General features: G+C 44.3%; 1 protein-coding gene and 1 long non-coding RNA gene across 3 annotated transcripts; one reads left to right on the top strand and one right to left on the bottom strand.

Annotated features, from left to right (window-relative positions):
- Positions 1-60,884: 60,884 nt before the first annotated feature.
- Positions 60,885-144,448, bottom strand: AMD1 (adenosylmethionine decarboxylase 1). 2 transcript variants are annotated; one of them, XM_085612132.1, is made up of 9 exons: positions 144,071-144,448; positions 128,787-128,873; positions 112,324-112,450; positions 108,338-108,440; positions 85,184-85,226; positions 82,762-82,906; positions 71,177-71,269; positions 70,934-71,089; positions 60,885-62,752 (listed from the first exon to the last, which is right to left on the bottom strand). In XM_085612132.1, the coding sequence occupies exons 1-9, from the start codon at positions 144,178-144,180 to the stop codon at positions 62,618-62,620; spliced, it is 999 nt and encodes a 332-aa protein (XP_085468258.1). In that variant the 5' UTR covers positions 144,181-144,448; the 3' UTR covers positions 60,885-62,617. The 2 variants fall into 2 exon arrangements, with proteins under 2 accessions (XP_085468258.1, XP_085468259.1); XM_085612133.1 differs by lacking the exon at positions 70,934-71,089.
- An 18-nt stretch (positions 144,449-144,466) lies between these two features.
- On the top strand, positions 144,467-180,239 carry LOC146821194 (uncharacterized). The gene is made up of 3 exons (XR_014963129.1): positions 144,467-144,836; positions 171,732-171,857; positions 179,998-180,239. It is a non-coding gene; the product is annotated as an uncharacterized LOC146821194 (long non-coding RNA).
- Positions 180,240-288,358: the final 108,119 nt, after the last annotated feature.

Raw genomic sequence — 288,358 nt, 5'->3', positions numbered from 1 at the left:
ATTATGTTTTACCAGTCAATCAATTTGTGAAATGGGCCAGGGAAAAAGTGTGTCATGTTAAAAGATCTATATGAAAGAGTGTCCATCTCAGTCACTTTTGTAATCTGTACCCTTTTTAGAATACAGTCTCTTACATAAATTTAAACCTGATTAAGTATACACCCGTGTTGAATTGTATATCTGTTGAAATTTGTCAATTTTTGAGTTTGATTCGCCACATAATGTATTAATTTATATTTGACATTGGTTGGGTTTAAGCTACTGTTCAGGGCTTAGATAATTTATATTTTGAAATACAGAAAGCTCAGGTCTCAAAAAGAATCCCTTGAGGGCATCTCGATGACAGTTGAAAGGGGCAGGATGATTAAGACAGTAATTTAGAATGGTTTTGAAATGTGTGCTGTGGTGCTGTAACCTGTCGGAATGATCAACCCACCTTGTATCGGTTTAAGTGCTGTCGGAATGATCAACCCACCTTGTATCGGTTTAAGTGCTGTACTTCTGTCTTAAGGTTATCGTCATGCTTTTTGTCTATCTATTGGTGATGTTAAGCTGAGTAACTGTTTAATAAAAAGACGTTAAAAAAACAAACACCTTAGCCGGTTCTGCTCAGTCTACAAGCATGGAGGACTAGACTGACGGTTCGTAGGCAGCATCCTAGCCTGTTGCTAGTACACCAGACCCTCCAGAAGAGCCAGCCAGAGAGGACGGTAAATGCAGAGAGTCAACAGTTCAGAGTAGTAGACCTCCCTGGACTAATCCAAGGCCCCCATAACCAGCTGAGCTTGGTCCTGCCTTATTTTAAGGACCCACAGGATCAGTGCTTAGTTGGACATGCAATAGGAGACAGGAATCCCATCGAATGTGGCAGGAGTCTCCTAGAGTTTGAGGAGGAGCCTTTGAGCACAAAAAGTCAGACATTGAGTGTTTTCAGAGATAGACAACTGCTACACAGATGGCACACTCCACAAGGCAAAGATACTCTGAGCCACTTCTGGATGCGATTCTATTTAGGATCTGCAAGATGATGTCTTCTGTGTTCGTCCACACTAACGTTGAGGGATCCTGCAGCTGTTTCACTGTCAGGGAGACCTTGTGAAGCTCCAGCTACCATCATAGCTTCATAGATTCCTGACCGAGCGCGGGACACCACCCTGCCCTGCTTGTTGCAGTAACACCTGGTGGCTTTGTTGTCAGCCATTACCTAGAATGACCTGGCCTTTAAGGATGGAAGGAAGGCCTCAAGGACCAGACAGATGACATGCAGCTCAAAACACTGATTTCATGGGAGATCAAAGGCATCTGATTGCTACATCATCTAGGTGACCTCTCCAACTTAGAGAGGACACATGCGCCATCACCAATAGTCATAGAGAGGGAGCGGAGAATGGCCTTCAGTAATCTGAATCTGGTCCATGAGGCATTCCGTTTGTTGGACCCACTACAGAAGAACGTTCTTTTGAATGGCCTAACTGTTCCAACCACTGCTAGGGACCGACAGGATGCAAGACACTAGAAGTCCCAGAACCACATTATTTGAAGCATCTGGATCATAGCCTGAATATCCTGGACACACTGCAGCCGTGCAAAAGTCTTCATGGAAACCGGATCCAGAATGGCCTTAATAAAGGTAAGCATCAGAAAAGTTTAAACATGGGACTTGGGCTTGTTGATAGAAAATATTAGAGCAGACATTAATAAGACCATTATTTGAAGGTGGTCCAAGACTAGCAGAGACGAGCCCGCCTTCAACCGCCAGCAGTCAAATTACGGAAATATGTGGATACTTGAGCTGTGAAGATGGAGCATTACCCCCAGCATGACCTTCCTAAAGCACAAGGGGGTGATGTAAGGCTGAATGGTAAAACTGTGAATTTGAAGTGGCCTAACCCCAATGCATGACAGCAATACCTCCTGTGTGCCTGAAGGATCTATGAATCATGCTTGGTGTTAAAGCACCATCATCATCATAACTTTATTCGGTTATAAGATACAATAACCATCAAAGCCCAGTTTTTAAAACAGTAAATTCCTGGTCAGCACAATGCTAATTTACAGGTTACATTAGCATTGATTTCCGGCATCTAAAAGCATTTTTAAGGAATACAGTGACAGATGCAATAGCAAATTCGTTCTCTAAAAATTGCAATGCTAAAAGAGCCGGGTGGCAACGTCTCAAACCAAAGCTCTTTAAAACTGGAATAATCCATCTCTTTCTTAATACATCGTAATATTTACAAAAGAACATTATGTGGATAGTGGATTGTAATGAGGCGCCATCACAAGGACATTTACACAAGTCTCTAGTCCAATCGTTCATCACTGGAAAACTTAGAAATCTAAATAAAATATTAAATCTAAAACGGGTCAGCAAAAAACGGTCAAAGTCATAAACAGTTAGAGATAAATATAATTGAATAGTGGGTGACGGCAGGGTTAAATAGTGGGCTTGGACCGTCGGTCTTCTCATCTCTATAGCTGTTCTGTTTTCGCCCAAAAAGTCCATACAACAAGCCTTGAGGTCCTTCCTGGATATGCTACGCATCAAACTGGGATTTGTGTAGTATTCAGGATGACCTATGTCTGACAAAAACCTTTTCACGTACTCCAGCCACCTAATAGATTTAACACCCTCAGACTTCAATACGTCAGTCAGTAAGTAGTGGTTAAAACCAGTTTCGTCTGACAGCCAAATTCTGTGCCCAAGAAGAACAGGTTGGGTCTTAATGATGTCTTCTAGATATGGAATACCCAGTTCCATATGGCATATATAATTTGAGCTGCTTTGGGGCACTGCCAGAAGAAACTTCAAAAACATGTTTTCCACGGTCTGCATGACCTTTATGTCTGCGTAGCCCCATACACCCGCTCCATATGTAGCAATAGACACACATTTGGCCTTGTAGATGTATAAAAGTTCAACCGGTGGGCGCTTACCTAGTTTGCGTGTGAAGTTTGACAGGGCCGCTAATGCCCTAGCAAACAACAGGCGCCTAGTTTTAATCGCCTCGGTCCAGCTCCCTGTCCTGTCGAACAAAATCCCTAAATAAGAAAATGTTTTAGTGTGCTCTATTGGACTGGCGTTAATATATACAGTTTTGACCCTTTTGTTTGTCCCTGCCCCACAATTCATTGTGTACGTTTTGGAGCAGTTTATTGAGAGTCCCAAATTGGACATAAAGCTAGTAAATGAATTAACAACCCCTTGAAGTGCAAGTGGTGTGCGGGCCATTAAGACTGCATCATCTGCATACAAGAGTGCAGGGATAGGTCGCTTGCCCGCATTGGGTAGGTCCCTGCACTCTTTAATTAAAATGGATTCCAGACCATTTATATACAAAGTGAAGAGAAATGGGGCAAGGACACAGCCCTGCCGCACCCCTCTCCCAATTCCAAAGTGGCTCGTGCATTCGCCACCCTTCCCATATCTCACCTTTGCCCTTGCTCCAGAATAAAGTTCCCTTAAAAAAGTGATAATTAATAAGTCTACACCCAGCCCTTCTAAAATCACCCACAGCGTATCATGTATAACACAGTCGAAAGCTGCCATCAAATTCACAAAAGTCATAAAAAGTCTGCCCTTTTTTGCCCTTATATACTTGTCCATTAAAATATGCAGATTTAATCCCTGTTCAACTGTGCCCAGACCCTCACGGAACCCATATTGTAGGTCGCTAATGATATCTTGTTTACCAGCCCACATCTGCAGTCTGTTCAATAAAACCCTCCCGATAATCTTAGCAGTGGAATCCAGCAGCGATATCGGGCGGTAGCAAGCTTGGTTCGCTCTGTCTCCCTTCTTAAAAATTGGTACGATCACAGATTCGTACCAAGTTGGTAAAAAACCACTGTTGTTACATGCATTAAAGACCTGAGTTAGGCGTGGACCCCATAATGCCATGTTTGATTTAAAAAGGTCCACGGGAATACCATCTGGGCCTGGGGCTTTACCAGCAGGACTAGAATTAATTGCTACAGTAATCTCGTTTAGGGTAAAGTTCATTTTATAATCATGTGCTGTACCCACTGTATTAAATGCGCAATGTTGGTCCTCTAAAATCTGTTTTTTATATAAATTAGAATAATGTTTTACCCATTCAGGTTCGGAGATGGCAATCTCCATAACTGGCAGTTCCTTATTTGCCATGAAAGGGGAATTCACCACTTTCCAAAAGGCAGAAAAATCGCGGCTATCAGCAGCATCGCGTAGAGCCCGCCATGTATTTTGTTTTAGGATAGACTTACTATCTTTAAGGACAGTTTTATAATTGCGTCTTGCCTCCCTGATATGTTCGGTATTTTTGTCGGGGGCGTGAAAACAGTTTTTAAGGTTAGTGTATGCTTTTCTGCATTCAGCATTAAACCACCCTTGTTTTCTTGTCGAGGTCCTGGTCTTTTTGACAAAGAGTGACTCATTTATATATTTTGAAATAGCCAGGAAATGTTCCCTAATCTCCTTGCTAGATGTACTTTCATCTAAGCATGTCAAAAGCATGCTTTTGCAATTAAGAACAATTTTTAGAATGAGTTCATTGGTGTCTACATTGGCCCATTTTAGTGCAAAGCCATTTTGCCTAATCCCAACAATATGGTTAACGTTGTCAGCGGCTATTAGTCTAGCATTTGTGCTCTGTTTGAGCATGGTCACGTCTACGCTGAGGGGGAAGTGATCACTTAGGGGTATCTCATGTGTCATAAAGTTATTAATACAGGGGGAATATCTGCATGAGGATAGAATAAAATCTATTGTAGATGTTGAACCTCGTGCGTTAAAAGTAGGGGTAAAAGGAATCATGGGGGAACATAAACTATTAGCAAACCCTAAATCAAAAGTGACATGTCATTCAAGGAGTCCCCATATAATGTGTGCGGAAAATGAACAAAGCTTTCCCCATTTCCGTACGTTAGTCCACAGACATCTTCACCAGTATATTTACAAACGGGGGAGTTAAAATCCCCACCCCAAATCACAAAGTCCTCCTTCTTTAATCGGGTAATTAAAGTGTGTATAGAACAGCTCAGTGATCTCAGAGTGTCTGTAACCAGAGCAGGTATCAAATTGTTATAAAAGTTCACAATTACCAAACAAAAAGTTCTATCCACGTGAAAGATCACTATATGATAATGAGGTTCAGTGGTTATAAATTCAATTTTTCCAACAATGAGATAGTGTGAAACATATGTGCACAGCCCCCCCTTGGCTCTGCCAGATGTAGTTGCAATAGCTGGCGTGTGGAATGTTTTGTAACCACTGATGTGTAGAGGATCTTTCATCCAAGTTTCTTGTAGATTAATAATGTTAAAATTGTTAATAAACTCAATCCACAGAGTATTATCTTCCTTGGATTTTAATCCTGCAATGTTCCAGAATAGTATTTGGCTCCTATCCTCTGGGTCTCTTCCAGTGTCATTTATCCCGGCATTTTGAACATATGGCTGAGAGTAACAGATGTTTTGTGTTGTGCTAGGGATTCCCTCCAGTGTGCTGGTGCCCACCGTGTCCCGCTCTGAGTCGGTTCTTTCCGGTTCAAGAGGCTCGTCTAATTTATTAATAAGTGGCAGGTCAAGATGACTCATACTGGGCGCCCAATCCATAGTATTAGTTGTAACTGTACAGCAAGGTTCCCCCATTTGTTGTCAATCAACTAGGTCAAGGTTAGAGAATGTTTCAAATCGGTTATGAACAGGGACATTGAACTGACTCGTAGGACCCGGGGTTGGTACTTCCCTGGAGTGGGTAAATTTATTAATACTGTCTGGGTGGTAAAAAAAAGCCTAATGGTACCAGGTTAATGCCCTGGGTAAAGATGGTACGAGACCCAGCTCTGCTCAGTATTTCACGGACTAATTTTGGAGATTTAAATGTCAATCTCACACAGTCCCCCCTCATGATCTTCTGGCCTTTGCCAATCCACGGGGCTCTTCTGGCCATCTTAAAGTCATCATACAGCCTTTCTGTGAGTCCTGTCCTAGAGCCTAGCCAGTGTAGTGATTTATTTCCTAGATTCTCCCATGATTCCGGGCTCCCCTTCTGTGGACTCGGTACATTTGTTAGCACGACTACATAGGGGGTGTCTGCGGGCGGTAGATCCGGATTGTTGTTTCGTTGATCACCTTCAATGCCCTGCCCAATGCTAATAGAGCTAAGATTGGAGCCAGGGGGCTTTATAGATACAGGCGGGACTAGAGGGTGAGTACTAAGATGGGCCTCTTGGTTGGAGGTAAAGTTGTTCTCTGGTCTACGTAATAAGCCTCTGGTCTGTCCATTATTACTGATGGGTAATATACCAGCAGTTTGACAATTCTCTCTATTATCACTTGATACTTTCTTGCGCTTATGCACATCTAATAAATCCTCGAAGAGTTGCTGTGTTTTGCTAAGACTGGTAAGTACTAGATCTTCCAGCTTCCCAATTCTGCTTGATATGTTATCTATTGTTGCTCTAAGATAGATATCCAGGGAATCCAGTTTATCGTTAGTCTTGGTCACCTCCTTTTCAATATGAGTGTTCGGGGTGCGTACATGTTTACCCCTATCCCCTGGTTTCTGCGAGACTAGCGATAAACACTTTTTGTAGACCTTTTTTCGTGTTTTAAGTTGAGGTATCGCCGGTAGTGCACCTAGGGTCCCCGTTGTTTTAGGAATGGAAGCAGGATTTCTGGCTCGCTTGGGAGGTGGTTGTCCTTCCTGATCATGGTCACTTCCTATAATATGACCTGATATATCCACACTAGGCCCATTAGTTTTTAATGGCGAACTTTCAATTGGCAAATCAAGGCACCCCTGTGTACTGTTATCAGTTATTGGGTTTGTAACCGGTTTTAAATTAGCCGTGCTCAATGACTCCTCTACAGTTAGAATCTGTTGCTCGATTACTCCCACTGCCCCTGTCAAGTAAGTGAGTAGTGTCTGGCGTGAGCGCGTTTGTGTATTAGGCTGTCTGCTGTTAATATTTTGAGGAGCAGTTTGTGCCTTTCTTTTGCCCATAATTACACAGTTTGACCTAAATGGTGTGGGTCTACTTCCGTGGATGCAGGATACAGCTAGAGGACCGGGTATAGTCAAATCGTCGAGAACGAAGAGCACAATATCAAACAGTAATGACAGCGATAACCCACTTCCACAGTACCTTACAGGCTCAAATGCCGTGGCCCAGTCCAGTCTACTTCGGTCTATGACGGGCTAAGACGGGCCCGTCTTGGCCCGGTCTTCTCCCGGGCACGCCCGCGCGCGTCCCTCGCTGCGGGACCGCCACCGTCGCTTTATCGTCCCTCCAGGGACCATGTGGAAAGTGCTGGGTGCTTGCGATTCAGGGCAGGGGCTCGGGCTAAAGTGCTGAGTGCCAATTTCTCTGTTGCGGTCTCCCGCGCTGCGGGACCGCCGCCGTCACTTTATCGTCTCTCCAGGGACCGTGTGGAAAGTGCTGGGTGCTTGCGATTCAGGGCAGGCACTCGGGCTAAAGTGCTGAGTGCCAATTTCTCTGTTGCGGTCTCCCGCGCTGCGGGACCGCCGCCGTCGCTTTATCGTCCCTCCAGGGACCGTGTGGAAAGTGCTGGGTTCTTGCGATTCTGGGCAGGGGCTCGGGCTAAAGTGCTGAGTGCCAATTCCTCTGTTGCGGTCTCCCGCGCTGCAGGACCGCCGCCCTCGCTTTATCGTCCCTCCAGGGACCATGTGGAAAGTGCTGGGTGCTTGCGATTCAGGGCAGGGGCTCGGGCTAAAGTGCTGAGTGCCAATTTCTCTGTTGCGGTCTCCCGCGCTGCGGGACCGCCGCCGTCGCTTTATCGTCCCTCCAGGGACCGTGTGGAAAGTGCTGGGTGCTTGCGATTCAGGGCAGGGGCTCGGGCTAAAGTGCTGAGTGCCAATTTCTCTGTTGCGGTCTCCCGCGCTGCGGGACCGCCGCCTTATCGTCCCTCCAGGGACCGTGTGGAAAGTGCTGGGTGCTTGCAATTCAGGGCAGGGGCTCGGGCTAAAGTGCTGAGTGCCAATTTTTCTGTTGCGGTTGCCAATTTTTCTGTTGCGGTCTCCCGCGCTGCGGGACCGCCGCCGTCGCTTTATCGTCCCTCCAGGGACCGTGTGGAAAGTGCTGGGTGCTTGCGATTCAGGGCAGGGGCTCGGACTAAAGTGCTGAGTGCCAATTTCTCTGTTGCGGTCTCGCCGACGTCGCTTTATCGTCTCTCCAGGGACCGTGTGGAAAGTGCTGGGTGCTTGCGATTCAGGGCAGGGGCTCGGACTAAAGTGCTGAGTGCCAATTTCTCTGTTGCGGTCTCCCGCGCTGCGGGGCAGTCACTTTATCGTCCCTCCAGGGACCGTGTGGAAAGTGCTGGGTGCTTGCGATTCTGGGCAGGGGCTCGGGCTAAAGTGCTGAGTGCCAATTTCTCTGTTGCAGTCTGTTAAAGCACCAAGGACGGACGTTGGACAGATCTGTGACTAACATCTGTTTGCAGCACGGTTCAAGTCCTGTAGTTTTTGGGGAATTATATACTTGTACACTGTCAAAATGTTTTAAGAAAAAAAACTGCAGAAAAGAAATCTAAAAACGGAGGAAGCGCAGCTTCAAATCCACAAAGGGAACAGAAAGAGAGGAACCAAAGTTAGCGCACAGGGGTGGCACCTATATATGCTCCTGTGTCGTCATGTCTAGAGGTGGGATAGAGGCAATTGTGCCACCCACAAGTGTCCGGGAGCTACTGCAATTGTTTCCAGATCTAGTCTGTATTCTCTGGAAATTCACAAGCTAAGTTCAAGAAGTAACTTTGTACCATGCAGCAGTGGTAAGGCAAACCTGAAGATTACATTTTCCTTAAATACTCATAAGGAGGAACGTCACCAACCTCTCTAATACCAAGTTGTCATAAATGACAATATGGAAGGGAATCTAATCTGAGTGATAAATTCCTCACTGCATAATCTGCAAACACATGTCTAATGCATGCAATTGTCACACAGTATCAAAACCCACTTATAGGAATAAAAACCTAAAAATATTATCATGGAAGATTGCAGGTGCTCCTAAAAATGTAATAACCGATAAATTGTAGTACTGGGAGTCGAATGAGTTTGTTTGCTAACTCAAACATTCTCTCCTAGGTGCTTCTGTGTTATTAAGTGGTTATGTCATTATTTAGAATGTGCCTTGTTTAAAGTGGAGATTGTTGTGTGAGGCAGTTACTGGTGGAGCGGGCTTTGAAGGCACCGGTCTACGGTGCAGCCCCTTCAATAAAGTACTTGAAATTACCTATATTCCTGCGTACTTACTACAAAACTCTTGGCGACGATCTGGCTACACTGTCAAATCCAACGTGTGTGAAGATCTTAAAGCTCTCCATGCCTTTCTTTCTTCATCTGCGATCTATTCCTTCTCCTTTCTTGTGTCGAGCCCAAGGAGAAAGTTCCTGTTTTATTCCTGGAGGGCAAGCAATTTCCAGCAGTTCCAGTTTGTTTTTAGCAAGTGTTGCCCTGGGTTTTATGCCGACTGTCCCATCTTCATCCTAGGGCCGCTTCCCTGTGATGCTGTGACTGCTGTGTTCGTGCTGACATTCACCCCGTTTCCGGATGGATTTGGTGGATCTTTGGGGGATCCCTGGAGGTACCTCGCGCTTGTCCCATGACGGCATCACAACGGCACTCCGTGCTGGCCAAGGTCTTGTGTAGTGAGGGCACACAGCGTGTAATCTGTGTCTGCAGTGTGACAAACCACGCCCTTCACAACAAGCATTGTGCGGCAACGGTACCTAGCAACGCACTGTTGGGAGCTTCGCAGCTGCTGTATTGCACTCTATGGCCATTTGGCGTGAAGCCTCTGTGCAGTGTGATGTGCCACGCCCTTCACGACCAGTGTTGCCCAGCTACGGTACTTAGCAATGTGCTGTTGCGAGATTCACAGCTGCTGTACTGTACTCTATGCCTATTTGACGCGAAGCCTCGCAGCTGCTGTTTTGCAACTTGGCCATGTGACACTCACTCCCAGGAATTGTAAACCGTGAGTATGGCGGGTCACAGTGATTTGCACACCTATTGTTCTTTGCACGGATTGGTTGTTGTATATTTCGTGAGGTGGTGTTGGTTGTAAGTTTTTAAAAGAACCTATTTTTGGTTGTGTGGATCGCGGTGATTCACACACCTTTCACTATCTCTTTTACAACAAGACAAGGATTCCTGAAATGTTGTGAGCATCAGTTACTAATCATCTGGTTTCCATCTCATTTACCTGTTTAGTTTGGGTAACAGGTCAAGCTTGTGTATGCTATTTCAGTCCAGTGAGGCACCTGAGTTAAGTTTACCTGCGATTTCATTGGCTGTTTGGTTATTTTAAAAGTTTTTTGCCTCTTCTGGTGTATTCACGTCATGTGCACCATGCAGGCCATCACACCTCCTCCATCCTTCTTAGAAAATCCTGGTGAACCACCTGTCAGGTGGGAGGTGTGGTTTGACGGTTTTGAAACTTATCTTGGGGCAATAGGTGTCCTGAGATTTAACGCGAAACTTAAAAAATGTTTGCTGCTTCATTCCTTCATGCCTGCTTTGACGCACGATGGTGGTGACGATGTGGATGAATATCAAGAAAGTGTCCTTAAACCCAAAACCAGGTTTGACAAACAGCCTAGTCTTATGGTTGTAAGACACACATTTTTCAAGAGGAAGCAAGTTGATGGAGAAGATGTGGATGCATACATATCTGTGTTGCAGAGACTAGCGTCTGTTTGTCAATTCGATTGTTTTACAGACCAACTCATTAGAGATCAATTTGTTTGCCAGTGAAAAAATAAACAGATAAGGCAAAAGCTCCTAGCCATGGGAAATCAATCGTATGAGGAAACCATCAAAGCGGCTGTGAGCATTGAAATCTCTTAGGTCTCATTGAAAGAACTGGACGATATGCCATCTGAAGCTATTAATGTTGTTGGGGGTTGGAAGTCTAGATAAAAGTAGGTTCGCAAAATGAATGTCACAAATGTTAAGAATAGAAGTGATGGTGATAGTTCCACTTCTAACAATATGTGTTTTCATTGTGGGAGTGCCCCACATCCCACGGGGGTAGGTGTCCTGCAGCCAATGTGGTCTGTAAATATTGCAAAAAGACAGGACATTTTGCTGAGGTATGTTAAAAAAGAAAATGCAGAAGAAAACTGTGGCTTGTGTGGTGGAGTCTGATGAAGAGTCTGACTCGGTAGTTATTTCTGAAGTCACAGATTTGCCGATTGTTTACTCGTGATGAGAATGAACCTGTCATAGGTGACCCATTGTGTTGTGTCGACCCCATTGTAGAGGTGAGTGTTGATGGGAAAGTCCTCAGACTGCTGGTTGATTCTGGTGCCAAAATTACGATGATCACCCAGAAATTATTTGAAAAGATGTCGTGTGATACAGAGTTTTTTGTTTTTCAATTTTATTTTTTATGTTTTTTTCCAACAAACATTGCAGCAGACATTGGTACGCAGACATCGTGTGCACAACACTTAAGATTCCAAGGCCAACATTCTGTTAGGTACAATATTACAAGTGACAATGAGGGACACGGAAAAGGCATCACTGTATTAGTGTGATAGAGAGTTGATGCCACCGGACCACTCTCCAGTCTCTTATGAAGGGCGTAAGATTGAACTTCTTGGCTATATTGAAGAAATGCTCTTGTTCAAGGGAAGAAAGATCAGGGGTAAGGTTTATGTTGCTGTCAAGGGTCTCAACATATTGGGATGGTTCCACCTGGGACTGTTTGGGATGGTGCTGAGACCAGGTGCCAGGGAACAGTTTTGGTGGTTGATTGTAATGAGGCGGGACAAAAGTGGAAAAGGAGTTTTCCCTTGGTTTTTAGTAAGCGATTAGGGAAGATTTGGGGTTTCAAGCGCAAGATTATCGTGATGGAAGGTGCTGTACCCAAAAATACAAGATAAGGGGAGTTCTTTTTAGTGAGAGGGAAGATATTGACAAGGAACTCAAGTAACTATGTGATAAAGGTGTTATAGAGCCCACTGAGTTTTCCTAGTGGTTGTCTCCACTTGAAGTGGTGTGTAAGAGGTGTGGACAATTGTGCGTGTGTGTAGACTTGAGGTCACTCAATAAAGAGATTTGGATTGATTCACACCCACTGCCTAAAATTAATTAACCTGTTTGCTAGTTTCAAAGAGTCTCTATTTATCTCAAATCTTGATTTGGTTAGTGCCTATCATCAAATTGAGCTACATCCAGTCGCACCGGACAGCCTTTGTTTCTACTTTAGAAACTTTTCAGTATCGACGTATGCCTTTCAGCTTAGCATCTGCTGTGGCTATGTTTCAGAGGGTAATGCAGAACTTGTTGAGTGGGGTGAAAGGCACGTTAGTCTTTTAAGATGATGTCTTGATCTTTGTGAAGGACATCCAAACCCATGATGCCGTGTTGTGCAGAGTGCTGGATATTTTTGAAAAACATGGGGTAGTTCTCAAGACCGAGAAATGTAAATTCTTGTGTGAGTAAGCAGAATATCTGGGTCATTTGATTATTTGATTTCACAGTAGGGCATTAGACCTAGACATGGACTAATTGAAGCTATTGTCGGTGCTTCTACTCCCTGTGATAAAATAGGTGTTAAATCTTTATTGAGTTTTTGTGAGTACTACTCATGTTTTATTCCTGATTTTGCCACAATGGTGTGGCCAATCAGCAATTTGCTCAAAAAAAGGGTACAGTTCAAGTGGTCTAGTGAGTGTGTCTCTGCTTTTGAGCAGGTCAAATCTTGTTTAAGTAAGAGTAGAGCTCTTAAGCCTTTTGATCCTGAGCTATCCTGTTGCATCATTGTTGATGCGAGCCAGGTAGGATGCCATTTTGACACAGGGCTCTGGAGATACAGAAGGCACTGTAGGATTTTCATCAAGAGAACTTAGAGACGCAGAACTGCAGTACTCTGTTATTGAGAAGTAGTTGCTAGCATGCCTGTGGGCGATAGAGAAGTTTTGCCCATACGTGTGGGGAAGGCGGTTCAATCTACAGACGGATCACAAGCCTTTAGTCAAAACTCTTGGCGCTTGTACTCATAGGATTGTGAGGATGATCTCTAGGCTGATGCAGTATCAGTTTCATGTGTCACATATTTCAGGTGGAAAGAACAGTAGGGATGATTTCCAGTTTTCCTCTGCGCAATGATGAGCGTGAAGAGTTAGACTTTCATGATCTGTGTGAGGAGGATTCTGAGGATTGCTTTGTGGCTGCATTAAAAATATCGGAACTAAGTATTGGTTAGGAGGAAGACTAAATGAATGCTTTGAAGAATGATGAGTTGCTGCAGCAGGTTTGTGAGTTGGTCAGAAAGGGTTGGCCCAGAGAGAAGGTGTTATCCCCTCTATTACAACCGTATTGCAAAGTTGAAAGTGAGATTTCCCTGGAAGATGGAATGTTGTTGCGTTCTGACAAACTAATCCCTCCTCATTTTATCAGGCAAGTCATCATCAGTAAAACCTATGATGGGCATTTGGGTGCGATGCTCAGGAAACGATGCATTCAAGAAGCATTTTGGTGGCCTGGTGTGGATACTGAGATCAACGAGGTGATTGAGAATTGTTTGGCTCATGGGTTTGCAGATAAGAGCCTGAAGGTAGTGACACCTCCCCTCCTTCCAATTGAGTGTTCTTCTGGTTCATGGGTCAAACTGGAAACTGATGTAATAGGGCCCATTGACACCCTGCCAGGTGAATCTATGTATATTTTAGTCCTGGTGGATTACGCATCAAAGTGGCTAGACATCAAGATGGTCAAGGAACCAAAGCGTCCAATGTGGAGTTGTTTTTGAGAGAAGTGTGCATGAGGGAAGGGTTTCCAGAGATGCTCGTCTCTGATAATGGAACTCAGTTTGTGAGTAGAGAGTTGCAGACATTTCTTGATGCTTGGTATAAAGCATGTGAGGAGTTCCCTATATCACCCACAAGCAAATGGCCTGTTATAGAGGATGAATAGGGTTGTGGGGTATTGCATTAGGGGGCTAAGTCAGGGAACAATGCCATTGGTAAGACTTTGGACAGCATATTTTGGTTCTATAGGATTAGGCTGCACTCTGCTATCAAGGTCTCTCCTTTTGAGTTATTGAGGGGAAGGAGAGTGAGCACAAGTTTTAGACCTCGGTGGATGAGTAAGTGGCTTGAGTCAGACTCTGATGTTTTGAATCTTATGGACATTGTGAAAGAGAGCATGTCAGGGACTCAAGCTAAACAAAAATGATGGTATGATCACAAAAAAGTTTTAAAACTGTTCCACTGGTAGTGGGTAAATATGGTTCGGATTAAGGCATCTGTTCCTGTAAAGAAAGGACTAAGCAAATTTGGTGCACCAACCACAGTGGTAAAGGTGGGCGGAAATGCTGTCCAGGTGGAAGGGGGACATTGGTGGAATCTTAGTAAGATTGTCAAGGTGTCAGGATGGATGGTGAAGGTATGGCTGGTGCTATGCCTTGTCATAGTAAGGGTGGCGGAGGGTGTAGAGTAATCAAAGGGGATTTTCTCAGGAGAAGCGCCAGGACCAAAGTCACTCCCAGTAGGTTTTGTGAGTGAAGTTGTGTTGGGTATTGTTTTGATTTGATGTGAATTTTGCTATTTTATTTTGTTTTGTTTTAGGAGAAGGGAGGTTATGTAGTACTGGGAGTAGAATGAGTTTGTTTGTTTGCTCAGACCATTCTCTCCTAGGGATTCCTGTGTTACTGTGTGGCGATGTCATTATTTAGAATGTGCCTTGTTTAAAGTGGAGATTGTTGTGTGAGGCAGTTACTGGTGGAGTGGGCTTTGAAGGCACCCATCTACCGTGTAGCCTCTTCAATAAAGTACTTGAAAGTACCTATATTTCTGCTTACTTACTACATAAATCTTTGGTCCTTTTTTTTAGCCGATTGCCATATCATTTGGCCTTAGATATCTTCAGTTGTAGAACCCTTGGCTATTCCAATTAAAACGACTATGAAACTTAAACAATTAAAACTATCATGTCTCAACCGAAAGGGGGACTATCTTTGTTTTGAATGTTCTTAACATCAAAAGTAAAGATTTACCAATGGGGCATGTGTCCTTGCTGACCATAGATGTTTTTTGGTTAGCAATTGCCAGTAGTACTCTAGTAATATCCCTACGTTAAATATCTCCCTCTGCCCTAAAATGGTGACTATAACTACTTATGTAGAATCTGTTTTTACTAAAATTGAACCTCTAGCGATGACTTATGATGAACGTACAATAATTCTAACAGATAACTTCAACAGTGATCTTTTTCAAACCATAGTCAATAATAGGCTTTCCCCACTTCCACTTCTGAATTGCTTCTCCCACAGAGAAAGAAAGACAGTTATCTGGTTTTAAAGTTGATAAACAAGTGTGATCTCGTCATATTGAAAAGAAGGCATGAAAGGGATAGTCCAGTTCGGAATACTTATGGTTCATTTGGTCAAGTACCTTCCTTGACTAATCCCTTATCAACTTCTTTAGCTTTTGGCCGTGTTGGGACTTTCACATAATCTTATAACTAGAAACTGATTTAACTTAATTGTAAAACCATTGATTTAGCCAAATGTACAAATCTTTGTGAGGAAACTTTTGTAAAGAGATAAACATCATTAATGAGGAGGAATTGCTGGGATGACGAGACCTTAAGCTGATTGGTCTATGAACTCATCCAAGTCGAAGGTAGATTTTTCAGTTAAAAGAATATTCAAAGCATCTTCTTACAATTTCCAGCCTCCTGCTGAGAAGGCATAGCATTATGAAGCATTCCCAGGTCTACCACTTGAGGTAAAACAGGGAATGTGCCAAAATCCATGGCTGGATGTGTGGGCACACCCACACTCTGCCCATGGAACACTTTCCTGGAGTGACTTGTGCCCAGCCACGTAGAGCCATGCACAGTGGCCTTTCTTGGTTTGTTAAATCTCATTCTAAGTTTTGCTTCACCCTGTGTTCGTCCCCTTTAGTGGTGCAAGGTCAACGTAAAACCTTTGCTAAATCTGGACCCCAGTCCTTAATCCATTCTTTGATTTTAGGAAGCAGGCCTCTAACCCCTCTTAACACAAAATATAAAAGGGACATAAGAGAATTAAAGAATACGAAAGGTGAAAAGAGAGGTGACAACATATGATGAATGCAATTAATGCAATAAAAATAACATATAAAAATGAATTGTGTAAATTGATACTTAAGAGCCAAGATGGCATGTGGATAAGATTATACCAAGCCTTCATAAATGATTCAAAGAGTTTAAGGAAGTTAGATGGATGGGGTACAGAAAATTATGATGCTGAAAATTGGTCCTGACTACTTTGCCCCTCTTATAAAATTCTCAAATAGAAACAATCCCTTTAAAAGTGAAAGGCTTAATTCTCCAACCTATCTTATAGAGAGATCTTAGCACAGATCCCAGCAGATACAGGCTAATTATACTCCTAGACGTTGGTGAAATATTTTCACTAGAAAATGTTTTGCCTTTTAAAAGCTGGGCTTGTGAGAAACAATGTATTACGTTGACACAAACTGGCTTACTAAATGTGTTCTCTACCGTAAACGACCACTGCTGATATGGCTCTTACCGTGCACACATTATAATAGCCAAATCTGATTATTTTGTGGGTTGCAAATCTGTTTATAAAGACTTTAAAATAAACTAGTCACTTACAAGGAAAAAACCTTGATTATATACCTAAAAGAACTAAAATGGTAAACGGGTAAAAATTGGATCTAAGCTGGTATCTATAGAGGTTGTGGCAATATTGTTCCTCTGGAGGTATAGTGAAGGAAAATCTTTCCCACAGGAGTCATTTAACAAACATTAGGGCAGATGTGTCACAACTGTAACAGGCCTCTGGGGATTTAATAGAGGACACCAGCCACTGGTGATCACTGCTTTTAAAACAAATATGCACCCAATTTTTACTTATGGGGCAATGTATTTTTGGGGATCACAACGTACACAACTCACTACCTTAGCCTCGCAATTTACCCGATCGCTATCCTGAGACAAGCATCTCCTCAAGTCTGTCTCAGACTCTAGTTGGGACTGATGGCTGCTTTCATTGTAGTCGGCTAACAAGAGTGTATAATTTTTAAAATGTATTACGGTGGAACGCAGCCTTTTAAAAATGCTGTATATTGTTTTTTTAGTAGGGAATTGCAAGACTGGTTAGAGAGTTCCTGATTCAGTTATTCCACAACTTGATTGACAAAGTTCAGTCAATCAAAAAATATGTTTATTTAGACCATTGACCTTTAAACAGTACACCAACGTATGCCCATTGTACTATATACACTTTCTAATTCCTTTTAAAACATTTAAAAAAACATAAATAACATTCAATTTCATCCAATAACATCTTATATATATCTACACATTAAAATATACTTTCATGTGAAATACCTACTATAGTCCCATACATTACATAAAAGGACATACTTATTAAAACTCAGTAATCACATTTCTGACTGCCCTTGTGAAACTCCCAATGGCACATGCTATATCCCAAAAACGCATATCAGTTAAAAATTCTGAAGCATGCCCACGAGTCAATTCCATATTTTAAAAATCTTGGACGTAAAAGCGGTCTCTGTTGTTGTTTGACATTTAAGCAGTCCAACAGAATGTGCAACATATCACATTTAGTGTTCAGGCCACAAGTATAGTTGCCTCCTGAATGGATCATGTTAGATTTTGCCATATTATGTTTCTTACAGGGGTCGATTCCAACCCTTACTCTCAATATTTCACTTCTTAGCAGCTGGTTTGGTAATGCATCCACATATGGAAAACTCACTTTATTCCGCCACAAGTTTAGCATAAATTGTACCAATTTTTTCCCACTTAAATAGTGATAGTTGCATTTTATGGGGCAGGTCTTTACCTAGAGGTTTTAACTTACTCTTTGAGATTTCAATTTGTAGGTTCTGTGGGAGCAACATTACTTTCACATCCTAACAAACAGCCCCCATTTTGTTCCTAACAGTTTTTGCCCATTTTAATTCACTTTGCAGAATTTCGTTCTTGCGCCGCTGAGAAACTTTCTGCACCTCCTCCCCACTCAATCTTCCCCAGATTCTTATTAACACTTTTGCAGCCAAAATATTCCATGTCATACCAGTTTCTATTCTTATTGCTTGGATCTTAGCGGAGCTGGGGAGGGAAAAATTTAAACATTTCCTCTCCTCAGCATGCCACCTATTTTTGCCACTAATCTATAGCAGCTCGGTTCCTTACTGCAATTGCGGGGGGATCATTGCTACATAGGCTTTTAGAACAGGCCTGTATAAAATGTTGCCAAAGTCCCTATTGTATTTTGTCAAGCCACAACCCTGATCTTCAGTGCCTCCAAAGTATGTTTTGCATTTCAGGGACCTCTCAACCAGACCACAAGATCCTTATATTTGTTAACTAATTCAAGTTTCTCAGTGCCTAGGTGCCAAAGAAATTTATTTTTGGCTTCCCAAAGCAAAGCACCCTGGTTGTATCCAATTTACCACTATTTTTTTTACAACTACAGCAATCTCGAAATATGTCTAATTTCATCAGCAGACCAATGTATGTTTGGTCTAGAATCACAAGATCATCTGCATACAAAAGGCATGCCACATGTTTACCATTCATTCTAGGGCTAAATCCTTTTGCAGCAGCTAGGATCGCTGGCAGATCGGCAACAAATAGAGAGAAGAGTAAGAGGGCTATTACAAACCCCTGCCTCAACCTGTTATTAATTTGTATTTTATGTGTTAGAGTCCCCTCTGTGTCCATAACGACCTGGGCCCAATTGCTCCTATGTAGCTCCTGGATTAGCCTCAGAAAGTCTTTTGGGATGTCTTGTTTTTCAGTGCCTCCCATAGGCAATTTCTGTCTACCAGATCAAAAACTGTGCGGAAGTCTATGAAGCAGCTGAATAAATTCTCCCTCTGCTCAACAGACTTGCACGCAATGGACCAGAGTGCGAAGCAGTGGTCAATTGTAGAGTGACGTTCTTTGAAGTCCCCCTGTTCTGGCGGCACTATATCATTCAAGTCAGCCTACTCCTTTAACATTCCCAAGATTATTTTTACGAATACCTTTTCTGCCACATCGAGAAGATTAATCAGCCTATAATTTTTGGGAGTTTTTATATCGCCCTTTTTGTGTATCGGCCTGATAATTGCATTTCTCCTGTTTTCAGGGATATTTCCCCATATCCAAACTCTTAGCATACAACCTATGCAGTAGCTCGGCCCACCAATCCGGGCGGGTTTTTAGAATTATTGCAGACATATTATCGAGTCCAGACATACAAGTCAGGGTTAATCTTGAGATACTTCTGATGTTACTTATTGAGAAATTGGACCTTAGGTCCTCTCCCACTTTCTCCCAAGAGGTTACTTGTTTCCTTACTCGTTCCTCTTTTTTGCTGTATATCTCTTCTAGATAATCCACCCAAGCTTCTTCTTCTACCATGCAATTTATCGTACCCTGCGCTTTTCCTGATCCTTCTTATACCAATTTCTCAAAACGTTTTATGTTTTTGGTTTCTATTGAGTCTAGCATATGTCCCCAACAGCTCTCTTTATGATCTCTTTTCTGATTAAAGATTACTTTGGTTATTCAGAGCTTTCACTATCCTGTGCCTTTTAGAACTACTCTAAGGCACTGTACCACCTGTCTGAATATATTCTCATACCACTCATGATGTATTATAGAGGCGTCCTTCAGTCTTATATTTTGCTGAAGATTAAACAGTTTTTCCATATGTTCATCTGTTAATCTGGGGGTCAGCCATTTTGGGATAATCCATCTGAAAAGGGTTCACCTTTTTCCTCAGCATCATTTTGACTCACAGCAAATTAAAGTTCAGAGGATGGTGATCACTTCCCTCTTCAGACCCTACTTGAAAGTCCCTTATTTTATCAAATTTCCAGGCATGCATGTATATATAATCAATTGGGCATAATTGCTGACCAACCTTAAAGGTCTGTTGAGCTGGGCAGTCCTCCTCCACCCTACCATTTAGACAAAATAGGCCCTTTAAGCCAAGATATTTTCCTAATTCGGTATTCCATTTAGATCATTTAGTTTTAGGGAAATTTGCCACCTTTATATTATATGATTTCAATATTTCTTTAGACCATATATCCACTTTATCTGGATTTATGATTCAGATCAGTATCAAAATATCTTTCAGGTAATTTTCAGTCAACATCCTACTTCATCCTTCCCATATCAAACCTATACTCTTCAGACCGCCCCGTGTATATATGCATTAACAATTATCATCTTTTCATTCACGAGGAATGGCTCCACTTTGCATGCTACCAGTCATTTGCATCTTACTGATAGTGTTGTCACCTTCCTAGCTATTGTGGTAGATATCCCCCCCCCCCCCCTGTAGGACGTCCTTGCTGACTTTTAGTTGCAGACTTATGAGCCTGCACATACCCTGCTATAGTAGGGTTTTCATCGCACAGCCATGTTTCTTGCAAACATACAATCTCATAAGTATCTATTCGCTTTTGAAAGGTTTCTGATTTTGATATTCTACTGAAACCATTTATATTCCAAGAGAGAATCCCAAGGCTGTGTTATGTGTCAGTGTCCTAATCTATTTCGCTTAGCCACTCCTCTTCTTCCTGGGCTGGTATAGTATGGTTCATGTATCAATCAGCACAGTTTGCATCACTCAAACCCTTTGCAGTCCTCACACCAGATACTGTGATTTCTATTCCTTCCTTTCCTTTCAGGCCCAGATCAATTAGTCTTTTTTTTCTTTGCCCTAGACCTCCATGTTGACTCAGGAATGCTAAACCATGGTTGCCCGCTATAGATAGCTCTGAGACTGGGAGTAGCCTTGTTCCTTCCTTCAGCAACTCATTTTCTGCTTTTATTAAAGTAGATTTTACCAACCCAGAATACGTCAGTATTTTGGTGACCTAATTTCCCTTTTTATTTTGCATAAAACCTACTTGTCTAAGGTCACTTGTCCCTATTTCTTTCAGGCTGGCACATTTAAAGAAGGTTAACAATAGCTGGGATCGATTTAAGCGGTGAAGCTTTCTCAATCTTTTACCTCCTTCCCTATACTGTGATGTTTAGAGATCCAGTCACAAGCTTCTTCCATATTTTTGTTATAAGATTACTGCTACTAGCTCCTTGTTCCGTCAGATTATCCTTCCTCCCTAATCTACTTAAACCGCCACTCTGCTTCTTATTACTCTTTCTTTGATCTTAATTGTAATTTATCTTCTTCGTCTTCATTCCTCATCCTACTTTCAAGCTCTTTCTGGGTTTTAAGGGAGTGCTTTTTTATATGTGCTTTTTCAGATTTCTTATTCCTACTGACACTGGCCTTTTATTCCAATAACTTCTCCCTCCCCTTTGTACTCTTCACCACCCTCCTTGCTCTAGGGATATATTGTCTATATCTGGTTAACTCTCCAGTTTTCTTTATGAGCATGGGACACCTAGAGATGTATACACTCTGCCCCCCAGCTAAATGGCAGCGGTCTATCTTGGGGGTAAACAGTTGCGGTGATGACAAGGTTGAACATTGCTAATTGGCAAATTTGCTCATCCCTATTTTGCAGCTTCAAGCTCTTTTGAAGGTGTGAGATTTTAACGATTCAGATCTCCAAGCTGTGGGCTAAATAAAAAAAATACAATAGTTGCACTGTGTGCTTATAAACTATTTTGGTGAAAATTCCGACTTGCTTTGGACAGCAAAGGGGAAATACATAATTTATATTACAGATAGTCTAGTTAATGGTAGGTGGCAAAGCAATGCAAACACCAATGCCATATTCTGATTGTGTGGAACATACAAGAAGATTATTGGTCATTTGCTTAGGCCCTTGCTCTGTATACACAAAAAGCGAGAAATTTCAGATTCGTTTTTAAAGAGCCAGCATAAGAACAATCAAGTGCACAATTTCACAGGTCGCAAGGGTCAGCTAACAGTAATATTAGTTCTTTGATGACATACGGAAAACCTACAGAAAGCATCATAACTAAATCTCTTATTCAGCTTCTGCTTTACGTAGGGTCTGTGCTTGGAACCAGCACATGTTTTAAAGATTTAAATCAGCTGAAATTGGCTGTTCATTACACTGCATAACTCAGTTGCTAGAGTTCAATGACTCGTTTTCAAAGTCATTTTTCAGAGGTTGACATCAGAGTTCAGAAAGTGGTTTACCTGTATGTGGAACAGTATTGCAATTAATGTTGACATTTTAAAGAGTTCTCAAGGAACTTTTACCCAGCTCCATGAAATCAGAGAACGTTCCTTTAAGTAGCCTGTATTGTTCTGTTAAATGGTTTCCAATGGTTTTTTACTTGCACAGTAATGTTTTCCAAAAACGTTGCAAATTCTAAATTATAGTTTCAGCTTTACAGGCTTTACCATAAACTATTTGCTCAAAATAAACAGAATGGGGGTGCCCTCTCTCCCCGCTGCTGTTTGACTTATATATAGAACCCTTGGCATGCCTTTTGAGAAGAGAAGAGGGGATAGTACCTTTTAAACATCGAGGCTGGGAAAAGAAAGTAGCATTATATGCTGACGACCTCATGATATTTACTGGTAACTTAAATAGCTCATTGCCACTGATAGAAAAAGTAATAGAACAGTTTGGGTCGGTCTCTGGATATCTCGTTAATCAGTCAAAAACGGAAATCTTAGAATGGAATACAACTTCAGGCAACCCATTAGTAAAATAAAAAATAAAATACTTAGGTATAGAATACATAAAGGACCTCGATAAGATACCTAGCATGAATTTCATTAGAATCCATAAAGAGATAAGAAAAGTTCTTAAAGCCTGGTCAGGTCTACAATTGTCTTTTTTGGGTAAATCCAACCTGATCAAAATGAACATATTACCCAAATTCACATATTTATTCAACTCTATTCCGTTAGACTTTAAGACTGAACAGATAAAAAAAACTACAAGGGGAGATATCTAGTTTTATTTGGGCGGCTAAGGGGGTGAGGATTGGATGGAAGAAATTGAGGAGAAGTAAGATACAAGGAGGAATTGCAAGCCCAGATATACTTGAATACTGTAGAGCCTTCCAATTCAAGAACATAAGGAAACTCCTGGGTAAGCGGGAAATGTGGCCTACCTACATGGATGCCCTTATCGAACAAGACGGAGATCATTTTTTGTACAAATTTGGTCACCCAAATTTTTTCAAAAAGATTAAACTAAAGACTTTAAACGCAGCTGTAAGAACTTGGTACAGAATAAGAACGATTCTGAAAATTCCCTACTATAGTACAAATGCTCCCATATGGGACTCACCAGGCACCCCTGAGTGCCTAAAAGACAGTCTAGCGACCCCTATGAGGAAAGGAAATATAAACTATTGGGGACAGCTAATAGAAAATAACAAAATTATCGACTGGGAGATTCTGGAAAAAAAAATCAACTGGTTCACTAGCAAGATTCAAATATTACAAACTCAATAGTTGGATAAAAGATAAAGGAAAACCTGCAAGGGGATTATGACATTGAACAGAAGTTGTTAATTATAAATCCCTTCAAAAAGGAGGTGTCATTTTGGAACTGGGCCCTCATAAAATCAGGTGAAACAGAATATAAAATCCCAAACGAAATTTGGGGTAAAACCTTCCCAAGTCTGGATATCCCACAGTACTGGCAAACCTCGATGGCAACTTTTGGGCGAGTGGTTAAATCAGCCCCACTAAAGAAGAATCATCTGTTCACGATACACAGATCATATTGGACTCCCAAAAAACTGTCCAAAATTAACAGCAGTGTAATAAAGAAGTGTCCTAAATGTGGGGAAGAGAGAGCGGATGATCTTCATATGTTCCGAGACTGCGCTGAGCTGGAAGAATTTTGGAAACAAATTGGTAAAACTCTCTCGGAGGTACTGGAACAGCCCATAGAGGTAATCATGATAACAGTTATTTTTGGGATTAACATACAAAATACAGCCTATCCCCTATTGATTAGAGATCAGGAAAACATGCTCTTCCTATTTACCTTGCTTGCTAGAAGAGAGATTTGTATTAATTGGGTAAGAAGTATACCTCCAACCTATAGAGAATGGCTGGCGTCTATATTAAGGGTATATAAATTAGATAAACAAGGGAAAAAAAGTAAGAACAAAATTTTTGGGAGAATATGGGAAAATTATAGTCAAGTAAATGATAGGGTGTCCAATGATTAAGGCAATGGCAACAATGATTTCAAGCTGGGTCTTGAATTGAGGGGTCATCATGACCAGCTCCCTCCACTTCCAACAATCTTGTGCCAGGAGATGGACAAAAAGGGACCCCAAGGGTTAAGAGCAAGCTTGTCCCCCAAAGTTACACTCAAAGGTATGGACGCATCGAAATCAGAGTGTTCGAGGGGGCCCCTGATTCCTCCGAAAACTCCAAAAGAAAACTGCTTATGAGGACAAAAAAAAAAAACAGAATGGTTGGAGGGTATTGAGTCAGACTTGAGTCATTAAACCAACTGAGTCTACAAAAAGATTGCATTTTGAATAAAGTGTCCCATCAGCTTGAGGAGCTCTCGTGGAAGGTGAAAGAAATAGAAGTTCAAGGCCTTCATTATTTTTTACATTAAAAAGTGGAACTCTCTTCGAGGATGCAGAGGATCTTGTGTAGAATCGCAATCTGGTGCCTGTATACATCTGCTGCCTTTGGTGAAGGCGTCTCTCTGCTAGGTAAGGTTTGTGGGACAAAGAAAGGTTTTTGCTAGTGGAGCAGTAGAAAGAAAAACAGATCTGGTGTAGACATGGGAATATTATCTAACTCAATTAGCTGGATCATTAGTAAAATAGTGTAAGCTTCTTACTCTTGAGATTTATTGTAATTAGTAGTGCACAGATATAAGGAGGAACTGCAGACCGCCATAGAAGTGCCAAATGTGCATTCATACCTGTGTAGTCTGGCATGTTAAAAACTAAAGGGCCCTGGTACCTGAACATCTGTTGAAAGGATTCAGTTGGACCATGACACTGGAGTGGTGAATTAGAAGGTGGATTAAAGGAATGTGTATGAGGCGCAAAGTGTGGATAAGAGTCCAAATTAACAGAAAAACATGTAAGTGAAGAAACATACTCCCTTCACTGGGAACCAAATAACTGACTGGAAAGAAAAGTGAGGTCAGAATAGTATTCAAAAATCAATTATTAAACTCAGGTGTATAATGTACCAAATAATAAGAAATTTTTCAGACTAAATGGTAGCTACACTGTGAAAAACTACACCTGTTATCACCAGCATCGATTTGTTCCTTTCTTTCTTCTTAGGACAAACAAGGTTTTGATTCTTGGCAGCATATTCTGCTGCAGCAAGCTATGGCACACAATTTGCACCAATTTCACTTTAGAATCATTGCTCTCCATGCACTCGACTTGATCTTTAAGTGACAAAAAGAATGAGATGTTACAGAACATTAGTGCAAGGACTGGGAACTAAGAGGAAGTCGACCTCTAACAAGTGTCATAGCCAAAAAAACACCTCATTTGTGGAGGTTCTGGCTTAGTTTTAGGTGGTCTATGTTCACCAGAATGCTCTTACACGGTGAAATGGCTCAATTGCAGGCACATTGCTCTGTGGGCTGTACCTTTTTGATTCAGCATTCCTCTGTGGACTGTACCTTTTTGATTCGGCATTCCTCTGCGGGCTGTACATTTTTGATTCAGCTGCCTAATACCATAGCACCCTCAAGTCTTTCCCAGTGTGTGTCTGGGGAATGTCCCTCCTAATCAGGCAGAAAAGGGAAGGCTCCCAGGAAAGACAGCACAGTTCCTTCTCAACCATATGCAACCACTCGCCTCCTTCCACAAATTTTCAGTGTTTCCCAGTAGCAGTCCTTTCCTGGAAATGTGATGGATTCCTCCGCAACCTCAGATTAAATCCAGGGCAACATAAACAGAAACTCATTGGATACATATTCCTGAGATACCAAATAGTGTGGGTCAGCCACCAAGAACTGCTTTTCAAGTGTTAAGCGATGCCTAATTTAAACAGCATGTGCAGCAGAGAAAGGAAGATTTTCCTTTAGCAATTTTAAAACAGAAAGGATAAAAAAAAAACTCCTTTGAAGGAGGGAAACTGCAAAAATAATACTATTGCCCTGTCCAAAGAATAGGAAGCAAAGAAATTATGCTTACAATTGCTGTCAAGTGTAAAAAGAACTGTGGGTTGGTGGGTGATCATAGGGTGGAGGCAGGCTGTTCCTGGGTACAGATGGAAGCTCAAGTATGAACAACTCAAAAAAATCTACTGACAACATCCTCTTTAAAAAAGCTTTTTGTAATCTTTTTTGGGGGGGGAAATTGACGACTATTTTGGAATGAAGAGTTGGATGACAGCATTACATATTCTCCATCAAGGGTACTTCATTGGTATTCACAAACAATGAATCTCAAAAACAAAATTAAACATTACAGGTAATAATAAGGAACAGGGTGCACCTTAAACTGTTTTGTAATGGCATTTTCTTTTTTTTACAAAAGAAAACACGAAACAGATTCCTTGAGCCAATACGACCCTCCACCATCCCCCAAAGATCACAGCTTTTGCTGCCTAGAAATATTTAATTTTCCTCTTTTTGAGTTAGGATCTGTGAAAATAAGACTTATTTTTTCAAAAGCAACTTCAGAACTGCTGTTCAAGCCCTCATGCACTTCAAATCAAATTAAAATGTGCCATTCACTGCATCTCAGGTTCTGTGTCAGACCGGAAGCTCAGCTCGTTCATTAATCTTTATATATGTACTGCTCAGCAGCCCAAACATTAACACTCCATAACAACAGCAGGCATACATATCCGATGAGACCTAGTAAGAAATTAACTTTCCCTTAATTGCAGTCCTGAAATTCCACATAAAACAAAACACAAGAAAAAGCACTTCCTCTTTCTTCGCTACTTAGCAGCCAGAGAAGTGCTTTTTCTTGGGGATGTTTTTGTGGGTGTAAGTTATATGTCTGTGAAGCATTTCTGACCATATATGGTTTATGAAGGCACTTTATTACTTTTTCCTCCCTTCAGAATGTGTGGCGCAGTACCCCTAAGGTCAGGGCAGTACTTGTGCAGGCAGTCTCTGGGGGTTCTTTGGGAGGTGCAGTGTGTCTACGAGCTGGCAACTGCCTCCGGGTTAGGGAAAAAACCATGGACAGGCTGTCCTTACTCTCCACCTTCCCAGAGGTATAATGGTAAATAGCCCTTCCAATGGGAGGACTAAATGATATTCGGAGGATTCTTCCCAACTAGAGGTGCCAGCATGGCAGCAGAGGAACGTTCTGTAGTGCAACAAATGCACCTGGTGGGCTCTCAGGTAAGGACTTTCCCATTTTCTCAACCAAAAGTGGGGGATGCAGGTAACTGGGTATGCTTAGGTTCTGCAGACTGTATGGCTTTCGGAGGAATGGAGAAGGCCTAATCCCCTTATTGTCTCTGAGGCTAATATGCACCTCATAGACCAAGAGGTAGAGTCCTATCTGAATAAAAGAGCAATAGTGCCATCTTGTTTACACACATGGGTTATTCAGATTCAAATTTCTTTTGGTAGAAATGAAAGAAAAAGAGCATCAACTGGTGATACACTTGAAAATTCAATGAATGGCTGGTAGATCACACTTTTAAAATGGAGGGGATGCATCACATCAAACAGATTTTGCTACCAAATGACTGGGTGGTAAGACTAGATCTGAAGGACGCATACCTTCCAATTCCAATTTTTGCACACCAGTTTGCATAGAGGTTTGTCCATGACAGCGTCCCTGTTTTAAGGGCTGGGGTTCGTACTCGAAACACAGACATCAGAATTCAAACCTGCTCAGAGAATAAACTGCCTGTGGTTTGTTATAGAGTCATTCAGTCCAGCAAATGCTGAAACTCTCCCAGAGAAAGATGTCTCTAATCGGGTGGGAGTTGAGGAGGACCTTAATGAGGGAACATGTCTCCCTGAGACATCTATTCAGTTGATATTTATGGAATCACTACATTATCAAGAGCTACAAAGTCATAAGGACACTTGTCTGAGGAAAGGATTGAGCTATGCAATAGAGGTACAGTTGAAAATGGAATCCCAGATGAAAGATTTAATGGGGGTACAATCATATGGAGGCTTGGAATGCAGAGGCCATTTCTGGCTCTGTGCCAGACCTGATGATAGAATTTTGGGATTGGTAGCCTAATGTGGAGAGATTACCACAGACAAAACAGGAGGAGCTGCATATCAACTGCCTGGAATTCCGGACGTGATCCTCTGCAATGAACTGCTTGATGAGAGACAGGGTTTTGTGCTCCATCCTTCCAAAGATGGACACTGCGTCAGTGGTCGGATATCTAAATCAACTTTGGGTACGAGGTCAAGAGCCTTAGTGGAATTGGTCAAAGAGTTTTGGTATTCTTGCCTAGACAGCAAGATCTAAGTCACAGTGAGATATCTGCAGGGAATCTCAATCTGACAGTGGGTTTGGTTTCCAGCCATTTGAAGGACTTCAGTGCATGGTAGCCGGTTCAAGATTTGTTCTGGAAGATCATGCACTAGTGGGGACCCTGCCAAATAGGTCTCTTCATGTCCAGACTGGATCATAAACTCCATAGCTTCTTCAGTTGGAGACCGGATGCTTTGGTGGAGGTGTCGGATGCTTTCCTGCAGGACTGGAGTAGGACTCGCACACATACACACCATTCTCAATGATTACAAGAATCACAGCAAAGGTCAGGAGACAGAAAGCAACATTAGTGTGGGTGACACCAGTAGGGAGATTGCAAGTTTGGTTTCCTGTTCTTCTGCCAATTTCTTGAGACTGTCTAACCCTACTTCCCAGATTACCATAGACGCTGGGATATTCCAGGACTTTTGGAACAGGCTTGGAACTTCCAGAAGGCTTAGTCAAGCAATATAGTACAGCTTGGCACATACAAACCTATTGGTGTCGGTCACAGAATATGGTCCAGTGGGGGTGGATGAAGTGTGTAAATAACACATTTACTATCAGATTTACCTGATAAAGGATTGATTTATCACAGTATCAATGCTTGCAGATTTCAGAAGGCCACTTGCCCTGTAATGGTGTTACAGAGAGTGAACAACTGCTGACTTGTACACTCCTCATAAAAGTGGTCTCATCAGTGCGCCTGGAAACAAAGTATTCATGTCTAAGGAAGGTTAATTTGATTTTGCATCTTCTGGAATTGTGGCAAGATAACCAGTTCTTCTTGAGGAAGGAATGATCAAATATGATGCCGATTTTATGTCTCATCTCTTGCAAACAAGGGACTGATGTGAGCGCTGGATGTGTCATCTATGTTGTTCGCTTCTAGGGGAGTCACATTTACCGTGTCAAGAAGCACTAAATGTCATACCAGAGTAGTTCAGTACCCAGCCTTTTCAGAGAACCAAAGGTTGTTTGTGATGATGTGTTAGTGCTTATAAGACCATGACAGAGCAGTTGAGACCCTCCATGTGCCAAACAACTGTTGATTGAAATAAGGAAACCCTACAAGCCAGTTTCATCTCTCACAATAGCAAGATAAGTTCATCCAGTTATGAATGAAGTAGGCATTGATGTATCTATCTTTGGTGCACACTCTGTAAGAAGGGCAATGGCATCTAAAGCCTTCTCATTTGGAAGAATCCCGATTGGCCATCACATTCAACTTTTCAGAATTTTTTATATTAAACCAGGGATGGGGGTGGCACAATTGGTAGTAAGTAATCAAGCTTTAAACCTGGATGAATGATCAGAGTCTCCCGGTCCTGACAAAATGTAAAATAGCTGTTGTGAAGGAAAGTTACAATTCAATTAAAGACACAAAGGTGCGGATCATCCCACCCTTGGTGGTACAGAGGTTTGCTTGGTTACCCACCTTGAAGGTCATGCTGAGGCTTCAACCTATGCTATTGTTTCAGTTGATTTGTATTTGATGATTTTGAATAACATATTTGGATGTTAAGTGCAAATACGTTGTGGATAGGATTTTTAATTTCTGGTTTTCTCCAACGAGAGCAGAGACAAGATTACCACTAGATGGAGATTACATGGTCTAGCTTTCACATAAAGGAAGAGAAGTGCTCTTCCTTTTGGATTGCATTATATGAAATATGTGATTTGTGGACAGTTAATTTGTTATCAGGACTCATGTGAGGAGTAGCCCTGTTGATTTTAAAGGAGTACTTATGTTTGCTTTGGGTTTTCCAGGACAAAATGGAGAAAGATAAATGTATAATTTGAGCCTTTGTGTCCTAGAATTGAAACTTTACTTCATGACAGCTAGGAATATTTATATTTCAAACTTGCTCCCCCAAAGGGAATCCCTAGTCACCACAGCACACTTCATCTATGGCCTGAAGAAATATAACCCCATCAACCCACACTCTGAAGAAACTCCACTAGCTTCCCTTGTCAGCCTGCACTATGTTTAAAATCAGCTTAACTAGCTATAATCACAATATTTGCACACCCCCTCTCCCCGGCTGACAAGTTCACCACCTTCAGAGGCTCGAAGTACACTTTCAGGACACCATCAGATTGGAGAGGAAGAATTGCAACAGCAACAACAAAAACTGTCCTCCTCCATTTGTGCTCCCAGGAAAAACATCTGCCCTGTAACTCTCAGGACAGGATGACCCCAACCTTGTTCCAGTTTACTAGAGATAAATAAATATCTTTAAAGAATTCTACATCACAATGAAGTACCATCCCACTTTCACTCTAAACCCAGCTAAATCCTCTTGCTGTTTATCTTAGCTTTTGACCGTGTACAGCATAGGTTTTCAAACTGTGGGGTGCACTACCCCGGGGGTCCGTGGCTGTGCTCCCAGAAGGCACAAAGGTCTCAATAATCATTTGAAAATTTAGAAATCCCGGAAGCATGCCTTTATTTGTCACATTTCCAGGCTGTCGTTACTTACATACAGCGGTTGAAGTGCAGTTAAAAAAAAAAAAGTATGAACACTGATTCTGAGCACCATCATGCAAGATCAAAGAGAAATAAATATTCAGTATTTTGCACTTTCGGGCAACTCCATATAAAATGCAGCACACACCGTAAAATTAAAACAGATGCAAATTAAACTAATAGCGATGTGTATTTATTGTGTTTTGAGGTCCCAGCATTGAAGAGAAAGTACTGGGAATATGTAAATTGCTTTTTGTATTGTATTAAACACAGTATAAGAGAGGCTTCCACAAAATGATTTATAATACATTTAAATAATCAGATAGTACCTAGATCAAACATTTTTTTAAGTCCATTAAAAGGTAATTTCCAAATCTTAACACCTCTAAGAAAGAATACATCTTGGTCACCATGAAACTTTAAATGGCTCCATAAATTAAAGCCAATACTTGATCCTAAGCAAACTCTACATTTGGTGAATAACAAATTTTACACATTTTGTACCCTGGTGAGAAGGCCTGTTTTTTTCTTTGTCCTTTCTGTCCCTCAGTCGGCTTCACTTTAGACCAGCCTCCTTTCACTGTCACTCAAAGACATCTGATGCAGATCTCTAATCGTCCATACCTTGGGGTCTCAGAGTAGTGGCCTAGGAAAAAGCAGAAAGGAGCAAGATCCACAAAGAGATGGCTCAGAAAAAGGGGTACAATGTGGGGGCTAATTATTATTATTTGTTTGGGAGATAAATGGAATTCACTTCTTCAGCGAGTTGCCCTGAGAAAGATGGTGATCTATGAGGGCATTTTTTTTTTAAAGGACACTACCACTGGTGCAGTGGCACTGTAGCAATGGTGTGAGGAGGGGTCACTAACCCAATTATGGCATCACAGAGAATCCACCTGGCTCCTTTTTCTTCCAAACCCAACAACATCAACCTCAGCGTCCCCCAGGGCTCCTCCTACAGCCCCACTCTCTTCAACACCTACATGACACCTCCGCAGACATCGCCCGCTCCCACATCATCTCATACGCCGACGACACGCAGCTCATTAGGTCTCTCACAGAAGACACTGACTCCACCAGAGGCAACCTCCAGAACACCCTGTCCGACATCGCCAACTGGATGAAAGCCAACTGCCTGAAGCTAAACTCTGAGAAAACTGAGGTACTAATCATCGGAAACAACCCTTTTTCTGGGACGACTTTTGGTGGCCCTCCGCACTTGGCCCCGCTCCTTTTATCGCCAACCACGCATGCAACCTTAAGATCATCCTGGAAAGTCACTAACCATGAAGAACCAAAGTAATGCCGTCGTCTCCTCCTCCTCTTGCTTCCACACCATTCACAAGATCTTCCACTGGATCCCAATCTCCATCAGGAAACCAGTCCCCCAAGACCTCATCTCCAGCCGCCTCGACTATGCCGACACACTACCAACAAACAACTACTCAACTGTCTCCAGACCATCCAGAACACCGCAGCAAGACTCACCCACAACCTCCCCAGGAGAAACAGCACCACCTCAGAGCCCTCCACTGGCTCCCTGTATGGAAAAGATGCCACTCCAAGCTCCTGACTCATGCCTTCAAAGCCCTCCACAAATCCGGGCCCACCTACATCAACCACCGACTGACATTTCATCGACCCACCAGGGTCACTCGATTCCACCTCCCTCGCCCTGGCCCACACCCCCCCATCCACCGGAATCGCTGTGGAGGTGGCTTATTCTCCTACCTCGCCACAAAGTCCTGGAACGCTCCCCCTTTCACCTTCGCACCTGTCTTTCACTTGAAAAATTCAGGAAGAAGCTCAAGAAATGGATCTTCAACCAAAGACCTCAGGACCTAGCGCTTGGAGACCCCCAGGGGTGACAAGTTGCGCTTTACAAGAACTCTTTGAATGATTGAGATGGCTAACTAGCAAAAGGGGACATTTTCCGGTTTAGCATTAGAGCCTAGATCACTCTTGCTGTGTATGGAACATGGTCCAAGCAACATGAGGGTAAGTATTGCCCATGCCTTGGGCCTAGGAGTGGTGGCACAGTGGAAGGGGCAGAGGAGTAGGTATTGTGCTGCTGGGGCAGTGTCATTAGGTCCCAGGGATGTGAAGGGCAAAATAAACACTAGTTATGGCAGTTTTACTATACTTCCTTGCTTGCATTAGGGTACAGTGCACCCTTGCTGCCTGTGCCAGAGTTGCTTTGAGCCTCAGACCAAAGAGGGGAATATTGAAGCAGGGGATGCACCTAAGATTAGGTTCAAAGATGGCAGAGGGGTCTAGCAAGATGGAGGTTATCTTTGTAATACAGGGCAGTGGAGGCTGCCCACTTTGCAAGGCATTCGCTCTCATTAGTGAAGCTGGCGCAGTGGGCATAGGTCACAGGATGTGAGGGGGCCACTGCATGACAATTAACTGTCCTACTTTACAAAAGAGGAACAGGTGTCATTTTCCTTGCAAGCATTAAGGAAGAGGGCATCCTTGCTGCAAATAGGAAGGCAACATGTGGGAGCTATTATTTTTCAAGATTAGAGTAATGGCCAGGCATGGCGGGGGAAGTGGTGAAATAGGGAGAGAAAACACCCTGTTACTCAGGCCACAGCTCGCATTGGTGGCATTGCATTGGGGACCTGGGGTGTGATGGGCTCAACACACGCAAGTAATTTTGTTCGGTCAATTTCTGGTTTTGTCTGATGTATTTGCTCTTTTATATGTCTCACCTTTATTGTGGGTTATGAGCTACAGAGAAAGTACCCCTGAAAGGATCTCGTAAGTCCCGCTCTCTACAATCAGCCATGCACCTCCCACTAAAGTCTTGCTAAAAATGTTTGGAGAGGATCAGACTTCAAAACATTTGGTTAGGGGTACTCAGAGTGAAAACAACTGAAGCCCTCTGGCATACGAAGACCACATACATAGATTTAGCGGGCCTTCAATATAAATACCACACCATTCTCACCTTTTAGTGTAGGCCACGGTTAGAAATTTGGGTTTCTGGTTGTCAGAGGTATGCACCTTGCCCATGCAGGAACCACAATCCTAATCAGGAGGGGTCACAACCCAATGTAAATTTTTCTGTGTTCACCCTTTGATAGCTTGGGACAGAGCAGTCGAGCTTAATTTAAGAGGCAATGTGTAAAGTACTTGTGCAACAGTGAGGTTTTGTGGGGCTTAGTGTCACTGTGCTTCAATCCCGATGGACTGTCAGCTGGGCAGCAAAGCTTTGCAGGGTTTCGCGTCAGCCAGTGTCAATTCTGGTGAGGCGTTGCAGGGCTACCTATTGATTTTTATGAAACACTACCCAGGGGGTATACCTCACCTCTCCCATCTACGCACAAGGTTTAATCCCCAACGTCATCCTCATATTGAACAATGCCTAACATGCACAAGGACTGTATAAATACAGCACCTCTTGCTATCAGGAGGGAACCGAGACTTCAAGGCCGACACACTGACCAGAGACGCTCATGCACAAGGACTGTATAAATACAGCACCTCTTGCTATCAGGAGGGAACCGAGACTTCAAGGCCGACACACTGACCAGAGACGCTGACTCCTGCATGCAGTCGCTCCAGCGGACAGTGGTCAGAACATCCCTTGCGGGGTGTCCAACTCGAGACCAGGATGAGGTCCCACACTCATGCAGGTAATGGGGTTTGACTAAATCCTAGCGGGATTCTTGGCTTATTAGTTCCTTCACACCTACTCACATGCTAGGTACACTTAGGTACATCTAGACAGGCATCTTAGGAGTATGCGCTTTATTTTATATATGTATTTTATATTCTTGTATATGTTCATGACTATTGCAAAATGGTGGCACTGTACTATTTCTTTTTATTCACTGTACTGCTGATCATATATCTCTGCTACTGTGTAACAGTTGTAGCAGCGCATATATTTTACACTAGAAGAACGGTACAATATTTTTTTATTGTAAACCCGCTCAACTGTTTCTTCCGTTTATCTCCGAGGCGAAATGAGCAAGCACGAGTGACTGGGTGAAAAGTAGTATATAGTTTCCACGAGTCTGAGGAATCTGAGTTTGTTGTCTTCTGAGGGTGCCAAAAACTAATCTATCTGATAAAAGGAGATTCTAGTGACACTGAGCTAGCTAATGCAAATTAGGCTAACATACGCAGTGGGGGTGCACAGAGTCAGTCTACCACCTGACCCACAGTGTATGTTGTCCAAAAGCACAGGTCTTGGAGGGGTACTATAGGAACTACATTACATGGCACCACCAACGTTTGGTACTTATTTAACAGTAGAATCTGAGTAGCTCAGTCGTGCTTATTTTCAGAGACCCCTACTCACAAAAACCTGAGACGTCTGGAGAGTGGGCAAAAACTCTGCCACAGCTGAATAGGCGAGATATCCTATTTATTGGCTGTTGGTTAAACAAGCTTGAAGGACATTTTTACCACAATTGTGCAAAATACCTTATTTCCTTGGAAAGTTATTCTGTGTTTTTACACAGACTGAGAGGGTTCTTGACCCGGTAAACATGCCATTACCTCTCTAAGAAGAGGAGGAAGATGACGATGCAATACATATTGCAGCCAATGTAAGACACACTGACAGTTAAACTCATCAAAAATGGGTTACCACCCAAAGGAGGTGTAGTAATATTCGTGATAGGGGCACATGAAGATTTCCAAACAGAGGCATTCTATTTCTGGGTTACATTCCCAGCAGCAAATGCTGTAACAAACACTTCATTATTACTTACATGAAGAGACTCCAGCGGGCTACACTCCGTTTGAGGAGATTGAAATTCCGCTTTCCTACCAGTACATATTTTCTGGTTTAATGGCTCCCTATCCCACTCAAGCAAAAGAACAAGGCTTGGTCCTTTAGGAAGACCAGAAGCAACATGGCTGATATTAGCGACCTATGCACCACATCCTGACTCACAATGCCACATGATGAACTGCTTGTTCAACACAAAGAGTTGATAAAACTTTACAGAAACATGACACTCCGTCTTGAGGACACTAGCGGTCCAACCAAGAGTAATTACACCACATGCGGCTCCTACACAGAGCACAGCTACTAAAGTAACTCCACAAACGTTACACGCGGTAATGGTTAAAGTGCCCACAAAACGTGAACAAATTCCTTTGAGTAGCTCAGAAAATAACCCAGTTGGGAAGCAGTATTCCCAAATAAAACACCATTTGAAAGACACAGAATGTTAACAATCTGCTTGCCCATGTTGATTACACCACAGTTAGAGGATTGTACCTCTTGGGTTACAGTCTTTGCTGCCATACATACCAGAACTCCTGGTATTCCTTCTTTAGCAGTATACCAGATTTATTAAGATAAATACAAAATGAGTACGGAGCAGAGCCTGCCCTAAACTTATGGATGAAGTTATTAAGTAACTACGACCAGGTATCAGCCATAATACTAGCTGACATTAAAGGGGATGCCACATCAGTGTCAATCCGCCAATGCCTACGGGATTGCTCTGCACTAGAACAGGTGAATAAACTACCCAAAATAATTGAATCTGCGTATGCAGAATTAGGCAGAGCTAGTTTGGGGGGAAAGCTTTAAAACCTCAACTAATAGGCAGTCCCGAAAAGGACACTTCTAAGCAGACACCTACTTCTTCTGAAAAGAAGTGGGATAATAAAAAACAAAACTCTAAAGACAAGAGATCTCAGTCCCGAGGTAGGTCTCCTCCACAGGAGCCCTCTGAAAAGAGGCACAACCTTAGGAATAGGGATATTAGGAAACTAGACCGGTATCAGGATACTGATACACGTTCCTCTCATTCCTTTCAGGGTGCGAAGAAAAGCTCCGAAAGACAAGGACGGTCAACCACAGAGAGGAGCGCACACATTCCAGACACAAGCAGCGCGCTCAAGACTTTACCTCTAAAAAAGAATATCAGCAAAATTCAAAACCTCAATTTAAGAAAAAAAGTTGCTGGTCTGAAAATTAGACATGCCCAGAATTCTGAGGACACAACTTCTGAACAGGGAATGGGCTCCGACGATGCTAGATAGTGCGGCAGAAGTAACAATAGCTCACCAGAACCTGAAGGAATTTCTGGTGACAGCAGAGTTGAATGATTACATCACGGTGGAAACACCAGGGTGAGCATCCCACATAAGTTATATGAAATAACACTCCGGATGGAGGGGGATAAGCCCAGGATAATAAAAGGTCTTTTTTTGGAAGAAACTAACATCTGGTTATGACATCCTGTTAGCAGAACAAGATTGGCCGCCTGCATTCGTAATTGAGTGCCCAAGGGGAGAAAGTATAATTTTTCCTGCATTTTCTGATCATGTTCCCGTTCACCTTAAACATACACAGGAGTGTACAGTAGCCCAAGCTCCAGCATTGTACAAACATCACGCTAGTTTGGATGAGAACTCACCCTACTACGTGAGCCCTTTATAAGTTTCACCTATTGCTCAGAGGCAATATCCAATAAAGCAAGAAGCTAAAAAAACAGGCAAGGGAGATCTTAAATCAACTTGAATATCAGGGGGTCATTGAAAAATGTACCTCTCCAATGAACAATCCTTTGTTCCCAGTCTCTAAACCAGACAATACATATTGTCTAGTTTTAGATTAGATTTAAACTCATGCACAAAGACATGTGCTGTCCAAAATGCACTTACTGACGCATTAATGAATAACCGTGCACAAAAAATACAAAACAGTGGAGATCTCGAATGGATTTTTCTGCCAAAATATAGCACCTAAAACAGGTATCTGACTGCAGTCAGTCAGTTAGGGTCCCAGCGACAATTTTGTCGACTAGCTCAAGGGTATAAGAATAGCCCCGGGGTATTAACAGCAAGAGTAACAGTTACTTCAAAAATGTTATGAAGAAGCGTTGTCCTATGTGGATGATATTTATCTAATGGACGACGACTTAGAGAGGCACTTGACCAGGGTAAGCACCATTATGGGATTTGCCACTGAGGGCTACAAATTTAACTTTAAAAATCTGAAATAGCCCACCTCAATGTTCTATTTTTAGGATACGAACTGTCAAGTGAAGGGAAAAGTCTGGCAGCAAACTTTTGATTAAAGTGTGCACTGCTCCAGCCTCCAAAATCATTACAAAATTTACAATCAATAGTAGGATTCCTGAATTTCAGCAGGACATACATTTTAGATTACGCACAAAGGGTAAAACCTTTCTATGACTTAATAAAACCTGACTTTGACACAAAACTTACTAATATTCTTCGTTCACTCCAGGAAGACACGATTGCTTCCAAACACACGTAAACGTACGCCACTTGGTGATCCGTATAATTGCGGGTCAATGCAGGTACACTTATTTGACCTTCAACGAAGGCAAAACAGTACCAATCGTATACAAATCACACCTGTACATAAATGCAGAAATGAGTTTCACTTCAACAGAAATAATCCTGACAGCTGTTCAGACTGCTGTAGCAAGAGAAAGAGCACTGGCTCAGGGGAAACGCATTATTGTTGTAACGCCGGTATCTGCTTTAGAAGCGGTTACAAAGGACAGCATCCCAAATGCAAAAGCCTTACATGCAAGATGGATACAATGAGCCAATTCTCTTACTGCAAAGGACGTTGAATACAGATTTGATCAGAGTTTAAAAACACAAGCATTCCTGCAATACGAACAAGAATATCCTCTACCACAAAATCTTGCCTCTCGATCAGTATGAATATATTATTTATACTGACGGATCTGCGCAACCGGCCATAGGAAGAAGCAATATTTCTCGACATGTGCCATCGTTAAAAGCCGCATGCATGATGGCAAGTTCCATCCTAGTTGCACAAAAACGCAATCTCTAGGAGACTGCATGGCACAGTTTGCAGAATTAAAAGCACCGATACTGGCACTTGTAAATATGGATCAAGAATTCCCCAAACTAATAGTGCGCGATTCTTTTTACTGTGTACAGTCCTACAATGAATACTTACAACATAGGGAACAAAACGGGTTAAAAGATGCGAAAGGTGGCACAATTAAGCATAAAATGCTATGAGAACAGTTCGAGTTGAAAGCCAAGCTACAGAGGGCTCACGTGATTCACACACAGTCATCAACGTGATGGCGCTCACGTTGCAGGAAATTCATTGGCTGATGAAGCCGCAAAGGGCTGTTCGCATGGCTTCCGTAGCTGCACTCACTCGTTCAAAAACGAGAATAGACAGATATTATGGTAGCTGTCATCACATCACGCAAAGGCAGCTCAGCAGTACCTAAAACATTTCCACTCAAATACTCTACAAGTTAGATGCACAAAACATTCCATATGCTCAGATTACTGGAGTGGGGGATAGAGTAATACCAAATATGGATCGTAGGCAAGGTTTAATACTAGCTGCACCCGAGGGTTTGGGCTCTGTGCACACAGGCGTTACAGCGACTATTTCTTTACTGAAACAGCGCTATTGGTGACCAGGGTTAACTAAGCAAACTAAAGACTGTCTGGAAATGCGACATCTGCCAGCAGATGATACTCCACCGTTGCATGCCCAGCACAGACGCCATTATTAAAATCAGACAAACCTCTTGCATGAGTGTACTTGGACCATTGCGGCCCCTTACAAACAGACGGGGCTTACAAATATATTGTGGTTGCAGTGGATTCCTGCTCGACATTCCTATGGGTAAGGCCTCAGCGCTCGGCTGACGCCTGAACTGTAATAAAAGATTTACGAGTCTTTATCAGCACATACGCAGCTAGCACATTACATTCCGAGCGCGGCCCTGCGTTAAGCTCTCAGGGATTACAAAGAGGCCATGGAAGGAATGGGCGTAGCATCGCAGTTCTCATCTCTGTACCATTCTGAGAGAAATGCGGTTGTGGAGAGAAAAACTGCCTAATACCCTAGCTGTTAAAGATTGCTTTGAGTCAATGGCGGTAGTTGGGTCAAACACCTTTATGGGGTACAGTGGGCGTTAAACAACCAGCCAAGAAACTCTCTAGGGGGTGTCACTCCATAGGAGGTCCTCTTTGGGACACGAACGTGGGTACCTGATCTGGATTGTGAAGGCGCAGTGGCGGATGAAAAACCATATGATATCCATGATAGTTTGGCTGTTTCACAGGATCTAAATGAATCCAGGACAAAACAAAGCAATGTCCATTTAAAGCACACCGTCACTGCGGAAGTCAAGGTAGTCACAGCAAGACCTGTCTGGATCCCAAAAGTTGGGGATCTGGTCAGAGAAAATTGCAGACAAGGAATTTGGACCTTCATACAGAAAACCTCTTGCAGGACACAGAACAAGAACGGTGCTGCTCCCGGCTCTTGCCGGAGAAAAGATTTCTCAAGCGACTTAAACCACACTATGTGGCCGATACTAAACAGTAGGCCTTGAGGACTACGCTGTAGCAGACGCCCTCCTCTAGCTACAATCCAAGTTCAAACAGAAAGACTCAATCACGTTTGAAAAGCCACCTGTAAGGAATGAAGGACTAAGCAACAATGATATGGGACTTGGCCCACTTGAACCAGACATTCAAATTCAAAATGAACATCAGAATAATTCACAAGTTGCAATTAGACCCAATACAGACGTCTACATCAACATGCCTCAAGAGGAAAATAATATTTCAACTAATCCGGATGCAATTCCTACAATTGATCAAACTCCTTCTGGCTATTTCATGAACTTGAGATACGTTTTCTCTGGATCCAAGCGAGCCGGAAACGACACCAGCCAGAACACCATCCAAGCAACAGTTAAAGAACCTTCTCTTTCTTCAAAAGAAATACCTGGTACCACCTTGGTTTGAACTCTGGGTAATTTCTAAGATAGTTTTTTCTTTTCTGGCTAGACTTAATACTAACTTTTAGTATGCTTATTAATGGACACTATCTTCAACAAAGTTCCACAGCCCAAAATGACAACAACCTACTAAAGCCACATCCATCATCGCATCGTGAACAAAGAAACTGGTCATCATTGATCATTACAGCAGTTCCTATACCCGATTGTATAGTATGGAACAAGGTTGATTTTAACATTCAGCCCGACCGAACGTATAAAAATTAATCATGTATTTAAAATTTCATTAAGTGATATCATTACCTCAAGTACATTTTCTGATGATTGGGACACTGAAACTATCAATAACATGTCTGATTTAGAGAAAACTGCGTGATTGTCTAATAATGAAATGTTAGAGGGTTCTTCAGAATATGACACATTGTACTGTTACCAATATTATGGTCATCATTTCCTGCACAAACCCATTTCATCTAGGAATGTTTTTGAGTACCATCAGTGGGAATGTTGCCCAACAGCACCAAAAAGTAGTTCACATGCGTTTGCACAGAAACTTTCATACATTTCAGGGTTTAAAACAACAGATCGACTCATTTTACTATAAGGTTGCAAAAACATCAGCACTGAAAATTATGTTGACCAATACTAAACAGACTTACTCTGCTTCATTTTTGGCCCAATTGTCTGAACAGGGTTTAAACCTATGGAAAGACGAAATTGACTCAATCAATTTGGGGTTCGAGGGACTGGCAAGTCCAGGGTAAAGAGGCACTATTTAGAACATGCATGCAGATCTTTTTAAACGATAATGTGCAACAGACATCCTGTCTTGGACTAGCCAAAATCAAGGACCTGAACACTCCTAGGTTTCCAATACCAATACAGGGGTGGCAGAATTCAACTACAAAAGGGGCAACAGTGGATGACATACTAAAGTGCAATAGATCAGACCCAAATTGGAAGGAGCGGGTGGTTTGGCTCGGCTCTTAGACACAAACACATGTCAAACGGTTACTGAACATCACCAATGGACTCAGTATCCATAGGCCAGACCCACGTTATGTACAGAGAGAATATCCAGGGGTAGGGACATCCTATAGTGTTGGGAAGTTGTGCCTAGATTGGCTAGAAACCTCAACACTTGCAGAAGTGAAACACTTATCTTTACTCTCACAAGACATGGATCTTAGGGACTTATCAGTACCTCGGAAACAACGTCAAAAACGTTTCATATACCCAGCCAGAAGCCGTAGAGAGAATACGGGAAAAAGACCGTATAAACTTAGAAAAATCTTTAGCTGTCGTTAACAACTTTGACCTCCAGGATTTATTCATTGGGCAACATTGTATCTTCTGCTATTGACATACTGGAACAGGATTTAACCATATTACAACACGGCCAATCTCAGTTACGTTCTATTATGTTATTGAGCTAGACGCTGCAATTTTTGCATGCAGGCTTTGTGCCTTGGCATTTTATAAACAGTACGTCTGTTTTCAGAATACAATCAAACTGATACACAGATAGAAATGGCACAAAGGGAGCTAAATATACAATGCTGCAAACTGAAAAACTGGACAGGCTACCATTCACAGTGGCTGAATTACCATCAACAGAATGGCTAATTCGTGGCCAAATCACTCTCCCAGTCACAACCTTTCAGTTTCACTATTGCCTTGAGCAAAGGCAGGCAGATATGAAAAATTGGGTAAAGAATACATTAAGAAATCTTGGGATTTACCATATAGATTTTGATGCCGGAGTGGGGATCGATAAGTGTTTCATAGTGGTACATGTGCCAAGATATCATTTTGCACGGAGCCTGTAATGGTTCAATTGCAAATCTGTCTTGCCACATAAAAGGAACTCTAGCTTCCGTGATCACACCAGCGTTTGAGTTACTTTCGAATGGGAGTTACTTGATGTTGAATGATCAAGCTTGCTGTGGAAAGCTTCCGGGCATTGCCTATCTGGTCACCATGAACACCATGGTTACTTGCTGTATGCAAGTATTGTTTCCACTGACAAATACAGTCAGGGAGGCGCTACTATGGCCTTCACTGAATGTTTCTTTTATACAGTTTGAGGCTTTGAGCAGAATGAAAGCCATGCTTTTACAGCAGACCGTACCCTTAACTTCCGCTCGAGAAACCTTTGAACTTCAAATCGCAAGGACCTCAACTGAGATACAGGCACTTATTTGTACAAACTGCCCCCTACATTTCGTAGAAATGGTGGGTCATCTTTAATATGTCAGATACGAGTAGCATTGAACACCTATTTTAAGACCATAGGGTCTGGATTCCTTAGCAGCTTTCTAACAATCCTCTGAGTTATTCCTAACTTTATACACTCTGTATTTGGAAGAATTTTCGGGGGTCTACCTCTGATCCTGTTCGCAATCGCTCGAATCCTGATTGTTGTTTACCTGCTACGCAATGGACGGACCAACCGCCAGCGAGATTGCAAAAGCTCTCTTGGAGAGATTTCCGTGAGAGCATGTTACAACATCTGGGTGCACCTCGCCTTCGAGAACTAAGTGCTTCTTGGTTCCTATTGTTCAGACCAGTCTTCGAAGACTGCATCCTACCCGTTTTCCGCTGCCTGTTTTGCAGAGGAGAATGCGAGTTGGACATCTGTTTGACACCTCCAATGGAGACGCCAGCTGACTTAGACTCCAGGCTGGAGCCACTGCTGTCCCATGCTCGACTCTGTCCTCAGCGTATTCCCATCTCGACAAATGCATTCCTCGAGAATCCGCAGGTGCCCTTTTCAACAGAGTTGAATTTCAGCTCCACCATTGGCACCGAGGTATCAACTACAGCACCAGCTGCCTCTCCCAACATCTGTGCACTCTTGACGTGCTATGCGAGGTACTACAATGTTTGTTCCCTGTGGCAGCAGGCAGCAATGTGTCTCCCAGCCAGGACATTTAATCTAAATCTGGCTCACCTTGTGCTGGAAACTAATTCATTTTTTTTCCCTTTTGTTCAAACAACTTTATCAAATTGACACTTTCCATAACAAAGCATGGCCTTCTAAATACGCTTGCAGTAGTTCAATGAGTATGATCAAACTCAATTAGGACTGTGATTTGCAGAACTTTAACACAAAATTCATATTTCAAGAGAACATTTTTCTCTTCGTTTTTTTAAACTGTTTAAATGATTTTTAAAATTTTTTAGAAACATTTTAAATGACTCATTGATAATCTTATGCACGGACACAGTTAAAAATGTGTATCTCAATTGTGTATTATTGTTGAGTATTCAGAGTGGGTCTTATTTTTCATATCGGTACCCTAATATAGGTCCAGAGAACATCGTACACTTTCCCTACATCCTCTCCACTTCATATGAACGAGCCTTATAAGAACATAACTCCTAATAAGGACAGAAAGCCTTATAAGGAGAGAAAGCCTTATAGGAACATAATGCCTTATATGGACCGACGCCTTTTATGGACTAAACTTTTCACCTAGTTCCATGCAGAGGGAGGATTTTTCCCAATCGATGTTGCCAAGACGTCATTCTTAGCACATATGAATAATTTATGAGAACACTACCCAGGGGGTATACCTCACCTCTTATCTACGCACAAGGTTTAATCCCCAACGTCCTCCTCATACTGAGCAATGCCTAACATGCACAAGGACTGTATAAATACAGCACCTCCTGCTATCAGCAGGCAGGAGGGAACTGAGACTTAAAAGCTGGCACACTGACCAGAGACGCTGAGACTCCTGCATGAAGTCACTCCAGCTGACAGTGGTCTGAACATCCCTTGTGGGGTGTCCAACGCGAGACCGGGATGAGGTCCCACACTCATTCAGGTAATGGGGTTTGACTAAATCCTAGCAGGATTCTTGGCTTAGGCGTATTAGCTCTTTCACACCTACTCACATGCTAGGTACACTTAGCTACATCTAGACTGGCATCTTAGGAGTACGCGCTTTATTTTATAAATGCATTTTATATTCATGTATATGGACTATTGCAAAATGGTGGAACTGTACTATTCCTTTTTATTCATGTACTGCTGATCCTATATCTCTGCTACTGCGTAATAGTTGTAGCAGCGCATCCATTTTACACTAGAAGAACGTTACAATAAATTCTTATTGTAAACACGCTCGACTTTTCTTCCGTGTATCTGATAGACCATGTAAAAAGTCATGTGCAGGGTGGTAATAGTGAGCTAAAACTGAGACGCTATGAGGCAACATTGGATAATGAAACCTAAATCTGAAGAACAAGGATTGAATATTGATAATTAACTATAACAAGAGTATGCAGTTCCTTCTAAGAGAGGGGGGAAGTGGTCAGCCAGACACCAGCGGAGCGCGAGGGTGTTCCGCTCTTAGGAAAAGGAGCCCGCACACACACTGCAGTGTTGGGGTAGGTTGTCAGGTGGGAGTCCACATATCGACTTTAACGCTAAATTAGTGTTTCCACTGCTTCAACTTGAGGAGACAAAACGAATAGTTTACCGGTCGGTGTAGTTTTGAGGATCTTTCTGGATTCACTATGCTGTGCATTATTCCGCGATCTGGTGGTTGGGTCCGGATTCGTAGTCTCTTGTCTTTTTTTGTGTAGCCCAGGTGGGTGTCGACGTCCCACCATTTGGTGCGCCTCTCTCGACGTCGTCCTGCTTCCTGCGGAAGTCCCACCTCGGGCGCCATCTTCGGATTCTTTTTTTTTTTTTTTAACCAGAGTCCATTTACAGTATTTCTTCTCAATTATATCCTTTCTCACATTTCTTTTCAAGTCTTTTGTTCTCCATTCTCCGTCTTTCCTCCCCTCTTCTCCATCCTCATCTTTCTGGCGGAGGTGGGAGGGTTCGCTAGTGAATCCAGAAAGATCTTCAAGCTGCAAAACTACACTGACAGGTAAGAAACTATTCGTTTTGCAGCGTGAATCTTTCTGGATGAACTATGCTGTGCATCGATTTTGTAGCGGCTGGTCACTTTTGTGGCAGCTGGGTGGAAGCGGAGCTTTGGTCGTTGAATAGATTTTGAAGCACCTTTTGTCCTACTTGTGCTTCCTTGTTCATTTGTATATCCACGCAATAGTGCTTAGTGAACGTGTGCACTGAAGCCCATGTTGCCGCCAGGCATATGTCTTGGATGGGAGTGTTTACCAGAAAAGCAATTGTTGCTCCTTTCTTCCTTGTGGAGTGGGCCCGTGCCCTTTCCGATAGTTCTTACCCTGCCTGTTTGTGGCAGAACTGTATCGTCCGTGCGATCCATCGCGCGATGGTGCCTTTTGTTACTGGTCTACCCAGGAAGCTGGTTGCGAAGGACTCAAAAAAATGCTTAGTTTTCCTGTGCTCCTTGGTTCTCTCGATGTAGTGCATCACCGCCCTTCTAGCATCTAGAGTGTACAGTGCCCTTTCTGCGCCTGTGGTAGGGTTCTGAAAGAAGCTTGGTATTTGTATTGTCTGGTTCATATGAAATGCCGACCTTCGGCATGAAGTGTGGGTCCGTTCTCATTACGACTGTCCTTGTGTATCAGGATGTAAGGCTCGTGCAGCGTTAGTGCTTGCAGCTCGCTTACTCTGTGCAGTGAGGTTATTGCCACCAGAAAGGCTGTCTTCATTGTTAGCATTTGAAGGGAGGCCTTGTGAATGGGCTCCAAGGGCGCCTTCATAAGTTCAGTTAGGACTAAGTTGGGGGTCCACCCCGGCGGCATCCTTTTTGCCCCCTCCAGGAACCTCTTTACAACTCTTGATGTAAAGAAACTTTCACCCATCTCACCTCGTGTGTAGGCAACAATCGCTGCGAGGTGTACCCTTAGTGAGGATGCACATAGTTTAGCCTTTAGTAGCTGCGTGAGGTATCTTAGCACCGTTGATTCCTTTGTCAACTTATTTTGCAGTTTAGGTTTCCTGCACCAATGTGTGTACCTTTTCCATTTTTCCCCATAGCATTTCCGTGTCGTCGGTCTCCTTGCCTCCCGGAGCACTCTCATAGTGCTTTGAGGTAGCTTAAGGTGCGCGAACTCTGTCTTCAGGAGCCATGCCGCTAGGCCGAGGCTCTGGGTGTAGAACCTCTCCGTTCTGCATGGAGAGTAAGTCCTTTCTTTTGGTGAACTTGTGTGGTGGTCCCTGTGCCATCTCCACTATTTGTGAGTACCAGGTCTGTCTTGCCCACTGTGGTGCCACTAGGATCAGCGTCATGTTGCTGGTCCTGCACTTGTTGAGTACCCTGTGTATCAGTGGTATTGGTGGAAAAGCGTAGGCAAATGTTTTTGACCAGCTTATCCATAGGGCAGTACCCTTAGATTATTTTTCTGGTTGTCTGGAAGCGAAGCTTTGGCATTTTGCATTTTGGTGTGTTGCAAACAGGTCTATTGTTGGTGTACCCCACCTTCTGAATAGCCTTTGCGTTTCCTGTCCATTGAGCTCCCACTCGTGGGACGCCGAAGTCTGCCTGCTGAGCCAGTCTGCTTCCACATTGTCCTTCCCTGGTAGGTGAATGGCCAGCAGGTCTATTTTGAGTGGGATGGCCCATCTCCAAATGTCCTGCGCCAGGTTGGATAGGGGAAATGACTGTTCCTCCCTGCTTGTTGTTCGTGACCCGCTGTGCGTGGTCCTTGCACTTTGCGCGTGAACTTGCCTTTATTAGCCAGTCGTCGAGATAAGGGTATACATTAATCCCTTCTCTCCGCAGGTATGCTGCCACTGCCGCCAGGCATTTTGTGAAAACCCTTGGTGCGGACTTTAGCCCGAATGCCAAAGTTGTGAATTGGTAGAGTTCCTTGCCGATGGCGAACCTTAACAGACTTTTGTGCTGCCTGTTCATTGGGATGTGCAGGTAGGCATCTTTGAGATCCACGGTGGACATGAAGTCTCCGTCTCTCGTTTGCGGGAGTACCTCTTGTAGGGACGTCATTTTGAATTTTTGCGTCCTTACGTATTTGTTTAGGAACCATAGATCCAGGATGGGTCTTAGTGTTCCGTCCACCTTTGGTACCAGGAAGTAGTTTGAGTACACTCCCTTGTTCCTTTGTTTGAAAGGTACTGGCTCTATGGCATCCTTTAGGAGAAGTTCTTGTGCTTCTACAAGTTGCACTAGCTCCTGTCCTGAGTGCTCCCTCCTCTTTGCTTTCCTGTTTGGTGGTTTCCCTTCCAACTCTATACAGTATCCGAACTGAATGATGTTGAGTATCCATTTGTCTGTTATCTTTTTCCATTCTTGAAGGAAACGTCTCAGTCTGCCGCCTACTGGTGTTGCATGTTCGTTGGTGTTTGGTCTGTGTAACCCTCTAGTCTTTGATCTTTTGAGGTCCACCCTTGGAGGGATCTTGTGGGTAAGCACTCTTCCCCGTGTGAAGTCACTTTGAGGTGGGTTGGTCTCCCCCTCTGCGTCTCTGGCCTCGTCCGTTCCCCCTACTCCGAAAGGACTGGCCAGAGGCTGGTACTGCCAGTTTTGTTTCTGCTGGGCCTGCTGCCCGCGATTGTCGCCTTGATGGCCCTGCTGGAATGTTTGGTGTGACGTTCCCGGCTGGCTTCCTCCTCTTCCGTAAGGTCTCCGTGTCAGGGTACCTCTTCTAATTCCTCTGAATTGCAGGGCCCCCATGGACATGGACCTTGCTGTTTCGTTCTCCTTTTTGAGCTGGATGAGTTTTTCATCCACCGGTGCCCCGACCAGCGTCTCTCCATTGAAAGGGGTGTTCAGGATGTTGTTCTGAACTTCTTGCTTGAAACCCGAAATCCTGAGCCAGGCTTGCCTTCTTTGTTATTCCAATTGCCATCAGCCTGCTTGATGTTTCTGCTCCATCCAACGCTGTTTTAAGGCAAGAGTTTGCTATATTCTCTCCTTCCTCCACTAGGTGCGCAGCTCTTTGTTGGTATTGCTCGGGGAGGTGCTTCATCAGTTTCCCCATTTCGTCCTAATGTTGGTATTGGTGCCTGTTCAGTAGGGCATTGGAGTTTGCCATGCGCCAGTGCATTGCTGCGTTTCTCTATTCTCCCCGTCAGGTCCATCCTCCTGCTTTGTCTGGAAGTGGTCCAGAGGTTGCTGGGACATTTGCCCTCTTCCTGGCAGTAGATGCAATGATTGAATCTGCTGTGACGGATCCTTTGATGTATGGAGGGTCCTGGGAGGAGTGTTTATATTTTTTCTCCGTCCTAGGTGTGATGGACCTGCATGTTGCTGGGTCCTTGAACGCCTCGTTCCCCTGGTTCATGACACTCTGTAGCATGGGGAGGAACTGGCTCCTAGTTTGGATGGGGAGCAGTGTCTCCAGTCTGCTTTCGGCTTTTCTTCTTCCAGCTTAACACCAAAAGCTGCAGCCGCACTTTTGACAACCATATTGTAAGCCCCTATGTCATCTGGCGGCGAAGGCCTCGAAGGGTAAGTCTCCACAGGCTCTTCTGGGTTTTCGGCGTCTAGGTCCTGCCACTCCAGGTCCTGCGTAGTCTACGGCGTCGAGCCGTAGTTCGATTGTTGTTCCTCATTCTACACCCTCATAGTAAAGGTCTTCTTCCTTTCCGGGAGTCTTCAACAGTTCTTCTGCGTCGAACTCCTCCTGTTCCTCGACGATGATCGACGGTGTTTGTTTGGATAGTGAATTTTCTCATCTTCTCGTCGAACTCCCTTTTCCTTTGAAGGATGCTCTCCATCTCTGCTTCAAGCCTCCTCTTTTTCTTTTCCATTATGGAGACTTGTTTGGCGTCGAGCGCTGGTCTTTGACAGAGCTTGCGTCGACGTGACCTTATCGTTCGAAGTCAAACGCCCACTTTCTTGGCCTTGCTTCGGCGACCTTTGCCTTTCGGCGGTCTTCGGCACCTGGGAGTCCTTCTCGAAGGATCCACCGGTCCTTTTGTCCTTGGATCCACTCGCGGTTGTCGGAAATTCAGCGCCGGTGTTCCTTTCGAGGACTTTGACTTTTTCGGGGCCCTGTCGAGGGTTTAGCGCTCGACATCTCTCCTACCTTGTCAGACGTTTTCTTATCGGTCTCTGCGACCGTGAAGTCATCGGGTCCTTCGGCGACGTGGTCTTAGTCGTCGGTGGAGAGGCCCAGTTCGTACAGTGTTGGGGCCTTTCCCTTGCCCTCCATGTTGTAGTTGGCTCTCTGTCTCTCACCCGGAGCGTCTTCGGTGTGAAGGCCGAACAGGCGTTGCAGTCCTTGCTCTCGTGGTCAACTGGCAGGCAAAGGTTGCAGACCGGATGTTGGTCCTTCTGCACGCATTTGTGGTGGCAGTAACGGCAGAATTTAAAAGGTGTTTTGTCCATTCCTGCGCTCAGTGTCCCTGAGTGCGCATTCTCCGTTGGACGTCGAAGTTGGAGGTTCTCCTCCTTCGTCGTCCCGGCTTGTTGCTCTTCCTTTCGGTAGTCTTCCTCAACTTCTCTTCGATGAAACTCGTGCTTTTTCTGCTTTCTTTGCCAAAAAACTCTGGAGCTTCACGGTATCGATCCAGACCCAACGGCGGAAAAAATAATCTGAAGATGGCACCCCAAGGTGGGACTTCCGCAGGAAGCAGGACGTCACGAGAGGTGCACCAAATGGTGAGACGTCGACGCCCACCTGGGCTACAAAAAAAAAAAAAAGACAAAAGACTACGAATCCAGACACAACCACCAGATCGCGGAATAATGCACAGCATAGTGAATCCAGAAAGATTCACGCAGCAAAATTGCTGCCCTAATTGGGTCAAGGTATCAAATACCTCACCACATCTAGGTCATTTGTGATTGGATATCCTTTGATATAACTAGATTCCAACCACTGTAGATTAAGACATTTTTATCCTGATGAATTGCCAACTGATAATCATTGACTATCCAGTGGCAAGAAATATGTTGACCTTTTTCTGAAAGCCATCATAGATCATGTAAGGTGGGCCCACATTTTTAATCAGACAAGTAGACTCACCTATTAAAAATGGAGTGTCAGGACTACCTAATCCTACATTTTGGCAGGATCTGTGTGCCAAAAACACTTGGGGCAGACAGGTGAACTTGACCCATCACCGCAGCGGGTCTCAGGTCCCAGGTCCCACTTGCCTGGCCCAGGTGCATTCTGCTCTGGATTGGAGGTCATGCTAAGGCTGCATTTCAAACTGTCCTAGTTCTTAATCTGCTCTGAAGGGGAAGCCCTTGACCTGGCTACTGTTGAACCGAGACTGCTCATGCCCCTATAGCCCCAGTGTTCTGGCTCTAGGGGTGGCAACTCTGATGACTTTAGCCTTGTTGGCTCTTTGTGGACCCTCCCCTCTCTTTTCCAGAACACCTTAACGACAGGGCCTCGGAAGGCTTAGTAGGTCAAAGGGGACGTGAATGGGCATTGTAGAACAAGTTACTTACCTTCGGTAACGATGTATCTGTAAGAAAAAATAGTTAAAGATTCCTAACCTTAGAATATCCCCAGGCGTCAGACTGGATCCGGAAGATTTTTGTAGCAATACCCCTTGCGCGTTGCTAGGAGTCGTCTGCGGCTCCGCGTCCGTCGTTGGCGTCGTGCGCCGGAATGACGGAGTACTTAGACGCCGCCCTCGCGCGCTGACGTCAGTTCTTGTACATAGCTTTCCGCGCCAGGAACGCAGAGCCATGCAAGAGACAGACACTGGTGCCAAAAAAATCTAGGGTCCTGAAAAGGATAGCCTTAACCCTAGATGTCGGTTCGCAGAACGGGGAGGATGGGTGGGTCGGTGAGGAATCCAACTAACGTTTCTTACAGATACATCATTACCGAAGGTAAGTAACTTGTTCATCTGAAAGAAACACGTTAGATTCCTCACCTTAGAATAGATACCCAAGCAATAACAACCCCGGTGGTGGGTCTGCGAACCAAGATCACACCAGAAAGTCCTGGAGGACAGAACGGCCAAAGAAGCCATCCCTCCGGACTTGGCTGTCTAGGCAATAGTGCCTGGCAAATGTGTGCAGCGAAGCCCACGTCGCCGCCTGACAGATGTCCTGCAAAGGGACTCCCCGTCCCAAAGCAGTAGTATCCGCCATGGCCCGAGTAGAATGGGCTCGCAGCCCAATAGGAGGGTCCTTTTTTGACAAGGAATAACAGATTTTTATACACAAAACGACCCACCGGGAGATGGTCCGTTTGTGCACAGCTTTTCCCTTCTTAGCACCCACGTAGCCAACGAAAAGCTGGTAGTCAACCCGGAACTGCTTCGTGCGATCCAAATAAAAGGAGAGCGCACGTTTTGGGTCCAGACGGTGGAGCCGCTCTTCCTCTTTGGAAGGATGCGGAGGTGAAAAGAAGGTGGGCAAGGTGACAGATTGCCAAAGATGAAAGGGGGTCACCACTTTCGGTAGAAAGGAAGGACGAGGCAGAAGGACAACCTTGTCCGGATGAACAGATAGAAAAGGAGGCTTGGACGACAGAGCCTGGAGCTCACTCACCCGTCTAGCCGAGGTGATGGCTACCAGGAAAGCAGTCTTAAGCGTCAGAAGACGAAGAGGACAATTGTGAAGAGGCTCAAAGGGAGCGCACATCAGAAATGTTAAGACAAGATTCAAGTCCCACTGAGGCATTACGAAAGGGACAGGAGGGAACGTGTGAGTAATGCTTTTAAGAAAGCGTGACACTACAGGGGACTTGAAAAGAGAGGGCTGATCAGGAAGCCGTAAGAAGGCAGAGATGGCAGCAAGATAACCTTTCAAGGTGCCCAGGGCAGAGCCCTGCCGGACCAAAGAAAGAAGAAAGAGGAGAACCTCAGAAAGAGGGGCGGAAAGGGGATCCACAGCCTTTGCTGTGCACCATGCCACAAATTTGTTCCACCGGCAGGCGTATACCGTCTTTGTGGAGGGACGCCTGGCTGCCAGAATGATATCACAGACTTCAGGAGGCAAGTCAAATGGCATCAACTGCCGCCGCTCAATCTCCACGCATGGAGGTGGAGGACCATCCCCTGCTGCTGCGACAGAAGATCCTCCCGAAGGGGCAGACGTATCGGCGGATCGGTCAACATACTGAGTAGCTCGGGATACCAGTACCTTCGTGCCCAATCCGGAGCCACCAAGATGACTTGGGCCCGGTCGTGCCTGATCTTCTTCAGCACTGGGCAGAAGTGAGGCGGAAAGGCGTACAACAGACCGCAACTCCACTCGTGACGAAAAGCGTCGCCGAGCGAGGGCCGCCTTGGAAATTCCAACGCGCAGAACTGCTGACATTGCGCGTTCTCTTTGGTGGCGAATAGATCTAACCAAGGCTCTCCCCACTGCTGAAAGAGACCTTGCGCCACTTCGGAGTTCAGACGCCATTCGTGATCCATCATGCACCGGTGGCTGAGTTCGTCTGCTCTGGCGTTCAGAGAGCCCGCCAGATGTTGAACCACTAGGGTGACGCCCTGGTGTTCCAGCCACGTCCAGAGGCGCAGAGCCTCCTGACAAAGGGTCCACGACCCCACCCCGCCCTGTTTGTTGCAATACCACATGGTGGTGGTGTTGTCCGTGAACACCTGCACGACACTTCCCCGGACAGAGGGAAGGACGGCTTTCAGTGCAAGTCGGATCGCTCTCAGCTCCAACAAGTTGATGTGGAGGCGAGTAGTGTCGAGTCCACATCGGATTGCATGGCGCGCTGCATCTCTCCCATCGGCCAGAGCTAAGGAAAGCTGTGCCCGGGCCTCCTCCGGGCACAGGGGCAGCACGTCCTCCACCGTATCCCACAGAGAGTGGGAATAACGGTCCAAGAGACAGGCGGCGTTCAAAGACCGCAGGCCCAAACAGAGAGGAGAACAGCTTCTTACCAAACTGTTCCAGTCTCTTGGAATCCCGGTCCGGAGGAGCGGATGGGAAGGAGGATTGGGAGGTAGAGGCCTGGATAACCAGACTCTCGGGGGTGGGGTGTTGGGACAGAAAACTGGGGTCACCCGGAGCAGGGCGGTGGCGCCTGGCAACGTTCCTATCCACAGGAGGGACTGTGGAGGGCTTGGACCAGGTGCCCTGCAGAACGCCAGTGAGGGCCTCATTGAATGGCAGCAGAGGCTCAGTGGAGCATGCGGCAGACTGAAGCACCTCAGTGAGGATGTTAGTCCTCACAGCCACGGCAGGCAGCTCAAGCCCAAGGGCCGCGGCCGCCTTGCGCAGCACCACAGAAAAAGCTGCACCCTCCTCCGAAGCCACAGTCGGAGGAGATATGAATCCAGTGTCCGGTGAGGTATCCAATCCACTGGCCTCCCCCAGTTCAAGGGCAACTTTCTCAGGACTGGGCAGATGAAGGGCCATAGGGTCCTCAGACCCCTCCCAGTCGCCCCAGTCATCCGATTCCTGGTTAACAGGAGGAGTGATCGGAGCCGGTCGGTAGACAATGTGTGTCTCTAGCGGCCCCGGATGCGGCGCCATCGGCGTCGGGACCGGACAGGGGCTGAACTGGGGATAGACGTCGACCGGAGTCGGGGGTGGTACTGGTGTCAGCGCCGGCGGAGGAGGAGGCGTGACGAGGTCGACCGGCGTCGACGGGGGCACAGGCTCGGGGACCTGCGGCGTCAGGCCGGAGCCTCCAACGGTGCCGGAGCCGCCGGCATTTAAGGTCGCCCAGTCGAGTCCGCGGGGCCCGAAGGCGTGCCAGCATGAGTCGACGGCGGGGCCAGGCTCCTCATGGCTGAGAGGAAGGCACTGACCTCCGTCGGCGTCGCGTCAATCTCAGGGACCGGCGGGTATGGGGATTTGCGCGGCTCCAGCGGAGCCGCAGGGGTGGAACCGCCCGGACCCTCGGCTGAGTCGGGCGACCGGCAAGGGGAGTCCGAAGAGCGGTGTCGCCTCTTGGACTTCTTAGAGCGCTTCAACTTACCCGAAGACTTCGAGCCAGACGAGCGATGATGTAGAGTGCGGCTCCGCGACCGATCCTTGGACCTCCTCCTGGACCGGGATTGAGAGGGGCACGGAGCCGAGTGGCGAAGCTCGAGAAGCTTGCGGGACCGCTCCCGCCTAGCTTTCGAGGTCAGGGCCATACGGTCGGAGCACGACTCCGCGTCGTGGTCGAGGCCCAAGCAGTACAGGCACCGGCGGTGATCAGTCGGTGACAGTCGTCGCAGGCCTTGAAACCAGGCATCCTACCGGCACCAGAGTCGAGAAGTGACCAAAAAGTCGAAAAAGTTAGTCAAAAATCGACTAAAGGGGTAGCTCTCCCGGATCAGCGCTTACTGGCGCGGAAAAAAGAAGAACTGACGTCAGTGCGCGAGGGCAGCGTCTAAGTACTCAGACTACATCATTCCAGCGCACGACGCCAACGACGGACGCGGAGCCGCAGACGACGCCTAGCGACGCGCAAGGGGTATTGCTACAAAAATCTTCCGGATCCAGTCTGACGCCTGGGGATATTCCAAGGTGAGGAATCTAACTAATGTGTTTCTTTCAGATCAGTCATTCGAAGATACAACATTATGCTACCTGGAGAATGGGAAGGAGGCCTTGACAATGAGGGTGGTACTGCTGCGCCTTCTTTATTACTTTGTTTACCTTCCTTTTTTCATTCTGTTCTTTTTTTCATCAACCTAATTCTCTGCTGACTTTGCTGTTGGCAGCTGCTGTGTTGCACTTACCACGCTGCGACTGCCAGTGGAGGTCAGGGGGTTTGCGCTCCTGGATATTTAATGTTATTTGGTGGCTGAGCTGCAATGAATGGTCCGATAGCTGGCAGCTCTCTTCATGAGACAGGGCTAATAGGTACTGCAGGTATGGCCTGTTGCATTATGCTCTTCACCCTTCTGCACAAGCTAGGGTTTCTCCAATGGGCTTGTTTCGAATAGCCAAGGCGTGTTTAACTAGGGTGGGTAAGCAGACAGGACACATCCCTTTTACTCAGACTAGTCCTTTGGTAGGCCTTTCAATGGCCATGGGTCTGTTAATGCTCAGTCACAGACTTGGCACGAATCTCCATGGTGGGGGATCTCTTCCAGAATGGGGAGCTGGTGACCTTTGCTACCTTAGTGTCTGTGTGGCCTCACGCCTGGGCAATTCATGACTTGCGGTGGGTTTGCATCCAGGATGTGGTGGCGTTGCACCCAGTTTTCTGAACCCTCCACACGGCAGGTGCAAGGGGCAAACTTATTTGATGGCTCTACAGAGCCTTCCTGCAACAGTGGGACCAGGTGCATGTGGTGCTCCGGACAGCCTGGGAGAGGGATCTCATCTCTGCCTTCCCTGACTCCAATTGGAGAAAGATACTTGTCCATGGGGACTCTTCCAGTATATACAGTTTATTAGTCAATAGGACCAATCTTTCACTGGCTAGGCTCTAAGATTTTCTCCAAACTCAGGGCAGACTTGTCGCCAATGTGCATTGCTTAGGGTGGAGCTCCATCACATGCTATGGGCTTGCCCCTCTGTGACAGTACTGGGCCAGACTCAATATTCTGACGACCACGACTGGCTTTGTCATTCCAGACTTCCCAAGCCTGCTTCTTTGCATTTTGCCTCGGCCATCTCTTGACCAGCCTGCTATTACTCATTTTAGCCAAGCGCATGGACACTGAGGTGGCAACAGTCCTCCGCCCCCTCCATTGCGGCTTGGTCCCAGTCATTGATTCTGTAGGGCCACACAAAAATTACTGTTGGATAAAGAGGAGCAAACTAGTCTCCACAAGTATCATATAGCACAAGCCTGGAATACACTATTGGAACAGTCCTTTTCTGGTCTTCCTCAGGTCCAATTGTGTTCTGAGCAGAGTACTGGTAATTTCACATTTCTATTTGGTACCAGCTTGTAGGTTCAGGTGGCTAGTCCCTAACCAATGGTATAAAAGTTAACAGGGGTTCCCCAATCCAATTTTGTATCACTTCCTGTGAGCACTATGGAAAACCACCCCACAGTACCCATCTCTGCCTAAATCCAAAATAGTGCAACCCTCCTCCCTTTGAGCAGAGCCTTTGTGCCCACCCCAGAGGTGTGGCCAGGAAAAAAAGCAACCACTCCTTTGAGTTCACTTAAAGCCAATTCAAACCAGTTCGGTGGGCAGCTCCCTACCCACTGGAATTGCAGCTTGACTGTGGGAACAAAAACGCCTGGTTGGGGGTTACCTGACCTGTGACCGGGGAGGGGGGGTCCCTTTGAAGTTTAATAGCTTGGCACCTCACCTTAAAATTTGGGATGACACTCACCCGCCAAGAGGGCTCTTCAAGGATTTTATTGCTCACAATTTACCCACTGGGTTTTGGGTGGGTTCAGTTGTATATGAAACGGCTGGGCTTCTAAGTGAGAATGGTGTGGCTGTCCCAGAGCTTTGTTTGAGTAGTATGGCATGTCCCGTTTCTTCTGCAGGGCAGTTTGTGCTACAGGGTAGGGTTGGGGCCAGGGTTAGACAGGAGAGCAGTTCAATGTTTTCTTGTACCCAGAATATTTAGGTGCTTACTAATAGTCCACTTCGGAAACGACCTGGCTTGTCCTTTGTTCCACCCTTTTCTCATGTTACACGGTTTATGGTACTCAATACTATGTAGAACACTTGCACATGTACATCAATAAAAGTGTTAAAAAAAATGAGAAGCTGCGACATACTAAGCTCATTTTTTTTTTTACTTGATTGGGACTATTTTTGTTAGCGTTTTTTTTTTTAATCAAAAGTTTGCCGTTAACTAGAAACAGCAGGGAGTCAAACCTACAAGTTGTCGAGCCTGCACTCAGACACTGGAATATAGCTACAGAGTAAACTGGCACTTCAATGCCCTTCTCCCAGTACTTGGTACAGTTCACAAAACACAAGTCCTTAAGACTTCTGAAAATAGCCAAACTATGCCCGATAATACAACACTGTCCTTGGGGCTCAGGGTTACGGAATAATCAAGGGATAGCTTGTAAATGTTGTCCACACGTTTAGGTGGTCATCTCTTACTAAGCTGCAGTTTTGTTTGAGGTCAAACCACCAGTTTAACACTGCATTTGCATGTGATTTACTGCCCTGCATCTCGAGCTTGCAGGCCCCTACCAGTCAGATGTTTGTGAGTTAAACATTTACCAGTGACAAACTGTGCTATGCGTAAGAGTTACAAAACTGGTACGGCCAAACTAAGTCTTCCAACCTTTTGAGGTCAATAAAATGACCACCACTACATTGGGTCACATTAACACCAGTTATTTGTCATGCCTAAAAAAAAGGCAGCTATAGAACAGATATTTATAACCACTTTGTACAGTAAGCACTGACTGCTCAGCTTGTCTAATTCTGGAGTCCAAGAAAGTCAAATATCCAAAGGAAATAACTGGCTATCTAACAGGAGTGCGAACTTACTGGTTGCTCTGGCTCTCAAGTGATAATCAAATTCAGATACTACACAGCAACCACAGATTGCCTCAGGAAAAAAGGAAATGGCATTACACAATCTTAGATAGAATTCTTTGTAGATCTCGCCTGAGACCGCACATGCGCCAGTTTATACTATCAACAAAAAAACACCCTCTTAAAGCGGGCTTTTAGCCCAACCTTTACTAGCTATTGGCTGGTTTTCCCTGTATTGTATCTTCTTCCTCTTCATTGCTGAGAATGTCTACTACACTTTGTATTGTGTTTATTTTCATCTCTTCCCTGGAGCATGGACCAAGTACGGAATGGTTTCGTGATTAGTGTTTACGCACTACTTGCACTCGGATTGTGGTATTTGTGTTTTTGGTTGCGAGACAACTGGAAACCACCAGAGTTGAAGATCACACTTACCAGTGTATTTTCAAGAGCAGAACACAAACTAGCAACAACAAAACAGACCAATTCCCCAACATTAATTTCGGCCGCTTTTATTGATGAAGCTGTAAATCTACTTTATTCCCTTAAGACTGCCATAGAGTATGTTTTGGGGAATTAAAGTTTGCCATTGTGTCACATTTACTTACCGATTTGTTGGTTACCTCCTAGTTTAGAGGTTGCTTTATGCCAATGCAGTGATTTCAAAAAGTGTAAGTCTGGCCTCTTAACTTACCTCTCTACCCACCCTAACATCACACTCGCAACCCATTACCTATACCCACCCCAGAGCTGTCACCCTCACCTATACCTTAACCCATCAGAGCTCTCAGGTCACCATCCTTTACCCACCAGAGCCCTCCATTATCACTCACCTCCCTTTACCTCTACCCACCCCAATACCTTCAATTTTCCCACAACCCATAACTGTCACCCTCACCAACGTTATTTCTACCCACCCCTAAGCCCTCAAATCATGTTCACCTCCTTTTGCCACTATCCGCCCAGCCATCAAGTCACCTTCACCTCCCTCTACTTACCTCAGGTCTCAAGTTACCCTCAACTACCTCTACTTCCATCTACCTGAGCCATCCAGTCACTCTAACCCTCCTTAACATCTACCCAACTGAACTCTAAATTCCCCTCATCTCTACCTTTACATAACCCTAAAATCACTTTCACCTCCATTTACCCCTACTCCCCCCTGGACTCTGACGTTCTTACCTCTGCCCATCCCTAAACACTAAAATCACTTTAAATGAGCATACGTTATTTAAAAAACCATATGGTAAAGGTACAAACTACCTGTGCGGTAAAAGGTACGTGGTAACTTTCCCCTCAGGCAGAACATATTCCCGCCCCTTCCATAAACACTGCCTTCGTCCTATCACCCCTAATGTTTTGGGGGCACCGTTAGTGGTTTCATGCAGTTGAGTATAATTGGTGGGCACCTTCTCCGCTGAAACTTAGATACCCCCTTCAACTACATCCTATACTACATCTCCGCTGAGACAGCACATGAGCCTTCGCTTGCTTGACATTTTGATAACTTATAGGGTGCTTAGAGTTCACCAGTTGCTTACCATTGGTTGGTTTCACGGTCGCACATTTACTTGCTGCTCTTTGGTCAGCAAGGGTCAGGTTAACTTCCTCGTCATGCGTCTGTCCATCCCTTGGAGCATTGCCCAAGTATTGCTAACCCTTTCCCAGTGTCCCTTCCACTGCTTTCAAAAGTACTGCCCCCCCCCATTACTTGCACTCCCTCCCTCTACCATGTTGGCTGCCCTGCGCCACACCATCTCCTGCGTTGCTACTTGGCAAGTCCCACCCCTCCCTCGTTGCTTGCCCCGACCACCAGAGCCTTTTTTGCTTGCCCCTTCCAATCCCACCAGAATCAGTGCCCAAACTTCACACAAATGGTTACAAGATGCTACAAAAATGCAGACAGTTGCGGTCCCTGCTCTGCATGTCCTTTCTGGCGATGTCGAGTGAGGCCCAACACAGCAAACTTCAGTTTGGGTGCAAGATAATTAAACTTTCTGCGAAAACAGAACAATCTCATTAAGAAAATAGACCACTGCTCCTCTTAGAAAAGTGCTTTGATGCAGCCAGCACTGACTAACTCAACGCTGCATTGCAGCCAAGCTTCTGTACAACATGGCTAAAAATCGAAGCCAATAGCAATTCCGTAGGCAATGCTTGTTCTCTTGCTAGAGAAAATTATTCTCTATCTGGCGTTTGAGTACACAGCTTAGGCAAACAACTTAGAAGCTAAGGCAGGCAAGGTTTGTGTTAAGGGGGATTAATTTGTTGGAGTAGGAGTCTGGAAAATGTAGGCTGTAGCACTGCAGTTATTTTCTCAATGTTAACTCTGAATCCATGGCTCCACCAGTATTGTAGGAGTTCAAATGCAGATTGAACAAAATTTGGCAAAAATTTCAAAGTCACTCAAGATAAATTTGGAAGTGCCAACACCTTAATATTAACGATGCAATTAATGTTGTCACATGGCTAACAGAGGGCAGCTAACTGCCAACTCAAAGCCAGGCGTGGTTCTTAAGGGGAGTTCTCCTTGCCTTCAAATCATGTAGAGAAATTCCAGAGACCTACTCCTGTTGAAAATGTGAAGGAGGCTAAAAATGGTCCTGGCCAAAAAATAAACGCCCAGTCCTCTTTCCCAATGTTTTATATACTTCACTGCCCAAAAGTGAGTGAATACAATCATCATGGAGGCCCTACCACACATAAAAGTAGCCACGTTCCTTTCAGTTTTTAAACAATGTAGCACCATGAAGATCTAAAAGTTTTGCAAAACCAGAAAAACAAGCATGTGCAGTAAAATTATCAAAACTAGCGGTTACAACTCTACGGACAAAACACCAAGGATGAGGGCCACTGTTCTCTGGCTGGAGCAGGAAGGTTTGGGTGCAATAGGGCTAGCAGCTCTGACGTGGCAGCACATTATCCCTGAGCAGGCTAATGCTAATTTACGTTAAAATGCAGTGTTTATTTTTTATTCTAAAACTGCTTGTGCAAAGTTTCTATTTTTAAATGATGTTTAGAAGTCTGTGGTCCAAACGGTTATAAGACTATCATTCCATCACCGAAAAATAGGCTTGATGCCTTGGGTAATTAAGATAAACATGCACCAAACAGATTTAGGCAAACCTTTATTGAAGCAATAGGCTTGTGGTACATATTTTCAGTACATTTTGCTTTAACCGATCAAAGTTTACATTCTAGAGAGAAAATTATGACACCAAAGCTTCCCTCTTCCAAACCTAGAGAAACTAACATTGTGTAGCTTTCATCCTCCACAGAGGCAGGCAACGTGCAATGTTTAATTCTGTAGTTATGGATCTTTTCTCAGTTATTTTGGACTCCACAAATAAAAAATCTGACAGGTTATAAGAATTTTAAATATTGGTCCTCATAATAGTAAAGCACCACAAATACAACATTGGCGCCCCATGTTAAGGGCTAGATAAATGGATCAAGTTGGTAAGGAACCTCATCAATGAAGCTCTGAGCTCAACGTAACATGCATCAAGTCACTGTTCCAACTGCTTGATTAATAATCAAGCTAATGCATTCCATAGCTTCCTAAGCACACAAAAGCCATTCAAACAGAAGGAACAAACTGCTGCATTAATGACTTAAGGAGAGCACGTTGGGACGGGGAATTCTCAATTAGAGAAATGCTTAACGCTGGTGTGAGCTTGAATCATCCCAGCAAATTTACTAACCGTGTAAAGTAATACAACTTTAAAACTGCAGCTGTTAAGCCCATACTCAGTCAATGAGTACATTTCACTTGCAACCTTGTATTCTTAAAGACCAGTCAAGATGTCCTAGAAAATTGCAGTCATTCTTTATGCCACCCAATCACGGTAAAATAATTCCAGCAGATGAGGTTACAACATTGTTAAATACAGCATAGCAGTCACATGCACAACAATGTCACAGGACTGTTTTAGTCAAGACACAAAGACTGATTCTGCTTGGAATAAAATGAAGTGATAGTTGAACAGGTTTACAGCAAATTGTTTACCACTCACAAATGGTATCTAATTTAGAAATTACAAGGAGAATGATCTAGGTGGATTCCAGTATATCAAGAACTGTGTTACTTTTCTATTCATCACCAGGCTATTACATTATGTCCAACACCGGCCTTAGCTTATTTTCTCCTGCACAAAACGTGTAAACCTAAAAAGGGTTGAAAGGAGTATGTGAAAAAATTATGCCACAACAAGATCAACAAAAATTAACAAAATAAACCGCCCGCTGAAGCAAATGATTTACCTAAAACTTATACAAAACTGAACATCTAACCTTAAGTGCAAACCAGTGATTAAACTGCCAATTCTATTGGAAACTGAAATTCAGTTTGTAGAAGAAATCACAGAACAATTAAGATTATGGTCCAGAAAGTTGCATTTCTACACAATAGACAATTTCAGAAGCTTTCATAAACAGTCTTGGTTATTAGAAGTCAACTAATGAGGCCGAAATCCTTGTCTGTGAGGAACTTTGGACGACATTTGGAGAAAAACTACACCGCAAATTATTGTAATTGAACTGTTTTTACATAGTATGTTAAATCGCATCCAGAATATTTTTAATTTCTCTACATGCACTTCAATTTCACTGCAAGAGTGGCACAGAATACCTAAACACAGAAGAGCACAATCATGCAAGATACCTAGCTCCTCGATATAATGGATACAATCCAAACTCGTTATTACACTATGGTTACATTTAGGGTTTTCTGAAGCTACAAGGTGACAGATGTGGCAAGCGTGGCCCTGTGCATCCTTAACTAAAAAGCAACCACCACCTTCTACACTGGTTTTCTTTTTACGTTTTTTCTTCATTTTTGTTAATCAACTCTGCTGCGGATTTTTGACAAAACTGGTAAAAACAAAATTGTAATTGTTGAACTGAGCAAACTGGCGGTCAACACGTTTAAAACCTTCAATCTTCTGGGCTGAAGTAAACATTGTACGACATTTGGAGCTCTGAAAAACAAAGACGACATGGTTTACACGTTTGTACTATTCACATCAGACACAAGTTTAGACCATCATTCTGCATTTAAATGAACCACCCGTTTACATAATCTGGAAGTTATAGCTAACCCGGTCACACAGATAGGAACGCTGTATATTAGCATCCAGTGAAATGAACCCCCTTAAACCATTAGAAATTGCCTGACAATTATAGAAGCATTTAGGTAGACGGATTAAGTCAAACTCCAGCATCAAGAATTAAGACCGTAAAAGCTCAGAAGGAAGTTACTTGTATCCCACTATAAAGGGTAACCAAAAAAAAAGTAGTTTACCAAGTATCATTTGTGGTGCAATAAACAATTCTAGAAAGGAAAAAAATCACTTTGAAGATTTAACAGTTCACATGCTGCGTCGTAAGCGTTTTGTCAAAACATTTTATCATAAACCAACAACACAGTCAAACATCAGACTAAAGTAAAATTAGAAGTGCTGCAAAGCACCAAGTGCCAGACTCATTTTTTGTTCGGGGGTGTGCCATTTAATGTGCGTGCTCCAAATTTTAATACATGATCTGCATAGTCTCTTGCTGAGAATGGGTGGTATGGATAAATGAAAATCTAATTTGCAAAACTACTGTTTTGATATAAAGTCGTGTGTTTAGGTAAAGAGTGATCCATAATGACAGTATGCTAATTTAAGTCGAAGAGTGCCAACTAGTTATGCGACCCCCAGGACTTAGACCTTTGCTAGCTACCCGTCTGTCACCACAACATCACAGTGAGACTACACATATATACATCAGGCATACATATATACACATTACGAAGTGATGCTTTGCTCTAACATTTGGCCTATATAAGTATGGTTGGACCTCAGCCCTTACTCAATATTCCACCATTTCTAAATCGGAAAAGCCATGTACCCCTATGATTTAGAGAACTTGTGTACCTCATAAATGGGTGTTCTTGAGATCCAAATGTCATTAAAGTATATAGGATGGGCTACTGTTTATAGAGCTACCCATTTTGTAGTTCAGCGAGCCATAAATGTGGCCTAGTGACTTTTTTCAAACTCCATGACTAGTTATTGAATTAGGAACTACAATTCCCATCAATGTGTAGTTCAACAAGCCACACACTTGGCCCGTAAATAAGACAAGGCTTGTTCCACGACTCGCTCTGCGCGACACTCAGGAAAATACAACCAACTCTGCTGCGTGCCACGATTCACTACCTTCCGCGGCGCAATTCATGCCGCCTGACATCGAGCCAAACAAGAATGTGGGAGCACAGGAGGCTTTATAAACTTACTGCGCCCCACGGACTACACGACATGGGGCGGGTAACTCATCCAATTTGTCACATTTTGAAAGAAGGAACCATGGGTCGTTTAGTCCTTCCCTACATACAGGGTTGCATCCTCGCACCCTGGGTTACAATACAACATGCATCGGCGCACTGCGGCCGGGTCCATCGGGCCCCACAATGGGGACGCCGAGCAGACTGCCTCTGCAGTCTCTCACTCTTGTACATCTGAGAATAGGGTACAAGTTAGGGGCGCATATACACTGCGGTTATTTTGTGGGCATATGAGATGCATATGATTAACTGTCCCCAGTTTCTGTAGGTGTTACGATAGAAATGTTATCGTCATGTCAAAGGCCACAATACTCTAAGCACTATTCCTTACTCTCAATATGATGCAGATCTTCCGCATGACTTCTGGTACTTCACCACGGGCACCAATTCATTAATCCTATCTGATTTGCACTTGTTCACTTAATTTTGTAGGACTCTATGCCATCTTGAGTTTTGCGCCAAAGTTAAGTTGGGGTAGGTTGCCTGACTTGCAGGTAAGCCAATACATCCCACTTGATTATGCTTAGTTTTTTGATGTATTGGTCCCCTACAAGCAATTCTATTCATGGTTTTCTGGATTTTCCTGAGAACCAGATCCATTTGGAATAAATGCTCACAACTTGGGTTTGATTATTGAAACATGTCTCAGGCAAATCCCACCAGTGGATTGAGTGGTGTACCACTCAAACCACCGATTCTCCATTTCAACTTTTTTAGTTGTGTCGCATTTTCGTTACACACGTAACACATACGAGGTCCTGAAGGACGCCACACCTCTTATGAAGATACTAGGCTGAAACATGTCAACCTAAGACCTATATTGCACTCACAGGTCTAATCCACTCCTGTTAGTTTCATTTTAATACTGGACTGGGGATCACCGAATAAAATTAAATGTGTACCCCTGAACTAGTTTCAACTCACATTTATTTTTTTGTGTTACTCAACAACCATTTCACTTAAGGTATTTAGTATACTTTGTCAAATAAAACACCCCAGAGCACCTCCCTCTCAGAGGGTGTTGTAGCCTGCAATACATCTAGGTTTATAGTGCAAGGTTACCCTATGATGGTGCACGCCACCTTTGGGTGGGTGAGGCAAACCGTCCTTAAAAGGGGCACCATTAGCATTCGTCCAACTCTCCAGACACAGGTTTTTTTGTGTGCCTTTGGTTCGTAACTGGGGAGTTAACCCCTGTTGGTCTATAAAGCTCCTCTGGCTCTGTGTTTTGCTGGTTATAAATATCTCCCCATCTGACAATTACTTACAGATATAGATACTATTACAAAGGCAGCTAAAAGGAAGACTTGGGTAACAATATATCTGGTAGAGACAGTCTAGCTGCAAATTCCTTAACTTAGAATATCTCCCCAGTCATCAGACTGGATCCGGAAAAAAAAATTCCCCAGCAAGCAATACCTCTGCACGCCGGGAGGTGGCGTCGCCCGGCTCAGTCCTGTAGTTATCCACGGAAGTGACGTCTATGGAGCCAGAAAAGCCCGTCCCGGCGTGCAGACGTCAGTTTTATACAGGAAACTTTTCCGCGCCACAACACAGCCATGCAAAAAACTGCAATAGCATAGGAACAGTGTTAAAGAGCAAAATCGTGGAAACAAAAATGATAAGTAACATGAAAATTAGAGTCAAATCATTTGGAATGAGAAATAGGAAGTTGAAAAAGCACCCAGTACTCAGAGGGACTTAAGGGAGCCCATAGAGCACTTGCTGCAAGCAAGGGCCCAACAAATTGCCAAGTCCTGCCAAGTCCTGCCCCACCCCAAGGGGGTAACGGCTGCAGCACAAAAGATATGACTAGCCAGGCACAGCTTGTCACCACAGGAGGGAAATTAAAAGAACCACAATATCTAAGCAATATGTTGCAAGATAAGTGACTAGAAGTGAACGACCACCAGAAAGTTCGCTACACACCGTCCAGAGATTGAACAAAAAGAACCCAACCCAACCGACTGCCATAGAAAGGAGGCACAGGCGTGGGGAGGGAATAAAAAACAGAATAACTCCACGCGTGAAGAACACCGGTGGCGCAACACGAGAAGGCAGTGAAAAGTATGGACCTTAACCACCTAAATACGTGGAGTGGAGAGCCAAAGGGCTCGAAAGCCAAACAACCCGCGCCACAGGAAGGTGCGAGAACACGCCACCAACCATACACTAGAACGGAGGGGAGGCCGAAAGGCCCCACGCAGGAGAACACACCCTACCCCTGAGTGAGGTGCGAGAGCACACCTCTGGCAGACCATGGCCACCAGAAAAGGGGGGAGGTCTAGGAGGAAAAACCCCATATGAAAAGGCCTTGGCAGATCAGGCGTTAAGGAATCTGCAGCTAGACTGTCTCTACCAGATATATAGTTACCGAAGGTAAGTAACTTCCATCTGATAAAAACATCTAGCCGCAGACTAACTTAGAATAGATACCAAAGCCATACCTCATAGGAGGAGGGTCTGCAAAACAACCACAAAGTTCCAGGAGAACATATTGGTCAAAAAGCTGACACGGTGGGAACCGCAATGCCAGGGCAACTGACATTAGACCCAGGAAACTCCGTAAGGGACATGAACATGGGACAGCAAAGCCACCAAAATCCGACGAGGGACGGTGTGAGACCCCCTCTCGCCCAGACAGGAAATACAGAACTAGAAAGATCAGTGCCAACGTAAGAAACAATGCAGTGACTCCTTCAAAGAAGCATCCAAGCACCGGTCCCTATGATCCATGAGGAACTAAGCCCCAAAGGGGCAAAACATGACAACGGTAGAGCATACCGCCGGAACATACACCACAGTGGATTCCAAAATGAAACCGGGGACAGTCCGGCCAAGAACAGGAGCCGCAACAGGAGGCCCGTGTGTGTAAGAAAATACATCAAATGTGTACCCCCAGGACATGTGACAACAGTGGCAGGGCTGAACCCAGAGTCTAGTGCCTACAGAGAGAAGAGCCACCATTGAGCAAAAGCTCAGTAGGTAGGCATGCCGCCAACCGTACCAAAAGGTACCACTGTGAGGGGATAAACTGCAAAGCCAGAACACAGAGGACTCCATCCCGAAGGAGAATTGCGAGCAAGAAGGCCTGATACTAGGACAAAAAGAACCTAGTATGTGAGCACCCCCGTGGCGTGTAGAACCTATGACATACACATGAATGCTGTCACATATACATAGTGACGAAACCCTAGACAGGGGAGTCGCATTACTCATCCTTTTGTAGAGCCTCTGTTAGGTGGCCGGATTAGCTTGCGTCCGTCACCTACTGATGAATTGCTGTCACCACATCGCAGGGCCACGGAGGCTAGTGGGACGTTTGCCAAGGCTGTTTGCAGGGCTGCAGACATTTTGGGGGATGCAGCCACCCTCAGTCTCTAGACCTTCGGAGCCTTTGCTGGATCTTCTCCACAAAGGCACAGAAGACTTGGAGCCATTGTTGCAATTTGCGGAGTCATTATTTGACATCCTTTTTGGGACGTGGGTGAGGCCCTCTTCGGGGGACCCCGTGGATCGTGCTGTGGCACATCGCCCATCGCCCAACTCCCGATGACCCCGCCTGTTTGACCCTCCATCCTGGGGCTGGAGGATTTGTGATTCAGGTAGCTCTTTCTACCACCCCTGTTCTGTTGCATCCTCCCACTCGGAAGTCTTGGTGGTTGGAGTTGTGGCCGCAATGTGTTTGCATCTGCCAGCTCGGGACTCCAGTCTCTAAACACGTGTGTGTTTGCTCGGGATACATTTGCCCTTTGGGACTGTCAAGCAGCTCCGCCCCTCCTTGCCGGAGAGCTCTCGGGCCGATCTGGCCTGCCTAATCCATGATGGCCATGATATGGCACAATTTTTGATTCGGTCTGCCATGGACACCACCGACTGTGGGTCGTGCTATGGCCAGGTCAGTTGTCATGCGCCACCATGCGTGGTTGCGCGATAGCGTTTTCCCCAGAGCATTTTTAGGAGCGGCTAAGATTTACAATTTGATGGGGGTCCCTCTTGACGCCCATGCTGGTTCGGTGGTCAGGCGCCTCCTGTCTAGGTTTGATTGTCTTCCCAGGTTTTAATCCTCGTGAAGGATTTTTGGTTTTGTGATTGTGCGGTCACTTTCTTTTGTTACCTGTTGTGGGTTACAGATGTTCTGGGTTGTGTGGCTTTTCAGCCATGTTATTTCCTTATTCTGGTACAGCTGGTTAAGCTGTGTTTACCTTTCTTTTGAGCCTCTGCCTACGAGCTGGTCTCAAGAGGGACCCTTCTTTTGTAGGGTTGTGCCTTACTCTATGTGGGGTATTTGTTGGCTGTTATATTGCCACTATTCTTTACCCAGGAACTTCTGCCGCAAGTTGACTCTTCCTACTGTTGTAGGATGTCTCCTCTGGTGAGATCCATGGGGTTGGTTTCTCTCGGGGGGGGGGGGGGGGGGGGGGGGTTTGTAATTGGTAGTCTATGGTTGGTCCGTAATACATCCCCACCTCCGTAGGGGTGTCCTTCCCTGCTGTTTTGTTGGGGGTTTTGTCACGCCTGTTCTTTCCTGGCATGTTCTTGCAGCATCGCTGTGCCTGTCTGGCCTTTCTACAGTTGGACATGTGCCCCTGGGGGGCAGGTTCCTCTGTTCCCTTCCAGAACAGTCTTTTCTGTATTATGTGAATACTTGCTGTATTGGTGCATACAGGTTGTGCTCCAAGTCTTCTTGAAGCTCAAGCACTGTCGGGTTCTTGCTCAAGGGGAGTTCCCGCCGGCTGTGTCTCACCTCCTACCCCACTTCCCTAGCAGGGTCTACGGTCCCTTGCTTCTTGCAGGACAGGGGGTCCTGTTTGTCCGTTCCTGCCCTGTGCATATTTCTTAGTTCTTCAAGGAGTGGCTCTTGTCTAGGGCTTTCTGCCACTGGATCTGTGCTCCACCCCAGTGGTTTCTTGAGGTGTGGGTTCTTACTCCCATTTGTAGCACTGGTGATGGGCTCCCCACCAGCTGTTTTTCTGGGTGTGAGTTCTTACTCCCATTCTGGCACAGTTCACTTTAGGTAGCATTGCTGTGCATGTATTCTTCTCGACATTCTCCTTTTTGGTAGATGGTGTCAGTCTAAGGCGGTGTATGCTTTTTGGCGACAGGCTTCTGTCTGTGCCTTCTCTCAATCCTTTACTGGCAGTATCGTGGTCTATGTTTCCGCCTGCCTCACAGGAGACCAGGTTTCTTCCCCCTCGGGGAACTATTTTTCTGCGTTCTGTGCCTGTTATGCAGCACACTGGTACCAAATCAACATGCAAAAAAGAAGGTAGCGCCACCAACAATTTTTAAGTGGTTGCACAAACTATGGGACACTAGCATTGGAGCAGGTCACTCACTAAAAGATGAACATGTTACACACCCTTAACAATTGAGGGTATTCTAGTCATACTGTACATTTTGCCATTTAGCAGTAGTCCAAAATCTTTAATTTGCAAAATGTTTTACATTTAGTCATTGAACACTCAGTCAGTATGACTAGTAATGACGAACGTAAGCCCACAGAGAATGACAATCCATAGGATTATGCCAGTCTTCGATAAACAGAGGTTAAGAGGTCTCAGTGGGGCATACTCAAAAAACACCCTAACTCATGTAACCAGTGCAGGTGCAAACAGATATCCTTAGGTAGGAGACCGGACTATGTTGAGGGAGGCGTACGGTAGAAGGTATTTAGTATAAACCTGCATATCTTACCCAATAAATTGTGTTCATGCCAAATGAAATGCAAAAAATAGGAACATGTAATGAATTCAGCGAAACAACAAAACTCAAGTGCAAAGTACAGTCACAAAAGTTATTCTCAGACTCAGGCAGGGAGTACAAATAATGGTAAATTCTTTCATCATCATTGCACACATACACTAAAGTAGTCTGGAAGGCAGACCTAAAAGTGCATGAAGTGAAAAAATGTACATAACTTTTTGGGTTAGTTTTCAACAGGATGTGTGGCTAGATCACTCATCCCAGCTTCGCTGATTAGATCCCGTAGTACGGCAATGTAAAGGTAGTATAGATTTTGAGGTAATGAGTTAGTGAACAAAATCAGTGGTGGATAGCACAATCTACAACTGGTGGCCCACAGCCTCAAGCACATCAAAATGAAGACTTGCCTGTAACTCCAGTTCTCTAACATCGGTATCATTCACAAGCATAATTCATTCCCCGTTGAGTGGGAAAGATTTAAGCATGTGAAGATATAAAAGATCCAATGTTGAAGTACAATTTATGTAGCAACTCGCAGTCCTCACAATCTCACAAAAACGCTGATAATTTCAATTAGTTCTTGACGACCTACAGGTGAAAATATTGAATGAGGAATGGTTGTAGATTGGCCTATGGGAGAAAAGTGGAGTTCTGTGCATATGTTTTGAAAGCTAGATACAAGTGTGTAAAGCTTGGAGAGCACAAAAGCAAGGGCATTAAGGATATTGCAAGGGACTGTTGAAGCCACAAATGCAAATACTAGCCATTTAGACTTGTATAGATAACACCGTTGATGGCACTTCCTATTGGATCACACTGGGCAATGCACAGTTGCAAAAAAAAATGTTCAGTACCAACCCATCTAGTAGGTGCTGCGGGTCTAACCAACCACGGACTGGACTGCTAAATTACTCCTTGAAGACATAAGATTTTTCTCACAGGTAGTAAACCACGTAGTGAAGATTTACTCCAGGAGTGACAAACTCAGCTATGGCATGACAATATAAGTCACATTCAATTTCCAGAATTGTGACACCCAAGAGTACAGAAGAAAACATCACAGCCTGCCAATCCGTACAACTCTTAATGCACCTAAAATTGCTAATTTAGAAGGGGAAAAACTCACCTTATTGACAAAGAGGGTGGTCACAAATTTTCTTGGCTTGAATACATCTACAACATTACTAATCAGATCGTCATAGGAGTTTAGAGCTACGTTAGTTTCAAAACTAACGTAAGAGAATTCTGGCTCTGGCGTGATGTGAATAGTCCAGTAAGTTCCCTAAGGAAAAATTGTGGATTATTCAAAATGTTGCAAAACAAAAATGGGCGAGAATGAGAAAAACAGTAAACAAAACAACTGACTTACATCAGATTTCATCCCATTCATTGAATAACCGCAAGGACTGAACATTGTGGCATCAATGACAGAACCTGGTATCAGGTCACGAATTCCACTCACCTACAAAAAAAAAAAATTCATAATTGAATCTGAACAGTGCACACCAGTTAGTCATTCCAAAAATTCAAACTTCAAGTATTCAAATAAAATTTCCTCTGCTCCACTGCCCTTCAAATGTACAACAAATCAACCAACACAGGCAGACCAAAATAAATTAACTGAACATTAATCTAAATGATTCAAAGTGCTTGCTATTCAGGTTATCAACCTCAGTCTCCCTTACCGAGATTTAGACTAGTGTCAGCAGGGAAAGAGCTTAGAAGGAACATATTTTACTTATCTGCAACTGTAGTTCTCCAATATTGGAATCTTTCATAGTCACATGCTTGAATAAATCCACCCCATCGTCGAGAAGGGAGTCCCCGGGTACCTTATATAAGTAATGTCATAATGGACATAGAACAGAGGCCTAAGGTCCATTTTGTTTAGCAACATATCAGAGTCCTTAATAAAAAAAGGTCCAAACTTAAAAAAACAATTACACGACACCATCCCTTTAGAACCTTCCTGAGAAGCTGCAGTGCCTCAAATTCACAGCACTACTGCATACATATGTACTGCATACATTTGTACAACACATATAAAGGCAAGACTTCACTGGGGAGGTTGGTGGGTCGCATGTGAATCTATGAAAGATTCCAATAATGGAGGATTATGTTACCTATCTTATGTTACCTATCCAGTATCTGTTCTTGGCATGCTAAGCTGGAGTCACACGCTTTGCATACTCCTGCCATCTAGTGTTGGGTCCGGATGTTTGCAAGTTGTTTTTCTGCAAAGAAGTCTTTCCCAGTCACAAGGTAAGGTGAATACTCCTTTCAGTGATTAGTGTTTGGTAAATGTGTGGTGTGGACCATGTTGCTGCCTTACAAATGTCAGCTATAGGGATGTTACCTAAAAAGGCCATAGACTCCTATTTTACAAGTGGAATATGCTCTAGGAGTTATAAAGTTTTTTTTTACTTTAGCATAGCAGGTTTAATGCATTTAACAATCCATCTTGCAATACCAGATTTAGAGATATGATTGCCTTTGTGAGGTGTAGCAAATACAACAGTTTTGTTCTACGGAAATCCTTTGTCCTTTCAACAGAATACAATAATGCTCTGAAATCAAGAGTATGAAGAGCACTTTCTAACAAATCAGGTTGAGGAAAGAACACAGGTAACTCAACTGATTGGTTGATATGAAAAGCAGAAACCACTATGGGAAGGAATTTTGGGTTGGTGCGAACTACTCTATCTTTATGAAGTTGAAAGAAGGGTTCTTCTAAAGTTAATGCTTGCAGCTTACTAACTCCTCAAAGAAGTGATTGCAATAAGGAAGGCAACTTTTCAGGAAAGAAACTAACAAATAATGGCTCAATAGGTATACCCATGAGCAGTGAAAGCACAATGTTCAGACTCCAAACTGGTGCAGGAGGTATCATGGATATTACACTTTTAAGGCCCTCCATAAAAGCTTTAATTACTGGAACTTTGAACAAAGATAGATGTTGCCCGTTTTGCAAATATGCAGCAATTGCCGCAAGATGCAATCAAAAGACCAGCATGCTGTAGATGCAAAAGGTAAATGATATTTCGAAAAGAGGCATCTAGTGGCTCAATATTGCTGTTGGTACAATGTATAACAAATATTTTCTGTTTTGCTGCACAACATACTCTGGTAGAAGGCTTTCTTGCTTACTTAAAGGTCACTCTGGTGGCAAGTTTAGATAACCAAACTGACTTCAGGAGCCAAATTGCTAGATTGAGCTCCTTGGGGTTTGAGGGTCTAATTTCTCCATGGTTCTGCGTGAGAAGGTTAGAATTGAGATGCAGCTTTTGATGTGGAACCACTGATAGTTCCAAGAGCGTTGTGAACCACAGTTAACTGGCCCAAGTGGGAACCACTAGAATCAGTGTGAGGGTTGTTTGCCTGAGGTTCTGAACCCAAAACGTTAGGAGAGCGGGAGGAGGAAAAGACTAGGCAAATATCCCTGACCAATTTATTATAGGGCATTGCCTATGGATAGAATGTAGGAACCAGGAGGCGAAGCTTGGGCATTTTGAGTTGTCCACTGTGGCATCCGTTCCATTTGTGGGAATCCCCATTGTTGAAAGTATGGAAGGAGAAATTGGGGATGAAGTTCCCATTTGTGTATTTGTTGCTGCCTTCTGCTGCGGAGGTCGGCAGTTTGATTGCTCACTCCTGGGAGGTGCTCTGCTAGAAGATGAACTCTGATGAATTGCCCATTGCCAAATGGCCTGAGAGACGTGACAGTGGCACAGAATGTTTCCCCCCTGTTTTTGTACATAGCGGGAATGGTCTGTGCAGACAAGGACAACTTTCCCTACGAGGTGAGACTAAAAAGCGTTCAGTGGAAGATACACAGCTAGAAGCTCTTTATAGTTGATGTGAAAACTCTTGTACTTGCTGTCCCACAGACCTTGAATTGTCAAATTGTGAAGCTGGGCACCACAACCTGTGAGAGATGAGTCCGCTGTTAGCACAATCTGTGGAACAGGGTCAATGAAAGTACACCCTTTTGATAAGTTGTGTGTTCCACTACTGTAGAGAGCGATAGGGGCGGCTGTCTACCAACACTAGATCTGTTAATTGACCCAGAGACAGATTCCACTGACGTGCTAAACACTCTTGTAGAGGACGCATGTGTAACCTTGATTGAGGCACTATTGCAATGCAAGCCATCATTCCTAACAGTTGCATGAAAGTCCTGACTTAAGTGATTGGTCTGAAACTGTAGTAGCAGTTTGAATATTTCAAATTCTGGCTGCACTGGGAGAGGCTAGAGCTGTGCAAGTGTTTAGAGTCACTCCCAGATAGGACTGCATTTGTGAAGACTGAAGAGGAGACTTCTGTGCATGGACTGAAACCCAATTGGTGGAATGTAGTCCAAGTACTGTAAACAGTTTCGGTGTGTGCTGGCTTTGATGAGCCAGTCATCTAAGTAAGGGAAGACATGAATCTGTTGTGTTCGGAGATATTCTGCCACTACTGCTAGACATTGAGAAGACTCTGGGAGCAGTAGTTACTCTGAATGGGAGTACTATGAACTGATAGTGTTTTCACACCATCACAAATCAGATATTTGCAATATGCTAGGTGAACCAGAATGTGAAAGTATGAGTCTTAAGTCCAGTGTGGACATAAAATTGCCTTGCTGTAAAGTGGAAGCATTTGTTGGAGCGTGACCATGTGGAAATTTTCTGATAGTATGTACAGATTTAGCGTCCTTCAATCCGAAATTGGTCTTAAGGAGCAGTCTTTGAGGATCAGAAAGTACAGAGAGTAAACCCCTGAACTTTGGTACTGTAACGGAACTGGTTCTATGGCTCCTTTTGCTAATAGCTTGTACCTCTTGTTTGAGGAGTTGCAGGTGCTCTGATGAGTGTGAGTGCGAGGTGGAATATTGAGAGGAATGCTAGTGGGCTCCAGACAATCATGTCGGATGTCTAGTACCCATTTGTCTGATGTTATGGATTTTCAAATGGAGAGAAATTGTTTAAGTCTTCCCCAGACAGGGGTTAAATGGTCAGGGGCAGTGTAGGAAAGTCACTGTTGAGATGGGGAGCTGCACGTTGGCGTGCTCTTACCCCTACCTCTGAAATGGTTTCCTTTGTACTCTCCTCTGTAGAAGTCTCTAGAAGAGGATTGCGTGTTGAACTTCTATGAGGAAGCGTAAGGGTCTGAGGATGTAGTTTTGGACCCTCCCCAATAAAATGAGCGGTTAAAGGGGCCTCTGGAGACTGAAGCGCTCCCATGGATTTCGCCACGTCTGTCTTTTTTCATCTTTTCTAAAGCCTCATCAACTTGAGGTCCGAAAAGATGTTGCTTGTCAAAGGGGGCATTTAAAATAGATTGCTGGACTTCTGGTTTAAAACCTGAAATCCTAAGCCAGGCATGTCGACGTAAAAGAAATCTGGTGTTAACTTCTCTTGCTGTAATGTCAGCAGCATCTGGAGCACATGTAATAGAAGAATTAGATGCGTTCTTCTTGGACTAGCTCAGTGGTTCCCAAACCTTTTTGACCCATGGCTCCCTTGACCTAATTGGCAGTTGGCAGTGGCTCCCCACCACTTTTTTACCGGCGCACCGGGGTGCCTCGGCACACTTTGGGAACCACTGGTCTACATGAAGAATCAAGCCTAGACGTGATGAAGGATTCAGAGAGTAGCCATCACCATCATAAAACTTTATTTACAATCACACAGATCTTATAAAGTACATCTCAATTGCTAGAGAAAGGCTCAAGGAGCTCTGTGGCGTTACATGGGGTGGGCTCTGATGAACCCAAGGTGGCTCACCAGATCCCATCTGCCCAGTGTTTTAAGTGTGCTGGGTCCTGCAGGTGCAGTTCTAAAACGCAGCTGTCAAGATGGGTCCCTATCGGGCTCTCCATTTTTGCCTTCACCCTCAGGATGAAAAAAAATCTTAACTCGGTAGAAGTCACTTCACTGCCTTTGAGGTAACTTCAAAAGACTCGTTATAGTTCTTTCACCGTCTCATCATTTCAGAACTGCATCATTTTCAATATTATATACAACAAAGCCATAGTTGCTTATTTGTGTTATGCCACTAAGAATCATTGGCACAGCCAATAGTCCTGGCTTGTTGTAGGTATAATGTTGTATTATATATCTGGATGCAATGACAGAAGCAGCAAATTACAAGTCAGGCAGCACACTATGCTGAGCACAGATTAAGCAGCGCCCTTTATTACATTAGCCACACCCCTTTGAGACCCCCCAGTTTTTTCATCCCACTTAAAGCCCTGCATTTACATAAATGTAGGAGTACTTCTCCCATCATACTTGCTGCATGAGTGTTGGCTCATCTGCTTCAAAGTCGTATTTTTCCTCCCACCCCACACAACCCTCTTCGCCCTCAAATTCTTGGTGTAATGATTATTCACTAACAATTTGGCAAAATAACTTCCCAAGTGTAATTGTGCTGAACTGTAATGCGAATTCAGCTGTTCTCCAAACTTGCAGCCTTTTATTGCATTTCCAGCACGCTCGCTGTCCAAGTTAATGCTTCAGGACGCACCGCTCTTTCTCTCAGCCAAATTCACTGTGATGCGTAGAGTGACCAACTGGCATTGGTGCAAATTCAGGATGGTGAGTGTAAAAATTATTAATTTTGAGCTGAGCCTTTTTGAGAAGAGGCCCATCAAGAACTTCACCCTCGCCGCAGGAGCCATTCCAGGACTGGGACAGAAGCCACCCAGGGCGGAGACAGGAATCACCACAGGCAGAGCCGGACTGGCCGTAGCGGGCACCCGACAATCCCCCAGTGCGCCGCACGGGTGAGGGCCAGTTTGGGCCCCTGGGGGCTGTTTTTGTTACAGGGCCGTTTTTGAAGCATAGCTGCAAAATCGGCCTTGTAACAAAATTGGCCGAAAACCGGCCCTGGCAAAGAGCTCAGCGGCACTCCCAACCTCCCGCGGGGGTGAGGGAAGGGGGGCAGCCGAGCACTTTGCCAGGGTCGGTTTTGGATCCCAGTCCGGCCCTGACCACGGGGGGGGGGGGGGGGGGGGGGACGGGGACGGGGACGGGGACACAGGAGCCATCACAGGCGGATGGGGACAGGAGCCACCACTGGGGGGGGGGGGGGGGGGGGGGGGGGGGGCAGGAGCCATTACAGGAGGGGGAACAGGATTCACCAGGGTGGGCACAGGGGTGGGCATGCAGCATTCTAGTATCATCTTGGTCTCTTCAAGGGTGGGGTAGGGCTCCTCACCCCCTCCTGGACAAGACACGGACACAACAGGCTCTCTTTCTAAAATGTTAGTTTTGCCATCCCCCACTGTGATGTACAGTACTTAGAGATAGCCCAAGAGAACTGATTTAACCGATTGTCCTCCATACTTTGTTAATCAGTGTGGGTGCGAATGTGCCATGTCTTTATTTTATTACATTATAGACTGCATGTTTGAAGAACCGAGGTTTGCTTACAATTTAGAAATAGGAATTAAGCTCTGTGGAGAGAACCACGTGCTGCCTCGATGTAATCAGGGCCGGTTCTACGATTTTTCGGGCCCTGGGTAGAAAGGGAAGGTGTGAGGCCCCTCTAAGTTGCAGAGACATGACACGACGCATTTAGGGCTGTTTGCATCTGAATAGATGCCCCTGCGCCTAAAGCTGCAGCCCCTCCCTCTCAGTCACCTTCAAAGACAGCTCATCAAGGGCTGAAGGTGTGAGGGTTTGCCATCCCGCTGTGCCTCTCCAATGCTGCTGAGTATCTGAGCTTTGGTACTGAATCTGCGTCTGTTACACCACGACCTCAACAGCATCGGAGTCAAGCAATTACGGACAAATGGCATCGGTTAAAGAATCCTTCTCCTTCACGGACAACGGACAGACTAGTGTTGCGCTACGGCTGCAATTACCATGACCCACATCCTGTGCAGCGGCGCGGCGCCCCTGGCCTCTCATCACGGCGCACTGGGGTGCCGCGGCGCACACTTTGGGAACCACAGGACTAGCTCTTCTGGGAGGCATTGAAGTAGGCCTTCCATCTCAACCCAGTGTGCCCTTTCAAACCTAGCTAGTAAGCTCTGCGTGTTGGCAATGCGTCAGTGGTTAGCAGCTTGAGCAGCCACTTGGCATATGGGTCAGTTAATTTAGACTTTACCCGGGGGAGGTGCAGCCCCAGGTCGGTTTTCTCTTTTACAAGCATTACAAACTATCAGTGAGTCTAAGTGTAGGTGTCCTTTAATAAAAACAGGATCAGATGGTGATTTACATTTCTCATCAACCCTGGGTGTTAAAATACAGGCACAAGCAGGGTCCTTAAAAATCTTTTGCATGCCTCATCATGACTTTCAACATAGGGAGACTGACTAGTCTTATTTGAAGACCCTAGTGTCTCAAATAAGTCATCCAAAGCCTCTTAGTGCAGTGTAACTCCATAAGCTGCTGACCTTGAATTCAGCTCTTGATAAGACACGTTATCTGGAGGTGATTGTTTTGCAGGGTATAAATCTGGATTATCCATGGGTGGATCAAGATTATAATCATCCCATGGATCTGTTGGTAAAGGAACATCGTCATCTCCTAAATCAGGCTGTATATGAGCAAACCCCTGTGGTGTTGTGTAGTGGATATAAGGCTGGCAGTTGTGGTAATGGTGAAGATGGTGGAGGGGGTGGATGGGATGACAAAGTAGCGTGGGATAGGACTTGTAGCAATGTCCTTAAGAGATATCTTATACAGAGTGTCCTCTGAAATAACTTGCCTTTTGAAATTTTAGCTAAAATGTGTCCAGTATGGGTTGATGTATAACTGTTTCTGTTCTAATCTGCCCTTCATGACATCTAAAATCTGTTCCAGGGGATCTGGGAGATCTTGATTTCGGCACCGAAGGTTTCAGTTCCGAACTAGATTGGTCTATCGGAGTAGAATGTTTCGGATCCGAAGACTGTCTTGACTCAATCCACAGCCAGAAGGCTTCACTATTTGTGTCTGTGTCAAGCCAGAGGGTGGGGCATTGGGAACATTGTCTTGGTGCCGACAAAGGCCCAAAGGCAGAGGTGGTGCTGAAGCCTTATGTTTAAGGGGTAAGAGGGATTTAGTACTCACGGCACACCATGTCCCGCTGGAACGTCCTCTGATTGCAATTCGATTTCCAAGTCAGAATCAGATTAAGGGACCGAGAAGGCCCCATCTTCCGCAGCAGTTGCTTCGTCCTGTTCGGATTCTTCTCCAAATATAATCGCTGCTTTTCTCGTCGCCAAGCCAGACGATCATGGTCTTTATCAGAATGACCGACAAGCCTCACAATATTCTTCCTTGTGCTCCGCTGAGGGGCACAAGTTGCAGACTTTATGTAGGTCTGTGCAAGGGTACTTTGAGTGGCACTTAGGACAGAATTGAAACTGAGTCCGTTTCTTTGGCAGAAGGCTGGACAGACGCAGCTAGGCCCCATGGCTGCCCACGATGTTTTCAACCGAAGATTGAGTTTCCTGATCTAATCGATATGTGGAAAATGTGTACGATAATACCGTCAAGGGTACAGGGGATTGCGCACCGAGGGGATCCCAAAGAACATTTTCGACCAGAGTGCAGCAATACACGTACAATCCCGATGGTGGGAAGAACAATGGAGTCAATGCCCATGTGCACTATCACCAAAAGGAGTCGCCGCCTTACCTCGTGACTAGGAAAGAATTCTCCGAAGAAAAACTGGCAAACATCTGGACCAAACACTAGATGGCAGGAGTATGCAAAGCTTGTGTATCTACAGCACACATGCCGCGAACCTACAGTTACCTTTGCTTACTCTTGTATTGGAACTTTAATAGTCACATGCTTGAATCAGACCAGCAAGCAGTAACCAGCACATTTTGCAAAGAATATATATATATATATATATATATATATATATATATATATACACACACACACACACGCACATATTTACAACTATATGCACATTTATGAGGTTGAAATCATACTCTAGATCACCCAATATACAGCAGAGAAATTTCATAAACAGGTTTTTAAGTGGCAGGTGGGAAGACTAAGATCGCTCACCTTTATTGAAACAGATGTTGTAGAACCGTTTGTCCCGCTGCTGCGTCTGACTCCAGACAATGCTGTGCGAAGTGCACTTTAAGGTTGCTGCTTGACATATCTGGCAACGATACCCCTGCTCTGGTGGAATGAGCCAGTATTCAAGAGTTCAAAGGCTGTCCTGCCTTTTGATGAACGAAACGTTTTAGATATCCATCTGGATAAACTGCTTGGTAAGCGGAAGACTTTTCCTTGGTGCACTGAAGGAGACAAATAGCTGGTTTGTTTCTCAAGAAGAATTTAGTTCTGTCCAAATAAAATTTCAAACATCGTTTGATGTCCAGTGAGCGAATTGCTCTCAGCGGCTCCGATTTGGAAAGAATGCTTTGAGTATCACAGGCTCATTAAGGTAAAAGTCCAAAGGGACTGTAGAAACACATTATGGGTTCGTACGAAGGATAAACTTTTCTCAGAACTGAAGAAATGGATCTTGGGTGGTAAAAACCTGAATTTTTTTCTTACTCGACATGCAGAGGTAAGATCCAGGAGGAGGGCTACCTTCCAGGAGAGTTATTTAATGGCTGCTTTATGTATTGGTTCAAAAGGAGGCTTCATTAATTGTCCCAACACTGTATGAAAATGCCACTCGGGAGGTGGTGGCCTACACTAAATTCAATGAACAATCCTTTGAGGATCTGTACGAGTCTTTCAGACCACAGAGATGGCTTGTTGGACGAGCTTCGGAAACTAGAAATGGCAGCGAGATGCACCTTAGTAGAGGCGCAAGCTAGGCCGGATTGTGTGAAGTGCAAAAGGTAGGATAAAATCTGTTCCGGAGAAGATGTGAAAGGGTGACTGTCAGCAGTTCCAACACCAAATAAAGAATCTCTTCCATTTTAAGAAATAGGTTTCATTTGTACTGTCCGCTCTTGCTTTAACAAGTATTCTTCTGCAGTCTGTGGGAATATTCAGATGACCAAATTCTTGGAACTCGGGAGCAAAGCGGACAATTGGAACGATCTGGGATCTGAATGGAGAACTTGTCCCTGGCTCATTGTTAGTAGTGAGGGAATTGGTTTGAGTCGAATGGGAGGTTGCACCGCGAGTAGGAAAAGTGGTGTACCAGTACTGGCACGGCCATGCAGTGGCTATCAGTATGACCTGACAGGGCTCGGCCTTCATCTTCCTGAAGATCTTCAGAAGGAGGGGAATTGGCAGAAAGGCGTAGGCAAATATACTGTACCATGCAATTGAAAAGGCATTCCCGACGGCCTCTTATGGTGTTGCCAACTTGCGAAGAAAGGGCATTTGGCGTTGAGGGAGGTTGTGAAGCAATACAGCTTTGGTTTGCCCCACTGGAGAAAGAGGAAATCCAGCGCACGTTGGCCTAATTCTCACTCGTCACAGGCAGTTTGGAGCTGCTTAAGGTGTCCACTATCGTGTTTAGCATCCCTGGTACATGCCCTGCTGTTAAATGTACCTTGCATTTGATTCACCATTTGCCAGATCAGCTGTGTCTCCTGGGACACAAGATCTGGTATGTTCCTGTTTATGTAGTGCATCATTGGTCGTCTGCCTACGAGCACTGAATTCGAGGAAGGAAGGCCAGAGAGCGAGATATACTGCTTTTAGTTAGAGCAGACTGATGTACAGGTTGTGATGCGAAGGATGCCACCCGCCTCTGAACTTGAGGTCTTGGAGTAAGTTCCCCACCCATCCAGCGAGATCTGCTGTAATCACCAACAGAGATGGCTGGGGAAGAAACAGGAAACCTGTATAAAGATTTGCTGGTTGGGTCCACAAGTGGAGAGACTTGATCTTGATAGTTGTGACCTGAATAATGTCTTAGAACGGTCCTGTCGCCTGAGACAATTGAGCATCCAGGGCTTCCTGAAGCAAACGCATATGAAGGCAGCGCGGTACAAGGTAGTGAAAGAGGACATTATACCTAGGAGAGACTTGTAGAGGCATACTGAAAGTGACTTTTTTGGAATGGAGCCAGAGAGCTGGATATGCCTCGTTGACATCTGTGTCCAGTATACCTACTAGGAATATTATTCACCGTTCAGGTTGAAGGATTGCCTTGTCTGGGTTGAGTGCATCCGAGGACTCTGAACAGGCATAGGCAGTGTTTTTTTATTGAGGATACTGATGTTGCTAAACAAAAGGGCATTAAGCCTCTATGTCGATTGTGACATTACTTTTATAAGGTACTAGGGGCTCCCATCTCGACGGCGGGGAATGATTCAAGCATGTGAATCCATGAAAGTTCCAATACTGGAGTAAACAGGACGAACTGATTAACTTCAAGTGAGAAAAATACAGGATGTCTGCGTACACAATACACTGGTTGGTCATTAATACAGCAAGCACCAGATTATAAAGCGTTGTTTAAAATAGGTTTGCAGGACCCAGCTGAGACAGCGTGCTTTTATTTGACAATAGAGCAAACTGTTTCACTGGCTGGTTGGGAGACCAGACGCGCCTCATACAAAAACAGCAATTTCTAAAGTACGACAGGCCAGGCATACATTGCATCCACTGGGCTGCAGGGTTTGGAGGTGTTTTTCTTGTACGAGCTTTGAGAAATTGCTATCATTCCATATAAGAAATCAACCAAGTGGTTAAAATTACACATTAAATTGGCACAACGAGGACGTGCTTTGAGCATGTAGTGAGCACATACTTGAAGTTGTGACATCCAAAACAAACGTCGTGCAGTTCACATTTTTATACATTTACGTATTTACGATTTAGGATAGTTTAGCACAGTGCCTCTGCAATGTACTCGAGGCTATCCTCATCTCTAAGGATAGCAAATAAGCAGACTGAACCAGAGGAAACCTGCCATGCAAGTTAGTCTGCCATGCAGAGTCTAGTAAATAAACTACAAGATAGTAAGAATAAATCGGGAATTGTACTGAAGCGTTTTCATCCAGGAGGCAATGTATGTAAACGAGAAAAATGGATTCCTTACACGAGTGACATCATTTGCGGTAACACCGTCTTTCATGTAGAACTGGTCCATAATTTCAGGGTCAAGCTCACTCATCAGAATTTCCAGCGTCTGATCTGGCTGACTGAATACCAGACTCTCACAGTTGTCCAGAGTGTACAAGTACCTGTTAATGAAAGTTTTAGAGTATGAGGAAGTGTACAACATCAACAAAATTAGCTGAACTTGGAGTTTGCATGATCTCACTTTGGACAATGCTTTGACATTTTGCTCAAAATGAGCAGACCAGTTTACGTGAGAAATACTGAAATCTGCAGCATAAGCCATTTAAACTAAATAGAAACCGTTTATCTTTGTAATAGTTAAGTAAAGGGTCCCATTCCAAACATTCCTGGGGTATGACAATCACTTGTTTAGATAATTTATACATTAACACGGAGCAATGAATTTTGCAGACTGAATTCTAAATACTCATTTTAGGCCTAAAAAGAATTACATTGATTGTAATTATATTGTGATTCTATTTCTATGACTAGTTGTCGTAGCGCTTTGCAGCGAGTATCATGTTACTCTGGAACCCAAAGTCTGTAAGTATCCCTGAAAAATCTTTAATGCTGCCTTTTCTCTAGCTGCAATGCAAGAAGCAAACACGTGATGGCTTTGCAGATATCGACCAGGAAACACGGTCTTTGCTGAATAGCCAAACATTCCTTGGCTAAGGTGGGATTCCATTAAAATCGGATTAAAGGGGACTGCCTGGAAAAGTGCATTCTCTTTATGATAGACAAAGCCTTAACTCTGTCAATCCTTCAGTGAGAGGCGACTGCAACCAGAAAGTCAGGCAAATCAATCTGGAAACCAATGTCTAATGAAGACAGGTTAAACGGCCGGAGCCAAAGGGAGGCTACAAGATTTAAGTCCCACCGTGGAGTTGGATAGCTAATGTGATATAAAATAAGCCAATGAAATATTACCACATTCCATTCTTTTTTTTTTTTTAAAGAGAATATGTCCATTAAGACAGAAGGCAGCTATGACTGAAAGAATAAATAACATTCCTATTAAGGGGACCCCATTATTCCAACTTTATATAGTTTAGCCTTTTCACATCTATAAAGTGTGTGATCTCTATAGGTGCCGAACTATTTAGGTGATTATGATCAATGAAGATCAAACTTTGCAAAACCAGATGGAAAAGTAAAGCTTAGTGTTCGAAAAAACGTTACACCGATGTTTGTGTGCACTACCATTAATGTAGATACTATGTATAATTATCAGCTTAGTCACGGTTGTGGACTCACCACCAGCTTCGGAGACAGAAAAATCAGAGTAACATTAATTCATATTCGAGGGTATTATGTGGCGAGTGCCACAATTTGATCCATTTAATTATGTATCATAATGTGTGCACACATTAATTATGAATTGGACAATCTGGCATCAGAAATTAATGGATGTACTGAAATTAAAAATGAAACATTTTCCTTGTCATTTGAATTTATATCATGTTAATTTTTCATTGTCCATAAAGCTGTAATAATGTTGACCCACTAGCAGGTATCAACTCTAAAGTTTATGATTTGACCTTTTAAAGGCATATATTATGTACTAGTACAGGAATTACAAAATTGATCTTATTAGATCAATAGAGAAATCATACCGAGTTTTTTTAATCACTGGATCGTTAAAGATCTCAACACAATGTGCACCAACACTACATTTCCCATATTGCCTAGCAGTAATGAGAGGAAATGAACATGCATGAAGCACTTAAGCGCCGGAGCCGATGACCACATACCTGTGAACAATCTCTGCAAGACTGAAACGCGTTGGGACATCGCAAGGATTTGGTTTTGAACTAACCATTAAGTTATAATACAGGAATCGTAATCCAACTGAGTGCGACCAGATTCTTTACGAATGTAAAGTGTACGGAGAGGCCTCTGCCTTTTTATGTGGCCTCACCGCCATACAGCGCTGACACATCCAGCACAACCGAGCCAAGCAGATAAATATATTTATAATGAATTAATAATGTTACAGAAATTGAACATTTTCAGAACATTTAGAGTTTGTTTCCAGTTTTAGTCTTTTGTGAGAATCAGAAATTAGATTTGGTCGACGAATGCATGTTAAGTTATGCAGAATTACATCTAGTTATGTAGTAAGCGTAAATATGAATGAAAAAATTCTAAAAACTTAAATCCTGTTTAAAAAAAACACAATTTGCTTTTAAGTTATTGCACTTGATCATAAGAGGTATATTAGAGATTAAATGATGTTATAACCATAAACCATTTTCAACAATATGAAATGTTTTTGTTATTTATCGATACGTACTTAACGAGTATTTAACATATTAGACTAACAAATTTAAGAAATTGGGTTATCATACAGAAGATGTCAATAGAAACATACTTAATCTGGATTGATAAAAACTTACCAGCAATCAGAATTCATTCGGCCCATGCAATACGCAGCTCCATCTGTGGAAAAAGATCAGATTACAAACCGCACTTTTAAACTGATGTGATTAAAGGGGTTTTTATGTACACCAATCTGAAGAGCAGTAATCTCTCCAAGAAGGTTAAATGTGACTGTGCATACACTGATAGCTACACGCTAACAAAGGTACCTTTGCAACCTAAACTTCTGATGTATCTACTAAATAAGAGTCACAGGAAGATTTAACTGAGATCCCACTAAGTGGCCAATTCTAAAATGTACTATTTGCACTGTCTTGTTCCAAGGGCAGTGGAAATATTTGTTACCTACCTTTAACTGCTGATCTTCAGCGCGGTGGGGCGGGGGGGAGGAATGTCTTCTACAGATCTTTACATGCTTCAATCATTCTTTATTAGGCTAGGAATCGCTAGAATTTTAAGAAAGTTTAGCCAATCAGGTGAATGTATTCTACGACCCCCACATCTAACATAAGAGTGAACAGAGGAAGTTAATGTGAACTTTAGACTGGGAGTTAGTGAAGAGTCACGTGTCAATATATGAAAGATAACTGCTGGAAAACTCGTTTCTTCAGCAGTGGATATTCACAAGGTCCTAGCTACTGTCTTATACTGTATAAACTTGATTACGGCAATGAACTACCACTGATCATCTTTATCAACTATGAAAAAGTACAACAAATTCATACCTCTGTTGCCAAACAAGCCCACATCTCAGCAGCACCACATTCGTGGTGCTTTGTATCACCCACAAAGCAATACATGGAACAGTACCGCTTATTCTCAAGAACATCAGCAAATACATAAAACAAAGGAATTGCCACACAAGATTGGCACCTTGCCTCAAAACCCCAACATGCAAGAAAAAAACAGTGGTACATCTTTCTCTGCTCAAGCAGCCAAACTAGGGACTCCATTACCCCCAAACAAAAGCCACAGAAGACTATCTTCAGAAGACTACTCAGGAGCTGGCGGTTTCTTAAATGACCACCACACAAATATACAGCATATGCCTGTGCATGTAAATATGTATCATTTGATTATATGTAGATATGTGCATTTCTTGTACAAAAATGTATATTAATGGTATGAAAATATATAGATTGTTTAGTTAGGCCTGCTTAACAAATATACATTACATCAGATTAAATTTTTTTTACATTTTACGCTTAACATACAGGTCACTGCAGTGTTTTCATATAGTTACTTGATTAGACGCTTATGGGTCTGTTTTATGCATCATAATATGGAAATATGATCTTAATCTACAAATGCTTCACTATTGAAATATTTTGAATTTCTAACTAGCCATACTTGCAAGGATGGACCTTTATGCAATACAATTTATATATTTTCCTTTATACATATATACCCATTCTATGTAGTTATGCAGCTATATATTTTATTACTTTACTCCTACTGTAGAGAAAGAACCTTCAACGCACTACTGTCTATACCTCTATAAATCCTACATTCTGATGCATCCTAAACCTCATTCTAGTATGATTTCCTATATAACCCATTCTAGATTCTTCCCTCAACCCCCCTTGACCAGACCCAACCCTCATTTTACTGTAATCACCAAAGTAACACTTCCTAGATTCTTCCTTCCTGTATCCCTCTTGACATCCCAACCCTTTTCTTTACGACTGATCTCCCAAATGACCCTTTTTAGGCTCTCCCCTCCATCAGTTTTTTACTCCAACCCTCAACTAATATAATCTCACAAATATCACTATCTAGACTGCCTTCCCCCATCTTCCTTTGTACTATTCAATCCAGCTAACAGACTCACCTGCCCACTGCTGAAATGAACTTATTTTTCCCTATACTAATGCACAACTAATCCTTTGGGTTCCGGAGCAGCGTGCTACTTGCCAAAAAGCACCTCAACGTCTTGTCAGAGCTATATAAATACAGTAGATTCTCTGTGCTGTCGTGTGTACACCGACGCCATGCGGCTACATCTTGTCCCCTTGACACCATGGGATTTGTTCACTCGAATGGCACATCCATAGATTTTAAGACTGAACGCATAGAGTACTTGATCCAGGAGTCCCTATACTTCCTGTCTCTGGTTTCGTTAAAGGTCAGGTCTTTTTTCCTCAAACTGATTCTTTGAACTGCATATTCAGTACCTATACAAACATTGAAGGCACCAAGCACAGTATTAAAGACACCTCTCTAGAAAGTATCCATTCTGAATAAATGCTGTGGACGTGCCTTTAACATTTTCATTCAACTAGTAGCATTATCACGATTGTCCTTTTCCAATGCTTTTTTTGAAATCAGAACATTCCTCTTGAAAGCACCACCTGCCTGGTAAAGGACACCTTACTTTGTCCCAGTGGTTGTCCTGAATAGTAGGACTAAAACACAGACTTGGTGTCTGACTCTTTAGTTAACAACGTGCTATGGAAAAGTCGAGTACGCTGAACTTCGCACGTTTAAAGGTAACAGGGACAGCTATTTTTATGTATGGGGAATTTACGGAGAGTTGGTTTTATTTTAGTTTTTCATTTTTATTTCATTTGTTTATAGCCATGGGAACGGGGAGGTTACAACGAGAGTGGTAGATCTGTAAAAGGCAAGCTCGAAATGTTTTAAGATTTAGTATTATTGTATGAATGGGCAGTTAAAGAGCCATTTTGATTTTTTTCACAGCGAACCCCTGACGAAGAACATAATTGTTCGAAATGCATTGGGTTAATAAATGTGTCCGCATCGGAATTTGATTGACTGCACGTGCCAATGTATAAGCTCGGATGGGCAACAGAAGGCTTTTGAATATGCGTAAATAAAGCATTCTGGTCAACACAGCTGTCTCCGGAGTGATTCCATAATGAAAAACAGAGAAAGTTTAAACTACAGTCTATTGGATGGTGTACAGCGGATTCATTTGGTTTACTTTGGATGATATGGTTCAGTTTGACATGTTCTTCTAGCAGTGCGGCAGTTTGGTGCACAATCTTGCGCACCTTTGGCATCATCTAACGATTAACTGTGGTGGGATGACACATGGTTCTGCCAGCACGCAAAATCTGGCAATTTCAGCAAAAACTTAAATAAGCAAAGGAAGGAGTGCAGCCACTATTTACTCTTCTTGTAAAACACAGACTTCACAGCCCAGGTTGATAAACAAATCCTTGTTCTATTTTGGACTGCCCACGAGGGACACTGTCCAAGTCTCTTGTTTATTTGGTCCTGCGTCTATTTATAAATGTTATGTTTTATGTTGTCCATACACAGGTGGGGTCGAATATTGTACAGGTAGTTTTAATAAAATACATTACTAAAACAGATTATGCCCCTTTTCCTCTGAAGTTTTGAAAATATTGACTAACTTAGGTTATGTGAACTTAGGTTAAGAATTAGATCAACTTTGATTGAACTTCGCCTAGGAAACAATTAATATCAAGTATTACAGTAATTAATTTGCTACTGCCTTGATTAAAGAGCTTCAAATGGGTTGCTCATTTGTATGTATGTATGGGATTTGTAAAGCGCTGGAATCACACCCCTCCCCCCCGGGGATTCTTCACGCTGCCAGAGAAAGGGTACAGGACAGGCATGTTGTGTAGCCCCAAAAGTACCCTGTCATGCAGGACCTACGACGTTTACGGATTACATACTGTGGGTCTGGTGGCAGACTAACTCCGGACACCCCCGCCGCACTTTGGTTTGCATTAGCTCACAGTGCCACTAGACTCCTGCTATCAGATTAGTTTTTGGCAACCTCAGAACACAACCTCAGACTCGTGGAAACAATATATTACTTTTCACCCAGTCACTAGTGCCTGCTTGTTTTGCTCTTTGAGAGATGCACAGAACAGTCGGGCGTTTTTACAATAAGAGTTTGTTGTACAGTTCTCATATAAAATATATGTGCTGCTATAACTAATACAGTAGCAGAGAAATAGAACTCGCAGTACAGTGAATAAAAAGAAATAGTATTGTTCCACCATTGAGTAATAGTCATGAACAGATAGTGCGTGCTCCTAAGATGCCTGACTAGATGTACCCAAGTGTACCTAGTATGTGAGTAGGTGCTATAGAGCCTAAGCCTGAGAGCCAAGAATCCCACTAGGCTTTCAGTCAAACCCCATTACCTGAATTGTGCGGGACTTCTTCCTGGACTTGAGCTGGACACCCCGTAAGGAATCGTCAGACCACTGTCAGCTGGAGCGATGGCATGCTGGAGCAGCAGCGTGTCTGGTCAGTGTGTCGGCCTCGAAGTCTAGGGTTCCTCCTGCCTTCTGATAGCAAGAGGTGCTGTATTTATACAGTCTATGAAAGGGTGTTACCCATTGTTCAGTAGGAGGATGACGTTGGGGATTAAACCTTGCGCGTCAATGGGAGAGGTGAAGTGTACCTCCTGGAGAGTGTACTCCATTATTCATATGCGCTAAGGATGACGTCTTAGCAATATAGATTGGGAAAAACCCACCCTCTGCATGGAACTAGGTGAAAGGTTTAGTCCATAAAAGGCTACAGTCCTTATAAAGCGTTGTGTCCATACAAGGCATTCTGCCCTTATTTGGAGTAATGTCCTAAGGCTTGGTCATTTGAAATAACGGGCGCTGATGTAGGGAAAGTGTACGATGTTCCCTGGACCTATAGTAGGGTACCGATATGAAATATAACACTAGGCCTGGACAAGCAGTCAATTAAAAGGTTTCTAAAAACGTTAAAAAGCCACTTAAAAAAGTTTTTAAAAAACTATGAAAAATGTTCTCTGCTAATGTTTAAAAACATGATGAAAATTTCCGCAAATCACAGTCCCAATTGAGTTCGATCACACAAGTTGAACTACCGTAAGCGTTTTTAGAAGGCCATGCTTCGGAAAGCGTCAATTTGCAAAAGTTATTTTGAAAATAGAACGGGAAGGAAAAAGTTCCATAGTTGTTCCCAGCACACAGTGAGCCAGATCCAGATTAGAAGTCCTGGCTGGGAGACATATCATTAACACTACCTGCTACAGCAGAGGACAAACATTGAAGTGCATAGCACGACAAGTGTGCATATATGTAACTCCTGTCCAGTAGCTGGTGCGTACAATTCCGTTACCGGATTCGAAACCTCAGTGTCAATGCTGGAGCTGAAATTTAATTCAGTTGTGAAAGGTACCTGTGGCTCCTCAAGGAAGGCATGCGTCAAGATGGGAATACGCTGGGGACAATGTCGAGCATGGGACCACAAGGGCTCCAGCCTGGAGTCTAAGTCCGCTGGCGTCTCCGTCAGAGAGGTCAGACAGATGTCCAACTCGCATTCGCTTCCGCAGAACAGGCATTGAAAGACCGGTACAATGCAGTCTTCAAAGACTGGTCTGAAGGATAAGAACCAAGAATCACTTCGTTTCCTTAGGCGAGGTGCACCGAGGTGCTGCATCATACGCTCACGGTAATGTCTTTCCAGGATAGCTTTAGCAATCTCGCTGGCGGATGGTCCGTCCATTGCGCAGCAGGTAGACGATAATCAGGATTACAGCTACAGCGAGCAGGATCAGAGATAGACCCCCGAAAATGCTTCCAAACACTGTGTATGAAGTTAGGAATAACTCCAAAGATAGTCTGGAATGCGGCAAGGAATTCGAACCCTATGGTCTTCAATAGGTGAATAATGCCACTCGTATCAGACATCTTAAAGATACGACCACCATTTCTACGAAGTGTAGGGGGCAATTAGTTCGAATTAGCGCCTGTATCTCATTCGAGGTCCTTGCAATCTGAAGTTCAAAGGTTTCTCGAGCTGTCAGCGGCACGGTTTACTGTAAAAGCATGGCTTTCATTCTGCTCTAAGTATCAAACTGTATCAACGAAACATTCAGTGAAGGCCATACTAGCACCTCCCTGGCTGTATTTGTCGGAGGGAACAATACTTGCATACAGTAAGTAACCCGTGTGTTCACGGTGACCAGATAGGCAATGCCTGGAAGCATGCCACAGCAACCTTGATTGTTCAGCATCAAGAAACTCCCATTCGAAAGTAATTTAAACACTGGCGTTCATTACGGCAGCTGGTGTTCCTTTCATGTGGCAAGATAGATTCAAAACTGAACCATTACAGACTGTGCAAAACAATATCTTGGCATATGAGAGAATCGCTTAAAGCGTTCTTGCAGTTTGTACCACTAATACTTCGATCCCCACTCCAGCATCGGAACTTATATGGTAACTCCCAGGATTTCTTAATGTATTCTTTACCCAGCCTTTCATATGTGCCTTCCTGCGTTCAAGTCAATAATGAAACTGGAATGTAATGACCGGGAGAGTGATTTGGCCATGGATAAGCCACTCAATTGATGGAAATTCGGCTACTGTAAATGGAAGCCAGTTTTTCAATTTGCAGCATTGTATATTTAGCTCCCTTTTGTGTCATCTCAATCTGTGCATCAGTTAGATTGTATTCTGAAAACAGACGTACTGTTTATAACCCCTTCACGGCTTCTGTCGGCCAACAGCCGTTGCGAGCACTACCTCCATAATGCTGCACACGTTCGTTGGCAGACGCGGCCCCGCCCACTTGATCAAAGCACCGAGGCGGAATTTGCGTCGCGGTTAAGACGCCAAGGCGCAAGGCCTGCACGCAAGGATTGTAGCGTCCAGCTCAATAGAACGTAGCTGAGATTGGCAGTGTTGTATTATGGCTAAATCCTGTTCCAGTATGTCAATAGAAGATACAATGTTGCCCAATGAATATACTCGAGGTCAAAGTTGTTAACCCATTATCCATCACAGCAAAAGCTTTTTCTAAGTTAATACGGTCTATGCCACATTCTTTCTGCGGCTTCTTGTTGGGAAATATTCCAGATTATTATAAGCAGCATAAATGTCTGCATATATGAAACGTTTGACGTTGCTGCCTAGGTCCTAGCAAAAAGTCCCTAAGATCCATGTCTTGTGTGAGTAAAGTTAAGTGTTTCACATCTGCAAGTGTTGCGGTTTCTAGCCATTGCAGGCACAACTTCCCAACACTAAGATGGCACTACCCCTGGATGTTTTCTTTGTACAGAACGTGGGTCTGGCCTATGCATATTGAGTCCCTCGGTGATGTGCTGGAACCTTTTATGACGTGTTTGTATCCAAGGGCCAAACCACCCACTCCCAGTTGGGATCGGTTCTATTGTACTCCAGTATGTCAAGTGTTGCCCCTTCCCTTTCAGAAGAATTCTGCCAATCATTGTGTGGTGTTGGAAACTTTGGAGTGCTCCGTTCCTTCATCTTGGCTATTCCTAGACAGGATGTTTGTTGCACAGTGTCAGGAATGAGGCAAGCTCTTAACAGTGCCTCTGTACCCTGGACATGACAGTCCTTTGAACCCCAAATCGATTGTGTCAATTTCATCTTGCCATAGGTCGAAACCCTGTTAAGACAATTGAGCCAGAAAGGAAGCAGAGTAAAGCTGTTTAGTGTTTGTTAGCATAATTTTCAAGGCAGATTCCGGTGCAATTTTATAATAGAATGAGGCTGTACCTGTGATGTTAAATCCTGAAAATCATGCACATTTTTGTGCAATTGTTTAGGGGCTACTCTTCGGTGGTGTTGGGCAGTGTTCCCACTGTTGGTACTCCTAGGTGAAATGGACTTGTGTAGGAAGTTATGGCCATAATGCTGATAACAGTACAATTTATCCTAATCCGATGAACCACCTAACATTTCATTGTTGGAAAATGCAGCAGTTTTCTCTAAATCAGATAACAAGCTATTAGCAGTTTGTGTCCCAATCAGAATATGTACTGGTGGTAATGAAATCACTTGAGATTTTATTACATGATTAATTTTTAAAAGTTCGGTTGGTCCGAATATGTTAAAATCAGCCTTGCCCTAAACTACCATCCGGTATAGGAACAGCTGTGATGTTCACTGATGACAAGTCTCGGTTCACGATGTGACGATGTGTGTGGCTTCATGAGGACGTTGACCTTTTGGGCTGTGGAATCTTGTTGAAGATAATGTCCATTACTATGCATACTTAAAGTCAATACTAAGCCTAGCCATAAAAGAAAAAACATTATCCCTGAAATTACCCAGAGTTCAATCAAAGGTGATACTAGGTATGTTTTTTGTAGGAAGAGAAGAAAGTTCTTTGCTTGTAGCTTGAATGGTGTTTTGGCTGGCGTAGTTTACGGTTCGCTTGGATCCAGTGAAAACGTATCAAAGTCCATGAAATAGCAAGAATCTGTTCGATCAATTGTTGGGATTGCATCGGGATTAGTTGAATTGTTATTTTCCTCTCGATGAGGCAAGTTGATGTAGACATCTGTATTTGGTCGAATTGCAACTTGTGAATTGTTTTGATTTTGAATATTTGCATCAAGTGGAATAAATTATATAGCGTAGTTGCTTAGTCCTTCATTCCTTAATGGTGGCTCTTCAAATGTGACGCGTCTCGGTTTGAACTTCTTGGATTGTAGCTAGATGGAGTCCACTGGGCCTACTGTTCAGTATTGGCCACAGTGGTGTGATTAAGTCAATTGAGACAAATCTCCTTTTTTCCAGCAAGAGGTGGTAGAAGCAGTTCTTGTTCTGTGCACTGCAAGGACTGATACAGGTTTTCTGTAAGAAGGTCCAAATTCCTTTTTATCTGCAAATTTCTGACCAGATCCGACTTTTGGGATCCAGACAGGTCTTGCCTTGACCACCTTCACTTCCTCAGTGGCAGTCTGCTTTAGATGGACATTGCTTTGTCCTGGATTCTTTCAGAGCCTGTAGAACAGCCAAAAGATCATTGATGTCAAATGATTTTTCTTCCGCCACTGTGCCTTCACAATCAAGATCAGGTACCCACATACGTGACTCCCCCCTAGTGAGTTTCTTGGCTGGTTATTTAATGCCCGCTGAACCCCATACAGGTGCGAGACCCAACTACCGCCCTTGCCCAATACCCTTGCTGTTAAAGATTGTTTTAAGTCCCGGTTTTTACTCTCAACAGAATTTACCTCAGGATGATACGGAGATGAGAACTACAATGCAACACCCATTCCTTCCATGGCCTCTTTGTAAGCCCGAGAGCTAAATGCAGAGTGTAACATGCTGACTGCGTATGTACCGATAAAGACTCGCAAATCTTTTATAACAGTTCGAAGGTCAGCAGAACGCGGAGGCCAAACCAATAGGAATATCTAGCAGGAATCCACTGCCACCATTATCTACCTGTAAGCCCCGTCCGTTTGTAAGGGGCCGCAGTGGTCCAAGTACACACATGCAAGAGGTTGGTCTGACTTTAGTAATGGCGCCTGTGCCGGGCGCGCAATGGTGGACCCTTTCATCTGCTGGCAGATGTCACATTTCAAGTTTGCTTAGTTAACCCTGGCCACCAAAGCACTGTTTCAGTAAAGAAATAGTCGCCGTAACGCCTGTGAGCGCAGAGCCCAAACCCTCGTGTGCAGCTAGTATTAAACTTTGCCTACGATCCATATTTGGTATTACTCTAACCCCCACTCCAGGAATTCGAGCACATGGAATGTTTTGTGCATCTAACTTGTAGGAGTATTTGAGTGGAAATTGTGGCTTCATCAGCCAATGAATTCCCTTCAACGTGAACGCCATCATGTTGATGGATCACGCGAGTCATTGGTAGTTCGGTTTTCAATTCCGCCACGTGTTCCCATAGCAGTTCATGCTTAATTGTGCCTCCTTTTGCATCTTTAAACCAATTCTGTTCCCAATGTTGTAAGCACTCATTGTACGACTGTACACAGAAAAAAAAAATATTAACACGATAAGTGTGGGGAATTTGTGATCCGTATTTCAGTGCAAGTATTAGTGCTTTTAATTCGGCCAACTGAGCCGTGCAGTCTCCTAGAGATTGCGTTTTTGTGCAGCTAGGATGGAACTTGCCGTCATGCATGCGACCTTTAACTATTGCACACGCTGAAAAATATTCCTGCTTACTCCCTATGGCAGGTTGCGCAGGTCTGTCAGTATAGATTATATATTCATATTGATCAAGAGGCAAGATTTCATTTGGTAGAGGATATTCTTGTTCATATTGCAGAAATGCCTGAGTTTTTAAACTCAGATCAAATCTGTACTCAACATCTGTTGCAGTAAGAGAGCCCATTGTATCCACCTCGGATGCAACGCTTTCGCATTTGGGATGCTGGCCTTTGTAACAGCTTCTATAGCTGGTACTGGAGTCATGACAATGATGAGTTTCCCCTGAGCCAGTGCTCTCTAGCCACGGCAGTCTGAACTGCTGTCGAGATTTTTTTCTGTTGAAGTGAAACGTATTTCTGCATTTGTGAACAGGTGTGATATGTGCAATTGGTACAGTTTCCCCCTCATTAAAGGTTAAATATGAGTACCCGCATTGACCCGCTATCATTCTGATCACTAAGTGGCGTACGTTACACATGTTTGTAAATGTTTGGAAGCCATCATGTCTTCCTGGGGTAAGCGAAGAATACTGGTATGTTCTTATGTCCAGTCCCTGGCCAAGTCAGGTTTTATTAGTTCATAGAAAGGTTTTACCCTTTGTGCGTAATCTAAAATGTATGTCCTGCGAAAATGTAGGAATCCCAGTATTGATTGTAGATTTTTTTTAATGAGGTTGGAGCAGCGCACACTTCTCTAAAAAGTTAGCTGCCAGACTTTTGCCTTCACTTGACAGCTCATATCCCAAAAATAGGACATTGAGGTGGGCTATTTGACTTTTTAAAGTTGAACTTTTAGCCTTCTGCGGCACATCCCATAATTGTGCTTACCCTGGTCAAGTGTCTCGTTAAGTCGTCGTTAGTCAGATACATATCATCCACATAGGACAACGCTTTTTCATCAAAATTTTGAAGTAACAGCTACTCTCGCTGAAAATACACCTGGGCTATTTTTATACCCTTTTGTCTTTGAGACCCCAGCGCACTGAAGGCGGTCAGATATCTGCTTTCAGGTGCTATATTTTGGCAGAAAAATACATTTGAGATATCAAGAGTGGTTTTGTATTTTTTGCATACAATGTTCTTCATTAATGCGGCACTGCATTTTGGACAGCAAGTGTCTTTGTGCAGGAGTTTAAATGTCTAATCTATAACTAGACTATGTGTTGTCCGGTTTAGAGACGGGAAACAAAGGATTGTTCATTGGTGAAGTACATGTCTCAATGACCCCCTGGTACTCAGTTGATCTAAGATCTCCCTGACCTGTTTTTTTAGCTTCTTGCTTTATCGGGTATTGCCTTTGAGCAGTAGGTGAAACTTAACGGGATCACATGGTAGGTTGAGTTCTCATCCCACCCTGCGTGATTTTTGTACAGTGCTGCAGCTTGGGCTACTGCCCACCCCTGTGCATAAGCAGGTTTTAAATGAACGGGTACAATGTCGGAAAAAGTTGGAAAAATTAATTCTTCTCCCCTGGGGCACTCAATTACGAATGCAGGCAGACAATCTTGTTCTGCTAACAGGATGTCATAACCAGATGTTAGTTTCTTCCAAAAAAAGACTTCTTACTTTCCTGGGCTTGTCCCCCTCCAGCCGGAGTGTTACCTCATATAACTTATGTGGGACGCTCATCCTGGTGGCCGGTGTTTCCACCGTGATGTAATCATTCAACTTCGCAGTGACCAGAAATTCCTTCAGGTTCAAGCGAGCTATTGTTACTTCTGCCGCACTGTCTAGCATCATCAGAGCCCGTTCCCCCTTCAGAAATTGTGTCCTCAGAATTCTGGGCATGTCTGATTTTCAGACCAGCAACTTTCTTTTTCTTAAATTGAGGTTTAGGATTTTGTTTCTCTTCATTTTTAAAAGTAAAGTCTTGAGTGAGCTGCTTGTCTATGGACTGTACGCTCCTGTGTTCTGCGAACCCTGAAAGGAAGCAGAGGAACATGCATCAGTATCCCGCTACCTGTCAGGTTTCTTAATATCCCTATTCCTAAGGTTGAAACTCTTTCCAGAGGGCTCCCTTTGGGGAGACCTACCTCGGGAACGAGATCTCTTGTATTTCAAATTTTCGTTTTTATTATCCCACTTTTCAAAGATTTTGGTGTTTGCTTAAAAGTGCCCTTTTCAGGATTGCCCTGTAGTTGAGGTGTTAAAGTTCCCCCCAAAAACTCTGCCTAATTCTGCATATGCAGTTTCTATTATTTTGGGTGGTTCATTCTCCTGTTCTAATGGTGTGAACTCCCTTAGGAGTTGGCGGATTGCCACCGATGCTGCTTCTCCTTTAATGTTAGCTAGTATAATGGCCGATACCTGGTCGTAGTTATTTAATAACTTCATCCCTAAGTTTAGGGCAGGTTCTGCTCCATAATCGTTTTGCATTTGTCTTAATACATCTGGCACTACTGCTAGTGAAGGAATACCTTGTGTCCTGGTATATATGGCAGCAAAGACTGTACCCCAAGAGGTGGCTGTTTTTTGCCACTTACTCCAGACGTCTCTGGGTTTTGTAAGCAGGGTCTCTAAGAAGAGCAAGCACGAATGGGTTACTCAGATTCTACTGTTGATTAAGTGCGCCTTTATTATACCACGTTGGGCGGCATGAAGTGTAGGTCCCAAAGGTACCTTGCCATGCAGGACCTACGACGTTTACGGATAGCATATACTGTGGGTCTGGTGGCAGACTAACTCCGTTCACCCCCGCCGCCCAGGTTAGCCTATGGTTTGCATTAGCTAGCTCGCAGTGCCACTAGACTCTCCTGCTATCAGAGATTCGTTTTTGGCAACCTCAGAACACAACCTCAGACTCTTGGAAACAATATATTACTTTTCACCCAGTCACTCGTGCTTACTTTGCTCTCAGAGAGATACACAGAAGAAACAGTTGGGCGTTTTTACAATAAGAGTTTGTTGTACCGTTCTACTCATGTAAAATATATGTGCTGCTATAACTAATACAGTAGCAGAGAAATGGAACCAGCAGTACAGTGAATAAAAAGAAATAGTATTGTTCTACTATTGTGTAATAGTCGTGAACAGATACAGGAATAGAGAATGCATTTATAAAATAAAGTGCGTACTCCTAAGATACCAGACTAGATGTACCTAAGTGCACCTAGTATGTGAGTAGGTGCTATAGAGCCTAAGCCTGAGAGCCTAAGAGCCAAGAATCCCACTAGGCTTTCAGTCGAGCCTGAATAGTAAAAGTGTAGGACTTCGTCCTGGACTTGAGCTTGACACCTCGCAAGGGATTGTCAGACAACTGTCAGCTGGAGCGATGGCATGCTGGAGCTGCAGCGTCTCTGGTCAGTGTGTCGGCCTTGAATTCTCGGGTTCCTCCTGCCTTCCGAAAGCAAGAGGTGCTGTATTTATACAGTCTATGTACGTGTGTTACCCATTGTTCAGTATGAGGATGGCGTTGGGGATTAAACCTTGTGTATCGATGGGAGAGGTGAAGTGTACCTCCTGGAGTGTACTCAATTATTCGTATGTGCTAAGGATGACGTATTAGCAATATTGATTGGGAGAAACCCACCCTCTGCATGGAACTAGGTGAAAGGTTTAGTCAATAAAAGGCTACAGTCCTTATAAGGTGTAATGTCCATATAAGGCATTGTCCTTATTTGGAGTTATGTCCTTATAAGGCTCGTTCATATGAAATAACAGGTGCTGATGTAGGGAAAGTGTACGATGTTCCCTGGACCTATAGTAGGGTACCGATATGAAATATAACAGGCACAGATCAGTCCCGGAATAATTCTGTCTTCAGGAGTTTCCTGAAGCAAAAAAAGACTAGGACATTTGCACAAGTCCTCCGGCAAGGTGTTCCAATAGTTCGGGGCAAGGTAGGCAAAAGTTTTGCCGCCTGTTCGTATTTTCCTGTAGCTGGGGACCCCTAGCAGCCCTTTACCTTCCGATCCGAGTAGACTGGTGAGGCAGTACACTTTAAACTTGTCTGACAGGTAGCTGGGGCTTGTACCATAAAGTGTTTTATGGGCATGGCAGCAAAGCTTGAATTTAATGCTTTGACCGATACGGAGCCAGTGGAGTAGTTGTAGCCATGGCCCAGAGGAGGTGCGAGGCAGCTTTTTTAGAGACAGGTATGCAGCAACATTCTGTACAATCTGTAATCTGGTCAGAAGGGATTAGTTAGCAGATGCCAGTAGAGCATTACAATAATCCAACCGACCAATGATCAAAGCCTGGATCAGAGTTCTACGACCAGAAAAAGGCAGCCACTGGAACACACTGCGCAGCATGCTCATGGTATGGTAGCAGGTCCGTACAGTAGTCATTTGATCCCTCAGCGATCGCAATACATCCAAATGGACCCCTAGATTTTTTGTCACCGTAGAAGGAGAGGGGGCAGGGCCTAACACCGCAGGTCACCACTTAGGGGACCAGGATGCTTGAGCCGAGCCAAACAGCAGGATTTCAGTCTTGGCCGCATTCAGCTGGAGAAAGTGTTCCGTCATCCAGGCTGATATGGCTAACAAGCCCATAGCAAAACACTGATCAACTAACTGTTCTTATCAAAGGACAGGAGTAGTCGCGCATCAGCGTAACAAAATGGAATAAAACCTTACTCCCTCACGATTTTGGCCAGGTGGGGGCCACAGATATTAAACAAGGTAGAACTCAAACAAGAGCCCTGGGGCACCCCCTTAGTAAGCTCAGCGTTTGGGAGCAGAAGGGACCCACATTGATTGTCTGGGTGCGCTGATCGAGAATGCTAACAAGTGCCTGTCCCTGCAAACCGGCCTCTGTCGGAAAATCAATATGATGAGACCGCGAAGGATGCTTTCAGATCCAATAAGACCAGCAGCACTGCTTTATTATCCAACGCCATTTTAATATGATCACTAACCTACCCTAGTGGACCCAAGCAGATCGGCACCAGGTTCGGCATTCGATGCTGTACACGATCACATGTGACTGCATCAATTCTCGCTGTCTCCACCTCCCCAAAACTTCTGTGCAGTGACAATTGGTGCACTATGCATACAGTACATCAATTTCAATTCTCAAACATGTCACATAGTCCAAACTACAAACACCCTTTAAACTATGCTCTATAGAGTGCCTAAGCATCGTATACAAATCACAGCATGTCAACATCACCAGAGGAATGAAGTGCTAAATAAAGTAATTGGATGGCCAAGAAAGCACGTAAGGCCCCTGAATCAGAATGCCCTTAGAATACATAGTGCAGGTTACAGAAGTGCTTGGCCATCCAAAGAATCTGAAATCAAACATCAAGACTGTGCAGGGTTCATTCCGCTGGAATGTTGATTGAGAAAGAACAAGCAGCACTAGCTTGTTGCGATGGAGATCTGAAAGGGCATTATGTATGAACTTAGGATTAATCCACACTGTTTGGTAAAGCGGACTAGAGTTTACAATCAAACTTCAATTTGGCATTCACATTTTGTGGATGGCAAGGATTGAAAGAGCACCATCTTAAAGCAGAGGTACATCAACTGCAACTTATGGATTGGCTCAAATGGGGGTGGCAGTTGGCTCAGCAGCTTGCTATGCTCCCATGATAAAGGTGAATGGAATACTAGTGGGAATGTCCTCAATGGGGACTTTTAGGGATGGAGCACGCATACCCAGTGTAAGAAAAGTAACAGTTTATTCTATTATTAAGCAATGGCTAACAGGCTACTCTAACCAATGCATAATGGAGACCTTTTGTTAGCTGAAGTAGATGTCAGGATTTGGCAAGTCTGCCACTAGAGTGGCTACGAGCTCATTCCTGCATTCCAAACTAGCATTTCCACCTGGCACTATCAGTCTTTGTGGTGAAACAATATGTATTGGTTCTGTGAAGGGTTTTGATTAGGACAGGAAGAAATGGCGCTCAAGCAAATTCGCCGTAGAGTACCGGATACAGTGCAGTATTTACGGTGCTGCCAGGTCAGAGGAAACAAACCCAAGCAAAAACCCCTGAGATCCACACTAAAACTGGAACCAAGTCCTGTGCACACGTTCAGAGTATTGGGTTTGGGGTCACAACCCACAGATTTAGTACTTCCTGTGAAAGAAATGTTTAGGTCTACACCAGAAAATTCTTGTGTTCAATTTTTATCACGTTCTTAGAATAGGTAAAGAAAGAAAACCAGCCGACACGTGTTTTGTCACATGGGATTTAACCCGTGACTCTTCAGGGCTGTGACCGGTGATACTTCCAACCCGGTCTGAACACGGGTTACTTCATAAATTGGCAGGTATGGTGCAAACGATATGGTGAAATGGGAGAATCCGTCTCGTTTTCCGGTTGTAGTCTCCTTCCACAACCAGAAAACGAGAGATTCAACGACCGCCTGTCCCGTACCTACGGGACCGCATAAAAGACTGACTTACCCGTCCACTTACTGCTCTGGAACACTGAATATTCGGGGTAGTGATTACCCATCCTCCCCTTTCACCATATTATCATTTGCACCATACCTGCCAATTTACGAAGTAACTCGTGTTAAGACCGGGTTGGAAGTATCACAGGTCGAGCGATTTATCGCACAGTACTTTCTCTCCTCACAGCCCTGAAGAGTCACGGGTTAAATCCCATGTGACTAAACACGTGTCGGCTGGTTTTCTTTCTTAACCTATTCCAAGAACGTGATAAAAATTGAACACAAGAATTTTCTGGTGTAGACCTACACATTTCTTTCACAGGAAGTACTAAATCTGTGGGTTGTAACCCCGAACCCAATACTCAGAACGTGTGCCCAGGACTTTGTTCTAGTTTATGGTGAAACAAGTGAACGACTGTGCTAAGATTCGTCTGCAGTATGGAACAACAAGTGAATGCCTGAACTTTGTGATCAGCCATGGTGCTAGATCTAGAAACTTGATTGTAGGAAGGTTTCCCTTTGCTGCTTTCATGCAACCATTTATTAATTAATCTTGAGACTGGCAGATAAGACTGCTGCATCAGATCAGCCTGCAGGTCTCTACCCTCCGCAGGCCTCTTCTGGGCAGAATCTTTTAGGCCAAGGCTTACACCCCCCTCCCCCTTTCCGCCCCTATGTAATGGTCTTGCCTTCCTGTATGACTGGTTTGCAGTTTTCCTGTATTAGTCTGGGAGTTGTCGCATTACGTCCTAAAGCCTCCCCTTGTTGGTGGCAATATTAAGAAGCACCTGCCTCAATTTTATTCAATCCCGGTGTCCAAGTTAGACTATAAAGGAATAGTACGAGTTGAAAGAATTCCACTTCAATTACATGCTGCACTGCAAGAATTTTTTCAGATGCAAAATATAGGCCCGGACTTGCATGCAGGTTGAAGGCAGAGTGATTTGCGGTGATTCAGATCAGTCTCCTGGCAGGATAGATGCCTGCCAAAAGGTCTTGCAATGACATGGGCGGGATGCAAATTTGGCTGGTAATTTAAGCACTGGCCAACTATGTTTTGCGAAGTTGGTGATAATCTGCCTTAGGTAGTAAGGGGGACAGAAATCCTGCTAAAAACTCATCCACTGGGAGTAGAGCTGCCTCTTCGCAAAGGAGGCATATGCTCCTCTGTTTTTTGTTTCAATGTTTGATTTTTTTAATTTTTAACTTTTCACATACTTAGACAGGCACCATTGGCAATCGAATGTATGTTGACAGTGATAGAAAAATATACAAGGCAAATGTTCTCATACAAACATGACATAATCAGTTTGTTTATGCGAAGCTTTTGAGCGTCAAATATAACAGAATATTGATATTTTCAACAAAAAAAAATCATAAGAGTAGCATCCCCTTGAGTCAACATATTAGAAAAACAGAATGCCAGCTGCATTGCAATGCCAGCTGCATTGCAACGCCACCCATCTAAACGCATCCCCCTCCCCAGCTGTACATGGATTGCATATTGGAAATTGTATGAAGCCCACCACTACTGTTTGAATGTTGTTTTAACTTGGGTATGTACATGAGGTGCACAGTGCTTGGGGACTTGCAGGCTTGCTGGGCTTTAATCCCAGTCTCATGATGCCTAAATTACTCATCTGTCCCGGGGGGGGGGGGGGGTCTCCTGCTTTCCCGAATGCCCGAGCTGCAGAAGTCTGTTAGCATTGACTCACATGCTGCTGTCAGTGGCAACGCACAGTCCTATAGTGTCTTCTCTACCACCAGTACACTAAGCTAAGAGCTTTGTGAGTGTTTCCTAATAAGGGGCTAATGCAGTGCATGCTCATAGCATAGGTAGATGACCTCCCACCAGTCCACCTCTGGGGCAATGGGCGTCATTATGGCTAAAGTATTGGTTCATTTTAGCTGGTGTCATGTAGGCTCTGTTTTATTAAGTATTGAATAAGACGGAATCTGGCATTCCAAGGGATGTGTGCGTCCTTCTAGGATAGCCTCCCACTCTCGTCTGGTGCCACGGCAGACCTGTGTCCCAGCAGGTCCTAAGTGATATCAGTGGGAGCGCTGCATGTCCGTAGTGATTCTGCTATCAATCTTGTGAGGTGTCGCCCCATTGCCAGTACATACAAATACTGAATTGTAAAGTGCACCATTGGTTCTTGTGTTATGTCACCCCACTATGTCTGCAGTGTGCGCGTCAGTGCGACGTGAAGTAAGAAATGGCCATGCAAGACTGTATTCTTTGGCGAGCATATCAAACATAAGTAGCTGCTTATCGTGATACAGGTCCCCTAGTGTTTGGGTTCCCGCCTCAATACACTGGCAGAGCTCTACCACAGCTATTGCTTGATACTTTCTGGGCGTGCCTAGCAGGGGCTGGGAGGGTGCGTACGGTGTGACAGTATTTGTAATTCTGGACTACAAAGGAAACCGGTATAGGCCACTCACCAACAGCTGAGTAGGTGCTGCCCGTCCTTCCAGGGTCGAATACTGTTAAGATGTAGCAGTGGGTGTAGCCTGCTTGCCGCATAGCAGTGTCTGCAAGGTGGAGATAAACCCCATCAGGCTACCCACTGCAGCTGCGCAGCCAAGTAGTAATGCTTCATATTAATTACGGCTAGACATCCACGGCTAGTTGGTAGTTACAGTTTAGCCACCGCTACCCTGCTGCGTGTGTCATGCCATATGAACTGCCTCATATCACGTTCGAACATACGAAAAAGCGTGGGCTTGACATAGGGGCAAGTTGGTAAAGTAGTCTTGGGAGAACTACCATATTCAGGAGAGCAATTCGGCCCGTAATGGTCAGTGGAAGGGTGCGCCAGAATGTCATCTGCGATTTGACAGTTGACATAGCACATATGAGGATTCCCTCCAAGAGGTACTACGGGTCTCGGTAGATTCGAATTCCGAGATGCCAGAATGCTGCCTGCTGCCAGTGTATTGTTGATCAGCATCATCGGATCAGGAGATGACTCAGCGAAGGAGTACGGGCATGACTTCCCCCAGTTTACTCGGAGCCTCGATACGGGGGCGAACTCTGACAGCACTATTGTTTTGCATGGTTTCCTAATACCCGGAGATATATTAATATTAGCAGGTCATCAGCATCTAGGGAGACTGCATGTATGCAGTTTCCCAGGGGGATGCCCCAGTGTTTTGTCTTACGCAGAGACTCGGCTAGTGGCTCAATAGCCAGTGAGAACAGCAGGGAGAGCGGGCAGCCTTGTCGCGTGCCACACTAGATTGGGATGGACTGATATATGGGCCTATCTTGACTAGCAGTAGGCTGAGTATATAGCAGTTTCACCAGACTAAGTAAGTTGGCACCCACGTCATATTTGCATAATGCAGCGAATAGGAATTCCCATTCCAACGTATCAAACAGCTTCGAGGTCAAGCACTAGACAGCCCGAGTGTCCAGCACTCCCTCGAGTAGTGAGCTACTCTAAAAAAGCATCTCCTGTTCAGTGGCGTACAACGGGCTGGTTAAAAACCAGCTTTGATCTGCATGCACTAGGTGCAGCACTATTGGGGCCAGCCAGCTTGCTATTATTTTGGCTAGTATTTTTTTACCCGTATTTAGTAATACTAACAGCCATTACGAGCCTATTATGTATTCTTATCTGGCTTAGGCAGCGAGACTAGCAAGGATTCCCAAAGTGTCTCCGGTAATATGGATGCTTCCTGCAAGCTGTGGTATGAGCAGCTGCGGAGCTAAGGCTGGCTGATATGCCTTGTAGTATTCAGCTGGTAGCCCGTCAGGACCGGGCGCTTTAACCGTGGCTTGCATGGTCTTCTCGTCATTGACATTTGTTGCCACTGTTGCAATCATTTGGCATTAGTCATAGTTTTAGCTTTTAAGGGTTGTCACGCATGTGAATGACTACCCTTTTTTAGGGGAAAAAGCAAGAAATTATTTTTACAGCTTGGATTGAGCTGTATGGCTAAGCCAAGCAGGAGACATGCAAACATCTTTCTCACTATGAAACTATCCCCCTTCTGTCCCTAACACTAGGGAAGCATGTTATGTTTAGGAAGTATTTATAAGGCACAACGAACATCCAAAGGTTTTTTGGAACTATAGCAACAAAAGAGTAACATGAGAGTATGAGCAGGACAGTGCCTAGTTGTCAAAAACCTGCTTAAAGAGCCATGTTAACACCTTTCTAAATAGGACCAGTTCAGAAAAAAGTGATTCTACTGGAAGGCCATTCCATAGGAGCAGGTACTGTGAAACTCCATCCCATTCTGATTTTCTTGCATCTTGGAATCACCAAATGCTTAATAGAAGCAGAATGGAGAGTCTGGCCTGGACAGTACCTAAATATACAGTCTCTTAAGCCTGGGGCAGTTGCAGTTCCCTTCCATACCATAAAAGTTAAGCAGCAAGTTTGAAATATAATCCGTTTAATTGGTAGTCAATGAAGGCTCTTTAGATAAGCTGTGATATGCGTTCTGAGGGATTCAGAACTGTAGTCTTTAGTTCATACTCAGAGGACAAGATATATGCTGTTAGCATAATCCAGTATGCCGCCAATAATGGTGACCATAACCGTATTCATGGCATTCAATTTCATAAAGGTTGAATTTTCCTAATGGTTCTCAGAATGATTACACATTTCGAAACAACCATTTGTGTCTTAAAAGATGGACACTGATCAATAGTTATTCCAAACTATTCGCCACTTGTTTTGGGGTAGGTAACACCCATTTCGGACAGTGAGAAAGCTAGTCCAATACCACAAACAAAAGCACACACTGGGCAAGGGTGCACAAAAGTACAGAGCCATGCAGAGGACAGACACTGATGTTGCTACACACGTAACACACCTAGGTTAGGAAACATCAAACAAGACCACTCAGATCACTGGAAAAACACATCCAGCACAGCTCCAGCATTTCATATAGATGGTGATCACTGAATTCTGAACACTAACCATAAGTTAACAATCAAAACCCCTAACAGAAAACACTAGTCAGAACGCACACATCCAACAGAGCTCAATGGTACTATATTGGATAATATATCACTCCACGACAACATACCACTAAAATGATCCACCAAATAACTCAGATTGTCTGATTTAAAGTGATACTGTGAAATGATGGTCCCCCAAGTTTCTGCACTTATTTTCCAAAATTCTAATTCCACGAATAAACTTAAATAAAACCCTTTTGACAAAGCTTAGCTTGGCTAGCTAACGCAAAAACACGTTGGTACATACAAACACTCCAATACGACAGAAGCTGCTTTGAAGTGCCAGACTTGGAGAAATATTTGTATGGCGAGGCCTACTACGCCATGCACTTCATCACCCAGATAGGTAATTCATTTCATGCCAAAAAAGGAGCAGACCGGAACACTCAAGTCCCTCCTGAAGCAAAAACTCAAGGTCTAGTGGGTATGGTCGCATCTACTGGTTTAGCATAGAAAAAACCCATGTGCCCAATCAGGGTTTCCTTGCGTGTATGCACCTGTGTTGCCCGTACCCAACAATCTTATGCTTCGCTGCACAGCAGAATCCAAGGCAATCCGTGCCTTAATTGGAGCGGCGATAACTCCTGTGCAACATTTATATATGAATGAGAAGTTTCTTACCAACTAGTCATTCAAAGAGGGCTGCAAAACCACCCTCTGGATACATTTACAATTAAAGCCACTGTTGGTGAATGCATGCCCGGTTTCTGGAGGAACCATTTAGCTTTAAGCCATTAGTCCAACTATTCACTATGCCATCGGACAGCAAAGAGGTTGGACTGATACGGGGAAGGGTAGCCTGGGAGTCAGGAATGGAGGAAGGGCCTGACAAAAGGATAAATGGGGATTCAGCTGTAGACAGATTGTCTGAATTATAAGCAAACTGTTGCATTTTAATTATTTGCATAGGATTTACATCATGTTGGAAAGGCAACAGAATAGACCACACCTGATCAGATTTCCTTATTGTGCAGACCTTCATTGTATCTTGGATAAGCCCGTCAACTGAATTACAATTTCGGGGTGGTGTGGCACAATTCCTAGAAGATGACAGGAACCCACATTGAACTTGACCAGACAATGTTGCTGTTAGGATATGATAAATCGCTTCCCTGCAAAGTCAGACGGTTTACTAGAATGGTGCTATTGCCGGCAAAAGGGAGAGCCGCCATGAATTGAGACTGAATCATTGAACCATCGACTGATTAATGGATTAACATGGTGATGTGTAATGATACACTGGGCACATCCACTGATGCAACCACAAACCTGTAGACCCAAGGATGTATGCCTCTCAAGGACATATTTTAAAAGACATGAGCCATGTAGGGGTGAGCATAGTGATGGCCCATCCATTAGCAATGTGTCCTGGACTAAAAAAACCTATGTAACGATAAAGCCTTAAGTAATAGAGAACAAAATGTTCTGGGCTGACTAAATTGTGCGTACAATGCACCAATACACTGCTACAACTGTATGACAAGATAATTGCTTTTTCTGTTTTCTTTGTACTCTTTATACTTTTGTGAAATAAAAGTTTAAGGAAAAAATTAAAGTGATACTTTCGCCCTCAACAAGACACCATACTCAATCATTGACGTTTTAAGACTTACCCATCGTCTACAATGGCATGCACCCAAATCAGTAATAACCTCGAACTACATACACCCAAAAACCATTACAGCACCGGAATACAGTTAAAGTGAAGCATCTTAGTCACACCCACAAAACGACCTCGTTATGGTACCAAAATGCAAACATACATTAAGACTATTGGCAACAGACTGCTACTAAAGCCCATAACAAACGAGAATCATCTGCTATTTCAACTTACCAAGCCAAATATGAATAAACCATGTGTGGCGCATTAAAGTATTTACAAAATAAAACAGAAGACTAATATTGACAAAATACGTATTTAACTTACTTGGAAAAATTTCATTAAGGAATTCTATTTCCTCCTGGAAATTTCTGTGTGGGTACTCTTGATGTGATGGCTTCATGAAATTCTTACGGGAATAAAAGAAGTTCTAAAAAAAAAAAATCTTCATGAAACAAAAACTACAAAATAGTAGAATGTAAATAAGGTATTTATCTATACACCTATGATCACAGATTTCAATATATACACCAGTTTAATGACACCATTCCTATACTGAGCAGCAAAGGTAACAATCTTCAGATACCTTTATCAGAAGCAGTTCCTCAGCTGGCGGTGAATGGAAATATGTGAATGTGTGACAGTCATTACTGCAAAGCATTATTTATGTCCATGGGACCTTTATACTTAATACTGAACATGCTATTTGAGAAGAACCTACAGGTTATAAAAAAAAAAAAGAAGAAAAGTGTGCTGCCTGATTTATATAGACAATCAATTTTTTAACTATGCTTATCTCGAAGTAAATTTGATTAAAAGCCTATATTTTACCCTAGCAGACGTAACCGCTATAAATGTCAATTTTCCTGTAAACTACATTCGCAGATTGCTGCAGCAATCGAAACGGAGGACAAAACGAAAACCAGATTAGTCCTTTCCAAAAATGCAGACTTCCTGACCTGGGTTTGCATTTAAGGAAGGCTGAGCCAAAAAGTAATCAAAAGTAAGGGTTCTAATTGTAAATGGTAATAGCTGCGCCTCACAATGTGGTATCCTTTCTAACTACAACAAATACAAAATCTTCAACTCAATTCGAAGCATCTTCTTGACGTTCTTAAATTAATATGCACAGATTGCAGTGCCACATAATGGCCACTTTACCCAACACAACAATGGCAGATTGAGGTGGTAAAACTTGCATTGGAACTTCAGAAAGGAGGTACTGTCTGCACACGAGCCTCCAAAATAGTGGTCTTACGATAAATGGGTTATTTTAAATTCTGCATCAAGACTGAGTTCTTTTGGAGATCACAGTAACTATAGGAAAACATAGCATCTTCAGAAAGCTAGGTTCTGGAAACTAGTAAATAAAGCCGAAGTAACTTGTTCCCCGATGTGGCTAATAGACTTACCAAAACTCCATCATGTCCTTACCCTTTTCAACACTATTCAGCACCCTGTTTAGAATGTCTGCTTTGTAATTTTGTTCTACAGGCAGATGAATTGTTGACAAACAGCCTCTTTTCCAGCTCTAAGCGAGTGAAACAATGGAGGTTCCAAAAACATCCCTGTCGCCGACTGCCCCATGCTCTGATGCAATATACTTCCTTTGTATGGTCTATATAGACCAACTAGCAAAAGAGCGAGGAAAAAAAGGGAGTACGTCCTATTCCCCAGAAAATACAAAATAGGGACAGACCTTGGGGGGGGGGGGGGGGGGGGGGGGAGGGATCCAAATTCACTGCATAGGCTTTCTTCAGGACCAGGAAGTGGTTTGAGGTCAAAAAAGGCCACGTGAGATCAGTGCACACACTAAGGTGTACTGTGAAAGTGGGGGTGATCCCATACTTTCACCAAAGAACTACATACCAGGGCAATTGCTCATTATCAGCATGGATCCCAGAGGGGGGGCGGGACCTGTAGTCACATGCATCAAGGTTGGCCGCCTGCGTGGGTACCTGCTGTGGTCCTGCGACGTGGGAACCCAGAGATCAAACCAAGTCCTGGTCCTGAAGAAAGCCCATCAACCTACGGTACAAGAGCTGAAACATGTAGACCATCACAAGGATATTCTAGACCAATTCAGACCTGATATCCGCCTTTTTAAAAAATCTTTTCCCAGGACCTTAACAATAAAATACTACAAGCTTGAAGGAGGATCCTAGAGACCATTTTAAACCATCACACTGAATTCACATCTATCACAACAAGCATTGGCATAGCCAATAGGTCTCGCCCATGGGACCTTATAAGTATTTAGCCATGCAACAGTTGCATAACTAAATACTTATAAGGTCCCAAAAGCGAGACCTATTGGATATGCCAATGCATGTTTGTTTATTACTGCTCTGTAGTAATGGAGGCACCTGTGCTTTAGCTTAAACATCTTAAGCTAAAGTCGGGTGCCGAGATTGCTTCAACAGTAAAGAATCGTCTATTTCTTTACTTTTGTAGCAATCTCAGCACCTGACTTTAGCCTAAGATATTTAAGCTAAAGCACGGGTGCCACCATTACTACATAGAAGTAATAAACAGAAATAAACAAGCATTGGCTCACGGAGATCAAAGCGGTCGCGAAAGTGATTGCGATCAAGCGCGGCACCCGCACACATGCACTGTAGCTCTAGGCTGGCCATGGTAGCACTTTGAGCCCTGACAAAAAAGCCTCGCCAGACCAGCGCATGCGCTGGGTCAGGCGAGACCTAAAAAAACACCAGCTTCGCTGTATTCAAGCGAAGCACACCTAAGATGCACTCTGCACCCTAGATGGGAACCCGATGATTAAGCATGCCACCAACTAGGTTAGTGGGTAAGGGTTCTTTTAAAACCCAATGGGTTTCCCCCTATTCTCTGGTCTTGATGCAGTGAATTTGGATTCTCCCTTAGGGTCCGTCCCTATTGTTCTATACAGACCATTACTGAGTCAACCAGGATTGATTTCAGAGCCAGAGATCACCGAGTTGAAAATGGAGGTCTTCTATCAGTCCTAAGAATCTGAACGGCCCCAAAGCCAAAACACTAGTGGGACATACTTCACACACAATCCATTCTTTAGCTTTCTTGGTTGGTCCATATACTTTCTTTAGTGGCTTACACAAGCATGTGAGATCCTCCAAAAGGTGGTTCCACACGAGGGCCTGCATGGAGCCTCGGATAGGATCTTGGATCCAAGAATACCTGCACAAATCTACAATAAGCCTAGCACCTAAGAAAAAGCAGTCAAGAGAAGCTGTGAGCTTCAAAATCTCTAAGCTAACTAAAATGGTAACTTGCAGAAGAGGGCAGTGGACTACTTTGTAGTTTGTTTCTTCACAGGAATTTACATCACGAGAGAGCAGCTTTGGAGGTTTTTCTATGATCTCAGAAGATAACCTTCCACTCAGATTTCGAAAAAGTGCCAAAACCTGTTTGATATGGGACAACCAGACAATACAGTTATGCAGTATGCAGAGTTGAAGTACGGTTAATGTAGGAGAGACATTTTCTTTAAAAATCTCTATATAGAACTTTTGGGGGAATATATCCCAGGGTGTGCTACAGAAAGGCAGAATTCTACCAGATGTGGGAGGCATCTATTCTCATTTCCTTGGGTGATTGTGGCTTGATGGGTAAATGTAGGCTACAGACTGAACATTTAGATTCCAAATATCCACTTGACTTAAACCTCTGACAGTGATATTAAAGCATAATGTCTCAGAGGGCCCTTCTGTGCCAAAGGAACACTTTGCAGTATAAAGCTGCCAAAGCAAATAAAGACTGTTGTCAAAGTCTGTGCAAAGAGAACAATTTGTGCACTAATGAAGGCCTCTCTCATTCAAGCTAACCAACGCGGATACAACAATGCACAAACATTTGTGAATGTCCTTATTGAAGACTTAATTTGATATACACTCAACTATTTTTTAGCCTGGCTACTGCAGAGAGACTCCACAACTAATGCTAGTCTCTGAAGGTCGCGACAGAAACAGTGTCAAAAACTCGCAAAAAAAAAAAAAGAATCATGGCAATTGATACCAGTTCTTTTGCACTTTTTTGCATGAAATTATGCACATTTTAACAATTTTCAGTTTTTAAATGAAATTTGACATTTTTGTGGTACATTGCGGCTGGAAAGGCCGATTACATATTTTCAAGTTAGAATGTGTTACAAAATAGTACCGGTATATCAGATAAACAGAAGCATGAAGGACACAAGACAACCCTGAATTTTTTGCTTTTTATTCAGGCACAGCAATAGAAATAGGACAATGCACTTAAAACTTCCGCCAATATATAATGAGATTAAAAAGTGCACATTCATGTGCATAACCTACCTGTATGCCATCGAAACCACAGTACTCCCTAGCGAGCTCTAACAAAGGGACCAGTGCTTGCAGTAAGAGGGTGGTACCACATGTCTTCAAAATGAAACGTCTCTTGGAGACAAACATGCTACTCTCACTGCAAACAAAACGAACAGGCAAATATTAAAATACAGAACAGAATATGCCAAAACAAATGCAACGTTAAAGTATTGTAGTGTATAATTGTACAATTTGATGAATGTCTTCATCGTTTTCTTTAACACTTTATGGGATTGAACACAAAAATACACAGAAGTAAACCCCGATGTTTACACTGGTAAGCCTTTTTGGTACTTCATCTTCGTTCTAAATTAACATAGAAATCAGGCTGTCACCTCAACAGCCCCCCATTTTCTTGCCCAGCTAATAAACATGACCACATGATTTGAACACTGCTCACTGCTGAAGGATATCAGAACAGTTTTTCAACAATTTGCCAGAGGTGCTATAGTAACTTCCACGCAGAAGATTCTTGGACTGTTGAAGGTAAACACCAAGGATTGGGGCAGATAATGAGTGAAGAGTAGGCATAAAACACCCATTTTCAAAAGCTAAGGGTACGCTACCCGTTACTCAAGTCTTGATATGCAGTTTTACAGCATATGTCCAAGGATGGGCCATGAGAGAACTTGGGTAGTGGCCAGAGGGTGCACAACAGATTGCTGAAACATAGCGAATAGTTTACCTGTCGGTGTAGTTTTGCAGCTTGAAGATCTTTCTGGATTCACTATGCTGTGCATTATTCCGCGGTCTGGTGGTTGGATCCGGAATCCTAGTCTTTCTTTTGTCTTTTTTTGTAGCCCAGGTGGGCGTCGACGTCGCACCATTTGGTGTACCTCGTGACATCAGCATGCTTCCTGCGGAAGTCCCACCTTGGGGCGCCATCTTATGGTTTTTCCCCCCCCTTTTTTTTTAACCCTAGGCGTTTAGTATTTTCCTTTTTCAATGTATCCACTTTCAGTATTCTTTGTTCTTTTACTCTGTCCTTCCACCTTCCTCTCCTGCCTCATCTTTCTGGCGGAGGTGGGTGGGTTCGCTAGTGAATCCAGAAAGATCTTCAAGCTGCAAAACTACACCAACAGCTAAGAAACTATTAGTTTTACAGCGTGAACCTTTCTGGATTCACTATGCTGTGCATAGACTTTGTAGCGGTTTGACATCTTTGTGGCGGCTGGGTGGAAGATGAGCGTTGGTCGTTGAATATATGTTGAAGCACCCTTTGCCCTACTTGTGCTTCCTTGTTCATTTGTATATCCACGCAGTAGTGCTTAGTGAACGAATGCACTGGAGCCCATGTTGCCGCCAGGCATATGTCTTGGATGGGAGTGTTTGCCAGAAAAGCAATTGTTGCTCCCTTCTTTCTTGTGGAGTGGGCCCGTGCCCCCTCCGTTAGCTCTTGCCCTGCCTGTTTGTGGCAGAATTGTATCGTTAGTGCGATCCATCGCGCGATGGTGCTTTTGGTTACTGGTCTACCCAGGAAGCTGGTTGCAAAGGACACAAAAAACTGCTTGGTTTTCCTGTGCTCCTTTGTTCACTCGATGTAGTTCATCACAGCTCTTCTAGCGTCTAGAGTGTGTAGTGCCCTCTCTGCGCTTGTGACTGGGTTTTGAAAGAAACTAGGTATTTGAATAGTTTGGTTCATATGGAATGTTGACACGACCTTAGGCATGAAGTGTGGGTCAGTCCTCATTACGACTCGGTCCTTGTGTATTTGGACGTAGGGCTCTTGCAGCTTTAACGCTTGCAGTTCGCTCACAGCATTTGTAGTGAGGCCTTGTGGATGGGCTCAAAGGGCGCCTTCATAAGTTCCGTCAGGACTATGTTGAGGTTCCATGCCATCGGCGGAATCCTCTTTGGTGGCGCTATCCTTTTTGCCCCTTCCAGGAATCTCTTTACTACTCGTGACGTCAAGAAACTTTCTCCAGTCTCACCTCGTGTGTAGGCCACAATCGCCACTAGGTGGACTCTTCGCGAAGACGAACTTAGCTTGGCTTTTAGTAGATGCGTGAGGTATCTAAGCGCCGTTGATTCCCTTGTCAACTTATTTTACAGTTTATTTTTTCTGCACCAGTATGAACCGCTTCCATTTTTCCCCATAGCATTTCTGTGTGGTCGGTCTCCTTGCCTCCCGGAGCACTCCCGGAGCACTCGCATAGTGCTTTGGGGTAGCTTAAGGTGTGCAAACTCCATGTCTTCAGGAGCCATGCCGCTAGGCAGAGGCGCTCTGGGCGTAGAACTTCTGTTCTGCATGGAGTGCAAGTCTTTTCTTTTTGTGAACTTGTGCGGTGGCCCCTGTGCCATTTCCACTAATGAGGAGTACCATGTCTGTCTTGGCCACAGTGGTCCCACTAGGATCAGCGTCATGTTGCTGGTCCTGCACTTGAGTACCCCGAGTATCGGTGGTATCGGTGGAAAAGCATAGGCAAATGTTCTTGACCAACTTATCCATAGGGTATTCCCCTGGGATAGTTTTCCTGGTTGTCTGGATGCGAAGTTTTGGCATTTTGCATTAAGGTGTGTTGCAAACAGGTCTATTGTCGGTGTGCCCCACCTCTTGAATAGTTTTTGCGTTTCCTGCCCATTGAGTTCCCACTCGTGGGATGCTGAAGTCTGCCTGCTGAGCCAATCTGCTTCTACATTGTCCTTCCCCGGTAGGTGTATGGCCAGCAGGTCTATTTTGAGCGTGATGGCCCATCTCAAAATTTCCTGTGCCAGGTTGGACAGGGGGAACGATTGTGTCCCTCCCTGCTTGTTTATGTAGAACATAGTTGTAGTATTGTCTGTTTGTATCAACACCCTTTGGATGTACAGTTTTTTCTGGAAGGCCTTCAGAGCTAGCAGTACGGTCTTTAATTCCAGATAGTTGATGTGTCTGACCGCATCTGCTGGAGTCCACAGACCCCTCACTGTGAGCATGTTCATATGTGCTCCCCATCCTATCTGGGATGCGTCTGTGGTGGTCACTGTTGGGCTTGGTGGTGTTAAGGGCTTCCCTATTGTTATGTTCTCCCTGTTCCACCATGCCATCTCTTCTTGCACTGCGTGCGTTACAACCACTAGATCCTCCCAAATTCCGTTTGCTTGTGACCATTGCTGTTGCAGCCATTCCTGGAATGGTCTAATGTGTAGGCGTACATTGGGAACTAAGTGAATGCATGACGCAATCATCCCCATGATCTCGCTCGCTGTTCTCACTGTCAGAGCTCGCCCCTTCTGGTAGAGGCGCGTCTCCTTCAGCAGGGCTAGTGTCCTCTTCTCGCTGGGCATCATAGTTTTCTTTACGGTGTTGATCTGCGCCCCAGGAAGATCTTCACTTGTTCTGGTTCCATTGATGATTAGCCCCAGTGTATTGAGAACCCCAGCTTTGTTAGTGTCCTTGTGACACGCTGTGCGTGTTCCTCGCATTTTTCGCGTGAACTTGCCTTTATTAGCCAGTCGTCGAGGTAAGGATACACATGAATTCCTTCCCTCCGCAGGTACGCTGCTACTGCTGCAAGGCATTTGGTGAAAACCCTTGGTGCGGACTTTAGACCGAATGCCAAGGTTGTGAACTGGTAGGGATCCTTGTTGATGGTGAACCGTAACAGATTCTTGTGCTGCCTGTTCATTGGGATGTGCAGGTAGGCATCTTTGAGATCCATGGTGGACATGAAGTCTCCGTCTCTCATTTGTGGGAGTAATTCTTGTAGGGATGTCATTTTGAATTTTTGCGTCCTTACGTACTTGTTTAGGAATCGTAGATCCAGGATGGGTCTTAGTGTTTCGTCCACCTTTGGTATCAGGAAGTAGTTTTGAGTACACTCCCTTGTTACTGGTTCTATGGCCTCCTTTGAGTAGCTGTAGTGCTTCCTCTACGAGTTGTGCTAGCTCTTGTCCTGAGTGTTCCCTTCTCTTTGGTTGTTGTTGGGGGGTGGGGGGGGGGGGGGGGGGAGTCTCCTTTCCAACTCTATGCAGTATCCGTACTGTATGATGTTGAGTATCCATTTGTCTGTTATTTTTCTCCATTCTTGGAGGAAACATCTGAGTCTGCCGCCCACCGGTGTTGCATGCTCGTAGGCGTTTGGTTCGTGTAACCCTCTTTTGTTGGTTCCTTTGTGCTCTACCCTTGGAGGGATGTTGTGGGTGAGCACCCTCCTCCGTGCGAAGTCACTGAGGCGGGTTGGTCTCCCCCTCTTCTTTGGCCTCGTCCGTTCCCCCTACTGCGAAAGGACTGGCCCCGAGGCTGGTACTGCCAGGTCTGTTTCTGCTGCCCCTGTTGTCAGTGACCCTCGCCTTGCTGGAATGTTTGATGTGACGTTCCCGGCTGGTTTCCTCCCCTTCCATAAGGTCTCCGTGTCGGGGTACCTCTTCTCATCCCTCTGAACTGCAGGGCCCTCATGGACCTCGCAGTCTCATTCTCTTTTTTGAGTTGGGTGAGTTTCTCATCGACTGGTGCCCCGAACAGCGTTTCTCCGTTGAAAGGGGTGTTCAGGATGTTCTGTACCTCTTGCTTGAATCCTGAAATTCTGAGCCAGGCCAGTCTCCTTTCAGTGATTCCTATTGCCATCAGTCTGCTTGATGTCTCTGCCACGTCCAACGCTGTTTTAAGGCATGAATTTGCTATATTCTTCCCCTCTTCCACTAGATGCGTAGCTCTTTGTTGGTATTGCTCGGGGAGATGTTTGATTAGGTCCCCCATTTCGTCCCAATGTTGGTACTGGTGCCTGTTCAGTAGTGCATAGGAGTTTGCCATGCGCAAGTGCATTGCCGCGTTCTCTATTTTTCTGCCAGTGAGGTCCATCCTTCTGCTCCCTTGTCAGGAGGTGGTCCAGAGGTTGCCGGAACATTGGCCCTTTTTCTGGCTGTAGATGCGATAATTGAGTCTGCTGTGACAGATCCCTGGATGTATGGAGGGTCCTGGGAGGAGTGTTTATTTTTTCTCAGTTCTGGGTGTGATGGATCTGCATGTTGCAGGGCTCTTGAACGCCTCCTTCCCCTGGTTCATGACAAGCATGGGGAGGAACTGGCTCCTAGTTTGGATGGGGAGCAGTGTCTCGAGTAAAAAGTCCGCTTTCGGTTTTTCCTCCTCTAGTTTCATGCCAAAAGCTGCAGCCGCGCTCTTTACGGCCATGTTGTAAGCCCCAATATCATCTGGCGGTGAAGGCCTCAAAGGATAAGTCTCCACAGGCTCTTCTGGATTTTCGGCGTCGAGGTCTTGCCATTCCAGGTCTTGCGTCGTCGACTGCGCCGAGCTGTAGTTAGATTGCTGTTCCTCCTCCTCTTCTCCCTCATAGTAGAGATAATCTTCCTCTTCTTCTGGAGTTTGACTGCTCTTCGGCGTCGAACTCGTCCTGCTCTTTGACCTAGACTATAACCGTCAGTTTCATTGGGATTGTGAATTTCTTAATCTTCTCGTCGAACTGCATCCTCTGAAGGATGCTCTCCATCTCCGCCTCGAGCCTTTCTCCATGTCGGAGGCATGTTCGGCGGCGAGCGCTGGCCTTCGACGGAGCTTGCGTCGACGCGACCTTGTCCGTCGTCGAAGGCCCAACCTCGTGGGCCTGTTTCAACGAACTTTGTTTTTCGGCGGCCTTCGGCACCGGGGAGTCCTTCTTTAAGGATCCGCTGGGCCTTTCGTCCTTTGATCCACTCGCGGTCGTCGAAATTTTCGGCGCCGGTGTTCCCTTCGGGGACAAAGACTCTGGTTTGAGTGTCAGTCTGTTTTTCTGGGCCCCTTCTGGGTTTTTGTGCTCGACGTCTCAACTACCTTGTCAGACGTCTTCTTATCGGTCTCTGCAACCATGAAGTCATCAGGTCCCTCGGCGACGTGGTCTTCGTCGGTGGAGGCGCCCAGGTCGTACAGAGATGGGGCCTTACCCTTGCCTTCCATGTTGTAGTTGGCTCTCCTCTGCCTCTCTCTCACCTTGAGTGTTTTCGGTGTGAAGGCGGAGCAGGGGTTGCAGTCTTTGCTCTCGTGGTCGACTGGCAGGCAAAGGTTGCAGACCGGATGTTGGTCCTTCTGCGCGTATTTGTGGTGGCAGTTACGGCAGAATTTAAAAGGTGTTTTGTCCATTCCTGCGCTCAGTGTCCCTGAGTGCGCATTCTCCGTTGGACGTCGAAGATCGAGGTTTTCCTCCTTCGTCGTCCCGGCTTGATGTTCTTCCTGTCTGTAGTCTCCTTTAATTTTCCTTCGATGAAACTCATGCTCTTTCTTCGTTAAAAAACTCTGGAGCTTCTCGGTGACGATCCAGACCCAACGGCGGAAAGAAGAATCTGAAGATGGCGCCCTTAGGTGGGACTTCCGCAGGAGGCATGCCGACGTCACGAGAAGTACACCAAATGGTGGGACGTAGACGCCCACCTGGGCTACAAAAAAAAAAAAGACAAAAGAAAGACTACGATTCCGGACCCAAACACCAGACCGCGGAATAATGCACAGCATAGTGAATCCAGAAAGATTCACGCTGCAACTTATGGTTATCCAGAGGCGACAAAGGAGAAAGCCAAATTGCAGCTATGAAGATGCACCATGTGTTAGTATTTTCCACAAGCACTTGTCGTTCATGTGCAGGGTCCAGTCTCAGAACTACCCAGTTGAATCTTCGAATTTTAGGCACTAGCTGGCCTTTCTCGCCTTGAATGCATGAAAAGAATTCTAGTGCACACCAGCTCAATCTTTGGTACATCAGTAATATCAATACGTGATCAATGGTGTCAAAAGAATGACAAGTCTAGAACCACTCAAACTGATGCTTCCGTTTGATAGCATCGAAGTCATGAGGTAGGACTGCTGCTTATGTGGGGAATCAATGAGGGAATGGAGGCACTCAAAAACAGGGACATGCAGCATTAGGAGCAGAGGATAAAGTCTTGAGTGGTGGGAAGGATAGTCAGGGTTCAACCTAAAAGTCCATAAAGTAGGTGTGTGCAACATTAATCCTCATTATGTAGCAATCAACTAGCAGAGAACAAAGTGCACTCGTCAAAAAATGTTGCAAACCACGCAAGTTCAATAACTGCAAATGTTTTCATTGGGATAATAGAGTATACTTGACCAACTCTTGCATGCACATTTTCCCAAAGGTGTTCTTTCAGGCTCAATTCAGTTACCACAAAAACAGTATGCAAAAAAGTCTAATACTTTGTGGTAGAATAGTGGCTCACTAAGGCAAAGTCCACATTTAATGCAAGTGAGCACAGAAAAAAAAAAAAACTATAAAAACCCAGAAATATTAAAGCATAGTTATGAAAGACTACACAGGGAGTGGGTTTTCCTTTGCTTGTATATAAATTAGGGGTCACGAGAAGGGGGGGGGGGGGTAATGGGGAGTGATTTACAGACCGGAATGGTTCAGGACACAACTGACACAATATAAATGGTTGTAAAAACTTGAGTAAAATGGTATCTAGAGTAGGCAAAATTGATGGGGAAGCAGGGTATTCGTTGACATTGCCCAACTCTGCAGTCAATGACTTTTCCAGACAACCAGCCACTCAGTCCTCCAGCCTACAACAAAAGCAGCTGTGAATATGGTTTCAGATTTAGTCTTTCATGAGGTTTCAGCGAAAACTGTGCCCAGGTGAGTACCACAACATACCTTAATCAGAGAATTTTTTTACTGGTAGGACCTTTTCTTATCACAGCAGTTGGGCGAGTTTGTTGCTTTGGCTTTAAAATTTCATGTTCGCCTTCATGACTTGGCATAATTAATTCCCTCCAAAATGGGCAGCAATTGCTTTCGTCACAAAGGGAGATAAACATTCAAACCTAATAACTTTCATGAATTGTTCATGTAAAGAAAGAAGGATTAGTGGGTCTATACAGTAGACGTAACTAAAGAGTGCCAGCTGAAAGACCATTATCTGGCACCTTTGGCAATAGTTACCCAGCTTTCAGAGGCAGGATCAAACAGCTACCTATTTCGAATCCCATACTGACAGCTGAGCCACTAAAATTCATTTAATGATCAGGGATGACTGGTTGCGACGTCTGCACAGCGCACTCGCTCGTACTCCTACAATCCAAGAACCAGCAGCTATCCTATCTTTAGACGCTCATATGGCTTTTGACATGTGGAGTGGCCCTTGTTTGCATTTTTGAAATGGGCTTCGGCCCTAAATTCTGCGCATGGGTTCAGCTGCTTTATACGAAACCCTTAGCACATGTAGAAGTAAATGGACACATCTCAGCAAACTTTCACCTTTGGACGTGGCACACGTCAGGGTTGCCCCCATCACCACTTTTATTTGCTCTGGTGTTAGGGTTTCACCTTATGACGGCTGATAATGGTTCTATCATTCAAGGCCTCAAATGGGCAGAGGGGTGGGAGGACCGTATCTCCCTGTATGCCGATATACTATATGTAGCCTCCCGAGACGCTTCATTGCCAGCCTCTTGGACATCTGTTAAGCATAGGGCAAATTCTCCGGATATACGAATTGGGCCAAATCAATCCTCTACATCCTACACGGTCCACCACAGCTGCCATGGGGATGCACTATACAAATTACAGCCGGCTTGACTACGCAAAGACACTGGCGCTCCCTACCACTGACGTTGCTCGGGAGGGCAGCACTTTAAGATGGAACTCCGCAGATTCCTATATGCCCTTCAAAACACCCCATTCCAGGTCCCCACGTCTTATTTTAGGGCAACTGGGACAGAAGTGAACACCCTGCTTTGGGATGGCATACCGGCCCGAATCGCCAAGAAGAAATTAGTAAAGGGTTGTTACGATGGAGGAATCGCCCTTCCAAATATACAAATGTACTATTGGGCCTCACAGCTGATTGTAGTAAATCCCTGGCTCCACGCCCTACAAGCAGACCCAGCATTCTGTGCAGACAGGAATAGTTTAGGGGAGGGAGGAGTCATGAGGCATCTATATAATAAAAGTCGGAAGACATCACTAATGGGCCCCACAGCACACAATACAAATTTGGCACAAGGCACTCAAACAGCTGGGGTAGGACAAACAGATAACACAAATGACTCAGCTCTGGGAAACTCAGCAATTGGGCAGGCTAGGTACCAATGCGGGATTTAAACACTGGGATTCAATCGGAATTTCAACGGTGGGGGACCGTTGGCAGAAGGGGTAAAAATAGATCTCAACCATGCGGGTCAGGATTGGGCAACATTAGGTATGGTGTTGGCAAAACATAACAGCCAAACATTGAAGGGCTCAACCTGCACCGACATATCAAGAATTGCGAGGAGACATGAATAGGGCAATGGTGGCTGAGAGGGTGGCGTATATATGCTTAGGGGATGCCCCAAAACATGGGAAAGAATATGGGGCAAGTGGAACACTTAGAGGGAATATTTGTGCCCAACCCCAAGTGGGTCATCAATGGACTAAAGTTGAGTATTAAGAGAATGGAACTGGTACAATCCAAATACGATGAAACAGAATGTAATAGTCATAATTTTAATAGGTGAACCAGATGTACTCGGAAGCATGAATACTGTCAAATGTGTTCCTAAACTTTCAGAATGTTAATGGCATTTGTACTCAATAAAAAGTATTTTTAATTTTTTAAAGGATGACTGGTGAGACAAAGCAGTATTTAAATTCCATGTTACAGGTCATGCACCATGTCTTACAGGACAGTCTTGCATGGGGCACAGACAAGTGTTTCATTGTCTTATTAGGCGGCCAAGACTTACCTTACAGGTATATGCTATGCTTACCAGTTAACTTGTGCGCAAGCAACTAGATTATTAATTGTGGTAGGTGATTACCCACCTCAAGGAAAAATCACAACCCTTGTCAAGATGAACCTGCTAAGTCACTACCTGAGCTCTACACCCAGCAGCAATGGCACAGAGCAGAAACTTACACTAATGTGTAAAGTATTTATGCAGTAGAAAAAGTGATGAAGTCGAAATCCAAACCAATAAAAATCCCAAACTGAATTAGAAAACAGTAAACTTTCATAGCAAAATGACTCCACAATGCCAATAATTCAATAAGGAGAACCAGGGATATGAATTTTTACATTAAAAAAGTGCCAAAAGCACAGCTGGTAGAGGATCATGCTCAATAGGCTTCTGACAGTTTAGACAGCAAAGGGTAACTTTATAAAAGCTATGTTCCTTAATATTTATTAAGAATCTGACCATTAAATGGGATTATCATCATTTCTTTTTTAGATTCCAGAGATTACAGTATTAGGATTTTAATCTGTCCTCTTTTTTTTTTACAAAGACAGCTACGCTTGCCACATACAAATATAGCATTTGGGTACTATTCACAAAGGACTTATCATTAAATTTCTACATGACACTTAAATACCATACACCCTGCCAGGTGGCCCACAAGGTCTACACGGGTAAGACTAGGGGTTAATAGTGAAAAGGGAGATTTTGACTTGTTAAATGAGTTTATTTTGAGAGATCGTACTACAGTTTTTACACCTTTACTACAATGGTAAGCTGGAAGCCATGTTTGCACTACCACTGGTGTAACAATCGGCTGTGCAGTCCACTATTGGCATTTAAACTTCTAGTCCATGAATAGTTTTGAACCATATATTAGGGAGATCTAGCCAAGTTACTTATGTCAATTAGGAGTCTGTCAATTTGACCATTTTAGAAGGGGGATACAGGCACTCTACTACTGGTAAGCAGGGTTAAAGTGCACAGAGTCCTAAAGCCAGTAAATATTGGACAGAAATATGGGGTATACCACAAAAAAATGGACATTTCCTACATTGCAGAAAGCTAGCCACCATACATACCAGTTTAGTATCCAGTGGACTGTCTCCTGCTTTCTGGTAATGCCCTTAAACTACTCAAAAGCCACACTGCTACATTAATCTGCTCTGCACCAACATGTATAATTGCTTATACTTTACAGCCTAGTCAAACATTTTCAATTTCTTGCATGGTGCAGTGGACAAAGCTACTTGAAGGAATAGCAGCAGACGTCCCTAAACTGGTGGAATTAAAATCCTTGTCAGGAGACCAGGGTGGGTAATTTAGCAGCTCCTCTGGATAGTAGGCATCTGCGTTCAACTTGAGGACTATTGCATGTGATGACCGGGATAGAGTTCATTCCCGAGATTTGATAATCATTTCAGCAACTCTGGGTTGAAAGCTTAAGACAGACATTTGCTTTATTCAATGTTCACATGCACATTGGGAATCATATTCCATGTTTATTCATTGGGGCTGAGTAATCACCGTCGTGCTTTATTATCTTTCAGCATACTCATTCAGTGCCAAACATCTATCTCTTGATCTTTTAGCAGTCTGACTAAGGGTTAACATAGTTTGAAATTATACATTCCTCTGCAGAAAAATCAGCACTGGTGGGCTCTGCAGAATCAAACTTTGAACTCTTATGAGAGTTCTTGTGTTCTGTGTCTATACTAGAGAGAATATCCATTCCGCAGCAGCAAAACAGATTTAGAATGCTGATAACCCAGCAATGTGTAGTGTGCAATAGTTACAGGTAAGGGCCAGTCATCTTGAATTCTGTGTGGGCCATTAAGTAGAAAAGCTTACACTATATTACTGCTTGGTTTCTGTGGTCCACACTATGCAGTATCACATCTACAGTACAGGAGAGCATCGGTTGAGCCTTATTTTTCCAACTGGCTCCAGGAATCTCCAGCTTTAACAGAAAAAAAACATGTGAATATTTCTAACACCCACTCCTGGACACAAGGTGTCAAACTAATGTAAGATCAGCAATGGTGCCCTAACTGCATGCATTAGGAACGGTAAAGAACTACCTCAATAAAATCCCCCCTTCAGCCTTGTTAACTGAGGAAGGGAGAATACAACTGCCATCTCATTCAAATGTTACATAAACCCTCTTCCACCCGATCACTGTAGTTTAATACAGAGTTCCATAGTAACACCAAAATACGTATTTGTAATCAGTCAACATCTCAATATGTCAAATTCCATCATACGGAAAACACTGCATAACCACCACCCAAAGTGTAAGCAGCCAATAAAAATCTGGACTGAGTATTAAACAAAACAGGGCATCAAAAGCTTGCAAGGAAAGAAATGTGACTTAACAGATTAACTTCCAATTGCCCTTGGGCCTCATTAATGCCCCCTTTTAAAAGTGCATTTTGCTATTGTACGCTCAGCCTTTAAGTACTTCTTCCAACCCAAACTTGTGATTGTAAACTGAGCAGAGAACTTAAAATGTAGGATTACAATTCTCACCAGGGTTTACACTATTTCCGTGGTTCAACCTAAATGTGTACTCATTAACTATGCTTTATATGCAAGGCTCCCCGTGTTCCGTTTACAGATTTTTACTTAACAATACAGACAGAAAATTAATTATCTTGTCTATTTTTTAATGTGGATAAAAACGGGAATTGGCTTGCTTTGAGTAATTCTAAATACTGCCTTCCATGACTGCCAGGCCAATAGATGTATAGATTGATAGATAAGGGGGTTAAAAAAGAAATTTCAGTAAAGAGGCTTTAACAGTAGTAGATATGCACATGGTTGATACTGAAAATTGCATATTTTCATATTAGTCCGCCGATTTATCTTCTGCGGGTGGTTACAGCACGGAAACCTGGCAAACATTCAAGCATGAGTGCATATTTATCGGTTAAATAAATGTGAACATACTAATTTCAGCTTAGTTTTTCCACAACACCAAAAATAAATCTGGATGAATGCAGATAAAATGTGCAAAAAATAAATATGGCGAAATAGACTGAAATGGCAAAAAAATAAATACCATAAAACCAGCCCTATTTATATGATATCGTGTTATAGCGGAGTTCATTTGATAGGTTATCAGTGATGTCATTTAACATATCATGGCAAGATGTAATATGAGGTCATAAGCAATGCATGGCAGAGGTGAAAATTATAGTTAGGTCAGTAAATTATAGTAGGTGAACTTGGGGTGCTTTGTTTTTTAAACACTGGTTTTTACCTTATTTCAACACCTATGTCACTTTAACCTTTTCTTCAGTGAAAACAATTATTGTTAAATTAGGGCATAGTGAAGAGACTGAAGGTAGACCGAGCAGAGATGGAAAGGGGACACCGTAGGCATGTACATTTCTCAAATGTGTAGCCCTTTAATACATTATGCCTTAAATCCCTAAAAACCCATACCTCGCATTTTAACCCTCTTATTTCATGCCTGCACTAACAGTTCAATGCTTATTTACTTCTAGCCTGTTCTTCAGGAAAAGCTTTAAATTCAACTGCTCCTATTGCAACAAAAAATGTGTTAAAGAATACTTTACTTTTGTTTGAATACTCGATATTAGTGTTCTAGTAGTTCATTAGACCTCAGTGGTGATCATGCAGTTGATTACTAAGGAGTGAACAGAATGCTGCTTATTTGGGAAGAAAGATTCACTCTGCATATTATACTGTTTTACTGGAATGGAGGAAGATGGTATTTGAGAACTCAGAAAATGTGACCTCACTTTAGCTTTTGAGAGAATTAACCGTAATTTCTGTAACAAATAAACCTCTTCATTTACTGCTGTATACTCTGCAGGAAATGCTTTGTTTTACAGCTTTGATTTCATCAACAAGGTGTTCCAGTGTGCTAGCTACACTTCTAAATTTAAAACATCAGCACTCTAGTTGAAGGCTTCAGGTGTGCCACACTTGTCAAATACAGACTAATAGTGCCATAGTTTATTAGCACACTGTGGGAAGCTGCAGTAGCACACTAGTGAATCAAAAGACTGCTGATAAAAGTAGATAGTTTACTCCGACTATCAGACTTTATTCTCACACAGGTGGGAGAAATAGTGTAAACTTATGGAAAATGTGTTCTCATTTTAGCCTCTGAAGTACTTTCCATAACCCCAGAAAAGCAGGAGGGAAAAAGTCTCTTAACCATGGTTCATCAAATCTCAGAGGATAAGCATTTTTTCCAAAGGGTAAAAATCACCTTAGAACACAATACAAATCTGTAAGTATGGTACCATCAACAAATGATATATTTTGGCTAAAATCTGTTATCACTGGTAGTATGTGCTCATTTTATAACCCACAAAAGCAGACTACGCTTTGCAATGAGTACCATTGTCCCCAAATCCAGTAATGGCAGACCACAACATATTTGTGATAGTTACCGAGATGAGGTCGATGAATTGTTTTTGGAAAGTTGAGAAGATTAATCCAACTGTGCAAAAGTTATTAGTGAAGCACCATAAAAGCTCTTGTAGAAACTATGAATTAAACAGTGGTGATGGCCACTGTGATATATATATATATATATATATATATATATATATATATAACTATGGTAACATTTAAAGCAGTAATTTCCAGTTTGCAGGAAATTTACATTAAGCAGAACGCTCTACACGTTGACACCAGAGTGTCTTGTTCACGAATTAGCGTGTTTTTTCCTTGGACAGCAAACTGGAAATTTTTGATATATACACACACACACACATACATAGACACAGGAGTGTGGAATTCCTATAGACCCATACCCAGGACATTCGTTGGGGTCAAAGACAACCAGTTTATGTTTATTTTGGCCTTGGGGCAAGTAGGCCCAACCTTCAGCAGCACAATCCCCTTAGCTGCCAGATCACAAAACCACAATATAAATCAGCGAAGGGCATCGTTTGGAGTTAAGGTAATATTTGTTTCCACATGTTAATGCTATTAAGACTTGTATTTATGGTTCATTCATGCAAAGACTTCATTAGGGTGAGCGCTCTAAGTGTTGTAAGCTCGGATTGCACTACTGACAGTGGTTCTAGTAAAACAATGTGTACACAGATTACAAAGTTTAATATGAGGCTACGTATAAATGCTCCCAGAATGCTCTCCAATTAGATGCTAATATTTACAGAAGCTTGAAAGCAAGATGGAGGATTCTTGGCTTTCAAAAAATGCAACTAGGGGGAAAAAACTTTTTACTTAAGTAGTGACATTGTAGGTACCATTTCTTTAAAGAATCATTCAGTAAAATGTGTTAATGCATGCTAGTATTTCCTAAATTATTAATAATGGAAAAAACAGTATAACCAGTTTAAACAAGAGTATGGGAAATATGAAGATAAACAAGCATTGGCAAAGCCAATAGTTCTGCTATTGTTGGTCAGCGTTTTAGTTTTGTTAACACGTTTGTTTTGACATGGTTTTTGTAAAACTATTGTTTTGGGAGCTGCCGGGCTCTTGCCACTATAATAAGCATTGGAAAACAGTTTTTGGTCTCAAAAAGCACACATTGCCATAGTAGTCCCATGAATAGAACTACTTTGGAAGCAGATATGCTTCTTGTGAAAGAACAGAATGCTGTCACTCGCAGTGAAGTCAGCCGATATAGATAATGTGAATAAAAATCCATGGTCTTGGTTAACACCAGACTTAATTAGAAGCCCAATTATTAAACAATCACAAAAGTACACCCAATAGTAAATGTAATAGCAACAGTGCTGACTTATGGCTTATGAATTTGTAAAAATGTACAAAAGTAAGCTAGGAAATGGTATTCATAAAAAATTGGTGAACTGCATTTTAGCACGAGCAAATATGCATATGTAGATTTGCTCACTCGAAGCTCTGCTGGATGTTTACAAGTTCACTTTTCCTTCAACCCCTTTTTTCTCAACCACGGAAGTTTTAAATCTGCCCTTGTCAGCAGTAAATTTCCAACCACTTTCAGTATGGAATAAGATTAAAGAGCTGGTGAGAAACCCTAAAACATGCAAATTAGTAGATTTGCAGAGACTCAAAAGGGCATTCCAATCCTGGAACTATTGCTTACCGCTACCTCCAGCCTCGGTCTGTGGAAAGGTGGCAACGTAAGTGAATTGCTAGTATTCAAACCCTACTATAGTATGAGCCCTGGTATAATGGGAAATGCTATTATCTGAGCACTTAGATAATGAAATTGTTGCCACAATTTGTTGCTGCACTACGTGGCACCAAAAGGACATATCAATTTGTTTATAGGACAAGTAGATTTATGAAGCAACCAGTCCCATGGACAAGTAGATCTTTTACAGATTTCCACACCCCTGCACATACATACACACATACAAACAGCACCTAGAGGGGCTAACTTCCATGAGGTTAGTTAACCGATATGCAAGCTTAAAAAAATAATCTCAGTAATGCTGTGCACATGTACCCGTGGCACTGGAGGATACAACTAGTTAAAGTAAGGCTCAACCATACCCCACAGCAAATCAAAGAGGAAAGTTATAATTTATACTTTGCTCTTTAGTGATATTTAGAGTTTAACATGTGCTCTGTAGGGGTGAAAGTAATTAAGCCTGGACCTACATGTAGCCTGGTTAACATTTATATCAACATTTCCCCGAAATGTGGAGAACGCTATTCACGAGTAACTAGTGGTTCACACAATGTTAGAAAATCGGCTGAGGTCTAATTAGCAGTCAAATTCAATAAAACTTAATGTGAAAAACTATGCTAGATGACTTGTAAATAGCCATCCTACGTGAATTGCATAGCTTACCTGAGTACATAAGCTTCCTGCTTGTCAGTTTTTGTCACACTTATGATCAAACAATGCACATTCTCCAAAAGTTTGTCCCACTCAAACCTAGAAAAGACAAGAAACAGTTTAGGCCAGACTTGCAATCACTAACTATTGCTGTCAAAAAAGAAATCTGAAACCAACTCATTCAGTAATTGTGAACTCGTGCAAACAAGCAGCTAATGAATAAGAAAATGCCAAAAACGTCAGCAAATGCATCTTGGAAAGGTTTGACACGTAGGACAGTGAAAGGTGTAGAAGATGCAAATAACTGAAGTGTGAAGTTAGTTGTGGTGTGAGAGCCACCAACTTTAAAATGAAAGGCAAGCAGACATTTAATTTAATGTAATGTTTAGATCGGTGGCTGATTTCCTTTAACTTCAACTGCAAGCAATAGACGCAAAGACGCTGCTTAACTGGAAATCCGTGCAAGATGCCCGATACGGATGACACAACTAAGCAAATAATGTCTGGAAAATAATACCTGTGGAAACAACTGATTTAATTAAAGTTCTAATGTAATACAACTGTAAACAAATGAGTCATTCAGTAACTGAAAAGGTAGCATCTATCTTTTGTACCCTTCAGCAGCTTTCTAGAGTACTTGCGACTATTCGCGCAATGTTCTTTAATCATTCATTTGTCTTTCTTAAAAATTACACTGGCTAAGTACTGTGCTTCTTCAACCGTATGTAGTATGCATCAGAGTTTCTCTTCGAGTCGGGCGCGGAGCACAGCCGTCAAACCTGTTTAACTGCCCTGCACAGGAAAGTTCTGTGTGCTCAAAGAATACCTGGGCCCCAATTGGTAAGTCACATGCAGATAGGGTGGGTAGCCATTTCATGACAGCTGCCCCGCTCTGCTGTTTTCACAGTGGGTCGGATTCGTTTCAATTTAGTGACAAACTGCTGTCGTACAGGACATGCAGCCAAGAGACTAATCCTCATCATTCTTAGTGAGATTATCTTTTTTTTTAACAGTTATTTATATTTATTTCCAAAACAAAAATGGTCAGACAAAAAAGAAAAAATCTTAAAAAAACATTTGAGGGTCAGACCGTATACACTTTGTACTCCTTTGAATGGCTCCCCGTGTGATTTCACTGTGCTTGCTTCCGTGTGTTCAGTCTCCACCGACCGTGCATGTAGAGTTCAAAGTAAAATGAAGTCGATTTCTAGCGTTTGACATGTGGCACCGCTGGAATCTCCGCAGCGGGTTCAACATGCTTCACACAATTGCCAATAGCGTAACAAGGTCGACCCCATACCTTAATCTTCTTGGGGAAACCTCGGGCCTGGTAGACATCGCTACTAGCATTAACCAATCTAAGTTGGCATTCCACTTCCTCACTGCGGATTGGTCACCTACCCATTACATAGGTGCTTCTCTTGCTCCACCAATGGCAGGAGCACGAAAGTTTCACATCTTTGGATGGGGTCAGCTCCCACCAGATACCCAGAAGTATCTCTTATGCATTACTCTACATTAGTGTAAATTATTCCATCTAGTGATTTGTGGATATCATCCCAAAAGCCACACTGCTTAGGACATATTCAAAGGATGTAGTAAAAATCCCCCATCAGGTCAAAGCCTGTGGCACACAAACCGCTGGGAAGGCTTTTGTATTTTGTATTTCTGTATGGGAGTATTGCACCTGCAATAGTATTTTAACCTACACCAAACAGAATCCTGCCCTCATGGCCAACACTGGGGTAATTACAGAAATGTGTCTCAACTAGAGCAAATGTCTCTCAGATCCATATTGCGCTCAAAATTGACCACAAGGCTCCTGAATAGGTAGGCACAGCCTTATGTATCAAAAAATAACTGCACAACAGCTCAGACTACACTGTTCCAGGGGGCATTCGTCCACCAGAGCCGTACCATTAGGCACCAGAACCCTGATGACAGGTCTGAATTGTACTTATGTAATAAACTGCTACATCAAACTCCTGTTGAAGTTAGGCAAAAGATTTAATGTCAAGCCATTGGCAAGTGTGGATTTGCTAATGTGTGCCATTTAGCAAAAACCACACCCGGAGCTGTAGCTCCCTCCGAGTCACAACCCCAGATTGTGGTGTTCTCCCTCCAAGTACGTTTTCCAATCCCATCTTATTTGTGACCACCGTCCTTGCCTTCACTATCACAAACCATGTGTTTATATCTTTATTCCCACTCCATATAATCCTACTATGCCTAAGCTTTCAAAGACTGTTCTTGCTGTGTGGCAACTACCCACTCATCTTAGCAAGATTACTGAAAACTGGGGGGGAGGGAGGGGGTCAACTTCTGATGCAAAAACAGTTGGAGGACAGAATGCAAAACAATGTCATACATTCACCCCAGTACAAATATCTGGGTCTAAATCCATTGTTTTTTGCTCACCATGCCATTCCAGTTTGAACCCAGCCATATGCAAATCAGTCTTGACTGTGCCTCATGGGAACAGTCCAGCCCGAACTGCCAAGCCAAATCCTCACTGGACGGGAAACAAGCATCCTAGGACCGGTTTCGGGGTTGCACCCCTCTTCAGCCAGGATAGCTTGATTCCAGTGGCATGAAGAGCACAGGACCCACGTCTGGGCATACCAGTCCCACTCGGGGTGACAAATGCAAAAACAGAAGCAACAGCTGACAGAATGCAGAACAATGTCATACATCCTCCCTGAGTATGCCCCTTTGGACGGACGGTTACTGATGGATGAAATAGAGGAAAAGGCAGTATCCTAGACGTGTAGGACAAACATACAATACGCCAGACCGCAGTATCCTAGACGTGTAGGACAAACATACAATACGCCAGACCCCTTACGGAAGCTCAGGTCAAGGTGGGAGGATGATCTGGGGGAGACAGAAGATATGGATTGGGAAATGGCACTGATTCATCCCAGGGAAGTCGCTATTAGATCACGACTTTAGCTGATTCAATTCAAGTAGCTACATAGAACATATGATAGAGCCTGACTGCATAGGATAGGTAGAGCAGAATCGCCCAACTGCTTGAAACTACAGAAGGGACATTTCTCCATACATTTTGGGGATGTCCGCAGATACAGATATGATGGGGAATGCTAGTGAAGGAGCTAGAGCTCATTTTGAAGGAGTCGATACCCACTAACCCCATGTTCATTTTGCTGGGCATACCAACTGAGATTGACCTCCCTAGAACAAAACATTGCTGCAATTGGGATTGGTAGCCAAAAGAGACTTTGCCAGGGTGTGGGGGGTTGCATCCAACCCAACACTGGCCGAATGACGAAGGGGAATGTACATGCTGGGGTAGAAAACAACTGACAAAGCAAGGGGGTGTCCAAAAAGTTCTGGAACATATGGAAGCCATGGTTGGCATATTATGGTCTCACGCTCACAGACTCGCAGTGAAATGGTGGTAGGGGCGTGATCTGTGGGAGGGAGAAGGGGTCTTGATGAGAATTTTTGTATTATTGGTCATTTGTGTGTCAATATCGCTGAAATCTGCTCTGGATGTAATGGTGGAAGAAATAACATTCTTTGAAGATCTGACCTGTTTCTGTAATGCAAGTGTGAAAATGCAAATAAACACATTCCAAAAAAAAACAATGCCATACATTCACCCCAGTAAAGAGATCTGGGCCTAAATCCATCGTTTTTTGCACACCATGCCATTCCAGTTTGAACCCAGCCATATGCAAATCAGTCTTGATCCTGTGCCTCATGGGAACATTCCAGCCCAAACAGGTCCTCCCTGGACTGGAAACAAGCATCCTAGGACCGGTTTCGGGGTTTCACCCCTCTTCAGCCAGGATAGCTTGATTCCAGTTTCACGGAGAGCATGGACCCACGTCTGGGTATGAATCACGTAACCACCCATTAGACAAGTGATATTTGAAGCAATCACGAGTCACCTTAGAGATTTAAGGGAATGCATTTAGTTCCAAGGGTTTTTTCTCTTGTGATGCACTTATGGCCTAGCAGGACTGAGCCGAAATAGATGCTGAGCTTTATAGTCTCTTCTCTCCACTGTTCCTATCGCCAAACTTTTCAAGATTTAGAGCTGGTGGGCTAAGAGCCTTTTGTAGCCCTGTGCCCAAGCAAACAAACCCTGCAGCGCCTCAGCTACAGACACGCAGACATGGGGAGTGCAAAGCAGTGGGGGCCAACCACCCTCAACCCAAATTCCTTCAGGGCCATGGGGGGGGGGGGTAATTTCCAGTGAAAGTGCTCTTTCCGTGGTCTGGAATCCCAATCACTCGTGAAACATGAAGCGTGGCTTGTTGCTAAAAACAAAGTTTTTACACACGCTGTGGGCTCTCAGTTTAGAAACTGGTCACAGCTGCATGCACATGTCAGGGCAGAACTTAGGGCTGATGAGTCAGTCCTCAGCCATCAGCTTGTGAACATGCGCAAAAAAAACCTAAAAGTGAAGAACTCTCAGTACCCTCCTTTTGCCCTTTTCCTTTTGACTAAACGGTAGCTTTTATATATAAAAACAAGAGGGTGGGGAAAAAACTAAAGTTGCAGCCGAATGCACAACAGAGAGAGGATTGTGGGAGCTGTAGTTTGTTTTTGGTAAGGTGCTATGAAAATAAAGAGGAAGAGAAGAGTTGCGCAGAATGCTCGCCTCCGTTGTCATTAATAAAATTGGGATTATGCGATTTTACATGCAACACAACCCAGATCGCTGTTGAGCAAAAGGGTGGTCGCCAGAGTTACACCCAATATGAACCTTTTCCATGTGATAAAATGGCTTCTTTTTCTTTGGATGTAGGGGCCAGCAAGTCACAAAGTGATGTAGGCTAAAAAGCCTGCATTAAACGAAGGTGACTTTAAGGCCCAGGTGTGTTTATCAACAAAACGTGAATTCATTTCCCCAAAGGTCGCAAGCTTTTATATTTTTCCAGACACCTCCAGCAACCGTGGTAAAATATTGAAAACATAACTTGGTTTACAACATTATTTGTGGGTGTAAACACGCCCTGTGACTTGCTCTGTACAACTTTAAATTCACAAAGGGAGAGCGGAGGACAGGCGGGTTGGGAATCAAATTAGCACGTCACGTGCCTGGAGGCTTGGCTTTATATGTGAAACCTGTAAAACTGGAGGCGTTGGATAAAACCACACATTGGGCCAGTCGCCTAACACACTGCAACACTGCTTCACTGTGCGGCAAGCTTGACCCATTCAGCAATCCTGTCTACAAGTGGCAAGGTAAAGCACGCACTTGCATGCACACAGATATTATACTAACCGTGAAGCATTTATAAAAACAATCAAATATGTACTGTAAAAGTACAGGATGGTTTAGGGCATTGAACGCACATTTTGTAGTTGGTAAATGTTGTTTAGATTGTAAAAAAGTATGGAGAAAAAATGCATGAAAAATATTTACATTAGGGATGGATGTCACTTCCCGGTTGTGGTCTTGTATCATATGAAGACCCGTCCAACTGACAGTTTGTGGTCTATTGAGATAGTGAGAAAAGGAAAAGGAGGGATGCTAGTGACCGCTAACCGAATAAGAAGATTTTTAAAAAATTACATCTTTAGGAGAGAGAACGAGCATTGTACAATAAGCACACCACCAGAAACAAGACAAATTGGTCCGGACGCGAGCGAGCGCCCGCGCGAAAGTGAAAGCAAGCGCGGACGCTTGGCAGGGGAGCGGACCCTTCGAAGTTTGATGCCGAGGGCGCCAGTGGGCTGAAGCGCTTCCCAAAACTGATTGCATGGCGGCACAATGCACGTGATTGTGCGCGTGCTCGCCATGCAATCCACTTTTGGGAGCACTTTGAAATGTCCTTCTTACTAAAGTCTCACATAGCGATTGCGTAAACGCAATAGCTAGGCGAGACCTAAAAAAGCATAAAGAAAACCAAGATAAGGTCAGTGAGGGAGCAGATGGATAAAAGAAAGTAGAGGTGCCATGGTGGAATATCTACTATATCGGGAAGTGATAGTCCAGCTTAAGCGTGGTGCCATCTGATACGGGAATAAGGGCCACTATGTTTGAAACAGCTTTGGGAAGAAATGGGGTTTGAATCACTTGCGCAGGATAAAAATGGAAGGGTTCAGAAATGGGTGTGCCCTAAGAAGAATTACTTACAGTCACAAGACGTGTAGTCTATAACTAAGGGCACAACCTTTTACATGTGAAATAGAATCACGATTGGCAAATGCAGAGCTTTACTGTGAGACGAATTACCAAAATCAGCAGGTAACTGCTTTAGTATATTTGGTCAAACGGGAAATGCAAGGGGTGCAAACTTAACAGAAGGGGTGGGGGAGGGGCGCCCAGAAGACAAGTGGCAGACTTACCAATTGCACTCTAACTGGACCAATGTTTACAGAAAAATAAACAATGCCAAAGTCAACAGATTTGGCATAGGCAAGCTGTGCATATTTTTTATTCCAAGGATATGCCACGCATTTAAAAAGTAAAAAAGATATGCTTTCACCACTTAACATCGCTGTCTTGTGCTTGTAACAAATGTATACTTATAAAACATCCCCTGATGCGGCTGTTACTAAAGATTTTTTTAAACAGCAAGCCTTTCACTTGCGGCTCGCATTTTACTATTTGAGTATAAAAAAAACCTAATCAAATCACAAGCAGTTACCATGTCACTTAACACTTTATAAAAAAGCTTTAAAAAGTAAAGGGACGCAGGCAAATATAAATTGCCGGTACTTTGTCAACTATGTATGATGTTTGGGAGGAAAAAATACTCAATCAATAAAATCACTGGCAATATCAACCCAACTAGCTTGCATTTTGAGTTCACAGCCAATACGACTAAACTTCTATGGGCTGGTCCAAGATATAATCGACACTGCCCTACAACGCTGTTCATCAAGTCAGTCGCGGCACGGAGCAGAACCCCCTCGTGAATTCAAACAGACAGATTATGCATTATTTTTGTCCATAGTTATCTACATCATTGCCAAGCACTGCAGAACCCTCTGTTTTCGCAAAAAAAAAACTTGGGTGCTGCCATACATGGTCCTGAGGAATAGCCATGCACAGGGGTTGAAACTTCAAAGGTTTAGAATATTCTTGGGCGTTAAAGAGAATGTCTAGCCATAAGTAGGTACACTATGCATTGTATTTTCCTCTGCCCCAGCCATTCATTTTGACTGCTATTTCAACAGTCTTTTCTATAAACCGTTTCACCTTTGGTGCTCAATATTATTCGTCACTGGTCACACTAGTTTGTTCACTTTGGGAAGCTCTGTACAAACGTATTTGATTTAAGATCGAAACTAATAAATTATACATTTTCGTTGTCTGTGCAATCACTTTATACTGTGGTCCTATTCCAAACATTTAATGGTTGTTCAGTTTTTGTATTCACTCAGACGAGTCCAACATCTCAGCTTGAGATGCACGAGTGACCCTCACAGGCCCTCCACAAAGGAAAGTTTAGATACCGCCTTTAATATCTGCTGGTACAATACGACAGTTTTTCCAAAAACATGGTCAGTGGCCTTCACCAATTGATCTAGCAAAAAAAAAAACGAGGCAATGGACCAAGCCACAGTAACCACTGGCTGTTTTCAATCTGGGGGACTGCACACAAAGTTCGCATTTACCTAAAAACAGTTCCTTTCTCTACAGAGAAAGCTTGTTTTAAGTGTGCGTTTTATCATTCATATTCACTTTAAATTCTGACTACTCATTTTGCCTGCAGCTCTGAAGCCTACCTAGATGGCATTTTCCCCATTGCTTCTGTATATGTGCTGTTAGTGTAAAAGTGACATTGCAAAATGGTAGTTCCATCTAGCATGAGTGGTCATCTATTCAAGCTTGAAAAGTATCAGATAATCTTAAAGTGTCCATAAAAATGCACAATTCAAACTACATAAAATGCACAAGTTCAAACCACATTTGACTACGCAGGATGGACAATTAACATTGGAACATTTACTGACTAAATCGAAGATTATAGGCCACTAAATGACAGCCTGAAGTAGAGATAACTAAGTCATTTACAGTAATAGGAATGTGTCTGGGAACTGAGAATACAAACTGCTGGCATGGTCAGATTGATGAGTAGCCAAAATTTGCTGTGGCACCTACTTTAACACTGCCAGAACTCCTATTTAAGATCCTGAGGCAGTAATTAGCCTACCCTTTCACCTGATCAGAGGAATATAGCAACAAAAGGCGTGAAAGACGAGAAGAAATGTGCATAAAGAAAACAAATAGTAGGATTCGCCGATTGGTTTCCCTTCCTCATGAAGGTGCTGTCATTAACATAAAAGGCCACACCTATAATTTTCTATGACTTCAACAAGGCATGAATGGAACTGCAAGATTCTGCATATAATGAGTACACCAAAAACAAAGTCACTCGAGCCTCATGCCTAGCAACTGATGGCAAGGCACTAGGGATCTGACAGCAGCACAGTAATTGTAATTTATCACTAAAATAAGGGCTCAGAAAACACCAGCTTGGTACAATACCACAAACAGGTGCCTTTGGGCCACTGAAATACCAGTGAGCTTAGATTTCCAGTAAATCTACGAAGTGACAAAAAGCAAATGCTGCGTGTAGTGTTTGGACCTTGGCAACATTATTGCTAGAGACAATCTCATTCAAATGAAAGACATACTACCTTGCGACTGGACGGATCAAATTGCCTTCCACATACTGAAAAAGACCACTAGCAGAAAGGGTCAACCTCTTAAAGCGAAACAATGGTCTCGCAACATGAGATGTCAACATCAATGCTCTTACTGCCATCACCATGAATAGACTTCAGCCTCCCACTAACATGACTAACCTGGATGATCTTCCTGACCTTTACACTAGCACTATGACCAATATCTGACACCTTTGTGCCAAAACAATTTAAAAGAATTCCTCCCAAACATTCTAAACCTTTTTTAATGGTGTCCTAAATGACGAATGCCGCAAAGTTAGGCTTATAGAGAGGTCCTGGAGAAACGAACCGTCCACCGCTGGCCTCCACCAGCTAAGGAAAATGAAAAGCGCCTACAATAAAAAAAATCTGCATTGCTAAAACTGACCATATCAGGGCGCAACTGGATGGCGCCAAAAACAGACCCAAGATCCTATTTGAAATCCTAAAACAAGCAAACAACTCTTCCAACAATAACCAGTCCTCCGTGAATCCAATTCCTAGCGGGAAGGACTTCACAATGCACTAATATGAAAAAGCTAGGAAAATTGAACTGGAGCTCCAACCTGTCACCACCGTGGTGCCACCTCTAAACTTCACCACATCTTCAGAGGAGCTGGTGGTTCCTTCGGCAGTCTCCTTTTGCCTCAGCTGCTCTCCCAAAAATGACACGTCTTGGAATTCCTTTATCCTGCTATTTTACACAGACGTACTCAACGAGATGGCAACTCTAAAACCGGCTAATCACTTCAATGATCCACTCCCTGCAAAAAAAATTTAAAGACCTCAACTTGGCCATTCTACCTCTTTGGTCGCTGATTATTCATGAATCTCTACTACAGGGGAACATCCCAGATTGCCTAAAAATCGGGCAAGTCACTCCCATCCCTAAGAAGCCCAACATGGATTTATCAGATCCCAACAATTTCAGACCCATCACAAAAATCATGACATTAGCCAAGCTTCGAGAAATGCGCCCACAAGCAGCTCTGCAACCATAAAGAGAAATTTCAATTACTGGACCTCTATCAATCTGGTTTCAGAGCAGGGCATAGTACCGAAACTGCACTTACGCACATTGTGGATGATGCTCTAAAATCCCTTGATAATAATGTCCCTTGTCTTCTGATCCTTCGGGACCGGTCTTCTGCTTTCGACACCATCAAACATGACACCTTTATTAATCTACAACGGAGGATGGGTTTAAAGGGACCGGTCCTAAAGTGGTTTACCTCTTTCTTACAACCGCACTCAAAGGGTTAAATTCAACCAGTCCCTTGCTCCAAGTACCCAAGTCAGGACTGAAGTTCCACAAGGATCCGCACTCTCACCTACGCTCTTCAACCTTTTTATGGGGCCACTCACTGTCATTCTAAACCAGTCTAACATCATTACCACATGTATGCGGATGACACGCAACTTTACTTGAAGACCTCCTCGCTAGAGGACATTAAAACTTTAAATGAGGCTTTCGCAAACTCAACAATGGTTAGCCCAAAACCATCTTTTATTGAATACCCTCAAAACTGAATTCCTGTTGATTGCCCCCACAATCACTCAGCACCTACCCTGGATTGGCTAAAGCAACTCACAGCCCTCAACTGCACCCCACACATGGTTGACTCAGCTAACTCGCTAGGCATTACCTTGGAAAAACTACTTAATATGCCAGCTCACATCAGTGCCACTATAAGGAGTGCTAACTTTCATCTTGTAACACCCTCAAGAAAATCAAACCTTATCTTCCAATTGAAGACATACAACGGGCAGTAAAATCCCTGGTGATCGCACGTGTTGAATAAGGGCTGCCAACACTTGCGGGGCTGCCTAAAGCGATCTTGCCCCACCTCAGCCACTCAACGTATCCGCCGGGCTCATCACAGGCTCCAAAAAACACAATCCCATTACATTGCACCATGTGCAGCTTAACTAATTCTCTATTGAAGTGAGTATTCATTTTAAAATATCTTGCCTCACGCATAAAGCCTTGCATTATAACACTCAAGCCTATCTGGCGAACAAGCTTGTTCTCTCTGGCTCGACTCAGAACGCAAGTACGTCCTCACTTCTTTTGAAACCTCCCAAATTTAAGAAGTACATACAAACGTGCTTTCCCTAGCCTAGCACCTAGAATTTGGAACACTCTTCCTACTGATATTAGAGCCAATCCTTCCAATGCCTATTTCAAGAAACAGGCCAAATTGATTTTTCTGAATGATCATTAATTGCATCATCGTTTCTTTTTTTGTATGCATCCTTGATTACAGTCCTGACATTTTTCCCAACTTAGGGTTCTCCATTTATTTCATGTTTGATGGTTAATTATTTGACCAGAGGGTCCTCACCCTACAGTGTTGTCAATTATTTTACCATGTTGTGTCAAGGGCACTCTTGCTTGTTTTGCTGAATGTTACAGGAAATATTTTACACCTGAGGAGAAATGGATCTAGGGTGGCCCACTACCTGGTCCCTGATCTTGATTGTATATTCCTTGTGGTGTCCCTATGCTGACTTCTATTGTACGGAGTTTATTCATGTTTGCGCCGTGTACACAGCACTTGGATACCGGCAAGGGTCATGTTTGGGCTTTATAAAAATTTCAAATAAAATAAATAGAGTAAAATGCTACGTTAAGTATTGCTACAGGCAATAACGCCAATGTGACCGCACGATGTTCAATCAATCGGCCAGAATTGTGAAACGTGTCAAATCACCCGTGAGGGACTCTAGGTGCTGAGGTTGCTAGCCGCTTTGTGGTGATGTTTTCATTTAAACAACCATGCCTTTAGGCCTTTCCTGAAATGCTGGAGCTTTAGGTCGGTCCTGAGGAGCAGGAGAAAGTAGTTCCAGGCTTTGGCTGCCAGGTGTGAGGAGCATCCTCCGCTGTTGGCTCTGCAGATTCGGGGGGAGGGGGGGGGATCTGGTTGGTTGTATGTTGGTCCTTCGTTTTGCAGGGCCCTGTTTGCATGGGTCACCATCTTGAACTGACATCTCTTCTGGATCGGGAGCCAGTGCAACTTCGAGGTGTGGTGGGATGCGGTGTGTCTTCGGGAGGGGGGCGGCAAGGAGGAGCCTTGCAGCTGAGTTTTGTATGGTCTGTTGTCTCTTCAGGAGGCATGCGGAGATTAGTACGTATAGTACGTAGTGTGTTGCCAAAGACCAGCCTGCTGGTGAAGATGGCCTGCGTGACTATCCTTCTGGTGTGGACTAGGAGCCACCTAAAGATCTTTTGGAGCATGTGTAGGGCGTAGAAGCAGGCGGTTGAGCCTACATTCACTTGTTTCTTCATGGATAGCTTGCTGTCCAGAATGATGCAGAGGCTGTGGGCGTGATCTGTAAGGGCCAGGGGAAGTGCCCAAGTACAGCAGACCACCATGCGTCGTTCTATGGAGAGGTGTTATCAAAGATTGTTACTTCAGTCTTGTCAGTGTTTTGTTTGAGACAGATGTCAATCATCCATTCAGCAACGCTCGTCAGGACTCAAGTTGGCTCTGCTGGTAGAGGGGTCTTCTGACAGTGAGGATGAGATGGGTGTTGTCAGCATAGGAAGAGTCTGCATACTCACAGTGAAGGTTCAACTCTAAGCTCCAGATTACAGGGCTTCACCCGAATTTTGTGCTTCACCAGAGCAACTACGTACTTGTACACTCACACCTTGACTTGGGGAGATGAGTTGGCCTAACGGCTAGGGACGTCGACCTCGAACCTGGGGAACCGGGTTAGAGTCTCGGCAATGACGCTGAACACCCTGTGATTCTGGGCAAATACTTAAATCTCCCCGTGCCTACCAAAAATTAATGCGTGTCCTCATGTAACGTAACTGGTGCTATGTAAAGCGCTCCGATACCCGATTTGAGTCAAGTTTGCGCTATATAAAACACTGCAAACAAACTGCAGGAGGAAATTTGATTGTGTACATATCTATTCACACACCCATTACCTCCAATGAACTATTGACAATCAAATAAATAATCAGCCCTGAATAAGTCATGATTACGATGAAATACATGTTGACTTCACTTAGGAATCATAATAAACTTGTTAAGAACAAATATTTAAGAAACTACTCTTGAAGACTACATCATTACAACTGGCATAAGCATTTAAAGAGTGCCAGATGAATAAATATGGTCAGCGGAGATGTTCAATCTGACGGTGTTGGCCAGGGGTCATGTACATGTTGAAGAGGGAGGGGTGATCCTGGGAGGAACGACACCACAGTTTACCTTTTTGGGATCCGAGGTGAACGTGGGAGACGGTTTCTCTAGGTTCTTCTGGAAAGGTACATGGTGATCCATTCCATGGTGTCTCTCTAGATTCCGCAGTCTGGTGATCAAGATGTGATTGGAGACTGTCGGTGACTGGGAGACTATCCAATGCAGCCCAGGAGGATGAGGGCTACTGTTTTGCCACAGTCAAGGAAGGCCCCGATTTCATCAGTGGCTGCAATTAGGTCTGTCTTGGTGCTGTGGTATGCACTGAATCCCGATTGAGAGGGGTCCAGGAGATTGCTGTGTTCCAGGTGTCTTGCTGTGTTCCAGGTGTCTTATGAGCTGCTGGTGGGTTGCCTTCTCGAAAACCTTAGCTGGAAAGGGGAGCAGGGAGATGGGCCAGTAGTTCTTTGGTTCTGCTGGGTCAGCAGATGGGTTCTTTGGGCGTGACATCACTTTAGGATTTTTCCAGTCCTCAGGGAAGGAGGCCGAGGTGATGGAGGTGTTAAAGACTTTCTTGAGCTTGTCGCCAATCTTACTTGTTAAGTTTAATGTGGTGAGGACAGAGGTCCGTGGGTGCTCCTAAGTGCATGGAGTTCATGATGGAGATTGACACTGTTCCACTTCTGATACTAGATAGTCCAAGCAACAGCAAAAACTGCTCTCATTCACGTGTAGGCCACCCTGCACATGCGGGAGATTAATGGGTTGACAGGAAACGTCATAAAATGTTGAATATGAAGTAGCACTTGCCCCAAAAAGTGAGATGTGTAGCAATGCTATGCAAACCAGACTGCACTGGAGGCAAGTGCATAAACTAGATGCCTATTACAAGCCAGCATGTAACATTTCACTTAAGTATAAACGAGTGAACAGGAGATAATACTTGTGGAGCGTACAACAGGATCAAAATCTAGACATTATGTAATGCTACATTAGGTATTGCAGAACATGCCTGGCTAGATTCATGTTAAGAGCTTTGCCGCTCTTAAGAAACAACTAAAATACTAACAGTGAACAGAGTCGCACACCAGTCCATACATGGGATAATTGTAATAAGCCCAGTGTTAGTTACATGAAAGTGGACGATGGTACAATTGAAAGTTACGGGGCATTTAGAGATGTTCGTCACATGGCTAGTATAGTGTAGAGAAGCACTTGTGTGAACGTCAACTGGAGTTGTACTCAAGTGGGTGCGTGGCTGTATGGAACTGTCAGCATTGTGTCCGAACAATTAGCCAGGGGGTATATATGCACACCTCAAATGGTCAAAGGGATTAATTTCATTTATTGGGGCTTCAAGTCTGCCATTGGCACCTATTTACAATGACTGATGCCACCGTACGGTGCACACAAAAAGTCAATATGTTTGCTGCCCTTAAACACCCCGCACATATAATCTACGTGTTTGCATAAATGTATTTATATAGCGCTTGTACGCCTAATCGGTAGCGCACTGCAATTGAAAACTGTTTCAAACTGGACCATGGTGTCTCCTGGGCAAGGAACGTCCGTGCCATACTAAAAAAAAAAAAGTACTTCGCCCGGGCATGCAGTCAATGAGCTAGAAAAGCACGTGGTGAGGTGCAGCTAGAGGCGCGCACGGCGCGATTGCAGACTGCTGAGCGGCCGGGGTCACTGAGGCGTCCAGAACAGCAACGGCACGCGGTCAGACAAGTCACCAGAGCAATAAGGGGCGTCCAACGCAACGCAGGCATCTAGTCACTAAGACCCCACGCTGCGCGGAGAAATACGTGCCATGAGCCACGCGAAGGCTGCTAGTTTCCCATGGGGGCAGCGGCTGTATTTCTGGCAAAGACTCGAAGCACCCTCGCTTCAGCGACAACAGACGTGGATCCTGCCTGCTGCAGAGGTATTAATCAGCCACCGGACAACCTTCTCCCGAGGGGGCGGGGAATAGGAATGCAGCCAGCCAGCTCTGTACGGAGGGAGGCAGGACAGCGAGAGGCGCCATTCACAGGGCTACGCAGAGCCCGCCATAGGCACAACCCACTGAGAACACCCAATGATCGGACCTCTCAGACCACATGGACACCAATAATGCGCTATGGATCAATTGCTAGAAGTGCTGAAATGACTGGGCATCCTTACATTCTGCACCAGCTTGTGAAGCCAGAATCCACCAGCGGGGCCGCGCCCTGGCACAGAGCAGGCCCTCGCACCCATATTTAAGCGATTCTCACCACCAATAAAGGCCACCAGGAGACGCGCTATACCAACAATCGACAGGTTACAACAGAGGACATTTTGTATCCAACGTGCAGTCTTTACTACATACACCACTAGGGTCTGACAGCGCAAGCTGCGCACATATGGCCATTTTGTATTAGCGTTCACTCAAACTGTCCAATACAACCACCCGCAACCATTAACTGCTTACAAACACCCAATTCGCATTTCCTTTCTGACCTCGGGATGGTACGGAGGTCCCCGGATCCCTGACTGGGCCCTCGCTGGCAAAACCAGAGCTCCAGCAGCTTCTCGGTGCCCTCGAAGAAGTGTGCGCCGTTCTCTTCCATCCTCCTGCGCCACCGACAGCCACCAACAACCGCAGAATCAACTAAGCAACAGAAATCAGTGCGGCCGAAGCCCGCTGCGACTCTGGCTTCACCTAGCTTCCCCCTTTGTTTCTTAGATGATGATGATGGGCGTGTGTTTCTTGTGCCGCCGCTGATGGTAGTGTCGGGCTACAGCTGGTTCCCGTCTCTTGTTGCGTGCTCTCCTCCCGGTACAGAGAAGGACGTGGAGCGAGCGCTAGCTAATATCGCCGGCCATACTGTGTAAAGCGCTGGTCCCGCCGCTCTCGCCTTTTTTTATAGACTCTGGGCGGGCCCCTTAACGTCACAGGGTAGTAGAGGCGTGCCTTTCGTCTATAGGTCGGCACAGCCGCCCATCAGCAAGATGTCGAATGTTCCGACAGAGGGGTGGAGAAGAGGCTGGGGCTTGGATGGTTCCCTCCGTTGCGGCGGTTACAGTGGGAAAAGGGAGGGGGCGCTCGTGCCTGCGGGCGGAGGTGACCGACTCTCTTGAACCATTATTATTCACCCACAGCTGCATGAGGATGCCAAATAGGGAAATGCGCAGCAGGAATGAGTCCTAATTTTATAGATCAACACAAAATTATCGGGTTTGCGAAACACCTGATAAGGAGCTTCAGCTAAATATAAACACCCAGGTAACTTGCTAAAACATAAAGTATGAATAATATGAGTGTGTGTTTGTAGTCTGTGTCATAACTCCAACATTCTGAGGCCGTGCAAGAACTCATGGGCTTTCCAACAGGCCTGACATCCAACTCATAGTCACAGGGCTGGTGCTAGTATCGTAGTCGTTTTGTTTCTACTAAAGGTAAACATAAATTAATAAACACGCCTGCAGTAAAAGTCTGTGGTCATACTCTAAAGACGTCAAGGTAGAAGGCCCGGCTCAGTTCTACTACACGCTGCACAACAGTTGAGCAACAATGTCTGTCAGTCGATGTGGTGCACAGACCATAAGACCCCTTGTATTTATCGTCTCAGCCACATGCAGCCAAGACCCCGTTTACCTCCTCAGCCATCTCTTGCCACCTGGCCGGTCTTATAACTGCATGCCTGGTATGTTAAGGCCCCAACAGGTCAAAAAATTAGTTAAATCGCCCAAAGCCAGTTTTTTCTCCTTATCAGAACATACTTTATACAGTAAATGTAGGAAAAAAACACGTTAAAATGTGTTCTACTGCTGCCCCAATAACCCCTGACTGATAATAAAAGTTAACAAAGACAGACACGGCATGTTAAAATGAATAAAGACAATATCATATAACATTCCACTTAAGAATCAGGTCTAGGCCTTTACTGAACCTTAAAACGTGAACAAATGGCCAGTATTTTTGTCTGTGGAAGGTGGGAACCCTAGCCGTACCAGCTCTTGTGTGTTTGAAGTAAAGGTTACAAACATAAAACCCGAGTGGCCCACTTTATAATGTACAAATGCTTTCAGTAAAGCCATTAGCTTGACAATAGTATTTTGACACATATAATCTTGAAGTCTCCAGTTAGGCCTTAGGCTTGACCTGAGACTTAGTTCATGCAACTGTATTTAATGGAAGATACTGAACACAGTAGGTATTTTCTGTTGTAGCTGTATTACCAAGGTTGTCCTATTTTAATCATACACGTCTCCTGAAAAGACTGAGACTGTTTTTCCTACAGTGCCACATTTGCAGACTCTTACCTATTCTCTGACTTGGAAATGTTGGGCTTTAACATTGTGCGAGTGATCATAGAGATATTTGCTCTTCTTTTTATACTTTCCTCACCTTATCTCGAGCACCCTGCATGTCACCACATTTTTAATTTCCACACTAATCTTGCATATGACATGGAACAGGTTTGGAAACAGGATCTTTAAGCCTAAGAACCTGATAAGCACTTACCTCGGTAGTATAGTGGGATATAATGTAATAATTCCAAAACCTGTTTCTGAAAGCAACTTTAACATCCATTTTTAGGTTTTATTTTGTTTTGAACCATTTGAATCCGTGTAGCGTTGATTATTACATAGCTTTTAGTTGAGTTCTTTGCAACTACTTCGTAGCTCAGCTTCTCAGAAACATGCTTTATTCGAACAGTCAAAACTATGTAGCCCATGGTAAGCATTACCACATAGGCAGGTGCTGTGGCCAACTAAAAGTACATCTGTTGTTGGGAAGGAAAAGTCCTCCGCCCGGTAATGAATGTGCACCACTGCACTGAGTGCCCCAACTGTACTCATGTCTGGATCCCCAATGCTGATTTGTGTTGTCGTAGGCAAGCATGGATCATGTGTGTGCGCCATGACATAGGCCTGTCTTACAGATTGTGGTCTTATTGGAATGAGCAGGGCGACCAAAGCGCTATCGTTATAGTGGTGAAAGGCAATTGTCTTTACCAGAAGTTAACCAGCACGGTGGTGGCATTATACCATGTAGTGATCAGTAGGAGTGAACACTTCCTTGTTTATCAGTTTCACTGGAGTGAGGCCTACAGGCTCAATCATTCAAAGTTCTGTTGTGTTCTTAGCTCACTCCTTGGATGTCGGTTTGTAGTGAAGTGCTGCACAGCGCAGAAGTCTTATATCTGTGATGGGTGTATTTGGGCCTGGAAAGGTTAAAATACACTGATAATGCAGTACTGTGCAATGCATGCATGGTAGATGCATGTGCTGGGTGTATGTATTCCTGTAAGTGGTGCAATATATGAAGGATGTAGTGGTATGCAAGGTGGGCATGGTAAATGCACATGTTGGATATATGTGCGCCTACGGATTGTCATGACCCTGGCCTCCTTGCGTTCTCACTCTTCCTGTACCACGTGTGTGGAGGACTTGCAGGATCAAGCACATGTAACAATGCCTCCCTGGCTGTTCATGTAACTCATTGCCCCATATGCTTGACAATGTTCTTGGCATGGTATTATCCCCCGGGTTCCTATGCCACGAGTCATGTAATACCAAAGTACTAACAGTAACTCATAGAGCTGACTCATAGGGACATGACTATGGGGATATTTGAGCTGACTCATAGGCATATGGTAATAGGATATTTGGGCTCACTCATCAGGATTTAAGAACTGTATCTATGCTGCAATCAGGCCATGAGGCAGTGCTTGGCTTACCCACTGGTCGAAGAGAATGAATTCTTTTCAGCGGTCCAGCTCACCTGAACATCTTCACAACCTAGCAGAGATTCTTCTGCATTGCAGCTCTCCTCCAAATCTCCAACGATGCAGACATCTTCTCCCCTGCAAATCCAGGGATTTATTTTATTTATTTAATGTGATTTTATATAGCGCGAACATTACCCGAAGGTGTCAGAGCGCTTTACAAAAGAACCAGTTGCGTTACATAAGGACTTTGGATTATATGAGTTACATAAGAGATATAAAACAGGGAAAAAATTGCAAATGTACAAGTGGAGCGAAAGGAAGGAAAAATTGCAAATGTACAAGTTGTAAAGTCACTAAACTCTAAAATCACATAGGAATGGTAGTAAGTACCTACATATACTACTGGTTAGAGCGCTTTACAAAAGGACCAGTTACATTACATAAAGACTTCGGAGTACATGAGTTACATAAAAGATACAGACAGAACAACACTAAAAACGCAAAAGAACAGTAGTCAGTACATACTCCTACTACATATACTAGAGGTTAGAGTTGCATATATACAAGTTGCAAAACACTAAAGATGACATTTAAAAAGAGATTAGGGTTAGACAATTATATATTACAAATTTACAGAGCATGGCATTTACAAGAGCATCAGCAAGAAACAAGTAAGAAAAGCAGATAGGGACAGGAAAGAGAGAGAGAGACAAAACGGAGATGGGACCAGAAGTATGAACAATAGTCACAAACAAGGAGCAGATCCGCGGAGAAGGAGGAAGATCGATAGGTCGCCCAGCTGGAGACCAGCGGGGAAGGAGGAACAGACCTCGTTCGCAAGATGGCGGACCAAGGACAAGAGCGACAACAGGAGACGGTCCCAAAATGTCGGGGCGCACACAAGTCCCAGTTCAAGAGTTAGGAGGGCCAAGTCCGAAGAAAACCAGGGAGCCGACCCAACGGAGGAGGGACAAGAAGGGAAAAGCAGACAGACAGTCAAAGGGGGGGTTCAGCGAACTCCATCCCTGCAACGCCGCACGGCCCACCTGCCAATCTCCAATACTGCGGACATCTTCTTTCCACGAAAAGACGTACATACAACTGCAAGAAGATTGTGGCTGAGCTCAAAGGCTCGCAAGCCTCTCTGTTTGTTATTGTTTCCCATTCCCTTCCTGGGCATCAGTTGATTCACAGGTACAATTCCCTGAACAGACGCAACCCTAGGAGAGATAGGAGGTTCAGCATCGTCTCTGCGGACAAGAGCCAGGTGAGTGGCATGACATAGATCGCACAATACATGAAGAGTATATCGCTGTGCAGTGCATGCATGTTAAATGTACGTGCTGAGTGTATGTGTGCCTGTAATTTGTACAATACTGGAAGAATACAGTGCCGCACAGTGTGTGTGTAATCAAATGTATGTACTGGGTGTATGTGTGCCTGTGAATGGCACAATACATGGCAGACTATGGGTTCCATTTTTTGGAGACCGAAGCCTACATGGTGAAACATGAGGAGATAAATGAACCTCCCCCCAGATGGATTTGTGTATTTCTACATTCCTGTAAGCTAGATGGGACACACTGGGGGGGTAGAGCCAGGATTCCCCCTGCACACTTCAAGGGGTACTCTTTGATTCAGAGAGAGGTAACAAGGAAGGGGCCTTGGCACATCTCAGGAAGGAGATGGGGCTGATAAGGAAGTCATAATGAGTATGGCTGAGGCACTGGGCTACCCCTGTGATACACATATCACTTTGGGCGAGATCCAGGTGTGAACTCTAGTCACTCCTATGGCTGTGTCCCATATTTGTGGGACTATCACCTTTGGAGACACTCCTGCTGTGACAGACTGCTTTTCAAGAGGAAGAGAGAGCAAATGAGTGGATACTTTAAAAGAAGCAGAACCCATAACATAAAACTTCAAAGACTCAGACCCTAAATCACATTTGTTTTCTGGAAATGGACTATAAGATGGGAAGCCTGAGACCCCAAAAATTGTCAACTGTCAAGTAGCCAGTCGGTCTGTGCGAGGAGGAGAAGCTCTTCAAGACTTCTGCCTGTTATCAGGACTAGTGGCCAAGGCCTGCTAGTCTCCCTGCTGGATGATGGGGCATCAGCCACCTGTCCTGGAGCACCAGCACCTGCCTGCTTGCCAAGACCAATGTGCCCTATGAGTAAGAGGAGGGAATTGGAGGGAGCGGAGTCCAGTGGGGAATCCTGTTGAGTGGATTCCCTGTGTGCAGGATGAAGTCCGCAACCCTGTGATGCCAGGGGTGGGCAGCTGCGAAGTGAACCGTGAATATTGCTGTGCCAATCGGGCAGGAGCCCATGTTTAGATAGGTATAAGCGAACCCCGTTATGCCAGGAGGGCCACTGTAAAGCTAACTACCCTTATCATTGTACCAATCAGGCCGCAGCCCATGTGCAGTAAGGATCCGGCGACCCTATTTGCCAGGAATGGCTGCCGTAGATGGATTGCCATGTGGAGTGGGCCGTAGCCCTAGCGCAGTGAAGAGCCAGCGGCCCTTTATGCCAGAGGAACCACCGTGCAGGCATTTGCTGTGCCAATTGGGTCGGTGTGGTAAACCTGTATGCCAGAAGAGGTCCCTGGAACTAGCTAGAAGTGCAAGCAGGCCAGGAGCATTTCCGGAGGAGTGAGGCCAACGTGGGATCCAGCATCAGGAACTTCACTTCATCGCCTCTCCATTGAGGGACAGACTGAAAGACTTACCCTGCTAGGAGGAGCTACAAAGAACCTCTGGGTGCAGCAGGAGTACAACCACATGTATGGAACTCGTGTAACACAGAGCGCAGCCCGCCTGGGCTGCTTACAGCGAACTCACCAGAACCACCCACTGCTGTTTTAGCTCCCATAGAGCTTGTGCGCTCATTAACTCCAGACTCACCGATCCTGCAGGTGCGAATACGACTGAATTCAGGTCAAGTTGGCCCAGGGAGAGTTTGCTCGGCAGATAGCACTTTGGAGCTGGAATACTTTTGACTTTACCATAGAGACGAAGTGGACTCTTGAGACTTGTACTACTACTGGAGCTTACCCTGGATGTTGTCTAAAGTAAATGGGGAGTAATCACAATCGCTAGAGCGAGGAGGAAGTGGAACACAGGGAACTACCTACCAAACACTGGAGCACTGACCTCAGGGCCACTGTGTAGTTGTGCATTAATGTCATATTTACCTTTGTGTTGAAAGCGGTAAAATAAATTATTTCTCTTCTTTCATAAAAGTGAGTATTTGCCTTGATAATAATTTTTTACTGCTGCCGTGCATATTTTCAGTTGTGAGCCCGTGTTTACTCCCTATATCTATACCCACACCCAAGTGAGGCTTCTTGGACTGCTTGGACCGCACTACTACTGAGTCAAGTCTTGAAGGAGCACTTGTCCCAGTGGCCCAGAATACATTGTAGGTTGTGCCCAGGAACATCAAAAGTGAAAAGCCTGAGCACCCACAGTTGGCCCCAGTACCTCCTGAAAGGGGTTCTGACAATTGGTGGCAGTGGTGGAATGCCTAACATTTATGAGCCAAGGTACAGGAGTCTTTCTGCCCATTTCCAATTTACACTAGGAGTACAATAGTTAAATTGTTTTGTGCACCAATGTGACACGCATAGACAGTGGGAAACGAGCTGGGGAATAGACCTCAGCGCCATGTCCATCAATTAGATGAAGGATTCTGTTCTGTAGTTGAAAACATAAGTATGTTAAAAATAAAAAATAAATCTAAAAGGTATTAGCAAACGTAGTTCAGTAATATATGAAAACCATGGTTTGAGGCACCAGATGCCATAATAACTGTCTTTATTTGGAAAGGAATCTTTTTCAGCATATAAATTAAAAGTCGTAAAATTACCAGTTTTAAGTGGTGGGAAATCTATTCTTACATGCATGTTTCCTGGTTGTATTCCCAGTTGTCAAACATTTTAAAGTGGCCAAATGATGTTAAAGACTTATAAAATGATTACATTTGGTGTAGATTTCTGTATTTATCATAAAGACAATTGAACGTTTTGTAAGGATGCACTATACCAAATTACGAAGGCTTGAAAATCTGGTTAAAAGATGTGCAAGCCTGCACATAGTATGACATGGGGAATGATAAGTAGTATTGTTCAAGATAAAAGAATGATATAAAATAAATTAAATTACTTTGGTAAAAAGACTTCTGTACAAGATGTTCAATTAAAACATGCACTTAAAAGAGAAATATTAAATTATGTTAATTTGACCAACATAGGAATTAAAGGTGAATTTATTAATGAAAGGGACAAGTCTACTTATTGTAGATATATGTAAGACAATGCAAATACTAATTAGGTTATGTAATAATGCCTGATTAATATTGGAAATGTACTTGTTTCACTTAAAAACGTTCCAGTTCAGTACAAATTGATAACACTATATTTTTAAATTAGTTATACTATTATTCAATGATATCTGTCAGATGTTATGTAGTGAACTCTGAGATGTGTTTCAAACATAATGGCATAGTATGGAAGAATTATATAAATACCCAAACTAACATGGTATTGGAGCAATATTCATGTAATTAATACTAAGTGAAACATATGAACATAAAACTTGCCAGGTTCGTTCCTTCTGAACGGAATCACTTGTAACTTAACACATTAGACTCAATTGTGGTACTTCAAATATTTACAAGAGCATAGAAACAGTTGTTAGCAAAATGGGATATCAAAGAGATCCTAACGATACACAAGATGATTCTAAGGAAACTTTAAAAAAATGAAATGGACATGACCACAGGAAGTACCGAACATAACTAAACAAAGAGAAACTATAGGCTACTTTGTAGTTGAGTAGTAATGTATAACAGAGCTATAGCTGAATGAGCGAATAAGAGAATTGATTATTAATGTCAGCCAACAAATAATGGGGCAGGCGTGTCAAAGATGATTTCAATTTTGAAACTAGTGAATACAGTCTGGCTGCAGGTGAAAACCCCCCCGAAGAGAGAATTCACTGCACAGGACTATCAAATTATTGTGTTATGTTATGATTGATCCTTTTTACATAAAAGCATATAGTTAAATATTATAATTCAGTAACCTGAAAATAACTAGTAATTTATAATGAGGAATATATTTTTATATTTTATTTTCCAAAAAAGATGTAAGGTAGTGTTGGAATTTTATCTTAATATTTTCAATTGATAAATCTAAAAACAACATTTCACAGAGCTCTTCCTTTTTCTGACCATATGTTCCTTTAGCTGCCCCACATTAAAAGGATTGCAAATACCACATCCCCCTACGTTTATTGTTATTTTCCTAGAACTTTGGTCTAACTGACGACAATGGGCATCATTTTCTTTCAGATGCTAAGTATGATGGTATTAGGGACCTGCCCCATTCATTGCACATGTTCTTGAACAATATAACAAACGTCTTTTTTCTGATGTAGGATTATGCTTGCATTTATCCCTGATTTTCAATGGTACTTGAAGGTTTCAGTGCTCTATCCCTGAATGACCAGTGTCCCCGAAAGTGCCTCATGTCATGGAGATGTCCAGCTTTGACTCTGTGCATAATAGGAAACAATGACCTTTTAAGACCTCTCAGAGGCTACATGTGGACTGAACTCTCAAAAGCAGGGTGGTTGATACCACTAGAATGTGATAGAATTGTGACCAGACCCTCAGAAATGTTTAATATCTGCTAGGATTGCAGTTTCTTATAAAAATGTGCATGTTGGTATTTATAGTGTGTTAACCTAGCTAGAAAGTAATAACATTACTTGGTGGAATGCAAGACTATCTACAAGATCATCTACAGCGAGTGGGATTACACAAATACAACTCACACATTTAATTTTTTCAGGCACAAGGAGATTAAGTGATTTGCCCGGAATCACATACGTTGAGATAAGCATTGAGTCCAGAATTTGACCTGAGGTCCCCATGTTCCAAAGTCCGCATCTCTAGTTGCTTGTCCACATCTCCTCCCTCAATATATATCAAATCCAACTGGGCTATTGAAAGTTGAAACAACAATAAATCTTTGAAGAAACTAATAAGCTTCCAAATTTCATTTTGATATCAATATGGAATGAACAAGAATAGAAAAATCCACATTCCAATCAGAATCACTTCAAACCAGTTGTCCCATACTAAATTGGTCAGAATGGTCGATGTAAGTTGCTTAGCCTCTTTATTTAACCAGTGTTTGAAGAATGTTAAATCAAAGGACCTGAGAAAAGCCCCCACCTTGCTAAACCATAAAAAAGACAAACCTACAGAAAAAGTAACTTCATACAGACCAGGAAGAATCTAAAAATGCAGCAGAATTCCCAAGCATCAGTAGATGAGCTACTTGCTATTCTCTCGCTAGAGCGTGAAAAAGACTTTGACCACACAGAATCGTCTGCAGACATAAAAGTGTGGCCAAAGTGGAGATTAGCACAGAATTTAGGAAGTTAACCTTCTATTTAATTCTGGACTGTAGTCCAGGGATAGGTAAGTGGATGGAAATCATGATCATCTGTATCAAAGAAAGGGGTGTCTGCTCACATTACTCCAGTTTGTCCTGATCATTGATAGACCAGGGTAATGACTGAGATGACAATGTGTAAGAGAGGAACAAGCATTTATCCACACATTCTCCTCATCTCTTTTAACATTCAGAACACTCTATACCTGCTAGGAAGCAACATTGTATATGAGAATCATGCTCCTCTGTCAGAATCCAAGGTCTCTGGAACAGTATCACCACTGAGTCTGTGTTCTTATAATCAGCAGAAGATCAATGTGGCTAAATGAGGGGAATGGTTGTGGGGAGGATACTGTGGGACGGAGAGTGGGAGATTCAGATGAATGATGATTTCAGGATCCAATTCATTATACAATGCACTGTGCACACTAAATAGTGAGAAACTTTAGCATGTTAGCTCATATTTAAATACTTCTGACCCTGTTTAAATATACTCAGGAATTACGGGGTCTCTCAGACCACTCCCCAGTGCTCATAAAACTAGATGCCGGCAGGGGAAGGCAGCCATTTCGGTGGCGCCTGGCGGTGTTGAACCTCCAGAAGGCGGAATATACAGCCCATATGGGCGAATCCATAGCTCAGTATCTGACGGCGAATGTGGGATCCGTCTCCAGTGCGGCCACTCTGTGGGAGGCGTTGAAGCCCACTCTGCGAGGTGTGGACATTTTTTGGTGCGCAGCGGCTCGCAGGCAGCGTAGGAGGAACTGACTCGCGCTGAGGCGAACATAGAGATACTTGAGCGACAGAACCGTGAATCAGGGAGTGCTCTGGGAGTGCGGCAGTTGCTCTTGGCCCAACAGGAGTGCGCAGCTCTGCTGATGGATGAGGCACGACAAGTCTGGCAGGCAACGCGCAGCAGAGTGTACCAATGGGGGGACAAGTCGAGTAAGATGTTGCATCGCCTTTGTCAGGACACCTTTCACACTCAGGCTCTACCTGGAATTTTGTACCCGGCGGGGACCCCGATTACCGATCCTCCAGCTATTGTAGAGAGCTTTGCTACATATTTTGCGGACCTTTATGCACCCCCGGGAATGTCTGTCGGCTGCTACAGTCGAGAAATTTATTACAGATCTGCCACCTAAGGCGCTGTCAGACGAGCTGCGGGATCAGCTGGATGCCCCCTTGTCGGACGAGGAACTGGGAGCGGCCCTGGGGGAACTCAACCCTGGGAAAGTGCCCGGACCCAATGGGTTTCCGAGTGAGTTTTTTCATCGGTACAATGTGCAATTGGCCCAACATTACCGGGCGGTAGTGGAGGAGGCCTGGGACAAGGGTGTGCTTCCCCCGGACTGGAGACACGCAGAGGTGGTGTTGTTCCATAAGCCCGGGCGTCCCCCGGAACATCACGCCTCTTACCGCCCCATTTCCCTCTTAAATGTGAGGCCAAAGTCCTGGCAAAGGCGCTGGCCAATCGACTATTGCCCCATATCGCGTCACTTGTGCACCCCGATCAGGCGGGGTTCATGCCTCAACGGGCCACCCGGCACAATATCAGAAGGGCTCAGGTGGCGATTGCGGCGATTCAACGACTTGGGGAACCGGCTGCACTACTTTTGGCGGACATGGACAGGGCGTTTGATTCCCTGAGCTGGGTCTACCTGTTTGTTCTGCTTCCCAGACTCAACCTGGGCCCACGCTTTCTTTTCTACGTGAAACTCCTATATACGGGGTTGACGGCGTCGTTGCGGGTGCCGCCTCCTCCACTTTTGCTATTCAGAGGGGAACGCGGCAGGGATACCCCCTATCGCCGTATCTGTTTGCCCTTGCCATGGAGCCCTTGGCGACCTGGGTGCGTGTAGATGCCCAGGTACGGGGATCTGAATGGGCCACGGGCCTTTCTGATAGAATTGCGCTGTATGCAGACGATGTTCTCTTTTTCCTGACGGCATTCGACAGGACGGGGCCACGGCTTCTGCGTATAATGCGGATCTTCGGGGAAACATCTGGTCTGTACATGAATCCCCGCAAATCAACATTGTGGGTGTTGGGAGGTCAGACGGGGGTGGGCTCGTGGGCGACCGTGGTCCAGTCGGCTGCAGGTGAATTGAAATATCTAGGGGTGGTACTTTCGGATGTACCGGCTGTGGCCTGGGAGCGTAACCTGACACCTGTGTGGGATCGGGTTCGTGCAGACCTTAAGTCCTGGTCCCGCATGCCCCTGACACTGTTTGGCAGATCGGCGACCTTCAAGATGGTGGCGCTCCCCCGACTTCTCTACCAGCTGCAGAATCACCCGTATCCGATCCCGCCTAGATGGTTCCGACTGGTGAATTCTGTATTGGGGCAGTTTCTGTGGGATGGAAGGAAGTTGCGAGTGGCCATACGTACATGTTTCTTATCCACCTATTGTGGGGAACTGGCATCCCCGGATCTCCTCTCGTATTATCAGGCCTCGCACCTGCTGGTCCTCAATGAGTGGTGGTATGGAGAGAAGGAGGACCCGGCGTACGCACTGGAACGCTACCTTATGGGGCATCACACACTACATACACTTTTGTACTTGGCACGGCTACGGAGCACGCTGCCATCAGTTACGCGGGTGGTGTTCATGGTTTGGAGGCAGGCGCTGCGGCGCATGGGCTGGTGGAACGTCCTGACCGGGAGACTCCTTTGTGGGACAGTGGGCGCCTGCCCCACTTCGCGGCACTTCCGGGATTTTCGGGGATGGGACGCCATTGGTATCTCCACCCTGGGTGATGCCCTGAGGGGCACGACACTAAAATCCTTTCGAGATCTTCAAGAGGAGTTCCATATACCTCAGGCTCAATTCTATTGCTACCTACAGCTGCGTCACACGTTGTCCCCTAGCCTGCAGGGCCTGGAGTTCATACCCAAGTTTAGTGCCATTGAAGCGAAAGTCTTTATGGGGGATCTGCAAGACAAAAAGATTTTGCGTATTTATCAGTCCATCGTCACGCATTGCTCCCCTACACTTCAAAAACTCCGAGGGGACTGGGATGCAGATGTGGGCGGGCTGGAAGAGGAGGATTGGACAGAGACCCTGGTAGCCCCGCGGGGGGCGGCCATAGCGATACGACTTTGTCTAGTCCAATTCAAATACCTTCACAGGGTCTACTTTACTAGGACACGATTGTGGCGGGCGGGGATGATCGCCTCCACGGAGTGTATTCACTGTGGTCGGGCTGAGGATATGTTTATACATACGGTTTGGTAATGCACATCGTTAGACCGCTTCTGGAGGGGGGTCTCTCAGAGGTCCTGGGCTGGGAGCTTATCCGCACACCACAGGTGGCACTGCTACATGGAGGGGGTTGGGGGCAATGCCTATAAACGACACCTAATGCTCCTAGGCCTGACTCTGGCGAAACGAGACATTGCTAAAGCCTGGAAGGCGACGAGGGCTCCCTCGGTGGCTGCCTGGAAAATGGTCTGGACTTTTGCATGGGTCTCGAGCAACCCATCTTTGTGGCCAGGGGGTGCCCACGCAAACACTATAAAATATGGAAGCGATGGGCGGAGTACCGGGGCCTCTGGCTGGAACCTCCGGTGTTAGAGGAGCCTTCGATGCCGGTTTAAGTCTGGGGTCCAGTATAGGGGGAGGGGAGGGAAGGAGCAGGGGGGGGTAGTGAGCCTGGATTAGGACCTTCTTATCTTCTTTTTGATGCTATGGATAAGATAGTATGGACCTGTGCGATCTTTGTGGGGAGTTGGGGGTGGGGTGACATACCGTTAAATGCTCCTATGTATTGTATTGTTGATCATGGGGGGGGGTGGGAGTCGTTTGCTGTAATTGTTGTCTTTTGTTTGCTTTGGCAGATGACTCTGGAGTGCAGAGCCATGCGCAATATATGCAAATTTACAAATAAAATATGTTAGATCTGGGGGTCTCTAGTTGGCAGGGTATGTACCACTGTCCAAGTAGGGACCCTTGCTTCTAGTCAGGGAAAGGGGGATACTCTGTTAAGATAACCCCTGCTCACCCTCTAGGTAGCTTGGCCTGAGCAGTCTAGGCTATCAAAGGCAATGTGTAAAGTATTTGTACCAACACTCACAGTAACACAGTGAAAACACCACAGATTTACTCTACACCAGTTTTAGAAAAATAAGGTATCTTTACTAAAAACTTCACAAGACCAAATACTACAGAAAAACCAACATACAATAAAAAAGGTTACTTTAAAGATAGTTCAAGAGTTTGTAGAAAGTACTCCAGGATGTAAAAATCAGTGTCCTGCACAATGAGACTCTCAATGCACAAAATGAGACACTCTCGTGCCCAACAGTACCTGTAGTTGCGCTAAGGTTCCCAAAAGCTATAACAATGAAGATGGCAAAGGTGATGCGATACTCCTGAGACCTTGGGGAGGCTTTGCAGCAGCCCTGCTTCACGCAGCAGAGGTGGATGCGCCGGCTCCGATCTGTAGGGGGAGGATGCGATGACTTTGGCTTTCGTTGCGTAGGTTTCTTAGGGGGAAGTTTCATGCACAGGTACGGTGCGACGCTCTTCGATGGGGCGCGATGCGTGGCGCAGCGTTGACTTCTGGCGCCGCAACCGTCGATTCGCCACGGACGGGACCCTGCGTCGACGCACGCAGCGACTGGATACTTTCACGCACCGGCAGTGGTGCGGCCCGCAAACTGGTTCTGCGACGACCTTCGCAGTGTCAGGAATCTTCACGCACCGGAACGATGCTCGACGCACTCAGAGATGCGGGGACTCCGGGTGCTGAGATGACGCCGCAATTAAATTCTTCTCGCACTCTTAATCTTGCGACTCGCAACCGGATGATGCGACCCTCAAACGGATGATGCGATGGGTACCAGTTACTCTTGTTCACGCTTTCTGCTTTCCAGCTCCCAAACACAGCAAAACTACCTCCTGAGGCCCCAAGACTAGGCGGAGCTGGTGGTGAAGTCCTTTTGTTCCTGGGACTTCTTAACAGGGAGCCAGCTCTCCTCAGGCCCTTGGAGATCAGAATTTAAAGAAGGGGACACAGCAGAGTCCTTCCCCTCTTCTTGGCAGCAAAGCAAAACAGCAAGCAGGCAGTCTTCTCCTCTTCAGTTCCTTCCAGCTTTCTCCTTGGCAGAGGTTCCTTCTTAGTTCCACAGTGATCTAAAGTTTAGGTGTCTGGGGTCCTCTTCTTATACCCCTCCAAGTCTTTGTCTCTCTTTGTTTCAGTGGGGGGATTCCCCTGCTCAAACCGGTTCCTGGGTGTGCTCTGCCCTGGAGCACCTGGTTCCTTTCAGAGTGAGGGGCAGGGTCGTTGGACGCCCAGCAGGAGGTGGAGCCTTCTTTGTGCTGGCAGAGGCAGAGTCCTCAGCCTGGCCAGCAGGGGGTGGAGCCGGCATTGTGCTGGCAGAGGCAGCCCTATTCAAAACCCTGGGGCTACTCCTCCCACCCATCTAGAGCAGATCTCCCTATTCACCCTGCTGCTGACTCATCCAGACTCCTGGAGCCACCTAGCCCATCACATGACACCAGTCAGCCAATCTGCACACAGGCACACAGGAAGGTTAAACAGGAGAATAGCTACTTTCTAAAAAGTGCTATTCTCACACAGTGAATTTAAAAACCATCTTTCTAAAAAGATGTATAGTTAAATTCTGAACACGAAGATACCAAACGTGGATTTTCTATCTTGCCTTTAGGGGAAGATAGGCATGTAAACAGCCTCCCCCATTCTGTCCTATGGGCAAGATAGCCTCTCAGCAGTGAAAAACGACAATGGCTGTAATTTACTACCAGGGCATGTTACACACCTCAGTACATGCCCTACCTTTCAGATACACTGCACCCAGCCCAGGGGGGTACCTAGGGCCACCATAGGGATGCCTTACATGTACAGAAAGGGAAGGATAAGGCCTGGTCAGTGGTTGCACTGGCCAGGTCCACATGGCAGTCCTGGACTGCACATAGGCACTGCAAGCAGGCCTAAGACATCATTTTAGCGCTACTCCTGTGGGTGGCACAACCAGTGCTGCAGCCCACTAGTAGCATTTGTACTACCAGCCCTGGCACTCTCAGTGCACTTTACTAGGGCCTTGCAGGTAGAACAAATATGCCAAACATGTATAGCCAATTGCATCACAATTTCCCTAGGGAGCACTTGCACTTTGACACTGATCAGCAGTGGCAAAGTGCCCAAAGCATCTATACCAGTAAAAATGACATCCAGCATAGCATCAAAAATACAGGAGGTAGAGGCAAAAAGTCAGGGGTAACCACGCCAAAAGATGCCAGGTCTAACACGTTTCCCCTCCAGCTGAAATGTGGGGAGAACTACCCACCCTCTTGGGAGTTCTCATCACTAGGGCGGAAAAACCTGGACAGACTGTCAGCGTTGTCTGTACCGGGACGGTGTTCCACCGTGAAGTCCATCCCCTGTAGGGAAATGGACCACCTCAACAGCTTAGGATTCTCACCCCTCATCTGCATCAACCATCTAAGGGGTCTGTGGTCTGTCTGAACCCGGAAGTGAGTCCCAAACAAGTAGGGTCTCAGCTTCTTCAGAGCCCAGACCACAGCAAAAGCTTCCCTCTCAATAGCACTCCACCTCTGTTCCCTGGGAAGTAGCCTCCTGCTAAGGAAAGCTACAGGTTGGTCCAAGTCCTCATCATTTAGTTGTGAGAGCACTGCTCCCACTCCATGCTCAGAAGCGTCTGTCTGCACTATGAATTCCTTGGAGAAGTCAGGCGCCTTGAGTACAGGTGCTGTACACATGGCCTCCTTCAGGGCATCAAAAGCTTCTTGGCAGGCCCTGGTCCAAATCACTCTCTTGGGTAACTTCTTGGAAGTTAGTTCTGTCAAGGGAGCAACAATGGTGCCATACCCCTTGACAAAACGGCGATAGTACCCGGTGAGTCCTAAGAAGGCTCTCACCTCTGTCTGGGTCCTGGGGGGTTCCCAAGCCCGGATGGTATCTATCTTGGCTTGTAGGGGCGCCACCTGGCCGCTTCCTACCTGGTGTCCCAAATACACCACTGAACCCTGCCCTATCTGGCACTTACTAGCCTTGATAGTGAGGCCTGCACTGTGCAGAGCCTTCAACACTGCGCAGAGGTGTTGCAAGTGTTCTTCCCAAGTGGAGCTGAACACAGCAATGTCATCCAGATATGCTGCGCTGAATTGCTCCAGCCCGGACAGTACCTGGTTGACCAGTCTCTGGAAAGTGGCAGGGGCGTTCTTCAACCCAAAGGGCATGACACGGAACTGGAAGTGCCCCTCTGGCGTTGAAAACGCAGACCTCTCTTTGGCCCCATCAGTTAAGGCAATCTGCCAGTACCCAGAAGTTAAATCAAACGTACTGAGGTAGTTGGCAGCTCCCAAACGATCCACAAGCTCATCAGCTCTGGGGATGGGGTGTGCGTCAGTCTTCGTGACCGCATTGAGCCCACGGTAGTCCACACAAAACCTAAGTTCTGGAGTGGCACCTGGCGCAGCAGCTTTTGGTACAAGTGCCACTGGGCTAGCCCAGGGACTGCTGGAGGGCTCAATCACCCCTAGTTCCAACATCTTAGAAACCTCCTTCTTGATGCTGGCCCTGACCTTGTCAGCCACCCGGTAAAACTTTTGTTTTACAGGCATGCTATCTCCAGTGCCACATCATGGACACACCAGTTGGTGATACCGGGGGTCAGGGAGAACAGAGATGCAAACTGACCCAACACATGGCGACAGTCCCTCTGCTGTTCTGGGGTCAGGGTGGGCGAGAGGACCACTCCATCCACTGACCCATCTTGCTCCTTAGCTTCCAGGAGGTCAGGAAGAGGATCGCTATCCTCCTCCATCCCTGCATCTGTAGCAAGTAGCATTGTTACTTCAGACCTCTCAAAATGGGGTTTGAGGCGGTTCACATGTAGGACCCTCATGGGGTTCCTGGGAGACCGCAAGTGGACCAGGTAGGTCACTTCACTCTTGCGCTCCAGAACCTCATATGGCCCAGTCCACTTGTCTTGTAGCGCGCAAGGCTCCACTGCTGCGATCACCCACACCATCTGCCCAGGTTGAAACTCCACCAGAGTGGTATGCTGGTCATACCATCTCTTCATCTCATCCTGGCTGGCTTCCAGGTTCGCCTGAGTGAGTGTCCTGAAGCGCTGTATCTGGTTGCGGATGGCCAGCACATAGCTGAACACATCCTGGGGGGTTTTCCCAGGGGATTTCTCCCAACCCTCCTTCACCAGACTGAGAGGTCCTCTAACAGGGTGCCCGTACAAAAGCTCAAAGGGACTGAACCATAGAGACTTTTGTGGTACCTCCCTGTAGGCAAATAATAGGCATGGCAAAAAGACGTCCCACTTCCGTCTCATGGGCTCTGTCAGCCCCATGATCATGCCCTTCAGGGTCCGGTTGAACCTTTCAACCAACCCATTTCCTTGAGGGTGGTAAGGAGTGGTGAACTTATAAGTTACCCCACACTCCTCCCACAGAGACTTCATATACCTGGAGATGAAGTTGGTACCCCGGTCAGATACCACCTCTCTGGGGAAACCCACACGGGAAAAGATCCCTATCAACGCACGGCCCACCACCGGGACTGTGGTTGTCCTGAGAGGGATAGCCTCCGGGTACCGGGTGGCATGATCCACCAGGACCAGGATGAACCTGTTGCCTAAGGCTGTCCTGGGGTCCAGTGGCCCCACAATATCTATCCCCACCCGCTCGAAAGGGGTGCCCACTACAGAAAAAGGCTGGAGAGGGCCTTTGCACTTCCCTCCAGCCTTGCCACTTGCCTGGCAAGTCTGGCATGATCTACAAAAGGAACCGACGTCTGTCTTCATCCCGGGCCAGTAAAAGTGGGTGGCAAGCCTTTGTCGGGTCTTGTCCTGCCCGAGATGTCCTGCAAGAGGCACGTCGTGAGCCAGACCCAGTAGGAAGTCTCTGAACCCTGCAGGTACCACCAGGGTACGTGATCCACTGGGCTCAGCAAACCTAGGCTCACTGTACAACAAGTCATTCTCCCAGTAGAGAAAGAAGTTCTTTGGATCAGCACCTGCTGCCTGGTCGGCAGACTGGTGCCGCAGACCTTCAAGAGTAGGGCATGTCTTCTGCGCCTGGCAGAACTCCTCTCTGGAGGAACCACCCTCTTGCTGCCAATGGGTCAGCTCAGGTATGTCTCCCAGCTCAGCTACCTGTTCCCCTGTAGGCTCCAGGGCATCCCCCTCAGGGTCTGCTCCTTCCTGGACCGTGGGAACAGCGGGGGTGGACGCACCACACCCCTTGCCCTTCCTCTTTCTGGCAGGGACCTGGGCCACTGTTTCAGGCTCCAGGTCTGCTTCACAACCCTGTCTGGCTGCCATGGACTGAGTGGTCACACAGACCCACTCAGGCAAACCCAACATCTCCAAATGAGCCTGGCGTTCCACCTCCTTCCATGGGGAACTCTCCAGGTCATTGCCTAGCAGACAGTCTACTGGCATGGATTGACTCACAACAACTCTGAGAGACCCTGAGACCCCCTCCCCACTCAAAGGGAACATGTGCCACCTTGCAAAGGCGCATGGAGTTGTCAGCTGACACTACATGGTGAAGTACATCGGGAATGATTAGCTCCTCAGGGACCCACTGACACCTGACTGAAGTCACACTGGCTCCAGTGTCCCTGAGAGCCTCCACCCTCTTCCCATTGATGGTCAACCACTGCCTGTACTTCTTAGTGTTATCAGGGACAGGGGTTTCCCGGACCATCTCTGTGTCTCCTAAAGAGACAAGGGACATAACTGCTAATCCCTCCAAATCACTAGAAATTAAATCCCCACCAAAAGCTACACTAGCTATACCCGGTGTTGGAGCACCAGAGGGTGCCTGGGATTTCTTGGGACACACAGGGGATTTGTGACTCAATTCCTGACAGTGATAACACTTAATGGGACCCCTGTTATCCGACCTGCCCTTAGGGGGCCAGGTTGGTTTGGGTTTTGACTTGGGGGGCTGGGACTGGTTACCCTGGGAACTGTTTTGAGGCCCTTGGGAGAACTCCTTTTGGTTACCCTTGTCCCCCCCACTCTTCTGCGGGGGACCCTGCCCACCTTTGGCTGTGGTACCCACAAAACCCCTATGGACCCTGGTACTGACCCAGCGGTCCGCCTCCTGTGCATGCACAAGGGGATCAGTAAGATTGCGGTCTAAAAGATGCTGGTGCAGCTCTGGAACACATATACTACTCAAGTGCTCCCAAATGATCAAATTCAACAACCCCTTATAATCATTCACCTTGCTGCCCTTTATCCAACCTTCCAGTGCACGTGAGAACAGATTTACACATTCCACCCAAGTCTGGGACCCCTCCCTCCTGGAGTTCCTGAACTGTACCCTGTACTGTTCTTGGGTTAACCCAAACCTGAGGCATAAGGCCTCCTTCATATGGGGATAGGTCAGGTTACCTGCTGCTTCCAAGGGCTCTAGAGCACTCCTCCCTGAGGCCTCAAAATGCTTCCACAGACCTGCACCCCAGTCTTCTTCAGGCACTCTATGCATCTTACAAGAAATCTCATAGGCAGAAAACCACCCATAGATATCATCACTCACTCTGTAACTCTGAACCACATCCTTGGGGATATATACCTTACCCCCTTTCACTGGCTGTTTGCTGCCACCATTTGAGCCGGTCTCCACCTCTCTGGCTTTGATCTCCAGCCCCTTCATGCTCAACTCATGAACCAAAAGCAATTTTCTTTCCTCAAAAGCAAGGGCATTCTTCTTCTCCTCCTTTGCCATTTCCATTTTCATTACTTCCAGCTCATGTTCTCTGATTCTTTGATTCTCTTGTAACTCCTCTGCTGGGGAGAGACCCCTGCTGGAATGGTGGCTCCCCGCTCCGCTGGTGGGGTTGCCCACTGGCAAATCATTTGCCCCAAACCCATTCCCTTCATTATTATCATCTGCTCCCTCAGCCTCTTTAGCCTCCCACCAGGTTTTCAGAACCTTCTGCAACTCTTCCTTTCTGAAGTTGCTTTTTATGGGACAACCAAAATCCTTGCAGAACCGCTTGAGCTCCTCCACCTTGTATGAATACAAATCCTCAATGGTGAACTCTAGCTCTCCTTCTACACTGGCTGCTTTCTCACTTGGAGCAATGATAATTCAAGAGTTACCTCAAAAATAGAACCAAAAATCAACAATCAGCAGTATGTGGCTGTGTAATGGTCTGCGCTCCTAGTGACGTACACCAATTACTGTGGATCAAGTACAAATACAAGTTCAATCCCACCGCTGCCACCAATGTTAGATCTGGGTCTCTAGTTGCCAGGGTATGTACCACTGTCCAAGTAGGGACCCTTGCTTCTAGTCAGGGAAAGGGGGATACACTGTTAAGATAACCCCTGCTCACCCGCTAGGTAGCTTGGCCTGAGCAGTCTAGGCTATCAAAGGCAATGTGTAAAGTATTTGTACCAACACTCACAGTAACACAGTGAAAACACCACAGATTTACTCTACACCAGTTTTAGAAAAATAAGGTATCTTTACTAAAAACTTCACAAGACCAAATACTACAGAAAAACCAACATACAATTAAAAAGGTTACTTTAAAGATAGTTCAAGAGTTTGTAGAAAGTACTAAAAATCAGTGTCCTGCACAATGCGACTCTCAATGCACAAAATGCAACGCTCTCGTGCCCAACAGTACCTGTAGTTGCGCTAAGGTTCCCAAAAGCTATAACAATGAAGATGGCAAAGGCGATGCGATACTCCTGAGACCTTGGGGAGGCTTTGCAGCAGCCCTGCTTCACGCAGCAGAGGTGGATGCGCCGGCTCCGATCTGTAGGGGGAGGATGCGATGACTTTGGCTTTCGTTGCATAGGTTTCTTAGGGGGAAGTTTCACGCACAGGTACGGTGCGACGCTCTTCGATGGGGCGCTGACTTCTGGCGCCGCAACCCTCGATGCGCCACGGGATGGGACCTTGCGTCGATGCATGCAGCGACTGGATACTTTCACGCACCGGCAGTGGTGCGGCCCGCAAACTGGTTCTGCGACGACCTTTGCAGTGTCAGGAATCTTCACGCACCGGGACAATGCTCGACGCACTCGGCGATTTGGGGACTCCGTGTGCTGTGATGACGCCGCAATGAAATTCTTCTCGCACTCTCGATCTTGCGACTCGCAACCGGATAATGCGACCCTCAAACGGATGATGCGATGGGTACCAGTTACTCTTGTTCACGCTTTCTGCTTTCCAGCTCCCAAACACAGCAAAACGACCTCCTGAGGCCCCAAGACTAGGCAAGCACTCCAAGGCAGGTCAGAACTCCCTCAGCAGAGTTCCAGGGGAGCTGGTGGTGAAGTCCTTTTGTTCCTGGGACTTCTTAACAGGGAGCCAGCTCTCCTCAGGCCCTTGGAGATCCGAATTTAAAGAAGGGTACACAGCAGAGTCCTTCCCCTCTCCTTGGCAGCAAAGCAAAACAGCAAGCAGGCAGTCTTCTCCTCTTCAGTTCCTTCCAGCTTTCTCCTCGGCAGAGGTTCCTTCTTAGTTCCACAGTGATCTAAAGGTTAGGTGTCTGGGGTCCTCTTCTTATACCCCTCCAAGTCTTTGTCTCTCTTTGTTTCAGTGGGGGGATTCCCCTGCTCAAACCGGTTCCTGGGTGTACTCTGCCCTGGAGCACCTGGTTCCTTTCAGAGTGAGGGGCAGGGTCGTTGGACGCCCAGCAGGAGGTGGAGCCTTCTTTGTGCTGGCAGAGGCAGAGTCCTCAGCCTGGCCAGCAGGGGGTGGAGCCGGCATTGTGCTGGCAAAGGCAGCCCTATTCAAAACCCTGGGGCTACTCCTCCCACCCATCTAGAGCAGATCTCCCTATTCACCCTGCTGCTGACTCATCCAGACTCCTGGAGCCACCTAGCCCATCACATGACACCAGTCAGCCAATCTGCACACAGGCACACAGGAAGGTTAAACAGGAGAATAGCTACTTTCTAAAAAGTGCTATTCTCACACAGTGAATTTAAAAACCATCTTTCTAAAAAGATGTATAATTAAATTCTGAACACAAAGATACTAAACTTGGATTTTTTATCTTGCCTTTAGGGGAAGATAGGCATGTAAACAGCCTCCCCCATTCTGTCCTATGGGCAAGATAGCCTCTCAGCAGTGAAAAACGACAATGGCTGCAATTCACTACCAGGGCATGTTACACACCTCAGTACATGCCCTACCTTTCAGATACACTGCACCCAGCCCAGGGGGGTACCCAGGGCCACCATAGGGATGCCTTACATGTACAGAAAGGGAAGGATAAGGCCTGGTCAGTGGTTGCACTGGCCAGGTCGACATGGCAGTCCTGGACTGCACATAGGCACTGCAAGCAGGCCTAAGACATAATTTTAGCGCTACTCCTGTGGGTGGCACAACCAGTGCTGCAGTCCACTAGTAGCATTTGTACTACCAGCCCTGGCTCTCTCAGTGCACTTTACTAGGGCCTTGCAGGTAGAACAAATATGCCAAACATGTATAGCCAATTACATCACAATTTCCCTAGGGAGCACTTGCACTTTGACACTGATCAGCAGTGGCAAAGTGCCCAAAGCATCTATACCAGTAAAAACGACATCCAGCATAGCATCAAAAATACAGGAGGTAGAGGCAAAAAGTCAGGGGTAACCATGCCAAAAGATGCCAGGTCTAACAAAATATGTTTAAAAAAATATATATATATACTCGGGAATTACAAAGAAATAATAAAAACTTTCATAGATAGCAGCATAAGCATTAGTTCTAAAAAATAATCATCTAATTTGTATTGTTTTTCTTTGCTTACTGTTTGGTTTGTCACTCGCTGAATATGTCTTCCAGAGTTTCTTTCACTCTAAGAGTTAGGAAACTCAATAATACACACATTGGTTTGTAAACCTCAGAAGCTCCAAGTATTGTGTCTTCCTTTTTATTTATTGATTACTGTATTCCTAACTTTTAAAAATACAGCTATTTCTCTCAAATATATATCATCCTCCAGGAATGAGTAATCTCGATTAGTAATACTTTGGTGCACAAATATTGAGCAGCAGGAGTTTGGTGTGAATTATTAGTCTGTCTTCTACAAGTCTACTGAAGTTGGAAGTGTCAGTCTTCCACAGGTTAAAAAATACTGTAGGGAGGCCTAAGTATTAGCAGTAAACTATTGAAGGCTTAGTTCTCTGAACGAGCCAAAGGCAAGCCTTTTGATGCAATTTTATGTCAGGACCAGAGGCGAGGATTATGCTCAAACTTTCTATCCTTTTTTTATATCTCCAGCAGACATCAACATGTAGATAACAAACTACCTGAGGTACACTTTATTGACTGCGACAACATAACGCTATGTCTCTCTTACAGGGGCCCAGAGATAACTGCCCCTCCTGGAATCACTGAGAGTCTGGAGTTCCATGACGGCACAGCAATCCAGGCTCACATCACCACACTTCTCCCCTTTTACAAAGAATAACAAATCTACGCCTACACGTTGCCATACTCTCCCTAGACAAGTAGCGAAAGATTCAACTGTTCCTTCAGTTTTTCAAAACTTTGTAACTTACTCTGCATTTTTCACAATTATGTACAAAATATTCAATTTCATAGTCCATTTTCGGCCACCAAAAATCTTCCCTTACTCTTCTTTTGGTGGCTTTCGAGCCTAAGTGGCCTGAATGCACCAATTCAATTATGCGTTTGTGAAGCAAGTAGGTGGAATTAATTTATCTCCATGCATTAACCTACCCTCTCCAATGACAATTCGTCAGAGACCTTCCAGAATATTTGTAGCTTGTCAGACAAACTTCTTTCTTTTGGCCAACCTGAACCAATCATTCGCAAAACATCTTTCAATAGAGCATCATTGTTCACCTCATGTATCCATTCACTCTCTTCCTTGCAAATGCTGGAATCGCCAATGTGGGCGACAAAGCATTCTTCAATTTCTGACTCCCAATCATATTCGCTGGGGTCCTCAATCGGAAGTCTGGAGAGGCAATCTGCTCTGGTGTTTTTCCCACCTGGTATGTACTCTACATAAAATGTGAATTCTAATAGTCTAGCAGAAAGTCTGGTTATGCGAGCAGTAGTGCATTTTAATTTCCTCCCAGATAAAATGCCTACTAAAGGACGATGATCAGTCTTCAAGATGGATGGTCTTCCCCATAGGTAAGCACAGAATTTTTCTATACTCCATACGCACGCCGAAAGTTCTTTTTCTATGACAGAATACTTGCGTTCTGGTGAACGCAATGTTTTGGAAGCAAAGACTACAGTCTTTCTTCCTTCTACAAAGGATTGTAGAGCCGGTGCAGAAGTAATGTCCTTTTTAAGTCTCTCAAAGGTGCTTTGACATAAATCTGACCAAACAAATTCTTCGCTTTTTTTTTTAGCAAAACCTTGAAACATTCAGTGATAGTGGCGAAGTTCCGCATGAACTTTGCATAAAATTCACATAAACCTAAAAATAATTGTTCTCTATTCTGTGAGGAAGGGGCATCCACAATACTTTTCACTAAGCTAGGTTTAGGTTTCACACCCTGTTCTGAAAATATATGTCTTATGACTATACATTTGTCTTTTTGTAGTGTGGCACCCCTTTTTTCCAAAACCTCCAAAACATTATTCAATGCATAATCATGTTCATGTTCAGTGAGAGCAAATATTAAAATATCATCTTGAAAGATGACAACATGTTCCATACCATTGAACATATCTGTCATGAGTCTCTGGAATACAGCCGCAGCAGAAGCAATGCCGAACGGCATTCGGCAAAATTGAAAAACTCCATCAGGAGTTACAAAAGCTGTTAGGTGACAAGAATTCTCAGCTAGTTCGACTTGATGATAGCCTGCTTTTAGGTCTAATTTGCTACACCAACTAGATGGACCAACCTTGGTTATTAGATCTTCTATTCTGGGTAGAGGGTAGTTGTCTACCCATATAGCTTCATTTACACTTCTCATATCAACACACATGCAAAGTTTTTTTCTTTGCTAAGACTATGGGAGACAACCACAAAGTTCCTTCTGTTCTCTCAATGATGCCTTGTGCATACATATCATTAAGCTTTGTAGAAAGATCTCCCCTTACACTCAATGGGATGTTGCTTAATTTGTGTTTGACTGGTGAAACATCGTGTTTAACTTTGATGCGATACACAAAATCTGAAATTTTACCTAATTTGTCTTGAAAGACTTTAGAGAATGTTTCATCCCATAAATGTTTCATGACGCACACTGACCCTAATCTCTTTTTCTCAAATTAAATAGGTTGATCCAGACCTGGTCTTATTGTAATGCCAAATTCAGCTTGGTGAATTGAACCTAAAACATTGATTCCTCTTCTAGCGACGTATACCTTTCCTTTAATTGATTCATCTGAGATTTTGATGTCAGCCCAAAAGAAACCAATGAGGTCTACGCTACTGCCTTCGAATGCTACAGTAAGGATGTCTGGTGGAATTAGAGCTTTACCATACCAATAGTTCTCAAAAAGGTCATAGTGGATACTAGTTATGCGTGCGCCAGTGTCAACTAATAGTTGAATTGTGTGACCTTCGATAGACACATTAAGGTTCGGGTCAACAACCAGGTTTTCGTCATTTGAGTTGACACACTTTACACCTAAAAGCAATTCCTTACTCTCATCGTAGTTTCCCTCATTGAAATTCCTATCATATTCATTCATAACACAACGAACATTCATCGGTCTCCCTGCTCTGCACATTTTTAGAAATTACCAATTTTCCCATGCTTTTTACATTGTTGACCCAATGCTGGACAGAACTTGAAAGAGGAAACATGTGAAGGTGAACCACATCTATAACAGTACACTCTGTGAAACTGTTGAGAAAAGTTATTTGGTCTAAAAAATGTTTTCGGTCTTGTGTTACCTGAGAAACCTTTGGTGATTGGTTTATCAACTACTGCACCTGAAATTGTGGTCTTGGCTAGAGATTCTTCAAGCAATTTTGCATCAATAGAGGAACCTTCGATACTTTTAGCTAAATCTTTAGCTTTATCTAATGTTCGGTTTTTACATGCAAGTAGCCTTTCTTGTATTTTTTTAGAGTAGTATCTGGCCACTAACTGATCACGTATTAATTCTGCAGTAAAATGATCAAATTTGCATTTGGAAGCTAACATTTTTAACGCTGTAACATAAGTGTCTATACTTTCATTAGGTTGCTGTGTTCTCATGAAAAATGTGTACCTATGTACGACCATATTCTAAGTTTTTGAAAAGTACTTGTCAAGTTGTGCAACTGCTTTTTCAAATTTTTCTAAATCTTCATCTTCCGCAGGAACATGTTCAGGTAAGTGGTCATACACATTCTGTCCTTCTATGCCCAAGTGATAATACATTAAACTTTTCCGTCGTTCTGGTCTGAATTTTTGAGCCTCAATTGCCCCTAGGTAAGCTTTGAAAGATCTTAGCCATAAGTTCCACGTCAGCGGTGGTTCTCCAGGTTCTTGTAGAAACGGCGCTGGCGCTTGAACACTCTGCATGTTGATGCAATGTTAAAGGAAAAATGTAGTCAATTTTTGTTTACAAAAAAAACAAGCGTGCAAATCGCTGTGAAGACTGTGTTGTAAAGAAAGGAAAAATGGAGCGTGCAAATCGCTGTGATCTGCACCTTTTTGTGAACACACAAAAAAAAGAAGCTTGAAAACCCCCCAAAAAATAAAGCGTGGAAATCGCTGTGATCTGCACTTTATCTAAAAAAATAAAGCGTGCAAATCGCTGTGATCTGCACTTTTTTGTGAAAACACAATATTGAATAGCTTGAAATTGAGATTACAAATCGTTGATGGCCTTTTTAATGCACAAATCGCTGTTGTAGAATTTCTTTAAAAAGAATAACCAGCTTTTTTAATGTACAAATAGCAATCTGCAAAGCGTGCAAATCGCTGTTGTAGAATTTCTTTAAAAATAACCACAAGAAATGGAATATCATGTAAAAGTCCTCTTTCTTTGTTGATGGACTTTGTCTTCCTCTTTTTTTCCCCAGGATTCAATGCGAGCCTTGCAGTAAACCCGATACGGACGGGAAGCTTGAAGCAAGAGTAAGAAAGCCAAGCAAGCTGTGCCTGTCAGCACTGAAGTCCGCTGCCAGGCAATCACTGTATTTTGAGCGGTAAGCATTTGTTTTAACGGAAAATATATTTTTGATTGAAGATGGGTTGGGCGACTTCAAAGAAGAAATGAATGCCCAGTGCGCTACGTAAATCTCGCGCTTGAGCAAATAGTATATTTAGCGCGTGTCTCGCGCAGCTTGTGTCTTGTGCGCCCTGATCGTTGGTGCCCGCAGTGATAAATTGAATAGAAGATTAAAAAAAAAAAACTCTCAAATCACAGTAGTAATGTATATTACTTAATAAGTAGTTGCCAGGCAGCTTCGTAATTTCGGGTTCATCCGATTGTTAATTCTCTGGCCCCTGTCTTTTCATTGTTTCTCTCTCGTTTCTAGTTTATTGCTCATCATAAGTATGGGTCTCCTTTGTTGCCCACTCATCACCAAAATACTGGGGTACACTCCGACACGTCTTCAGCGGGTTTGAAGGCTTTATTGACTGCAACAGCATAACGCTATGTCTCTCTTACAGGGGCCCAGAGATAACTGCCCGTCCTGGAATCCCAGAGAGTCTAGAGTTCCATGATGGCGCAGCACTCCAGGCTCACATCACCACACTACCTTTACCAGAAAACCAGGGGAAAGTAACCACAAAACCTTTAAGACAATTACAGTCTCTCTCGTCCATTATAACGAGCAACTCCCCCTGACACTTCCTCTTTCTTCCCTGCTCCAGCTGGCAGATAGGTGCTCTTGTTTCTTTATTCACTCGTAATATGTTAAGTATGTTTTTTCCTGCAATTGTTGTGATTGTGCTTGCTTAATTGTGCCTCACACTATGGGCACAAGTGTCACTGCTCGTTTTATGGCTGTTCTCAAGCTTTTTTTTCACTTGCCATGGATCACGCAAGTGCAGTAATTGAGGCAATCCGCTAGAGGGTGTAACGATGGCAGAGAAGCTCTATGCGTCTCACTGCTCCTCGGCTGATGCACGCTTCATCAAAGGTTCCCTTTGAAGTGTCGCCATCGTCATGGAGCCTGTGCCTCTTGAGCATCAGCTCGGGACGCCTAGAAACCAGTACGCCCCTGTTGCGGTCTGTATTTCATTAAAAGCAGCAGGACTTCCCAGCCGAGAAGTACCTCTACTACACGTCCACCCAAAACTGACAAAGAGATATACCTGAGCACATTTGAAAGGCTCAAGAAGGCATTCCTGGCCAGGCCAACCCCCTCTGGCTTAAAGAAGAACCCAAGTACACCCTTGGACTCCATGCTGGACGACCTAACTATTGCCCATCCTTCCCGGGTGGGGAGGATGACTATTCTCACGAAGACTTTAATGATGAAGCAGGCCCCTCGAGGGCTTTGCACCCGTTCCTAAAACCTACTCCCACCCCTTCAAACGATGACCCTGAGCGTCCATCGGACATGCTGGACCCGAACGACCTAATACACCCTAGGTCATCAGGGTGGGTTTCCTCCGCTAACATTACTAAATATGTAGCGGAGCGCATCCGACAGCCCCTTGAGAAAGAGGTGTGTGCCCTTTTATGGGCAGAGTGCCCGCATCCCTCGCTAGTGGATACAGTGGCTCTCACGCCATATGTTGACTCTCGCAGGGCCACTTTTATGGAAAAATACATTCGCAACCCTAATAAAGGTATCAAAAGGTCCTGGAAGCACTAGTAGGACAAACTCCTGGAAGTACTAGGACCTCTTGCTAAACTCCTTAATCTAGCGGAGGAGGCAAAAGCATCCAATATCACTGTCTCCTCGGAATCCCTTTCTCATTGGGCGGAACGCTCAATTTCTTGGGAATGCAAACTGCACATTGTCCACAGAGAGACGGCGGTCTCTCTTTACAAAAGTTGATCCCAAACTAGAAGACCTGCCTTCCACCGAAGCAGGTATTTCTAAAGACAGTGGTCCCTAGACAAGGATTAATGAGAGCAAACAATAAATATAGACCCAATCAGTACTATATTTTACAGCTGTCCAGCCAAACAGGTGTTTTTAATATATAGTTGCTTAAATATACACAGAATTCAGCAAGAAACAAATAAAGTGGGACACAAGCCTGTATCCAACTTAGTGGGAAGGACGTACAACATGAAACAAAAAGGCTCATGCAGATTAAATTGTTTTTATGAGACACATTTTGGTAGGACAAACAAATTATAGTGGAGACACCAGTACACATAATAAGAATTAAATTAAGAGGTGTATATGGCATACAACAAGTCAATGGTGTTTCGATCCTTACAAAAGATATAGGATCATCATCAGGACATTAACAATGGTATGCCTGTATACATTTTGCCTATATCCAGGTCAGAGTGACTTGGAGGAGGTTTGTTTCTGGCAAAGGCCGAGTGGGAGTCCAGGCCAAGTACAAGGAGAGTATAGGATGCAGACAGCCGCGGCTGCGGTCTGTGCAGTTGGATACTGGTCAGAGTCAACCTAATAAAGGCTGTAACAGCCTAAAGGAGGTGTTTGAAATGTTCGCGCTGCGGAGCGGTCTCGAAATCAGAGTGGCCTATTGCAGTGGGCTGCTGTATATCAGGGACGGCAAGCCAGTAACCTGTGAGCCGCGTCCGCGGTCTCTAGTGACAAGGAATGGGGTCGAAGCCAATCTGTGAACAACCTCTGTTACAGCATGTCTTGCCTGTCGGTATCAGGGATATGAAGGGGACGATGACTATTCCCACGGAGACTTTAATGATGAAGCGGGCCCCTCGAGGGCTTTGCACCCGTCCCAAAAACCCGCTCCCACCCCATCAAACAATGACCCTGAGCATCCATCAGACATGCTGGACCCGAACGACCTAATACACCCTAGGTCAACAGAGTGGGTTTCCTCCCCTAAGGTTGGAAAATATATAGCGGAGCGCATCCCACAGCCCCTTGAGAAAGAGGTGTGCGCCCTTTTATTGGCAGAGTTCCTGTGTCCCTCACTAGCAGACACAGTGGCTCTCACACCAGATGTTGACTCTCGCAGGGCCACTTTTATGGCAAAATACATTTGCAACCCTAATAAAGGTATCCAAAGGTCCTGGAGGCCCTGCCAGGACAAACTCCTAGAAGTTCTAGGACCTCTTGCTAAACTCCTTGATTTAACGGAGGAGGCAAAACCATCCAGTATCACTGTCTCCTCGGAATCCCTTTCTCGTTGGGCGGAACGCTCCATTTCTTGGGAATACAAACTGCACATTGTCCACAGAGAGATGGCGGTCTCTCTTTATAAAAGTTGATCCCAAACTAGGAGACCTGCCTTCCACCGAAGCAGCGCCAGTGGCCCAAGGGGAATTGTTTGGAGATCCGTTTATAAAAGAGTTAGGCAAATTTTTATCAACATTCATCTCCCCTAATAAGGCCCAAGCCTTATTTAAAACATTTTTCCACCCCTGAATTTTTGTCAGAGTTGGTCGTGGTAGGGGGTGCTCCGGTAGACCAGGAGGTGAGGCACTTGTTGCACAAAGGTGCTATTGCCCCATCTTTGTTCCACCCTGGGGGGTTTTTAAGCAACATCTTCTTGGTGGAGAAATGGGATGGCAGTCAGCGTCCTGTGATCAACCTCAGGTTTTTAATGGGTAGCTGGTTTACTGCCATTTCAAGATGGAGGGCATCTATTTGCTTCGCGACCTACTGCAACTGGAAGACTGGATGTGTCACATCGACCTCAGAGACGCGTATCTGATGGCTCCAATGTTCACGCCTCACCGCAGATTTTTGCAATTCCTGTGGCGTGGTCAGGTATTCGAATTCCAAACTTTGCCTTTCAGCCTCTCCTCAGCACCGTGGTGTTTTACCAAGGTGCTCAAGTCAGTGATGGACTCCCTCCGGGCCCAAGGCTTCCGACTGATTATCCATTTAAATGATTTCCTCCTCAAGAATCAGTGTCTGGTCAGATTGCAGGACCAATTGCAGATGACCATCCATCTGCTGAAAAGCTTAGGGTTTGTCATAAACAAGCAAAAATCCCTTCTGAACCTGTCCAAACAGATGACATTCCTGGGATTAGTCATCAACTCCACAGACAAGATGCTCAGTATTCCCTCTCGGAAGATTGCCAAAATTCAGAGAGAGTTGAAATGCACCCTGGCCCATCCATCAACGTCATTGTGTCAGGTGACTCTGGTGGTAGGACTCATATTGTCCTCTATACAACGTATTTTGCCAGACTCAGAGCATTACAGGGTCATTCGGAGGCTCGGGAATTTTTTACCTACGCATGGGGCTTCACTATTCAGAGCAGGTGCCCCAGACAGAGGAGGTCTGGGAGAAGACAGGTTGGTGGCTAGCCACATGGAAGCATCGAATGGCAGAGCCATTTTCGGCTCCGATCCGGATATTGTGATAGAGTCAGATGCCAGCAAATCCGGATGAAGAGTATGATGCGGGGACTCCTTCACAGGAGAAAAGTGGTCTGCGGCAGAGCAGCAGCTCTACATCAACTGCCTGGAACTAATGGCAGGTTCCTTTGCAGTCAAATGCTGGACCAAAGAAAGGGTGAATTGCAATGTCCTGCTAAAGATAGACTATATGTCAGTTGTTTGATATATCAGTCACCTTGGAGGTCCCTGATCAAAACGTCTGGCGGATTTGGCCAAGGAGTTCTGGATGTTTTGCCTCTCCAACAGCATATCGGTCATGGCGGAGTACCTCCCGGGGGCCTCCAACGAAGTAGCGGACTGATATGAGCCTTTGGCAACTGAATCTGCTAGTTTTCAAATAGAATGACAGTTGGTGGAGTCCGTTCACAGTGGGCCTTTTTGCATCTTGCCTGGATCAGCAGGTGGATCAGTACTTTAGTTGGAGGCCGGATCCTCAGGGCCACCGATGCCTTCTTTCAGTACTGGTCGGGGGAACAGGGTTACACCTTCCCTCCCTTTGCAATGATCGTGAGATTGTCAAATTAGGTGCGGCGTCGACAGGCTCGGGTAGTCCTCTTTAAGCTGTATTGGAGGTCGCAAGTCTGGTTTCCAGTTCTTCTGGAACGTTTTGGGCATTCTCCAATCTGTCTACCCCACGCTCCAGATATCCTTCCGGAACCTCTAAGGAATCCTCACCCATTAGTCCTTGACAAGCAGTTACCACTCATGGTGTGGAGGATTAAAGGAAAAGATGGAGAGTCCCTGGCCTTTCAGTAGAGCCTGAAAAGATGCTGGCTGCAGCATGGGCCAACAGCACCAACAAACCACATGAATCAGCATAGTCAAAATGGGTTTGTTGGTGTGTACAAAAAAGGTTGTAATCCCCCGTGGTCCAATATGGTCCAGATCTTGAATTTCCTGGCATCTCTGGTGTCACAAGGTTTGGCCTATAGGACAGTAAACACCTTCAGGTTGGCTATTTCAGCAGGACATGTCCCAATTCAGGATTATCAGGTAGGTGAGCATCTGTTGGTTTGTAATTTGATATGGGGCATCCGCCTGTCCTTGCCACCAGAACAAAGGTATTCAGTTTTATGGGATGTTAACCAGGTCAAACGCCTCTTTAAATCCTGGCCACAAAATGATTTTCTATCTCGTAAACAGATCTCTGGTAAGTTGGCTATGGGCTATGCTATTATGCTTGATCTACTGCCGCAGGGCTTTGGATGTACAGGCCCTTGATGTGTCAGACAGGGTGTTCACCCCGGAAGGTGTCCCGTTTCACATTTCCCGTAGGACAAAACCAAATTCCAGGGTGATTTTGTACCTGGCGCTTTACAGTTTACCTAAGTTGTGTGAGGTTAGATGTTTGAGAGCCTATGAGAGTATGACGGAGGAATTTCGGCCTCTGGGGGAGAGACAGATGTTGATATCCCTCAAGAAAGGTTTTCAAAGCAGTGTCTTCTCCGACAGTTGCAAGATTGATCTGATGGATCATTCAGGAATGCCTCGCAATTTGGCGCTCACTCCGTGAGAGGGGCCATGGACTCGAAAGCGTTCACTTTGGGTGCTTATTTAGAGGATATTCTTAACGCAGCTGATTGGTTTTTCGAAATCCATGTTCAAATGTTTTTATTTTAAACTGGTTTTGGATATAGCGTCCTTGGTGGTTGACAAGCTTTGAAGGAGCATAATCTTCGCCTCCAGTCCTGACATAGAACCAAATATTTCTTAGCATTCGTAAAGGAAAGTTTCAGTTCTATTAAGGACACGGAGGTGAGGATTATTCCCACCCATGGTTAACATGGACACGGCCCACCCTTTTATGAATGTAATCAGTGCAGGATTCATTCAGTTTATAAGCAGTTTTGCATCATAAGGTATGAGTCTAGTGTTTAATTATGCTTTTCTCTCTTCCAATGATGTTGTAGAAGAATGTATTTAGGGAATATTTCTCGTGTGTTAATTGATTTTCATGTTTGAGATATCAATCTCAATACGTGTTTGTATTTTAAGTTCCTACTGCACTAGGGGAAAATAAAGAAGTCACTGGGAATGCCACATGTCGCAAGAGTGAAAGAGGAAGTGTCAGGAGTCGTGGCTCATTATAATGGACTTGAGAGATTGTGATTGGCTCAAAGTTTTTGTGGTTCCTTCCCTGTGGCTTTCTGGGAAAGGTAGTTTGTTATCTACATGTTGAAGTCTGCTGTAGATATTTAAAGGATAGAAAGAATGAGCATTATCCTCGCCTCTGTGTCCTTAATAGAATTAAAACTTTCCTTTACGAATGCTAGGACATTTTTTATTCTTGGGAAAAGTGGGGGAACTGCATATTCTGTGTGGTGGTTAACAAGAGAGACAGCTTCCCTAGATCACACCAGGAGTCCCGACAACTTAGAACATGAGTAGGTTGAGAGGGAAAACAGTACTAATAATTCCAATTTAGAGGGGCTGTGCAATTTCAGACATTTTTGAAGCTACAAGGTTTCAAAATGTGGGAGAAAAAAGTATTACTGTATTAACAGGTCTACTGCAGGAGATAAGCTTTAAAATGTTTGAGACCTAAAGAATACATTTCTTACCTTCAATAATGCTCTTTCTGGTGGATACTCTATTAAACTGCAGATTCCTCACCTTTAGAATATTCAAAGGCAGCAGAATGGATCCAGAGGTTTTTTTCAGCAATTAATCTTGCGTGCCACCAGGGGGCAATGTTTGGCTCCGCAGCGACCTCACAGTGCCCGGGAGTGACAGAGTAGAGCCATATATAGGTACCACCTTCCGCATGCTGATATCAGAAGCTTTCTTATTTACTTATTGTCACCCTCAGCCGCAGACCATTTGTAACAAATTGTTTATTACCATGTGCCGATATCTAACTTGGGGCCATTTTACGGTGTGCAAATGTCCAACCACACAACAGAGAGACAGGAGGGCAATGTGGAATCTGTGATTAGATAAGAGGATCCACCAGGAAGAGAATCACATTTTAGTAACCTTTTCTTATGATAGATACTTAAAACTGTAAATTCCTCACCTTAGAATGGATACTCAAGCAATACCTCCCAAAAGGTGGAGAGTCTGAGGAGTAGGCTCATACCAAAAAGTCCTGCTGGCCCAAGCAGGCACATTGTCCCTCTCTACCTGTTTGTCAAGACAATAGTGCTTGATTGCAGCCTGGCAGATGTTCCACTTATCATCAGGGATTTCCTTGTTGGCAAATACGTAGCATAACGTTTTTTTAAAGTGATCACAATGAGGTAGATTGTTTTGATTCTTAGAGGTCGTAAGAAGCAGCTAAGCATTTGTTCAGGTGGCATGCATTTAAGAAATGCAAGAACTGAATTGGGGTCCTATTGTGATATGACAAAGGGTTTGGGAGGAAACGTGAGCTAGTGCTTCTAGGATATACATCACAACAGGTAATTTGAAAAGAGAAATCTGATCAGTAATACATAAAACCATCAAAAGGGCTAACATGTAACCCTTAACCCTTCCCACTTCAAGGCTTTGCTGGGCTACCTACAAAACAAACAGCAATACTTCAGTGTTTGGCCTGTAGAGGATCAAGAGGATGGTCCGCCACAAACTTTTCCCAGCATCCAGAACAAATACATTTAGTTACTTCTCATTTACCAACTGAATTGGATAAGGTGCATGACCATCCCACAAGGTTAGGAGGAGGCCTGCATTATTCTCTATTATATGTTGATGACGTTTTATTACTCAGCAAGACTAGGGTTGTGTTGGAAAGACTTCTGGTGAAATTGAATGAGTTTTCTACGACAAATAAAATGGAAATCAATCGGATTTTTTTTTTATTGTTGCAGGTAAGAATGTGAAGAAAGAAGGCAAGTGGTACATTAATGCCAATCAAGTTGAAAGAACATTGGAATATGAATATTTAAGTGTCATTATTGAGAACAGAGGAAACCTGCAAACCCATTGGCAGTCCATTAAATCAAACGCTAATGCCCTGCTGATAGCCTTTCTTACTAACAACAGGCCTCTGATAGGAGGATGCTGGAGCCTATGGTCAAAATAATAAACACCAAGCTGTTGCCAACCTTAACTTATGGCTGTCAAGTGTTTTGTTACAAAGCGCAAATTTTACGTACACGATTATTGCAAATATTTATAGGCAAGTCTTTCACCTTCCAAGACATGCTTCACCCACCCAAATCCGCCAGGTGTAACAAGTTTAGTAGTGTTTTTAAAAACATATTTTAAGTTAAAGACCCAATTCCCTTCATAACGCAATGGGGACGTGAATAACCAGCAAGAATTCTACAAATTCTTTAGGGAAATATTTGGATGCAGCTTTAGATTCATTACACTTAAGAGACCTGTGGGCTTTGCCCATTTCATTCCAAGAATTCAAAAACCTAGTAAATATAGCTACACAATGGCTGTCAAGAATACAGGACAAGCATCTTTTCTCTAAAACGTTCCCATGCATGGATATTCAAAATAGGCTGCCTAACTTGGCAGTGTGCTACTCAGTCTTTAAAAAAACTAAGTATGTGCACTTTAGATTCGGAGGTCTGCCAACAAATGATTTGGCTTTATCATAGATTAAATCCAAGCACAGCGATGTCTGCAGACTATGTCATTCAACAACTGAGACTATTATTCATCTAGTCTGAATTTTGGTCTTATCTACTAATTGAATGGAGATCCCTGTTGAGTAAACTGTTGATCGAAGAAGGTACTCGTTCCAGTAGGCAGGCAATCATTATATGCCTGGACCCCAACAATTAGCACTTAAATATCGCCTTTACAATATTTTTGATGCTGGTGCCTAGCAGATTATTGAAGGCCAGCCACTAGCACACTTAATTCAGCTACACAGTCAACTATAAAGCAGTAATGCATTTTTGATTAGTTTGAGCTTTGTACTTTGGAGAAGTGTTGTTGATTTGGTAGTAGTGAAGAGGGTGGAGAGTGACTGTGGTCTCCTTTTAGTAAGAATAAAGACTACTCCCAGTAATGAAATGAAATGTTGGCAAGAGCATGGGCCTGAGAGTTTACCCCAAAATAATACAAGACGTATTAGATATAATAAAGGGAAATATATACATTAAATCCCCCGTTTCAATGCTATCATGCCAAGTTATGGAACCTGCATTCTTAATGCCTCAGATGATACTAATCTCGATGTAGTGTGCATGTACGATCTAATAGTCAATTCATTGAAACTCCTTTGGTCATTAGTAGCAAAGGGAACTTCAAGTTTCCATAATTGCCCCTGCTGGTATGATAGGGAGTGTGATGCCATGAAATATAAAGTCTTGCAGGCTTTTGTCCTGCGCCAACATGATGTGGCCAGTGAAAGGCTCTTTCAAGCCTATAGGAGAGAGTATAAATATTTGCTAAGAGAAAAAAGCAAACAGCACAGAATGATCTGTTGGCTGAACTGAAAGAAGCAACATATACAAAGAACACCAGTAGGTTGTGGGAGGTTGTTACTCCAGTAGAGAGAGGAATAGCAAATAATCTATAATGTCATATAGGTCCACGGGAGTGGGTTAACCACTTTATCGAACTATATAGGTGCGATAGTTCCAATTCAAGCAAGACAATGTCTATACTGAGTAAGGAATAGTGTGCAATATATCCCTAGATGGGTATTTTTAGTATCAGAACTGGAAAGGGCAATGGCCAGTATGAAACAATGTAAAGCCCTGTGCCTGTATCTAGAGCATAAGGACTTTTTCCAGGAAGATCTGCAGCTATGGGCTAGAGTAGTTACAAAGGTATTTCATGCCTCCATATTCAGTAATAATATCCCCCAATCCTGGCGATCAGCAGTCCTTGTACCTATTTACAAGAAAGGGGACCGTAGCTCTCCTTCTAGCTCCCGCCCTATTTCCCTTTTAGATGGAGTGGTTACAATCTTTGGGAAAGCTACATTAAATTGACGCAAAGGCTTGGTGGATAAAGAAAATATTCTAACTGAGTCTGGCTCCAGGTCTAGGGTGGGAACAATTGATCAATTAATATGGCTATATATGGTATGCCATAAATCCACAATCATTTAAAAAAAGCATCATTGTACTTAACATTTATTGATTTGATATCAGCATTTGACCTTGTTAATCGACCAAGGGTATGGGAAACACTGGCTACGCAGGGAGTTGAGTGCTCTATTTTGCGAGTAATAATTGCCCTATGTACTGACAATACAGCTAAGGTTAGGTATGGATGAGCTGGTGAATGTAGTGAAACATTCCCGGTAGAAAAAGGTGTACATCAGGGATGTGTGCCAGTGCCTTTACTTTTTAGCCTTTTCCTACATGGTGTAGTTGAACCCCTATTGGCGAATCCTATTGAGGTCCCTATAATAACTGGCCAGAAGGTTTTGATTCTCCTTTTTGCAGACAATGCGTTTCTATGGGCCCAAATTGAGAACTCAATGCAAAGGCTGGTAAACAGCTTTACTGATTAATGTAATAAAAAGGCCCTTACCACCCACAGCAGTAAGTCTAACGTTATGGCACTAGGATCATTTCTGGAATTAAGGAGTAAAGTATTAATAAAGAACAATTGCATTGAGCATGTAAAGTTCTACGATTACCTAGGGATACGGTTTATTAAGAAACGTAACTGGAAGGCTCAAATATTGAAGGATAGAACAACCTTACTACAGTGCTCTGGGGCGGTATTAAAATTCAGGCAAAAAGCAGGTGCTTGTAGTATTAGTACCATACTCCAGCTATATAACCACAAAGGGGTGTCAGCTGCAATTTGTGGGGCTGAACTTTGGGGGTATGGTAACTTAGACCTGCTGCAGATAACAATTTTTTTAGGGCACCTTGTAACTTCTTGTTAGCAATTTACATGGAACTTGGCCTAACACCCATTTCGGATCTGCCAGCAATAAAACTGATGCTATACTGGATCAGGCTGGTAAGGAATCATAAGGCCACCATATATCTACAGGCTCTGGCGGGTGCCTATAGATTTGGTGGTCCGAGTCGAGGGAATTGGTAGGCACATGTGAGAACTTGGTAACAGAAATGCAACTGGGGAGAGGATTTGGCCTAACGGCTAGGGCAGTCGACCTCAAATCTAGGGAACCAGGTTCGAGTTTCGGCACAGACACACAACATCCTGTGATTCTGGGCAAATCACTTAATTTCCCTGTGCCTAACAAAAATGAATGTGTCCTCATGTAACGCAACTGGTGCTCGTGTAAAGCGCTCAAATAACTGATACTTTTGGGTCAAGTTTGCGCTATGTAAAACTCCGTAAAAAAAACTGGTTGTCCCTTGGGCAGATCCAATTAAGTTAGGGTGCGATACCAAAGAACTTGGGTGGGAATTAAAGTTAGTTGACTTAAGAACAGGCAGCATATCGAGTAACTACACTGTAAATGGAACAGGTCCTGGCTGGAAGTCCTACTTGCCCCAGAATTATCCAGAACTGAAACGCATGATATATATTAAATTCTGATTGGGGATTTTCCCTACCAATGATTACCTCGTTAGATGTTCAAAACTTCAGAGAGGAAGTGAATATTGTGATTGTATTTATAGAGAGGAAGGAAAATATTTTACAACTTTTGCTTTTTTTGCACAAAACGAGCTACTCCCCATAAAAGATGGTTGCTGCCCTTGTTTGGATGCTATGATCATCATTATTAGGATTTCATTTGTACTATATTTTGCACATGCGATGTAATGCCTTTTAAAATCTAAATAATAGCATACATGTATTGTTACCAGGATAAAAAGCCATATGTTGCTCAAGGGAATGTGCAATGTAAAGGTGGATGATGAAATTCTAGTAACAGAAATTGGATACTGTCATGTCAGGTATATAGAGGTAGGTTGATGCTACTTAAAACATTATTTTTAGTTGGAATGGTTTATGTTTGCTCAGAATCTAGTTTTAATTGAAATGTATACAGAACGGTATTATAGATGTAATTAATTTTAATGTGTATAAAAGCTTTATATGTGTCATTGCATAGCTTAATGCTGAAAGAAGAAAGAATAATGATTGATTAGCTTGATCCTTTTTAGTGGTGTCTTTGACAATATGTCTTTTTAAGTGATTACTGTTTCACTGCATCAGTCAGTATTCATTTTCTTTAAATGACTGGTTATAATGTCTTTTTGCCATATATGATGACATTTTCTATTAAGATATAATAATAATAATAATCTTTAATCAGCATATTAAAATATGGCCATAAAAGAGACATCTTAAGCTGCATATAAATCAAATGTAAACATTATTCATAAAAACAGCCAAGTGAACGTTAAAACAACACAAAATCCCTACAATGTTGTTGTCCCCCATGGTCTTTTAAATTCATGATACAGCCAACAGCCTTTGCTTCAGATTAAAAAAGGAATATAAGCTGTAAAATCCTCAATTGGCAAGTAAAAAGCTGAACTTGGACCTAAAAAATACCCCATAGTTCAAACGTTTATGGCAACCTCACACAGTGCAAAGATTGACAGAAACTCTTGTGGCCTTCAGGCACTCCTAGTGGTTCTTAACTTTAAAGCAGATCTTAACTGTTAGAGACACAAAAAAGTGTAAAAACATCTGATGACAGTTGTAAAAACAGTAATGCAATGCGTGCCTGCTTGAATCTCACTTTCCTTAAAAGCCCCTTGAGAAACACTCTTCTCAGGTGTGAGTAGTGTGGACAGAGGAGGACAATATGTAAGGTATCCTGTGGAGACCTATTGTGGCAGCCACAGGGTCCTCTATGTTCTATGTGTACCATAAAACCAGAGGGTATAGCCAATAGGTGGTGAAATAAGTTCAACCTAAAACGTGTGATTAAAAATCTATTGTGTGTACTGGTTATAAGGGATAAATAAGGTTGCATGCCCTGCGTTGACTTTACTAAAATGTGTTCTCTTACCGTGGGTTTTTTAAGCTCCCTTTCCTCATGTTGTGCAGTGACATATTTAAAAAACAGATCTTTGATAAGCGCTTTTTCCTGTGATCCCACCTTATCAAGATTAGTGAACAGATCTGTTCGTCCTAATGAGGTGAGGGTGTCCTTTACATTTTTAAACCATGGCATTTTTAACTTGTAACCCAGAGAGAGACAGTCCCGGATTACCAGCCTATTAAAGCCTGCCTCATCGTTGGACCAGATCTTCACCCAGCAAAGTAGGGGTTTTACAGCCACCATATCAGAGATGTAGTGGGACCCCAGTTCCTCATGAATAATGTACGCAGGGCTAGGATGTGCTTTCAGCCAGCGTCTAAAATATCTGTTTTCTTCAGTTTGCAATTTATTAGCCGCCTTAAATCCCCACATCTCACTATCATATCAAACTCTGGAACTACAGAAGAGTTATATAACTTTAAAATCGTCCCAGGTGACTAGTTGCCGCCTAGTCTATGAGCAAAGTTTGTAATTGCTCTGGTGGACCTTGTCAGACCAAGGCACTTCTCTAGTAGATGTTTAAAACTCAGTTTTTCGTCGAATAAAATACCTAGATATGAGAAGGCCGGTTCTTTCCCTAGAGTATGTGTGCCTACTGTGTAAGAGTTAGGCTTCCTGCACGTCTTCCCAATTTCGATTATATAGGATTTTGTTAAGTTAGGGGACAAGTCCATCTTATTCGTAAATGTCACAAACCCATCTAGTAAAAGCTGCAGGCCCTTTGGAGTACGTGCAAGGAGTACCGCGTCGTCCGCATAAAGCAGAACAGGGACCGATCTTGTGCTTATCCTCGGGGTGTCTTCTTGTAGTGCAGTCAGGGCAGGATCAAGACCATTAATGTAAACAGATACAGCGCTAAAATACAACCCTGTCTTACCCCACTAGAGAAGTTAAAGTGATCCGTGGTCTTCCCCTCCTGTGTATAACTAACTTCGACAGTAGTGTTGAAGTGTAGGGCCATTAGGGTGTTAGTTATTGCCGGGTCCACCCCAAGCTCTCCCATAAGATTCCAGAGTTTGCAACGGTTCACTCGGTCGGAAGCCGCAGTGAGGTCCATATAAGCTAGATACAGCGTCCCTGATTTGGCAATTGTGTACTTAGCAGTAACAAGGTAAAGATTGATTCACTGATCGGCTGTGGATTTGCCGGCTCGGAACCCATATCGTACATCTGTTATGATTTGATTGGCCTCTGCCCAATCCACCAACCTGTTACGACCACCCGCCCCAGAACCTTCGCTGTCACATCAATAAGGAATATCGGGTGTATAGCAATGTGGGCTGTCCCTAGCTCCCTTTTTAAATATCGGGACAATGGTAGCAGTAGACCATGATGGTGGCAATACTGTTGCTACTGCCGCATTTAAAACCCTCACTAGGAGAGGCACCCATACCTCTGTGTTGCATAGGAAGAGGTCTGGCGGGATCCCTTCTGGTCCCAGCGCCTTGTTCCGCGAGAGACCCTCGATACCTAATCTCACCTCATCCAAAGTGAAGGTAATGGGATCAGTTCTCTGATCAGGAATCTGTGCCTGGAAATCCTCCTTTTTGTGGCGCTGATTATACAGTCCCTCGAAGTGAGCCTGCCATTCCTCAGGTAAAATGTTGTGGCTTACCCCTGCGTTTTTTGAATCTTTAAAACATCAGAAACGGGTAGAATCCTTTAGTTCAGAAGCCTCTGTTAACTCCTCCCAAGCTTACTGTTGCAATTTGCGCTTCCGCCCCCTGACTGTTTGCTTATACATTTTACGGCAGGTCGCCACCTGACCCCTGTCTCTCAGTGACTGTTTAAGAGCCATCTTTAGAGCTCTAAGGGTCCGAGAACATTGCCACTCAAACTATCTTGGGGTGTCCGTACTGGGGGAGTATGCCGGCGCTGTTTGTAAACCATCCACTAGTTGCGCGATAGCGGTAATTGCCTGAACTAATTCAGACCCCTGTACTTCTGGGTCTAGACATTTCAGGATCTCCGGCTTGCCTGTGATCAAAAGCGTCTTATTAAAAGCAACAGTGTCAACCTGCACCCAACGAAGCCGCCTGCCTTGGTCGGTTGCTGAGATCATTCCCCCAATTATTCTATGAGATGTTGGGTGATACCCAGTTGGAGCAAGTGACATGGTCACTGGATTATGATTGCTAAATATACTGTGATTAATATTAATGAAGGTTATAAACCTCCTCAATGTAAAAGATACAAATATAAAGTCAATAAATGATGAACAGCCTCTGCGTTTGTAGGTCGGGGCACAACTGTATCGGGGTGAGTGGCAATCAGGTTCAATGTATGAATTAGACCATAGGTGTTTGGGAGGACACTCAAATCCCGCCCTTCCTGAGTCTGTTGAATATGTGGTCTCTTTCTTAATGTACAGGTCGACCAGTCACGGTGAGTCACCCTCAAGTTGGGGCATAGGTGGCAATTAAAGTCTCCAACTAAAATTAGTTGAGACTGTGACAGACCTTCAACCTGTTTTTGCTCCAACCATCTACTTAGTTTATCAAGGCACTGTGAGTCTGACTTCGCATTATAAAAATTAATTAAGCTAATCGTTAAGTGTTGCTTGAGAATGTAAGTCCTTGTACGACATCCGAGTCGCATGACATAGTCTTCCATCTACCGTGAATCCTAAGATCTATAAACATAATTAGGCCCCCCTGTGCTCTCCCTGCACTCGACCTTAATGCTGGGCAGAAAAAAGTTTTGTAACCTTCTAAGAAGAAATTATTAGCTAGCTCCCACGTTTCCTGGATGCATATTATGTGGAAATCTCTGATGTAGTGGAGCCACTGCTCATCCAAAAACTTACTGGCTAGTCCTGCCACGTTCCACGAGACTATTTTTAAATCGCCCACAATACGCCCCTTCTGAGAACAGGAAGGGGGCGATAGTAGCCCTATCTCCACTGACCAGTCTCAACTCACGTTGATCCCTGTACTCGTAACAAGTTTCCGTTATTACACCAGAGTTGGTCTCCACCATCACACATGGTTCGTCAGGGGGTTTAACCCAGTTGTCGGTAGCTCTACCTGTACCCTCTCCTTCTTGTAGTCAGTCTATATCAATCAGGTCCCTCAACGGTGTAAATGCATTTCTTAATGTCAGGGATCCCCTGCCCATGCACTACAAAACGTTTGGACGATTTAGGACTAGATGGTGGCCTATAAAAGAAAAACCCAGTGTTAGTGGTTTAATCCCTGATTCTGCTGAAAATGATGGCAAGGAGAGGAATAAGATCTTGTGGACCTATTCAGGGTGCCTAAGCGTGACAATCACACTGTCTCCAGAGAATGTTTTCTTGGTCCTACCAATCCATGCTACACTTCTGCATACATCGTGGCATAGGCGTACTCGCCGTCGCCACTACATCTACCACAGTTCCTTGGGGCAACTTGCTGGTGTGACGAGCAGAGTGCGACCAACCTTTGAATCATTTATTACGGCTCCCTTGAGCCAACGGGCTGACGAGCCTTGGACCTGCACCTGCGCGCCATGAGAGGTACTTCACCTGTTTTAATTACATTTTGGCAGTCCACGCGGCACCCCTTTACACTGACCTGCTCCCTGCTGACGAGAGGCAACTACCTCGAAACACGTGTCCAGGGATGGCTAATGCAACACATACTTTTCTACATACATCGTGGCATAGGCGTACTCGCCGTCGCCACTACATCTACCACAGTTCCTTGGGGCAACTTGCTGGTGTGACGAGCAGAGTGCGACCAACCTTTGAATCATTTATTACGGCTCCCTTGAGCCAACGGGCTGACGAGCCTTGGACCTGCACCTGCGCGCCATGAGAGGTACTTCACCTGTTTTAATTACATTTTGGCAGTCCACGCGGCACCCCTTTACACTGACCTGCTCCCTGCTGACGAGAGGCAACTACCTCGAAACACGTGTCCAGGGATGGCTAATGCAACACATACTTTTCTACATACATCGTGGCATAGGCGTACTCGCCGTCGCCACTACATCTACCACAATTCCTTGGAGCAACTTGCTGGTGTGACGAGCAGAGTGCGACCAACCTTTGAGCCATCAGGATGTGCCTGTGCTCAGCAATATTAAACCCAGTGTGTTTGCATAGCCAGTGGGTCACTTTATTGATCAACTGGACAGTGGACTCATCCTGTGCACTGTCTAGTCCTGGAATGCCTGCCAGGACCACTGTATAAGGACAGCTTGCTGGCGGGAGGTCTGTGACTGGCAGATTTCCGGTATTAAGGGAAAATTGGGTAACCCCATTAACTGACCGACGCTATAGTTGGTGACCCCCATGAAGACTCCTTTGATTCGGCTCGTTGTTATAGGAAGCCAATAATCCATGCATAGTTGATCCTGAGGTTGTGGCCTGTGTCACAAACCCTGTTACACCAGGAATTACTTGAGCGATCTGGGTCTCGGTGTGTGTTGTTTACTGGGAAGTTACAGGATGACTAACTTGTTGGGCATCCTCATTGTTGGAAGCTACGCTCTGCGTGGACTGGCTAAAGGGAGGCAATACTTTATCAATTTTAGCAAGCCTTGCCCGTGTGTCATCCAAAACTTTCGAGAATACATTAAAAAAGTTATTCAATAGACCAGTCACTGTTTCCACAATTTTTTGTTTTAAGGTCCCCCACACGTCTTCGAAGTCCTTGGCGAAGTTAATTTCTGAGCCTGCGGTGCTGCCCCCTGTCTTCGTGGGAATTATTTTCTTAGTAACTTTCCGTTGTTTCTTCGGGGCGAGAGGGCCACTTAAATCCGCACAATGAATAGTGGTCGACATAGCCCTATTCCGTGTGAGCTGGCCCGCCGCATTGTTAGTTATGTTGGTTTCTGGGTTAGAAGCCCCTGCATCTTTTGCTTCCTCTTCTTGGCCTTGACCCAGGGCACCCTCTGCTGACTTTGCAGCCACCTGGGCCACACATTCCTCCAGGAGCGGTACGGCTTTCTGCCTTGTCTATCTCTTTGGTGATTACCCCCACCGCTTTTACCAAAAATGAATCAATGGTTCCCTTGCTTAAATCCGGTGGGGAACACATGGGGGCGCCTTTCCTCTTACCCATGGCGTTCTTAGTCAGTCAACCTGGTAAACATACATCCACAACACAGGCACAAACGCTTAGGGGGTCTCAAAGGGGAGGGAGGCGTAAGAAAAAGTACTCACACTGGGTGAGTCTATGCTCGCTGTCCTGCGGTCATCATTTGGCAGCCCCGGGCCACTTCCTTGCCCTCCTAGCACCTTTCCGAAGTACAACAAAGTCACGCACTCAAGCCAACAATGAAGGTTACAGTCCTGTTAGCCTAGGACCAAGAGGGTAAACCCGGCCTCGATCGGCTGCGGACGGGCGCAGACAGACCCGCCCTTGGCCCGGGTATAGCTGCGGCACGGCCTGGTCACGCCCGCGCACCTCCAGCGCTGCGGGAGGCCCCTGGCCTCCTTTGAGAGTCTCCGGTCGCAGGTAGGCAGTGACTTTGGCGGCACACCGGGGTTGTGGTCCCCCCGGCGAGCAACAAACAGGAACGGGCTCACACTATTATAGTCTGTTGCTGCTACAATAATCGATCATTTGATTTTTAGATTTTTAATTGTGCCAGTATTTTGTAATGTTGTTTGTAACACTTTTTAATAACCATATACAATAAAGTAATTCACATTTAGTTAAACAACACATTGCTGCAAATAGCCTCTACTACCTCTGGCGGCAATAAACTCAGTCTGTCTCTGGTCAATCTCCTTGTATGGAGGTGTAGATTGTGGAGATTCTGGTGCAGGACCATGCCTTATTGCTGAGACAAAAAGTCCTTTATACGAGGTTGCCAGATCGGAGTGTAAAAATTCAGCCTCAGGGTACCTCACTCTCCTGGCCCATTCTTTAAACTTTCAAGATGACCTGGGCTCAGTCAGTCTAAGCTTTCCTTAGAAACCGAGGCAGGAGAGGCAATGTTGGTAATGAGTATGGGAGACGTGTCCGATCGCAGGCTGAATGCTTTTTCCAGTGACCTTCCTGTATGGAACTCCAGTGTGTAGTAGCTTTGAGACTCTGCATTTTCACTGGTAGCAAACAGATCTAATGAGAGCATGCCCCGCTTTGGGGATGCTTTGTGCCGCCCTGGATATAAAGGCCATTTCAGGTCTGCTATCCAATGCCTGCTAAGCTCATCTGATCTAGAATTCAGAACCCCAACCAGGTGATTGGTCACCATGAAAATCTGCTTTTGGTGCAGCCATCTCCACTAGCGAAAGTCTATCTGGCACATATTTCAGGATCCCCACGCCTCCCTCTTTTGGCAGTACCACGTGGCGGTCATGTGGTCAATGAGGTTCAACATCAGCCTCCCTCTGATGGTGATTAAGAAGGCCATTATGGCCAACAGCATGGGTTGAAGCTCCAGCAGACTCCTATGCAGCTGATGCTCTTTTGGAGACTAGAGGCCTTCGATCTCCACCTCTAATATCATCCCCATCTAAAGACCTGTCTGTCACTACTGTGAGGTCTATGGAGGAATAACAGAGTAGCCAACTATTAAACACCCGAAGAAGTAGTGAGTGGTAAAATATCTGCATATATGTGGTGGCACGTGCTGTGTGTCTTAATACTGCCCTCACTCATGGATCACTGACATAATATCGACGACAACAATATCGACCTACCAGAATATCGTGTCAAGAATATCGATGGCCAAAATATCAACATCCTATCACTACAAAGGTAAGTACAAAAATATTGAAACCAAAATATCGTTGTTTAAAATATCGTTGTTCAAAATATTGTTTTTTTAAAATGTCTTAAAAATAATATCACATACACTAAATTATAAATATAATTAATAAAAACATAGTTAGAATTATTTAAAAGTGTTAAAAATTATAAATAATAAATGTAATATAACAATACATTAAACATACATATATAAATATATATATACTTAATAATATGAATAAATAATTATTTTATTAAATTATAAAACATTACAAAAATAATAACTATTATAAATACACACACACATATATATATATATACATAAACCTGTAAGATAAATATACAAATAAATGATATATAAATTAAAATAATATATTAAAATAAATATTTATCTTTAAAACAACATTTTACACTACATTAACTAAAACAGTAGGGAAAATATTGGATAGCGTAGGGCATAAAATTACTATTCCCACTCCAAGGAGTGCAACAGTAGGGAAAATGTTGGATAGCGGAGGGGAATAATTTACTATTTCCACTCCACGGAGTGCAACAGTAGGGAAAGTGTTGGATAGCGGAGGGGAATAATTTACTATTCCCACTCCAGCAAGTGCAACAGTAGGGAAAGTGTTGGATAGCGGAGGGGAATAATTTACTATTCCCACTCCAGCAAGTGCAACAATAGGGAAAGTGTTGGATAGCGTTAGGGAATAATTTACTATTTCTTCTCCAGGGAGTGCAACAATACGGAAAGTGTTTGATAGCGGAGGGGAATAAGTAACTATTCTAACTCCAGCAACTGCAACAGTAGGGAAAGTGTTGGATAGCAGAGGGGAATAATTGACTATTCCCACTCCAGCAACTGCAACGGTAGGGAAAGTGTTGGATAGCAGAGGGGATAAAATTACTATTCCCACTCCAGCAAGTGCAACAGTAGGGAAAGTGTTGGATAGCTGAGGGGGATAATTTACTATTCCAACTCCAAGGAGTGCAACAGTAGGGAAAGTGTTGGATAGCGGAGGGGAATAATTTACTATTCCAACTCCACAGAATGCAACAGTAGGGAAAGTGTTGGATAGCGGAGGGGATAAAATTACTATTCCCACTCCAGCAAGTGCAACAATAGGGAAAGTGTTGGAGAGCGGAGGGAAATAATTTACTATTCCAACTCCAGGGAGTGCAACAGTAGGGAAAGTGTTGGATAGCGGAGGGGAATAATTTACTATTCCCACTCCACAGAGTGCAACAGTAGCGAAAGTGTTGGATAGCGGAGGGGAATAATTTACTATTCCCACTCCAGCAAGTGCAACAGTAGGGAAAGTGTTGGATAGCGGAGGGGAATAATTTACTATTCCCACCCCACAGAGTGCAACAGTAGGGAAAGTGTTGGATAGTGGAGGAGATAAAATTACTATTCCCACTCCAACAATTGCAAAAATAGGGAAAATGTTGGATAGCGGAGGTGAATAATTTACCATTCCCACTCCAGCAAAATAATAAACATTAATTAACAAATATTTAAATAATATTTTTTTGTTACCTCTCACCAAATATCCCTATAAATAACACCACCAGGGGTCCGCAGTAGGAGAGTCCGTTACCCTCATCCCTCCTCTTTTGTGTGAAGAGTGGCCTACTATTCATGTTGAAGTCCATCTGCCACAGTTGCAGATTTTAGGCCGTCTCCTGTGAGATCTGATTCATGTTGGACAGGCTGCTCCAATATTGAGCTCTGCAAATCCTGAGATTCCTCTGTAGGGCCTGCATATGTCAGCCAGAGTACGGGAAGAAAGAGAATACATGAGGCTAGGATCCCTAGAACCCTTAGACCCATCCTCATCGAGACGCAGAACTGAGCTTGAAACTTCAGGATCATATCCTGACAATCCTGGACTTGCTCTGGCATTGGAAAGGCCTTGAATGCCACCAAGTCCATCATAATACTTATAAACAGAATACTGCATAGGGCTCATGTGGGAATCTGGCTTGTTGATGGAAAGCCCCCAAAAAGTCAAGAGAGTGACCATTGAGTGCAGATGGTTTGCGAATGACTTCGGTATGCACTCTTTGAGAAGCCAGTCATCTAGGTACAGGAATACTTGTCTGCTCAATCTTTGAAGATGAGCCTCGACCACCGCCATCACTTTAGTGAACACCCAAGTGTTGAATGTAAGGCCAAAAGGCAGTCCTTCAAATTGCACTTGTTCCAACCCCGCCATGCACCACATGTAGCTTCTGAGGGACTGCTCAGCAGATATATGAAAATATGCATCCGGCAAGTCCAAGGATACCATCCAGGATCCACAGCAGAGAAAATCTGTGCCAGATATAGCATTTTTAAACAGGTCCTTTCTCAAGCAGGTATTCCGCCGGAGGTCCAGTACAGGCCTGAAACCCCAATCCTCCTATGGCACAAGGAAGTATCAAGCGTAGCATCCCTCACCTGCACTCACTGGATGAAACTGATCCAGTTATCTGGGACTAATAATTTCCTACAAACCAGGCCCAAATTCATTACCCAACAAGTCCCTTCACGCTAGGTTAGTGAAATTACCAAATAAGTTACCTAACTTACCAATGACCAAATCGTATCCTCATCTCTGATATATTAATTTTGGCGAAGCGATCTTTATATAGTAGACCGGGATTGGCAAACTAATGCTTGGTTCAGAATTACTCCTTAAACTAGATAAACACCTAGTAATAAAAACAGGCTCATTTGTATATTTATAATGTTTATCTATTTATAATGTTTATCTAAATAATGTGAATAAATGCTTATTCAGTACCAAAATACAGAACAAATCTTAGTTCATTCACAGAGAAACAATATCAGTCAAATAATGACAAAGAATACATCTCAAATCAGAAATGCAATGAAGGAGTGGAAAGGCGAAGAGATAAATTGTTCAGAGACAAATACACTTGCAAATGATTGTGCAAATTCAGTTTTCTGTCTATACCAACCGAATTGAAATAGAAAACTACTCTCTGGCCATGAGAGCAGTAAGACCCCTCAAGAAGAATTGATGAGGTAAAGACTTAGGGGCCTATTATGATGGCGGGCGGATCCCCACCGGCTGTGGCGATCCCCCCGCCATCTGTACCTGATTTACCCATGTGATATTAGTATGGCGGGGGTACCGCGGCAGACGGAAAGATCGTCTGCCGCTTTTCCGCCGGCTGGCAATCGTCACAATTGCCGGCCGGGCAGAAAAAGCAAACAATATGGTGGCGGTGCCTTGCAGGTGGGCATGCCTTTCCATGGTGGAGACTCCGCCATGGAAAGGCATGCGGGAAATGATTTAGGTGGCCCGTTGCAGGTCTCCGGGGGTTTAGGGGGCTGCACTGGTGGGGTACCTATGGTACCACCCTACATTGCCATACACAAGGTGGCAGGCACCGCGCAGTGCCTATCACGTTTTGCATGGCAATAAACAACATGCCTCTTTGGCATTGCGGCGGGTGCTGCTTACAGCACCGCCCGCCGCAATGTAGAAGATGTGGGATGCGACCGTCAGGGTGGCGGTCACATCCTAATTGGCAGTGCGGGACCGCCGCACCCCTGGCAGCCAATCTCAGCACCGCTAGGGTGGCGGGCAGACTAAAGTCCTCCCGCCATCCTATTGGGGCCCTAAGTCAGGAATCATCAGACAGAAACAGCCAGGTAAGTCAGCAAACCGATGACAGTGACGATCTCCCAACAATCTGCTGGTCTGCCCACAACCCCTCCCTCCAGGCACCTCAATTATACCCTAAACCCAGATGCCCAACCCACATTTGTATCTAAATGAAGCCTCGGCTATCCTTCCACTTCCTTCTCTCCGGTTATGTAGCAAACTTTGTATAATTTTCTCATCCATGCCTTTCGAAAGGAAGCATCCCTCCGTTTGCTGACAAACTCTTCGCAGGCACTCAGGACTTCTGAAGGACAAACACTGTGCACGCCCCCTTCAATTTCCAGTTTTTCATCTCGTATAATTTCAACCCTTAATTTTTATGCGGAATAGGAACCCATACTCTGGAAAACAAAACACAAGCATTATTATTTACTTGTAATGCTTTTTCATTTACGTACCCTCCCAATGCTGCATCTATCCATGCGCATCCCACGTTAATCATTATTTTCTAGCAAGTGTTAATAACGTGCACAATGCACAAAGACCGCGACAAGACGGGTTCGCTGCTGGCGTGGCTAGCTAAACAAGACACGGAGATGCGGCCCATCACGTCCATAATTACGCAACAAGGCGCCTTGGTACACTCCCAGGACGAGATTCTCCAGGAATTCCGTCAATATTACTCGGAGGTCTATAATGGCCCTCGGGCATGGAGTCAAGGGACGATTGATCGCTTCCTCGACCCTCTCCCTCTCCCTCAGATATCTACCGCAGAGAAAAATGACCTAGACGCGACGATACATACTTCGGAGATCACACATGCCATACGTACATTGGCCCGACACAAAGCCCCGGGCTTGGACGGGTTCCCGCTAGAATACTATGTCACCTTCGCTTCTCTGCTGACCCCCCGTCTATTGACGGTACTGGACACAGCATTGCGCATGGGTGAATTACCCAGATCCATGAGAGAATCGGTGATTGTCACTTTCCCGAAGCCCAACCGTGACCCACAGCTATTAGCTTCTTATCGACCTATAACGCTCCTTACAGCCGACTGTAAAATTTTAGGGAAAATATTGGCAGAAAGATACTTCCGGGTCGTGCGTCCACTGGTGCACGCTGACCAATGCAGATTTGTTCCAGGCAGGAATACCTCCCAGAACATACGACGTCTGTTCCACATCCAGGATCAGATTGGTGACCGCTTCCCCAGAGCGGCGTGCCTGATCTTGGACCTCGAGAAGGCCTTCGACACCCTGACGTGGCAGTACCTGTTCCCGGTTCTCCAGCGTGCTGGCCTAGGTCCCAAGCTTATAGCCTACACCCGCCTTCTATACACTAAACTCACTTCCCGAATCCGCATTGGGCGTCGTGTTTCTTCGGAATTCACGATACACAGGGGTACCAGACAGGGCTGCCCCCTCTCGCCCCTGTTATTCGCGCTGGCTGTAGAGCCTCTGGCTATCCGCCTCCGAAGGAAGGGACAGGACTGGGGCTTACCACTTGCGGACACCACGCACTGCGTCTCACTGTACGCCGACGATCTCCTCCTCTATATACGGGACATCACAGCGGATCTCACCTCACTCGGGATCACCTTGACCGAGTTCGCAGAAGCTTCGGGCTTGAGGGTGAACTGGGAGAAATCTGTGGTGTATCCCTTACACCCCGACTCTGTCCCTCGGGAGGTATGGATTGGTGATCAGAGACTCAGCTGGACTGCGGAGGCCCCCCGATATCTGGGGATTCGCCTATATCACTCACCCACCGACATCTTCGAGGGTAACCACCGTAGGGCACTCGCCTCTACACGTTCCATCATCGGGTTTTGGCGGAATCTTCCGCTGGCCCCGATTGGCCGAGTGGCCCTTGCGAAAATGGTTCTGGTCCCGCGTCTACTCTATTATTTCACTAATCTTCCAGTGATACCGCCTCGCTCTTTCTTCAAAGATTTGGACACCCTCCTTGGATCCCTGATATGGGGTAAGGGACGACATAGAATCGCACTGGCAAAATTGAAATTACCCACGACACAAGGAGGTCTTGGAGCCCCTTCATTCGAGGCCTATTTCCTAGCGGCGCAGCTTCAATGGCTCTCCTATTGGACAGCTGACAGGCACACGTCCGAAACATACACGACCGTAGGCCGGATAACGACGCCGGAACTATGCCGATTGCTCGTGCCGGGATCCCGCCCAGCGGGGACCTACCCCCTCCAAGTGGAGGTGGCCCGGAGGTGCATCCAGCGCATACACCGCCTCACACCAGACAGGCCCCCGTATTCACCGTTGCTTCCACTGGCGGGCTGGCCCAAAAACACCCAATTCTTTACACCTGCCATGCTTCGGGAGTGGACATCTCGGGATGTCACCGAAGCAGAAATACTGTTCGAAGAGGGACATCTTCGGCCATTCCAGCAACTCATTGATGATTATGACCTCCCCCCAGGGCAGTTCTTGCGGCATCGTCAGCTCCTCAGCCACTTTCGACCATACTATGATCTCACATTAGGGGAGCCCCCCACGCATCCAGTCCTCCACATGATCCTGCGAATGGGACGGGGTCGTCACCTCACCACCTGGCTGTACAAATCCATCCGGGAGTTGACACCCCCATCACTGGAACCCCTTCGGACCATTTGGGAGGAGGAGGTGGGACGGGCGTTTCACGACAATGAGTGGGAAAGGGCACTCGATTTCCCCAAAAAAGTGTCTAGGAATGCCCGTTTCAAAAACATACAATTTTACATTATACACAGGGCCTACTTGACCCCAGCACGCCTGCAGCGTTTTTATCCCGATACAATTTTCCTCTGTCCCCGCTGTCAGGCGCAAGACGCAGATTTCTTCCATATGTTTTGGACGTGCCCGTTTATCCAGACCTACTGGTCAACTATCCACGGGACCCTCCGAGATCTTACGGGGCTGCCTCATCTAGACACATGGGAGTGTTGTGCGCTGGGAATAATGGGCCGGAAGAAACGGCACAAAGTGCCCATACGATTTGTCTCCTTGGCGCACCTCCTGGCTAAACGTTGCATAGCTATGCATTGGCGTTCCCATACGGGCCCCCCGCTAGCGGCATGGAGGGGGGCGGTGCTCAAGTGGGCCGTGGCTGAGGAGGATGCCCTGCGAGAGGAGGAAGCGAAGGGCATACGTAAAACCCCGATTTCCTTGGAGTGGGCGCTTTTGCTACATCAACTTAAACAGTCCCAGTCCCCAGTTGATCAGGACGCGAATGCGACCACCCCTACCGCTATGCAGTCACGCGGGATACAAACCCACTTGGACGACGCTTCCCCCCTAACGCTTCACACCTACCCGGGAGCGGCTAGGCTCCTATCCCCGCTGCTCCGTTGCCCACACCTATGCCGCAAGTCCGCTTGCATAATCATACCCTCGGCCAGGGGTTCCCACTGTGTTGCTTCACCAGTTACCCGACGAACCGCATGTGATATGGTCCGGCTGGCCCCCTTTGATAGTCCATGACAACCCCTAGTTTGATCTCCCCCCTCCCTGGTTGGTTCCTTGATATGGCAAACACCTGTTACATTGCATATAACTGAAGTAGAAGTAATTATAACTGTCACGATGGATATCACCGGACTGGACATCTGTGCTTAATGACACTGCGATCCAATATTGATATGTAACAACTGTACTAACAAATGCCAATAAAAACAAGTATAAAAAAAAAGTGTTAATAACGTGCACAAAAGCAGCATTAGTCTTTTATTTTTCGATAGTCAAAAGCATTTGTTTCCTACTTCAGTGCTTTAGTACGCGCTTGCGCAATAGCCTTTTTCCCTCATGTTAAGTATTTTTCCACATTCGTTTTTCACCGCACACTGTTAGTAAATGTTACTGAGGGTTTAATTCGAGCAGGTTTTATTTCACTGAAACCCCGCTACATCAATCCCCTCTTTGATGGCGTTTGTGAGCCATCACCAAAATACCCACCATTACAATTTGTCACTTATTAAAAAACTGGTGTTCGCTCTCGTTTTATCTTTACACCATCTAGATATTTTATGATTTCATAGTAATTTCCTTTCCTGTCCTCTAATTCTATTTCTTCTCTTTTTCTCTTTCTTGGTCTACGTCTCTCATCAGGTGTCTTCTTCCTGCATTTACACCTACAGCATTTATAGATCAGGAAAATCATTAGTATCACCGTAACTCCTGCAATAATAGGTGTTAGTATTTTCCCTAATACACTTTTCCCAAAAGTAGAAAACCAATTTCCCAAAGAAGAAAAACATTTACCAAGCTTCTCCAAAGCACCGTCAACCTTCAGTTCAGCCAAATCTTCATGAATATTTGTAATATTCTTAATATACCCCTCAAGACTCTTACTCTTATCAGGGATATAAGTGCAACATTGTTGAATTTTCCTCTTTAGCAAATAAAACAGCAAGGGCAAGACGATTTTGCAAAACCATAGACCTAATTGCAACCATTTCAGTATCAATCTTTAAAAACCTACCAGCGGTATCTGTTGATAAACGACCAACCACTGTAGACAATTTTCTAATTTTATGTGAATTCAAAGTAACGCCAACTGAAGGTATCAATGCTCCAAAAATATCACCTACTATTTCAGAGAAACTAGCTCTTATTACATGTTAGTCCATTCTTTATTTAATTTATTCTATTATTCTTCTCCATATGGTACACTTTAGGAAATACTATCCCTATATAACAACATCCATACCAATGTGCAGGCAACCTATAGATGCCATTTTTACCTCACACATAATAGGTTCCAGGATAAACAGGATCAGTTCCTCCTCTTAGTCCGCATAATCCCGTAATTTGTAAAGTATGATCACATTCACTTGAACCAATGAAATAACTGTTAAGTTCTGTCTTGTGTCTAAGTAAGCAAAGCTTTCCTTTATGATGCCAATCTAGGGTCATTGCAGCGTAAGTCTCACCCGTATTATATTCACCCTCTCAAAAGCCCATGGAGGTACATGAGACTTTTGCTCAGCAGCCTTTCTCTGAAAATCTTGTCTTCTACCTTCTACCATGTTTATAAACCCTATTTCTTCTTTTCGCAAACTACATGTCAAATTATGTCTATGTGCATATACTACATTTATTGTTTATGTAACCTGGACACAATCTCCCATATACTCTGCATTTTGAGCTCCATATATTCTATTCATATTTCTTCTACTAGGAATTTCTGAAAACACTAAATCCGTGTTGGAGTAATAGTACTGTAAACTCTCTTTCTCGTAGAAAAGACTAGTTAACACACTACAAGACACACTATATGTTAGAGGTAAGTGATGGTAAGTCACTCCCTCAGACACAGACGATGGTAATTGCATGCGCACATAACAATCACTAGTATCCATTGTGTCTACATACTCATACAACAGTTTAGTAAAGACATTCAACGAAAAGTAATTAATTGATTTATCATGATGGTAAATGTTGTCATCTTCCATCTTTTCCATATTAGTATGTAAATCTTCTTTAGAACTTTTAGTAACTACTTTCTCACTTATCACACTATTAGTTTTATTTTTATGATTAGTCACCATGAGGACAGGCACAATAACAGTTAGGGGTCTATTAGCATGGCGGTCGGAAAACCACCCCGACCGCCAAGGAAGCAGAAATCAACCGCCTGCAGGTACCGGGGAAAAACGGCGGCAAAATCATGATCCCCCGCCCAAAAACACCGACCGCGGCGGAACGAGGCAAAGAAAAAACGCCTGTAGTGGGCGGAGACGGCCAAAATCCGTCCGCTGCGGTCGGATTCGTGGCGGAAAACAACCAGACTGCCACCAGGACAGCGGAGACAACGCACGGAAAATTAGGATATCCCCGATGGCACCGCGGTACGTTCCGCTGTTTCCGACCACCGCAGTCACAATCAGTGATGAATGGGAGAGCAGGCGGAAGAGCTGTAGCGTAGCCACCGCCGCGGACGCTCCGTGACAAATATAGCGGTCGAAAGAAAAAACTCACAACAAGGCCACAAAGTGCACACAGCAAACTAGCCATGCACCCAAACACACAGAACACACCCCAATGACACAACCACATGGCAACTACAAAAATACAAATCCCAGGACAACCCACACAACACACCTGACAGCAATACCTCATTTGGACACACCCACATAGGTGAGTATAAAAGCAGCCCCTTCCCTGACCACAATCCTTTGCATCACTCCACGACTGAAGGCCCCAAACCCTGAGAACAAAGGATAGGCAAAGCAACACACCATCACTACTCACCACACACAGCACCACCACCACTTCCACACCTGCACCCCTAACCCCCTGCACATCACACACCATACACTTCACCACCACCCCCCACCCCTTATACCCCTGCACCCATAACCCCTTTGCACATCACACACCATGGCAACACAAAAAATGCCCAAATTCACAGAGAGTGAGTTGGAGGTTATGGTAGATGAGATAATCAGAGTAGACCTACAACTGTTTGGTAGCCTGGTCCAACAGACACCATTAGCCACAAGAGCACCAATGTGGGCAAGGATAGTCAATAAGGTCAATGCAGTAGGGACCACCCCACGCTCAAAAAAGGAAATCATGAAGCGGTGGCATGACCTGAAGAGGGTTGTGAAAGAGAAGGGGAGCAAGAACCGTGAGCTGGCTCAGAGGACTGGCGGTGGCCCTCCCATCCCACCAAAAACATTCACTGCATGGGAGGAGAAGGTGCTTGCCATACTGCATCCAGAGAGTCTCACAGGAGTAGCTGGGGGAGTGGAGGCTGAGAAGTACAAACAAATGACTACCACCACACTGCTATGTACTGTCTTGCACAATTGCAAAGCTACACCTCCTAGGCCCAATTCCATTCATGTGCACCACACACTCCCCAACACATGTCTCACAGATCCAACATTCACTCCCTCTCATTCACCCCAAATGTAGCTAGCAACATCACTATGGGGGCATGTGTACAGGCAGCCAGCTCTACAACTCCCACCAGGCCCCCTTGTGCCACAACTCAGCAAGATGGAGCACTCCCACCACCACACCCAGAGGCATGCGTCAGCAAATACATTGCCCTCATCAAACTAACAGGTAGGTAGCCATCTTAACAGGGAGGTGTGTTTGTGGGTGGGAGGCCTGCACTACTACTTCTACCATGCACCCTTGTCCCCCAGCCCATCAAGATGGAGCATTCCTTCCCACCCAGATGCATGTGGCAGCCATTCTTTCACTACAAACAAACTAACAAGTAGGTAGCCATTTACCAAGCTTGTACTGTTTGGGGATGGGAGACCTGCACTACCACTCCCACCATGCACCCTTGTCCCCCAGCCCATCAAGATGGAGCACTCCCTCCCATCCAGATGCATGTGGCAGCCATCCTTTAACTACAAACAACCTAACCGGTAGATAGCCACCTTCCCAGGGAGGGCTGTTTGTGGGTGGGAAGCCTGTACCACCACTCCCACCATGCCCCCTGTCCCACACCTGAGCAGGATGGAGCACTCCCCCCACCCAGATGCATGTGTCAGTCATTCTTTCACTACAAACAAACTAACAGGTAGGTAGCCATTTACCAAGCTTGTACTGTTTGGGTTGGGAGGCCTGCACTACTACTCCCACCATGCACCCTTGTCCCCCAGCCCATCAAGATGGAGAACCCCCTCCCAACCAGATGCGTGCGTCAGTCATTGCACTGACCAGTTCAAACTAACAGGTAGTTAGACATATTATACTTTCTTGGCTCACCCCTGAGCAGGATGTAAGCCTCCACCACACACACACACACACACACCCACACACACACACACACACACACACACACACACAGATGTGTCACAAAAACTAAGCCAAATGTGAAAACATAACAGGTAAGTAGCCAGTATGTGCACCCAGCTAGTCTTCTCAGAAATCATGGTGCCATATGACAACCCCAGCCCTCTCATTGCACAAATATACACACTGATCCCATTGCCACTCACAGTGTGCACCCAGCTAAGCAAATGAAACTGTCACAGCAACCAATGTGTGACACACCAATTTACATGTAGAAGAAAGTCTGGGCACAATCATGCACAGCACTGAATGCCATGTGTAAGTGCCATGGGGCCAGAGCAGCAAGGACCATATGAAAACAAAGAAAGCATGGTCGGTGGTACAAATTAAGATATGCACGTGACAAGACAAAGGTATGCAGGAGATGACAATGGCCAGTTCATGCTCAGATGTAACGTCTGCCAGGGCAGAGTAATCAACAAAGAGGCTTCACAGAAATTCTTTGTGGCGCTAGTCCCTAGATGGCAACATGTCCCTGTAATCACAAAATATGCATGTGGCGCATGGTAGGTTCTGACACCTCACACCATGGACAAGTACTGAATGTACCTCAGCATCATGTCAGGAGGCACAGTAGTGCACATACAAACAATGTGATGATTAGTCAACTGTGTGGTGTACAAACAGTGAATGATACACAGCTAACAGAAAGCTTGTGGGGTGCACTACAATGACCATTTCCCATCTGACCCACAGGTGACCAGGAACTGACTGCAGAGGACAACACCAGCAACCTGCAGAGCCTGTCTCCCCCCCGGAACATGGACTCTCAGATGTTGACTTCCAGGATTCAGAGGACGAGGAGCCCCGAGCCAGCCCATCTGGTGTGCCAGGGCACAACCGGTCCCAAGACCCCATCGTCCCCCCACCACATCTGCAGCAACACCAACCTCTCTGCAGATCCCTGCTGTTACGGCCTGTGCCTCCTCCACCACCATCACCAACATCACCATCACCAGTGCTGCCTGCAACACTCCCCCTGTCCCAGAGGGTGACCACCCCACCGACTGAGGAGGGCAGGAAGAGGATGCGGGTGCCTACAGTGGTGAGGCAACAGGTCCGTGGCAGCAGGGCAGGTGGGAGGGGCAGGGTCACCAACAGACAAGCAAAGCCTGGGACCGAATCCCTGGACCACATAAACAGAGTCCTTGGGGCATATGAACGGGCCCAGGGACAAACAGGCCGGTCAGAACAAGATTCCCGCGAGCTCCTCCTGCTGATGAGGTCCATGGACACCCGCATGGGACAAATTGTGGACCTCTTTGGCCAGCTAGTGGCAGTACTGAGGGACAGGCCTGCGCCAAAAACAACATCTCCACCTCCCCCTGCTGGGCCGCAGGATGACAGTTCACCATGTTCCCCTGCAGCCACAGAGAGGGGTGAGTCCTCAGACCCCACTGGCCCTACAGCAGAGGCCCCCCCTGCCAAGCGACGAAGGGGTCGTCCCAAGAAATCCCTGGGAGTAACCCATGGCAAAGCACCTGCCAAACGTCAGACACGGAGCCAGCCCTAATGGCAACCCTCTTCGCCACTGCATTGACTTTTTGGACTATCCTTCCCCACACTGCCTTGTGAATGGCATCTGTCTGTTGGACTGGGTCACCACATCAATGTGGTGATTATTCGATTCTCTCATTTACCATAACTGTCAACTCACTGCTCCACTAATCACTTCAATGTAAATGTTCACCCCCCCTCTCATGTCACCATTGTAAATAAATACTCCTTACACACATGTTGTTGTTTCTGCTCTGTCTTTATTCCAGGATGTGCAGTCTTCACCATGATTACAATGTACCAGGAGTATGGAATCTTTATAGGCAAGGAGAGGTTGAAGGGACCTAGGAAAACACAACAGAACAACATTCACTAGTCTGGGCGTGGCATCACAGACATCACACAACACTTACCATCAAGATAATCCAACATGCACACATCACAATGGGCAACAAGTGCCAACATACACATCCTGTAGATGTACCAAAATAACCTGTCCCAGAAACATTGTCAGCCACCACTGAGTCAACAACCGGCTGCAGTCACAAATCTCACATACACCTTCACAACAACAGCAACATCATCAGACAATGGGTCCGTTGTACATTGTCACTCACCTTCAAGTGAAGTAGCAGCTGATGAGCTGTTGACGCAGGTTAACACCTTCCTCCTCTCCACTGTCCTCATCACTGGACACGGGTTGGTTTGCAGGTGGGGGCCTTTGGTGCTCATCATCATCCTGGATCAGGGGGATCTCCTTGCGAATGGCTAGGTTGTGGAGCATGCAGCATGCCACTACAATCTGACACACCTTCCCGGGCGAATACATCAGTGCACCTCCGGTCTTGTCCAGACAGCGAAATCGTACCTTCAGCAGACCAAAATTACGCTTCACCACACGACGTGTCTTGGGATTCCGCAGTGGGCTCAGCAACCAAGGATGGTTGAGATATGCAGAGTCACCTAGGTGTGACAAACACAGATAAACATTGCAATGTTGCTGTGGCAGAGGACAGCAGGTCACACACACAGCACACTATTTGACTAGGCATACTCACCCACAATCCATGCACGCTCAGAAAGCAGATTAGCCATCAGCTGTGGTACAATGCTGTTACGCAGGATGTATGAGTCATGGGTGTGCCTGGAAATTTGGCACACATTTGCGAGATGATCATATCTGCCTGGCACACCACTTGCACATTTATAGAGTGGTAATGTTTACGATTCCTGTAGTTGTGCTCATGTGCCTGTGGTGGAACCAGCCCAACACGTGTGCAGTCAATGGCACCAACAACATGGGAGATATGTCCATGGGGATCAAAATCTCCCTTCACAGCTGCCAATTCAGGCCCCCTGAGGAAATGGATATATGTGTCCTTGTAGATCACCATAGCGGACAGAACATCACGCAGCACCATGCTGAACATAGGTTGCAACATCCCACCTGCGCTGGACACCATGTGCTGGAATGACCCAGTCAGTATAAGGGAGAGGGTCCCAGGATATACAAACTTTTTTTTAAAAAGCAAACACAAGATCAATCACAGAAAAATGCAAAAAGAATGCAAAGAAAGCTGACAAAGTGTTATTTAATCACACTTTGGGAAAGTACACATTTATTAATAAATACAGTAGACTTTAATCAGATAGTGCGGGGTGCCAAGGAAGGGAAAAAGGTGGATGGTGATTTGAGTGAGGTATGGGGGGTAAGTGACATATAAATTATAAACACGTCACAATTTAATTGCAAGGCAGAACAATTTCAAGCCAGAACATCCAGATCAAATTCATTGGCATGAATAATAGAGTTATTTACAACAACCATGTACAAGCAAAAGCACAGTGTACATTACACTGTTGGCAGTACTGGCAATGAAGTATTGTCGACGTTTCGACCCCTGGACATAGGTAGGTAAGTCAGCTCCTTACTAACGGGGTCTTCTTCAGGACAAAGACAGTGTGACAAGGGGAGTGGCACCTAAAAAAATATATATATATATTATTAAAAAATTAATTCGAAATCCCAACTGGATTGAATCAAGGGGACTCAAAATGGGACAAGTAACCATATTTACCCAAGACAAGGGTGAGCAAGTAATCGGTAACTTCTTGGCGTCAGAAGGCGCAGGGGCTGAGAAGCTCCAGAAGGGGGTAGAGTGAGTGACACCTAAAAGGAAATTATAAGGTGTCTGAGTGGAGATCCAAAAAGCACATATAGGATTCAAAAATTAATTCAGTAAAGGGAACTTACTTAATTGCCAGTCTCGAAAAAATCGGGGAATATCATATCTCCCGAATCAGACGCCATGGCGCATTCTCAAAGGCGACAGTGGAATTAATCACAGGATAATCCAGTCTCTAAAGGTAAAGATAAAGGAGTAATAAAACTAAAGTCTTAAAAAACCCAGCCTAAAGGAAGTACAGCTAAAAGAGCAGAGAAGCCACGCCATGTCACCAAACGACATTGCTTTACAAAGTGTGCTCATAATCGGCCCCTAACAAAAGGGTGTCAGCAGAGATGATAAAAGTTTACATAAGGTATTTGGCCAACAAGTTAAATGAGTAAAGTCAGGTAAGCTAAATCCCAAACCCCACCGTTAGATGCTAAGCAGGTCAGCGGAGGCCGGAAGAGGTTAACTCAATGAACCGCGTAGAACGGGAATTAAATTAATTTAAATTAACCCGTACGAGCTGGCAGCCGGAAAAATTGAAATTATCTCGGCAACTCGGCATACAGTAGCAGGGGAGGGGTATGACCCTTACCGTAGGACGCGGCAACACCCACTTTCCTCGTAATTCTTCGGAGGTCACAGAGACTGCACCGTTTGTGCATGGAAATAGGCAGACGCTCCGCGTGACGCTAGACGCGGCGCAGACGCTAGATGCCTGCGGTCTAAAATGTATCCCAATGATTCGTTTGACACTGTTCGCTTCAGGTGTTAATTATGTACAATATAACTATTGATGAGCACATGAACATCAAATCACCAATAAAGTGTCCCTTTTTTTCCCCCCTGGTTCACCATAATATTGACTTTAGCTGAAATCGTCCTGAGAAAACAACTCCCGTTGTCTTTCTTCTAATACATTTTAGACCGCAGGCATCTAGCGTCTGCGCCGCGTCTAGCGTCACGCGGAGCGTCTGCCTATTTCCATGCACAAACGGTGCAGTCTCTGTGACCTCCGAAGAATTACGAGGAAAGTGGGTGTTGCCGCGTCCTACGGTAAGGGTCATACCCCTCCCCTGCTACTGTATGCCGAGTTGCCGAGATAATTTCAATTTTTCCGGCTGCCAGCTCGTACGGGTTAATTTAAATTAATTTAATTCCCGTTCTACGCGGTTCATTGAGTTAACCTCTTCCGGCCTCCGCTGACCTGCTTAGCATCTAACGGTGGGGTTTGGGATTTAGCTTACCTGACTTTACTCATTTAACTTGTTGGCCAAATACCTTATGTAAACTTTTATCATCTCTGCTGACACCCTTTTGTTAGGGGCCGATTATGAGCACACTTTGTAAAGCAATGTCGTTTGGTGACATGGCGTGGCTTCTCTGCTCTTTTAGCTGTACTTCCTTTAGGCTGGGTTTTTTAAGACTTTAGTTTTATTACTCCTTTATCTTTACCTTTAGAGACTGGATTATCCTGTGATTAATTCCACTGTCGCCTTTGAGAATGCGCCATGGCGTCTGATTCGGGAGATATGATATTCCCCGATTTTTTCGAGACTGGCAATTAAGTAAGTTCCCTTTACTGAATTAATTTTTGAATCCTATATGTGCTTTTTGGATCTCCACTCAGACACCTTATAATTTCCTTTTAGGTGTCACTCACTCTACCCCCTTCTGGAGCTTCTCAGCCCCTGCGCCTTCTGACGCCAAGAAGTTACCGATTACTTGCTCACCCTTGTCTTGGGTAAATATGGTTACTTGTCCCATTTTGAGTCCCCTTGATTCAATCCAGTTGGGATTTCGAATTAATTTTTTAATAATATATATATATATTTTTTTAGGTGCCACTCCCCTTGTCACACTGTCTTTGTCCTGAAGAAGACCCCGTTAGTAAGGAGCTGACTTACCTACCTATGTCCAGGGGTCGAAACGTCGACAATACTTCATTGCCAGTACTGCCAACAGTGTAATGTACACTGTGCTTTTGCTTGTACATGGTTGTTGTAAATAACTCTATTATTCATGCCAATGAATTTGATCTGGATGTTCTGGCTTGAAATTGTTCTGCCTTGCAATTAAATTGTGACGTGTTTATAATTTATATGTCACTTACCCCCCATACCTCACTCAAATCACCATCCACCTTTTTCCCTTCCTTGGCACCCCGCACTATCTGATTAAAGTCTACTGTATTTATTAATAAATGTGTACTTTCCCAAAGTGTGATTAAATAACACTTTGTCAGCTTTCTTTGCATTCTTTTTGCATTTTTCTGTGATTGATCTTGTGTTTGCTTTTTAAAAAAAAGTTTGTATATCCTGGGACCCTCTCCCTTATACTGATCTATTACCCAGGTCCCAGTGATTTGTGGGTCTACCCTTTGCTTTAACGTACTCATGGGCAGGTGCATACCTGCGAGGTATTTTATGTGACTCTTCCCTCTTCTTAAAATGGTGGAGAGTGAGACCCTTTCCTATACTGAGGAGTATATTAACCAGCTGCTACAAGACCCGAGGAACCTATTCCTTTCATCAGACACACCCAACATTGACTTTACACTTAATGATAAAATTGCGAGACTTGAACGTTTAGAAAAGAAGTTAATTCGTACTAAACTTCACGGTCATTTACTTACAAAATATCTACAGGCTAATATAATACCGGTTGGGTTGCAGATTAAAATTGAACCAGCAATCTTTGTAGATATCCCCAAATTTAAAGAAGGTTTTAGCTTTATTGCCAATAATGCCTCACGACATTGGATGGTACTAGGGGTGGAAACAGCGGCAGAACAGGTGCAAGTGTTGTCCAGAGAGATCGCTGCCCTAAAACAGGAAATAGCGGGTGATGCCACTTTGATCAATGCAAAAAGTGCCCTGGAAAATCTTGATAAATCCCTAAAAGACTTTGAGACTACAACTCAGAACAAAAAGTTGGACAAACTCTCCAAGGACATCAGATTTTACGACAAAAAGATCACTTATCCTTACCTCAACGAGGATTATTATAAACAAGATAATTCAGGTCGTTTCACAGGGAGAGGTAGAGGAGCCCTCAGGGGAAGAAGGAACTACACCACTTTCTCTAACTCATCGGTGAGCTCGGATAGCGAACAGGAAGCTTCGGGCCAAGGCTACGACTATACCTACAAGGATAACTGGTATCCCCCTCAAGGATATCTTCCTTTTTTAGGGGAAGGCCAATGGAGACCACCACGGGGTCGAGGCAATTGGCCAAGAGGACCACCGAGAGGCCAACAGAATCCAGGGAGCACGAACTGGGACAGAGGCAGGGGGGCGATCCCCAAACAGGTCCGGTTCCAACCAGAGAACCACGGGGAGATCTCCACGAGACGCAAAGTGTATCGGTGGTGAATTCCAATATCAATCCAGTAGTCAACATTTCCAAATACTCCTTGAATACAGAGGAGCAATCCGTTCTTTCCAAAGGGTTGTCATTTGTTCCTACAGCCCACCCCAATGCTTTCAACCTCAAAACAGAACTCCATGGTTTCTTTCGAAAGATCCGTCTGAGATATTTCTTTAAGAACTCCGATGACACTCCCTCTAAATCTATCACTGGACTACGTTCTCCATCTAAGTTTGTACCGCCCACTCATACAATGAGTAACAGAATTCTGGCTTATGAGAGCATGGTTCTAAGTGATGTTAACAACTTACTGTCAACCTACAAGCATACGATACCTAATACGAGCAAAGTTGAGAAAGCGGCCCTTCTGAGTCTCAAGAACAATAAGGACATTGTCATCAAGTCTGCCGACAAGGGTGGGGCGATAGTTGTTCAGGACACTATGACATACAAGTCTGAAATCATGAGACAACTTCACGATGGTGTCAGCTATTCTTTACTCAAGTCTAATCCCACCAAGGATTTGGCGGAGGAAATTCACCGCATCACTCGTGAGGCATTAGACTCTGGTTTTCTAAGCAAATTGGAATTCGACTATCTCAATCAGAGGAACCCACGCCTACCTACTTTATACACCCTTCCTAAGATACATAAGGACCTTCTGCATCCACCCGGCCGTCCCATAGTGTCTGGCTGCGGTTCACTACTAGAACCTCTCTGTAAATATATTGATTTCTTTTTAAAACCACTGGCTGAACAAACAACGACTTACCTACGTGATACCATGCAAGTAATTACCATCATTGACCAAAAATCTTTCAACCCCTTGGAACAATTACTTGTCACCTGTGACATCGTATCACTTTATACCAGCATCCCTCAGGAACCAGCTTTGAATGTGATGAGAGAAGTTTTGAATTCCAGACCAGCACCAATGAGGGTACCCACGGATTTCATCATTGCACTTCTTGCTATTGCAATGAAAAAGAATTTTTTCTACTTCCAGGGAAACTACTACATCCAAAGGAAAGGAGTAGCGATGGGAGCTGCATTTGCCCCAGATCTGGCGATATTGTATATGGACAATTTTGAACAGCGTCATATCTTTAACAACAACCCCTTCTCTCGAAAAATAGATCTATGGAAGAGATATATCGACGATATATTTCTAATCTGGAATGGCGATATAACTCAACTTAATGTATTCCATGAATGGCTTAACCAGTGTGATCGGGACATTCAGTTTACTATTCAGTCGGACCCCCTGGTGATACCATTCTTGGATCTAAAAATTTTCAGTGAAGATGACAAGCTCTGTACGACCCTGTACCGAAAACCCACTGAACGGAATTCACTTCTAAGATACAGTAGTTACCACCCCCGAGGTTTAAGAGACAATTTGCCGGTGGGTCAATTCCTACGGATCCGTAGAAATTGCACCAAGAGGTCTGATTACTTAACTGAATCTGAAGATCTAAGCATCAGACTTATCTCAAGGGGATACCCAAAGCGCCTGGTGAAAAAGGCCCAGAAGAGGGCGTGGTTCAATCCACGGGAAACCTTACTAACGGCGAAAGAACCTGCCGCCTCAGCCCATCAGAAAATGATTTGCGTTACAACTTTCTCAACTAGAAGCAACGCAGTGAAGAAGATAATAAACAAACACTGGAGCCTTGTGTCCACTGAAATTGATCAACCATCGTTACCTATGCATTCTTTCAAAAAAGGAATGAGTATCAAAGATCATGTTGTCCATTCATTTCTTGAAGACCCAGTGGAACCAACTATACAGTCACTGTGGAACCTGCCACCTATTATAGGCCATTTCAAATGTGGATCTTGCAAGGCCTGTCCAACAACGATTCAAGCTAAAACTTTTGCGTACAAACATCATGTTGTCACACTTGATTCCCACACTAACTGTAACTCTACTGACGTTATTTATGGGATCCTCTGTCCGTGTGGCCAACTGTATATTGGCCAGACACAACAGAAGATAAAAGTGAGAATATTACAGCACCAAAGCAGAATAAGATGCCAGGTCATTGGGGCACCTTTAGTTGAACATTACAAACAGGTGGGACACCGCCCAGACCAAATGCAGTGGATTGTATTAGAAAGAACAAGACTGGGGCCAAGGGGAGGAGATATATCCTCTATACTTACGGTCAGGGAATGCAAATGGATGATTCGTTTTGATACAATTAACTTGGGTTTGAATGAACAGGACCTTAGCAATGCTCAGCTAGCTAGTTTAAACACTTAGGTACCTTGGGCACCTGGGTTTCTTGGGTTTCTGCAAATTAGCCTGATGCTGAGTTAGACCTCTTAAAGGTTTCCCTTTAGGTCTGTGTACTCGCTCACTGTACAACCCTGTGTATTTCACCTATGATCGATTTGTGTATATATTTTGGTTTCCAACAACTAATTCAATTACCTACAGATATCTATTGTGTTTAACTATGGATTCCTCCTTTTACTATCTTTGGCATTGTTCGAAGGCCATAAACACAAATATGTGTCTATATATACTCAGTCTATCGGTGTTTACATTGCTGACTATGTTAACTGTTTTCGATTTCATGTTTACCCTTGTACCCATTCCGGCAAGGTTCCTTCACTTACATGATAATTGATTGTGAATTCATGTTTACCAATGCATTTTTTGGCACGATGTCCCTTTAATCATACCCATATTGTTTACTCATGTGTAGGTCCCAATGATTCTTTTGACACTGTTCGCTTCAGGTGTTAATTATGTACAATATAACTATTGATGAGCACATGAACATCAAATCACCAATAAAGTGTCCCTTTTTTTCCCCCCTGGTTCACCATAATATTGACTTTAGCTGAAATCGTCCTGAGAAAACAACTCCCGTTGTCTTTCTTCTAATACATTTTAGACCGCAGGCATCTAGCGTCTGCGCCGCGTCTAGCGTCACGCGGAGCGTCTGCCTATTTCCATGCACAAACGGTGCAGTCTCTGTGACCTCCGAAGAATTACGAGGAAAGTGGGTGTTGCCGCGTCCTACGGTAAGGGTCATACCCCTCCCCTGCTACTGTATGCCGAGTTGCCGAGATAATTTCAATTTTTCCGGCTGCCAGCTCGTACGGGTTAATTTAAATTAATTTAATTCCCGTTCTACGCGGTTCATTGAGTTAACCTCTTCCGGCCTCCGCTGACCTGCTTAGCATCTAACGGTGGGGTTTGGGATTTAGCTTACCTGACTTTACTCATTTAACTTGTTGGCCAAATACCTTATGTAAACTTTTATCATCTCTGCTGACACCCTTTTGTTAGGGGCCGATTATGAGCACACTTTGTAAAGCAATGTCGTTTGGTGACATGGCGTGGCTTCTCTGCTCTTTTAGCTGTACTTCCTTTAGGCTGGGTTTTTTAAGACTTTAGTTTTATTACTCCTTTATCTTTACCTTTAGAGACTGGATTATCCTGTGATTAATTCCACTGTCGCCTTTGAGAATGCGCCATGGCGTCTGATTCGGGAGATATGATATTCCCCGATTTTTTCGAGACTGGCAATTAAGTAAGTTCCCTTTACTGAATTAATTTTTGAATCCTATATGTGCTTTTTGGATCTCCACTCAGACACCTTATAATTTCCTTTTAGGTGTCACTCACTCTACCCCCTTCTGGAGCTTCTCAGCCCCTGCGCCTTCTGACGCCAAGAAGTTACCGATTACTTGCTCACCCTTGTCTTGGGTAAATATGGTTACTTGTCCCATTTTGAGTCCCCTTGATTCAATCCAGTTGGGATTTCGAATTAATTTTTTAATAATATATATATATATTTTTTTAGGTGCCACTCCCCTTGTCACACTGTCTTTGTCCTGAAGAAGACCCCGTTAGTAAGGAGCTGACTTACCTACCTATGTCCAGGGGTCGAAACGTCGACAATACTTCATTGCCAGTACTGCCAACAGTGTAATGTACACTGTGCTTTTGCTTGTACATGGTTGTTGTAAATAACTCTATTATTCATGCCAATGAATTTGATCTGGATGTTCTGGCTTGAAATTGTTCTGCCTTGCAATTAAATTGTGACGTGTTTATAATTTATATGTCACTTACCCCCCATACCTCACTCAAATCACCATCCACCTTTTTCCCTTCCTTGGCACCCCGCACTATCTGATTAAAGTCTACTGTATTTATTAATAAATGTGTACTTTCCCAAAGTGTGATTAAATAACACTTTGTCAGCTTTCTTTGCATTCTTTTTGCATTTTTCTGTGATTGATCTTGTGTTTGCTTTTTAAAAAAAAGTTTGTATATCCTGGGACCCTCTCCCTTATACTGATCTATTACCCAGGTCCCAGTGATTTGTGGGTCTACCCTTTGCTTTAACGGAATGACCCAGTGGCAAAAAAATGCAGGGCCGCCTTCACCTTAGACGTTGTGGTGAAAGCTGTTGGATATGTTCAGCGAGGCTGCAGGTGGGGCTCCAACATAGCACAAAGGGTCTGTAGGGTGGCTCTATCCAGACAAAATTTCCGGATGATCTTCTCATTCTCCATGTCTGCCAGCATTATGAAGGGACGATGCAGATTTGGTCTCCTAGTTGAGATGAAAGTGGACACATGTCAATGCAATACATCATGAGATGGGCACAGCATCTCACGTTTTGACTGACACAACGCCAACAATGACTGTCATCACAATTGAGTTACAGAGCAGCTTACATGTAGGGACACCTTCAGCTACACTAATCGTGCACTTGTCAACTTACAGCAAGTACCTCCAAAACAACCTCGGACTATGAGAATGCACATAGGGATATGGCCACATTTAGCATGGGCACGCCTGGGAGTATATCAGCAAGCATATGTGTAAAAATGCAACACTACTGTCTCATACCTAGCTGCTGTACCTGACAAACCTTCAGGGGTCAGTTGAACATGGCACACATCAACAACACAATGACCACAGGCTGAGCATAAATGATGAGTGTGTGCGTGATCAAACATAAGAGGACAGGCAAATCTGCACATTCTTAATGAAGACAAAAATTGCTGTTATTTTTACTGCACTTTAACACATTGACATGTGTACACATTGGAGAGTCCATAACAACACTCTGCTGTGTACAGGCCCATCAATATCACAAGTAACATGTGAGGGAGTACATGCCAATGTACAAAATCACATACAAAAACATGGCATGTGTAGTCAGCAGTGGGGTAAATGTAACATTGGCATTGTGTGCACAATGATGTGCCATCAACAATGTGGCCACTGTGCACTGTTCATGACTGCCAGATGGCCATTGACACAGCATAATGTGTCCATTGGTGCTGTCAAAGTAATTCATCACCCAAATCCCGGCCACTCATATCAATGTATGGCACCCAAATCACGGTAGCTACCGCCTGGCACCAGCCGTGTGTCACTGCCATGGACCATGCCCTTACAGCCAATGGGACCCGCAATCGCGGTAGCGTGATGCAATTTTGAAAATCGCGGTAGGCGTGCTCCGCCACCGCGGAGCCGGTCATTGGATGCAATCACTAAATGGTCTAACACCTTAAAATCCCATCACCAAAAGTGATTTTGTACAGACTACAGTTATTCTTCAAACTAAAAAAGAGGAAAAGAAGTACAGGTGTGGGGTATGGCCTTTCCAAAGGGAGACAGATGAAATAAAGAGTAAGTAGATGGATGTGAAGAAGGGGGATTAGCTTCTCATAAAAAATAAATCAGGTAGGTAAAAGGAGGGCTAAACGGATGGGGTGCAGAATTACGCGGAACTAACCAGATTTTTGCAGTACCTGTTGAATAGTTGTAGAACAGAAGTCTGGTTGATGGAACGACGGAGTCACGGGCGGGTGAAGGCAGCTTTATGTGGGCTCTGCAACTAAATGTATGTATACAGGTGATTACTCAAAAGTGAGAACTTCGCGGGTTAATTTAACAAAGATTCAGGACGAAAGAATGCACAGTAAATAAACTGTAAGATCTCTATTTAGAACTAGAGCCTAATTAGGATGGGTAAAAGACCGACCTGGTTTCAAGTGTGCTGGTCGGTGAGATGTTTAGGCAACGTGGTACGATAGATTATACGAACGCCCAATTTAGGAACAGTCAAACTGGGTTTGATTTATATAGGTATCTAAAAATAGAAACAGATTTACTTCAAATGGTCGGTCGTATAGAAACTGTGACCTGCGTACATTACGGATGATTTAAAAGAAGAATGTGCGGTAGTGGATACATGCCGGCTTACCTCACTGTGTCCTTTCTGCATTGCTTATGTTTGGAGATTATTCATGTAATTTATGGTTCAACGCCATTTTGTATATAGCAATGAAATAACCTTGATTATTTTCATGTATATATGTAAGACTAAAAAATGAACTTTTTTTCTTTATTTAAAAATTATTAAAGATTTGTTATATAAACAGCTTCAATGATCAGTCATGCTTTCAAGAGTCATGCTTGCTATTTTTGCTGTAATTAGGACATAATTATTGTTTCCTAAATCCTTGCTCTTTTCACCGCCATGTAACATGCCCTTACAGCCAATGGGGACCGCAATCACGGTAGCATGATGCAATTTTGAAAATCGTGGTCGGCATGCTCCGCCACCACGCAGCCGGTCATTGGATGCATTTGAAAAAGGCATAACTGGAACACCAATTGCAGCAGCTTAGCACCACTGAAACGACCCCAGGGGGCTATATATGTGTGGGAGAGAGCCCCACATTTCCACTGCTCCCAGAGTCTGCAGCCTGAGACCCCTCACCTGCTGCTGCCTCCAGGGCCTGCATCCTGAGACCCCTCATCTGCTGCTGCCTCCAGGGACTGCTGCCTGAGACCCCTCACCTGCTGCTGCCTCCAGGGACTGCTGCCTGAGACCCCTCACCTCCAGGGACTGCTGCCTGAGACCCCTCATCTGCTGCTGCCGCTGCAGCTGTCTTATGTCTACAGTGATGGCGGGAACTGAGAAGATCCGGGCCAGTCCTTTCACCAGCGAGGAGCTGGAGGTCCTGGTTGACGAGGTGCTCACACAGTATCCAAGGCTCTATGGTGCCACAAATGTCGTGGTAAGTCTTCAACAGTGTGAGTGAGAGTGTAGGGGGGGCACAAATGTAGTTGATCTGATGCAGTATGTGCCTGAGAGTGTGGGGTTGTGTCATGCATTGCCTAACATGCTGTCTCCAGGGTTAAGGGGGGTGTACCCTATTCCACACGTTTCCCTGCCTGCACAACAAGATTGGGGGGACATATATTGTCTTGTCAGCCATACAGTTATGTAGCAAGTTGGTAATGCAGGAGTCAGGACAGTGATTACTTATGTGAATGGCTGTGTGGGTCCCTGTTGTCCATCTCAATGTGAGCCCACATGGCCTGCACAGTCACCACCCAAAATGACAAGGACACATCACTGAACGTACAGGGTGTTACATGTGTCTTTTCTCATTACACTCCATCAATGACCCATCTCAGCCCTGTAGATTGCACACAACATGCCCTGTGAGAAGGGTGTGGGTTTGTGAAATCATGTCCCTCAATGTGACATCCATGACACAGTGAGCTATTCACAGGGCAAGGACATTGAGGGCTGCTCAGTGTTGGACACAGTGAGTCTACCCCCAAGCACAGATTGATATGTGATGTATGTCTTGCTCTACCTAGAAATGGACAGTAGATGTGGGCAGTATGCCCATGGCTTTCTGTGCTGGCATCCTGCATGTGGATGAGATGGGCAGGTAATGTGTCCACCCTCAAACCTGCATGCATTTTCATGTGGTTCTCCCATGAAGATGTACCATGTGAGATGCATTTTTGTCTCTGAAAGACATATCTGTGGATTTGCGATGAGTCAGTATCATGCTACTGTACTGAAAGATTTTGATACAGAACACTGTGTCACTGATGTTTTCCCCCTTTTGTCTCCCATGCCTGCAGCTCAAAGTACACCAGCGTAAGGCCATGTGGAGGGCCATCGCAAGCAAGGTGCGGGCTCTGGGTGTCTTCAACCAACAACACACCCACTGTCACAAGAGGTGGGATGACATCTGCCGGCTGGCAAAGAACGTGGCGGAGATGACACTGGGGCTGCTCCCTCGGACTGGCAGGTTGGCACGGCGCAGCATGACACCACTAATGGGCCACATCTTGGCCGTGACACAGCCTGAGCTGGATGCACGTTTGAAGGAGCATCAGCAGCAAACTGGGGGTGAGTATTCTGGGAAGGGTGACTTTGGCTGTGAGTGGCTGCATGTGTACACAGCCTGTGCCAGCGCAGGGCTATGTGATGTTGGTATTGTGATGCAGTGGCTTGTAAGTGGCCTCTGTGCTGGGTGCAGCTGTCATACATTTTCCCTACCTGTACTTCCTAATGTAATTTGAGTACTGGGCATTTCCATAGCATTCTGATTTGTGGGCTTCAGGTATCGTCTGCATTGGGGTAGTCTGGGAAATCCCATGGAAGGGAACGGCAGTGTGCCCAATCTGAGTGTGCTTTCATCAATGTGTGCATTGCCAGACCCCAGATTTTTGAGGCTTAGACATCTGACACCAATGTGCAACAGTAGTAGTGCCCCAAAGTATAACATGGTGGATGGCATGGACTCATGGCCATTGTGGAATGTCATGTTGTAGTCTGTATCTGTGTTGTCCCCTCCCGCTCGTTCCAGATCTGACAGTGGCAACATGTTGTAGGGTTCATCCCTGCCCCCATCAGGGCCCTAGGTGTGCTCTGCGCTATTTGTGTGTCTGGTTGAATGGAGACATGAGCAGGATGTTGTGCTGTGTGGTCATCACAAAGCTCACTTATGCCTGGATTTCTTTACACACACTGTTCGAGTCAAAAAGTTGAGTCTGCACAATGTTGTCGCACAGGGTGGTGTGCAACATGTAGATTTAGTCATCTTCAGTGATGCTTTGCTTGCATATGTTTGTTCTGTTGCTGCCACTGAACTGACCCTACATCTCTCTCTCTCATGCAGCATCTCCCGTGGACACGGAGGGACAGGGGACAGACACCAGTGGTGAGATATCAAGCACAACAGCTGCACAGGAGCACAGTGACACAGATGTGACCAGCGCCTTGGAGGGGGAAAGGAGTCTGCTGGAGGAATCACAGCCAGAGTTGCAAAGCTCAACATCATCTGATGCCAGCAGTGATGTATCCATGTTGGCGGGCACAGGGAACGGGGACTCTGCCTCCTCTTCTACCCCACAGGGAACAGTGCCCACCCTCCCAGCCATTTCCTGTAGTGCTGCCCGTGTTCGCACCAGTAAGAAGGGAAGAGTGTCCTTCACCCCAGGCACCGCTGCCCCTGTCCCCCCTGCTGCCATCAGTGCTGAGTCTGTGGACCTTTTGCGCCAGCTGTGCCAGACAGCTCTCCTCAATGCCTTCATAGACCATGACAAAAAATTGCCACAGGTGGTTGCTTTCATGGAGGGCATACATTCAGACGTGGGTGGGCTGCACCGGACTGTCCAGTCTTTGTCCTCCACAGTGACGGCAGCCCTTCAACTGGCACAATGGTGGAGTCCATCGCCAGTCCCTTTGTCCACCCCTCTGCCAGTGGCCACATCTGACGATAGTGACCACCCTCCACAGACCTCAAGGTCACGATACAGCACACGCAGCACACAGCAGCAGCCCAAGTGGTACAGGGCGCAGACACTAACCCCACAGAAAACTAAAGCCACCCAAGAGCGCAAAGACAAAAGCCCGTCAGGCAACACCAAGGGCCAAAAAGCCAAGAAGCAGACCTCAGGGTCACATACCTCAGAGGCATCCCCAGCCAAGGACTCTCCTGTCACAAAAGTGTCTCGCAAAGACAAGCAGACAGTTTCCGTGCCCACTGAGAAGGTGGTGCCTGCCAAGAGTACACATAAGAAGGGCTCAAAGGCAGATTCACCCACTTCCTCGACTCCCATTCCAAGCCCAGTGAAGCAGGGAAAGGAGGGCACTGTAGGGGGAACACCTGGTAAACAAGGGATGGAGGGCCAAAAGGCAAGGCCAGGCGAAGCATACTGCTGGATCCAGCATGTCCCCAGAGGGAGGGCCAGCGTCTACACCTTATGCAGCTATGGTGGTGTGTGTGCCTGTTGTGTCCACACCACTTCTCATTAATACCAAGACAGGGAAGCCATTTAGAGTCCCTAAGAAGTGGAAAGGCACCCCTCCACAATCTCCCACCCACACTGTGTTTCACGGCAGCATGACTCCACCTCCACGTGCCACTACACCACCTGGTCCAAGCAGCCCTCCGGCTTCCCAAGCCACTAATGCCTCTGCCTCAGCTGCGTCTCTCTCTCCCCGGTCAAGTCCTCCAACTGTCCCCGACACACAGCCAGCTCCCAGTCCGACTGCTAGCCAATTCTGAGTGGTAGTCACCCTCACACACCCGTCACTCCCACAGCGGTGCCTACACTGCCCATTGTTACCATCCTGACTGTGTTGCTGACCATGGCAGGGTACAGTCACACACATTCCAAGTGCAGCTTCTCATGGTCTCACTCTGCACTTTGTCCTACCCACTGGCCTTGTTGTTCACTGCCCTTGCCGTTCACTGCTGTGTGCCCCTTGCCTGTGCAGCTTCTCATGGACTCACTCTGCACTTTGTGCTGGTCACTGGCATTGTCGTTCACTGCTATGTGCCCCTTACTTGTGCAGCTTCTCATGGACTCCCTCTGCACTTTGTGCTGGCCACTGGCCTTGTCGTTCACTGCTGTGTGCCCCTTGCTTGTGCAGCTTCTCATGGACTCACTCTGCACTTTGTGATGGCCACTTGCCTTATCGTTCACTGCTGTGTGCCCCTTGCCTGTCCAGCTTCTCATGGACTCACTATGGACTTTGTGCTGGCCACTGGCCTTGTCGTTCACTGCTGTGTGCCCCTTGCCTGTGCAGCTTCTCATGGACATACTCTGTACTTTGTTTTGGCTACTGGCCTTGTTGCTCCTTGCTGTATTTAACTATTCGCTGTGCAGCTTCTCATGGACATACTCTGCACCTTGGACTGGCCACTGGCCTCGCTGTTTTCCCCTTGCCTGTGCAGCTTCTCCTGGACATACTCTGCACCTTGGACTGGCCACTGGCCTTGCTGTTTTCCCCTTGCCGCTTCTCACGGACATACTCTGCACTTTGGACTGGCCACTGACCTTGCTGTTTTCTGTTTGCCTGTGCAGCTTCTCATGGACATAATCTGCACCTTGGACTGGCCACTGGCCTTGCTGTTTTCCCCTTGCCTGTGCAGCTTCTCATGGATATACTCTGCACTTTGGTTTGGCCACTGGCCTTGTTGCTCCTTGCTGTGTTAAACTATTCCCTGTGCAGCTTCTCATGGACATACTGTGCATTTTGTGCTTGTCAGTGGCCTTGCTCTTGTCTAACATTGGTGCCTACCTGTGCAATATGTGAATAAAGACAGTTGCTCCTGTTGTCTGTTTTGTCAGTGTCCTTACTGAATAAAGTTTTTTCTGTGTGTATATGGTTTACTGTGCTACATGCTCTGTGTGCCACTTCAACATTGCCAATGGCTTGTCTCACTTTTTCTAGTTTTTACAGGGGTGACAGGGACTTCAGTTCTTCCTGACTCTGATACGTTTGGGTGCAATGATGGTGGTTTTAGATGAAATACCATTATCATTTACATTCTTTGTTCCTGTTAGCTATATTTTACACATGTCAGGTTTGGGGGCACTGCCAGCACATAGTGGGATTCTATCCACAGGATTGCAGGCAAGCTGTCCAGGGTCATCATGTATGTGTGTTCTTACTTTATGTGTGCCCAGCAGTGTAGGTGTATAGTCATCTTGTGATGGTCAGTCATCTTGGCTTGCTTTCAATGTGTGCACTTGTGTGGTCAAGAAGTGTGCAGTGTGAAGGGGGTGAATTTGTTGTGAGTGTTGATGTGTGTGTGCCCCTGCAATGTCAACTACACACGTGTCACCCAGGAGTGGAGTGCCTGTTTGTGTGATTGTTCAGCCCTGTGATTGTGATTGTGTGCACATGTGTGTGTTGTATGTTGTGCACTGTGCAGTGTGTTGGTGTGTCCTTGCAGTTCTGGCTGACTCCTACTTGTTGTTTTTGTCAATTGTGAGTATGCAGAGTATGCAGAGTATGTGACTGGCAAGTCAGTGTTGTGTTTTGTTGCTCAGCAATGTGTGATGTTGCTGTTTGTGGTCACTGTGCAGACCTGCTCAGCCACACTGACATTGTGGGTGTGTTTTCTCATGCATTGCTGTCACTTGGGGCTTTTTTGGCTCCATTATGGTATGCGGTGTGTGGTGTCATACCATCCTCTAGCTGTGCTTCAGATGCCTAGCCATTGTGAGTCTGCACTCCCTATATTTGTGTATGGTACACTCCTGCCATGTCCACTACTGATATTTACACCACTTCACTTTCATGTCAGCTGTCCCCTTGGGTTGCCTGTGTGTGTGCCTCCCCATCACTTCATTTGTAACACTGTGCTTTGTGGTGCAGATCTTTGTCCGGGAGCAATGTGCCACTCAGGACATTTTCCCAATTGATTATATGTGATTTTCTTGTACTGTTTAGCAGTCAGGGTTGTTCATATGCAGTTCAACTGTTTGTGCTGCCCAGTCCTCTGGTCATGTTGTTTCCACTTTGGTGTCCCAGACTTGTGCATCTGTGGGTGTTGGGTTAGGTGTATGTGTGTATGCTGAGGTACTGCTTGACTTCCAGAGTGTGATGTTATCAGTGTGCTGTTTTGATTGTTGTTGTGGGTGTTCATGGTGTGTCATTCATAGCTGTGTGTGACTGGTATGTTTTGTGTGCGCACAGTGCTTGTTGTGCATGCAGTGCTGTGAGGGTATGTTGCCTTGTCTTTGTCTGGTGTGCATCCCCTGATGTCCTGCTGTGTTTGCTATGTGATGTATTGGCATGTGCATCTGTTGTGTGTTTGATGTGGCTGTGTTGTTTTGTGATGGTGCACTTCTTGTCTGTGTTGTGGTATGTTGTCTGTGCATTGTTCCTGACTGATGAGGTTGTGCACTCCTGTTCTGTCTGTGCTCCCATTGCCTTTCCACAGTTTGGATGCACAGGTCATGGCTGGTCTTGTTGTGGTCCTGTGTGTGTTTTTGTTGAGTTATGTGTTTGGCAGTTGTTTCATTGGTTATGGCTTCCCTGTGTGTGTGTGATGTTTGTGGATACCCCCAGGGAGTGTGATTGTTTGTCTGTGTATTGACTGGACATTATTGGCACCATTCTGTGTGTCTGACACTGGTGTTGTGTGCTGTGGGTGTGAGGGGGGTATGTGTGAAGATTCCTACTTGTGTTTGGCAGTCATATAGTGTGTCAATATGCCCTGTGTGTAGTGCTGCTGACATACTCCTGTCAAGTAGTTGTATACATATGTGTGGCTGTTCACAGTTTGTCTTCAGGGCCTTCCTTTCATGCCTGTGCCTATACATGGGTTGCCTTGCTGTCTCCCTGAGTTGTTGCACTGAGGTGACTGTGGTTTGACTTCACTCACTGTGCTAGCCATGTGTGATTTGATGGGATGAGGGCGTTGTTCTCTGTTCCTTGTCTTTCATGTGATGTACACATGATTGGTGGTTATCTCCTTAGTCTTCCATTTGTGTGCACATCACTTTAGCTTTCCTATATGTTGTGGTCCATTGCTGCTGGCATGTGGTCTGTGTATGTGGCTGTGTGTCAGTTTGGGGTATGTCCGTGTGACTTGGCAGGCTGTGTGTCCAGTGGAGTAATTGTTCATTATCTGTGTGTGTTCATTTTGTGCTTAGACTCAGTTTTCTTGCCATGTGTGTGGTGTGTGGGTTGCCCTGGGCCCGTGCTTCTGTGCTGTGTATTCCTCTGCAGCCACTCCTGCTGTGGCTGTCTCCCTAGTTGTTTGGTGTGTGGTGCAGGGTGTGGGTTCACCTAGCTTGTTGTGCATGGGGGATAACAGGAGAGGCACATGGTATTTCCCTTCATGTTAAGGTGGGGGGCTAGTGTGTGGAGGGTGGAGGTGTGGCCCTGTGTTCTTTGTGCACTGTCCATGCCTGTCGCTGGCCCTGCCTTCTGCATTGTGCGCATATTTTCCCTTGTCTTCACCGCTGCGGTGACGTGACGGAACATTATTTCAAGATCGCAGAAATGGGTGACCTGGATGAGGAGGGGTGAGTTGGTGCCAGGTAGGACATGTGTGGGTTCACTTGTGGATGTGTTCCTGTTCCCACCAGGGTGTCTGGCGTGGACAGGGACCCTGTATCAGCCCATGAGTTGTGTGTTGTGGTTGTGTGCAGGATTGTGTTCTTGCGTACCTGCGCCGTCTTCCGCGACGGTCCATTAGTTGCTGGTGATGTATCAGGTACAGCACCAGGAAGACATGTAGAGCTGGATCCATTGCGGTGAGGACCGGGTGAAAGGGACAGGGACTCTGGTTTCGTGCTCCGCAGTCGTGCTTCTGCCGTCTCTGGTTTGGCGGTTTCTCCGCTGCGGTGCAACTGGCTGTTTGGGATATCCTGATTTGTACAGCGGATGGGACGTCATTCTGCACAGCGGTGAGTCTCCATTGGCTCACACCGCCGCAGTGGCAAGCGCACTTTGATGGTGGTTCGCGTTGCACTGCGGTGGATGGGAAATGGGCTATGTTTGGCCATATTAATATGGCGGACGTGGGTACCACTGCTGGCGTGCAGAAAAAAGCATTTCCCGCCATCGCCAGCACCCATAGGCCCCTTAGTGTTATCCACACCAACATTAGTAACAAAATACTAAATAAACAAGCATTAATACATCTATGTTTTATATTCTGGTTTTGTTTTCCAATCTCTACAATATTTGCTTTAGCCGTTTTATAAAAAACCTTACTCTAATCTAAACTAAAAAAAAAAATGATTTGTGTATTCCAGCACTTTTTTTAAGCCTTCTTACTTCTTACTTCTCCCCTCTCTTCCTTTTTTTTCCATTTTTTAAAATTATTCACAGCCTTTATTTCTTGCTTTGTTGCACTCTCCTGAGTGATTTTCAATTTATTTGCACCCTTATTTACTGAGTTCTTTTAGAGCGGTCCATAACCATTTGCGTTACTCAATTCTGTACCAGTGTTTTCTCTGTACCGATTTGTCTCTTCTTTTTCTTCAGACAGCACATATGTCCATTCTGGTGCTAAATATTTCTTATTCGGAAGCCTTGATCTTTTTATTTTCCGAACTTTATCTTCTTCCGAGTCACTTGGCTCTGTTTTACTTGATACCTCTAATATTGTGTCTGGTGATCTTCCTTTCAAAGTGTATTTCAGTCTTTTCACTCCTCTTGGCCACAAATCACCTTTCTTGCTTTCTTAACTTTCTCAGTCTCTTCTTTCTCAGAGTCAGTTTCACAACTCTTCCTATTTGATTCTTTTCTCTGTTGTATTTCCTCTTGATTTTCATTCAAAACCTTTTCATCGATTTCGACAGCAGTCTTACGAGATCCAGTAGCTGGTGCCCACTCTATTCAACTTTGTTCTTGTTCAATCACAGGTTCAACAGCTTCAGAATCTGCAGTTTCAGACTCTGTGACTTCAGGCTCTGTTTGTCTCTCTAGCTGTTGCTGTTCTTCCTCTTCTAGTCTTTCAAGTGGACTTGGGACTCTTCTTGTATGACTCGTGTGTATTCAATTTGGCAAGCCACCACACTTCACTGCTGTCGTTGTCACCAGAATTACCTGGTATGGCCCATGCCATCTAGGTTCCAGACATGACTTTCTTACATGTTTCTTCACCAGGATCCACTCTCCTGGACTTAAATCATGCCCTTGTTCTTGCTGTGTTGTGGTTGCAACTTCACCAACCTGATGAGACACAGAATGCACCACATCAGCCAATTCTTTGCAATAATCAAGCACTAGATCATCAGTAATATTTATCAGTTGATTTGCTGGTACAATCGGCTGTATCATTGCTCTTCTCATTATGATTTCATGAGGAGATAATCCAGTCTTTTTTATCAGGAATGCTTCCCAGACTCATAGGCACTAGAGGCAAAGCATCAGGCCATCTCAGTGCTGTGGATACACATACTATTGACAATCTCGATTTAATTTTGATATTAATTTGCTCAACCACACCTGAGGCTTATGGTCGATTGGCACAATGCAGCTTTTGCTCAATTTGTAGTGCTGCACAAATCATCCGAATTATTTCCTTGTTAAAATGAGTCCCTCTATCTGTGTCTGAAGAGACTGGAAATCCAAATCTAGGAATAATTTCTCTCAAAAGCAATTTAGCAACTGTTAAACTATCATTTCGTCTTGTTGGATAAGCTTCTACCCAACGAGAAAACAGACAGACTACAACCAACACATATTTGAGTCGATTACAAGGAGAAGGCTCAATAAAATCTGCTTGTAACCTTGTAAAAGGTCCAGCTGCTTTTCCAATCCTCCCCCAACTAACAACTGTCTTCCTTTCTGGATTTTGCTGCTGGCAGACTACACACCTCTGGCAAAGACTCTCTGCAATATCCCTAAATTTAGGATTATACCACGTATAAAAAGCCTAATCATTGCATCTCTCGCTACATGTGTCAAACCATGATATGTCCTTGCCATCTGAGACAAAAGACTATCTGGCATTATTGGTCTCCCATCAGAACAAATCCACACTTCATCTTCTTCTCTGCGTGTACAACCTGATTTTATCCAGATTTCTTTTTCTTCCTCACTGGCCTCTTCTTGCAACTGTCAAATCTCATCCCATGTTTCCACAGTAGAGAACATCAAGTGACAATTTGTATTCTCTTTCTCTGTTCCTTTGTTAATTGAAACTGAATGTAGTGCACGAAACAAGCAACTTGGCCTACGTATCTGTTCCCACTAGTCACATAATCATTTCCTGATTTATGTGCTGAACATTTCACCACTGTAATCTCTGTGGGCAATTGTAATACATTCAGTAAATCTTTTGCATCTTTGCTGTTTCTAATTGGTCATTCTGAAGAAGTCAGAAATTCATGTTGCATCCACAATTGTTCAAAATCATGCACCACCCCGAAACCATATTGACTATCCATAAATATGGTTATTCTCAAATTTTTGCCAATTATACATTCTCTGGTCAAAGCGACCAACTCTGAAATTTGGGCTGAATGTATCCCTCTTAGACAAGACACTTCAAGAACCATGGCCACTGTACATACTGCATATGAAGCACTCAATGCAACCTTTTTATCTCTCAGACAAGAACCATCCAAAAACATCACACAATCTGATTCTAGCAATGGTGTATCTTTTATGTCAGGCCTCGGTTTTGTACACAATTCTGTCACATGCAAGCAATCATGCTCTGCTTCATCTTTTATTTCTTCACAACTTGAACCTGGCAACAGAGTTGCTGGATTCAATGTCGTACATCTTGTGACTTTCACATTCTCAGCACCCAAAATCACTCTCTCATATTTAGTCAAATGACTACTAGTAATGTACCGTGTCCTTGTCCTTGTCAACAAATCTCAACAGAAAGTGGCACATACACTTTCAATGGATGTCCCATCACAATTCCTTCACTTTGCTCCAGACTCACACAAGTGGCAGCCACCGCTTTCAAACAGCCTGGCAACTCTGCAGCCACTGAATCCAAAGTAGCAGAAAAATATGCCACTGGAAGACGCGCCCGCGCATGCATATTCGTGAGGAAGAAGCTATCCAGAAGCTGCAAGATGGAGCCCCGGGACGCGGCAGCTCAGGTAAGTAATTTTCTTTATGTATTGTTTATAAGTAATTGTAAAATGAGGGCAGGAGGGAGGCGGGTGGTGCGTAGTGGGGCTACGCGAAGTGTGTGGGTGGGCATAGATTTGCCCCCACTCCATAATGCTTCACGTAGCCTCACTACGCCCACTATGCCCAGGGCTGGTTAGGACTGAAATTGCACACCCATCCTTCTCACAACAGAATAATGCAAAATCTTTACAATAATCTGATATTCACAATGCAGGTGCTTGACAAAAACAATCTCGCAACTCAACAAAAGCCTTGATGCTTTCTTCATCCAATTCAATCGGATCGACTACATCTTTGTGAGTCAATCTTTGCAACGGATTGGCTGTCAGTGAAAATCCACTGATCCATTGTCTGCAGTATCCAACCATGCCCAGAAACATTCAAACTTCTTTCTGTGTTCTGGGAGGTCCCATTTGCAAGATCACTGCAATTCGATCTTGTGATACTTTCCTGAATCCTCTTTCAATTTTGTATCTCAAATGTTGAACCTCTTTTTGGCAGAACTGTAATTTTGCTGGTGACACTTTATGCCCACCTACTGTCAACTGGTTCAGTAGAGCAATTGTATCTGTCATACATGCTTCTCGTATCTTTGATGCCACCAATAGGTCATCAATGTACTGAACTAATACCGAATTCTTTGGCATAACCAATGACTCCTGACACTTTTTTCAAAATTTGATAAAAAATCGAAGGAATCTCTGTATTCCCTTGGGAAACTCAGCACCATGCCAAAACACGGTCTCCGAACCTAAATGCAAAAAGATACTGGCTATCTTGATGCAAGGGTCTCGGAAAAAATGCTTGGCACAAATCAATCATCATCATCATTAAACTTTATTTCGGTTCAATGACCATAAAAGCGACAAGCAATTTCACAATAGATAATACAATAAAAGAAAACATAAAAACACAACCAATCCAATCATTTTCAAAGATATTACAGTACATTCAAGTAAAACAGAAAAGTATTTGACAGGATGGTTGATTATAAAAATTTCCTACGTAATAACCAAACAGAGTTAAGGAACCGGGAGACTGCAAAAACTATCGGGGGTTTAGTGTCATACTTTAAGACTCTCATTGCTTTTTCGCATTCTCTGACACCAAGATTGTTGCATAGGGGCTTAATCCAGCGTTTCCTTTGGGGTAGATATATTGGGCAGAAAAAGAAGACATGTTTTTCATCCTCCAATATATAGCTACAGGCCGGGCAAGCAGTGATTTTATTGGCATCCCATCCAGATGTAAATGACCTAAGCGGGAGACAACCCATTCTCAGTTGGCAATAGAGCTTCCTCGCGGCCGGGGGACTGACCAAGTCTAAAAACTCCTCTTTCCTGTAATTATCTTTAATTTGGAGGAACGCGGCCGTCAGCCTGCCGATCTTAGGGCATTCATACAATCGTGCAAGATGGTAGTTTTTAAACTGTTCAACCAATTTTGCTTTGGGTAGGACCAGGCATGAGACCTCCGGAGTGGTCCATAATTCAGGAAGACCAATCTTAGTGCAAGAATCCCTGACGAATCTCAGCCAGGGGATATTCTTGCTCTTTAGTTGGGACCAGACTCCCTTGAATTCCTCACGGTAGAATCCCAACTCTTCATTTGACCATAGTCTCTTCCAATATATCAATGGACGCAACATTACCACTTGTTCCATGGGTAATAACCCACAGTCCAGCCTGATAGGGATCAACGGGGAACTAGAGGGAAGGCCCAACAGACTCCTCACGAATAAGTTTTCCGACCCGATCAAGCTGTGTATTCTGGAATGGCCCCACAGTTCGGCTCCATATATGGAGGCTGTTCTTACTTGTGTCCTATATATTTCTAATGCTGGGGACACTGGTTTGGAGACCGAACCCCTAAATACTTGGGATATTCCCCCAGTGGTTTGGGCAAGTTTTAACACAGAATTGGCAATTTGACCACCCCAGCCAAAGTTTTCTTGTAATAAAATCCCCAGATAACTGAAGGTGGTTACCCGCTCAAGGTAGACACCATTCAGGACTGGGTTTGGCCGTGTATGTTTGGGGGGATTTAAGATCATGTATTTGGTTTTAGCCAAATTGATCTCTAAGCCTCTTTCTGCGCAGAAATCCACAAAGCCATCCAGAATGCGTTGGATGCCAGTTGATGTTCGCGATAACAAGAGAGTGTCGTCAGCGAACATCAACGCTGGCACCAAACCCGTGGCAAGTCTGGGCGCATCTATATCCCTAATATCTTCTAGGTGCTTAATGAGCCCATTGATGTATAGACAAAATAATGTGGGTGCCAACACGCATCCCTGTCGGACTCCACGATTTACGGGAAAACGGGAAGAAAGTTCACCATATTTGCCGCATCTAACCTGGGCAAAATTTTGTGTGTGAAGTCTGCTGACGATGTCCAAAAGATACAAGGGGACATTAAGAGCCAGAAGCACCTTCCACAGTTTTTCTCGCGGGACCAGGTCGAATGCCGACCTCAGGTCAACAAAAATGAGGTAGAGGCTGCCACCCTCTAAGCTCACGGTCTTCCAATGTATGACCTGAAGTTGGAAGATTTGGTCCACAGTGGAGGTGCCCTTTCTGAATCCTGCTTGCAGTGGACTTAAGATGTTGTTTTCAGTCTCCCAGGCCTGGAGTCTGTCCAATATTATACGCCCGAACAGCTTCTGAGTAATGTCAATTAAGCTGATGGGCCTATAGTTTGATGGTTTTAGAGGACAGCCTTTCTTGAATATAGGCACGATCTCCGCGCCTAGCCATGACTCTGGTAGATCACCTCCCGACAGAATGGAATTAAATAGGATACAAAGGTATGGCACCCAGATCGTTGGTTCAGAGCGGTAGAGGTCGCCAGGGATTTTGTCCAATCCCGGCGCTTTGTTGGGTATTAATAGATGGATAGCCATTTCCACCCTGTTTGGGTGGTGGATCTGGGGGGAAAAGTGGGCGAAGGAGGAGAGTTGATGTTTGGGCTTGAGTAAAGACCTCCATAATGAGCTTCCCATACAGCTGGAGCTATGTTTGGGAATGAGCTCGTTCCTGCTTCTTTCCTACCTTTGCTAACGGTTGTCCAGAAGCCCCTAAAGTCCTTCGCTATTAGAGTAGATCTTAATTCTTCCCAGATGTCTGACTCCCAGTGTTTTTTTGCCCTTTCTAAAGTTTGTTTGTGTTTAGCCTTTGCTGCTTTAATCCTATTTCTATCGAGGGATTTGATGGCGATAAGTAGCTCACTCTTCGATTGCCTGCACTCAGCAGAGTACCACGGTTGCCTTTTGGGCAAGTGGGGCCTCGCGGACCCTGTCAGACAAAACGCCTTCGAGAGTTTATCTACTAGCTGTAGGTGAATGCCTGTTGGTCCAGTTGCATGTACTAGTGGAGATCGAGATAAATCCACCTCAGACATTTCCACAAGGTGAGGTAGGGCGAGGCTGTAAATTTCTGAAATTTTGTTCGGATTTATGGCAATATGCGGCCATCTCACCCTACGTTTGTTGTTATGTAGTATGGGGAGTTGTGCAGTGGAGGGTAGTGGTACGTCATAGGTGCTCATACCCCAACAACCTGGTTTAAAGGTTACAGCCAAAGCATTATGGTCACTATCATCTCGATCTAGCACCCTAAAATCAAGCACCTTGTCCCAAGATCTAGTTTCAATGAGGATATAGTCAAGAATGGAGGTATGACCTACCCTATTAAAGGTAGCTCGTCCTGGTCTATCAGAATCGAATCTCCCATTGCAAGCCCTCAATGACAAGGAAAGGGTGAGAGCGGAGATTTGAAGGGCCAAAGGAGACCATGCCTTGACCTTTGGGATCATAGGATCGGGAATATTTCGGTATTCGTTCTCTGTGTTTGGATCGTCTAAGACCGACACACAGAGTGGTTCGTATTGGCAATTGAAGTCGCCACCTACGACCACGGAATATTCTGGGTCCAGGGTCAGGATAAATTTATTAAGCGATTCCATGACCTCAGATTCCCGACCGCCCTGGGAAGGTCTTGAATAAACATTTAGAAGAGCCAGATGGATGTTATTTGGCAGCACTAGAAGGGTACATTGAATATCTTCCGAGTTGGTATGGATCTGCCTTGCCGAGGCGCCCAGATGGAGTGCCACCCAGGTGATAAGACCCCCTGAGGGTCTACCCCTACCACTTGTTACAGCCAATATGTTAAAAGATGCAAAACCCACCCTGTGCAAATTTTCCAATGCCCATGTCTCTTGCATCAGACAGATATCAAAATCGTCTATGAAGGCACCCCAGTCCTCGCAGTCCAGTTTACTCTTGAGACCTGCCACGTTCCAAGATAGAAAACAAGGACTCGGCTTTAATTTACTAGGGAGTGGGATCTGGTCAGCAGCAGGGTTAATGGTGGATGATGAACTCGGAGCCCTCTCTATAGTTTCCCGCATGGGCCTAATTGCCAACCCTTCCATTTCTGGCTTATTCCCTGGATTCCATGGGGTTAGGGCCAGTTTCGAGATACTAGAGTTCAAACGTCAATCCACTTGCTCAAGGGTGCTGTATCTATTGGGGTGGTAAAAAGCTTCAAGCGTGGGAGGACCGGGTCGGTCTAGGCCTTGGATTGTGTTGGGATCAAGAGGGAGAAATCCAACCCTATCAGTTCGCACTATGTCCACCCTTCCCCTATTTAGATTGTTAGTACTAAGGTGATGCAGTCCTGGATAAAAATAGGTAAGGGGGAGAGCTCTAATTACTGAATGGGTGCTGGAATTAGGGCCTGGCTGGAATGTACAAATATACCTGACCGTGTTTGTGTTCCTGAAGTTGATAACTACACAATCTCCTTGGACATCTTTGGCTCTATGTCCAACCCAATTAATTCTCCTGGCGAATAAGATCTCACTTGAGCACGGTTTCGGAAGGGGTTTATGACAATTTAACCAGTGCATGCATTTGTTTTTTAAATCAAGAAATGACTCCCTTGATCCTTGATTCAAGGTGGGAACACCAGCAAGGATCACCACATATGGTGCAGATTCAGGTGGAAGATCCAAACAGGGTAATTTCAGATCGAGGGAGGGCTGTGGCTGCTTACTAGGAAAATGGACGAGCCCAGTAAACTTAGTTGGTGGAATGTTAAATATGTTAGAGGTTACAGGGCTCGCTCTGTTTCTAGAACTCCCTATACTGGCTGGAACATGGGCAGCTACTTGGGGGACAATAGGCAATCCCTGGCTCTGGCCCTGTACAGTAGGTTGATCTGCAATAGTTGTCAGAGCAGTTGGTAGGATTGGGACAGAGACACCAGGGACACCAGTCTCAACAGAGCTTTCTGTGTTTCCCCCTCTGCCCCCTATGCCCTTAGACCTGGTAGATGAAGCAATCATAGATTCCAAATTGATAAGACTATTTTCTAAGGAATCGAGTCTGTTACAGATAGGGCGGCAAATTGCAGTAAAAAGCTGTTCCATCTTTTGCCAAAAATCATTGTTCCATGCGGGGCCCGGTGGTGCCTCGGGGCATTCAGCCATCAAGTCTTTAGTAGGCGCAGGTTCAGATGCCCCCTCGTTAGTCCGTTTTTGTACTCTAGATCTTTTGTTGGTCGGCGCTGGAGGGCCACCCCTTTTGCGTTTCACCGCCTTCTCCGGCAACTTGGTGGAGGTGGCATCGGGGTGGATGGATTGGCCGGATCTGGTGGTGCCTTCGAATATCTTAACAATTGGAGAGATGGGGCAAGGAGAGTCGCCGGGGTCAGTCACAATACAGACGCTGTTATTTACTACAACATCCACATTTTCGTTCCCACTCAAGGGTGAGACGTTTGTGTGGTGGACTAATGCAGGTAAATGATTAGTTGCTGCCGGTGATTTGGCAGAGGCGATATTGCCCAGTGAGGAGCGCTTGTCAAGGACTGAGTCGAGAGACAAGTCTTTTCTCTGTCAGTTCGATTTCCCTCTGTAAGACTGAGGCAGCTCTGGTTATAAAACTATCCAGAGTTCCAACTACTCCGGTCCCAATCACAGACTTCCGGCCCTTTCTGGCGCCGGCAGTGGCCATACTCAATTGTTAACGTAAGAAAATGACAACAAATCAGCTCACCACAAAGAAGTGTTCCAATAGCACCCGAGAATAGAGGATTTAGTCTTGGTTAGCTATACAATGATATTTTGAACACTCACTGGCGCACGGCTCACCTGTTCAACAGCAGAACCAAGAGGGGTGCCCCGTCCCGGCCTCGGTCGGTCTCTGACGGGCTCAGACGGGCCCGCCCTTGTCCCGGGCTTTGTCCGCGCTGCGATCCGCACTGCGGAAAAGTGTGCGCTGATTAATGAGGTGACGTCGAGGGGCGGGTCCTGAGGAAGAGGCAGGCAGCAGCAACAGGAAGCGGAGGGCTGCTGGACCTCGCAGTCCTCGATACGTTACTCCCAGGGCAAAGGTCAGTTTCCTCCACGAGCGGCTCCCGCGAAGCGGGGGCCGCGAGCTTTTGACCGGTGTCCAGGGGCGAGTCCTGAGGAAGAGGCAGGCAGCAGCAGCAGGAAGCGGAGGGCTGCTGGACCTCGCAGTCCTCGATACGTTACTCCCAGGGCAAAGGTCAGTTTCCTCCACAAATCAATCACTGTGAGCCACTCTGAGTCACAGGGTAAAGAATTACTGCTGGGTTTGGCACTATTCGACAACAAGGCACTACAATCTTATTAATCTTTCTCAAATCTTGCACAATCCTATATTTTCCACTTTGTTTTTTAATTCCCATAATAGGTGAATTGCAAGGACTCCCTAGTATTTATCTCAAAATACCCTGTTCAATCATTTGCTCAATACAGGAGTAACTCCTGCAATAGTCTCAGGACTCATTTTGTACTGTGTGTTTTTGGAAACTCTGCACCTTGTTTGACCAAAATTTGAATAGGATTAACTCCTTTCATCAATCCAATGTCTTTCCCTGAAAAATCCAACACATCAGTCATCACTGTGTCTCTAAATTCAGTATGCAGATTCTCTGTCATAAGCATAGGATATAAGTCATTCACTTCTGTCCCTTGCTTTGCTCACATTATCTTGAAAGCAACATCTTCCTCTGGTGTTTGAAAATCAATACCATCTGGTGTACAATACATGGTGCAATTAATTTTACACAATAAGTCCCTACCTAAAAGGTTTACTGGACTTGAATCATACACAACGAATCGATGCAAATCCCTGAATTCTCCAATCTGAACCACCATTGGCTTGGTCACTGGACTTTTGATAAGCTTATTGGAAACTCTCACATCATGGATAGTTTCTCCCGAGAGGGGTAGCTTTGGAATTTCTGCTGTTCTCACAGTAGAAGTGGTAGCACCTGTGTCCACAAGGAATATAACATAATTACCTTCCCTTTCCCATCCACAAAAGGACCAGATTGATCTACCACTAGAGATGCCCCAAGCACGCACTCTTCCTCCCCCCTCAGGGACCGTCATTGAGATGTATCTGAATCACTCTCAAGACACTGCATCCAGTATTGTGAAACCATTTGTACATTTTGATTTTTACCACCTTGTTCACTTGTGTGAAATCCAGCATTCGCACTGTATCTCTGCACTTGAGCATTCACATTATTTGGCATAGGTGTTTGAGGCACTTGTACCTGCTGTACCTGTGGTGAAACTATCTGTGGTTGTTGTAGCTGTTGTTGATTCACAACCACCTCATTCTGCATTTGTGGATTACAATTTTGAACCACTCCATTATTTCCTAACAAGGATCTACACTCGTTCTTCCAATGTCCTATTCTTCTGCCCCCATGACAAGGATATTTCTTTTTCATTTCCTCTTTATTATATTTACCTCTTCCTTTCCTTGTAATTGCACTTGAACATCGCCATTCGGTACAACATTCATAGTAGGTACAGGTACCTAACTATTTTGAAAAACCTGATTCTGCCCTTTCATCTGAAATCCTGTTTCAGAATAATCAACAAAATTCCCATTTTTCTGCTGTGCCGCTTTCACTTGCGCCTATATATTTTTCTCCTTCAATTTCTTATGCCTAGACTCAATATCATCACTACAATACTTTGCATATCTCAGAATGTCATCCACTGTCTTGTTTTGCCAACAAATCAAATGCTGCTGAATCAGAACACTAATTTCCGGTTTCAGTCCAAATACAAATTTATACACAAAATGTCCCATATCTTTGTCAGTTACACTTTCAAAACCACTATACTGTTTAAACACCTCTCAAAGTCTCTCGTAATAAGCATGTACTGTTTCCTTTGATTCCTATGTCATCCTGTCAATTTTAACACAAACTGTTTCTTTCTGAGAAATCTTTCCTTTGAAATAAGTAATCACTTGATTATATTTTTTCATCACTTCATCTGAAGGTGCTCCAGTCTTAGCATCTCTAGGATATTCCTCTTTTGGCCAATCAACTGCAATCTTACATTCTGTCCATAAATCAGCTGGAACTCCTGTCTCTCTAAACGAAAGCAATGGAGATGCAGTCACCCGCTTGCTTGCATGTGCTTCTTTTTTCATTTTTGCCCATCTACCTTTCCACCGCTCCAAATCATCCCATCTTTTCAAAATATGAATCAATTATTTTATTTTCAATCGTTTTCCTGATGCATTCAAACTCTCTAAGTCCATGTCACTAAAATCCAACCTATATGTCCTCTGTAAAGCTTTTGATTTTTCAATATCCACTCCATATTCTTGTGCTGCTTCTGTAAACTTCTCATGCAAATTTCTCACTTTCAAAGTAATATTTTTACACAAGAATAACAACTCTTCTTCCTGATATTTACTCAATCTCTCCGGACTTATTGGTACCAATAACCATTTCTTTCAGATCTACTCTCAACCTACCTATATCTATACTCTGTTTAGACTTACTAGGTGCCATTCCTCTAATCCATTCATCCAGCTTCTCTGGCGAAGGTCCCACTGAACCCCCTGATACTGGAGCCGTTTCTCTCACATTTGTCATTAATTTTCTAGGATCAATTTATACATTTTTCTTTGGCGTTTCAGTCACATTTCAATTTACTGGATTATCAATCAGTGACATACTTATCCCATTTGATTCTGGTTCACTAGCATCCCTAGCACCATTCCCTGGAACTGTCAATGCATGCACTCTTGAGATATTCTGACCCTCATTATACAATGGATCTATAGGACCAATCGTTACTGGTACTGACAACGCTTCTGCATTCAAACTCATTTGATTCATTTTCTGAGTCAATTCTTCTTTTGCTTTATTGAGAACCTCAATCTCTCTTTCCTGTAAAACTTGATTATCTGATGAAGACTGTACAGCTAAAGGTACTTGTATAACGTGTGGTACTTGTGGAATCTGTGAAACTTCTATTTCAATTATTGTTCACTTGGAGTAATCTTATCCGAACTCTCCTGATATGGTGGTGGTCTTTTCAACAACATCTCATCTAATAACTCATCATCAATTTCATTTGGATCCATATCTAGTTCTGAAATCCCCACATTATTCTTTTTCTTCTTGCACTTTCCACCAACTTGTCCCTCAGCGACCATTACTGGGTAAAATCCTTCTACAATTACTTCTTTTCTCCACTTTCTCATCTGAGCATCCCATTTAGCTTCTGAATACCATCTCATTGTATTCCTATATTTTATCACGTTCCTATCTCTCTCTCTTCCGTACACTTCATGTTTCCATTCTTCAAGCGCCTCATACTGCATAGGTCTGGGATTCGGTTTTAACATATTCATTCGTCTTCTCAAATTTTCCAAAATTCCCACATTAAACGTACTATGTTCTGGGAACGCTAAAACTCCATCATCATCTGTATAACTCACCCAATTCTCTAACCATGTACATGTATGATAACCATGCTCTAAAATCATAAAAGAAGCAGGCGATCTTGGTGGAGGCACAGGGAGTCCCTCTCTAGTAATTATTGGTTTGTCCTTTTTAAAATATTCATGTATCATTTTTACAAACTTCATTCTCAACTCTCTCCCTTTTCGTTAAAGATTCCAAAAATCAAGAAAATATTTCCGTAATTCCACACACTCTATTTGCTCACGCTCGTCCTATACTGGCACGACTCACACTAACCAACCAACCACAGCCAAGTATACACCCGCTATTCTGACCAATACCAGCGCAGCTTTTGTGACGTCAGTATAACTCCTGCTACTGACCCTCCTTTTACAAAAATAATACGGCAATGTACTACAAAGTCTGATTAATTAATCTTCTTATTAGAATTGACAAAAACACTGCTACTTTGTCTGCTTCACTAATTAAGAGATAGCTCAATTACTCAAATAGACTTTTTTACTTCTAGTAAAATATCGACCAGCGAAACTCTGCTCTCAATCAAGTGAAAGAGGTCTTGGTGCTCCTTTGGGGATACTAGCTAAAGTTTCGGAAGAGGACTTTTAGGAAAGAGGTCTTGGTACTCCTTCGGGGAGGTAAGGCCAAAGTTTCAAAAGCGGACCTTCAATATTTCATACACTCTTCTTTCAACAGAATAAGTCCCTTAGTATAACATCAACAGAATTTCACTGTTCGATATTACGACAACAGACAAAGTACTTCTCCAGTGTGATTCCTTTCCACACTCTTCTTCTGCCCCTGAGGCTAAAATAACATCACAGGATCTTAGGCAAATCCATACCCGTACTTCCAGACTACATAAAACAAAGACAATAACTTCTCATATTAGTAATCAAAATCAATAATTCAACCATTAATTTGCCAATATAATCAATATAAACATCCTCTGCTACAAAAACTGATCCAGCGATCTGGGACTAATAATTTCCTACAAACCAGGCCCAAATTCATTACCCAACAAGTCCCTTCATGCTGGGTTAGTGAAATTACCAAATAAGTTACCTTACTTACCAATTACCAAATCGTAGCCTCATCTCTGATATATTAATTTTGGTGAAGCGATCTTTATATAGTAGACAGGGATTGGCAAACTAATACTTGGTTCAGAATTACTCATTAAACTAGATAAACACCTCTATTAAAAACAGACTCATTTGTATATTTATAATGTTTATCTAAATAATGTGAATAAATGCTCATCCAGTACTAAAATACAGAACAAATCATAGTTCATTCACAGAGAAACAATATCAGGGAAATAATGACAAAGAATACATCTCAAATCAGAAATGCAATGAAGGAGTGGAAAGGCAAAGAGATAAAAGGTTCAGAGACAAAATACATTTACAAATGATTATGCCAATTCAGTTTTCTGTCTATACTAACCCAATTGAAATGGAAAAATAGTCTCTGGCCATGAAAGCAGCAAGGCCCCTCAAGAAGAATTGATGGGGCAAAGACTAAGTCAGGAATCAGCAGACAGGAACAGCCAGGTAAGGCAGCAAACCGACGACAGCGACAATCTCCCTACAATCTGCAGGTCTGCCCACGATCCCTCCCACCAGGCACCTCAATTATACCCTGAACCCAGAAGTCCAACTCACATTTGTATCTAAACGAAGGTTTATTCTACATTTGAGTGGTTAAGAAAGGGGGTGTTCTGTCACACCACACTCAATGTGCTCATCTCACTAAATGTCCTTTTGTTCTGTTCATCCATCACGTCAGCAGCTTCCACCCCAAGAAACACAATCTACGCCTCGGCTATCCTTCCACTTCCTTCTCTCCGGTTATGTAGCAAACTTTGTATAATTTTCTCATCTGTGCCTTTCGAAAGGAAACATCCCTACGTTTGCCGACATACTTTTGGCAGGCACTCAGAACTTCTGAAGGACAAACACTGTGCACGTTCCCCTTCAATTTCCAGTTTTTCTTCTCATATAATTTTAACCCTTAATTCTTATGCAGAATAGGAACCCATACTCTCTATGGAAAACAAAACACAAGCATTATTATGTACTTGTAATGCTTTTTCATTTACGCACCCTCTCAATGCTGTATCTATCTATGTGCATCCTACGTTAATCATTATTTTCTAGCAAACGTTAATAATGTGCACAAAAGCATTAGTCTTTTATTTTTCGTTAATCAGAAGCAGTTGTGGCCTACTTCATTACGCGCCTTTTTCCCTCATGTTAAGTATTTTTCCACATTCGTTTTTTACCGCACACTGTAAATGTTACTGAGGGCTTAATTTGAGCAGGTTTTATTTCACAGAAACCCAGCTCCATCAGCCCCCTTGACCTGAAGGAGGTCGACCTCCTGCATCAGAATTGTGGAATGAACTGATGAAATTTGTCTTTGTACAAGAGGGATATTAATGGGTGGCCAAAATAAATTGCAAGGTGTAACTAACCCTTCTGAATGATCCGATGCGATGGATTTTCATCCTTGGAGGACAAATCGCATCTTGCCCCCCACTGTCTGGCTGTGCATCTGGGAGGACAAATGAGAGCACCTTGGGGGTCGGAGCAGCAGGGGTGGAGGATTTGGATGACTCCTGCTGATGCAAATTATGTTGATTCCTGTTGCGTCCTCTGTTGCGAAAAGTCTGGGTTAGTTCCAGCACCAGCTGAGAAGGTTGGTGTTGTCAGTAAGCTAAATCACTTAAATAGCACCTGAACTTCCTGTACTGTTGATGGAATTGGTGATCTGGCAGCAACGAGCGTGCTGTGGCATGATTATCCTTACATCTGTCCAGTGCCGAAATCAGCCTTTTTCCCCAAATGCCTAGAACCGTCTAATGGGATGTCAATCAGGTAAACCTGGAAAACCCCTGAAAATCCAGTTGCTTGCATACAAGCTTGATGTCTAAGTACTGTGCTGGTGGAGATAGTGCAACGTATCCAATCAGTGGTTTCTAGACTGGCAAGCAGAACGTATTTTGCTACATCCTTTCCATCTTTAATATATTGCCCTGAGGTCCTCCGGGATGACCCGCAGCATTTCGCTGGCCATGTGCAACAGTGTGTGGGTTTGCATGCCGAGGAGGCACACCATGCTCAGAAAACAAAGAGCCAAGTTGACATCTTTTCACCAAAAGTCTTAACATGCTGAGATTCCCTGTCTACGGGATGGTAGAAATACACTTGGGTTTGTTTTGCTTATCAACTCTTGGACCACAAGGCTTTCAAGCTTGGGTTGTTATGTCAGAATCTATGTCTCCTGACCGCAGGCCCACTGAAGAATCTAAACATTTCTTTGACCAAGCGGCCATGAGGGTATCGACAAGTGCCTTCCTAAAGGGCAACAGACTCTGTGGAGGCTGGCCCTGGTTGAATAATCTCAGTAAGTCAGATTTAGTTTTGGCAGTATGCAGTTGCAAATCTAAAACTTCTGCTGCTATGAGTGCTACCGTTGCGAAAAAAGATGCTGTCTTACATTGGTAGGCAAATTAGAGAGTCCAGCTCAGTTTTTGGTCATGTCTAAACTACTTACATTCTGTAAGTCTAAGTAAAGTCCTTTATCTTTGTAGTGGGGGAGTAAATTATCTGTCTCCTCGTCATCAGCAGTGTCATGTGGAGCATGTTGCAGGCCATGGCCTCATCAGAATCTGATCTGAAATGCCTTAAGCCTCGGGTAGTACTGGCATTGTGGAGGAAGTTCAGAGCCACGTTAACTGACTACTGACTGTGCCTTAGTAATTTTGTAGCATGAAATGGGCCTGACATCAGCCAAGTCAGTTCAGGATCAGCGACCAATATTGGACCCAACTGGAGACCCCTGCATCTCACTGGGGCCAAAAGGAACTACAGAGAGAGCTGGTGTGTATTGAAAATCTGAAGTGTTGCCTGAGGAACTCTGGGTGTGCTGGGACTGTTTATGGAACTAAATCGGAATCAGAAGATGCTGGGGCTCTTTGAATGCTGATCTTGTGGCTTCGTGCCTGACATTGAGTGGTGAGAGGGGGTGAAATCCTTCCTCTCCTTCTTGAGCTTATTGCACATTTTTGATTTTGACGTAACTAAGGCTGTCAAGCAAGATCAGCCACTTCACCTGGAGTTGCCCCACAGAGCGGGACTGCTATTTAAGACTCAACCATTCCTTATGTTCTGTAATGTAAAGCTTTGCTTCCCATACACTGATTGCATCATGGCAAACTTCTCACAATACTTTGTGTTTCGCCCAAAGCCCAGCCATCAAAGACACACATCATGGGAGCGCATGATCTACATCTGCCTCCTGCAATCATAACACAGCTTGAAGGCAGTGACATTTCTTTTTTAGCACACTGTACGAAAAATATTGAAGTCGTCAGTGGATCAACAGCGTTGAGAGTAGAACTCCAGATCCATGTAAAATGTCCCACAAACAAAGGTATTGACATCAGCATGCATGGGTGGCACCTATATGTGTCTCCTCTCTGTCACTTCCGGGATGGTGCGAGGTTCACACTTTGCCACCTGTAGACACGTGAGTCATTACTGAAAAAATCTCCATATCTTGGCAGCCGCCTGAGAATATTCGAAAGATAAAGGACTCCCAGTTAGAAGCATCCTTCAATATTGCAAATGCAGTCTGTATAATTGGTATCCCTACAGAGATATACAGGTTCACCACACCATATGAAGACAGACAAGGAAACAAGCAACAATTTTAGAAGAATCCCTTCTAAACACTGACATCCTGCTCTCCTAAACAACATCAATCTGAGCTCCCGGAGCATGTAGAAAGTCAGGAGAAGCATTGTTTAAAAGGGTAGAATCTCTCCTTTCCAATGGTACCCCTCTCTTGTGAATTCCTGCTTGGGGATTGCCCCAGGAGGGTGATCCCCAAGCAGGGATCCAACCACTAGGCGCCAGGGAGCGGGGAGCGGCCCCTTGGGTAAGGGCCTTTGCTCTCCCCAAAATTAATTGAGGAAAATCAGTCTGGTGGGCAGAAAGCCCACTAAATGCCAGCATTTTTTCCCCATTCAATTTAGGGGTGGGGGCTGCCCAGGATGGGCATGCGACCCCCACCCCTATAAAATTACAGTCTTTCTGCCCCCCTGGGGGGCAGAACACCCACTAGAAGCCAGGGATTTAAAAAGAAAAATTGATTTAGGGGTGGAGGCTGCCCAAGATGGGCATGCGAATGCCCCCCAACAAAATTACAGTCTTTCTGCCCCCCGGCGGGCAGATGGGGGCAGTAGCCCCCAAACTGCTCCCGGGGGTGCAGAAAGCCTAATAGATGCCAGGGATTTTTTCCATTCAATTCAGGGGTGGGGGCTGCCCAGGATGGGCATTCCAATGCCCCCCCTGCAAAAGTACAGTCTTTCTGCCCCCCCCCCGCCCCGGGGGGCAGAAAGCACACTAGGCATCAGGGATTTGTTTTTCTTGTATATAGGGGTAGGGGCAGTCCAATTCAGCATGCCAATGCCCCCACCCCCCAAAAAAATTCCACAGTCTTCCTGCACCCCCCCCCCGAAGCAGATGGGGGCAATAACCCCGATCTGCCCCCGGGGTTCAGAAAGCACACTAGGCACCAGGGATTGCTTTTTTATATGTAGAGGTGGGGGCTGCCCAAAATGGGCTTGCCAATGCTCCCTCACCCCTAAACAATTACCACAGCCTTTCTTCCTCCCGGGAGGCCGATGGGGGCAATAGTCCCTAATCTGCCCCACGGGGGGACAGAAAGCCCACTAGATACCAGTAATTATTTATTTCTTTTTATACGTAGGGGTGGGGGTTGCAGAGAATGGGCATGCTAATGCCCCCACAGCGAAAAAAGGCTTTCTGCTCCCCCACCGGAAGGCAGATAAGCTCACTAGGCACAAGGGATATGTTTATGAGTATGCCAGTGAGAAGCCCCATAGGCAAGGGTCACTCCCTTTTGTTTCAGTGATATTTTTATTCTTATCTGCACCCAAGTGGGGGCAGAAAACCTCTAGAAACCAGGGAGAATTTGTGTGTGTGTAAACTGGAGTTTGGCTGACAGTCTGCGTGTACTGACCTTTGGCTGGCATTTTGCTGGTGGTGTGTGTGGACCTGCACTTGGCTAATGGTGTGGGTGGACTCGTGCTTAATGACGGTGTGTGTAGATTTGCGCTTGCCTGGTGGTGTGCATGGAGTGTTGCTTGGCTGGCAGTGTACGTGGACTGGGCCGTGGCTGGCTGTGTGCATGGATGGTGCTCTGCTGTAAGTCTGGTCCGGACTGGCCGTAGCGGGCACCAGACATTTACCCGGTGGGCTGGAGGGGTGTGGGCCGGTTTTCTGGCCGAGGGGGGCAGTTTTGTCACTGAGAGCCGGTTTTTCAGCAGTGCTGCAATATCGGGCCACAGTATCAAAAGAGGGAGCAGTGCTTTTTACTGGCTGGTCGAGAAGCAATCTGCCAGGGCTGGTTGCTGTTCCCAGTCCGGCCCTGTTTGGCTGGTGGTGGGTGTGCGGGGGTGACGCTTGGCTGGCGGAGTGAATGGGTGGCACTTGGCTGGTAGTCTGCGTGGATATTGCTAGGCTGACTGTGTGCATTGATAGCATTTGGCTGGCGATGTACTTGGATGACGCTTGGCTGGTGGTGTCTATGGATGGCGCTTGGCTGGCGGTGCGTGTGGATTGCGCTTGGCTGGTGGTGTGCGTGAATGACACTTGGTTGGCTGGTGGTGTGGATGGTGGTGTGTGTGTACTGACTCTTGGTGTGATTTGCATGGATACCCCAATGTTTTCCTACCCAGAATCCCCTGCAAACCTCAAATGTAACTGTAAAAATCAAATTGTTCTCAAATTTCTGTGTGGGAAAGTTGTAAGATGACCGGGCTGACACAAATTTCCTACCATCCAGCGTTCCCCCAAGTCTCCCGATAAAAATGGTACCTCACTCGTGTGGGTGGGCCAAGTACCTGCAACAGGCATGGGCCTAAAACCTATTGTGAAGACATCAAAATTACCTTATCACAAAATGACCTGGTTTTGCAAGGGGGGCATCTGGGTTTTTGGCCCCAGGCTCGGCGGCAATCTAGGGAAACCTACCAGACCCACACATTTCTGAAAACTAGACACCCTGGGGAGTCCAGGGAGGTATGGCTCGCATGGATCCCCCAATGTTTTCCTACCCAGAATCAAACGATGATATTGGACTACTTTAAATACAGGCCTGCGAAAGTCCATTTCCCCATATAATCGCCAAGCATAATCACTTGACAAGAAAAAGACTATCAGCAAAAAGAAAAGAAATTAAAGCAGCCTTGGTGACTTGAAGGAGCCAGCAGGATAACTCTTTCTTATGGAAACAAAAAAGAAATGCCCAAGCAAAACTATGATAAGAAGTCCTTAAACAAACACTGGCATTTTAATTATTGCACTTTTTTAGACCTGTTTTTTTATTTTTTTATTGTGTGGCTTTTTTCTTTAGTTTTTGTTCTTTTTTTTAATGCTCGATTGTAATGCAATGGTTTTAATTAACTTATGCATTTAAATAAATACATACCAAATACCTACCCAGAATCCACTGCAAACCTCAAATTTAACTGAAAAAATCTAATTGTTCTCAAATTTCTGTGTGGGAAAGTTGTAGGATCACCAGGCTGACACAAATTTCCTACCACCCAGCGTTCCCCCAGGTATCCCCATAAAAATGGTACCTCACTCACAGTCAAGGGCCCAAAACGTATTATGGAGACATCAAAATTACCTATCACAAAACAACCTGGTTTTGCAAGGGGGGCACCTGGGTTTTTGGCCCCGCGCTCAGTGGCCATTAAGGGAAACCTATCAAACCCACACATTTTTTAAAACTAGACACCCTGGGGAGTCCAGGGAGGTATGGCTTGCGTGGATCCCCCAACGTTTTCCTACCCAGAATCCCCTGCATTATTAATTATCTTTCTTTCGAGCAGGGACATAGCTTTGTCCTGCAATCGCTCTGTCAATATCCTATCTTCTAATGGTGAGGTGGATTTCAAGGTCCCTCCTTCCCTGATATATCTTCTCAGGGCATGCCCTAGCTGGATGTATTTGAGCCACTCTCTTTTCCCCATATCGTATTCCCCTTGTAACCCAGCAAATGTGACGTATGCCCGTCCTCTCCATATGTCTCCCAGTGTCTCCAGTCCCAGTAACTCCCATTTGGCGAAACCCCCCAGTTTACCTATTCTTTCAGAAGATCGCCCGCCCATAGCGGTGTCATTTCTGTGAGTTTGTCCTCCAAACCTAAGTATTTCGTCACTGCAAACCATGACTTAATCACTGATTTGGTATTTGTTGGGAGGTTCCTACCCACTTGCTTGGTGTAAAGTATGCCCAGTGGGCCTCTCGTTCCCATCGTCAATCTGTCAACCCTGTATACTGAATCCATCCTGTCCTCAAACATCCATCCATTCACATTCACTAGCTGAGCTGCCCAGTAATAACCCCGGATGTCCGGTATCGCTAGGCCTCTATCATAGACTCCTCTTTGGAGTTTACTCAGGGCTATGGGTGGGGCCGTCCCGCACCACAATAACGCTCGGAGTTCCACATTCACTCGTTGGAAAAAGGAGGAGGGTACCTAATGTGGTGTGTTTTGCAACACATACATCAGATGTGGGAGATCCATCATTTTGAACATTGCCGCCTGACCCATCAGTGTCAGAGGGAGCGTGTGCAAATGTTTTGCATCTGTTATGAGTCTGTCAAGCTGTCGACACGCATTCTGTGGATCTCGTGTTATGTAGATCCCGAGATACTTAAAACCACTCTTTTGTATTGGTACTACACAGCTGGATGTGAGGATGAGAGGTTACCCAGCCAGGGGATATAGCAGTGATTTATCCCAATTAATTCGGTATCCCGAGTATTCTCCATATATGCAGAAGATCTGTAAGATGCGGTCAACTGAGTATCTCGGTTTTCTCACGTATAGCAGAATATAGTCAGTGTAGAGTGATATTCGGTCTTCCCACACTTTCTCTGTTGGTATCCCCCAGATCAAAGGGTCCTGTTGAACCCATGCCACGAGTGGTTACAGGGCAAACGTGATAAAAATTGGAGATAGTGGGCATCCCTGTCTAGTACCTCTCTGTAGTGTGAACTCGCTGGATATAGTGGCGTTAACCCGCACCCTGGCTAATGGCTGTTCATATAGGAGCTTAATCCATCCGATAAAGTTGGGACCATACCAAACTTTTCTAAGACTGCGAAGAGATAGTTCTATTCCACACTGTCAAATGCCATTCTAGCATCGGGGTATAGGAGGGCTGATTGCTCCTTTGGGCATTTCTCAGTTATAAAGAGTATTCCAAACAACCTTTGGAGATTTAACCTAGTGCTTCTAGGTGGCATAAACCCAGATTGGTCTGGGTGGATAAGGGTATTAATCACACCAGCCAAGAGTGTGGATAAGAGCTTGGCAAGCCCTTTCACCCCATAGTTGAATAGAGAAATTGGTCTGTATCACTTGCACTCAGTGGGTGGTTTACCTGGTTTTGGGATTACTGTTATCACCACCGTCTTTTGGTCCGGCGGTAGTATGCCTTCCTGCTTTGCCTGGCTGAACATATTTAGAAGGTGTTCAGCTGTTCCATCCAGCACGACCTTATACATTTCTACTGGTAGGCCATTTGGTCCTGCTGCTTTCCCTGATTGTAGGTCTTGAGTTGCTGATCTAATTTCATCGACCGTCAAGTCTCCCTCTAGCTGCTCCCTATACTCCTCAGTGAGTCGCGTCAGGGAGATGTCATGAAGAAAATGTCCACAGTCCTCCTCTGTGTGCTGCATGAAAGATTTATTAGATCACTCCATAATATTTGGCACACTCCCCAGCTGTTTCTACCCCTGTTTCATACTTGCCCCCTCTCTCATCGTGCAGTCCTGGGACCCAGCTTCCTTTCATTTGTCTTATGTCCAACCAGGCCAGCAGCTTATTGGCTTTGTCCCCTACGTCTTAAAGTCTATGCTGTGTGGCCAGGGCTTGTGCTCTGGCACTGTCTTCTGATAAATCCCTTAGTTCTTTTTGCCGCACCCGTAAGGGCTGCCTATCTCTGATTGCTTGGTGGTCGGTTCCTAGTGCTCGGGTCTCCAGACCTGGTATTTATTTTTCGAGAGCAAGATCTTTAAGGTATTTTTCTTTCTTAATGGCACCTATTTTTGCCTGGCTCAACCTGTGAGGACCGTTTTAAATGGTTCCGAGAGGGTCACTGTGGATTCAACTGTTCCCACGTTATCCTCAAAATACTGCTCTGCCCCCTCTTGCATGTCATCTCTGAAGTCTTCATCCTCAAGGAACCATGGGTCTATTCTCTGTGGCAGCATGTGGTCCCTCACCGGGCCTGCTAACTTTGTTTCTACTGGGGAGTGATCTGATATCCCTCGCGCCACATGCATGGTGTCCCCAAATTCCCCCAGTCCAGGACCCGGTGTAATGTAGTCAAACCTTGAGAGACTTCCAGACGCCGCCGACAAGTGTGTGTATTGCCTCGTATTTAGGTGTTAGTATCTCCAAATGTTGCCCAGACCCATTGCCTAAAGGAATCCCTTCAATTGACCTCCCTTTCTCATAATGCCCGCCCCGTGGAACCCCCGCCGGCCGCATCAAGTTCCGGTGACACAATATTGTTCAAATCGCCTCCCAGGACCAGCCTACCCTCTGTCAGCTGCAGTAACAGGGGACCCAAAGCGTCGAGCATGGCCGACTGGAGACCCAGGGGGAAGTACACTGAGCATAGGTTAAGTCTTTTCCCTTCCCATATACCGCTTACAACTATATATCTCCCCAAAGCATCTGTCCATACATTACTTTGGATGAAGGAGAACGCATGTCTGTTCAGGATTCCCACTTTCTTGGAACCTGAGGTGTACACAGCATGTGCTATCAGAGTATATCCGTACCTATCTAGTGCTTTGCAATAATTACCTTTGAGGTGTGTTTTCTGCAAGAGAACCACATCAGGCGCATGGCGTTTGATAAATTGCTACACTGTCGACCTTTTTAATTTGCCATTGAGGCCATTCAAGTTCCAGGACCATATCTTTACCAAGACTGGGTCAGTTTATGGGCCTAAATTCATGTATACATTTCTGTCAGTACCCATTCCGCATGTTGGCCTTCCTTTCAATTCTAGACTTACATTTGCTCCCTCTATATAGATCTGTGATGTACCTCGCAACTAGTTCGCCTAACACCCTCCCCCTACCCTGCTACCCTTCTTATAAAGTTATGGAAACTCCAACACTCCACCCTGTAGAGCGCCTGTCGCCCCTTAACTTGCATAACAGTTCTAACTAATAGAATGGGGGTGCCTGACTCAACAAGACCCGCGTTCAACAAACTCAGCTCTGCCCCTTCCCGTCCAAGCCCATTCCCCCACTGATAACCTTCTTAAGTGTCAGAATAATAGTCTCCCTGGGTATTCCAGTCGGGACAGTCTCAAAGTCCCAGTGCTTCTGTGTGCCTTCCTGGGCTACAATCAGGGGCAGGCTCAAATTGTTTCAGTCTTACCTCCACTCTGATCTCACAACTATATTTGAGGTCTCTGAATTGCAGTTCCGCTTTCACAGGCTCAAAACTTCTTCTCTGTCGCTGTACTTGAAGTGTGAAGTCAGGAAAGAACCTAATCACAGTGTTTTCATATGGTAAGTCCCCTTTCACTCGGGCCGCCTGCAGTATTACGTCTCTGTCTCGGTGATTTATTATTCTGACAATAATCGTTCGCGGCGGGGCTCCTGGTCTAGGAGGTGGCATCGGTGCTCTATGCACTCTTTCAATGGAAAAGAACTTCGACAGGTGTGGGGGCTGCAACTTATTGACGATAAGATCCTCCAAGAACAGGTCAACAATTGGACCCTCTGCTCTTTCAGGCACTCCAACAACCCGTATATTGTTCCTTCGCACTCTCCCTTCTTGGTCCTCCAGTCGTGCTGCCATATGTTTTGACTGTTGTGTTAGGGTATGTACCTGCTCTTTAAGGCGCCTCGTCTTCGACTGAAGCTGGGCAATATGGGTCTCTGCCGTGGACCCCTTTCAGTTAATTTGAAAAAGTCAGCCCATATCAGGCCACTGGTGCCTCCGCCCCTTTCCTCTGCTAGACATCCGCAACTCTTGCCAGCCACTACTGTGGTTCCACACAACGGGCTTCTCACCTCTGTAGATTTCCAGCTTTCCTGCAGAAGGCCCTTGCCCCTCTGATCCAGCCGCGCGGCTCACTGCCTCAACCGTGGGTCCCTATCACGTCGAGCTGGGGCCTGGGTACAAATCAAGATCCTTACTGCGAGACCTGCGTAGGTGCGGCCAGCTTCGTTTTAAGCCCCGAGATAGGCTGCAAAACATGCGTCGGGGGGAAAGAAGGACCGCAGGCAGCCATCTGGCTTACTGGCTCTGCTCCGTCTCCTTCGATGGGGCCAAGTAAATCTCCAGCGGCACCTCCGTTCCAGGGCACAGCTTCAAGGATGCAGTTGGTAAACCGACCAACGCTGCTCCTTCCTGTTTCCACAGGGCCCCTCTATCACTGTCCTTACACTGGGATTTGCCGCTGCCTCCCGTCATGGCCTCCATCTCTCCTCAATGCTGATCCACGCTGGGCGGCAGGCTCAGCCATTCTGCTCACCGCTTGTCTGGCCGAGCAACGCCTCGGCAGCCAGCGTGGCATCGGCTCGCGTCCCCCACCACAATGCTCTAGGCCAGGTCGGTCTGTTGTCTTATTTACCTGGTTTTGGGGGACAATCGTCTCACCAATTGTGGCGTCTGGTGGACGCTCCCCTGCCCGATGTGGGTCGCCTGCGGAAATATGCTCTCTAGAGGCCGGCTTAGATATTGTCAGCTTTTGGGGCTTGGACCGGAGCTTCGCTACTCTGCGGCCATCTTAGTCCATGGTCAGGCCACGCTCAGTAAGGTACCATTTTTATCGGTAGACTCTGGAGAATGCGAGGTGGGTGGAAGTTTGTGTGTCCATGCAGATTCCAGAACTTTCCATCACAGAAATGTGAGCAAAATGGATTTTTTTTTACAAAGTTTGAGGTTTGCAAGGGATTCTGGGAAACACAACCTGGTAAGAGCCACACAAGTCGCCTCATCCTGGATTCCCCTAAGTGTCTTGTTTTAGAAAATGGATAGGTTTGCTAGGTTTCCCTAGGTGTCAGCAGAGCTAGGGTTCAAAATCCACAGCTAGGCACTTTGCAAAAAAAGAGTCTGTTTTCACTGTGAAAATGTGGTGTATCCACGTTGCGTTTTGGCCCGTTTCCTGTTGCGGGCACTAGGCCTACCCAGACAAGTGAGCTACCATTTTTATTGGGAGACTTTTGGGAATGCGGGGTGGGTGGAATTTTGTTGCTCCACGCAGATTTCAGAACATCCCACCACAGAAATGTGAGGTAAATGTCTTTTTTTACAAAGCTTGAGGTTTTCAAGTGATTTTGGGTAACAGAACCTGGTGAGAGCCACACAAGTCACCCCATCCTGGATTCCCCTAGGTGTCTAGTTTTAAAAAATGTATAGGTTTGCTAGGTTTCCGTAGGTGCCGGCAGAGCTAGGGTTCAAAATCCACTGCTAGGCACTTTACAAAAAAGGGTGTGTCAAATGTGTAAAAATGTGGTGCATCCACCGTGCGTTTTGGCCCATTTCCTGTCGCAGGCACTAGGCCTACCCACACAAGTGAGGTGTCATTTTTATCAAGTGACTTTGGGGAATATGGGTTGGGTGGAACTTTGTGGATCCACACAGATTCTAGAACTTTCCATCACAGAAATGTGAGGAAAATTTGTTTTTTAATTTTGCTTTACAAAGTTTTAGGTCTGCAAGGGATTCTATGTAACAGACCCTACTGAGAGCCACACAATTCACCCCATCCTGGATTCCCTTGGATGTTTAGTTTAAATAAATGTACAGGTGTGCTACATTTCCCCAGGTTCCGGCTGAGCTAGGGTCCAAAATCCACAGCTAGTCACATTGCGACAAAGGGTAAGTTTTCACTAGAATAATGTGATATGTCCATGTTGCATATAGGACCATTTCCTATCGCAGGCACTAGTCCTACCCACACAGTGAGGTACCATTTTTATAAGGAGACTTAAGATAACACAAAATTGTAGAGCAACTGTTATTACCTATCAACTTTCAATGCATTTCTGCCTTCCAATTGTAAGACAATGTGTAAAAAAATGAGTCACTTTGAAAAATGTCCTCTAATTCACAAGCTAGTACAGGTACCCACAATTTCGGAGATGTGCAAATAGCTGCTGCTTCTAAACTCTATATTGTGTTTCTATTTCGGATATACATAGGTGTTCTTAATACCTATTTTCCACTCTTTTATATTTTACCAATGATTTGCTATATGCCCGGTACATAATAAAAAACCATTGCAAGACGCAGCTCAGTTATTGGCTCTGGATTCCTCGGGTTCTTGGTGAACCTAAAAGTCCTATATATACCCACACCAGAAGGGTCAGCGGATGTAACGGTATATTGTTTTAAAAAATCTGTCATACTTAGAAGAAGTTACAGGTGAAAACGTTGGCACAAACGACAGTTTTTTTCAACTCATTTTCAATTTGTCTTATTTTCAACTGTTAGTTTCTATTAAAAAAAACCTTGAAGGATCCACACAAATGACCCCTTGCTGAATTCAGAATGTTGTCTGCTTTTCAGAAATGTATAGCTTTCCGGGATCCATTATTGCTTTTACACCCATTTTTACCACTAACTGAAGGAGGTTGAAAGTACAAAAAGTAGCAAAAATAGGTTATGTTCCAGTAAAATGCCAAAACTGTGAAAAAAAACTATGGTTTTCTGACAAATGTCTGCCTGTCCCCAAAAGCTGGGAAGATGGTCATTTCAGCACCACAAACCCTTTGTTGATACCATTTGCAGGGAAAAAACATACTCTTTCTTCTGCAGCACTTTTCCCCCCAAAAACAAAAGTTTGCTGTATTTTTGCAAAATTCTGGGTCCCATCTAGGGGAATACACAAACCCTGGGTACCTTTAGAATCCTCAGGATGTGCGAAGAAAAGGACGCAAATTTGGCATCGATACCTTTTGTGGACAAAAGGTTACAGGGGCCTAATCTTGAACTACCTCAAATAGCCAAAAAATGGCTTAGTACAGTACAGGGAGAGGAGGCCTAGCAGTGAAAGCTTTAATGGCCAATTGGGGGGCGGCAAGAGGGAGGGTGGGGATGGGGCTCTGGGTGGCAGACAGGGTTACAGCTGGTACAATTCCTGTTTGGTCTGCCTCCACTAGGAACTGGTCGCTTATGGAGGCCTCCGAAGAAGATGTTGAGCTGGAGGTCTCTGTTCCAGTCTCCTCACCCTCTATGCCACTGTGCCCGTCAGTGTCCGATGTTTCACCACCTAACACACAGTGGCCAGCTGCTTCCCTGCCTTCATGGCCAATATCCCCTTCGCCTGCTCTTGAAGATGCTAAATATCTGTCTAAAAAGAACTGATCATGAAGTTATTTCTCAAAACATTTTCCAAAATTTCATATTTCACCTATCTGCAAGGCGTTAAAACTTTGGTTTATATTATCATTATCTCGTGCATGTAGGGAACATCTTCAGAAACCGTTTGGTCACAGTTTTGTCATTTTCCATTATTGGTCCTATCTTATTTTTGATAATTTCGCCTAACCATTTACAAATTTCTCCAGGTGATGTTTAAAACCTCTGAATGGTTCTGATTGGTTGTTTTGAATAGTGAACTTATGTCCTAAAATTCAATATAAAGCAAAAATCCCTTTGTACATTGTGTGTACAAGACAAAAAAGCCGATTTATTTTCATTTTGATAAATAAAATTATGAATCAATTTGTGTTCATATTTATTGCAATGTTGTACCAAAATGTGTATAAACTGAAAGCCTGTTTGGACATTTCACAATGGTAATACTTACTTCATGTAACTCAAGTATTTTTCAAATGTTCAATTTAATTTTATGTATTTAGTGCTTAAGTGACTATTAATGTATCAAGCACTATGTATTTACTTATGCTGTTGAAGAAATTCAAAAATAATTTGGTTGGTATTTTCAAATTACTTCTACAGCATACGTAAATGCATAGGGCTTAATACATTTTTAATCCACTTTAGTAGAGAGCAAAAAATATTTTACATTTGACTCGTTCTGTTTTACCATTGTGGACATTTAAAAAAAAATATGCTGGCTTTCACTTTAGACAAAAATTGGTACAACATAACAGGAAATATTTAACACACTGATTCATAATACTTAAAATCACAATATGCAACAGACTAAACCTTGATGCGTTTCTACAATTTTTTAATGAGTCATGAGTTGTGCCTGATTGGGAGTTTCCCAGATGAGACACTCCAACATATATGTGATGGAACATTCCATCTGCAAAATTCCCTTTAAGTATCCTACTTTTCTTCATCATTGATTTATCATCTGGACATAACAAAGGACATTTAAAAACTGTTTTTGGGTATGTGTTAATCTGTCATCAATGTGTTCACATTACTATCTGTTTTTTCACAAAATGTTCATCTATCAAAATTCTTATTTAAAAAACATAGTGGCTTACATGCACATTTGTGAAGGAGTAAGACATCAGGCTAATCTGTCACTTTTAACATAAATTGATTTGTATTTTTTAGTAAAAACACATTTGTAATATGTTTCTACAACAAATTTAGCCATTTATTCTCATGTTTCTATTTATTTTGGCTCAAATGCTCACTATTGTTTGTTTATAATACCAACTTACCAATGTGATGTATGCAACATCCACTGTATCATAATTGCATTTTATGCTATCTCACCTGTAATAGGGATAACATAATATACTTCACAATTGTGAAGGAGCATCGCACCTGACACAATTATAAATTGTGGCCTGTTTGGTGCAACGCTCGCTTATATCATCAAATAAACTCATGTATATTTGTTTTTTAGGCAGGCATGTGTCTTCTCAAAACAGTCCTTTGGTAGTGATCGTATAATTTTCCACAAATTAATATACAAAACACATCATCATACACCTGGTGCAAAACTTACACCTTCAAGAACTCTTTTTGTGCCTTGTACATGTTCGACCTTTATGTAGATGCCATAATTTGTTGCTGTAACAAAAAATAGTTATTTAACATGGAAAACTCAAAAAAGAACTTACCCCCTTAATGCTGCTGTGGGGCTCTTAACTGCCCATCTACCTGGGGTTAGGCCACCATAGGTCTGCGGGCCATTGGGGGGGTCAGTGTGTGACGCACACGCTTCCCAGGTTGGGAGGACTGGCTCAGCTGGACTTCAGCTAACCTTTTGGGCCAAGCGTCGTGGGTTCACCCACCTCTTTCAGGCAATGTATGCTGCACCGCTTATAGACCCCAGGGTCAACACCGTCTTCACGATGGCCTTTGAGATAAACTTCTTTTGATGGGCTTTGACCTGTATGGATACAAAAAAGGAAAGAAAAAAATGTTTTGTGACTTTTTGATTGTGTGGATGGAATGCAATTTTGAAAAAAACAATCACAAGCATTTGTAAAAAGTTACAACAGCATATTTTTTATTTTAACAATATTTTTAAAAGAATGGTAACCTGTTTAGTACCCTTATCTCTTGTCATGTCCTCATAGTTACATCATCTAGGTCAGGTCTTCAACTTTGTCTGTAGTGAGAGCAACTTCTGATCATTGAAAATCATCATGAACTACTGCTGCATTGTTACCAGACACCCCCTCCCAGCTTCATTTACTTTAAGCCTAACGTCCATAGAGGCAAACGTGAAGCCATGTGTGTCAGTGAGAGCATGGTCTTTGGGCATGTATGAACATGTGTGTGTATGAATTAGATATATTTGTACAGGTGACTCAGAGCCTGTGTCTTGTGTACTTGCAGCACAGGAAATACCTTTCACCATGTGTGACACCATTACATGAATAAAACAAACATACATTTTTATTATTTTAAGTGGTAGAAATTTTAAGTGCAGAGAAATATACTGCTAAAAATTCCATAATATGGAACATTTTTCTACACTTTACATTTCTCTCTAGTTAAAAAATGGCTGTATGTTTCTGTTATGCTTATGGCACAGTGTCCACTTGCCACTGGGAGTAAGGGGCCGGCTGTTTGTAAATGCAAGACTTTTAAATGGAAGAAAATGGAAACGAAAAGTTAACGTAATCTTTAAGGAACCTTTCCATTTTAATTTTCTTCCATTTAATAGCATCCAGAAACATCATTTGGTTCACAGTTTCAATATTGAGTTGATAAGGACTTTTATTAATGAGGTAGATGCCTCAGTGCTTCAGTTGTACACATCAGTTGTTCTCATTTGTGACACAGCCCAGCACATTAATCTGACTGAGCACTGCTCATTATCAGGCTGTGCTATCTGCAAACTGATCATAGTAATGTAAAATGAACACAGCCTTCCCTTAACGTTGAAAGGAAAATATGACCTTGTGCGTATTTAAAAATGAACTTACGGCTGTGAGCTACTCTGAAGGTGTCTGGGAGCTACTGGTATCTAGCGATCAACTGGTTGGAGACACCTGAAGTAGGATGAGTGATTTGAGGGATAATACAAATAACACATTTATTTTATTTAGTATGTAAAAAAATGTATGTTAATTTGCATTGAAAATAATTTTCTACATTAATATAATGTTAATTTTGTAGATTTCACATGAAATTATTGAATAAACATATATATGTTGAAATACACAGTAAATATAGGGCACCAAACTAACAACAAATACTGATGTTGTGATGTTGTCTAATTATAATGTGTTTAAAAATACACACCATAATTGTTCTATTTAATTTAAAAAGAACTTAAACTTAATTTCAATCACTACACTTCACTCAGGAATGAAAAGGGACATTCTAGCCTGTGTTGAAAAAAAACAAGTTAGTCAAAATAACATTTTCATTTTAGACATGTACCTGTTAATCTGGTGAGCCATACAGCTGGCTGTACAGGAACAGGACCTCCGTAGCCAGCAACTCTAGCTCCTGTAGCGAGAAGGCTGGGGCCCTGTCACCTGCTTTTCTGGGCATTGTGGCTCCCAGAGGTCAGAAACAGCAGCAAATGTTGGGAAGGTTTTGTTGGCTGCAGTGTTAGGAGGCTATTGAGCTTTTTTTGAAACACCATATCCATGTACATGATGTAAGCGTTCGTCAACAAGGTCGGACAAATCCATTGGTTTTAGTGCAATTCTTTTTCACACTTTAGCCTATGGCTGTATCCGTCGTGGAGTTTTACATTCACTACCTGGTTAAATTCGCCGATGTAAATGTAAATGTTAAGTGTGTTACCACCACTCAAAATAGTGGCTAGTTTGATTACATAGACAAAAACTGTACTATGTAGTGCATTACTGTGGTTATGGTTAAATGTGATAGTTGCACGGTTTTGTTTATACAAATCTCACTTCACATATGCAAAATCCACAATATGTATTAACTGAATGTAGCCTTTGATGTGTCTCTTCATTGAAAGAACTTCTTGAGAGCACACAACTTAACGTTGGTTGTGACATTTCACCAGATATTGCAACATTGTATTGGAATAATCCTGTGGACACCAAAGGGAGTACTCCTATTATTTTGACTATTGATGTTATTGATGTGTGTTTCCTATTGTAAGGCAGGAGATCTGACTTCAGCTAAATGACATCCATAAACAAGAGTTTGCCTACTTAATCTGATTGTTTGGATTATCTTCCATTCTTCCATGGTGTCAAGGTCTGGAACTGTCAATGAAAATATTGCATGAAAATTTTGAAATATGCCTGAGTTGTGAGTTATGAGTTATATTAGGAGAATGTGAGCAACATTTCTTTATTCCACTTAAAACATAACAAAGGTGTCTATTACGATGGCGTGTCGGCAAATAGGACTGCCCACTATGTGTGCGGCGGACCCGCAAATCTAATTAGGATGCGCCCGCCACACTGGCGGACGCATCCTGCATTTGTAACATTTTTAACATTGCGGCAGGCGGTGCTTTCAGCAGCACCCGCCGCAATGTTAAAAAGGCATTTGTGCATTTGCATGCACAACGTGGCAGGCACGGTGCGGTAACCCCCATGTGCACCACCCAACGGGCCCCCACATGCAGACTCCCCATGCCTTTCGCCGCCATGGAAAGGCACTTCACCGCCTGTATCTTGATATGGATGGCGGTGTCTTGCAGACAACGCCACCATATCAATCCCCTTTACTGCCCGGTCTCCTGTTAGACCGGCGGAAAAACGGCAGACGGTCTTTCTGTCCGCTGGGGTCCCCCCGCCATCCTAATATGGCGGGGGGGAAATGGGAGGCGGGCGGTGAATAATGGCGGGCGGATCGCTCTGGCGGTCCGCCCGCCATTATAATAGACCCCTTAGTTTGTGATTTGGTGTTTTTGTTAATTTTTTTAAAAATGTGAAACATTACCTACATGAAATTTATTTATGATTATACAATCTTTTTTAATTGAACTTTTTATAAATGTATGAGGGAACTACAAAAAGTGAACAAATTGAGAAAAAAACACAACACCAGTCTTTAGTTGTTATTTTATTTTTTATTCAATAAAACCAAATGAACTTAGAGAGGATGCTCACAAAATAAACCAAATAAGTCAATCATGATGAATTAAACTATAGTGAAGAGCCTTAAAATCCGAAGCACAAAATACAATTGGCATGAAAAAGTAAATGTGTCCAGAAAATAGTCCACAAAGTGAATGGTAGTCTTACACTTGAGAAAATTAGGTTCTATATGTCTGTTGCTGGTGGTGGCGAAGGTCTTGCAATCCTCTCCTTCTAGCCGAGATGAACATCCCCTCCTGAGGGGGGGCTGGTGGATCCACAGATGCAAGGACTGAGGTGGGTGCAGCTGTTTCCTCTTGCCTTGTGGCAGGGCCTCCCTTTCTGTGGTTGAGGCAGATGTAGTTAGACCACATAAAGGGGAAGATTTTCTGGGAAAGATCTGCACATATGGGTAAAAATATCATGCAGCATCAGAGTAAGGGAGCCCAAATTGGAATTAAGATTCTCCATCAGCCCATTTTACTCTCTCTGCAACTGCTTCATCTCCCGGAGCTCTGTCAGGACTTGGCCCATCATATCTTGGGACTGATGGAGGAATTGCAAGACTTGGTTGATTGTGGCCTGGGTGACAGTGAATCCAGTGGCCTTACTTTGCTGGCCCACGGATTCTCTCCCTCGACCCCTACCCCCACTACCCTGTGCCCTTGACCCAGTGTGCCCCATCCTACTGGTTCCTGGCTGAAATAGAGATGTTGGTGGGGAAAACGACCTGTACAACGCGGTGTTACACTGCGGTATGTTTACATCGCGGGTGTTACAATGCAAGTCATTCAACGACTTGCGCTGGATGGCGCTCTAAGCTAAGGAATAGAATGATTTACTATTCCAACACCTTTCCTACTGTTATGTAGGCTGGAGTTGGAATAGTAAATCATACTATTCCTAAGTCCAGCGCCCTCCAGCGCAAGTCGTTGTAACAACTTGCGTTGTAACGAACGCGATGTAAAATACGCGTTGTGAATGTATGCGTTGTAACATCATACATTCGGTGGTGGTGTTGGATCAACAGCAGCATGGGCATGGGGGCACAAAATTGGGCTGATGTTGGTTTGGACACAGGAAGTAGGGATATCCATAAGCTGAGGTGTGATAACAGCTGGTGTGGGAGGTGTAGGTTTGGGCCGAGTGAGTCTCACTGGAGCAGTCTGCCCAGGCAGATCAGATAGACTAGGCAGCTCCTCGTCATACAGACTTGAAGGAGTGGAGCCCTCGCTGAAGGCTTGTTCCTTGTCTGGAGTGGAGGTGACCTCTCTGGCAGTTGGTTGTCCACATACTCTATGTGTTGAACCTATTATGAATTTAAAAAATGAATATAGTTAAAGTATGGATTATGCATCAAATGAATTTGAAGCTCAAAAAGAAGCAACCTAAAAGGTAAAAGAAAATTACTATAATGATTGTACCTTTCAGTGGTATTATAATAACTTACACAAACAGTTTAAAGAACACACAAAAATACCAAGTAAAAAGATGTCCTGAAATGAATTACAAAAAAGAAAGTATACCTGAAATATACCAAAGATTCAACACAACACAGGAGAGAGGAAAATTGTGAAAGAAACCATTCCAAGGCCTAGCATGCTACAAATCTGACAATTACACAAATTAGAAGGATATATTGCATTAGTCATCAAATACACATTGCAGAGTAAATCTTTTAACAAATACACTTATATTCAGCATACAAAGTTACATACCATAATATTTTAAAGTCAACAAACTTTGATTTGTGATACATATAACCTCAATAGGACAATGTACAAAACTAAATGCATACACATTTCAAAACATAGCATGAAATAGAGATTGATAAATATAACACTTTAACATGTGAAAATTATGAGAGAAAAGAGAAAATGAGCAAGGTGACATTGCATTATTATTTTCTCAAACCTAAAACAAGGCATCATGGTAGTTGTAGTCATTTCAGTTAAACATTAACAACACTTGAAAAATTGTAAGTTACACATACCTAGTGTAAATATGCAGTTAAAATAGACAGACGTTTACAATATAAAACACATATTTGAAATATGGTATTTGGTGTAAAAACCCTTACAAGCACCATTACATCATGTGAAATTTAATGGAGATTGAAACCTGTAATCTTTAATACAAGAAAATACATTCAAACAAACGACAAAGAAAAATAATACAAATATAAATAGGTTTCTATTTTTCCAAAGGGTGCAAAATGAATTAGAAACAGCTAAATTAAATGCAAAAACAACATTTAGGTTTAATGACACCTTCAAAAGTATAACTTAGCAGTCTCCACTCCACCAGGGATTCCTGGCAAGCCTTCAGGATGTAGGATCTGCAAAACCTTCTCCTCCCTGGGAAAAAGCTGTAAGGGAGGCTGGGAGAACCACCGCCAGTCCTCTGGACCTCCAGGTGATGCTTGCAGGCCAGGGAACGCATTCTATCCTGCAGGATGTCCCACTTCTACCTAATTTCCTCCTGTGTGCACAAGTTGTTGCTGCAGTGAAATAGCAAAGGATCATGTTCTGAAATGGGGTGTGTTTTATAGGGTGGTATGCAGGTGAAAACAATTAGGCAAAACACATTAGGTTTGTGATGCTAGCATCCATCCAAAAGCCACAGGAACAGTACAATGTTGAACGTGTCCCTCGACAGAATCCCTCTGTCGTCAATCCGCAGCTAGAACAACACCAACACAACTGTGAAATCTAAATATGCTCTGCGCAATCCCGCCACCCTGATGGTCATGAAGTAATGTTACACACCATACAATGAAGGACTCCCTCAAGACCTATATTTCTTTCATCACAATAACGCTAAGTTCAGCATGGGCTCAACAATAATGTAATCATCTCAACACAACTGACAAATTAAATTTGATCATAGTTGTTTATTTAATTTCTTTTTGCCATTGAAAGTATATGTATCAAAAGTTTTCATTGTTTTTTTCTTTCTTTTTTTTCCTTAAAACTTTTTTTTATATTTATGTACATAAAAAGTCAACAGTGTTCCCACATAGAATTCAGGAATGAATACAATACACTGTTGAGCAAATAACCCCCGGAAAAAAACAAATACACATACAGAAAAGACACAAATATCATCCCGACTCATACGGACTCATACAGCATTCACAAGCAAACACATCTGGGTAAAGGGAAGACAATAGATTGCAAGATCTCCACGACCAAGTATGATGAATATATTCAACAGGATCTGAACACTCTAGGTTGACGCACGTTTCGGTGGCATATAAGAGGTAGTAAGGCCGCCTTCCACAGGACCTTTCCAGATAACAAAAAGAACCACAAAACACCCAGGAGAACTTAAAAAGTATAAATAGCATGTGTTACGAGTCCATACAGAGAAACATACAAATCAATTGGACCTTAGGTATAAATAGACATATATTGTCACTTAAAAAACTGTCAACGAAGACCAAAACCAAGAACCACACCCAGTGAAGTTCACACAACAGAAGTGTAAAACTTCCCATACTTACAATGGGAAGTGCTGTGAGAAGGTGAGAAACACAATTTATTAAGAAGAGAAGAAGGGACCCAGAAAAAAGAAGAAAGAATGTACACCAATCACCTGTGATTCGCAAAATAGAGCCAGGAATACCTCAGACAGTAAATAAGAGTAGAAGACACAGCAGTAACGGTCACCCTTATCTACCTTTATGTGCTCTGTCTCAATATATGATGAATGTAAAAGGAAACTTACACACTATATTGGTAACTCAAGTAGTAATGTTAGCCAGCAGAGAAAACCGCCGCATCAGCAGCTGGAGCTGCTTTCGCACCAGAAGACTCTTTGTTGACACAGACGGTAATTCAGCCAGCACACATTTAAATACGGCGGGCGGGATTCCATCAGCTTGGCGGAGTACATGTAAATTCTGCTGCGGAGGAATGACAGGAGTCCCACCAAGAACTAAATCAGGCCCAGAGTCTTTAGTGACACTGTAGGCACACCCATTACCACATGCGTTGAGGAGAATGAAGGCTGTCACACGATGCCTATGCATCAAAATGTCGTACGGCCTAAAACATGCATTACGAACCCAGATTCTTATCCTTGAATGAGTCATAAGAGTGGCAGAAGTACAGGCTGGAGTGACTGCAAGGAACAAGGACACAATCGCTCCCGTTCCTAGGGAGTACAGGGATGTGGTAGCCAGACTAGGAAAACTAGATTACGCAGAATACGTGGCTAGGTAACATGCAGGTGAAGACAAAGCAGGCCAGATAATGAAATGGCTTTTTAAAATCAGAGACCCCAAAAACCATCATAAACGCCATCAGATCCTCGGTGGGGAGAGGTGTTGAACACGCAAGCAGAAATCAACCAGGTCTTCCTGCAATGCTACACCTCTCTCTACTGGGCTGAGGCAGGACAACTGAATGAGTACCTGAATAGGCTGCCAATCCAAAGACTCAACCCTCTTCAATGACACACTAGATGAAGGCTTGACCACTGAGGAAATCAGTATCACGATTGACCAGATTGTGTGCAATAAAACCCCTGGGATGGATGAGTTGCCAGTAGAGTTTTACTCCACCTACAGAGCAACCCTCGCCCCAAAACTACACTGAATGAACCAACAAGCCCTGGAAGAGTTCATCCTACTGGGGTCCTTACAAGAAGAGGCTGATAGTGGTCCTGCCTAAGCCCAGTAGAGACCGTCTGGAGGTACGCTTTTACTGACCACTGTCCCTCCTCAACACCGACTACAAGATCCTCCGGAGGGTGCAAGTGAATAGGCTGCTCCCCTGTCTCTCTACACTTGTCCATCAAGACCAAAATGGTTTTATACCTGGTAGAAACACATTCTTAACCTAAGACGCCTCTTCCAGTTGATGGAAGAGAACTTTAATGAATAGTCCCTGTACACAGTGCTCTAACCGGACATAGAGAAGGTCTTTGATACCCTGGGATGGCCCTACCTAATAGAAGTGCTGAGGTATATGGGACTGGGCCCAGAAATATTGCACTGGATAAACCTTCTCTACACTGACCTGATGAGCCGAGTCCGCACAAGCAAGGAAATCTCCAGCCGCTTTTGAATTGTACAGAGGCACCAGGCAGAAATGCCCACTATTGCGGAATATTTTTGCCTTAGCCATAGAACCACTCGCTAGCCTGTTTGGAACACAAGGTTCAGTGCTGGGAATATCAAATACCACTAATTGGGAGGCCATATCATTGTACGCTGATGACGCACTGGTGTACCTCAGAAACGTGCAGGCGGACTCCACTGGGTGATGGAGGCCTTAAACCAATTCAGTAAGACTTCTGAACTGAGGCAGAATTGGACCAAATCATGCCTGTACCCCATGAGCAAACTCACACAATTAGAATGGGAGGCGCTGCCCCAGCTAGCACTGGAGTGCCAGCCTGACACTTCAGGTACCTAGAAGTGAACATTTTTCACACCAACGATCTTAATCAAGGCAGCCTAGGAGCAGTGATGTCCAGCACACGTGGCTCTCTGTCGTTTTGGGGCGCTATGCTACTGTCGCCTATGGGCAGTCACTAAAATGCATGTATTGCCCAGACTGTTATATCAATTCTCTGCTCTGCCAGTTCACCCACCCCTTCTTTAGGGAACTGGACTCTGTTCTTACTGAGTTAATTTGGGGGAGGGGACGAAAAGGGGTCTCCATTCACAAATTATAAGTTTCCCTGAAACAAGGTGGTTTAGGTGCTCCAAACTATGAGCTTTACTGCGCAGCAGCTCGACTACAGTGGCCGACACTGTGGCTAGCGGACGTGATAACCCTGAGTGGGCTATGATACAGAGAAAATTCAGAGGTTACACAATATTAGATTGGCTGCCAGACCTTAGGCAGTCCGCGCTACACCCAAGTCGCCTGGCAGGAGATGAAAGGGGTATCCCCAATACCGCAATCTACCCGCCATGCAGAGCCTGGCAATACCCCGATCGCAGCGAGGTCAGCATAGGCCACCCAAAAGCAACCCCACAAATAAACAAGCAGCACAGGAATGAGCCAAGGCCGTGGCGGTATTAGAATCTTGCAGCTGCCTTACCTGTCACCCATGCCCCAGGAGGGCACCTCACCAGACCAAGTGTTAGCCTTTTCCATAGAGAACGTGCCAGCGGAGCTGCGAATTGGTCCTGATCTTACTCCAATGACGGCGGACAAGGTTATATGACCCCAGATGCACTACCCAGACCCCACGTGGACAGCTCTAGGCTTAGCATAACAATTGGGGAGAATACGTGTCCTTGATGTGTGAGAGGTAGAACGAGTACTGTCATGTCGGTTCTGGTACAAATACATACACACTAAGCATTATGCATCACCATACTCACCGGACCTCCCAATATTGACCTTGCTGGTCCTCCTTAAAGTGACAGACCATCACAACACAAGACCATGGAGAAAGGTGGGCCTCACCCCATTAGGGGACCTCTATGCTCATCAAACGCTATTGACCTTACAAAAATTGCAAGAGCAAAATGGAAAAAATGGGGGCAGATTTCTGAAACGCACTGATAACCAAGATGGGGACGCTAAGGGGACCAGAGCGAAAAGAACAGGAACCACACTCTCCCCTGCAGACGATACTTAACCACGGCAACGCCAGGTAGGCGATCAAGATGTTATACAAAGCACTGTTGGACACACAAATAACCAGCTCTCCAAGGTAAATGGACAAATGCGATAGGCCGAGAACTCATTGACAAACAGTGGATCACAACACTAGAGCACACATGTAAGGTATCCAGAAACCCTCACCTGAAGTACACACACTTCAGTTACATTGATCGGACACACCTCAGGCCAGTGCGAATTCACCAAATGCCCTAGAGGCACAAACCCAGAGGAGGGCTTCTACCATATGGTATGAGCCTGTCCAGTCTTTAACATACTATTGGACAGCAATAACGTCAAGCCTACCAGAGATAACTGGATGGACACTACTGAGAGGCCCACTACAATCTATACTGGGCATAATATCACACACATGTGAAAACAAATATGTTAAAAGGTTTATTGACCTAGCACATGTGCTGGCGAAACGGCAATTAGCTATGTCTTGAAAATCTATTAAGCCCTTACCTATACACATCTAGATCTGATACCGAATAAATGGGTGATAACGGCGTTTGCAGCCTGTCAATCTTTAAGCAAGCCCCAGACAGGCATACAACCTAGTGACACATGGGATGTATGCCTAGAAAAGTTGAAGGTTAAAACAGACGATAGACCACCATGAGAGGTAGCACCCCTTCCCTCATACCACCTCCACTGTAAAACTACACTAGGAGCTACACGCGCACCACACGACTTGCGCACACAAAACTCACAGCGCGCACCAGGTGATATATGTGTCTCTCCTCCTCCTCTCCATTCACTTAGACATACAGGCAAAACGCCATAACCATGCAATCCTTACTCCCTCCCCTACTAGACCACTGGGCACCTCTAGGCCACATCAAGCACAGCAGGCGACGGAAGCCTGCAGTCTACACTATAGGCAATGCTACCATGACCCCACAGAATACAATTTACAACGATTCAGACCCAGTTGTGCGGTTATACAGTTTGACAACGAGCGTTTTTCAATGACACATAATCCCTAACTACTGCCAGAGAAGCCGTCCAGAGCTTTGCACACAAGAGAACCATATAACAAGGTAACAGAGCAGATATTTGTATGCGATATGGTACCTACATGCATGTTATTTGTATATGCACTATGTTACCGATACTAGCCAAAAGCCTGGGCTACCTCCGAAATGTATGTACACTAAACAAAAAAAGCCAATAAAGACTTACTTGTAAAAAAAAACAAAATGATAACCCGTGGTGCAAGCCTGGATGCCCTTCTACACACATACATTAACACATCTATATGCCAAGGAATGAGCAGGAACTTGAAAATACAAAATTGCAGTTCTATAGAATTGCAAGATTCCCACAGGTCACAGGGTGCATAGATGAGACCCATGTGTCCATGTGTCCATCATCACGCATAGACTACATATTCCATAATAGGAAAAGCACACATTCACTCAACATACAAGTTGTCTATGACGCCAAAACATAATCACACACATTGTAGCCAAATTTCCAGGTAGCACGCACAACTCATATCTTCAGGCACAGTGGCATATACCAGAAATTAGAAAAAGGTGAATTTGATGAAGGATACCTACTAGGTAATGAACCCCCACACCCACAGTGAGATGTTTAAGAACGTAAATTTCTGTTTGCATGTTGTCTCAAAACCTTCCTTTTCTTCGCAGATGACAGTGCGTATGCCCTGCGTACATGGATCTACTCCGTTCCTGTCTCCCTTCAACGCGCATGAAAGGTGATACAGCAGGGCACATAGACGCACGAGGTCAGTCATCGAGCACATGTTTGGCATACTAAAATCAACTAAAATCAAGAATCAGGTGTCTACACAAGAGTGGCGGCGCATTGGAGTACATCCCTGAGACAGCCTGCAAAATTGTCGCAAGCTGCGCAATACTACACAACATTGCATGCAGGCGGGGGCTGCCCATGGAGTTGTCAGTTGCAGACTCGGGTGATGAAGAGCCTAGACACCCAGCACAACAACCAAATGAGGGAAGCACAGCAGCAGAGGGGAGAAGGCGTGGAGACCACATAGTCAGAAATTACTTTTAAAGGTAAGTCATTATAATTCACAAATATGCCTTGGAAATTACACAAGAAAGAGTTCAACTGTGTTTTTAAATATGCCTTTAATTTAAGGTCATATTGACTGTGTATATGGGACAACATGTCCCTCTCAAATAACAGTCACTGCCCAAATAATACATGAAAAGTGGTTACTTCACCACATATAAAAGTGTAAAGCAAAATATATTAATTAGTTCATCTTTTGCCCCTCTGTCCTGCATATCTTGCTCTTGCACTTTGGTTCAGAGAGTGCCGACTGCTGCTTCCCCGCTGTGTTGGGGCATTAGCAGTGGAAACACTACTGTGGCTGGGCACTTTACTTTCTGCAGTATCTGCGCCCCCTCCTCTAACCACCACACTATTTTGCAGTGTGTCTACAGCAGCTGTGATGTGTTGTAGTCCCCTCGCTACATTGCCACTGATGTGGCCCATTTCTACCTGCAGTGCTAGGGTATGTTGGCTCTGCAGGCTTGTTGCATTCACCAGGCGTCCAATTGCCCTCGTCATGAAGTGCATGTCATGTGACCTGTTGCGCTCCATCTTACAGTTAATAGCCCTGTCCTCCTTGAGCTCTGTGCACAGCTGCACAATAGCATCAGTCATTGCATCCATTTTGTGGTCCATACGTGCCTGATACTCTGACATCTGATTTGCCATTCTCTCAAATCCCCTGCTCAAATTAATGTTCATCTTTCTCATCTGTTTGTGTTGCAGCTGATGGATTTTGATCATGGAATCCTCCAGGCCGGCAGAAGGAGATGGAGTAACTACCATGGTCTTGGCTGGAGCGTGCCTACTGCTTCGGAGCAGCCTTCCGTATTGCTGGCTCATACGTGGGTTACTTCCCCTTGTGCCCAGAGTGCAATGTCTGGTTGTCTGCTGCTGTGGGGCTGTTGTATCACGCCCTTGTGCACTACCCAAGGTAAAAGGAGTGCTGGAATCATACAGCCCTTGGTCCATCTGCCAATGATCCTGCTCAGAGTCAGTATCTTCCTGTGTTGTTTCTAATCCCAAAGATGTATCTATGTTGAAACAGAAGAAATAAAGGAAATGTTTTGAGTCACTATCTCTGTGGTTGTACTATGTTCACAACTCATCTCAGTTCTTGACAGCAATGTTTGTGTGATGTAATACATTTCCCATGATGCACTGACTGTGAGTTTTTCATCCTGCAGATGGTGCATGTACATGCAGTTTTGCCGGTGTGTGGTGCATGCATGTGCGGTGCTGGCTTGAGTGTGAAGTACATTGTTTTTCATTTCTCACTTACCTGTGGGTGGTGGAGGGTGGGATGTGTTTAGACTTCCAGTTCCCTCGGCAGGCTCTGGCTCTGTGGTGGCTTACAACATAGCCTCTGTTGTGGTGTCCTCCGGGAGGCTTGATGGGCCAGCTCCTGTTTCTTGCGCAGCTGCAAGACATTCAGCCACCCTCTCCTTTGCCCTGGCCTTGAGGTCATAACACCTCTTTTTGATGTCATTTATTGTCCTGTTTGCGACACCGAGAGCATTCACACTCTGCTGCATGTCACGCCATATTTTGCGCTTGTCTGACTCTGGCACAATTTGTGAGGTGCGACCGAACAGCTGCTCGTGGTTGATAATGATGTACACTTCTTTGTCAGAAAAGTTAACTTTACGCAGCCTCTTCTTTGGCAGTAGTCTGGCTAGCCGTCTTGCTGTGGTGTTCTGTCTGTATAGCAGTGTGCAATTGAGCTGCTGCACCTTGCCATGTGCTTGTGTTTATGATCAGGCATCTCCATGGACACCACTTCCTGGTTTGGGGTCCTTCAGATCAACCAGGAAGTTTTTTTTCTCACTTTTCATTGAAACTCGCTATTTGCGCATGCAAAAGGCATGCTTTCAATCGCGTACGCTATTTGCGAGGGTTTAGCGTATCGCAATTTGAGACTCGCAATTTTGCATTGCGAGTCAATTGTGAGTCGGAATTTGTGGGGACAAGGTGTTGGTACATTGTATTTTGCGACTCGGTATTTGCGAGTTGCAATTTTGCGCAAATTGCGAATCGCCAATTTTTTGGGTCGTACATCTGCCCCTTTTTGTATAAAGATAGCTTGTAGTTTTTGTTGGTATCCAAAGTATGGGAAGATGCAATCCACTATTTTCACTGTTAGAAGGAACGCTTAAACACTGGACAGACCCTGTGCCTCCACATCCTACAGGATGGTTAAAAGTAGTCGAGTAGACTAGCAAAATGGACACTGATTGTAATCTACTAAGGACGAGGGACATTTGGCAGGATTTGATCAAATATTCCAGTTAGTATTGAGATACAAAAATAGGGACGTGGTGAAATGAAATAAAATAAATCTTCGCATAGTCCTATGATTACACCAGATCATGGCAGCTGGAAGCTATAAGAGTCTTTTAAAAGGCTCGGGCGAGTGAACGCAATGGACCATGAGACATCCAAGGGTGCCAGAAAATGGTCCAAGACTTGCAGAATGCCATGGTGACATGAGGACAAAAAAAAAAAAGAAGGTATGCTTTGTGACGTTGGTGACTTGCCGTATCAAGGATAGGTCTGAATCTACAGTTACCCATATGTTTCTACTTCTCTTGATGTTGGTGGAGGGGCTCAAGTTAATTGTGCCATATGGCAGTAAGCTGTTATTTTTGTCATTGTACGCAGGTCATGATATCTGTTGAGCTTGAGGTTGTTACTCCTCATCCATGTGTTTATGGCGCGTAGGCAGTTTTGAAGTTTTGAGTTGTAAAGGTCTTCTGGATAACCATTTTTAGAATAATTTGCATGTCATCTGCATAGCTGTAATAGGTGAGGTTGAACGATTTAATCAGATCTAGTAAATGGCTTAGGTAGGTGTTGAATAATAGAGGGGTTATGATGGAATCTTGAGGGACGCCATTGCGTTGTGTGTGAGAAGCTGACATTAAAGGTGGTAGGTAAACCATACTTTGTAAGTAGGAGGTTTTCAGCTTGAACAGAAATTAACCCAGTTCAAGGGACTTGTTGAGTAAGCGTATACCTACCTCCCCTGAAAGGTTCTGCAAAGGATATCTTTGCCGGTGATAGGTCTGAAGGTGAGGCTTATAGTCTGCTTGCAATGATAATGTTGAGGAAAACCTTTTCTGAGAGGGCATTGAAAGTATCAGTTGGTAGAAGATGATTGCTTTCGTCTCTTTTTATGGTGGTTGGGTGATGTGTTTGGGGAGTGTTGTCTGGGCTCTCCTTATGGTAAATTTCTATCTTTATATTTTTTTTAGATCAAAGCCATAGAAATGTTGCAACAGAAGTCTTGTTATGTTCTCTGATAATAAAAAACAAACAATCAGCCCTACAGCAGGGTTTGTTCAGTAGCACATCCACCTAATTTGTAACAACCTAAACCTCAGCCAATGAGGTGGATATGCTGAGCTCTTTACTTCCTTTAGAGGCTACCTTTGCTGAAATTTCTACATCACATCTTGGGTGAGGAAGTCCTGGGAAAGAACTCTGCTCTGTGCTGCTTATAACATATTCTTTCTGGGTGTTTTCATCTACCTGACCTTCTCTGGACTACAGCCAGTCCTAGAACCAGCTCCTGATAGCCGTTTGTTTTTCTGAGGGAGTTTTTTTCATATTTTCTGTCTCAGGGGGTCACTTCCAACTGTCATAATAGCAGATAAAGAGAAGTGCTCTTGTTTAAAAACTTGTTCCAGCTATGGACAAAGGAACGCATATACAGCTGATCTGGAACACTCAGTGTATTTGTATCTTTCTCATACAGCTTCTAAATGTGAAATCTGCACAACGGTTCCATCTAGAAAAAGGAGTCTGACCTTTTATAGCCTCTAGAAGAAAATTATTTCCACCTATTGAAGAGATGCCCCTTGGTAGGAAGATGATTATGTGCAAAGTCCTTCTGCAAGCACATCTACGAAGTCTACGAAGTATGTACTCTGAAATGCCACACCAAGACTAAAGCAGAGAAGTGCATGTTTCCGCCTGTGTGAAGGAGAAAACCAAGTCCTACAAAGCATCTAAAAGGCTGTGGAGCATCCTATGCACTATATGGGATGAGAGAATCCAGCATTTCTGTGGTCCAGCTAACTCTCTCGACAACCCCGTCATAGAAGGCAGCCTACCGTCATCGACAAAGACATTACCTTTGTTGACATCACCTTTGCAGACAATATCATCAATGACATCCTCGTTGTCATTCATTATTATCACTGATGAATGTCTTGGTCTCTCCATCTTTTAGGACACTATTTTGGATCATCCATTCATCAAGTTAGAAGACTTTGTCGATGATGACTCCACTACTGTGTGCCTGTCAATGACAGCTCCATTGACAATGATCCTTTCAGTTGCCAGTTTGACGGCAGTGACCTCAGTTTCTGCTTTTCCAACAGCCGCTCTGTCCACAATCCCATTAATAATGCCTGATGTTCTCTCCTACCATCGTTAGAGGGCTCAGTTCCCTATTCCCATTAAAGATTTCTACTCATCAACTTGTTCACTTCCTGCATTCAAAGTTGGAGGTGATTGTACGCGTTAAAGAATAGACTTCTGACACAACCCAACAGGCTTTGGAAATAACACCACAGTCCAGCTTGACTGGATTCTTACTACAAAGCAGTGCACGAAGAGTAGAATTAAGGAAGATCAAAATGAGGTAAAAACATTGAAGAACCACTCTACTACCCAGAAGGTTAGATGGCATGATATCCTCAGGACTCATTACCAGATCCCAGAAGAAGGTCAGTGGGAGAAGATCTAAGAAACCGTGACATCAAACTGCCAGGATGTACTGGGTCCCAAGAAACAGCAACATAATGAATGGATCTCCACTGAAACTCTCTGCCAAATCCAAGAGAGAAACGGAAACAAAGCTGCAGTCAACACCAGCCAAACAAGAGCAGAAAAAGCGAAAACTCAAGGTGTTTACAAAAACAACAACAAGGAAGCAAAGATATGCTTAAGGGCAGACAAGTGAATATTTGTGGATGGCCTTGGCACAGAAGCCCATGAAGCAGCAAGACAAGGAAACTTGAAAGAACTCTATGACATACCAAGGAAACTCTCCAGCAGATACAGCAAGCCAGAAAGACCTGTTAAAGACAAAGATGGTAAAACAATCATGGATAATGAAGAGCAACAACGAGGATAGGTGGAGCACTTTGAAGAAATGCTGAACTAGCCTGTGCCATAGTCTCCACCAACAATACAGCCAGCTGACCAGAATTCGACTGCAGCAGACCAACCAAGGGAGAAACACGGCAAGCCATCAAACATCTAAGAAACGGGAATGCAGCAGGAACTGCCAACATTCCTGCAGTGGCACTGAAGGCAGACATTGTAACATAAGTGATCTGCTCAACCCCATATTTGGAAGGATCTGGGAATAAGAAAAGGTGCTAGCAGACAGGAAGGAGGGTATCTCATCACGATCCCCTTGAAACAAGACCTGAGTATCTGTGCAAAATACAGAGGAATAACTCTTCTGTCAACCCAAGCAAAGTGTTCAACAGAGTCATCCTGAACAAAATGAAGAAACAAGTTGACACTCAGTTGCTAGATAGCTAGCTGGTTTCCACAAAAATAGCTATAACAAATCAAATTGAACATACTTAGTAGCCAGACATTTTGCCGCTGCACATGAAAGCAGGCGCGATAAGCTACGTTTCTTTTGCATCGACCAGGTAACCAACAAGGCAAGAGGTGGGGTCGAGTAAGACTCCTCACACAACATGGAGTCATAATACATTGTGGAATTAAGAACCCGCACACCATGGGGTCTGAACAGTGAGGAGGAATTGTGGTTGCACATAGGATAGTGGGGGATCCGATCTCACATAGGTCCATTGCATATTACAGTAATAATTTAGGTGTATCTAACAAGGGAATCACTATGGAAATTCAGTAGAATCAGCATCAGTCATTGAACCAGGTATTGTAACTTGGAGAATTGTATTTAACAATCATGACGGTCAATTAAATGTTATATATGAAAGAATTTATCTATTGATTGTGGGCCCATTCAGGGCATGATAAGTATTACCAATTTTGGTTGCCTCCATAATTTACTTTGAGGTATTAATGCATCCACGCAGTCCAGTCTGTCTCATTTTAATATTTTATGTGAAATTATATGCCCATACAGGGTGTTATTGAAAATTATATGTTTCACTTAATAGTTGAATCTGGCTAATTATTAGAGTTCAATGCTGATATGAATTACTAAATTCCTTAGAGTTGTATTTTCTTGAATATGCTGATGAATGTTTTTCTTTTGTATATAGTAATTTTCATGAGGCTCATGCATTGTAAACTGACATGGCATTGTGTTTCTCACGTTACAAAATGGCCAGCAAGCTCAACATGAATTATCGGACTTGTTTCCGTTAGCCCCTCTTTGATGTTTTAGATGGCCTAGCTGCCCAATGAATTGTCTTTTTGTTATATGGTGTATTTTCAAATGGGACAAACTGACATTGAGAAATGCCAGGAAGCCTAAATGCATTTGTCAATCAGATATAGTTTGCACGAAAGTAAAATAAAATAATTACCGAATTCGACAACCCCCAGAGTACGCAGCATCGTCTTTTGACATTATATATATTTTAAGAAGTGTTCCGGGGTCTATGCATGCAGGTGGGACTATTCTACATTCATGAGATGTAGAATTAGAATTACATGTAAGTAACATTCACCGGCATCCACTCATCTGCCCAAATCTTTTTAATACCCACCACGGTATTGGCTTCATCACCAAGTGCATTGACAGAGTCTGTCTCTGATTGCCATAAGGCTGCCTTTGGGGCCTAGTTCGGGTGATTACAGGCAGTCCATGTAGTTATTTGTAGTATTTTACCCCAAATATAACTAAAAGGGTTGTCTCTTCAGTGAAATGTATCTTCCTCTTCAGAATTCTATATTGAGTACTTCAGGCAGAATGTGGTGGTTGCAGGATCTAACAGGTGATTAGGAAAAACACAGATCCCATGATGTGGTCAGTATTTAAGTTGTTGGAAGGGAATGGATGTCAGGTGTGTCCAGGTTTATATAATTCTCTGATTCCCTTCAATGCAGAGGCCTCTGCTCCGAGTCCAGAGGACCTGCAATGTGTGCAGAAGGCTCTTCCCAAAATGTGGAAAGGTCCCTCAAAGTGTGCAGAATACAATAGGGTCGTAAAGATGCTACTAGTATTTTTATGGCCAGAACTTAAATGTATTTTGACTCTCTGCCCTAAACAGAGGGTGTGGGGACATATATGTCTATACCTTTTAGTAAATTTATACTCAGTAATGGGGAATAGCCCCAGTAGTACACATACTACAAAGTGTAAGAGAAAACCCACATTTGTAGATTTACTTATGTGTAAGTTTATCTTTGTGATGGCCCCCTGTATATTTTAAAAGGCTTTATTAAATATTAAGGCCTAGTTTTCGAGCAATTCACATGATTGCATTTTAATGCAGATATGAACACAAAAAATAGTAAATGCAGTACACGAACAATGGCTGAAAATAAAATACGTATTTAAGGAAATCATTAAATCAAATAAGCTGATTCCCTACCTTATTATGAGAAAAATGGACCTTGTAACTTGTGATGTAAGATGTGAAAAGAAACGTGAATTCTCTTGTACATTTACCGTATGAACCATTGATGCACAATCAACTTACACCAAATCATCATTATACAATGTATCTAATTAAATTAAATAGTAAACAAAACAATGCACTTTTAAATATAATCTAAATGATCATGAATATATGAATAAATTAATGCAGCAACAGAAAAAGGGCAAAGCACCTGAAAATCCAAAAAGGATGTACAGGCAAAAAAAGCAGGTAAATGATACCTATATAAGGACTAGTAACAATAACTTACTATTTTTTCATTTTTCGCTGAAGTTTTCATTCTGAAACCAGGGCCCATCAAAAGGGGAGACAGCCAGATCTATAACATCAAAAACAGACTCTAAAATCAGAGACAATGACATCTTACAGGTCAAGCTTGCATCAGATGAAGTGAGAGATGTAGGAGGAGGCGGTTGCACCAGTGCAACTACTGCAGACGATGGAAATGCCAAGATATATCTAAACATTGAAGTTGTGATGCTGTAGGTGAATGAATAATTGTCAAATTCGACATCAAAGTTGAAATCAGCGGTGTTATATGACAATAAACTGCTTCATATTGATCAGATTTACAAGTGATCCTAATTGGGATTTTATGTCTCTTAATGGGCCCTTTGCCCATAATTGAATTTATTTTCTGCGTATACTGTATTTGCGTGGTGACTGTACAGCCGCAAGGGCCACAACATTAGTCCCTACCTTTTTTAATATATACTGTCTAAGTCTTCTATATACATTCACTAACTCATTAGGGGGCATATGTAGCAAACCCTTTTCCCGTTCGCAAACGGGCCGATTCTCAGAATCATCCCAAAAGGGCATCGAAAATTAGAGAATCGCAAAATTTGCTATTCTCTATTTTGTGATTGCATTTAAGGAATCGCAAATTGCGATTCCTTACATGCAATGTATGAAGCCTAGAAAAATTGCAATTTGGCCGTAATAAATCGCAAATTACCACCAACTTTAAGTTGGTGTTAATTTGCGATTTCATTGAAAAATTCACTTTTTGGCATTTTTCAAAGTGCCATGTGACGCACAGACATGCCCTTAGGGCATGTATGTGCGCCACATGTGCATAAATACATATTTCAGGGGTGCAACAGGGTGTCCTTTTGACACCCTAGCACCCTTGGAATTGCATTCACATTTTGCGATTCTCAAATTGCGAATCGCAAAATGAGAATGTCTTCCCATTCATTCCTATGGGCCTCCTAGCCCATAGGAATGAATGGGAAGGTTTTCCTTAATTGCGATTAGCAATTTGCTAATCGCAATTAAGGAATGCCAAGGAATCGCAAAACATTTGCGAATTTTTTATTACATCCCGTTTTGCAATTCTCAAATAGCGATTCCCTAAAAATCGCTATTTGAGAATTGCAAAAACGGAACTTGATACATATGCCCCCTTGGTAACTATCTCAGATGAGTTTGATTCAAGTTTCTGGTGTAGGGTGACCAACCGTCTGTAAATTTCACGGACTGCCCGTTATTTAGGCCACTTGTCAATTGTCCATGAGGATTTCTTTCACAGACGCCTTTTGTCTGTAATTTTGGGGATGGGAGCAGGCTGTGCTGTTCCCCTGCCGATCGGAGCCAGCTCCCACTTCTCTTTGAACTCAAGAGGCTGCAGCAGCCCCTCCCGGACCTAGCTCAGTCTGTGGACAGGACCATTGTCATTCTGACTGTGGATGATTATCACATAAAGAATGACAATGGGCCAGAGGTGTAGTGAAGCACCCGCTATATCTGCTTAAGTGGGGGTGTCATGGGGTCATATAAGTGTTTCGTTGCCCTTTCTGACTTTGATCTGTGGCTCTCAGGTCAGCATGAGACAGAACAAATAAACACAGCAGAATAATCACCGTGATGCAGCTGTCGGGAGGGGTCTAAAGGGTGCCAGAGTAGCCAAAAGCGGTGACAGAAAGCCAAGTGCACTTTTGTTTCAAACTAATATTAACTTATTTTGACATGTACTTATGTTGGTTGTCAATTTACTTACTTATGTACTATTGTGTGACCTCCTCCAATGTGTCTGTAAAACGTACCTTTAGTTTGAATTTTTGTCCTGAATTTTGACCCTTAGACCTGACTTTTTACACTCACTCTACCAAATGTGCAGCTATGCCAGCTGGTCACCCTATTCTGGTGTCCGAGTATGGAATTTAACCAGCCAGCGCTGGCCTGGTGGGTCTTGGACTGCTTAAAGGACCTGTTTTAACAGCCTCCATAGCATTTGGTAATCCCAGTGAAACGATAATGCATGTTTTTGGAAACATATTGGGATTTGTTGTCTGTCACTGGGTAAATAATTTGCAGGACTCGGAATGTGCTTATATGTGGTATCGTGCCCAGAACTTTGATCCACTTGATCAAACTCCACCCATGAGTTAATATTTCTAGAGGATAAGCTTGATATGCAGTAGCTGCTGGAATTGCCTGCCCATCCCACCCCTCTTCCCGCCTAGGGGAATCGTTGCCTTGTCAAATATTGTGTCAGCTGACCGCTAAAGTTTGTCTTTATCTGGTCAGCCACGATTTTAAGTCAAATTCAGGATGCGATTCAAAATTCAGCCAAACGGGATAAAACCTTTTAGTAGCTAAGGGCCAGATGTACGACCTTATTTTGCATGCGCAAACGGGTTTGCGACCCGTTTTCACATGCAAAATCTAATAGGGCCATGTACCATCCATATTTAGCAAGTCGCAATTTTTTGGCGACTCACTAAATAGGAATTGTGAGTCGCTATTAGGAAGGGACGTTCTCTTCAAGAGGGTGGTAAAGCACTCGCAAATGCAGGGGAAAATATTTTTTATGGGCAGGCAGTGGTCCCACGGACCACTATCAGCCCTTAAATAATGAAATGAAAACGTTTCATTTTTCTTTTTTAAATGCAGCCCCTTTTCCTTTAAGGACAACTGGCTGCATTTTGAAAACAAAACGCTTTATAAGCAGTCCCAGACATGGAGGTCTGCTGAGCCCAGCAGGCCACCATACCTGGGAGGGCAGCCATTCTTAATGGGGTCGCAAATTGTGAGTGCCTCATTAATATGCATAAGGCATGCAATTTGCGACCCCATTAGGAATCCCTACCAGTGTCTCAGATGCTGTTGTACATGACATTTAGCTACTCGCAAATTGCAACTCGCAATTGAGAGCAATTTGCGAGTCGCTTAATGACATAGTCGTACATCTGGCCCTAAGTGCTTGACAAACTCTTCAACAAATGGGGAGTTGCCATCTGAACTGACGGAGGAGGCCAGTGTTACAGCAGACGTCTCAGCATTGGTAGTAATTGATATGCATTAGTTTGTCGTCCCTAAGGACTCCGAAAAATCCATCCCTTGAGATATAGGCACCATGATAAGTTTTTATATAAATATGTCCCAGAAGTCTTCCCGAGGCCCTTTGGCAAGCGCAGGCATGGACCAACTTACCAGCTTGAGCTGAGAAGACAGGCAGGCTGTAACCCACGCATCTCCTATGACTCACCTGCATATCGGGCAACAATAAATCATTACAGAGACTGCAAGAATACATTTACATCTCAGTGTGTTCTGGAACACCTTTACTCAAAAGATGAACACACATTAGAAATCTACAATATATATTTTAAAACACTTGACTATATATTAAAGACCAGTTTTAGTGCAGATTATTTGAACAAGCATTGCAGATATAAAAACAATGGTGAAAATAATAAATGCAAAACATTAAAAAAAACAATGAAAATGGACAACATATTTGATGGCAATCATTAAATCAAATCAATGATGGAACTATGCTTGTTGGAATTGCTTCCTCCTAGCACATAGGGTAATTTCTACATTAGCAACAAATGCCATAATAACTTATTTCCTCAATAGCCTAAAGTACGCAAAATCCTTAGCACATTGCTGATAGATGCTTGTTCAGTTTGCAGCCTTGCTTGGAATAGCAAGACTAATCTCTGGTTGTTTTGCTGTACGGATCCTGAGAAGGAGACAGACAGCACCATCTCACGCCAGTGCATGACCTTCAAGCAGACTGTAACTTCGATGCTCCACCAAAATGCTTTTCTCTCCACTAAATACGCATGCATCAATATTATATACTGATTTCCAACATTTTTAGGATAAAAATTAGAAAACCATGTCTCCTGAGATGCGAATACTTTTGCGCAGTTGCCTAAACCTACTGAATTTCTTTCTAGAAATCATTTTACAGGAACATATACCACATGAACTATTTATGCATTATCAACTTATACCAAATCATCGTTATACTATAAATACATGTCAATGAAACAGCAAAATAGCTGGCATTTTTATAAATTTGTGTATATCAAAATGAATTTAAATGAATACATGAATAATAAAATGCAATGAGGGTTCAAAAAGCCTATAACGGGAAAAGCATACAACACCATGAGCATTATGACGACAGGCATACATTTACCAAGCACTACTGACTGGATTGTAATGTGTCATTGCATACCACAGTGGGTCAAGCAGTTCTGCACAACTTGTTTCATTGAAGGTGTGGCCGTTTCACACGTATTAAATGTTTTGGGTACTGTTTACTCTTCTGATTCAAGCATGTGAATCTACAAAAGATGAAATGCTCGAGAAGAAATTAGTTACTTACCTGTTACTCCAGTTCTCCAGCGTTGGTCCCTTTCATAAGTACACATGTGAACATCCCTCTTCTCTGGTCAGAGGCTCACTACCAATTCTCTGTATCCTTCACAGTTGTACCATGAAATCTGAGCTGTGGTGGCCTCTAGGGGCAATTGAGGTCAGCACATCCCCATTCATTGCTGACATTGTGGGCTGATCCTAGTGGGGTAGATGTCCTACTAAACAAATACTGTTGTTGAGCCTATGCCCATTTTAATACTGTTCAATTCTATTTTAAAATAGCCAGTGATTCCCAGCCTGGCGGTGGGGAATGATTCAAGCATTTAAATCATAATAATAAGCAACTCCTTTCTTATTCACATACTTGCTTCGGATGAAAGTCAACAACTCAGGAATACAGGAAGAGGGGGGAGCAAACTATGTAGATAAATTGATGCTGTCATGGGAGAGGGTGAGTTTAATGCTTGGCAGGCATGGGGAATTTTAAAAGGTAAATGTAGTGGCAGAGGGGCTTTTTGTAACTTACTGTGGCACTAGGATGTCAAAACAATGAAGGATATAAAATCCTGTTGTCAGAGGGACTAGAGGTTCCTCCAAATAACTGTTTTCAAAACTATAGTTACAATAAGAATGTGAAGAACATCAGTCTAGTTGAACTCATTTAAAGTTATTTCAAGCAACATTTCCTATCTTTTTATGTGCGGAGTTCTCCGCCCTGACTGCAGAGTCTCTGCAGTTGTAAAATTACTGTTAGTAAAATTGAACTCTTAGTTTGTGAATACCAAAAAATAGTAAACTTACACAACAGTGTAAGTTTAACATTTGTGAATCAGGCTCAAACCTTTTTGGATAGGTGAGGGAAGCGACTCATGCAGGACATTGATGTTAATTAATGATGTAAGGAAGGATCATAGTCATGTGCAATTGATGTCGATCACAGTTAATTTACCTACTGTTAGATTGATGGATCTTGATTAAACTGGTCTTTGCATCATGAGGGGTCAATTACTGTTGTTTTCACGAGGTACGCCTACAGTAGAGGTATCACAAGCCTATATGGGTGGATCATGTAGCACTGCTACATAAAAATATGCAAACAAGTCCCTTGAGATCAATTTCTCTCTTTGTCAGCACACTATATCTCAGAAGATGAAGAGAACTAATGCTATTAGGGAATATGTGAACTAATATTAGCTTATATACTATGTGAATTTCCTGCCCTCAGTGTGATGAAACAGACCAGAAGAGATTACATTTTTGACTCTTGGATTCTTGTGTGGTAGACTACTAAAGGGTCATTGTTATAAAGTTTTAGTATAGACCTATTGTAGACATAGTGTTCAGGTGGCCACTTCCCAAACCCCCCATTTTCTGGAGCACCAAAAACGTCATTAGGAGCGTATTGGACATCGGGACATAAAAAAGTGTGTGCCCTCAATTTATGCTAGCTATCTGTGTGAAATTAAATTGAACTCTTAAAGATTTATACTGCAAAAATTCTAGCATTGACATTATTTAGTGCAAAATCTTTGCCACCTCAAGCTGGCTATTTATTGGCAATGATTCAAAACAAAACTTTATATGGCTTCAGATTATTCCAGTAGATGGTAATCAACCCCTTCTTGGCTCAGTGAGTCTACAGTGCCATGGATATGGATTACTGTTAGAAATGGGATTTCTGGTTGGCTAGGGCAAGCGCTTAAGCCAGGTAGAAACCACCACTCTAGTCAGGGCAAGAGAGTTACACACTGAAGATAACCCCTGCTCACCCCCTTGGTAGCTTGGCACAAGCAGTCAGGCTTATCCCAGAGGCAATGTGTAAAGCATTTGTGCAACACACACACACAGCAGCGACACACTAGGCACACCACAAAAGAAAATCCACACAAGGTTATATATAGGAAATAGCCTTTGTATTACTCATAAAACACATTAGAACGCAATCACATATATACACAGTGTGCCCCCTGGCACTAGGTATAATTTTACAGGGGATTAAATACATTACAGGGTCAATCGGGCCACTGTCATATCACAACTCACAGGTAGTGAAAACAAAACAATCAGTACCCACTGGCTATAGGGCACTTAGCAAACCATATTAGGCATTAGCATCAGCATGTCACCGTACCCCCGTTTAGAGGGAACACATTACCACAATAGCATAAATTATTGTGCATACATATCATTTGCAGGGCACCATAGTACTCTTAGTAAGGTGCACACAATATGCCTAGACTTTGCAGGGGGGCCGAAATCACCTCCCTTAGTGTCCCTAAGTATTATCCTGCCAAGCAATGCCCCCAAAAGTGAGTGACAGTTGCCCACGATGTGGGGCGCAGCCACCGAGAACAAGACAGAGGGGCTCAGTCAGGGGGAACAATCCATGCCCCCATACCCCTCTGCTATCAAAACAATGTCCCCCAAAAGGTCTCCACCGAGACCCGCAGAAGTGGGCTCTTCTTCAGCGACTCTTCTCTATCTGGGGCTCCTACGGGGGTTACTCAGGGAGGCCGTCGAAAGAAGAAGGCTCCCCAACACCCAGTGAGGGTGCAGCTGCCCGCGACCATGCGGCGCAGCAATTCACTAATAGTAGTGCTTAATTTGGGCCAGTGCTTTCCGGTGCTTAGCACCAGCACTTATTTACCAGGACCGGGGCTATTGATTTTTTTCTCCCCTGTCAGATGAATAGGCCCAGTAATTATTAAAAATAAAGGTGCCTACCTGTCCTCCTTCTCCGGTTTGGATACATGTCTGCCTGGAATGTCTTCGAAGATCGCCCACCCAGCTCCAGGCATGATGACTGCATCACGTAAGTGATGTCAGTAGCGCACTGCGCATGCCTTTTTGTCAAGGGGCATGTAATTCACATTTGTTAAATGGGACGTTTGAGGGCGGGCTGATGGGTTAGCTGGGGCGAGGCACTGAGGCAGGCTCGGTCCTGGAAAGTTCAGGCCTCAGCCAGATAACAAGCTTAATGCGTCGGAGTAATTAAATATAATCGTGAGTAGCTGCCTATGGTTTTAACATTTAGCAGCTCACCGGCACGACATGAACTGAACTGAATCCAGCTGAGTGGCGTCCCAGATGAAGTATCAGAATCGAACAGCAGTGCAGGACTTTAATTTTAGAGTTTACCTGGTTCCGCAGCTGCCAGCACTCGAATCCAGACAGGAGCTCTCCACCCACTGTAGGTGCCCAGGCCTAATCCTAGTCGGATCCCTACAGTAAATGTAAAGTGGGTATAAAAGAGCGAATGGGTCCTTTTTTCTTGTTCTCTTCCTCTAGGTGTGACCGCCCACTCACATCCCACCCATCTATGCTCCCTATGTTGCTCCCACTTTAAGCTCATCCATTCTTTTATCCTCCGTAATCTTTTTGTTGATTTATTAAATCCCTCCCGTATGCTCTTCCATTACTCCCTAGCCCCTTCTTGACCTTGTTGCACCTCATAATAGGCAGCATTTACTGCCTCCAAGGCCGCTCCTCTATGGCAGCCCTTATCGTGAAGCATATTTTCAGTTTTATTTTTGCCTGGAGGGACAGGCAGCTGCAATTTGATGCCACGCCCCCCATTTAAAAGACAACACCTACACACACACTATGTTTTTTTTATTTACTCCTCAGTGAGCAGCATCTGTCATTTTAGGAACAAATGGTTGCCACTGTGCCATGATGCATGTGCAATGTTTGGTGACACCTCCATGTGTATAATTCACCACACTGGCGTCAGCATAGCATCATTACTCAGACGGAAGCATGCATTATAACATTTGCATAATTGCTCTGATGGTCGTGCCAGGGAGTGAAGGTAATATGAGCCTTTTCATCACATCTCATGCTTATTTTAACATGTACACTGGTATCGTTTTAAAGACAGAAGCGTGCCAAAGACAGAATAGAATTGAAGAGATTTTTAATCTAAGCCTATGAAATAAAATATTGGAATGATTGGTTGGCACTAGGGAGATGTTTCATTTACATTTCAGGCCTCGCTTGCACTTCAGTCACTTGTAAGCCCCAATAACACCTTTGGATATCTAAACCTTTAAACTACACCTACACTCATGCTCAGGCTCTCAATGGAATTCTCCCAATCTAATTTCTTAAGAAAAGTTGTTTTTATAATTTACTTCTATGGAAAAATATTTTCCAACCTTCAGCTAACATATAGTTAGAACCATCTTCCTGCCATGCTTGTACATTTCCCTGAATGCGAGCTTTATCTTAGGACCAATACTTAATTTTAACCTCTTGTAGAATCTTCATGGCAGTGAGGCCTGAAACGTGCCATGGCTGTTGTATGTGTTTTGTGGCACTAACAGTTTTACATGCACTGTCATTATATCTAGCTTTCAGCAGTGCCAGTTGAGGATATGGATGGAGCCAATAGAGTAAGTGAATGGAGCTAGTGGAGGATGTGGGTGGAGACAGGGGAAGTGGGCGTGGCCTCCTAAAAATATTTGAGCCCCTGCACTTAACATTTTACAATTTGGGAAAAAGGGGGTGGTGATGGACAGAGTTTCTGAATGATGCAGAATACTCTTACCAAGTCAAGAGATCATGGTTTTAATCCATCACCATTTTTTAGCTCACTGCACCATCCCAGCTCAGAACCTGGCTACATGCAAATTAGTCTGTACCTGTCCCAGTGCATGATGGGAACAGGGCAAACCAAACTACCAAGCCAATTCTTATACTGGGAAGGAAACAAGCTTCCGGGGACCGGTTTCTGGCATCACAGCCTTCGTCGGCCCGGCTTGCCTGAATCCTGATGGTGCAATGAGCAAGGGACTCACGTCTGAGCATACCCTCCCACACTGAGTGTGGTTAAAAACGATTTGGGAAAAAGGGGGTGGTGATGGACAGAGTTTCTGAATGATGCAGAATACTCTTACCAAGTCAAGAGATCATGGTTTTAATCCATCACCATTTTTTAGCTCACTGCACCATCCCAGCTCAGAACCTGGCTACATGCAAATTAGTCTGTACCTGTCCCAGTGCATGATGGGAACAGGGCAAACCAAACTACCAAGCCAATTCTTATACTGGGAAGGAAACAAGCTTCCGGGGACCGGTTTCTGGCATCACAGCCTTCGTCGGCCCGGCTTGCCTGAATCCTGATGGTGCAATGAGCAAGGGACTCACGTCTGAGCATACCCTCCCACACTGAGTGTGGTTAAAAACGATTTGGGAAAAAGGGGGTGGTGATGGACAGAGTTTCTGAATGATGCAGAATACTCTTACCAAGTCAAGAGATCATGGTTTTAATCCATCACCATTTTTTAGCTCACTGCACCATCCCAGCTCAGAACCTGGCTACATGCAAATTAGTCTGTACCTGTCCCAGTGCATGATGGGAACAGGGCAAACCAAACTACCAAGCCAATTCTTATACTGGGAAGGAAACAAGCTTCCGGGGACCGGTTTCTGGCATCACAGCCTTCGTCGGCCCGGCTTGCCTGAATTCTGATGGTGCAATGAGCAAGGGACTCACGTCTGAGCATACCCTCCCACACTGAGTGTGGTTAAAAACGATTTGGGAAAAAGGGGGTGGTGATGGACAGAGTTTCTGAATGATGCAGAATACTCTTACCAAGTCAAGAGATCATGGTTTTAATCCATCACCATTTTTTAGCTCACTGCACCATCCCAGCTCAGAACCTGGCTACATGCAAATTAGTCTGTACCTGTCCCAGTGCATGATGGGAACAGGGCAAACCAAACTACCAAGCCAATTCTTATACTGGGAAGGAAACAAGCTTCCAGGGACCGGTTTCTGGCATCACAGCCTTCGTCGGCCCGGCTTGCCTGAATCCTGATGGTGCAATGAGCAAGGGACTCACGTCTGAGCATACCCTCCCACACTGAGTGTGGTTAAAAACGATTTGGGAAAAAGGGGGTGGTGATGGTGTGGTAAATAAAATTCCTTTACCTGGACTTAATTTGAGACAGAAACATAATAAAATAGCTCAGAAAAATGAGAGGCAGAATCCGTGATATTAGAGGTTCGGAATGGGCTTTATTCCAATGATCGATTATAATCGGTTGCTCCAAGTTCCATCACCACGGGGGTTCAGGAAGTGAAGTACATACATTATTGACATGAAATGACTTTTATAGTACATACATTACAATGAAGCGAATGCAGTAGGCGTAACAATTGATAAGGAAAATGACGATTTATCTGCGTAACCGAAAATGGGTGTAATAAGGAGTAAAAAGGAACATAATTGGTTATGATGTCACATATAGGTGGATCTATAAGATAATACTTGGCATAGATGCGCGCGCAGCAGCATGACGTGTAATTGACGTGCAACTAGGGGGTGAAGGGGACTTGACATTTAGCTCTACATGTGGAGACAAAAAGTCTGGGGGGTCAAGTCAACCTAATCCCAAATCATATCTAACATCCTATGTTTAAAGAACTATGTTATCCACAAAAGAAGGACTCTCGGACAGAATCTATTCTATACTGACTGTGCGTGCGTGTACAAGCGTCTAAGTGTCTACACTGAATGCGAGGGGGTAGGAATATTCCATGGTAACAGGGCTATGAATTACTTGCATGAGGACAGAGAAGCCGAGCCTTTTGCTCGGTAACTGGAAGAATGTTTACTTAAACTACTAGGCAGGAATGCATCGGCTGAGGGGGAAGCAGATAATTCGAAGGTGAAATACAGTTCTTGGCAGAGAATAGGCTGATGTCAGGCTTCGTGAGCCGCGCAGGGAATGAGACAAAGTTCATGGTCACAGATGCAGGCTCAGACTGGAGCTTTCAGAGGCAGAAGGCAAGAAGAGTTTGATGACAGAATCAGGGCCTACTTGCCTGGACTGTAAAATGGCATAAGTGAACCATATAAAGCCGGTGGCCTTTCATATTTAGGAATGGAATATCCGGCCTATTCATGGCGGATCTGACAGAGGACATGTTGACGGTGGACGCACATGTATTTGCGTCTTCATAACTGGAACTGGAGGGAACATACATGTACTTGTAACATGCACATAGAATCGTTGGGGTCCAAGATAGGGGACATAACTGACCAGAAAAATCCATATTTCCACATTCCCTCCTTGTCCCCTACTTGCCCGTCAAGAGATATCAATCTTCATTAATCCATTGATCTGTTCATATAGCATCATTTGTTCTTCTTTCTTCTTCCGTGACGAATGAAATCTTGGTGGTGGAATACACGATGTGGCACACAGACCACAGATCGCTGGTCCACATTGTAGACATAGACAGCAACTGAATAGTATGAGAAGGCCAATACCTAGGAAGGATAAAACTCTCCATCCCCAGGCTGATACCACACTCCAAAACCAACTGGACCAAGTCCAAGTGCCTGGGTTCTGGTGTATCTGGTTTACAATCTTATGAAGGCGAGTGATGGCTTTATATACAGATGGCGAATTTTCTGGTATGAATACGCAGCAGCTTGATCCGATGACCCTACAAGCTCCGCCCCTATCAGCCAGGATGACGTCAAGGACAAGACGATTTTGAAGCACAACAATCCGCATAGCAGACTGCTCTTCTGTTAAATTGCCTAGGGCGGAAATAGTTTCATTCACTACTGCTTCAAGGGTTCTAGTTAATCTACGTATCAGCTTACTATTAGTAACAGTACCTATATAGGGAAAGATGCCTTTATTGAAATCTACATACTTGTACCATGCCGTCTCAGTGTAATCGACAATGGGGAGATCTCTCCGCTCTCTGTTGTGTACTAAATGAATATTTCTGTAATAATCAGGAGGAGCTAGGAAAACAGGTGGCAAAAGGAATGCAATGTAGCAGGTACCATCCCAATCTAGAGGTAGACGCATATATGCAGTCTGACCACATATAAAGTAGGAGTGGCGATAAGCTCTAAATGAAGATTTGCCTTGATCACTGAATTCTACTATAGTAGTGCATTTACTATGGCCCATATGTATGGAACCAACCTTTCTTACACACAATTCACCCTTCGCTGGGAATACTGACATGGTGGGTAAGACTAGTTCAACTTCGGATACGACATTTAGAATCATGAGATTAGGTGTAAAATTACCTAATCCATATACTTCATTTTCTAGATCAGTTCCTGTTCTTTTGGGGCGACCCTCCTTGTCAGGGTAGCAGACCTTGAGTAAAACTAGGTTCAGGTTTCCCCATACCCAATGATCTTGGTAAACTGCTGTGTCTGAGTCTATGGAATTTATTAAACTGAACCATGCTCCACAGGAGCCATTATGTGTAAATGGATGTGGAAAGAAAGGCAGGACTCCTTCATAATTCTGATAGGGAGGGAGCCGACCACACACCCAACAATTGGTGGCATTACTAGTCTGATGGGAATGATGTAACATACTAATGAAAGTGTTATTGCGCAGCGCAAGTCTATAAGACAATTCATGCGGAGGTAAGTCACTAAAAGAATGTTCAGCAGTAACATTATAAACATGTCTAGAAATAGGGTAATATATGTGCAACAATATACTTGCAGTAATTATTAAAAGACTCAAGAAAAACAAAATTAATAATGTCACTATGCAGTGGCTACGCAGTGATTTACAATACGCCTGTCGTTTCAACATTTTCCGCGTCTGTCCATGATTCAGGTCTAGAGGATACATGTCAGAGACAAATTCAACCGCTTCACCTTGGAGAGGACTTAAACAATCAAATTGTCTGACGTTCTAGGCCTCAATTTTACTTTATAGAGTTCGGTTTCAGTCTTTTCAACCAAAGGAAGTTTTGAATCAGTCTGTGAGGGAGTGCAGGGCACAATGTCTATATCCGAGGATAGTCCATGAAATTTCTTGATATGACTTGAATGAATCCAGCCCTTGCGGCCCTCGATCTTCACGGCTGTCCTTGTGGTCAGCAGGACCAACTTGGGTGATTTCCACCTGGGCTCCAGCTGAGTCTTTCGGTCGAAATTTCTCACAAACACGAGATCACCCGGAACTACGTCATGGGGTTTCTCCTCAGTGTTGTCGGGAAAGGCTGCAGCTACCTGTGAACGACAAGATTGTAGTGCAGACATCAAGGAAGCCAAGTAATCTGTCAGCATATTACAGTCAACATCAGTTATTTTTCGTGGTACAGGCGTCCCCCACATATTTGGTGGTCTACCGAAGATCACCTCATACGGGGATAGCCCTGTTCG

Source organism: Triturus cristatus, chromosome 6 (genome assembly GCF_964204655.1).
Source record: "Triturus cristatus chromosome 6, aTriCri1.1, whole genome shotgun sequence".
Taxonomy (NCBI): domain Eukaryota; kingdom Metazoa; phylum Chordata; class Amphibia; order Caudata; family Salamandridae; genus Triturus; species Triturus cristatus.
The sequence above is the reverse complement of the archived record's forward strand: the minus strand, read 5'-3'. Positions and strand labels throughout refer to the sequence as shown.

Bases quoted from the DNA above. Each gene is read 5' to 3' on its own strand.
- AMD1 (XM_085612132.1), bottom strand. From the start codon at position 144,180: ATGGAAGAGAACGGCGCACACTTCTTCGAGGGCACCGAGAAGCTGCTG. The intron at 108,441-112,323 runs GTAGGTTATGCA...TTTTTTTTTTAG, and splicing joins GTGGTTTCGATGGCATACAG to AACTTCTTTTATTCCCGTAA. The intron at 62,753-70,933 runs GTGAGTTTTTCC...TTTGTTTTTCAG, and splicing joins CCACCCTCTTTGTCAATAAG to AGCTCCAAATGTCGTACAAT.